Below are 288,358 nucleotides of genomic sequence, written 5' to 3'. Positions count from 1 at the left end.
TTAGATATTTGAGTAGAATGGCTAAACAGCATGATATAGTATTAGTTAGAGGATTCCTTGAGCTGACACTAACATTTGGAACTGCATAAGTGCACAAGAACAACCTCACATGTTCGCTTACACCTTTAGAGAAGAGCTTCATAGGGCATACTGATGATAGAAGAAAAGCATTAAAAGAAAAATTAGAGAAAGGTTTAGAGAAAAGGACTAACATAAATGATTATGCTTACACTACAATTAAAACACAAGGAAAATTAGCATTAGATGCATTACACATAGGGAAGCTTTGTATATAAGGCCAAAATCATGCACTGACACTTTATTTGTGGGAACAAGTGAATTTAGGCATGTGTTTTTGTTTCAGAGTAAGTGGACTTTTATGTTGAATGGTCAGGACCCTGGATTCCTGGGCTTTATTATGTTTGTGGACTAAATGCTTATTACCGTCTTCCAAGAGGATGGTATGGGACATGTTACTTGGGTATAGTTTTCCCAAAGATTTATCAGATAGATGATTTGAAGACGTGTCCGAAATTGACTGAATGACATCATAAGCGACAGAGGAGGGAAACCTCTTCTGCAGTTGTGGGAGATATCTTTGGTGCAGTGATTCCTTCAGTAGGAGTCATCCTGAATTCAATCAAGATCGGAAATTTGTCTACTATTGTGGATAACATGCTGACAAACTTTACAGGGGCAATACTCCTTATAGATACTGAATTAGCCGCGGATAGAGCTATTACGCTTCAAAATAGGCTTCCTTTAGACATTCTTTTAGCGAAAGACAGCAGAGTTTGTAAAATGATTAATTCTAGGCATTGTTGTTCATATATTCTGGATAATGATAGGGAGATAAGAGACGTACTCACTAACATGACTAACTCGAGTAATGACTTTAAAGAATTGAAAGAACCAGGTGTTTGGGAAAAGGTTGGAAAAGGATTTGCTTCACTAAGGAAATTGGCTTAGTCAAATTTGGGATGGGGTATTATTAAAAATCATACATGGAATATTAATTGTGATTGCTTGTACAGTAGGAATATGGGTTTCATGTAAATTGTGTCAAAAGATTAAATTGAGAAGATCTAAAAAATAATCAGAGGAGGGAAGAACGAAACCGGGAGATAATCTATAGAGAAGATTTGAGAAGAAGACAAAATACTGATGAAACAGAGTTATGAAAACGATGATGATGAAGAATGGTGTGATGACATATTTAGTCATCAGAGGAAGGACTGTTGAAGCAGATATGCTAATTAAAATTATTAATGAATGTTTATGTGTTTTGATTAACAAGAAGTTGATAGAAAAATTAAATGTAGAGAAATTAATGTGCACGTTTAAAAATGTGCCCACAGAGAGTGACAGCCAGTTTACGAAAAGGATTAAAAATGTGTGAAATAATGAAAAAGAGTAATAATAACATAGTAATATGTCATATTAAGATGTATAACCAATGTTTTGCATTATATTGTAGAGTTAACTTAGACGAAGTTGTGGCCTAGTTACCAGGCCTCATGCACAAGCTGAATTTCTAGCGCACTGTAGAGAACCTGGTGCGTTGAACTGACCATGAACCACGTATGTTAATAAAATCTGCTTAGCTAGAATTTTCTGCAATGTACCGATGGACAGGAGATGATGGAACTAGACATGTTACAATTTTGGTGTGAGACAGACTCGATGTGCTTTCCCAGGACTTGAACAATAGAGACACTGTCTGGAGAAGAAGATGCAACATTGTCATCACTGATGAGCCGGATGATAAGGACATCGTACAGTGAACCAATCAACGAACTGAGAAAAGCATAATATTAGAATTCATAGATTTGCAAAATTAATATTATTGGGTAGAGTAATAACTGGTGATTGACTGACCATTTAGGAATTAGGGGGAGGGACTGGAAAACCTTAATAAAAAGTCATGACAAAGGGCAAAAACTTCAGATGTGAAGGGGTGAATTGCTGATGCCAGAAGATGTGATTCGAGATTCTGTGATTGGGCTCATGCTCTTGAGAGCCTGATGTGTTGCAGATCGATTGATGAACTGAAGACGAAGACTGATTTTGTTGCTGATCCATTCTGTGGATAGGTAGCTATAACAATGTGACTGTTAACTTTTTGTGCCTTTCTTTCTAGGTACCAACTGCACTGTTTAAATAGTTTCCTTCTAGCTAGATGTTTTCTAAATTTGTGTTCTAAATTGTTTTCTAATGAAGTCCTGCATGCTAATGCTAATCTGGGTTAGGTAAGGTTCTTTTGGGTGACATTGACAGTGACAATTGATTGACGAACAGATTACTGAACTCTGCTATTAATGTCAATATATTCATCTTTGTTAGCTTAGGCTGAAGCATTAGAGCATATGTCTTCTCACGTTCTGATTAGATTATGTTATTGGTGGTCACTAATGGATTGACTCTGAGATAATTGAATAAAGTTTGAATTAATCCGAATTGTAGAATTGTAACTAATAGGGAAGTAAAAATTGTTAAAATGCTTATTGAGTTGTGGTTATTCATGAAATGTTGATTATTGTCTAATGCTTAATGATTCTCCTAGTGGTCATTGATTGATTACATTGATTACTGATGACACTGGTCACCACATGGCTCGGATACTCTATGCGATCCAAAAGGTTCATCGGCCTATACGCGTCCCCTCTTAAGTTTATTTACTAAGGACCAGGCACGCTAGCAACACCATCTATTTTCCTAACTAAATTATCTTGTAGCAGTTTATATTTGTGAATATTAGAACAGAAATAGAATATTTTATAAAACGCAAATGCATTTGGAAATATTCTGTCAAGGCTCAAGTTTTCTGGCTTTATAGCATTGTCAGCTAAATTTTTGTCTTGCTGTCCATGTTGTTTCTCCTTGGTAGGCTACTCGATATTGGAATGGGAAGAGCGCAAACAGAAGCAGTCATTAATGTGCAAAGCGTAGTTAAGTGAAACACTTATGCACAACAGGGAAGTTTATTACATAGTAACGCTTATCACACCACCCAGAGAAAGACTGGAAACTGCTCTTTTGTAGGTCTAGTCAGGGCATTGACAAAATTAAATTGAGATTTCCCTCTCTACCTGCCAACAACACGGCTAAAGTTGAGACCATGTTTCTCCAATTTACTTTTGCATGTATTCATGTTGTTTTGAGGTTATATAAGGCCCGGTATTTTTATTTGCATCAAAGAAAATCTTGCTAGGTTTAACTTTACTGTAGCTGTAATTCATTTAATGTGCTACTCAATGTCTAACTTAGGGCAGCAGCTCTTAACCTGTAGTCCGGGGACCCCTGGGATTCAACGACGTCCACTCAGGGGTTCACAATTGCTTAGAAAATTTAGTGATATTTAGGAGTTAATTAATAAGCTGTATACAAATAAAGAAGCAACATGCTAAACAGAAAATTTTAAAACATTTTGAAAAATGTGATGGAATTTGTAATTGAATGCTAAACATTAAGTTGGTATCCTTAGATTGTTTGCGGGAGCACTGCTAGTTGCAGAATATAGTATGGACGATGGGTGGCCTCAATTTCATTTAGTCTCATCCTTCCCACTAAAATTGTTATTTTTTATAACAGTTTTGAATTAAATTAAATATTTCATCATTTATGTATGTATTTGATAAGTTCTTGTTTCTGTATTTTTGTGTACTGTTTTGTGGTTCAAATCATCAATATTATCTAGGCCATGGTCCCCGGCTTCCAGTAAGAACACAGTGCGGGGACTCTGGATTCAAATAATGGTTCAGTGATAGTTTCCCTAATTTAAAGAGCTTAAGAACCACTGATTTAGGGAATTAAAACCTCATCAATTACAGTTGATTATTTAGTTTCAAAAATAAATCTTTAGGGCACACATACAAATATATTTGGAATCCCAAGACCCTTTACAAATAAAAAGATTTCATTCTTGCCCGAGACTGCCTACAGGGCTGATTACCTTCAGGATAAAATGGACTGTCTCTTGATCCATTTGCCTGCGGGGAGACTAATATTATGGCCGGTACATGGCATACAGAACCTTACTACTGGAACAATAAACATAAAACATCAGGCTAACCAGATTTGTTTCTGGGAGAGATCTGTTTCCTCTTGTGTTTGGTACACTGGACGCTCATACCAAATGAATTAGTGCTGGTTGAAATAAAGTGCATACCTTTGAAGTTGAAAAGTATCTAACAAAACTGTGATGGCAACCAAAAACAGTTCTTTAAGACCAATCCAAGGCAGCATGAATTTTTATAGCTTTTATTTTTGCCCATTTTGCTTTTAAGGATCTTACAGCCCCCTGAAAGACAGACTGATTAGTTGCTATATCTACCTGAGGATCTCACATACTGCTTCATATTCTGACACTGTGTAGGAGCTTCCCACGTTTGGAACATTTTGTTACCTTCAAAGTTGTACACTGAAAGCTCACTTTGAGCTGATCTACTTCTATTAAACGGTAAAGGATTACCACCTGCAACCTTCACTGGCTTGCCTGAGACACCTTTTCTCAAGAAATTCATTTTGATAGACATGACATCAAGGAACCCACAGAACATCAACCTAATTTCTGCAAGAGATTATTTGTAGCCAGTTAAGGATCATGCAACCAATTTCATATATTGCATGCCACTGTTGGGAGATTACCCATTAAATCAAACTTCCACAGGAGCAGATGCCTTTTACCCAACTCCCTCCAACAGATGCATGCTCAGACTTTACTGATTATCTGAACCCTGCAACCGCTAGGAGGGAATGGGAATAGAAAAAGAGAGACTACCTCCAGATCCAGTTCCAGCCTGTGTTTCCCATTTGAAGATAGGAAATTCAGTGGGCGTTTCTGTAACCTGCACCTTTCTTCTTTTTGGGATTTTTTTAAAGGAAGGACCTGCAGTCGGGCGATAAGAGAATAGAGGAGTACATTCCTACTGCACATTCAACTGTTCATCCATTCACATTCACCCAATTCTAACGTTCTCCTAACCTGGATCTTTTGAGAGACTAGCCTCTCTCTAAGAGACAAATGTTAACTTAATATCTTCTTTTCTCCAGGAGTCAGAGGTATCCAAGGTTCTCTGGAGAACAGTTCAAAGGTTCACAAATAAACATTCTACTAATGTCTTCTACAGGAAACCAAAACTCATTCTCAAGGTTCAGTTTTATCAATCACAGTCTCTAGGAATTAGTCTGAGCACTGAGGTTGTCTCTAAGACTGGCAAGTCTGCAAGGCAAAGAGCTTTTGAATATATATGTACATATATATTTTGACAAGTCTGGAAATCATACAAAAGGATTCCTTACTGCAGTTGCTTGAAGTTCTGTTAAGCCAAAACTAACTCTCCTCAGAAAGCTGATAGCCAGTTGTTGGAAGAAGGAAGAAATTCAGCTTCTCCAGAAGGGAAAAAGTGGCTGGTGTGCACACTATAACAAGAAAAAGAATTAATTACTCAAAACTGTAAGAATTCTCTATGAAATGAAGCACCTCAGGAACACTGCTCATTCTCCTCAGGATGAAAGTTGAAATGCACAGCTCCCATGGAGGAACAGCTCTAGGGAGCTTCAGCACAAGACTAAGGTAGAAACACTAGAGCACTGACCTCCCAAAGATTTGCGGCCACCATCTTGAGTGGCAGTCAAACCTGAAGAAGCTAGTTCTAAGAAAAGCCTCCGCAAGAGCCACTGGAAGTGATGAGAACGCCGCTGCAACCAACGTGGGTACAAGGAAAAGGGGAATCATTTTTGCTGAGGAAAGAACTTAACAACACTGGCAATAGTTTTCCTGACAGCCACAAGCATTTGCTTCAGTGAAATGAGGTCCAGAAAATCTAATTAAAAGACACTTTGTCTATTACCCAGTTCCGCCACGTGCAGATCCAATCCTGATGAGCCCACCTTCTCCTTTTCCTGGCCCCACTAAAAAAGAAAACAAAGGAGCAAACACAGTTTTAAATATTTGTGCCCTTCCACAATATGTTATGGGACATCTATAGCAAACAGTTAATACACAGTTTTAAAAACTAACAATTTACAATTGATAAGCCTCATTATTTATTTAGAACTGTTATTGTTTAAAACTACAAGTAGACACAGACCTATAGAGACAGATGGATTAGTGTAGAAGCTGACCATAGCTGTTTGTAATGCAGGAATTAATGCTTGGACAGACCAAATGCTGGATGCAGCTTTTCCATTTGGTGGAACTTTACACTGTCCCGGATATAATTTAGGGAACATGTACCCATTTCTTCCCATATGTCATCTCCTATCTGAATTTGGTATCTAGGATCCTCAAAAATGTGTTTTTTAATGGATTTCAAATCTGACTCTCAAATATTGTGTCTAACACTAATGTCCCATTTCTAGTGACCTACAACACTATCTGTGTATATTTCTATAACTGTGGATTTATAAATTCACTGGGGCACACCATACCCATAAGAAATTGGAGGATTAGTTGAGGGTGGGCAAGCGCCCACCTCAAACAATATTCACAATCCCTGTCAGCGTGAATCACAATAGGCACTGAATAAAACTGTGTTAAAAAACTTGGTAACCATGACACAAAGCAGCCAGCCTTGATTTTACAGACAATGTATAAAGTTTTTATGCAGTCCGCAAACCAATATAGAAAAATAGAGAATATTGTAATAAATGACACCAAAATACCCCAAAATCTAATTAATAGAACCGGAGACATGAATTTTTATAGTTTGGATTAATAGTAGCTCCAAAATGCTCAACGGGCCAATCACAGTTATCTGGTGATGCTAGACCATGTTACAGTCAAAGCTTAAGTGGACCATCATGGATTGCCAGTAGGGTACTGGAGTCACATTTATCCCAGTAAAAACTTTACCTTCTGGGTTAGAAAGTTTTCTGGTAAAAATGTTGTAGTGGGTGAGTCCTCAGCGGGCAATCTGGGGATTGGCTCAATGACACTCAGAAATGCTGTGTGGGGGTCTCGGAGTCATTAAGTGGCTGTTGAAGTTGGGCCTGGTGAAGCCATCAACAAAGGCTGTCCAAGATCTTGGGGATAGTACTTGAGGGTCAGTATTCACTTCCACAGATGCCAGCAGAGAGGGCAGATCAAGTCCTTTTGGAATTGATCAACTGGAAAGCTGAAAAAGGGCCACCTTGTGGGTGGAGGGTAATCATTTGTTCACTACTAAACCAGTTTTGAATACTATTTCCCTCTCATTAAGTTTGAGTCAGCCTGACTAGAGAAAAAAGTGAGGAAGGCCCATGTGTGAGTTTCATCTGATAGTGACAGGGCATCTTTTGAATCTCTGGAAGAGACTGAGTACAGCACTCAGGCCACACTATCAGGGTCAGTCTTGGGGGCTCTTTTCTCAGAGCAGGTAACCGCTGACTTACTGGTCCTCCTGCTGTGGATTGTTTCCACCTCCCAGGCCTTGCTCTTCATCTGGGCCTTTGTGCTTTCTGTCTAGAAATAGCACACACAGAAATCTGAGAGGTTGGGGCACCCAGTGTGGCCGACCCACCCAACTGTTCTCCCACCCATAGAAGTTCATTGTCAGTGATCCAGTGACTGGCAGTGACCCTCTTCTGGTCCACTCCCCCTCATTCCAGGGATGCCAGGGCCATCAGGTGAGGTCCAAGTGGGACAGGTCAGCTGGAAGTCGAGAAGGCCTCTGGAATCAAACAGAAAGTTCAGGCAGCTGACTCCTAGAGTCACGTCTAGGGTCCTCGGCTCAAGGCAAGCAGGTCCAGTATTCCTTCATGCTATTCAGGCATCAGTGCAGTCATTCTTCTGATTCTTCACACATCCAGGAGCCTGAGGAGAGATCTGTGGGGTTGGCTTTTATACACTGTGCCAGACTGTGGGTGGAGGGCAATTCTTTGTCCACCCATTAATTTAGTTATGATCAGTTCTTCTCCTTTCACTGGATTTGAAGCCAGCCTGCCTAGGGAGACAAAAGGGAAGCAGGGCTAGGTGTGAGCTGCCAGTGACAGATTAGGCATCCTTTGAAGCTTGAAGTGGCTGGGCACAGCCCCCAAGTCACCCTGAAAAGGGAGGGGATGCCCTAACCACACTCAGTGCCCCTTTTCACTGTCAAGGAGCAATACATATCTCACCACAGGGAACCATCAGGAGTCAGGTGACAGCTGGACACTGGCAGGAAAGGGTTTTCTAAATGTCTAAATGTTGGAATTTGAATAAGTATTAAAATGAACTGTTTCCAAACTGTATTTAGCACTTATTAACTGTAATATTGTACACCAGTGTTAACCTGTGAAAGACCAAGCCTTGCCACAGTGAAAAACAACTTTGGAGGTTAGTCAGTGCCAGGACATGTCAAACATTGAAAATGCATGCCTACTGTTTAAAATCCATGCACCTTTCTCTGTAGGCTTTTAAGGTCTACCTTAGAAGTCATTCATAAGTATTAAAAAGGGAGGTTTAGGCCCCGAATAAAGTTCATTTTGCCAGGTAAAAATGCCAGTTTAAAAGTGCACACCCAGGCTGCAGTGACAGTCCTAGAGACATGCTTTTCACGGCTACGGTATTGGGGAGCACAATAAGGGTTGCAGTCACTAATAACATATAATTTACTGGCCCTGGGTACAGATAATACAATCTATTAAAGATATATAGGTAAATTAAGCATGTCAATTAGGTTTATTCCTATTTAACCATGTTTTAAAGGGAGAGCACAAGCACTTTACCATCGGTTGGCAGGGGTAAAGTGCACAGAGTACTAGGTCCAACAACAAAATCTTCAGAAACAGAAGGCCAAGAAATTTGGTGTGACCCTACAGAAAGGACACATTTTCAAAAATACCCTTTTTCCTTGTTAGTCATCCAGGAGAGGACATTTGCAGTGGGTGGTAAACTGAATGCTCAGATAACATCTGAGGAATGAAGTGAGGGAGTTGCAAGCTCACCCAATGTGTGAATGCCTTGAGCATTTTGTCTTCACTTCTGGGGTGTTTAGCTTTCCAAATTAAGTGAATGATGATTTTATCACAGGCAAAGAAAACAACCTTTGATGATCACCGGGATGATAATTTCTTAGAAACAGCCTCTATTTATTATCAGTAGCACGTTGTCACTTTATAGTGTCCATGGCAAGAGCTTTTAGGGCAATTAAACGGAACAGACAGAGAGCACCTTTTTGTGTGCGTTTCAACGAAAATTGAGAGACACATTATTCAAAACTATTTCTGAAGTGACAGTGTAAATAGAGAGTTCAGACCAGTTTGAGTGAAAGATTTTCAGTATTGCCCCTGCCAGCTTGCTAACTCATATGAATACAGGCTGTAGAGTCCACGGCAAACATAAGTTAAAAACACATCTTTATTTCTTAGCACGACCTAGCGTCCAGCCACTCCGGAGAAACAGGAATCAACTGTCGTCTCCAGAATGCTTAGAAGTTTGCGTCCTGAAGAACGCTCCAAGAACAAACACATAACATATCCTTTTGCCTTCACATTAAGTAACTAATAGAAAATGGTAAAATAACAATATTGCAATAAAGAAAAGAAATCATTTAAAACAGAGAACACCTACAACAATCAAGTTGTTACTTCATAATATAGTCCTTCAGATAATTAGGACACTTGCGAGTCCTCATCGGTTGTTCACGAATAACTACCCTTGTTTGAGAATTCTTTCTCTCTTGAGTTGCACTAGTACTTTGTAACTCACACTCTCCAGCTTCAGGACCGGTACCATGACTTACACCGAAAGTAGATGCTCCCTAATCCTCCAAGAAGAAGGAGCTAGAACATTCATCCTCCACCTGACTTGAAGCACACTCTCCACCCCTCTGATACAAGGCCACATTCCTCACATTCCACTTCTCTCCTCCTTCAGTCTCAACTTGAAATTTTCCCACCTTCTTCACACAAAAAGGGCCTCTAAATTTTGAAACATCCCCCGTTACTCTACCTGACTTGACCTTGACCCAGTCTCCCACCTTCAATCCATGCTTGTGCTGAGAGAGCACACTCTTGTTGCCATACAACATCTTGCCTCCACCAGATGCAACCCACTCTTGAAGCCAAAAGGGAATCAATTTCGACCCCATCGATCGCCCCCTCATCACTCGGAAAGGAGACCTACCAGTAGCACAATGAATCGTGGAACGATAGATTCGTACTACATCAATCCTCATTTTCCACACACAACAATGATTAGCCAGAGCTAGCTGTACTGTCCCCTTGATTAATCTGTTGATTCTTTCCACAATTCCATTACCCTGACGACCTAGCGTCCAGCCACTCTGGAGAAACAGGAATCAACTGTCATCTCCAGAATGCTTAGATGTTTGCGTTCTGAAGAACGCACCAAGAACAAACACATAACACTAACCTAAGTACAGGCTAATTTAACAGGAATGTAGACCGCTGCTGCCTTCTGTGTTAGTAAATCATAGTCTAAAATAATGGCCCGATAACTCTATCTTCAGCTGGATGAAGGAAGAAATTGTGTTTCGCTTTTCCACAGTTGTATTGCCTTGTTCGTTTTCAAAATGGGATTAGCTGAGAGGACTTTCTGTACTGGAGACACATGTGAACGGACAGTTTGAATACAGCAGTATCATCTGTTTCAGTGGCTAATAGTCTCTATCTATAGCACAGCATAACATATAAGAATAGTCCCACTCTCATCTCCTTTTGTGTAGTGTATCCCCCATTTCAGGTAGCCACTGTACACACGGGGGCTTTGACATTTTCACTTTCAGAAATGTACCTGTCATTCTGACAGTGTACTATCTCTGACTAAAGAGTCAGCATTGCCATCTACCTCTCTGTACATTGTTCTATAAATAAGCATCAGGTTGTACTCAGAATGTAGCTTCTGCAGCAACTGCTGATATTTCCTATTCTGTTGTACATTCCAACAGCATTGTATCAGTCTTCTAAATATCCTTTTCCAATGCTTTGATTTGCTTGTTAAGGAGTTCCAAACGCAGATGAGAAAAGATCTGATAGTAAAACAATTTAGCAATTTTCTGATATCCTTGGGGTTACTAAAACAAAACTATTAATTCATGGTTTCTTCTTACCTCTCTGTCCACAGGACTGTGAATTATATAAGAGTATCTCTCCACCTGGAGATTTTGTTCTCTAGTGTCGTTGGCTGGTCCAAACTTCACAGTCAAGTACATTTCATGATACAAGACTGAGGACAAAATGTTTCTAGTTACCAAACTACAGTCGGTCCTGGAGTGGGAATGACAGAACGTGGAGAAGAAACGAAGGCCCCTATTAGAAGGAAGCTGCTAGTGTTAGGGTGATGTGCACCTTTGGTACACAATCAATGCCAAATTCATCCACAAGCAAATTTTGTAGTAAAGTTTTTTTTTTTTTTTGTTGCTGGAAGTATTTCAAGATTTTCCTGCATTTGGATGGACTCCACATACATTTTATATCCTAGAAATATATTTTAAAATGTCCTGCTCTGGCCGTTCCTATATGGAGAAACTCAGGATTCGAAATCATATTGACATGTTTAACCACTGGGTACACCCACAAATGTAACAGGGATGAGGTATTGTAATATGTGCAAAAACAAACATTTCGAAAATTAGGGTATGAAGAACAGTACTAATTATTCTCACTAATTATCCTCCTTTGTAGCGAAAGATACCAAGGCAATATTAAAATAGAGGTTGCACTACACTATGTTGTTATACTAAGAGGCTCCATTAATTGATTTGCATGCTGTAGGCAGCATGATCAATATAAGCCCATTATAGGAACTGTTTTGCAAGCAAAAGAGAAAGTTACATTCATTCAGCATGCAGTAAAGAGTTAACGTGCTTCTGCCTCAAGCATAAACATATCCTTGATTCTGAAACTGCACATCTTACATGTACAATACACCGCTTTCAAAGAAAGTCAGCCGATCTCTTACAGATATGTAGTGCACATACCTGGAGTTTCTTAATCAGGAACTTTGTTTATGGTACACATTATCTGATATATTTGGACTTGAGGTTGAGATTGACTAAGTAAAATTGGAAACCCTATCTTTTCACCCAAATCTTTCATCTAATGTGATATTTTTAATATCAGTCAATTCAATGCGTAGAGGCATGTCTCGAGATGTCAGAATATCATATAAGTAAATAGCTAATATAAAAATGTCCTAAATTATTAGCTCCAAAGCGGCAACATTTTTGTTAACAATATTTAGGACACAACATATACGCCAGACCACAGTCTTACTATGATATTCTGGTTCCACACGACCACATGAAGAACACTTCATAATTATTACTATCCCTCAACAAATGAATGTATCCTCTCTTGGTTAGCATATGCTTCATGGAGAAGGGCTGGGAGAAGGGACGCCTAAGGAGTTAATTCTTTGTAGATTTCCGCATCGAAAGAATTAAATCCAGGTTCTTTGCCAAGAATGGGATGAAAGCAAAGATAGATCATGAGAGGAGAATTTAAGGTACAGAATGTATGTGTGTAGTATGAGCAGGAAAAAAACAAAATTACATGATATACATGTAGATTAGTAATCGGGAATTATGCAAAGAAAATCACCCCTGGACGAAAGACAAGGAGGTGAGTGCAAGACAGTAGCAAATATTAAATACAAGTGATTTTCACAGCTCTGAAATAGTTGAATTCTAGTTCCTTAAGACCAAATAACTTTTGTGACTTTACCTCTGATCCGTCCAAGAGCGTACTTTACACACAGAATCATCCACAACCACATAGCTATGTCTAAAAGGAATGCAAAAATAAGGGATGCATAATTTGGAACACGTTTTACACAGAATGTAATGCATTTATAGTTTATTTATATTGAGTAACAATATGTGTGTTCCTGCAAGGATTTGATTTATTTAATAGACATGAGATCAAATAACTCACACTTTTCTTAAAACAATGATATAGAAGACAGGTCCAAAACACACGAGCTAACAAATCAGTGACACCACTGCTAAATGGTAAAGTACATCATCAGAGGCAGAGTGGCTCTTCGGCAGTCTTTTGAATTGAAGCACTTTGTTTTCACATTTTCTTGATTAACCTATTGTCGCTGTTCTTTCTGAGAGGGTACGTGAAAGACTGTGCATGGTAAAGCCTACTTTGCACACGTGATTCGATTTAATTCAATATCTTTATTCTCACAATCATATTGGCCATAAAAGTACATGGAAAACAAAATTTAAAAAATAATAAAACATTTAAAAAAACACAATATACATAGTTCAAAACAGTACAATAAAAAATCCTGGCCTCACCCACATACTGAATATTGAAAAACAATACTTTTCCTGAGTCGACTCGTACCCCACATACAGAGCGCAGTGCTAAAGCATGCAGATGGATTCCCAAGTGCACCTATATATTGTAGAGCAGCATTTCTATCCCTAATTTTCTGTGCAAGGAAAATTGGTTTTAGATAATATTTCCTTAAGCCCTCTTAAAAGCTGCAGAATAAGGTAAAGTGTTGTGTGCTTTGCTTTGAAATGACACGGCATGGACGAGGGGTCATATCTGTAGGCTGTCTCTTCATTTCAGGAAAGGCAACTAAAAAGTGTGCTATGCTCAGCTGCAACCTAGTTAGAACAAAACGATGCTGGGTATTAGCCTCCCAAGACAGGTATGGTTGATATCCCTCCTGAGAAAAACACCATAGTTTTACTTGATGGAGCCCTAATTTTGCCGCAGTTGTGCATCAAAAAGTATAAATATGGCCCTAAGAATTGAACGAAACATCTATAGCACCTAGACAACTGTCAAACTGCAAGGAACTAGGTGAGATTTGAATGCTGTGCCAGAAGATGGGCTTTGTAGCTCCATAACACTGTATTTTGCAAATAGTATTTCTCTCTGATTTACCATAAAGGGGCATAAAGTGAAAAGAAAATACACCTCTCTCTTACCCAGCCCTACATCACTAACATTAATCAAGATGAATCATTCTAGACTGTTGCTTTGTTTGATGACATTGGTGGAGGTTTTGAGATCTGATGTGACACCATTCACTGTAAGCCCCCTTTTAATGTATATAAGGGCCAGTTGCTGATCACTGCACAACAAAACGTGCACTGCAGAGACGAAGAACATGCAGTGTCATTTTCAGTGATATCACCAAGGTTGAAGGTTGGATGATGTCACTTTCTGTGGTGTCATTGAGTTTCAAGGCAACACAAGTTCACTTCCTGTGGTGTAATCGGGGGTCATGTGACCTGTGATGTCACTTCCATTATCCTGGCTTTTTGGTGAATTGAGGCGCTTGGGGTGGATTTATTCTGCAACAGAGGAGACAAACATTTGTCCAGTATGGCCTGCAGCGTAGCTTACATAGGAGACTTTGGTTGATCAATGGGCATGGGGACTTAGGGCTGTGTGGTTCGAACAGTAGGAACCAGAGGCACTGACCATCCACCGGAGCACTTATATGTGATAACACATCAGAGTTGTGAGCCCTAGAGGATAAATAATACCTGGGCCCCCATTTTGAATGTGTTGTACCTGGCTTTTTGACAGGGTCATCCCCAAACTTTTTGCCTCCTTCCTCCTATTTTTTCTGACCTGTTGTTGTTGGCTTTTGACCTCTGGGCACTTTACCACTGCTAACCAGTGCTAAAGTGCATATGCTCTCTGTGTAAATTGTACTATTGATTGGTTTATCCATGATTGGCTATTTAATTTACTTGTAAGTCCCTAGTAGAGTGCACTACATGTGCCTAGGGCATGTAGATTAAATGCTACTAGTGGGCCTGCAGCACTGGTTGTGCCACCCACTTCAGTAGCCCCTTAACCTTGTCTCAGGCCTGCCATTGCAAGGCCTGCGTGTGCAGTTTCACTGCCACTTTGACTTGGCATTTAAAAGTACTTGCCAAGCTTAGAACTCCCCTTTTTCTACATATAAGTCACCCCTAATGTGCGCCCTAGGTAACCCCTAGAGCAGGGTGCTGTGTGGGTAAAAGGCAGGACATGTACCTGTGTGGTTATATGTTCTGGTAGTGTAAAACTCCTAAATTCATTTTTACACTACTGTGAGGCCTGCTCCCTTCATAGGCTAACATTGGGGCTGCCCTCATACACTGTTGAAGTGGCAGCTGCTGATCTGAAAGGAGCAGGAAGGTCATATTTAGTATGGCCAGAATGGTAATATAAAATCCTGCTGACTGGTGGAGTCGGATTTAATATTACTATTCTAGAAATGCCACTTTTACAAAGTGAGCATTTCTTTGCACTAAAATCTTGTTGTGCCCTTCAATCCACGTCTGGCTAGGTTTAGTTGACAGCTCCTTGTGCATTCACTCAGACACAACCCAAACACAGGGTACTCAGCCTCACTTGCATACATCTGCATTTTGAATGGGTCTTCCTGGGCTGGGAGGGTGGAGGGCCTGCCCTCACACAAAGGACTGCCACACCCCCTACTGGGACTCTGGCAGACAGGATTGAACTGAAAGGGGGCTTGGTGCATTTCTTAGACACTCTTTGAAGTCACCCCCACTTCAAAGGCACAACTTAGTATAAAACAGGGCCTCTGCCCTACCTCATCAGACACTTGCTGGAGAAGAAACCTGAACCAGAAACTACATCCTGCCAAGAAGAACTGCCTGGCTGCTCAAAGGACTCACCTGTCTGCTTTTCTACAAAGGACTGCTGCCTTGCTATTGGCCGGCTGCCTTGCTGAACTCTTGTCTGGCTGTAAGAGTGCTCTCCAAGGGCTTGGATAGAGCTTGCCTCCTGTTCCCTGAAGTCTCAGGACCAAAAAGACTTCTCTCTTTCACTTGGACGCTTCGTGCGCCGAAATTTTCGATGCACAGCTTGTTCCGCGGCGAGAAAAACGCCGCACACCGACGCTGATCGATGCGACGCCTTCGGGACGACCAAAACTTTGACGCACGGCCTCGCAAGGACAATGCCGCCCGACTTCTAGAGGAGAAATCGACGCGACGCCTGCTGTGAGAGTGAAATTTCGCAGCACAGCCCCGCGGAACGACGCGCAGCCGGAAAACAAGCAGGAGAATCCACGCACAGACCCGGGACATCTGGTAATCCCCGCGATCCATAGAAGGAGACGGTCCGTGTGCCGGAAAATGACGCACGTCTTCCCCCGAGTGAAAAATAACGACACAAGTCCGTGTGTGAAGGGGCGTAACCGACGCACACACCATTTTTCCACGCATCTCCTCTTCTGCGGCCCTCTGCGGAGATTTTCCACCAGAAACCAGGTACTTTGTGCTTGAAAGAGACTTTGGGGGTGATTCTAACCCTGGCGGTCGGTGATAAAGCGGCGGCCAACCCGCCAACAGGCCGGCGGTCCAAAAAATGTAATTCTGACCCTGGCGGGAACCGCCAACACAGCCCGCCACTTTAACACTCCGACCGCCACGGCGGTACAAACAAACAGCGCGGCGGTCACCGCCACCAGACAGGCGGCAGACAATGTACCGCCCACACTATCACAACTCACCAATCCGCCACCTTTTCCGGGGCGGGAGCACCGCCGCGCGCACCTCTACGCACTCCACGAGGAAGGAGGACAGCATGGAACCCGAATTAAACATCCTACCTGCTCTCGTCTACCTGCTCATCTACCACGAGTACGAACGACGGCGCAGACGACAACGGTGAGTACTGCACCTACGACACAGGGGAGGGGGGAGGACGAAAGGTTACGGCACACACATATGCGACCCCCACCCCCCCCCAAACTATGTACACACCAATGCAGAGCAACAAGTCACAGTGACACCACCCAAACCCCCGTGAAAAAAGCAAGGACATAATTAAATTGTGATTCGAAATTTATGGAAATAAAAAGCCACTGATAAGTCATGGTCAAATAGCAATAACAAATTAAAAAAATCAATTCAATATTTAGTGCATACGATAAACCGAGGCAATTAGTCCTGCACATCTAACGAAATTCCAAGTGTCCGTGGGCCAAAGTGTATCAACACAAGGGCAAAGCCCACACAGGAGACCTGAGTCCTTTGGAGAGAACACTGCAGGGGCATCTGATGACAAAACTACAGGCACCTCAGGGGGAAGGGAAGGGGGGGTTCACCACAGCCACATGAGTCCACGACGCCAGATCCAGGAAGGGGCCACCATGCCCACTGTGCCATCCTGGGGAGTGCGAAGCCACAGTCTCTCAAGTCTCTACAGTGGGTGGCTTGCCCACTGTGCCATCCTGGGGAGTGCGAAGCCACAGTCTCTCAAGTCTCTACAGTGGGTGGCTTGCCCACTGTACCATCCTGGGGAGTGCAAAGCCACAGTCTCTCAAGTCTCTACAGTGGGTGGCTTGCCCACTGTACCATCCTGGGGAGTGCAAGCCACAGTCTCTCAAGTCTCTACAGTGGGTGGCTTGCCCACTGTGCCATCCTGGGGAGTGCAAAGCCACAGTCTCTCAAGTCTCTACAGTGGGTGGCTTGCCCACTGTGCCATCCTGGGGAGTGCAAAGCCACAGTCCATCAGGTGGATAACAGTCTCCACCGGTCAAGGAGGAGGCATGGTGGGCACAGTGAACCGTGAACAGTAGCTCGAGACAAATCCGGCACTATCATTGTGCCAGTGGTGCTTGAGACGGCGGGGCCCAGCGGAGCGGTGCTTGACAGGAAGGGCCCAGCGGAGCAGTGCTTGAGATGGCGGGGCCCAGCGGAGCGGTGCTTGACAGGAAGGGCCCAGCGGAGCGGTGCTTGAGACGGCTGGGCCCAGCGGAGCGGTGCTTGAGACGGCGGGGCCCTGTTCAGCGGTGCTCTTCTGCACGGCGGGGCCCTGTTTAGCGGTGCTCTTCTGCACGGCGGGGCCCTGTTCAGAGGTGCTCTTCTGCAGGGCGGGGCCCTGTTCAGCGGTGCTCTTCTGCACGGCGGGGCCCTGTTCAGCGGTGCTCTTCTGCATGGCGGGGCCCGGTTCAGCGGTGCTCTTCTGCACGGCGGGGCCCTGTTCAGCGGTGCTCTTCTGCACGGCGGGGCCCGGTTCAGCGGTGCTCTTCAGCACGGCGGGGCCCTGTTCAGCGGTGCTCTTCTGCACGGCGGGGCCCTGTTCAGCGGTGCTCTTCTGCACGGCGGGGCCCGGTTCAGCGGTGCTCTTCTGCACGGCGGGGCCCTGTTCAGCGGTGCTCTTCTGCACGGCGGGGCCCGGTTCAGCGGTGCTCTTCTGCATGGCGGGGCCCTGTTCAGCGGTGCTCTTCTGCATGGCGGGCCCGGTTCAGCAGTGCTTGTCCAGTAATTCAAGGGAGCCAGACCTGGCCTGGACTCCCTGGTCAGTCGCCCTCCGACCGTGCAGTCGCAGGACCCTTCGGTGACGGAGTCCTGGGCCCTTTGGTGTCCTTCCTTACAGCCGGGATGGGGCTTGTGGGGCCCTCCTGCTCCGCGCTCCTGCTGGCTGACTTCTCCGCCTTGCTGCCCTTTCGCTCCTTAGAAGAGGCTCTCTGGCCCTTGCCTCCCCTGGATGTTGTGGCAGGTGAAGTGGCCGAACTCTGGTCCTTGGGGGCAGCCGTGTCAGTCCTCTCACGGCGGCCCTTGAGTTTCCGGGTCCTCTTGCCTGGGGGGGGGCTGGCTGTCCCCTTGCTGCTGATAGAAGTGTCACTGCTGCCAAAGGGTGGACTCGAGAAACCATGCACCACAGTGACACTCGAAGCTGGGCTGGTGGTGGCTGAGGTGCTCTTGGGACTCTTAGCAGATGGAGGGGGTGGGTCAGGGGAGGGAAAGAGGTTAAGATTGGAGAGGTAAACTTTTTTAGGACCAAGGTAAAGGGTGGGAGTAGTGGTGATGGGAGTGGAGGAAGAGGATGTGGTTGTAGGAGAGTCAGGTGTGCTGTCTTTGGGTGCAGGTGAATGTGACGTAGGCTGTCGTGAGGTGGATGGCTGTTGGGTGGGTGGCTGCCTGCGTTTGTGTGTCTTGGAAGAGGGGGTGACAGACACAGTTGGAGAGGACACAGGGGACTTGTAAATGGCAGTGGGGGTGGTGACTGCACGTGTGCGGACTGTACTGGAGGGTGTGCTGGTGATGGAAGCACTGGCTGATGTTGGTGTGCATGCAGGTGTGAGTGTAGACGTCACAGGGAGGGAGGAGGGAGACGAGGAGGAGGGGGACACAGAGGTGGTAGTGACTGTTGGCATGTCTGCATCTGGATGTTGCTTGGGTGAGTGTTTGTGGGATCTGTGGTGCTTGTGTCTGGATGAGCTGACCTTGGGTGTTGACGTGTGTGCAGGCTGGTCTGATGGTGTGGATGGGATAGGCAGAGGAACAGGAGACAGAGACAGGCTGGAGGCAGTTAGAAGAGGGAGGCTGGAAACAGGGACAATGGCTGCCGTCAGTGCTGAGGCCAGAGCATTGAACGATCGTTGATGGGCAGCCTGACCCGAATGAATGCCCTCCAGGTAGGCATTGCTCCGATGCACCTCCCTTTCTACCCCCTGGATGGCATTCAAAAGGGTAGTCTGCCCAACAATGATGGTCTGAAGGAGGTCAATGACCTCCTCACTGAGGGCAGCAGGGGTGACAGGGGCAGGGCCTGAGGTGCCTGGGGCGAAGGAGATGCCCGCCTTCTTGGGCGAGCGGGCACGGAGCGTAGGCTGAGGGGCTGCTGGGAGGGTGGGGCTGGTGCGCTGGGTGGGGGCTGTACCTGTAGAGGCGGGGGGCCCGGATGTTGCCGCCACCGCTAGGGAGCTCCCATCCGAGGACGTGTCGGTGTCACTGGTGTCACCACCAGTCCCCGTTGTGGTGCTCCCCTCGCCCTCCGGATCACTGGTGCCCTCGGTGTCTGTACCACGGCCCACCGGGGCCTTGTGACTTGCAGCTCCCTCGTGCTCCGATGCCAAATCTCCTCCGCTTGATGATGCTAATGCACACATGCACAAGATGATCAAGAAAAAGGGTGGGGGGAGAAATAATAAAACAGGTTGAGTGCATGCAATGTCAACACCGTTGGCGGAGAGGACAGACACAGGGGCCTCATGCACTACGCTGCGCAATCGGGGTATACTACTCAGTACTTGTGACCAGGCCTACAGGTCTATGCACAACAAATACACACATGGATGATGCAGGACCATGGATAGCTGTACTTGGCACCCTACAGAGGTGGGGGGCGGGGCCACAGTGCCATGCCTAAAGGAGAGGACTACACTACAGTAAACGCCCTGGCCTAATGTCACCCACAACCCTCCTCCCCCACCCAGACGCCTCCACTGCGCAGAAAGATAGCAGAATGTGCTGATACTCACCCCCTTGTGTCTGCTGTGATGTCCTCAAGCGCCCATCCAAATCAGGGTAGGCCACCGCCAGGATCCGGGACATCAGGGGGGTCAGGGTACGACTGCCACCCCTCCTAGGTTGGGAGGCCATCCCCAGCAGTGACTCAGCAGTCTTCCTGGTCCCGAGGCGGATGTCCTCCCACCTCTTGCGGCAGTGGGTGCCCCGTCTGACATGGACCCCCAGGGCCCGGACTTCCTTGGCGATGGCACGCCAAATGTCGACTTTCTGATGGGCGCTGACCTATTTGACATGTACAGGGTGGGAAAGGAAAATTCATCATTTATCTGCATGTTAGATGTGATTGCCCCCCCCTCCCCAAATTTGCCATGTGGCACATGCTCTCATCTGTCGTGCGTTGCACTCCTCATTCGCTCCCCACCCCACCATCATACATCCAGCCCACTCAACACAGGCATAGCCCATTCCATGTGCACCCAGTGTACTTACCTGTTGGTCTGGAGGACCGTAGAGTAACGCATACTGGGGAAGGACCCCATCCACTAGTTTCTCCAACTCTTCAGACGTGAAGGCAGGGGCCCTTTCCCCTGTCGCAGCAGCCATTGTATCTTCCAGACCGAGGTCACAGCAGCACTTGCAGTATAGGTCCTCTCCTGTGGATGATCAGGTCTCGAGTGATTAAGCAGATAGAAAATGGCGGACACGCCCGCGGCGGTGCGTACCGCGGCGGTGCGTACCGCGACCGCCGGCGCACCTCGTCATTGGCTCCAGAAACCCATAGGCTTCAATGTTAACCAATGCGGCTTCGTATAGCGGTCTTCGACCGCCTACCGCCACGGTGTGCCACGCCAGTGCATTGACCTCACATCCCATTGTCCCACTTCACAGGTTAGGCAGCCGCCATTTCAAGGGCCCACATGGCATAATTTGTACTGCGTCACACAGGCCTAGGCCTTGCATTGCCACACATACACGCCTTTCAATACATAGATAATCGTGTGCTATGCATGCTGTGGTGAACGTACCTGTGATTTGCTTGACTCTGTGCTCCATGTTGTCCTTCCTAGGCACCCTCCGCTGGGACTTGTGAGGAGAAGGATGAATCCTCGCGTTTACCGAGCGCTGGTGGACCTGTCGACAATGGAAGAACGCCATATCATACTACGATATCGACTTGACCGAGCCACTACACATGAACTGTGTGCCCAGCTGGAGCCAGCCCTGATGTCCCCCATCCGCCAACCCACAGGAATTCCCCCTCTAGTGCAGGTTCTGTCAGTCCTCCATTTTTTGGCAAGTGGCTCATTCCAGACAACAGTGGCCATGTCATCTGGAATGTCTCAGCCTATGTTTTCAAAAATTTTGTCTAGAGTGTTGTCTGCCCTGACGAAACACATGCGGAGCTACATTGTATTCCCTGAGGAGGTTGATTTGGCCACTGTGAAGGGTGATTTTTATGCCCTTGGACATATCCCCAACATAATTGGTGCCATTGATGGGACCCATGTGGCTTTAGTACCCCCAAAAGACGATGAGCAGGTGTACAGAAACAGGAAAAGTTACCATTCTATGAACGTCCAGGTGGTCTGTTTGGCTGACCAGTACATCTCCCATGTGAATGGCAAGTTCCCTGGGTCAGTGCATGACGCGTATGTGATGCGTAATAGCAGCATCCCTTATGTGATGGAACAGCTACAGAGACAACGTGTGTGGCTAATTGGTGACTCTGGTTACCCCAACCTGCCTTGGCTATTGACCCCAGTGAGGAATCCCCGGACCAGGGCAGAGGAACGGTACAATGAGGCCCATGGGCGAACTAGGAGGATCATAGAAAGAACCTTTGGCCTCCTGAAGGCCAGGTTTAGGTGCCTGCATTTGACAGGGGGATCCCTGATGTACTCACCAAAGAAGGTGTGCCAGATCATCGTGGCCTGCTGTATGCTTCACAATCTGGCATTGCGACGTCAGGTGCCTTTCCTGCAGGAGGATGGTCCAGATGGTGGTGTTGAAGCAGCTGCGGAGCCTGCGGAGAGTGAAGAGGAGGAAGACGAAGAGGACGACACAGACAACAGGGACAGAGTTATCCAACAGTATTTTCAGTAGCACACAGGTAAGAATCACCCACGCCATTTAACATTTACTGAAAGCCCCCTGCATCTTTACTTTGTGTATTTCCCCCCAGTTCTTTTAAACTGATGTTTGATTTTCCCTTCCCTTTTCAGTGCTGTATGACCCACTGCGTGACTTCTGCTTGGTTAGCCCATGGACTAATGCTTATTGACATCGGTATGTTGTCATCACAAAAATAACTGAACATTATTGATCAGTAATGTGTTATACATTTGTAAATAATACAGGCTGACTCCTGAATGATTTCAGTGCAATGAGTGATTTATTTTTAGTGCTAGATATTGGTACATGATATTAAAACGGTGATGGGTGAGGGTGGAGTCATGTCCATGGCAGAGTCCAGTTCTGAGTTTCACAGGTGCATTTTCCATATGCCTGTGGAAGGATGCAGCAGGGGCAGTTCAAGGTTGGACAGGGTGACAATGTGGGACAGTGGGATGACATCAGGGGGTATCTTATGCTGGCGGGGGTCTTGGCATCCTATTCTGTCTTCCTGTGAGATCTCAGGTTCTTCTTGCGGGGTGGTTGTTCTTCAGCAGGAGGTGGGGTTCTGGTGGCACTTCGTTCTGTGGGGGCCTCCTGACCACTAGCGCCGGCGGAGGTGGTAGGCTGTTCCTGGGGAGTGACAGGGGCCCTTTGTGGTGCCACATGGTCCCGCAATGTGTTTTCTATCCGGTTGAGGGCCTGGACTATGGTCCCCATAGCAGTAGCGATGTTCCTGAGTTCATTGCTGAACCCCATGTACCGTTCCTCCTGCTGTGCCTGGATCTCGGTGAACCTGGCCAGTACCGTCGCCATCGTCTCCTGGGAGTGATGGTATGCTCCCATGATGGTGGTGAGGGCCTCTTGGAGAGTCGGTTCCCTGGGCCTGTCCTCCCCCCCCCTGTCGCACAGCAGCCCTCCCAGTTGCCCTGTTTCCCCGGGCCTCTGTCCCCTGGACGGTGTGCCCACTACCACTGCCCCCAGGTCCCTGTTGTTGTTGGGGTGTTGGGTCAGCCTGGGTGCCCTGTAGTGGCGGACACACCGCTGCTTGACGCGTCCTGGAGACAGAGGCATGGGCCCGCTGGGTGGGAGCTGTGCTGGTGTTCCCAGAGGGGGTTGGGTCTGCTGTGGCCTGTGTCTGTGTGTGGGGAACCGACTGTCCAGAGGTCCCCGATGGTCCGGGCTGGTCATCAGGTTCTAGGTCGACAGAGCTGCTGTCCTCGCTGGGGGCCTGTTCTGGGGGTGGGATGGACAAATCTGGACCCTCCGTGGCGGTGTGTTGGTGTTCGGGCCCTGCAGGGGTAAAGGAGTATGGTTATAGTTTCTGTGTGTGCCATGGCGTGCATTTTGAGTGCTCTTGTCCCCCAGTGTTGGCATTCCCTTGTGGGAGGTGTTGTGAGGGTGGTGGGGGGGGGGGTGTATGGGTATGTGCAATGGTCATGCTTTGGTGGTGGCTGTCTATGGTTTGTGTTGGCATTCAGGGGTTGGTGTTGTTTAGGGTGGGTTGTGCTGGTGAGACATTGTCAGGGAGGTTGTGTGCTGGGGGGTTGAGATTGGGGGTGAGGGGGGGGTTGGCATGCTGGTGGTTGGGGGCGGTGAAGTAGTTGAGATTCGACTTACCAGAGTCCATTCCTCCGTGTACTCCAGCGAGGCCATCAGGATGCAGGATGTTTACTACCTCTTGCTCCCATGCTGTGAATTGGGGTGGAGTGGGTGGGGGTCCGCCGCCATTCTTCTGCACAGCGATGTTGTGTCGCGACACCATAGAGCGCACCTTCCCCCGTAGGTCGTTCCATCGCTTTCGGATATCTTCCCGATTTCTGGGATGCTGTCCCACAGCGTTGACCCTGTCTACGATCCTTTGCCATAGCTCAGCCTTCCTTGCTATAGTGGTGTGCTGCACCTGTGTGCCGAACAGCTGGGGCTCAACCCTTATAATTACCTCCACCATGACCCTGAGTTCTTGGTCCGAGAACCTGGGGTGTCTTTGGGGTGCCATGGGGTGGTGTGGATGAGGTGTGGGGTGGTGTTGTGGTGATGTGCGTGGTGATGTGTGGTGATGTGTGCGTAAATGTGGTGTGGGTGATGAAGTTGGGTTCCTGTGTGTGTTGGGGTTTTCGATTGCTGTGCTCGCTCTCTCTATCTCTATCTCTATCGCCTTCTCTCCGATTTCCAACTAGTGGGGGTTTGTGGGTGATGTGGGTGTGTGTTTTATAGCTGATTGGATGTGTGGGAGTGTTGTTTGTATGTGTCTCAGGTGTGTGTAGTTCAAATTGTCCAATGTGGCTGTGTTTTGGAGCTGTGTGTGTATTTTGAGCGCAGCGGTGTGTACCGCCAATGGAATACTGCGGTTGAAAGACCGCTGTGTGGATTCGTGGGTCAGAATGGCATGGGCGTGTTTGTGTTGGCGTGACGGTGGAGGTTTGGTCATCTCCAGTTTTCCGCGGCCCGTTGTTGAGGCGGCCTTCCTTGGATGTTGGGTTTTTGGCGGTTTCACAGTTGGTGGTCAGAATGACCGTGGCGGTTTACCGCGGCCGCGGCGGTAGTATGGCGGACTTCTGACCGGCGGTAAGGGCCTTTTACCGCCGAGGTCAGAATGACCCCCTTTGTTTGCTTTTTAAAGACTTAAGACACTTTGGCCCTCATTCTGACCCTGGCGGTCGGTGATAAAGCGGCGGCCAAGCCGCCAACAGGCCGGCGGTCTAAAATATGCAATTCGGACCCTGGCGGGAACCGCCAACACAGCCCGCCAACTTAACACTCCGACCGCCACAGCGGTACAAACAAACAGCGCGGCGGTTCCCGCCAACAGCCCGGCGGCAGACAAAGTACCGCCCACCCTATTACGACCCACCAATCTGCCACCTTTTCCGGGGCGGGAGCACCGCCGATAAGAACACGGCGGAAACAGACTACGAACGGGAAAACGCTCACCTCTACGCACTCCACGCGAGATTCCGGCAGTATGGAGCCAGAGTTACAGGTCATCCCCGCACTCCTATTCCTCCTCATATACCAGGAGCACGCCCGGCGGCGCGGAAGACATCGGTGAGTACTGCACCTACGACACAGGGGAGGGAAAAGATTACCGGCACACACCCACCCACCCACACCCACTACAACACACACATCAATGCATTCCCACAGATCACTGTCACAACCCACAAACCACCCCCCTCCGAAATAATGCAAAGACCAAAAGAAGAGATCATAAACGGGCAGATATATTGAAATATGTACGCCATTTATCCCAATAAATAAATAAACTATGTTCAAAATATATACAGCTACTAAATGTAGTCCAACCACTGTCCGTGGATCACAGGGGTCCTGTGCAAAGGGGCAAGGCCCAGTCCCACGACAAGAACTCCACGGAGAGAACACTGCAGGGGCATCAGAAAGAAAATAGGACAGGCACCTCAGGGGGAAGGGAAGGGGGGGCACCTCAGCCACTTGAGTACACGACGCCAGATCCACGAGGGGACTCCATGACCACTGGGCCATCCTGGGGAGAGCAAAGCCACAGTCCATACAGTCCATACAGTGGGTGGCCTGCCCACTGGGCCATCCTGGGGAGAGCAAAGCCACAGTCCATACAGTCCATACAGTGGATGGCCTGCCCACTGGGCCATCCTGGGGAGAGCAAAGCCACAGTCCAAACAGTCCATACAGTGGGTGGCCTGCCCACTGGGCCATCCTGGGGAGAGCAAAGCCACAGTCCATACAGTCCATACAGTGGGTGGCCTGCCCACTGGGCCATCCTGGGGAGAGCAAAGCCACAGTCCAAACAGTCCATACAGTGGGTGGCCTGCCCACTGGGCCATCCTGGGGAGAGCAAAGCCACAGTCCATACAGTCCATACAGTGGGTGGCCTGCCCACTGGGCCATCCTGGGGAGAGCAAAGCCACAGTCCATACAGTCCATACAGTGGGTGGCCTGCCCACTGGGCCATCCTGGGGAGAGCAAAGCCACAGTCCAAACAGTCCATACAGTGGGTGGCCTGCCCACTGGGCCATCCTGGGGAGAGCAAAGCCACAGTCCATACAGTCCATACAGTGGGTGGCCTGCCCACTGGGCCATCCTGGGGAGAGCAAAGCCACAGTCCAAACAGTCCATACAGTGGGTGGCCTGCCCACTGGGCCATCCTGGGGAGAGCAAAGCCACAGTCCATACAGTCCATAACAGACCCCACTGCCACTGGAGGAGGCAAGTTGGCCAGAGGACATCCTGCAGCCCTGCCCGAGATAGATCCTGCCCTGCCACGTCTGCCAAAGGGCCAGCGGTTCTTGCCCTGAAGGGCCCAGTTCAGCGGTTCATGAGACGGCGGGGCCCAGTTCAGCGGTTCTTGCCTTGAAGGGCCCAGTTCAGCGGTTCTTGAGACGGCGGGGCCCAGTTCAGCGGTTCTTGCCTTGAAGGGCCCAGTTCAGCGGTTCTTGAGACGGCGGGGCCCAGTTCAGCGGTTCTTGCCTTGAAGGGCCCAGTTCAGCGGTTCTTGCCTTGAAGGGCCCAGTTCAGCGGTTCTTGAGACGGCGGGGCCCAGTTCAGCGGTTCTTGAGACGGCGGGGCCCAGTTCAGCGGTTCTTGCCTTGAAGGGCCCAGTTCAGCGGTTCTTGAGACGGCGGGGCCCAGTTCAGCGGTTCTTGAGACGGCGGGGCCCAGTTCAGCGGTTCTTGCCTTGAAGGGCCCAGTTCAGCGGTTCTTGAGACGGCGGACGGTCTATGGCCAACTGCTAAATGCCTGGTGGTGCCCTCCTGGGCAGCGGGGATGGTGCTCCTTCACTGCCCACCTGGGCTGTGGGTGGTGGGGCCCTCCTGGCCAGCTGGGCTGGGTCCTCCCTGGGCAGCGGCTATGGGGCTGGTGGGCTCTCCCGGGGCAGCTGTGCCGGTTCCTCCCGGGGCAGCGGCTATGGGGGTTGTGGGCTCCTCCTGGGCAGCAGGCCTGCTGCCTGACCTCTCCAACTTGCTGCCCTTGCCCTCCTTAGTCGTCGGCCTGTGGCCCTTTCCTCCCTTTGGAGCTGTGGCTGGTGACTGTCTCTGGGTGGTGTCCGGGGGGGATGTAGAAGGCGGGCTCCTGCGGCGCCCCTTCCGCCTTCTGCTCCTCTTCCCAGGGGGTGGGCTGGCTGTCCCCTTGCTGCTGGGCGAAGATCCAGACATGCGGGCTGGCGGGCTCCAATACCCCTGCACCCTTGTCAAGGGGGCTGCAGGGCTGGTGGTGGCTGAGGTGCTCTTCTTACCCCGACGAGAAGGAGGGGGGGGCTCAGGGTCAGGAAAGAAGTTAGTAGTGGCGAGGAAGAGCTTCTTGGGACAATGGAGAGTGGTAGGTACAGTGGGAATGGGAGTGGAGGGAGAGGATGTGGTTGTAGGTGAGTCACGTTTGCTGTCTTTGGGTGCAGGTGCAGGAGGGATAGGCTGTCGTGAGGTGGATGGCTGTTGGGTGGGTGGGTGGCTGCGTTTGTGTGGTGTGGAAGAGGGGGTGACAGACACAGTGGGAGAGGACACAGGGGACGTGTAAATGGCAGTGGGGGTGGTGACTGCACGTGTGCGGACTGGAGTGGAGGGTGTGCTGGTGATGGAAACACTGGCTGATGGTGAGGTGAATGGAGGTGTGAGTGTAGACGTCACAGGGAGGGAGGAGGGAGACGAGGAGGTGGGGGTCACAGAGGTGGTAGTGACTGTTGGCATGTCTGCATCGGAATGTTGCGTGTGTGAATGTCTGCGTGATCTGTGGTGCTTATGTTTGGATGAGCTTCTCTTGGGTGTTGAGGTGTGTGCAGGCTGGTCTGATGGTGTGGGTGGGACAGGCAGAGGAACAGGAGACTGGGAGGAGGGAGTTAGTAGAGGCAGGCAGGAGACAGGGACAATGGCTGCCGTCAGTGCTGAGGCCAGAGCCTGGAACGATCGCTGATGGGCAGCCTGACCCGAATGAATGCCCTCCAGGTACGCATTGCTGCGATGAACCTCCCTCTCCACCCCCTGGATGGCATTCAAAAGGGTAGTCTGCCCAACAATGAGCGTTCGGAGGAGGTCAATGACCTCCTCACTGAGGGCAGCGGGGGTAACAGGGGCAGGGCCTGAGGTGCCTGGGGCGAAGGAGATGCCCGGCTTCCTGGCAGAGCGGGCACGGGGCGAACGCTGAGGGGCTGCTGGGAGGGCGGTGATGGTGCGCTGGGTGGCGGCTGTACCTGTAATGGCGGGGGGCACGGATGGTGCCACCCCCGCAAGGGAGCCCCCTTCCGAGGACGTGTCCGTGTCGCTGCAGGGTCCAGTCGTCCCCGTCGTGGAGCTCCCCTCGCCCTCCGTCTCACTGGTCCAGTCTGACTCTGTGGCATGGCCCTCCTGGGCCATGTGAGATGCAGCTCCCTCCTGCCCCGATGCCACTTCTCCTCCGCCTGATGATGCTGATGCACACAAGCACAGAAAGACAAACAAAAAGGGGGGGGGAGAGAGAAATAAAGGCATATTGAGTACATGGATCTCCGGTACAGTTAGCGGACATGACAGACACAGATGCCCCCTGCACTAAGTTGCGCACTTGGGGTACGCTACGCATTCCGTGGAACATGGCCTACACGCCTAGAGTTGACAACTGCACCCATGGATGACACGGCCCAGGGATGGCTGTACTGACAAACTACTGAGGGTGGTGGCTGGGGACACAGGGGCTTACGGGGGTGCCCAGCCTACAGATATCGCCCTGGCCTAGGGGGACCCCCAGCCCTCCTCCCCCACCCAGACACCTCCACTGCGCGACAACAGAGTAGATAATGCTTGTACTCACCCCCTTGTGTCTGCTGTGCTGCCCTCACGCGCCCATCCAAATCAGGGTAGGCCACCGCCAGGATCCGGAACATCAGGGGGCTCAGTTGACGGCAGGCACCCCGCCTACGTTGGGAGGCCATCCCCAGCAGAGACTCGGCGGTCTTCTTGGTCCCGCGGCGGATGTCCTCCCACCTCTTGCGGCAGTGGGTGCCCCGTCGATGGTGGACCCCCAGGGCCCGGACTTCCTTGGCGATGGCACGCCAAATCCCGATCTTCTCATGGGCGCGGACCTATGTGACACGTACAGGGAGGGAGAAATACCACGTTCAAGTTACTCAGCATTTTCCTTTCCAGTGGCCCAACGCCCCCCATCCCCGCCAGGCCCCCCGCCAGGCCCCCCGCCATGCCCAACATGCCCCCCATCCCCGCCAGGCCCCCCGCCAGGCCCAACATGCCCCCCATCCCCGCCAGGCCCCCCGCCAGGCCCCCCGCCAGCCCCAACATGCCCCCCATCCCCGCCAGGCCCCCCGCCAGGCCCAACATGCCCCCCATCCCCGCCAGGCCCCCCGCCAGGCCCCCCGCCATGCCCAACATGCCCCCCATCCCCGCCAGGCCCCCCGCCAGGCCCAACATGCCCCCCATCCCCGCCAGGCCCCCCGCCAGGCCCCCCGCCAGCCCCAACATGCCCCCCATCCCCGCCAGGCCCCCCGCCAGGCCCAACATGCCCCCCATCCCCGCCAGGCCCCCCGCCAGGCCCCCCGCCAGCCCCAACATGCCCCCCATCCCCGCCAGGCCCCCAAGCCAGCCAGTGGCCCCAAATCCAGATTGAATTAAACTCACTTGTTGGTCTGGAGGACCGTAGAGTAGCGCATACTGGGGGAGGACCCCATCCACAAGTTTCTCCAACTCCTCTCCAGTGAAGGCAGGGGCCCTTTCCCCAGTCGCAGCAGCCATTGTCCCTTCCAGACCGAGGTCACAGCAACACTTGCAGTATAGGTCCTCTCCTGTGAAAGTTCAAGTCGCAAGTGGATAAGTAGATAGAAAATGGCGGTCACGTCCGCGGCGGTGCGTACCGCGGCGGTGCGTCCCGCCACCGCCGGCGCCCTTCGCCATTGGCTCCTGAAACCCATAGGCTTCAATGTTAACCAATGCGGCTTCGCGCCGCGGTCTTCGCCCGCCGCCCGCCGCGGTGTGCCACGCCAGCGCATTGACCTCACATCCCATTGTCACACTTCACAGGTCAGGCAGCCGCCATTTCCAGGGCCCACATGGCTCAATTTCAACTGCGTCACACAGGCCTAGGCCTTGCATAGCCACTCAGACACGCCATTCACTGCATAGAGAATCGTATACTGTGCTAGCTGTGAGTACGTACCTGTGGGTTGCCTGACTGTGTGCTCCATGTTGTCCTTCCTAGGCACCGTCCGCTGGGTTGGGCGAGGAGACGGATGAATCCTCCCGTGTACCGACCGCTGGTGGACCTGTCGACAATGGAAGAACGCCACATTATCCTGACCTACCGTCTTAACCGTGCCACTATCCATGAACTGTGTGCCCAGCTGGAGCCCGACCTGATGTCCCCCATCCGCCAACCCACAGGGATTCCCCCTCTGGTGCAGGTCATGTCAGTACTCCATTTCTTGGCAAGTGGGTCATTTCAGACAACCGTGGGAATTGCTTCCGGGATGTCTCAGCCCATGTTTTCAAAGGTGTTATCCAGAGTGTTGTCTGCCCTGATGAAATCCGTGAGGAACTACATCATTTTCCCTGAGGTGGGCGAATTGGCTACAGTGAAGGGTGATTTCTACGCCCTTGGACATATTCCCAACGTAATTGGTGCCATTGATGGGACCCATGTGGCTTTGGTTCCCCCAAGAGACAGGGAGCAGGTGTACAGGAACAGAAAAAGTTACCATTCAATGAACATCCAGGTGGTGTGTTTGGCTGACCAGTACATCTCGCATGTAAATGCCAAATTCCCAGGGTCAGTGCATGACGCCTACATCCTCAGGAATAGCAGCATCCCTTACGTGATGGAACAGCTACAGAGACACCGTGTATGGCTAGTGGGGGACTCTGGGTACCCCAACCTGTCGTGGCTACTGACCCCAGTAAGGAATCCCCGGACCAGGGCAGAGGAACGGTACAATGAGGCCCATGGGCGTACTAGGAGGGTGATCGAACGCACCTTTGGCCTCCTAAAGGCCAGGTTTAGGTGCCTGCATATGACCGGTGGATCCCTAATGTACTCACCTAAGAAGGTGTGTCACATCATCGTGGCCTGCTGCATGCTTCACAACCTGGCTTTGCGCCGCCAGGTGCCTTTCCTGCAGGAGGATGGTCGAGACGGTGGTGTTGTGGCAGCGGTGGAACCTGAGGAGAGTGACGAGGAGGAAGACGACGGGGCTGAAACAGACAACAGGGACAGAATCATTGAACAGTACTTCCAATAGGACACAGGTAACATTTCAAAGATAATTTAGTAAATGTTAACTACTCTGCAGCATCTCTGCTGCCTGTCTATTTGCCCCAGTGTATGATGACTGAGTTTTGGCTTTTCCCTCCCTATTTCAGATCTGGGGTCCCCACTACGAGTCCTGTGCTTCGTTTCCCCATGGACTACAGCTTTGTGGCAGCTGTTTGTTGACTTCACCATGTACAAGGACATATTTGCACTGTCATGTCAATTACAATCTATTGAAATCACAGCCAGACTCCTGATATTTTGGTGCAAAATAGGTGTTTATTGAAGTGCTCAAAATGGGATGGGTGGTTTCAAGTGGGTGGGGGCTATGGTGAAGGAATGTCCATGGCAGAGTCCAGAGTAACAGTCACACAGGTGCATTGTCCAGAGGCCTGTGGAGAGATGGAGCATGGGCAGTTCAAGGATGGACAGGGTGACAATGTGGGACAGTGGGATGACATCAGGTGGTATCCATTGCTGGCGGGGGTCTTGACATCCTACTCTGTCTTGCGAGATCTCAGGGCCCTCTTGCGGGGTGGTTCTTCTCCTGCAGGAGGTGGGGGTCTGGTGGGCTGCTGCTGTGCGGGGGCCTCCTGTCCACTAGCGCCGGCGGAGGTGGATGGCTGTTCTTGGTCCAGGCTAGTGGCAGGGGCCCTTGGGTGTTGTTCAGTGTCCGCCCTGCTGTTTACGAGGTCCTGCAGCAGCCCTACCATGGTAACCAGGGTGGTGTTGATGGCTCTGATGTCCTCCCTGTAACCCCGATAGTGTTCCTCCTGCAGCACCTGGATCTCCTGGAACCGGGCCAGTACCGTCGCCATCGTCTCCTGGGAGCGGTTGTATGCTCCCATGATGGTGGTGAGGACCTCGTGGAGAGTGGGTTCCCTGGGCCTCTCCTCCCCCCCCTGTCGCACAGCTGCCCGCCGAGTTGCCCTGTTTCCCTGGGCCTCTGCCCCCTGGCCGGTGTGCCCACTACCACTGCCCCCAGGTCCCTGTTGTTGTTGGGGTGGTGGGTTATCCTGGGTGCCCTGTAGTGGTAGACACACCGCAGATTGACGCGCCCTGGAGACAGAGGCATGGGCCCGCTGGGTGGGAGCTGTGCTGGTGTTCCCAGAGGGGTTAGGGTCTATAGTGGCCTGTGCCTGTGTGAGGGGAACCGACTGTCCAGAGGTCCCCGATGGTCCGGGCTGGTCATCGGTGTCCAGATCGACAGAGCTGCTGTCATCGCTGACGGCCTCTTGGGTGGGGGGTGTGGATAATTCTGGCCCCTCCGCCGCGGTGTGTTGACGGTCGGGTCCTGCAGGGGTATAGAGGTATGGTTATAGTTTCAATGTGTGGCATATGGGTGTATCTGTGGGTTCCCGTGTCCCCAAGTGCTGGCATTCGTGTGTGGGGGCTTTGGTGAGGGTGGCTTGTGGGGGGGATGTGTATATGCATTGGGCATGCTTTGGTGATGGGTGTCCATGCTTAGTGGACGCATGCAGGCCTAGGTTTTGGGATGTGTGGGTTGTGATGGTGAGACATTGGCGGGGAATAGGTGTGCTGGGGGTGGGGGTGAGGATGGTGGTGGGGGTGAGGATGGTGGTGGGGGTGAGGGTGGGGGTGATGATGGGGGTGGGGGTGAGGGTGGGGTTTGAGGATGGGGGTGAGGGTTGGGGTCTGATTTGGCATGCAGGTGGGGGGGAAGCAGTATTGAAGCTTCAACTTACCAGTATCCATTCCTCCGCCGACTCCTGCGAGGCCGTCAGGATGCAGGATGTTCAAGACTTCCTCCTCCCATGATGTGAATTGTGTGGGTTGAGGTGGGGGTCCTCCGCCAGTCTTCTGCACGGCGATGTTGTGCCTGGATACCATGGAACGCACCTTCCCCCGTAGGTCGTTCCATCGCTTCCTGATGTCTTCCCGATTTCTGGGGTGCTGTCCCACTGCGTTCAACCTGTCGACAATCCTCTGCCATAGCTCCGTCCTCCGGGCAATGCTGGTGTATTGTATCTGTGTGCCGAACAGCTGGGGCTCTACATGAACGATTTCCTCCACCATAACCCTGAGTTCTTCGTCTGTGAAGCGGGGTTGTCTTTGGGGTGCCATGGGGTGGTGTGTATGATGTGTGGGGTGGAGTATGTGTATTTAAGTGAGTTGAGTGTGGTGGTGTGTGTTGTTTTGTGTGTGGATAGTGTGTGGGTGATGGTGTTGAGTGGCTGTGGCTGTTATGTTTTGGATGCTGGTGTCTCGCTCTTGTCTTCTTTACGAATTTTTAAGCGTAGGGGTTTGTGGGTGATGTGGGTGGGTGTTTTATATTGTATTGTGTGTGTGGGAGTGGTGTGTGTATGTGTATCAGGTGTGTGGGATTCAAATCGTCCAATGTGGGTGAGTTTTGTTCGTTTGTGTGTATTCTGACCGCGCCGGTGTGTCCCGCCAATGGAATACCGCGTTTGAATGACCGCCGCGTGGATTCGTGGGTCGTAATGGCATGGGCGTATTTCTGTTGGCGTGGCGGTGGAGGTTTGGTCACCTCCACCTTTCCGCCGACCGCTGGTCTGGCGGTCTGTTGTGGCGGTCGCGTTTTCGGAGGTTTGCCTTCTGCGGGTCAGAATGACCGTGGCGGGTTTCCGCGACCGCGGCGGGATTATGGAGGATTTCTGACCGGCGGTAGGCGCCTTTTACCGCCGAGGTCAGAATGACCACCTTTATATCACTTTTCAGTGATATCTTTACAAATTCATATTGCATCTTTAATCGTTTTGACCTGCAAATACCCAGATAAATATTATATATTTTTCTAAACACTGTGTGGTGTATTTTTGTGGTGTTATATTATGGTATTGTATGATTTATTGCACAAATGCTTTACACATTGCCTTCTAAGTTAAGCCTGACTGCTCGTGCCAAGCTACCAGAGGGTGGGCACAGGCTGATTTTGGATTGTGTGTGACTTACCCTGACTAGAGTGAGGGTTCTTGCATGGACAGAGGGCAACCTGACTGCCAACCAAAAACCCAATTTCTAACAGAATGCTTATACTAGGAGTGAATGCTGCCCTCTGTGGCCTTTGTAGAAGCAGAACCAGGCAACACAAGGCACAATTTCAAGGTGTGCTCTCTACCACCAATAACAAAACTAATGCAAAATAGTTCAAAAAGCTAATAAATCTAAACACATTAGTTGGCTTAGCACATTATGTTTGACTGTAGCCCCCCCGCTGCACCACTGACACATCCCATTATGACCTTGAAGCTAACCCTGGGTCCACCAGATGTCTCCAGGTGGTGAGATAGTGAGACAGCAGTTCAGTCCATGCTCCAACTGAAATATTCACCCCAGTCATGTGAGAGACGATGAGGATGGTGCTTTAATTCCTGTATTGACAAAGCACAGTGACTGGCAAAGACATCAGTCAATGACCCCAGACATTACTGCATGTCTGGACCCCAAAACCTCAGGGATGCATCATTCCAGAAGACAGGTATCTGCAGAAACAAGGCAGCAAAAGTGTTTGAAAGCACATTTTCCTTAGCCAGACAAATCTGAGTGTCAGAAAGACTTGAGTGGGGCAGTAGAAATCAGGAGGTGCTAGGAGGGAGACCATAGTATAGACTGCTTTCCAGGTGGTTGGAGTTTAAACAATAACAATAAAAAGATTTTAAGTTTAGTTGATACCTGTCGCAGGGTTGATTTGCCCTCACTTCTAAGGTCTGTGAAGAGTAGAGATACTAGGTAGGTAGCATGGTTTTCTAAATTTATTTCAACTTTACCTGGACCTTAGTTTATCTATTTACTGTTTTCAACTTTGCTTGTTTCCTTTATGTTGCAGCACATCAAGTATGGGTAAGCCAAGTGACATGAGTGGAGAACATTGGGTGCACAGAGTCTTGAGTTCACCACTATGTAGTAGGTTACTGGGTCATGGACGTTCAGGTTGAGCTTATGTGAACTTTATTTATCCCAATCAACTCTCCTGGCAGCTTCTTCACAACTGTGCATTATTCAAAATGAATTATCTTTATCTTAGGGATAATGAACCCGAAGCAGCAGCTTTAATTATGTGTTGTTGATCAGCATTTTATATTAACAGCAACATATGTATTTTATGTAGAGCTTGTTGCCACCCGTGTAGTAATATTTAGCACTCTAAAAAAGCATATATGGTTATTTTCCAATTCATTGTGTTGCAAATAATTGATCCATGTATATTTAATAACTATAAATCACTGAAGAGTTTGATCTTAATAAAATGGCTCGGCTTTCTATCGGAAAGGCCTGTTTTTGTCAGTTTCCCCACATACCTTACGTCTTGCGCAAACTGATTGTTTTTCTCCCTTTTTCGGCTTCTCAGCTGCATACAATTTGCTTAGAAAAAACTTTTTTCATTTCTTGAATGCAACATTCTCTACATTGCGTGCCTCAGTAAAGATTTATGTATATGGAGCCTTTATTTGCATTCCATTAACATTCGACAGAAGATGTTTATTTGTGCAAAGTCAATCAGAGAGGGATTACTTTGAAAAGGAGAAAAGTCTGATTAGTATCTCATATGGTTCATCATAGTAAATTCTAGAGTTTTAATGAGTTGCTCATCATTTTGCATTTATTGAAATTCTAACTTATTTACATGATCTAGTGAAAAGATGGGATGATTCACACTCTTGCCATAATTTATAGATAATTACATATAGAGAAATGGTACCCCCGATGACAGACTATTTTGTGATGTATAACAAGTGTTGGTTTACAGCTACTACAAGCAAAATACATGAAAACACATATTATGTTTTTATGAGGCGGTGAGACTTGCCAGGGAATCAGACAGTTGCTCAGTGCTGACTCTCTTATCCACCCTCCTTTGAAAGCTAACAAAATCACATGAGGTTTGGAGAAAGAGGACTCTTAGCCGGTATAGCTGTAGAGCAGTGGTTCCTTTCCACCCTGTGGTCCAGGGACCCCTGGGGGACTGCAACTGCTTAGAAAATTAAATAATATCAGAGTGGTCCCCAGCTTCCAGTAATTACCACTAGGTCAGAACTCCTGTAGTGAAGGCTGGTAAACCGACGATTAAAAGTATGCCACAGGTGGAGTGCATTGCGCACTCTTGGAGTGACACAAGGGACAAGAGAGGTGAGGAAAGGACAGGGTACCAATGAGCTCTAATGTGAACAGTGACTATCACACAAGTGCAGACTATTCAGCACAAGCGGCATGCCCAACAGCCTTTAGAAAAAAGAATAAACAGTTGGCGGCCATATAGGATCTGGTGATGGTCATGCAGCAGAGGCGGCAAGCCCTATTGGCACCAAAAATAATTTGCTTGGGCAAGGGTCACCCCCAAGGGGCAAAAAGCACTATTGGGCAGTTCTGCCCCCCTTGGAGGCAGATCGGCCTATTTCTGTTTTTTTTTTTTTTCAGGCCCATCTGCCTTTAAGGGGAACAGAATATACTTTGCGCCAGGGATCATGTGTGTGTTTTGTGTGGCGTGGGTTGCCCCTTGGGCAAGGGTCACCCTCCACAGGGAGCAATATATTCTATGGCAGTTCTGCCCCCCTTTGGGGCAGATTGGTCTATTTTTTTAGGCCCATCTGCCACCTAGCAGAGAACACTCGACACAAGGGAACATATAAAAATGGTTGGTGGCGGGGTGTTTGTCAACTGGCGAAGTATTTGCATTTATGATAATAACAGTTTATTTCTTCTTTTTGTTCTAGTTCAAAGCTTTTGCTTCCTTTGCTGTGGCTTTTTGCAGTTTTGGCATTGGTTGTCCTGCAGTATGCGTAGTTGCATGTTTTAGGTAAGTAAAAACATTTACTCCAAAGGAGTATTGTTGCCATGCATGAATGACATGTTTGTCGGTGGTGTACTTAATGCAAGATTGTGTGTTGAATTGTCTTTAGATTTATGCATAATGATTATTGTGTTGTCTTATGTCTAATTTGCTTTTTTTATCTTTTTAGTGGGATATCATTGGTGATTGCTGTGGCTGTGCAGAGTAGTTGCTGGTGAGCCAAGCTTTTTCAGGCAAGTGAGCGGTATAGTTTTTGAGTTTATAACTCTTAGTGATAAAGCTACACTTTGTTTGTTACTTATCTTACGCAGTGCTCGTTTTTGGTGGTGTATTTGTCCAGTTAATTTTTGCAGGAAGGATCATGGCTAGCCGTAGGATGACCACCCAGCAGTTTGTTGGTGTGCTTTTTGAGTCGTCTTCTGACCATGATTAAGAGACTGACTCTGCGTCTGAGGCAGAGGAGGAAGTAAAAGATTCTGGAAGTGAAGTTTCTGCCAGAGAGGTTAATCTGATGATGAAGCCACTCTCGGTACTGATGAAGGGCCTGTTTTAGAGGAGAATACTGGCGTGCCAATGGTGCAGGAGCCAGCGGCTGAAAGGCTTCCCATTGGAAGATCTGACACATGAGTTGCACCAAACATGGAGCAGCCACAGTTGCCTGCGTTTACTGGTTTTCCAGGGTGTTGAGTTAATATGGAAAACTTTTTGCCCGTAAACTTTTTTGAGTTGTGTATGGGCAATATGTTTTTGGAAGAGATTGTTGAGCAGACTCATTTGTATGCAGAGCAGTATTTGAGGGACAACGCTGACAGACTTAGGAGACACTCTTGAGCTAGCCGGTGGATTTCCACAAATCTGGAAGAGTTGAAAAAGTTCTTGTGTTTAACTTTTTTAATAGGGCTGATAAGGAAGCCATCACTGTCTTCATATTGGTCTACTAGTCCCTTGATGGCAACTGCTATATTTCCTGCCATCATGAGTCGTAACCGGTATGAGCTTTTTCTTCGGATGTTGCGTTTTGTAAATAATGCTTTAGCCTTGCCATAAGATCACCCTGATTCTGACCGTCTTTTTAAGATTAGACCTGTCCTTGATAATTTGGTAGATCGTTTTTCAGAGATCTATGTTCCAGGCAAAGAAATATCTGTAGATGAGTCTTTGGTCCTGTTCAAGGGTAGTTTGGTTTTTAGGCAATACATTCCTAGCAAGAGGGCACGGTATGGAATTAAGATGTATATGCTGTCTGAAAGTAGTAAAGGATATGTTTATAATTTCCAGATCTACACTGGTAGGGATTCCAATATTGACCCCCCCTGGTTGTCTACCCACTTTTGGAGTTAGTGAGAAAATTGTGTGGGAACTTGGTAGACAACTGTTTAACAAAGGTCACCATTTATATGTAGACAACTTCTACACTGGAGTTCAGCTGTTCAAGGAGTTGTTCAGACACTGTGGACACTGTTGCTTGTGGCACAATCCGCTCTAATCAGAAAGGCTGCCCAAGAGAGCTTGTCTGTAAAAAACTTGAGAGGTGACAGTGCAGTGCCTTGCGGAATGATGAGCTGCTAGCTCTAAAATTTGTAGACAGGAGGGATGTGTACATGCTAAGTACCATCCATGATGAGAGTACTTCATCTGTGGCTGTTTGGGGTCAAGTTGCCGAAGTGGGCAAACCTGTGTGCATTTTAGACTATAATAAGCACATGGGTTGTGTTGATAGAGTAGATCAGAGGTTGGAACCTTACACTGCTGCTCATAAGTCTTATGTTTGGTATAAGAAATTAGTGGTTCCCCTGTTCCACTTGGTAACTTTTAATGCTTTTGTTGTGTTCAAGAATAGTTCTCCAGAGTCAAGGATGACATTTGTGAAATTTCAGGAGTCTATCATAGCGAGCCTTGTTGTGATGGAACAGGCAAGAGTTCCTAGAGAAGCAGTGGTGGAGGATGTGGCTAGCTTGAAAGATTGTCACTTTGCTGAGTACATTCCTCTCACAGCCAAAAAAACTTTTCTGCCAAGAGATGTAGAGTCTGTGCTTGAAGAGGTATCAGGAAGGAGACTAGGATGTACTGCCCTGATTGTCCTTCAAAGCCTGGGCTGCATGTGTGTGGCTGTTTCAGGAGCTACCACACACAGAAGAATTATTGGGAAATTCTGTGAGCGTAAACTGCTGTTTTATATTTTTATATGTTCAGTTTCAAAGCTGGCATTACTGTCATGTATTCAGTTAGAGCTTTTGTATGCGTGGGGTGGAGTTGGCTGGCGTGTGGGTGGGGTGGTGCTTGGCTGGCGGTGTGCGTGGGGTTGTGCTTGGCTGGTGGTGTGTGTGGGGTGGCGCTTGGCCGGTGGTGTGAGTGGGGTGGTGCTTGGCTAGTGGTGTGTGTGGGGTTGTGCTTGGCTGGCGGTGTGCGTGGAGTGATGCTTGGCTGGTGTTGTGAGTCGGGTGGTGCTTGGCTGGCGGTGTGAGTGGGGTGGCGCTTGGCTGGCAGTGTGCGTGGGGTGGTGCTTAGCTGGCGGTGCCAGCCAAATGCCAGTCCACACACTCATCAGCTGGGGTGATTGTTGTATCAGGCATGTGGGCGTATGAAAGTGATGGGCCCTTGAGTGGCGCTGTCTGTTGATGCAAGTGTTGTAATGTGCTGGGCCCGTGGCTGGTGGCGTGCATGGTCTTGTGCATGTCATGGATGGAAGATGTGTGAATGGACTGTAAAGTGGTTGGTGCCTTGTCATGGCTTTACAGCTCACGAGCTGTGAGTCATTGGTTCAGTTTTTTGTCCTTTCAGTTATTAACAGTGCATTTCATTTTTGTGAAATCTCCTGTTAATAAAATTTGATCCAATGAACTATCACTCACCCTCATGCCAAATGACAAAACCTGCTCTGCTGTAATCAGGCGTCGCAGCACACCTGTGACACGCTAGGTGTCTCAGGTGGGACCTCGATGATGAAGCATGCCACCAACAAGGTTGGTGGGTGAGGGGTCTTTTTAATATAACCAAAGTGTGTTTCTTTTCACAATTTTAGTGTTTGGAACAACACATAAGTAGATTGACACATCAAATTGATCTATTGCAAAACTATCTGTGTTTGGGAGGGCACCTGTGTTTTTGGTCCAGGGTGCGGCCTTCATCTAGGGAAACCTACCAAACCCAGACATGTTATAAAAATAGGCACCCCAAGGAGTCAAAGGAGGTGTGGCTTGCCTGGATCCCCCCACACTTTCTTACCCAGACTCCTCTGCAAGCCTAGACATTTGCTTAACCCCTTCGCTGCCAGGCCTTTTCCCCATCCTGTGCCAAGCCTTTTTTTGGCTATTTAGGGCAGTTCGCGCTTAGGCCCTCATAACTTTTTGTCCACATAAGCTAGCCAAGCCAAATTTGCGTCCTTTTTTCCAACATCCTAGGGATTCTACAGGTACCCAGACTTTGTGGGTTTCCCTGAAGGAGGCCAAGAAATTAGCCACAATACAGTGAAAATTTTGTTTTTTTCAACAAAAAGGGAAAAAGTGTCTGCAGAAGAAGGCTTGTGGTTTTTTCCCTAAAAATGGCATAAACAAAGGGTCTGCGGTGCTAAAATCACCAGCTTCCTAGCGTTCAGGAACAGGCAGACTTGAATCAGAAAACCCAATTTTTCAACACAAATCTGGCATTTTACTGGGACATACCCCATTTTTATGATTTTTTGTGCTTTCAGCCTCCTTCCAGTCAGTGACAGAAATGGGCGTGAAACCAATGCTGGATCCCAGAAACCTAAACATTTCTGAAAAGGAAACAAAATTCTGAATTCAGCAAGGGGTAATTTGTGTAGATCCTACAAGGGTTTCCTACAGAAAATAACTACTGAGAAAATAAATATTGAAATTAAGGTGAAAAAAACTGAAATTTTTCTCTACGTTTTACTCTGTAACTTTTTCCTGCGATGTCAGATTTTTTAAAGCAACATACCGTTATGTCTGCTGGACTCTTCTGGTTGCCGGGATATATAGGGCTTGTAGGTTCATCAAGAACCCTAGGTACCCAGAGCCAATAAATGAGCTGCACCCTGCAGTGGGTTTTCATTCTATACCGGGTATACAGCAATTCATTTGCTGAAATATAAAGAGTGAAAAATAGCTATCAAGAAAACCTTTGTATTTCCAAAATGGGCACAAGATAAGGTGTTGAGGAGCAGTGGTTATTTGCACATCTCTGAATTCCGGGGTGCCCATACTAGCATGTGAATTACAGGGCATTTCTCAAATAGACGTCTTTTTTACACACTCTCTTATATTTGGAAGGAAAAAATGTAGAGAAAGACACGGGGCAATAACACTTGTTTTGCTATTCTATGTTCCCCAAAGTCTCCCGATAAAAATGATACCTCACTTGTGTGGGTAGGCCTAGCGCCCACGACAGGAAATGCCCCAAAACACAACGTGGACACATCCCATTTTTTGACAGAAAACAGAGGTGTTTTTTGCAAAGTGCCTACCTGTAGATTTTGGCCTTTAGCTCAGCCGGCACCGAGGGAAACCTACCAAACCTGTGCATTTTTTAAAACTAGAGACCTACGGGAATCCAAGATGGGGGTGACTTGTGGGGCTCTGACCAGGTTTTGTTACACAGAATCCTTTGCAAACCTCAAAATTTGGCTAAAAAAACATGTTTTCCTCACATTTCGGTGACAGAAAGTTCTGGAATCTGAGAAGAGCCACAAATTCCCTTCCACCCAGCATTTCCCCAAGTCTCCCGATAAAAATGATACCTCACTTGTGTGGGTAGGCCTAGCGCCAGCGACAGAAAATGCCCAAAACACAAAATGGACATATCCCATTTTTTTAAAGAAAACAAAGGTGTTTTTTGCACAGTACCTACCTGTAGATTTTGGCCTCTAGGTCAGCCGGCACCTAGGGAAACCTACCAAACCTGTGTATTTTTGAAAACTAGATACCTAGGGGAATCCAAGATGGGGTGACTTGTGGGGCTCTGACCAGTTTCTGTTACCCAGAATCCTTTTCAAACCTCAAAGTTTGGCAAAAAAACAAATTTTCCTCACATTTCCGTGACAGAAAGTTCTGGAATCTGAGAGGAGCCACAAATTTCCTTCCACCCAGCGTTCCCCCAAGTCTCCCGATAAAAATGATACCTCACTTGTGTGGGTAAGCCTAGCGCCCGCAACAGGAAATGCACCAAAACTCAACGTGGACACATCCCATTTTTTGACAGAAAACAGAGGTGTTTTTTGCAAAGTGCCTACCTGTAAATTTTGGCCTCTAGCTCAGCCGGCAACTAAGGAAACCTACCAAACCTGTCCATTTTCGAAAACTAGAGACCTAGGGAAATCCAAGATGGGGTGACTTGTGGGGCTCTGACCAGGTTCTGTTACCCCGAATCCTTTGCAAACCTCAAAATTTGGCTAAAAAAACAAGTTTTCCTCACATTTCGGTGACAGAAAGTTCTGGAATCTGAGAGGAGCCACAAATTTTCTTCCACCCAGCGTTCCCCCAAGTCTCCCGACAAAAATGATGCCTCAATTGTGTGGGTAGGCCTAGTGCCTGCGACAAGAAATGCCCTAAAACATAACATGGACACATCCCATTTTGTGACAGAAAACAGAGGTGTTTTTTGCAAAGTGCCTACCTGTAGATTTTGGCCTCTAGCTCAGCTGGCACCTAGGGAAACCTACCAAACCTGTGCATTTTTTAAAACTAGAGACCTAGGGGAATCTAAGATGGGGTAGCTTGTGGGGCTCTGACCAGGTTCTGTAACCCAGAATCCTTTGCAAACCTCAAAATTTGGCTAAAAAAACATATTTTCCTCACATTTCGGTGACAGAAAGTTCTGGAATCTGAGAGGAGCCACACATTTCCTTCCACCCAGCGTTCCCCCAAGTCTCCCGATAAAAATGATACCTCACTTGTGTGGGTGGGAAAGGTGCCTGCAACAGAATAAGGCCAAAAACTTGTAGAGATAGAGGGGATAGCACAGCGAGTTGATATGGACATGTTCTTCTTTTATACATCTTTAGGCTGACTCTGCTTTGGGGACCCACACAAGTGAGGTGTCATTTTACTTGGGAGACTGAGGGGAATGCTGGGGAGTAGGAATTTTGTGCTGGACCGGTGATCGTACATACGAAAGTCAAGAAAATATGCTTTTTTAAGCAAATTTTGAGGTTTGCAGAGGAGTCTGGGTAAGAAAATGTTGGGGGATCCACGCAAACCACACCTCCCTGGACTCCTTGGATTGTCTAGTTTAAAAAAATGTCTGGGTTTGGTAGGTTTCCCTAGATGAAGGCCGCACCCAGGACCAAAAACATAGGTGCCCCCTCTCCCCCAAACACAGGTAGTTTTGTAATATATCATTTTGATGTGTCCACATACGTCTGTGATGTGCCAAACACTAAAATTGTGAAAAGAAACGCACTTAGGTTATGTGAAAAAGACCCCTCACCCACAAACCAAGTTGGTGGCATACTTCATCATCGGCGTCCCACCTGAGACACCTAGCTTGTCTCAAGTGTGCTGCGACGCCTGATTAGAGCGGAGCAGGTTTTGTCATTTGTACTACACATACTGGTTGGATTTGGCACTAGGGTGAGTGATGGTTCAGTAGATCAAATTGTATTAACAAGAGATTTCACAAAAGTGAAATGCACTGGTAATAACTGAAAGGCCACAAAACGGAACCAATGACTCACAGCTCGTGAGCTGTAAGGCCACGGCAAGGCATCAACCGCTTTACAGTCCATTCACACACCTATCATACATGACATGCACAAGACCATTCACGCCGCCAGCCACGGTCCCAGCACATTACAACACTCTCATCGACAGACAGCGCCAGTCAAGGGCCCATCACTTTCATACGCCCAAATGCCTGGTACAGCAATTACACCAGCTGATGAGTGTGTGGACTGGCGTTTGGCTGGCACCGCTAGCCAAGCGCCACCCCACCCATACCGCCAGCCAAGCGCCACCCCACGCACACTGCCAGCCAAGCGCCACCCCACCCATACCGCCAGCCAAGTGCCACACCAGCACACCGCCAGCCAAGCGCCACCCCACACACACTGCCAGCCAAGCGCCACCCCACCCATACTGCCTGCCAAGCACCACCCCAGGCACACTGCCAGCCAAGCGCCACCCCACTCATACCGCCAGCCAAGCACCACCCCAAGCACACCGCCAGCCAAGCGCCACCCCACCCATACCGCCAGCCAAGTGCCACACCAGCACACCGCCAGCCAAGCGCCACCCCACACACACTGCCAGCCAAGCGCCACCCCACCCATACTGCCTGCCAAGCACCACCCCAGGCACACTGCCAGCCAAGCGCCACCCCACTCATACCGCCAGCCAAGCACCACCCCAAGCACACCGCCAGCCAAGCGCCACCCCACCCATACTGCCAGCCAAGCGCCGCCCCACGCATACCACCAGCCAAGCACCACCCCAAGCACACTGCCAGCCAAGCGCCACCCCACCCATACCGCCAGCCAAGCGCCACCCCACGCACACCGCCAGCCAAGCACCACCCCACACACACCACCATCACTTTTTTTTTGTTTATAAACAACAAAGAAACTACTAACTAATTATAAAATAAGTACAAAACTACAAACACAAAAGCTCTAACTAAATACATGACAGTAATGCCAACTGTGAAACTGAACATGTGAAAATATAAAACAGGCAGTTTACGCTCACGGTATTTCCCAAAAGTTTTTCCTTGTGTGGTAACTTCTAAAACAGCCGGGCACACACAGCCCAGGCTTTGAAGGGCATTCGGGGCAGTACATCCGGCTCTTCCTCCGGATTGATCTCCGGGCACATACTCTACATTTCTTTGTGGGCAAGTCTTTTTTGGGAGTGGGAGGAATGTGATCTGGAAAGTGGCGATCTTTCAATCTAGCCACTTCCTCCACCACTTCTGCTCTAGGAACTGTTGCCCATTCCACCACTCCCTATCACTGACTCCTGAAATTTAACAAATGTCATCCTTGACTCAGGTGAACAATCCTTGAACACAATAAAAGCATTAAAAGTTGCCAAATGAAATAAATGTAGGGCCAACCTTTTATACCACACGTAAGACTTACGAAGAGCAGTGTAAGGTTAAAACCTCTGATCTACTCTATCAACACCACCCATGTGCCTATTGTAGTCCAAAATGCACACAGGTTTGCGCACTTCCGCAAACTGACCCCAAACAGTCACAAGAGAAGTACTCTCATCATAGATGGTAGATAGCATGTACACATCCCTCCTGTCTGAAAATTTCAGAGCTAGCAGCTCATTATTCCGCAAGGCACAGCACTGTCCCCTCTCAAGTTTTTTACAGACAAGCTCCCTTGAATAGCCTTTCCGGTTAGAATGGATTGTGCCACAAGCAACAATGTCCACTCTAAACAACTCCTTGAACAACTGCACTCCAGTGTAGAAATTATCTACGTACAAATGGTGACCTTTGTTAAACAGTCGTCTACCAAGTTACCTCACAATTTTTTTGCTAACTCCAAAAGTGGCCGGACAACCAGGAGGGTCAATACTGGAAACCCTACCAGTGTAGACCCGGAAATTTTACACATATCCTGTACTGCTTTCTGACAGCATATTCAATTTAATCCCATACCGTGCCCTCTTACTAGGAATATACTGCTCAAAAACTAAACGCCCCTTGAAAAGGACCAAAGACTCGTCCACACTTATCTCTTTGCCTGGAACATAGACCTCTGAAAACCGATCTACAAAATGATCAAGGACAGGCCTAATCTTAAAAAGACGGTCACAATCAGGGTGATCTCGGGGCAAGGCTAATGCATTGTCTACAAAATGCAGCATACGAAGAAGAAGCAAATAGCGATTACGTGTCATAGTTGCAGGAAATATAGCCGTTGCCATCAAGGGACTAGTAGACCAATAAGAAGCCAGTGACGGCTTCCTGATCAACCCCATCAAAAAAGTCAAACCTAAAAACTTTTTCAGCTCTTCCAGATCTGTGGGAACCTACTGAGTAGCTTTAGACTGAGGCTTAAGTCTGGCAGCATTGTCCCTCAAATATTGCTCTGCATACAAATTAGTCTGCTTCACAATCTCTTCCAAAAATACATTGTCCATAAACAAGTGAAAGAAATGGACAGGCAAAAAGTTTTCCGTATTGACTCTACACTCTGGGAGACCAGTAAATGCAGGTAACTGTGGCTGCTCCATGTTTGGGGCAATCCAGGAGTCAGGTCTTCTAACGGGAAACCCTTCATCCCCAGCCTGCTGCACTCTTGGCACATCAATGCCCTCCTCTACAACAGGCCCTTCATCTGCACTGAGAGTAGCTTCCTCATCAGAAGAATACTCTCGGACAGAAAACTCACTGCCAGAATCTCTCACTTCCTCCTCTGCCTCAGATGCAGAGTCAGTCTCGTAATCATGGTCTGAAGATGACTCAAAGAGCATGCCAACAACCTGCTGAGCGGTCACTCTGCGGCTAGCCATGATCCTCACTAACAACAAATGGATTGCCAACAACTAACACTAAAATAAGTAATAAAAAAAGTGTAGCTTTATCACAAAGAGTTATGTACTAAAAAACTATACCACTCACTTGCCTGAAAAAGCTACTCACCAGCAACTACTCTGCACAGACACAGCAACCACCAATGACATCCCACTAAAAAGAAAAAAGAAAAAAGCAAATTAGACATATGACAACACAAATATCATTGTGCTCAAATCTAAGGACAATTTCACACACAATACGGCATTTAGTACACCACCTACAAACATGTCATTCATGCATGTCAACAATACTCCTGTGGAGTAAATTGCTTTCACTTACCTAAAACATGCAACTATGCAAACCGCAGGACAACTACTGCCAAAACCGCAAGGATCCACAGCAAAGGAAGCAAAACTTTGAACTAGAACAAAAAGAAGAAATAAACTGTTATAATCACAAATACAAATACTTCGCCAGTTGACAAACACCCTACCACCGAGAACTTAGAAATTGTCCCTGGTGCCTAAGTGGCTTCTACCACACTAGGAGGCAGATGGCCCTAAAAAAAAACATAGACTGATCTGACCCCAAGTGGGGCAGAAATTGCCAACAGCTCTGTACCCTGTTTGGGGGGGCAGCCCTTGTCAAAGGGGGCAAATGGGGGTGCCCCCAGCACAAAAATAACAAAGGGAACCAAAAATATTAATCTCTGACATCTTGGTGCATTCGGCCCCCCTTGGGGGCAGATGGGCCACCCCCATTGGGGGGAAGGCGACCCTTGCCAAAGGTGCCGCCCCCCCCACACAAAACACACACGATCCCTGGTGCCTAAGTGGATTCTGCCCCCCTTGGGGCAGATGGGAATAAAGAAAATTGGCCGATCTGCCCCCAAGGGAGGCAGAAATGGGCAACAGCTCTGTCCCCCCTTTAGGGGGCGACCCTTGACAAAGGGGGCAACCCCAGCACAAAACAAAAAAAGGGGAACAAAAAAAAATCCCTGGCGTATTGGTGGTTTCTGCCCTCCTTAGGGGCAGATGGGCCTACAAAAATAGGACCATCTGCCCCAAGGGGGGCAGAGATGGCCAATACAAAATGTCCCCACTTTGGGGGGGCGACCCTTGCCCAAGGGGTGCCCCCAAACACACAAAACACACACACCACACAATCCCTGGCGCCTAGTGTGTTTCGACCCCCCCGGTGGCCAGATTGTCCAAAAACATGGCTGATCTGCCCTCGGGGGGGTCGAAACAGGAAAAAAAAATAGCCCCCCATTGGAGCGACCCTTGCCCAAGGGGTCGCTCCCAAAATACATATGAAACAATGAAATCCCTGGTGTCTAGTGGTTCCCCCCCCCCCCCCCCGGGGCAGCCAAAATAGGATAAAAACATACCCCCCATGGGAGCGACTCTTGCCCAAGGGGTCGCTCCCACAATATATATGTAAAACTAAATCCCTGGTGTCTAGTGGTTTTCGCCCCCCCCCCCCCGAGGTAGATCAGTCGAAAAATCGGCCGATCTGCCCCCGGGGGGGGCGAAATAGGATAAAAAAAATAGCCTCCCATGGGAGCGACCCTTGCCCAAGGGGTCGCTCCCAAAATATTAGTGAAAAACGAAATCCCTGGTGTCTAGTGGTTTTTGCCCCGGGGGGGTGAAATAGGATAAAAACAATAGCCCCCGTGGGAGCGACCCTTGCCCAAGGGGTCGCCCCCAAAATAATCTTATAAAAGTTAATCCCTGGTGTCTAGTGGATTTCGCCCCCCCACCCTCCCCCGGGGCAGATCGATCTGCCCCCGGGGGGGTGAAATACAAAACAAAATAGCCCCTCAGGGGAGCGACCCTTGCCAAAGGGGTCACTCACAAAAATTTATAAAACAAAAAATCCCTGGTGGCTAGTGGGGATTCCTGCTCCACAATCGCGGGCCCTGCCCACGATTGTGGAGCAGGAATCCAGTGAAAACAGGCACAGGGGGAAAGGAAAAACCCTTTCCTTTCCCCCGTGTCTGTTTTCCCCCCCAAGTCCCCAAAAAGGGAAGGACTTACCGAAAGGAAGTCCTCTTCCCTTGATGCGTTGGAAGCAAATGGCTTCCAGCGCGTCCCGGCAATACTTGATGACGTCGGCGCGCTGTGAGAGCGCTGACGTCATCAGATTGCCGGGGGTGGTCGAGGGTGGAAGGGGAAGGGCTTCCCCTTCCATCCACGACTGGGCGATGTGAGTGGGGGGCCCATGGGAGCAGCGCTAGCGCTCCCCCCGGTTCCCGGGTGCAGGAGGAGGTGATCTCGTCCAAGGCACCCGGGAACCGGTGCCTTCGACGAGATCACCTCGTCCAAGGCACAGAACCAGTTAAAAAAGCATATTTTCCTCACTTTTCTTTGTAGGATCACCACTGCTGTACAAATTTCCTACCACCCAGAGATCACCTCAGTTTCCCAAGTAAAATGATACCTCTTTTGTGTGGGTCCCCAAAACAGAGTCAGCCTAAAAGATGTATAAAATAAAAATATGTGCTTATCAAGTCGCTGTGCTATCCCCTAAATCCCTATAGGTTTTTGGCATTTTTCTGTTGCAGGCACCTGGGCAACCACACAAGTGAGGTATCATTTTTATCGGGAGACTTGGGGGAATGCTGGGTGGAAGGAAATTTGTGGCTTCTCTTGGATTCCAGAACTTTCTGTCACCGAAATGGGGGGAAAAAGTGGTTTTTTGGCCACATTTTGAGGTTTGCAAATGATTCTGGGTAACAGAACCTGGTCAGAGCCCCACACGTCACCCCATCTTGGATTCCCCTAGGTGTCTAGTTTGTAAAAATGTGCAGGTTTGCTAGGTTTCCCCGGGTGCCGGCTGATCTAGAGGACAAAATCCACAGGTAGGCACTTTATAAAAAACAGCTCTGTTTTCTTTGTGAAAATATGATGCGTCCACGCTGTGTTTTGGGGAATTTCCTTTCGCGGGCGGTAGGCCTACCCATACAAGTGAGGTACCATTTTTATAGTAAGACTTCAGGGAATGCTGGGTGGAAGGAAATTAGTGGCTCCTCTCAGATTCCAGAACTTTCTGTCACCAAAATGAGAGGAAAAAGTGTATTTTTGACCAAATGTTGAGGTTTGCTATAGATTCTGGGTAACAGAACCTGTTCAGAGCCCCACAAGTCACCCCATCTTGGATTTCCCTAGGTGTCTAGTTTTCAAAAATGCGCAGGCTTTCTAGGTTTCCCCAGGTGCCCGCTGATCTAGAGGCCAAAATCTACAGCTAGGCACTTTGTGAAAAACAGCTCTGATTTCTTTGTGAAAATATGATGTGTCCACGTTGTGTTTTGGGGCATTTCCTTTCACGGGCACTAGGCCTACCCACACAGGTGAGGTACCATTTTTATTGGGAGACCTGGGGGAACACTGGGTGGAAGGAAATTTGTGGCTTCTCTCAGATTGCAGAACTTTCTGTCACCAAAATGAGGGGAAAAAGTGTTTTTTGGCCACATTTTGAGGTTTGCAAATGATTCTGGGTAACAGAACCTGGTCAGAGCCCCACACGTCACCCCATCTTGCATTCCCCGAGGTGTCTAGTTTGTAAAAATGTGCAGGTTTGCTAGGTTTCCCCTGGTGCCGGCTGAGCTAGAGGACAAAATCCACAGGTAGGCACTTTATAAAAAACAGCTCTGTTTTCTTTGTGAAAATATGATGTGTCCACGCTGTGTTTTGGGGCATTTCCTTTCGCGGGCGCTAGGCCTACCCACACAAGTGAGGTACCATTTTCATCGGGAGACTTGGGGGAATGCTGGGTGGAAGGAAATTAGTGGCTCCTCTCGGATTCCAGAACTTTCTGTCACCAAAATGAGAGGAAAAAGTGTATTTTTGGCCACATTTTTAGGTTTGCTAAAGATTCTGGGTAGCAGAACCTGTTCAGAGCCCCACAAGTCACCCCATCTTGGATTTCCCTAGGTGTCTAGTTTTAAAAAATGTGCAGGTTTTCTAGGTTTCCCCAGGTGCCAGCTGATCCAGAGGCCAAAATCCAAAGCTAGGCACTTTGTGAAAAACAGCTCTGTTTTCTTTGTGAAAATATGATGTGTCCACGTTGTGTTTTGGGACATTTCCTTTTGCGGGCGCTAGGCCTACCCACACAGGTGAGGTACCATTTTTATTGGGAGACCTGGGGGAACACTGGGTGGAAGAAAATGTGTGGCTTCTCTCGGATTCCAGAACTTTCTGTCACCGAAATGAGGGGAAAAAGTTTTTTTTGGCCACATTTTGAGGTTTGCAAATGATTCTGGGTAACAGAACCTGGTCAGAGCCCCACACGTCATCCCAACTTGGATTCCTCTAGGTGTCTAGTTTGTAAAAATGTGCAGGTTTGCTAGGTTTCCCCAGGTGCCGGCAGAGCTAGAGGACAAAATCCACAGGTAGGCACTTTATAAAAAACAGCTCTGTTTTCTTTGTGAAAATATGATGTGTCCACGTTTTGTTTTGGGGCATTTCCTTTTGCGGGCACTAGGCCTACTCACACAGGTGAGGTACCATTTTTATTGGGAGACCTGGGGGAACACTGGGTGGGAGGAAATTTGTGGCTCCTCTCAAGTTCCAGAACTGAGGAAAAAGTGTTTTTTTGGCTAAATGTTGAGGTTTGCTAAAGATTCTGGGTAACAGAACCTGTTCAGAGCCCCACAAGTCACCCCATCTTGGATTTCCCTAGGTGTCTAGTTTTCAAAAATGCGCAGGTTTTCTAGGTTTCCCCAGGTGCCAGCTGATCTAGAGGCCAAAATCCACAGCTAGGCACTTTGTAAAAAACTGCTCTGTTTTCTTTGGGAAAATGTGATGTGTTCACGTTGTGTTTTGGGGCATGTCCTTTCTCGGGCACTAGGCCTACCCACACAAGTGAGGTACCATTTGTATCGGGAGACTTGACGGAATGCTGGGTGGAAGGAAATTTGTGGCTCCTCTTGGATTTCAGAACTTTCTGTCACCAAAATGCGAGGGAAAAGTGTTTTTTTGGCCAAATTTTGAGGTTTGCAAAGGATTCTAGGTAATAGAACCTGGTCAGAGTCCCACAAGTCACCCCATCTTGGATTCCCCTCGGTATCTAGTTTTAAAAAATGCACAGGTTTGCTAGGTTTCCCCAGGTGCCGGCTGAGCTAGAGGCCAAAATCCACAGCTAGGCACTTTGTAAAAACAGCTCTGTTTTCTTTGTGAAAATGTGATGTTTCCACTTTGTGTTTTGGGGCATGTCCTTTCGCGGGCACTAGGCCTACCCACACAAGTGAGGTACCATTTGTATCAGGAGACTTGAAGGAATGCTGGGTGGAAGGAAATTTGTGGCTCCTCTTGGATTTCAGAACTTTCTGTCACCAAAATGCGAGGGAAAAGTGTTTTTTTGGCCAAATTTTAAGGTTTGAAAGGATTCTGGGTAACAGAACCTGGTCAGAGCCCCACAAGTCACCCCATCTTGGATTCCCCTAGATGTATAGTTTTAGAAAATGCACAGGTTTGCTAGGTTTCCCCAGGTTCCGGCTGAGCTAGAGGCATAAATCTACAGCTAAGCACATTCCAAAAAACATGTCAGATTTCAATGTAAAAATGGGATGTGTCCATTTTGTGTTTCTTGTTGCGAGCAGTAGGCCTAACCACGCAAGTGAGGTACCATTTTTATCGGGAGACTTAGGGGAACACAGAATAGCGAAACAATTGTTATTGCCCTTTGTCTTTCTCTAAAAAATGTCCTTCCAAATGTAAGACAGTGTGTAAACAGGACGAAATGCCCTGTAATTCACATGGTAGTATGGGCACCCCGGAATTCAGAGATGTACAAATAACCACTGCTTCTCAACACCTTATCTTGTGCCCATTTCAGAAATACAAAGGTTTTCTTGATACCTATTTTTCACTTTTTATATTTCAGCAAATTAATTGCTGTATACCTGGTATAGAATGAAAACCCATTGCAAGGTGCAGCTCATTTATTGCTCTGGGTACCTAGGGTTCTTGATGAACCTACAAGCCCTATATATACCCGCAACCAGAAGAGTCCAGCAGACGTAATGGTATACTGCTTTCAAAAATCTGATATCGCAGGAAAAAGTTACAGAGTAAAACATAGAGAAAAAATGTTGTTTTTTCACCCTATTTTCAATTTAAAAAAATTCAGTTGTTATTTTCTGTAGGAAACCCTTGTAGGATCAACACAAATTACCCCTTTCTGAATTCAGAATTTTGTTTCCTTTTCAGAAATGTTTAGGTTTCTGGGATCCAGCATTGGTTTCTCACCCATTTCTGTCACTAACTGGAAGGAGGCTGAAAGCACAAAAAATAGCAAAAATGGGGTATGTCCCAGTAAAATGTCAAAATTGTGTTGAAAAATTGGGTTTTCTAATTCAACTTTCACTGTTCCTGAAAGCTGGGAAATGGTAATTTTACCACCAGAGACCCTTTGTTGATGTCATTTTCAGGGAAAAAAACACAAGCCTTCTTCTGCAGCCCTTTATCTTCATTTAAAAAAAAAAATCGCTGTATTTTGGCTAATTTCTTGGTCCCCTTCAGGTGAACCCACAATGTCTGGGTACCTCTAGAATCCCTAGGATGTTGAAAAAAAAGGACCCAAATTTGGCATGGGTAACTTATGTGGAGAAAATGTTATGAGGTCCTAAGCACAAACTACCCCAAATAGCCAAACAAAAGGCTTGGCACCTGGCGGGGGGAAAGGCCTGGCAGAGAAGGGGTTAAAAGACTGGGAAGGATATTATTCAGGTTCATCTAACACAGGAGGTGATTATGAAGGGTGATCAGATGGAACAAAGTTTTTTTTTTTTCCTGTCACTGGTGAAAGGCAAAACAAGGTATATCATGGCAATACTTTCCGAAAATATATAAACAGAGACCTTAGTGATTTGAAAAGCTCATGTAGGGTAGAATGCAAGTTGTGTTTTGGTAAATAGCACAATGAACTAGTCTTTACTTTCAGTGATTATTACAGTGAAAGAGTCCTTTCTTCAATTATGAAATACAGTAAAGTTTCAACCAACTGGGTGGTCTACACCATCGTCACATAAGTAGAACAATTACAGTAATAAAATACAATCTATTTTGGTACTTTCTCTAAGACTAACACTTGTGGTTTGAGGTAGTGGTTATACATTATAAAAGGGTTTGTGGTGGTACTTATAAAAGCATAATGATCAGGCAGTATGTCCACAACTACTTTTCCTTGAAACACCAAGGATGTCGCCATTGCAGTGAAAGCAGTGGTATGATGCATTTGAAATTTATCTGTGTGCAATTGGTGCTTCACAATTTAGGCCTGAAAGAAAGACATATCAGCTTCTACATTCAGCAGAAGCCTGATTTAGTACTTGGCAGATGGGTTACTTTGTTACAACGGTGGCAGATATCCTGTCCACTGAAACGTAAATCCCATAGAATATAATGGGATTTAGATTTTGGAGGATGGGATATCCGTCACCATTGTAACAGAGTTACCCATCAGCCGAATTCCAAATCAGGCTCTTTGTCTTTGAGAATGAAGAAGAGCTCGATGAATATCAGGAGGATATCAAAAAGTTGGAAAACAGGTTTGACATTTAGCCTAGTATAGTAGTGTTAAGACATACAGGGGGTCATTCTGATCCCGGCCGGCGGCGGAAGCCGCCGGCCTGGCTGGGACCGCCAGAATACCGCTGCGCGGTCAAAAGTTTCCCGCTGGGCTGGCGGGCGACCGCCAGAAGGCCGCCCGCCAGCCCAGCGGGAAACACCCTTTCATGAGGCTGCCGGCTCCGAATAGCAGTGGAAGGGGTGCGACGGGTGCAGTTGCACCCGTCGCGATTTTCAGTGTCTGCATGGCAGACACTGAAAATCTTGGTGGGGCCCTGTTACGGGGGCCCCTGCAGTGCCCATGCCACTGGCATGGGCACTGCAGGGGCCCCCAGGGGCCCCACGACACCCCATACCGCCATCCTGTGCCTGGCGGCCAAAACCAGTATGGGGGTCGGAATCCCCATGGCGGCGCGGCAGCGGAAAACCGGCGGTACACCGCCGGTTTTCCGTTTCTGACCGCGGCTGTACCGCCGCGGTCAGAATGCCCAAGGGAGCACCGCCAGCCTGTTGGCGGTGCTCCCGCGGTCGTTGGCCCTGGCGGATTTTACCGCCAGGGTCAGAATGACCCCCACAGTTTTCAAAAGTGCACAAACACAAGGTGAAAATGTAGGTACATGTATTAGTGCTCTACAAAAACGAAGGCCCTCATTATGAACATGGCGGCAATCACAGCTCTGCCGGCGGTGGCTGTAACTACCGCCAACAGCCTGGAGGTCCGGACCGCCAAATAATGAAGCACATGAGAAACAGCCAGCGGGATATCCACACACCACCAGCATTGGAGTGCCGACAACGACAGAAGAGGCCGCCCATAGGCCGTCGGAAAGGCCCCACCTCCCCAACAAATAATGAAGCACAAGACCACCATCAGTTTTGGGGTGGAAACGAACCAAATAAAAGGAAACACTCACCGTAGGTGCACACAACACGCCGAAGCAGACATGGACAGAGAGAGTTGCAAATAATGCCAGACCTGCTCCTTGCAATATACCTCCACGACCGTGACCGAAGACGATGACGGTAAGTACCACAACCTAGTAAACAAGGGAAGAAAGGGCACAGTTACACATTCACCCACCCTGCAACGCACTCCCAACCCCTCACAGCATCACAAGCCATACACACCAGAACAAGATGTACTTGCCTGACACAAGGCAAATAAAACCACCCCAAAGTACACACATGTGCACACCACACCCCCACAATGAAACGATAAACCACGTCTCCATATTGTGCCAATAGCACCACTGGGCACTCAAACTTTAATATAACAGTAAAAAGTAATGTCCAAATAAGGCCATTGGCCAGTCCAGAGAGAAACAGCCTGAAGGGCCCTAATGGCTCAAACTCGACTCCCACATGTGCACATGGTACTCCACCATAAAGGGGCATCAATGGGGCAGCCAGGCACCTCAGGGAACAGATGCAGGGGCTGGCAGGGGTGGGGACTTACATCTGGGATGGGGGGCTTGGGCTTATGTTTGGGAGGTGGTGGGGGTGTGGGTTTGCTCTTGGAAGGTGGTGGAGCGGGCTTGGACCAGTGGGTGCCAGATGGACCTGGGGAAGCACAGGGCTTCTTCCTCTCTGGGCAAGGAGCACAGGGATGGGAAGGGCGGACTTTGATGAGGAAGGAGTGGACAGGGCAAGGAGATGGACACGTTTAGGGATGAGACGGGATGGGCAAAAGGGTTTGAACAGGTCAACACGGGACAGGAAAAGTTTTTTAAGGGCAGTTGGGGTGCACATGGAGGAAGGTGTGGGAGTGGAGGTAGAGGGAGTGCTTGTAACTGGTGTAGGTGTGCTGGACATGGATGCAGGTGCCTGTACAGTATGCTGAGGTGTGGTGGATGTGTGTTGAGTGGGTGTTTGGGAACATTTGAGTGTCTTGGAAGGATGGGGGATGGACACAGTGAGACAAGACAGGCTGCCAGTGTAAATGGATCTTGTCTGGGTGTCTGCAGGTCTGGTGAGTGTGCTGCACGTGTCAGTCAATATTGTTGTGGTGAGTGCAGGTGTGGTGTCTGGGGGGCATGACTGGATGTCTGATGTTGTGATGACTGCAAGAATGGGGCCAGCATGAGTGACTGAGGATGCAGAGCTTGTTGGTGTGTATGTTGAGGTGAGAGACAGGGAGGCGGGAGAGGTGGACACACTGGGGGAAGTGGATGTTGTTGTGTGTGCCTTTGCATGTTGACTGTGTGTATGCCTGTGGTGGGAAGTGTGGTGTTTGTGTTTCTCTATTTGCTTCTTGTGTGTTGAGGTGTGTGCATGGCTGTCTGAACATGTGCTTGGGATAGGTGAAGGGAAGGGGTAGAGGTGGTTGGAGGAGGGACGGAAAGACCAGGAACACTGGCTGCCGTCAAAGAGGAGGCCAGAGCCTGAAAAGATCTCTGTAGGCCAGACATGGCACCGTGAATACCTTCCAGGTTTGCATTGCATTGCTGCATCTGGGTTGTCCCTGACTAGTGGCAACTACCCCACATTATAACACATTTCACACAACACACTGACATGATGAACTGTTAGACCTGCCCCTAATCATTTCTGTGTCCATGGGGGGGCAGGACTGCTGGAAGACACCTGTCAGGTCCTCCCACCGCTTCCTGCAGTGAGTGCTCCACCAGTTGTTGACCCCCAGGATCCGCACATCCCTGACGATAGCCTACCAGAGTCCCCTCTTCTGATGGGTGCTGACCTGTATGGGACACACAGAGAAGAATAACAGACGTCAGAATATGCCCATTTTGATACATCTAACATATCGTCAATCTATGAGACACTTCACAGGATCATTTTATCACCTCACTCACAGTACTTGCCACACAATCTATGCCTGTGCAGTTACACATCGACCACAAATGCATACAGGCATCCACCACCATCAAACACTTCCATTCAAGGCAACCACCAACTCACCTGCTCCTCTGGTTGACCATGTAACTTGGCATACAGGGGAAGGACCCCGTCCTCCAGCTTTTCCAGCTCCCCCGTGGTGAAGTCCGGGCCCGTTCCCCTGTGACTCGTGCCATTGGAGTAACGCGAGTCAGTACACAGCAGCACACTCAGTGGAGTACTTTCATGCACTGGATCCGGGAGTCAAGTGAAATTGGGGTGACGACATTGCGTACGCTCCGCAACAGTGTGCACTGTCACCACCGGTGGCGATCATGATAGACCTAGGTTCCCCAGTGAAAGCCATGTAAAACAATGAATGGGTGCACGCCGATGAACACCACCTTCCTCCATGACAACTACCACCAGCGGAATGAGGTCACTTCCACTCCCTCATATCTGGATGGCAGAAGGCTGCCATTTTGCTAGAACCACATACATATTTCCTGGTCAGGGGCCCCATTCAGGTCTTTCAGGTCACAGCCCTTTGTTGCCTGCACACATGAGTGTCTGTTCCTCACATCAGTCCAGAGGTATCACTTCATACATGTCCCAAAAGTTGCACATCATACGTCGCTTGTGTGTGTAACCAACGTAATGTATAGCAGTTATTCATACACAACATGTTTTGCATGTGTGTGTGTGTCCCTCATATGTGTTCTTTCCTCCCCAAAGGTACAGACCCATGTGGCGAGGGAGGGCCCCATCTGTGTACAGACCTCTTGTTGATTTGAGAACCATGGTGTAACATCACATCATTGTCACCTACAGACTCAATTGTGCAACAATCCATGACCTATGTGCTTTACTGGATCCTGTACTGAGAGTGGGTAATAGGAATTAGCATGCTATCCCTACTGAAATGCAAGTGCTCTCTGTACTCCATTTCTTGGCTTTGGGCTAATTTCAGGTGACAGTGGGCATGGGTGTAGGGTTCTCATAGCCAATGTTTAGCGTTGTCCTGTCCAAATTCCTGGATGCATTTGTACAACACCTGCAGACATATGTCAAGTTCCCCCAAAGGGTTGAACTCCCTGCCATCAAGTCTGAATTTTATGCCTTTGCTGACATTCCCAATGTAATAGGTGCCATTGATGGCACCCACATAGCTCTCATCTCACCAAGAGTGAATGAACAGGTTTACAGGCTACCCCAACTTGCAATGGCTCCTGACACCTGTGAGAAATCCCAGGACAGATGCAGAGAGCAATTATAATGAGGCCCATGGACGTACTAGGAGGGTGATTGATCGCACTATAGGTCTCCTGAAGGCTAGATTTCATTGCCTCCATCTCTCTGGGGGATCCCTGTGCTCTGGCCCTGAGAAGGTGTGTAGAATAGTGGTGGCCTGCTGCATGCTGCACAACGTGGCTGTGAAGAGAGCTATCCCCCTACTAGAGGAGGGGGTGCTGTACATCCAGACCTGCTACCTCTGAGACGGGATGAGAGTGACGGTGAGGATGAAGAGGGGGAAGATGTCCACTGCAGGAACCAGCTGATCCACCTATACTTCCAGTGACTATGATGTACTGTTCACTGATGATGTTGTCTGCACTGCATAATGTTTGACTGATGCATTTGTTTGTGGATGTGGTGTCTGTAGTCATTGACACTGTTACCTGAAGAATAAGATGGCATGTGCCATGGAAACAAACATGGTGTACGTTTTGATTTACTCCAGACAATGTTCTGCGTGGGGTACCATTCCTGCAATAAAAGTATGAATATGGAATTGACTGGCAAATGCACTCACAATTACAATTGAATCTTCATAATGACAGGGGACATACGAATTGGTGTAAATGTGTTTCATTTGGTGTCACAAATGCATTGGTGGCACACTTGGGAGACAGTTTAAGTCAAAGTCACTTCTTTGTGGGGGCCTTGGTCCTGGCAGGTGTTCCAGTGCCTTATCTGGGTCTGGGGGACCGTTTGAGTATCTGGTGCTGGGCTGAACGGGTAGGGGTGCTGGTCTCTTGTGTGTCCTCTGCGAGTGCCACCAGTCCAGTTGCTGCTGATGTAGAGGGCAGGTCTGTGTCCTGAGCAGTGGTAGGGGCTTCCAGGTTTGTGGAGGCTGGCTTGAGTAGTGGTGCTGCAGCACCCCTGCAATAGTGGCCATGGTGGCATTGAGTTGTTTCCACTGCTCAATGGTCTCTTGAGGTTGGGCTATCTGCAGCATTTGACTCTGTTCCAGGGTGGCCAAGATTTGGCCCATCCTGTCTTGTGTATGGTGCTATGCTCCCAATACCTCAGAGAACACCTCCTGAGCTGCAGCATCCATCCTTTGGCCTCCCCCCTGGGCCACTGATGTCCTCCCACTGGGCCTAGCCCCCTGTGCCTGTGTCCCCTGCACAAGTCTGGCAGTCCCACTTGCACTGGGGCCATCATCATCCTGCCTGTTGGTAGATGGTGTCTCTGGCCTCTGTACTTGTGGTCTGCCAGTCTGTGGCCTGGAGATACTGGTGTGGGGTCGTTTGACCAGAGCTGATGTTGGTGGCTGGGTGTCAGTGGTATCCTGGGTGGGGCTGCTGGAGGGTGACAGTCCAGGACTTTGTGACAGGCTAGGGTAATCCTTACTGTCCATGCTTCCCTTTCCAGTCTCCTGAGTGGGGTCTCTGTCTCCATGTGGTGTGCTGGCGCTCCTTGGCCTTTCCGTCAGGGTGGCATGGGTGATGGTGCCTGTGGGGGGGGGAATGGACATGTATGTTACATGTACTAATTCGAATAAGGATGCACAGCTCTTCTCTATTTTGTGCTGTTTATTCCCCTGTCGGGCCATGCAGGGACCTATTGTGGGGTTGTCCTAACATTTTGCATGGGATGTGGGGGTGCACTGTGGGTGCAGTAGTGCAGTTGTGATGCCTTGCAGGGGTAGGTGGCAGTGCACAGAGGGAGGGATGTTGGCCTGTTAGTGGGTTTGTGGGCAAGCAGGGTGACTGGATGTAGTGATTGTGGCCTCAGTGGGGTAGTGGTCATGGTGGTAGTTGGACGGGTGGGGTGGTACATGCATTACAGGTGCGGTGGATATGAAGTAATTGTAGATGACTTACCCGAGTTCAGTCCTCCAGTGAGTCCAGTGAGGCCCTCAGAGTGCAGGATAGCCAGTACCTTCTCCTCCCAGTCAGTGTATTCGGGGGGTTTAGGTGGGGATCATCCCCCAGTCTTCTGGACTGCAATGTTGTGCCTGGATGCCATAGACATCACCTTCCCGTGCAGGTCATTCCATCTCTTGCGGATGACGTCCCTTGTGCGTGTATGGTTTCAAACTGGGTTGACCTTGTTTACTATAGTCTGCCATAACTCCATCTTCCTGGCGATAGGTGTGGGCTGGACATGTGCCCTGAAGATTTATTGCTCGACCCTCAGTATTTGGTCCACCATTGTTCTTAGCTCCTTATCTGTGATGCAAGGGTGCTTAGTGGGTGCCATGGTGTGTGTTGTGGGTGGTGTGTTGTAGGATTACTGGTGAGGGTGCTGTTGTGTGGTTGGGTGTGTGACTTGTGTGATGTTGCGTTCAGTGTATGCATGTTGTATTGTCAATCTCAGTTGTCCTATTGGCGAGGCAAAGGATTGTGAGGTGTGTATGTGTGTATTTTATAGTGTTGTGGATGTGTGTCAGGTGTTTGGGTTTCAACTTGCCAATGTGTGCATTTCTTTCTGTTGGGTCACTTGCTGGCCTTGGCGGTCCGTACCGCCAATGGTCATTTGCCATCCACTAACCAAGGGGGTGGGGATTTTTCTGTTTGGCGGTGGTGAGGTGCGATGTGCAGCCTTTCCTCCGTCAAGGGCCCTGGCGGTTGCTGGAGGTAGCAGATTTCTCAGAGGCTTCTGGTTTTGGCATCATTATATGGTGGTTTGCTGTTCACCAGTACTGGCGGTCTTCTGTTCACCGTCACCACAGCAGTCGGAGGTGTTTCCTTCCATGTTCATAATGACCACTTAAGTTTGCAGTGTCAGTTTGTGAATTTTAATGCTCAGTTAATCAGGGATCAATTAATTGGTCATTGTTTAGAATGGCCCATTTGACAAAAACTGCTTACTGTGGGGTGGGCAACCCTTCATTAGAGGGTGTGATAAAGGGATCAAAGAATATTGAGATGTCTCCGATTTTAGAAAAATAATTAAGTGGAAGTCAAAAAGAAGGTGTGGGGGTGGTTCTGAGTGCATCATCAACAAAGAAACAAGGAAAGATTTATGAGAGGAATTGTTTTTAACTAGTGCAATATATGTTTTAGATGCAGTAATTCACCTCATTTAAAAAACGGGAAATCATTACCAGCAAAGGATGTTACATGTCGGAATTGTTCGAAAGTAGGACACTTTGCAAATGTGTGTCAAGGCAGTCTCAATGTGACAACAAAGATAGAGTGATGGAGGACAATGTATGCGAGTTGTCTAATGATAAATTACTTCAGGAGTTAGGAGATATGGTTTTGGGAGCCACGAAGGCTGAAGTGAAGAGTGGAAATCCATCAGACTGTATTGATCCTTATGTTGATATTGATGTAGGAAGTAAGGTTTTAAATTTGCTGGTTGAATCTGGGTCCAGAATCACCATGATTACCTGGGATCTCTTTGTTGAAACGAGGGGATGAGGGAACTGTTCCCTCCAGATAGAGCTCCTGTTTCATATGATTGTAGAAGAATAGAGTGGGAAGGGTACATTGAAGACATTCTTGAGATTAAAGGGCGGAGAATTTAAGGAAACATTTATGTAGCCCAAAAAGGTGTCAATATTTCAGGTGGGTTCCACCAAAGGTTATTTGGCATGGTGTTGAAAACAGGGACAAGAGTTCAAGTCATGATGGCCAAAGACATTTCAGTGGCGGAGTAGCTTGCTATGAAATTTCCTTAAGTGTAAACAAATGAGTTGGGTAAAGTTATAGGTCCAAGCAGAAAATCGAGATGAAGGAGGGAGCATTACTAGTTAAGCATAAAGTGTGAAACATTCCATCCAGTTTAAATGATGATTTAGAAGAGTAATTGAAGTTGATGTTAGAGGAGAGTGTAATTGAATCTGTCAAATCTATTTTGTGGTTGTCCCCATTAGTGGCAGCCTGAAAACACAATGGAGACCTGAGGGTATGCATAGATTTTCGTAACATTAACAAACAAATTTGGGTGGATTCACATCCCCTCCCCAATATAAATAAATTGTTGGGAACAAATGGTGGAGAAAAAGACATTACACTGTGTTCAGTTCCCCTATAGGCATGTCTCAATTCTGTTGCATGCTATTTGGATTAGCATCGGCAGTATCAGTGTTTCAAAGGATAACGTTTCAGTTTCTGGGAGATGTGCAAGAGTTGGGGTGTACCAGGATGATGTATTGGTATTTGCTAAAATTTTAGTGGGTTACAACAAAATCTTACATGATGTTCTCAACATTTTTGAAAATAAAAAGGTTTGGTGGTGAGAAAACAAAAATGTGAGTTTTGAAAGAAATATAGAGCTTCTGAAACTTGTGATACCTGCAACAGGTAAAATGCTAAGGCCAGGATTTATGAAGGGTGTGGTGGAAAGTCCTGCACCCACCGATAAAGATGAGCTATGCTCGTTTGAATGGCTGTGTGAGCTTTATTTGATATTCATTTCAGATTATGGTACCAAAATGAAGTACCTCACAAACATGTTAAGAAATGTAAACCTTTTGTGTGGGATGACTGTTGTCAGAAAACCTTCGACCATATCATAGCTGGAATAGTTGATAGCAGGTCGCTCAAATCATATGATCCAAGGTTACCATGCATCATTACAGTGGAAGCAAGTAAACATGGGTTAAGTGTTGTCTTAATGCAGGAGGTATAGAGTGAGGAACGTAGTATTTCTTTTGAGTCTCATGAGATCCTGAAGTCCATTATTCTGTGATGGACAAAGAATTACTTGCTTTTTATTTGGCAACTGAGAAATGTCAATGTTATGTCTGGGGCAAAATACTCTGCAAACAGATCATAAGCCCCCAGTGTTCATTTTAAATGTTGAAAAGGTGAAACATGCCACACCACCAATTTCTAGATTCACTACAACATTTTACAATATAAGTTTGTTGTAAAACATAATCTGGGTAGGGGTAGAGCAACCGTTAGAGCAGATTTCCTCGCCAGGCTATCCACTGATGAACAAGAAGTGTTAAAGGATGATGACAATGAAAACTGTTTTATTTCAGCAGTGGATATGACTGAAGTGTGTGCATGTTCAGAGAAGAAGTATAAGATTGCTGGTGAGGATGTTCAGGTACTCACTCTGATAAAGAAGTACAACAGAGATGGATGGCTTAAACTTAAAGAAAAGTAGGTACAGGAAAAGGTCCAACATTTTGTCAAGATTGCAGAGGAGTTGTCTATTGAAGATGGGGTAATCTCAAGAGATGTTAGGTTGGTTCCCCTATGTAGTTAACATAAGGAATTGGTGAATACAGGTCAAGAGGACCATTTAGAAACTACCATGACCAAAAGAAGAATTAGAGATGCGTTTTGGTGGCCATAAATGAATAAATAAATTGAGGCAATACTTAAAGACTGTGTGGTATGTTGTACCTCTGAGAAAGGCCTCATGCTGTTTACACTTTTGCTGAATCCACTTAACTGTCCAGTTGGGCCATGGATCAAAGTTGGAATCAATATAATTAGGCCATTCAACGTTTTACCTATGCAATACTATTATGAATTTGTGTTAATGGATTATTGTAGCAAATGCCCAAAGATTTGGTTTATCTTCTAGCATACAGCGTGGAAAGTTACTACATTTTTTAAAGATGTTTTTTGTAGAGTAGGCTTTCCTTACTTTTTTATTTCTGACAATGGAGTGTGATTTGTGGGTTGGATATGGAAACGTTTTGGAATCAGGAATAAAACATCTTAAAAACTCACTGTATCACCTATAGACCAACGAGTTATTTTGTGAAGATGAACAGGGTTGTAATAGATTGTGTGATGTGAGCCAAGAACAATGGGGGTGTGATTGAAGATGCTGTTCATTTTATGTTGTTGTTTTATTGTACCATTCCTCACTCGGTCACTAGTATTTCTCTGTTTGAATTGTTGACGGGATGAGAACCCTCTTCAATATTGTGTCCAGGATAGTTATCTAAATGGTTACGAAAAGTCAAGAAGGCTATTGATGTGGATGTAAGAGTCAGGGAAACAGTCAATTATTCTCAGGCACAACAGTGCACAGAATATAACAGTATGAAGCATGGTAAACAAAGGATGTTTGGAGTAGGTGATTGAGTTCGGGTAAGAAAACATAGAGTGTTGGGAAAGGAGGAGCATTCTTTAGTGATAGCATCAAGATTGAGACCGTCTGTGAAAATGAGAGTACTGTGAGTCATTGCTCTGGAAATTAACCTTCCACAGAGAACAAAGGCAGTACCTGGCACTTACCCTTTTTGCCAGATACCACAGCAGTAGAATACATCCCCACAGCAGCCAAGTGAATTGTCTTCTCCTTAACTGTCTCTTCGCAGATCATCTCACATTAAAAGTCTACCACTGAAGTTGCGATGAATGTCCTTCTCCTACTTTTACCAATTATATTTGTGGAAAGGAGGTCATGTTGTAATGTGCTGGTACTGCCATGCCAACATTTCACTGATGCCATATTGTGTTGAAAGCAGCATTTCAGAGTGGATATTGGAGGACCTTGGCATACAGGCGGTGATTGTAACTGGACATTTGTCTAATAAACTTATTTTTTACATTTTATTTAATTTACAGCAGAGAAGTACAGGGCTGTACCATAAAAGGTAATCAAACAGTGGCACATGCATTATCTGTCAATTAATTAGGAGGAAAGCACATTATCAGGTAAGTAACAAGGAATTTCTCATGGAAGCACATAGGAACACCTTATACTCCCCAAGTTGCAATCAGTAAATCAGTGCCCACCTCCCCAGTATAATCCATTAATCAGCACCTATATGCACCAAATGAACAGTTCAGCTTAAATGAAATATATCAAAACAGGTGTCAGCCTGTGTCCAACGTGGAAGATAAGACCTAAACGGCCACCAGAGTTCTCTTGGCATGGAGACGATGACAGAGAGAATGCATAATTCCCAGCCCATGTTTCACATAAAGTCATATCCCTCAGCCATTCTTTAAAAAGAAGAGCCCTCCACCCACCCCACATCATGGCCATCCTCTGCTTTCCCAAAAGTATAGCAGTGACAATAAGCTTGTGATATTCTTTTGTAATGTTTTTCACACATTCCATTAATATCATCTCAGAAATCAGTTGAAAGGAATGATCCACCAATGCAGCAATTGCAGCCTTATCTACTTACCAGTACCAGCAATCGTCGAAGATGCAGGAACCCTGCTCCCAAAGCGCCACAACACTGACACCTTGTGTCCTCAGAGTGACTGACCTTGGCCAGCATCATAGGGGCCAAATATATAACTTGTGTAGGAATTTATAGTGGAACAGCCAAAATCTACCATTATAAGATTCTGTCTTAGTTTGTTATTTTTCATATTCTTTTTATTGCAAGAAAACAACAAATACAAATACACATTGCAGCCTCAGAAGTCATATTTCTCAAAGCACAATTAGCCATTACTATTTTTCTTAATCGAGACCCCATGCCCTCGCTGTCTATCTTCCCCACCCGAGAACTATAGCCTCTCAAAATCAACCCCTCATGTCCTGTGCTGATCTTCTGGTCCTCTAATGTCCGGCGAGGCACACAGTTCACCCGTGTTTGTGCTATTTCCCTAAAACTTTTAGTTCATTTTCTTGGACACCCCCTGCTCTCATAGATCACTTTCTCTGCCAACATGCATCAATCAAGATCCAACATCCAGTCCTCCAGCTCTGGAGGTCTAGGTGTTTTTCAGGCATGGGCTATGTTGCGTTTTGCCTCTACCAGTCCCAAAGTCATCCATATCTGATTCATGTGGATGAGATCAGTTACATCCCAGATATTTTCAAACACCACTTGGGCTCAGGCTCTGCAATGTTACCACATATAGCATTTAAACAGGACACCATGGATCCCCAGTACTTCTGATCAGGCAGCCTCAATGCATGTGATAGAATTACCCGTCTTGGCCACAATTTCAGGCACATAAAGGTGAAGGTATTCTACCGATTTTCACCCACGTAGTACAAGCAAAATAACTCCTATGGTGAATTTTCAGTTGTACTAATCAAAACCTTGTTCATATAGCTACTTCTCTAGGGGATGCTAAGGCCTCTCGCCACTCGTTACCTTCTAACTTCCCTATGTCATGTGCCCAGTCTGCCCTCAGGCTCCCACATGCATCTGGCAGGTTATTGATAATTTTAGGGTATATGAGGGGCGTTGCTTTCTTAGGCATGTGTTGGGATAGTATTTGATATTCAATTGGGGATGATTCATGAGGGTCTTCCCCTCTAGGTAGTGCTTTATGGAGTGCATGCCTGATTTGGAGGTAGCGGTACGCCTCAGTAGGGGCCAGTTGAAACCCCACCTGGAGATCTGCAAAGATAGGAACGGCACCCTGTGTCCACAGATCCCCGACTTATGTGAGCTGATGAGGTCCCATTTACTTCATCCTGGCTGAATAGCCAGCATGCCCAATGCCGCTAAGGGGGTATTTTGTGTAATTATGTTTTTCCACCTCAGTGCGTGCAGTGTTTAATGCCAGAGTGACAGCTGTAAGAGTGTGGAACGTCTGAGGTCTTTTCCCACCATAGAGTCCCCACTTTACCCCTCTGGGCTGCATGGCATTCCTGTCAATTTGATAGTCTGGTTCTGTTGCCAGTAGGAAAGTCCGGTGATTGATAGCAGTTAGTGAGCTGCCCGATAATAGTTGTGCATGACCAGGCAGTCTCGTCAACCTTTTAGTGCTTATGCATGCAGGGCCCCCATCCCACAATAAAGTGTGCACTTCTTGGTTAATGTCTCAGAAGTACGAGGTATGGATTGGATACGGGGTTTTGTGAAGTATATAAAGGAAGCAAGGTAAAACTATCATTTTAAACAATGCAAGCCTACCCAGGAGTGATAGTGGAAAGGAGCTCTTCAATTCAAAATCTCTCTGAATACACAGCAGTGGAGGTTCCAAGTTGTAGGTGTAGAAGGCAGTGGGATCTTCTGTGATATATATACCCAAGTGATGGAACCCTTCCATAGCAATGCCGGCACTGCAACCCACGGGCAGACACGGGGCTGGGCCGTAGAGAATGTAGATCACAGATTTGTCCCAGTTAATGGTTTGGTCAAAGTAATGGTGGTCATGTTTGAGGATATGCATCACCCTGTCAATGGTGGGAATTGGATCCTAGATGTAAAGCATGATATCATCAGCACAAAGGGATATCCTGTCTTCCCATTCCTCCAACCATCATAGACCTCTGATTAGAGGATCCCCATGTATCTATGTCGCCAGTGGGTCCAATGCCAAGGGGAAGATTAAAGGGAACAGCAGGCATCCCTGGTGATTGCCTCGCTGAAGTTGGAAAATGGAAGATGTGCCTACATTATTAATTACATGAGCCAAAGGTTCTGTATACAGGAAGAGTACCCAGGCTATGAATCGTGACCTGAATCCGAACTTCTGCAGGAATTCAGAGAGATACTGCCATTCAAAAGTATCAAAGTCTATCATTGCATCCAAGTAAAACACCAGTGCAGCTTCCCTAATGCTGGCTACTTGACCCAGGACACAATGTAGGCATCTTGGATTTAGGGTCATACTTTATCCCGACATAAAGCCAGATTGGTCTGGGTAAAACAAGGAGGAGATCACTTGGACCAGTTGAGATGCCAAGATTTTTCCAGGATATTTACCTCAGCATAAGGAGCGAGATGGGCATATTGGAGGCACATCTCTCCGGATGTTTTCTATTTTTGGGTGGTCCAGTCTGTGGGTACAGATCCTGGACTAGAGGATCAGGTGCAGGAGGTAAACACTGACCTGAAGGGGTGGGCAGTTAACCCAATCACCCCCTGGTGTGATTTCAAGGGGTACTCTCCGTGAGGGGGGTGCAGAACCCTGAGAGTAGGGGCAGGAGAGAGAGAGACTCGCCCCTGACCCCAGTGCAATCTAAGGGTACAGACCCTGGATTGGAAGGCCAGGTTCAGGGTTTCCCCCCTGACCTGGAGGAAGGGGCTACTGCTAACAGTGTTGTCTTCTGGGGGGGGACACCGCTTGTTGGGGGGTGCAGGACCCCAGAAGGGAGGGCAGGGAGAGGGAAGCCTCACCCCTGACCCTGGTCCAACCTGAAGGTACAGACCCCAGGTTGGAGGACCAGTTGCAGGTTTACATCCCTGTACTGGTGGAATAATTGTGCAGGACTGCTTATGCAAGCACCCTGACAATTTTGGACTCTGGGGGTGCTGCTCCTGCAGGAACGGTACAAAGCCCCAGAGGGGAGGACAAGGGTCAGGTTGTCATCCCTGACCTGGTGGAAGAGAGAGTGGTCAAAGGGTGCCAGGCACCTGGTGGTACCGCCCCCCACTCTCCACAGTCACAGTGGTTGGAGAGGCCTGAGGTTGGGGCCTCTTCCCTGACAGTTGTCAGGGGTCCCTGTGGCTTTCTGTCCTGGTAGACAGAGTTGCCCCGGGGGGAGGACGAGAGTCACACCCCGGGGGTGAAGTGGGCAACACCACTGTGTTGGCCCTGGTGGTACCATCTGCCCATTGCAATACATCTGTGAGCAAAGTAAAGTTAAGCGCTGCACAGATGGTGTCTGCAGATGTGGAGAAGGGTTCCCAGTGGGTTAGCTTAGTTGGCCCCGAGAGTATGGACAGAGGGATCCAACTGGAGTCAGGAAGGTGTAGAACTGGAACATGCCCCTGCTGTTGTGGGCCTGGGTCCTTGTTCTATCGCCCCAATCAGGGAAGTATATCAAGATATTGATTGTTCTCCCCTGGCTTTAGGATGGTAGGGGGTCGTGTTGGACTTTTTTGCTTATGCAGGGTCATCCCCAATCTTTTTGCCTACTGCCTCCTATTTTTCTGACCTGTTGCTGTTGGCTTTTGAACTCTGAGCACTTTACCACTGCTAACCAGTGCAAAAGTGCATATGCTCTCTGTGTAAATTATATGTAATTGGTTTATCCATGATTGGCATATTTGATTTACTAGTAAGTCCCCAAAAGTGCACTAGAGGTGCCAGGGCCTGTAAATCAAATGCTACTAGTGGGCCTGCAGCAATGGTTGTGCCACCCACATAAGTAGCTCTGTAATCATGTCTCAGGCCTGCCACTGCAGTGTCTGTGTGTGCAGTTTTAACTGTATATTCTACTTGGCAAGTGTACTCACTTGCCAGGCCCAAACCTTCCCTTTTCTTACATGTAAGGCACCCCTAAGGTAGGCCCTAGGTAGCCCCAAGGGCAGGGTGCAGTGTTTGGTTAAGGTAGGTCATATAGTAATGTGTTTTACATGTCCTGACAGTGAAATATTGCTAAATTCGTTTTTCACTTTTGCAAGGACTGTCCCTCTCATAGGTTAACATGGGGGCTACCTTTAAATCTGATTAACGTGTAGATTCCCTTTGGGAGCGGATGGACATGTGGAGTTTGGGGTCTCTGAGCTCACAATTTAAAAATACATCTTTTAGTAAAGTTGATTTTAAGATTGTGTGTTTGAAAATGCCACTTTTAGAGAGTAGCATTTTCTTGCTTATGCCATTTCTGTGACTCTGCCTGTTTGTGGATTCCCTGTCTGGGTCAGTTTGACAGTTGGGCTGGTTGCACCTCACACTAGACAGTGACACAAAAGGAGCTGTGGTGTAGTCTGCATTTCCTGATGAGCCATCTGTGCTAGAAGGGCTGTGCCTGTCCTCACACAATGCCGTATCCGACCCCCTGGTGAGCTTCTGGGACCTGGCCTGGGAAAGGCAGGATTTCACATTCAAAAGAGACTTTACTTTGAAGTACGCCTACTTCAAAGGAGAAATTGGGTATGAGAAGGGCACCCAAAACCACAGACTTTAGAAACACTTCTGGAACCAAGAGGAACCTCTGCCTGGAGAAGAGCTGAATAGCTGAGGAAGAAGAGCTGCCCTGCCTGTGATGGAGCGTAGCTCTTCTAATCAAAATTAACATGAAATGTTTATGAACTAATGCATAATAATGCCGCATAGAAAATATATTAATGTATTTTACTAAACGTGAGTCTGAAATGTGCCCACGGGGAGTGGCCATCAATATATATGGGGACTAATAAAATTTACTAAAAATGAGCCATTAATGCATTAATGTATTATTTTGTATTAGTATTAAGAGACATATATTAAGGTTTTGCTAATTAATTCACTAGGCCTTAGTTAGCATGAGTCGGGGCCCAGCTGCCCGGTTTCATATTAAATGTGTTTTTCTAACGTGCAGTGTGCTGACTTGCTGAAGGAAATATAATTGTATTTTTCCTGAAGCTAGAAGATGAGTGTAACTGTAGTAGATCCGTTCTCATGAAATTCAACTTGCTGAAGGAAACATTCTTGCTGAAAGCAACAGTGTAGACTTGTTACAGGTACAAGGTCGCCTAAACCAGTATAGACAATGGACCTACTGACTGGGGATGCGGGAGGACCACGAGAAGATGAAATCATACCGGACATTCTACCCGTTGAAGACGTCAATCACCAGAACCAATAAACTACGTGAGAACTGTTCTGAGGTGACAATATTGATGATACCACTGGAAACCTATTGGATGGAGATAGAGGGTTGCCAACCCTACCCAATTAGAAATTAGGGGACTGTACAACACAAAAGGGATAAAAGCCTTTGACACGAGGAGCCATTAGGAGATGCCATTGCAAACTTTTGCTATGACCCAGACACTTTGTCACTCTGCCTAGAGACTTTGCTGTTTGGTTCTTCAAACCATCCTCACCCTTATCTTGCCCGTTCTATACTTCTACTCCTTATGAGGGAAGTGTCCCTACTTACCCCGTCTTGCTGAACTTTGCTGTTTCCTGACTGATGGCGAATCAACTGATGTCCTGAGGACGAATTCTGACTCTGTATGCTGACCCGTTACGGAGGGTAACTATATGATGATGAAATTGTAATTGTCTGTTTGCCTTTCCTTTCTATGTACCAACTGCTTCTTTTGACAGAGGCCATAGATAGATGTTTTCTAAATTTGTGTTGCTAAATTGTTTTGCATGAAGCCCAACATGCCAATGCTAATTCAAGGTTAGTTAGGGGGTTCACTAAACAGACGCAAATACACAAATGACTGAATCAATGCTTTGTTGAATAATGCTCTAATGATACTCTGCTAAGGTTAACCTATGTTGACGTTGTGTTATGTTCTAATGTTCGTGATTTTTGCCTTGATGAAATCTTATTCGAGTTGCCATATTAAGACAATGCTGATGTGTTTCATGGTTTTGAGACTAATAAACTTACTGGTAGAATTGTAATCAATAGGGAATAAACATCATAAAATTGCACTAAACTGGTATGGTTATTCATGACTGAAAGGTCATGGTGGTTTCCGAGTCCTATTAATGTTATTGATTAATCTGATTGATTTGCTATGATGACTATTGATGACGTTATTGACTTGACATGTTGATTAGTTATCTCGTCTTAAGGTGTCTTCAATCCGGGTCAAAAGATTAATTGGCCTAAAACGAGTCCCAGAGTGAGTAAATTATCTAAATTGGGGTGCGTAGCAGTTCTGGTAGCAGAGCGACGGTTTGTCCCTTTGGGGGCCCTAGGACGAGGGACCATTGTTTAGAATTGTTTTTCGAGATAATGCAAATTGGAGATATGATGTGCCCCTAAATTCCCCATGACTTTCCCGGAATCTTGGAGCTTGCCTAAGTGAGTTGGGTATGTTTTCGGCGTTCTAACGTGTGGTGTAGAATTTGCGCTTGCTCAGCTTATGCATATTGCAGGTGATTTGTGAAGTTTGTGTGAATTTAGGACAGGTAATGTTGTTTTAGTAAGGAGTGGGCGTACTCCGCAGTATGAGAGTAGGGAAGTCGGCGAACTTCATGTGATTGTGGCGCTTTGTGCTAAGGTTTGTTTGTTGTAATTTGTGTGGTTTAATAGGTCAATCGGGCATGGTTGACAAGTCGAGTTTGAGTCAAATTGTGTGAGTGAAACCTTCAATGGAGATTTGGCAAGTTCTAAAGTGCATTAGAATGAACCATTGACAAGTTGAGAGTAGGATTTGGGGGTCGAATTCTGCTTGCGAGCGCGGGAACTGAGAAGGAGAGAGTAGCGGCTGAGGCTTCAAGTGAAATCTCTGTAAAGTTCTGAAGTGATTGTGTTACCCTTCCTGTAGTAAGCCGAAATGTTTTTGTTTATTGTTAAGGTGCGCGCAATATATTGTATTAGTTTCTGTGTGAGGAAGACAAGCCGCAAGACTTTGTCAGCTGCAGTGGGTGTGCGTGTGACGTCATTGGAGCCGCGCTGGGATAGGTCAGTTGCCGAGAGGGGTCGCGCACGGATTGGCAGCCGTCCGTGAGAGGCAATTGGTTGAGAAGGTAGGCGAAGAGTGTTCTCGGAATTAAAGTCACTTCCTGATTAGATTCTAAACAAAATAAAAAGACGCAAAAATGAAGTTTTTCAAGGCTCTAAAGAGTGCTTTGAGAGGAGATACATACATTACAGTGAGTGTGGGGGAGCCTACACCGCCAGAGGATACTCCAGCTTATACCGTAATGGAGGAGAAGGGAGTCGCGCCATGTCTTTGGTTAAAGCAGTGGTGCAAACTGACAGAGAAGGAGAGATGTTTAGCGTTTCCGGAGTACGGAACGTTTAATGTAAGAATTTTTGGAAAATTTGCAGAGGGTGCTAAGTGAGCAAAAACCACCCCCGAAACCAGCTCGGTATGAGGCATTATCGGTCTGGGATTTAATGACCATACAACATTGGCAGCAGAAATTTGTGAGGAAAATGAAAAGAGCAGAAAAGACTCTAGCGGAGGCTAAATGGGATAACGAGACTAAGATGTGGAGAAGGGGAATAGTTGACGGAGTTAGGATGTTTCCGGCAATAACACAAGAAGGCGAGACACAGGGAAAGAAGGCCACTGGTAAGACAGACAAGGGCTCTAGTAAGCCAAAGGAGACTCAGAGGTCTTGGGCAGATGCTGATGATTCAGACAATGAGGAGTTTCTTAATCAGTTGTTACATGACCGCCCGCCACCATATACCATAAATGACAATGGACCGAGTACTAGTGTGGGTCCTGAAGATCCGACACAAAATAAAGGAATCATGAATACAATACAGACAAATGATACAGTTCCGATACAGAATGGTGTCAGTGTACCCACTGCACCAGACACGCAGATACAGTTGCATCCACCACAAATTCAGAGGCTCTATCCTGATGTTCCAGTATTAGAGACTACTACGAGTTTGATGGTGCCGCCTGATCCAGTATACACGAGAGCAAAGTTAGTGCAGATTGAGCCAACTCCACAATTGCTGCCCCAGCTGCAGCAACAGGTGGTTCCGAGTTACACTTCTGTTACAGGACCACAGTCAGTAGCTACAGGACCTATGATGAATCAAGCTGTGGGAGTTAATGCTCCCCAGGGTTTGGGAATTGGACAGTCACCAGCTGCTATATCATTCCCAATTACTGTTGGTCCGCCAGCACCGCTGTATGCGCAAGCTAAGCCTAGCATATGTGATTGAGAAGTGATGACCCAAAAGGCGATAAGAGGAGGGTTCACAGGAAACTTGCAGGGAATAACACAGGGGGGACAGACAGCTGAAAGGTCTAAATCCTTGTTGGATTTCAGTCCAATTGGGGTTCCTTTGGAGACAATGAGGCAAGCAGGATTGGGTACCTAAACCCCACAGGTGAAGAGTGCAAACATCAATGATGCAGTCTGGAAATGTCTCGTTGCAAGGCTTAACAGTGCAACAATTGAATGAATGGTTAGACAAGCTCAATACAAGCTCAATAGAGGTCAGAAAGAGAGGAATATCTGAATTTAGTGAGGCTTGTTGTGGAAGCCACAGAACTATTAGAAGGAACAATGGGGATGAACAGATTAGAGTCATACACGGAAGCAGAATTGAGGTATCTGTGCCCCAAAATAACCAAGGAGGTGAGAAGGGTGCATCAGAGGTTGGCTAATCTGAAGGAAAAATATGGCATAGACTTAGACAATACTAAGCACTTGAAGAGGAGCTATAGATTAGACTTTGAACCTAAAGATTTTGATCACATGAGATGCACAGGAATGAAGGCACATCTTAAAGAGATATTGCAGAGTGCTCAAATTTGGGGAGCATTAGAGAAGTGGGAAGGCAGATGGGCAAAGAAGAGAGATAAAGAGAAAGGTGACTGCCCAGAACCGAAGCAGGCGAAAGCTGCACCAGACACAGGGACAATAAAATTTTTACCAATGAGAGAAACAGCTGGAGTGGTTCTAGTCCATGTACCGTGGTCTAGGGGTGACATCCTGTCATTTTGCAAATGACTATCCCAGGTTAAGGGAGAAGCCAATAGAGTGGTACCAGCAGACGGACAGGTTTGTGAAGCTTGCGAAATGTCTTTGGGAAGGCTTGAAAACTCTGTTTGAGATCATAGTTCCAGCTCACTTCTGGTTTGAGTGCAAGAGGGGTGTGGATTGGCCGACAGAGGAGCCGGCAAGGGACAAGATTACTGGAGCACCATCTTCTGAGGTAATGAGGTATTACCATAAAGTGATTGAGTTTTTGAAGCAGAAAGTGTCACCAAAGGTAAGTGAATGGCAGAAAATTGATCGACCATCACAAGAGGGCAAGGAGTCGATACATGCTTACTATGAGAGGTTGTTGAAGGCATTCAAACACTACAGTGGCACTGAAGTCATATAACCAAAAGACATGAATCACCTTGTGTTCAGGTTTGTTGAAGGGTTGGGACCAGAGATTAGCCAGATGATTAAGAATCATTTGATCTGTTGGCAAGCGAAGCCGATTGATGAGGTGTTGCAGTATGCGAAATACTGTAGCGATGAGATTGAATTGAAGCAGAGAAAGCTGAAAGAAAAGATGATGGTAATGCAAATTAAGGTAGCTCAGGCAGGGATACAAGGAAATGGAGTACAGCAGGTGGTACAACAACAACCTCAAGGAAACGGAATGTTTCAGACGCAAACAAGAGGCAGAGGTCGTGGAGGTTTTGTGAACCGTGGTCCAGATTTGAATACCGTTGTGGTTCAAAATGATGTGCAAGGGATGAAAAAGATGTCACCATGTCACACATGCGGGGGCGTGGGAAACTGGAAGCGGGAGTGCCCAATGATGGTGCAGGATGGTGTTGTTCAACAAAACAATGATGTCGATACATTTCAAAATGTGAGGGGTCCAAGAATGAGGGGTCAAAATTCAAACTTCCAGAATAACATGGTGCAAATGCAGGGTCTCCAGCCTATGCAACAAATGCAAATGCCAAATATTCAACCAGCACAGTTGCAGCAGGTACAACAGCAGATTTGTACTTAGACAGCAAATGCAGTTACCATTAGCTCCAATGGGACAGCAACAGGTGATGCTTCCTCAACAGTTCACAGGTCAAACAATGAGTCAAAATGATACAGTACAACAGTTCCCATTGCGTGGTGAGGATGGAATAAACGATGAATAGTCGGATGATTGTTCAGATAGTGAGGAGTGCAGGCTTGCAGCGTCCCTAGAAGTAGATCAGAGGGGACCCTATGTTCAGGGAAAGGTGATGGGTCATAAGGTTTCGTTCCAAGTTGATACAGGAGCTACACGCTCTACAGTTAGAAGTGCAGAGGTTCCGAAATTGCCACTTTCGGGGCATACTATAAGGGTGGTAGGAGTAGCAAATCAGCTCCTGACAAATCCAATTACAGATCCGGTCCAAGTTTAAATTGGTAACTTCCAGGGATTACATAGATTTGTAGTCTGTGACTCGAGTCCCGTATATCTACTGGGAAGAGACTTAGGGAGTAATTCTGACCCTGGCGGTCATGGACCGCCAGGGCCAACGACCGCGGAAGCACCGCCAACAGGCTGGCGGTGCTTCCGGGGGCATTCTGACCGCAGCGGTAAAGCCGCGGTCAGAAAAGGGAAGCCGGCGGTTTCCCGCCCACTTCCCGCTGCCCCAAGGAATCCTCCACGGCGGTGCTGCAAGCAGCGCCGGCAAGGGGATTCCGACCCCCTTCCCGCCAGCCTGGTTCTGGCCGTTTTCACCGCCAGAACCTGGCTGGCGGGAACGGGTGTCGTGGGGCCCCTGGGGGCCCCTGCAGTGCCCATGCCATTGGCATGGGCACTGCAGGGGCCCCCTAACAGGGCCCCACATAGATTTTCAGTGTCTGCGTGGCAGACACTGAAAATCGCGACGGGTGCAACTGCACCCGTCGCACCCCTTACACTCAGCCGGCTCCATTCGGAGCCGGCATCCTCGTGGAAGGGGGTTTCCCGCTGGGCAGGCGGGCGGCCTTCTGGCGGTCGCCCGCCAGCCCAGCGGGAAACTCAGAATGACCGCCGCGGTCATTTGACCGCGGTGCGGTCATTCGGCGGCTCCCGCCGGGCATGCGGTTACTGCCGCCGGCGGGAGTCGGAATGACCCCCTTACTGTGTAAGACGAGGTGTTCGATTACCTGTTCTAATGAGGGAATTGAGGTGCGGACAAACAGTGATGATAAAGGTGGACGATGGTCAGATCTCAGAGACGGAGACGGAGACCGCAAATGAGGAGTACCCTTTGATAACCTTCTTCCCGATGTTCACAGTGACTGATTTACCAGCCGAATTACAGGGAACAGTGACAGAGAAAGTGTGGGACTTGACAGGAAAGGATGTGGGATTAATAAGAAGAGTAGAACCAGTCAAGTTGGAAGTGAAGCTAAATGCCTTGTTTACCCAGGTGCCGCAGTACCACATGGCACAAGATGTTCTTATACAAGTGGCGCAGATAATTGCAGACTTTGTAAAGCAAAGGGTTCTAAAAAAAGTGATGAGCAGCCCATGTAATTCACCAATAATGGGTCTGAAAAAGCCTTGTGGGAAAGTTCGAATTGTTCAAGACCTGAGGAAAATTAATGAGATTGTGGTAAAATGTTGCCCCATAGTGCCAAATCCAGCTGTGATTATGTTTCAGGTTCTGTGTGATGCAGAATGGTTCACAGTTGTGGACCTGTCTCAAGCTTTCTTTTCGGTGCCTCTTCATGAGGACAGCCAATTTCTTTTCAGTTTCAAATTCCTGGACAAGGTTTACAGTTGGTGTCAATTCCTCAAGGGTTTTCTGAATCACCCTCTGTCTTCCATCAGATATTGAAGAAGGACTTGGAATCATTAGAATTGCCTTTTAGTTCGACTCTAGTACAGTACATTGATGATTTGTTAATTGCTTCCAAAACGAGAGATGACTGCAGGTACAATACCATTGCCTCACTGAATCATTTGGGAAAGAACGGACATAAAGGGGTTCAATACAACCCTGGCGGATGGTGTTCAAGGTGCGGTAATACCGCAAACAGGCCGGCGGACAAAAAAATTGAATTACGACCCTGGCGGAAACCGCCAACAAAGACAGCCACTTTAACACACCGCCCGCCACGGCGGTACAGACAAGCAGCACGCAGTTACCGCCAACAGACAGGCGGGAGCCAATGTACCGCCCACACTATTACAACCCGCCAATCCGCCACCTTTTCCGGGGCGGATTCACCGTGGATAAAAACACAGCAGAAACAGTTTCTGCAATGGGAAAACGCTCACCTGAACACATCCCACGAGGAACGAGGACACCATGGAGCCGGAACTACAAATACTCCCTGCCCTTGTCTTTCTGCTCCTTTACGACCAACAGCTACGTAGGCGCAGAAGATACCGGTGAGTACTGCATCTACGATACGGTGGAGGGGGAGGCAAAAGTCAGGGGGACACCCAGCAAACACCCCCACCCTCGCATTATACAACATACACACCAATGCAGTCACAAAAATCACATTAACAACCCACAATCCCCCAGGAAGAATGCAAAGACAATGCGAAATTCGGGCAAACATTGTAATGTGCCAATATACATGTCATACAAAAATATACAGATATATATCTCTAAATCACTCTTATTTACACATACAATCTGAGAAGTAGTACAGATATGTACACAACAATGTCCGTGCACCAACAGTCCAAAAATGCATGGGCGAGGCCCACAATAGATACCTGACCAAAATCGGAGAGAACACTGCCGGGGCATCAGATGGAAACACTACAGGCACCTCAGGGGGAAGGGAAAGGGGGGCACCTCAGCCACATGAATGCGAAGCCAGATCCACGACGGGGCTCCATGCCCATTGATGTATCCTGGGGAGTGCAAAGCCAAAGTCTCTCAAGTCTCTACAGTGGGTGGCTTGCCCACTGTGCCATCCTGGGGAGTGCAAAGCCACAGTCTCTCAAGTCTCTACAGTGGGTGGTTTGTCCACTGTGCCATCCTGGGGAGTGCAAAGCCACAGTCTCTCAAGTCTCTACAGTGGGTGGGTTGCCCACTGTGCCATCCTGGGGAGTGCAAAGCCACAGTCTCTCAAGTCTCTACAGTGGGTGGTTTGCCCACTGTGCCATCCTGGGGATTGCAAAGCCACAGTCTCTCAAGTCTCTACAGTGGGTGGGTTGCCCACTGTACCATCCTGGGGAGTGCAAAGCCACAGTCTCTCAAGTAGATGCAGGTCTCCACTGGTTCTGGAGGGGGACTGGTGCCCAGACTGGATGAGTCTCCCCATGAAAGTTCCTGTCCTGTGACTGTCCCAGCTGCACATGGGATAAGGATGCCTGATGTGGCGGTCCATTCATTCCTACACGGTGCATGCCCTATTCAGCGGTGCTTTGACATGGTGGTTCAGGACTATTCAGCGGTGCTTTGACATGGCGGTCTTTGCCCTGTTCAGCGGTGCATTGACATGCCGGTCTTTGCCCTGTTCAGCGGTGCTTTGCCATGGCGGGTCTGGATTGTTCAGCGGTGCTTTGACATGGCGGTCTTTGCCCTGTTCAGCAGTGCTTTGCCATGGCGGGTCTGGACTGTTCAGCAGTGCTTTGACATGGCGGTCTTTGCCCTGTTCAGCGATGCTTTGCCATGGCGGGTCTGGACTGTTCAGGGGTGCTTTGACATGGCGGCCTTTGCCCTGTTCAGCGGTGCTTTGACATGGTGGTCTTTGCCCTGTTCAGCGGTGCTTTGCCATGGCGGGTCTGGACTGTTCAGCGGTGCTTTGACATGGCGGTCTTTGCCCTGTTCAGCAGTGCTTTGACATGGCGGGTCTGGACTGTTCAGCGGTGCTTTGACATGGCGGTCTTTGCCCTGTTCAGCGGTTCTTTGACATGGCGGTCTTTGCCCTGTTCAGCGGTGCTTTGCCATGGCGGGTCTGGACTGTTCAGCAGTGCTTTGCCATGGCGGTTCTGATACAGACATTGGTGTGTGGCATGACGATCTCCACACTGGACATTGGTGTGTGGCATGACGTTCTTCACACTGGACATTGGTGTGTGGCATGACGATCTCTACACTGGGCATTGGTGTGTGGCATGACGATCCCTACAATGGGCATTGGTGTGTGGCATGACGATCCCTACAATGGGCATTGGTGTGTGGCATGACGTTCCATCATTGCCCAGCGGGGCTGTGGCATCCTGGCCCCTCCTGGGCTGTGACTCCGGCGGTGATTTCATGAACAGTGACGATACTTGTGCCCTCCTGGGCTGTGACTCCCGCGGTGGTCTCCTGACCAGTAACAATACTTGTGCCCTCCTGGGCTGTGACTCCGGCGGTGGTCTCCTGACCAATGACGATACTTGTGCCCTCCTGGGCTGTGACTCCGGCGGTGGTTTCTGGAGCAGTGACGATACTTGTGCCCTCCTGGGCTGTGACTCCGGTGGTGGTTTCTGGACCAGTGATGATACTTGTGCCCTCCTGGGTTGTGACTCCGGCGGTGGTTTCTGGACCAGTGACGATACTTGTTCCCTCCTGGGCTGTGACTCCGGCAGTGGTTTCTGGACCAGTGACGATACTTGGGCCCTCCTGGGCTGTGACTCCGGAGGTGGTTTCTGGACCTGTGACGATACTTGGGCCCTCCTGGGCTGTGACTCTGACGGTGGTCTCTGGACCAGTGACGACGGTGCTGGCGGTTGTGTCTGGACCGCCGGAAATGATGGTGCATTTCTCCGCCGTGACACTCACATCAGGCTGGGCAGACTTCCTCTGGACCTTCCCCACCTTTTTTGGAGTTACAGCTGACTCACCAATCGCCTTCGATCCAATGTCACTTGTTGTCCCACCTGGAGTCTTAACACAGTCCCGTCGTCCACTCTCCAATTTCAGAGCCTTTACAAGGGGTGGACTGCCAGTGCCTTGGCTCCGGGTCCTACTGCCTGCCCTGGTGGCCAGTGCACTCCAAAAACCTGGAACACGCACCACTGGTACTGGAGGCTTTTTGGCTGAGGCGCTACGACGGGACTGATGAATTGGAGGGAGGGGTGGGGGCAAAAAGGTCAATTTGACATAGGGACAGTTTCTGACGTACACTGGGAGGGGTAGCTGGAGGGGGTCTGGGAGTGGAGGAAGAGGAGGTGGTTGTAGGAGGTGTCACTTTAGGTGTTTTGGGTGCAGGTACTGTAGGCTGTCGTGAGGTGGATGGATGTTGGGTGAGTGATTGCCGGCGTTTGTGTACTGTGGGAGGGGGCGTCACAGACACACTGGGAAAGGACACAGGGGACGTGTAAATGGCAGTGGAGGTGGTGAGTGCAGGTGAGCGGCTTGTGGTGCTGGGTGTCCTGGTGCGAGTCCTAGTGCCTGTAGATGTGGTGCATGCAGGTGTGTGTGTAGACGAGACTGGGAGGGAGGAGGGAGAAGTGGAGGAGGGGGACACAGTGGAGACAGTGGATGTTGCTGTGTCTGTATGTGGGTGAGGCTTGCGTGAGTGCCTGTGGTGTGTGTGGTGCCTATGTTTGCTTGAGCTACTTGTGTGTGTTGACTTGTGTGCATGCTGGTCTGTAGGTGTGCTTGGGATGGGCTGGGGTACAGGGGATTGGGTCTGGGTGGAGGAAGTTGGAGGGGGGAGGCTGGACACAGGGACAATGGCTGCCATCAGTGCTGAGGCCAGAGATTGTAGGGTTCGCTGAAGGGCAGCCTGACCAGAATGAATGCCCTCCAGGAATGCATTACCGTGTTGCAACTCTCGTTCTACACCCTGGATGGCATTCACAATGGTAGACTACTCAACAGTGAGTGACATGAGGAGGTCAATGGCCTCCACACTGAGGGCAGCAGGGGTGACAGGGACAGGGCCTGAGGTGCCTGGGGCGAAGGTGATGCCCACCCTCCTGGGTGAGCGGGCACGGGGCGAACGCTGAGGGGCTACTGGGAGGGTGGTGCTGGTAGGGGAGGTGGTGGCTATACCTGTAGAAGTGGGGCGCACAGATGGTGCCGCCACCACAGGGGAGCTCCCATCGGCGGACGAGTCCGTGTCACTGGTTGGTGATCCGGTGGCCGACGTGAAGCTCCCCTCGCCCTCCGTCCCACTGGTGCATTCAGAGTCTGTGGTGTGTCCCTCCATGGCCATGTGGGATGCAGCTCCCTCGTGCTCCGGTGCTACTGTACCTCCCCCTGATGATGCTGATGTACAAAAGGACAGGGAGAGCAGGAAAAGGGGGGGAGACAGAACAAAGAGAGTTTTAGTTCATGGCATACCGCTACCGTTGGCGGACAAGACAGACGCAGCAGCCCCATGCATTACGCCGTGCTCCTGCCCTCTGCACATGCAATTTCTGGGATATGGCCTACATGGCAATGGTGGAAATCTGCACACATGGATGCCACAGGGGCAACTATACCTCAACTTGGCACTTTGCTGAGGTGGGGTTGAGTGCCACATGGCCTACATAACGGAGGGGCCTTGCCTACCTAACTCGCCCGGGCCTAGGGACACCCACAGCCCACCACCCCCACCCAGACCCCTCCACTGCACGCAAAGTCCGCAGAATTAGGTTGTACTCACCCCCTTGTGTCTGCTGTGATGTCCTCAAGCGCCCATCCAACTCCGGGTAGGCCACCGCCAGGATCCGGAACATCAGGGGGGTCATGGTGCGACGGGCACCCCTCCCACGTTGGGAGGCCATCCCCAGCTGAGCCTCTGCCGTCTTCTTGCTGCAGCGGCGAATGTCCTCCCATCTCTTCCGGTAGTGGGTGCCCCGTCTCTGGTGGGCCCCCAGGGTCCGGACCTCCTTGGCGATGGCACGCCAAATGTCCCTCTTCTGGTGGGCGCTGACCTACATGACATGCACAGGGGAAGAGGAACAGTCATTACCAACTGCACCGTCAATGTGAGTGGCCCCCTCCCTACTCTGACCATTTGGCCCATTCATTCCCATGCATTAATGTACTATGAACTCTGGCCCCTTCCCTCTTCCACCCAGCCCTCTTCACCCAGGCCTTGCCCATACAACGTGCTCCCTCTGTAGTAACCTGTTGGTCTGGAGGACCGTAGAGTAGCATGTACTGGGGGAGGACTCCATCCACAAGTTTCTCCAACTCCTGTGCAGCGAAGGCAGGGGCCCTTTCCCCAGACGCAGCAGCCATCGTCGCTTCCAGACCGAGGTCACAGCAGCACTAGCAGTGTAGGTCCTCTCCTGTCGAAGGTCAGGTATCTAGTGATTGAACAGATAGAAAATGGCAGTGACGTCCGCGGCGGTGACGTCAGCGGCGGGGCGCATCATCACCGCCGGCGCACCTGTTCATTGGCTCCTGGTACCCAGAGGGTCCAATGTTAACCAATGCAGCAGTGCGCCGCAGTCTACGACCGCCTACCGCGACGGTGTGCAACGCCAGCGCAGTTACCCCACAATCCCATTGTCCCAGTTTAGAGGTCAGGCCGCCGCCATTTCAGGGGCCCACATGCCTTCATTTACTACTGCGTCACACATAGCTAGGCCTATACTCAACACACATACAGGAAGGGTTTATTGTCTGGTGTAGTCTTGTGTGTAACTGTGGGTACATACCTGGAGGAATAGTGACTGGTTCTTCGCTGTTGTCCTTCTTAGGCACCGTCAGCTGGGACATATGAGAAGATGGCGGAATCCTCCGGTGTACCGACCGCTGGTGGACCTGTTGACAATGGAAGAAAGACATGTCATCGTCACCTACAGGTTTGACCGTGCCACAATCCAGGAACTATGTACCCAGTTGGAGCCAGACCTGATGTCATCAATCCGCCATCCGACTGGAATCCCCCCTGACGTGCAGGTGCTGTCAGTGCTCCATTTCCTTGCAAGTGGGTCTTTTCAGACAACTGTGGCCATGGCATCAGGGATGTCCCAGCCTATGTTTTCCAACGTCTTGTCCAGAGTGTTGGATGCCCTGCTGAAACACGTAAGGAGATACATCATATTCCCTCAGGTGAAGGATTTGCCTACAGTGAAAGGTGACTTCTATGCCCTTGGACATATCCCCAACGTCATAGGTGCCATTGATGGGTCCCATGTAGCTCTGGTCCCCCCCCACAGGAGTGAACAGGTGTACAGGAACAGGAAGAGTTATCATTCGATGAATGTCCAGATGGTCTGTTTGGCAGACCAGTACATCTCGCAGGTAAATGCTATGTTCCCTGGCTCTGTGCATGACACCTACATCCTGTGGAATAGCAGCATCTCTGATATGATGGGTCAACTCCAGAGGCACCGTGTATGGCTATTGGGGGACTCCGGTTACCCCAACCTTTCCTGGCTATTGACCCCAGTGAGGAATCCCAGGACCAGGGCAGAGGAACGGTACAATGAGGCCCATGGCGGACTAGGAGGGTAATCTAACGCACCTTCGGCCTTCTTAAGGCCAGGTTCAGGTGCCTCCATATGACAGGTGGATCCCTATTCTACTCACCGAAGAAGGTGTGCGACATCATCGTCGCCTGCTCCATGCTCCATAATTTGGCATTGCGACGCCAGGTGCCTCTTCTGCAGGAGGATGATCCAGATGACGGTGTTGTGGCAGCTGTGGAGCCTGTGGACAGTGATGAGGATGAAGCTGAGGAAGAAGAAAACGACAATAGGGATTTAGTCATTCAGCAATATTTCCAGTGACACACAGGTGAGGACTTTTTCTGGTTTAACATTACATGAACTTTCACACGTCTACCTCTATCCTGTACCTACATTTCACTCACTATTTGTTAATTGAGTTGTACCCTTCCATTTCAGTTTCACAAGTGTGGTAACCTACGTGTCAACTGCTTGCATCCTTGAAGTGCTTGTGATGTGTGACATTGGTATGTTGGCCTTACAATAGGTAACCTAATATGACACTGTAATTGATAATACAAAGTTCCAAATCATAGACTGACTCCAGATTTTTTTGTGTTTCAAGGGTGTTTATTTAAGTGCTCAAAAAATGAAGGGGGGTTGTAAACTGGTGATGGGGGATGGTGGAGGAATGTCCATGGCAGAGTCCAGTCTATTAGTCTCACAGGTGCACTGGCCATCTGGGCATTGGAAGTGGAGCTGAGGCAGTTCAAGTATGGACAGGGTGACAAAGTGGGACAGTGGGAGGACAATCAGGGTGGTCTAATTTCCTGGCGGGGGTCTTGCCATCTTGCTCTGTCTTGTTCCTGGATCTCAGAGACCGCTTGCGTGGTGGTTGTCCGTCTTCAGGGGATGGGGTGCTGGTGTGGTGGTCCTGTGGCGGGGCGTCCTGTCCACTAGCGCCGGCGGAGGTGGTGGGCAGTTCATCGTCGTGGCTAGTGTCAGGGGCCCCTTGGAGTGCCACGGTGTCCCTCAAGTTCTTTTGAATGTCCGTCAGCACCCCTACGATGGTGCCCAGGGCGGAGCCTATGGTCCTGAGCTCCTCCCTGAACCCCAAATACTGCTCCTCCTGCAGATGCAGGGTCTCCTGCAACTTGTCCAGGACCGTTGCCATCGTCTCCTAGGAGTTGTGGTATGCTCCCATGATGGAGGATAGGGCCTCGTGGAGAGTGGGTTCCCTTGGCCTGTCCTCCCTCTGTCGCACAGCAGCCCTCCCAGTTCAACTATGTTCCTGTGCCTCCGTCCCCTGGACCGTGTGCCCACTACCACTGCCCCCAGGTCCCTGTTGTTGTTGTTGGGGTGGTGGGTTACCCTGGGTGCCCGGTAGTGGTGGACACACCGCTGATTGACCGGTCCTGGGTAGGGAGGTTTGGGCCCGCAGGGTGAAGGCTGTGCTGGTGTTACCAGATGGTGGAAGCTCGGTGTTGGGCTGTGGCTGGGCAAGGGGAACCGACTGTCCTGAGGCCCACGATGGTCCGAGCTGGTCATCAAGATGCAGTGGGGCAGAGCTGCTGTCGTCACTGTGGGCCTCTTCTGTGGGTGGAGTGGTGTTGTCTGGACCCTCTGGTGTGGTGATGTTCCTTTGGGTTCCTGCAGGGGTATAAGAACATGATTATTGCATGTGTGTGTTTCATGGTGTGCAATGGGTGGGTGTGCGTGAACCCCAGTGCAGGCATTCCTGTGTGGGGGCTTGTGTGATGATGGTTGGGGGGGTGTTCTGGGTATGTGCAGTGAGCATGCTTTGGTGAGGGGTGAGCATGCTTAGTTGTGTCATGCAGGGCTTGGTGTTGGGATGGGTGGCTGGTGTCATGGGTAGATTAGTGAGGATTTGGGGTGATAGGGGAGGGTGTGAGGGTGGGGGTGTGTGATAGCATGCAGGTAGGGTGGGGGATGTGATAGTTAAGATTTGACTTACCAGTGTCCCATCCTCCACCGACTCCTCCGAGGCCCTCAGGATGCATGATGGTCAAGACTTGCTCCTCCCATGTTGTTAGTTGTGGGGGAGGAGGTGGGGGTCCGCCGCCAGTCCGCTGTACCGCGATGTTGTGCCTGGAGACCGTGGAACGCACCTTCCCCCGTAGGTTGTTCCACCTCTTCCTGATGTCCTCCCTATTTCTTAGGTGCTGTCCCATGGCGTTCACCCTGTCCACTATTCTTCGCCATAGCTCCATCTTCCTGGCTATTGATGTGTGCTGTACCTGTGAGCCAAATAGCTGTGGCTCTACCCGTAGGATTTCCTCCACCATGACCCTGAGCTCCTCCTCGGAGAAGCGGGGGTGTCTTTGGCGTGACATGGGGTGGTGTGTGTGATGTGTGGGGTGGTGTATGTGTTGATGAGTGTGGTGAGTTTAGTGGTATGTGGTGTTTTGTGCGTGGATGTTGTGTGGGTGATGGTGTTGTGTGCCTCGGTGTGATGGGGTTGTCAATAGCTGTGCTCTATCTCTCGCCTTCTCTCGGAATTTTTGGTTGTAGGGGTTTGTGCGTGATGTGAGTGTGTATTTTATATTGTGTTGGGTGTGTGGGAGTGGTGTGTGTGTGTCTCAGGTGTGTGTATTTAGAATTGTCCAATGTGGCGGTGTTTTGGAGCTGTGTGTGTATTTTAAGTGCGGCGGTGTGTACCGCCAATGGAATACCGCGGTTGAAAGACCGCTGCGTGGATTCGTGGGTCGTAATAGCATGGGCGTGTTTCTGTTGGCATGGAGGTGTAGGATTTGTTTCCGCATGTTTATCGCTGACCTTTGGTGTGGCGGTGTTGTGTGGGTGTCTGCATTTCGACGGATTCCGAGATGTGTGTCATAATAGCTGTGGCGGTCTGCCGCGGCGGTGTATTGGCGGTCTTCTGCGCGGCAGTAACCGCCTTATACCGCCAATGTTGTAATGACCCCCAAAGTGTCCTCAAAGAAGCTACAGTACTGTCAAAAAGAGGTGAAGTACTTAGGTCACCTGATTGAAAAAGGATCGAGGAAAATTTCCAAAGAAAGGGTGACAGCCATATTGCAGATTAATCCCCCGACAACCAAGAGGGACGTTAGCATGTTTTGGGGATTGGTGAGCTACTGTCGTCAGTGGATTCCCAACCTCTCGATTATCTCTAAACCCTTGGTAAGGTTGACGATCAAAGAAATTCAGGATGGCCAGGGTGCCATAACCATGTCAGAGAAAGAGATGAGGGCATTCATTGAACTGAGGGAAAGCATGTGCAGGGCACTAGCTTTAGGTATGCCTGATTACACAAAGCCTTTTGTATTGTTTTGTCATGAACGTGATGCTTGTTCTTTGTCTGTCCTGACACAGGTCCATGGAGGTGCAAACCGCCCAGTAGCATATTTTTCAGCTACTTTGGACCCAGTCGCAGCAGCCTTACCAGGTTGTTTGCGTGCAGTTGCAGCAGTTGGTCAAAGCCTCCCTCAGTGTGAAGGTATAGTGATGGGACATCCCTTAACAGTAATGGTCCCACATTCAGTTGAAATTCTGTTAACCCGAACAAAGACTCAACATATGACAAATGCAAGACTCACTAAGTATGAAACAATTATACTGGGGTCACCTAATGTATCCTTAAAAAGATGTACTGTGTTGAACCCGCTCGCTTTGCTTCCTATTGAAAATGCAGACGTTGATGATGCTGAGGAGGTAGAACATGATTGTCTTGAGGTAACAGATCTGTGCACCAAACCGAGACCGACATTAAAGATGCCCAATTGGAAGAAAATGATTACATTATCTTTGTTGATGGTTTATGCCTGAGAGACTCAGTAGGAGTACTGAGAGCTGGATATGCTGTGTGTACAATATCTGGTATTCTAGAAGCATCTTGGCTCGAAACAGTATACTCTACTCAAGTGGCTGAATTAATTGCTCTTACTAGGGCATGCCACGCTGCTGAGAACCTGAAAGTCACTATCTATACTGACAGCAGATACAGATTTGGAATTGTCCATGACTTTGGCCAGCTGTGGTCACAGAGGGGTTTCCTGACCTCTTCTGGTTCTCCAGTGAAAAATGGTGAAAGAATTAAGGAATTTCTGCACGCGATTCAGTTACCTCTTGAAATTGCCGTGGTGAAATGCAGTGCTCATGTTAAATCACAAGACCTTGTGTCAATGGGAAATGGATATGCAGATCAAGTCGCAAGGATTTGTGCATTGAACTGTATATCGTTCTAAGACAAGTGGGAATTGTTACCTTAAACCGAAAATGAAATATGCTCAGGGTATGCATTAAGGGTGGTTGACACACTGGATGAGTTGAGATTGTTGCAGGGGCGTGCCAGCAAAGAGGAAAAACGCTTCTGGGTCGCAATGCGTACAGAGATCTGATGATCTATGGGTTTCAGAGGAGGGGAAAATGGTTTTGCCAAACAGTCTTTTGTCACAGTTTGCGAGGTTTTACCATGGTCAAGCACATGCTGGGAGAGATGCAATGATCAGGTTGTTCAAAGTCGATTGGCTCCATCCAAAATTCAGACAAGCTGCAGAGGTTATCTGTCACAGGTGCATTATCTGGAAAGGGACTGTGGTGAATTTGAGCCACATTGGGAGAGCAGGAGGTCCATTTAGTAGAATGCAGATGGATTTTATTGAGATGCCTGTATGTGGAGGTCTGAGGTACGTGTTGGTGGTTGTGTGCATGTTCAGTCACTGGATTGAAGCTTACCCTACACGTAGAAATGACAGTCTCACCGTAGCAAAGCTTCTGCCTAGGGAGTTGATACCACGTTTTGGGTTTCCGATCTCTTTAGAATCAGATAGGGGAAGTCACTTCAACAATGAGGTGATTAAGCTCTTGTGTGCTGCCCTGAACATTGAACAGAAGTTACACTGTATCTACTGCCCTGAAGCATCAGGACTAGTGGAGCAGATGAATGGTACCTTGAAATCGAGAATGTCAAAAATGTGTGCAGCTACAAATCTGAAATGGACAGATGCATTGCCCTTAGTGCTGATGTCAATGAGAAACACACCCGACAAGAAAACAGGACTGTCTCCTCATGAGATTCATATGGGCCGAGCTATGAGATTGCCCGCAGTGCCTGCAAATGCTCTTGTGAATATCAGGGATGATATGGTGTTGGACTACTGCAAGGGTCTGGCTGACGTGGTCCGCTCTTTCTCTCACCAGGTGGAAGCTACCACATTGCCACCGATAACTGATCCAGGCCACACCCTGAAAGCCGGTGACTGGGTGGTTGTCAAGAAATACGTGAGTAAGTTGTTTTAGAGCCACATTGGAAGGGGCCGTATCAAGTAATACTGACAACAACTACGACTGTGAAATGTGCAGGACTTCCAAACTGGATCCATGCCTGTCACACAAAGAAGGTGACGTGTCCAACTGATGAGGAACTCGAATTGTTGAAAATAACAGCTGCAGAGAAGGGAGTCTCAGGGCCGGAGAGTAGTCAAAGGGGAACTGAGACTGAAGGAGAGCCCGTTGATGACGGCTTGGTCACTCAAACAGCAAACGAAATCCAGAGGGGTGACGGTGAGCCTATCTCAACTGAGGCACCAGGAGAACCGACCCGAAGAGGGGTTCTCCCAGAAGCAGACGGATACGGGTTTGAAGTCGAGCCCTGGACAGACCCTGAAGGCGAAGGAGGTGAGGCAGAAGGAGGTCATAGTGTTGCGACTCCTCCTGAGCTGCTTCCAGGTCCATCAAGAGTAAACACCATAGCACAAGAGGAGGGTACTGTTCAACATCCTGAAAGGCCGAGCGGTAGGAGAACACTCAAAGGAGATAATTGGCCGGAACCACAAGCTGCAAAGGAGAAAGTGGTCCTTAATGAAACAATAGAAGAATAAATTGACAAAACAAGGAAAGAAGATCTCAGTGAAGGAGAGTTGCAGGGTGATCACAAACTGAAAAGAAAGAGAGTTGCAAACAGGAGGTACGCAGGTCCTGAATGGGCTTATGTGACAACAGCTGAGTGGCAACAAGAGCTCTTGGCTTTCTTCTTTGATCGAGAAATACCAGGTTAATATTACGGCACCTGAATTCAACCATAGAAAGAAACTGTGTAAAAGCTGAAATTAAATAAAGAGAGAAATCTGAGAAAAGAGACTGATAAATTACCGGATGTGACACTGTTAACCTGAATTGACTCTGAAAAACCGATTATGACAAGCTGCTAACCTGATTTGACAAAGGATCCTGGGAGTGAGTCAAACGCTGTAAATACTTGCTAAGAGAGAAAGACTTTGCACAAAGAGAAAAAAAAAAGGAGCTTTTAAATCTTCCTCAAGTTGATTGTTTGCTTTATATTATTCTGCTCTCTGATTCTTTATAGATCATGAGTAACACTAGAAATAATAATAAAGGGGGTAGGATTTGTGGATGGTTGACTGTCATTTTGGGTGTTGCGTGTGCAATAATAATTATAGGTGTGATTGTGGGAATGCCATTGGTTTATAAGAGTGCGACTAACAAGGCTCCAACTCCTGAGACTGCTACACTAATACCATGGGAGAGGTTTGAGCAGGATATGAAGTATTTGCATGAGGGAACTAATACAAAAAAGGAACTATCAACTAATGTTTTCTATCGCTTGCTGAATGAGTATGTTGAAACAATGGATGCGAAGAATTGCTATGTGTGCACAAATATTCCTTCGTCAGTCCAAGAAGGGGTTACTTATCATAGTTTGCAGCTTACATATGGAATAAGATGTAGTTTGCTATTAACAAGATTCTATAAACAAGAACATGTTCAATACTTCTATTCTAATTTAGATGTGGTATTTTCTTTTCTGAATCAAAAATTGCACACACGATTCCAAAAAAAGAGAGAGTTCCTTTTAGACCAATAGGTTCTGCATACCAAGGAAAAGATTTTTCTTTTGAAGCACGAGCCCTCACTCACCTACCGGTGACATGCTTCATCATAAGGCTGTGCTCCTCGTCAGGCTGGCGCTGCAATGCCTGACGGGCCCCACGTGGGGGCTCTTTGCCGGAGATCTTTAGGAAGAAAATGCACAACCGGTCAAAAGAATTCGAGGATTGGTATAATAATGGTTAAAAATGCCTAGAGGTAGGGTATGATCATAGATTTAATTCAATGTTAGTACCTCTGGCAAGATTAAAAACAATAAACAGGGATATAGTAAAATAATGTCTACACTCCCCATAAAAAAATAATTTCCTATTACAGCTACTAACTCTCACATTGGGGAGTAGTAAACATGAAACAAGTACACACAGGACCCCCTGTGTTACTCTACATCATAGGTCAACATGTTTCTCGCTAATTTATGGTCAATAAATGATCTTACGCGATTCGTCAGGACCTTAAAGACGTACCTAATCCTTTAAATACTTGGACATCCCATATTAGGGAGAACAAAGCCTATAAGAGTAAAAGAAACACGTGTCAAGAGAAATAATTGTTGTCAGAAGTAACATGTGCTCAATGTCCCACACACTCGTGAGAAATCCCTAAGGTGCCATGTGCTTAACATCCAACAGTGAAATGATACAGAATTTCTATGCCTGTATATCACAATGCTTACCCACAAAAAATTAAATGTAGGGCCTCATCGGGGAGAGCATCTAATTGAAGCAATCCACTTTGATCTAGGTATACATATGAGAATACAAATAAATATAAACAGACCTTACATCACGTATTAGTATAGTTCGTAGTCAAGGTGTTCATCAAAGAAATATGTATAAATGATGACAAGTAAAGTAAAACAAACCCTTTATCCTATCCTTGAAGCAATCCTTAATCATATCCTAGTCATATAAAGCTATGCAACTCGAATCAGGAAAATAATAATAAGATAACACTAGCGGAATAAGATGTTCACTGGTATTACACTATGCCTATACATGTGTGTAATAGGCAAAACAAAATCAATATCCAATCTAGTTCAATGTGAACATTTCTTGTAATGGTGGAATATATCAATCGTGGTCAACAGAAAGTATATTTGACAGAGGTACTTAATGAATACTCCGTCAGGTAATATATAGGTAGTTGATTCCTTAAACCATTGTGTGTTATTTAAAAAAACGCTATACTAAAAGGGTTAATTGTCACCCTTGGTTTAGGAACAAAAGCTATCAAAGAATATCGAAAACAAATTATTGATTAGAAAAGGGTGGGCGTGTCAGAAAACGCGTCTGATATTTGCTTGAAGGTAGGTCATACAGCTAGTCCTACTCCAGCTCTGACCCGCGTTCGAGTGTGGACGAAGCCGGGACAGAAAGTAAGGAGCATGAAGATAACCCTCGTCTCAACTCAGCTCCGGTCCGGAACAAAAAGGCGGCCGGAGCTGAGGTATACCGCGCTGAATAGCGCGGTTTCGGTCTTTTCACTGATTGCCTCAAAACTAAGGCAATTACAGAGGCAATTTAAATAACGGCCAGAGTGAGGTAAAGACGCGCTCAATAGCGCGGTTCAAAACGTAATACTACCTGCCTCAAGGCGAAAGACCCATGAGGCACGCAAAAAGCCCCCAAAGAAGCACTTACTTGTCAGTGGAGCCAACCTATCCGGGTGACCTACTTTCATCGAAGTTCCCCGGAACTAGGGAGAGTGTGTTTAGTAAGGGTTATAAAAAGAGAAGAAAGTCACTAAAAAGAGAAAAAGGACTCAAGTGAAAAATGTAAGGAGGCGGACAGAATCGTGTCGGCCATTACTAAACAGAGAGTCAAAACATAGGATATTATGAGGTGGAGCTGTAATAAATGACTAAAAAGGGCTTCCAGAATACAAATAAGAACCCAGTTCAGGTATCTTAAATGAAAAACTCAAAAAAGAGACCTGTTTTTCATAATTAGGACCCCAAGTTAGTAAGCAATGGGAAAAGGATCGGAACAACCAATGTATATAGTAATCAGTGGATGAAGCTAGTCCATTGAATGTCATCATTGAGTCCAGTGATATGGGTCTTAAGCCTAAACACCCACCGCTGTGCCTTCTCAAAAAGTCTTGTGGTACAATCTCTGTTGTCTTTAATGGTCTCAAGAACAATCCATTTAATGTCATCAGGAGTGTGTTGTTTATCAATATAGTGATTGGTCAATTTCGTAGAGGACCTCTTACATCTGATAGTGCTACGATGCTCATTAATGCGGATTTTCACCATTCTGGTTGTCATACCTATATACCTAAGGTCACAAGGACATGTGATCATATAGATACAGTTTTTTGTACGGCAATTGGTATGAGTTCTCAATTGCCAGATCTTTAATTCACCTAAATCCACCTCTTGTATATTGCTGGTCAAGGGGCAGACATTACAACCACCACAAGGGTGGTGTCCCTTAACTTTCAACCATTGGCTAGGGCCTGTGTTGTCCGGGTGGCGATACGTCATAGGTCTCGTGTGAACTACCAAATCTTTGATGTTATGAGTTCTTTTAAATGCAAAAAGAGGATATTCTAAAGTTTCGCCTGCACTTGTGAGGATTGGCCAGAATTTACGGACAACATTCTTAATCCGGTTGCTCAGAGGAGTGAAAGTAGTCACACAGGTAAGTCTAGATTGTGGTGTGCGGATGTTGTCAATCAGCAGCGACTCCCTAGGAATGTTGCTGGCTCTTTTCTTCGCTTATCTAATATTCCTAGCCGGATAGTTGCACTCAGAAAGTTTATGACACAACATATTGGCTTGGGTATAAAAGTCACTAATGTCAGAGCAGTTGCGTCGTATCCTAAGAAACTGACCGACAGGTAAATTGTCTCGCAAAGCCTTCGGATGATGGCTGTTGTAAAGTAAAAGGCTATTTCTATCTGTGGGTTTATGGAACACAGAAGAATGTAAACGCCCACCCTTAAGTGTAATTCGTAAATCAAGGAAGGATACCTCACTGTCGGAGATGGTGGAGGTGAAACGCAAATGGATATCCAAAGTATTAACCCATTGTGCAAAGGCTTTAGCTTGGTCTATATTGCCCTTCCAAATCACTAGTATGTCGTCTATATAGCGACGCCACAATCTAATGTTGGAAAAGAATGGTTGGTCAGGGGTTAGAATATAGCGGCGTTCAAAGTCAAACATGTATAAACAGGCCAGACTAGGCGCAAAAGTACTACCCATGGAAGTGCCCTGTATTTGATGATACAGACACTCTTCGAATTGAAAGAAGTTTTCTTTTAGGGCCACGCTTGCACATTGCATGATAAAGCTCACTGGACTGGTATGGGGACACGTGTCCGTCAAAAGTATGCTTTCCACAGCAGCGAGAGTTGCTTCTTGGGGAATATTGGTATATAAGGACTCTACGTCTAGACAAATCAATATGTCAGTAGTACCTGAGTCGTTAATATTATCAAGTAAAGCCAAGGTGTCTTTGGTGTCCTTTAAAAAGGTGGAGGTTGCCTGCACAATAGGTTGTAGAAAAAAATCACAAAACTTTGAGAGGGGTTCCAACAAAGAGCCGATACCGGAGACTATTGGGCGGCCCGGGGGAGGAATGCCCTTGTGAATTTTCGGGAGACAGTAAAAGTATGGAGTCCTGGGGTTCTTAATATCCAGGAACTCGGCTTCTTGGTGAGTGATCCAGCCAGCTGACTCTGCTTCCATAATCATTCCCCGTATTTCCCGTTGTAGGCGTGGGGTTGGGTCTGTTGTGATCTGGTGATAGTAGGATACGTCACTAAGTAACCTGAGGCACTCCTGTCTGTAGTCAGTTGTATCCATCACCACTATCGCACCTCCTTTGTCTGCAGGTTTAAGGGTGATGTCTTGATTATGTGATAAGGAATGTAAGGCAGCACGCTCCAATTTAGAGACATTCTGAAACGATCGGGGAGATTCAAGGAGTTGGATTTCTCAAAAGTGAGAACCTCTAGCGGGACTGTGGTAACAGGCGGTGTAAAAGTAGAGGGATTCCTTAGATTAGTGTCACCTCTCAAATCTGGCTTAGGACGATCTTTAAAGAAAAAATGTAATCTGATTTTACGAAACAATGCTGACAACTCGCAATTCAATCTGAAATGGTCCTCCTTAGGAGTAGGTACAAACCCTAGGCCTTTCTCCAGAACTGCCCTCTCTGGAGGTGCGAGGGTAGATTTTGAAAGATTTACAACTAAGGTTTCTTTTGTATTGTCATGCTGCGACTCCTGGTCACCATCTGTGGTTCCTCCTGTGCCCAGTGTACGTTTCTTCCTCTCCTTCTGTTTTTGCCTCTGCCTCTGCCCCGGCCTCTTCCTAAAAAAGGATTGAAGTTATACTGTGGTTGTGGTTGAAAGAAAGGCATAGGCATAGCCTGCCACGGTGGCATCTGTTGATATGGAAATGGAGGGTTATAATGGGTCGGCGGGTTATAGCGATTGCGGTTCTGTCTCTGTCCCTCATCGCTGCTCCAATCATCCGAGCTAGAGCTATATTGTGGTGCACGTGATTTGCGTTGCGGGGTCTCGGAATCATCTGAGGTCTCTGAAGCTCCTTCATATTGATAGTCATCCTTTGTGTAAGGGTAGATCTTTTCTCTGCTAAAACGTTTGATATCCTTTTGTAATTTGTTAATTTTCTGTCTTGTCAAATATTCCTTTGTCTCGTTGAGTTCTAAGTTAATCTCAGCCAAACGAGACTTAAACTGAGACAATTGAATCGTGGTTTTCATGGCCGCTTCCGTGATAGAAATCTGGATAGTTATGGAGTCGGCCAACCATTTGGAAGTGTTGATAATCAAGATCAACCAATCCCGAGCACACTTCCATGAAATTTACGACCAATCAAGTCGGAATTGTAGGTCCTGTAAAAAAATTCTAGGGACGTTAGTGACAATTAGGCCGTTGGGTGAAATGTTGGCCCTAAGATATTCTGTCATAATTGTCCCGTGCAGGACGGTCTTTATAAGTTCCTTCTTCAATGCTGATAGTTTTGTCCAATCTTCTTTGGCACCGCTAGAGGGACCACTGTTTTCATCTCCTAGGATGGATGGGGTTTGCAGTATGGCTTGTACCATGCTGTCATCATAACTGAGACCTTGTAGGTCCGACATGCTCACCACCAGATATAATTTTATCGGAGTGTACTTTTTTTTAAATAACACACAATGGTTTAAGGAATCAACTACCTATATATTACCTGACGGAGTATTCATTAAGTACCTCTGTCAAATATACTTTCTATTGACCACGATTGATATATTCCACCATTACAAGAAATGTTCACATTGAACTAGATTGGATATTGATTTTGTTTTGCCTATTACACACATGTATAGGCATAGTGTAATACCAGTGAACATCTTATTCCGCTAGTGTTATCTTATTATTATTTTCCTGATTCGAGCTGCATAGCTTTATATGACTATGATATGATTAAGGATTGCTTCAAGGATAGGATAAAGGGTTTGTTTTACTTTACTTGTTATCATTTATACATATTTCTTTGATGAACACCTTGACTACGAACTATACTAATACGTGATGTAAGGTCTGTTTATATTTATTTGTATTCTCATATGTATACCTAGATCAAAGTGGATTGCTTCAATTAGATGCTCTCCCCGATGAGGCCCTACATTTAATTTTTTGTGGGTAAGCATTGTGATATACAGGCATAGAAATTCTGTATCATTTCACTGTTGGATGTTAAGCACATGGCACCTTAGGGATTTCTCACGAGTGTGTGGGACATTGAGCACATGTTACTTCTGACAACAATTATTTCTCTTGACACGTGTTTCTTTTACTCTTATAGGCTTTGTTCTCCCTAATATGGGATGTCCAAGTATTTAAAGGATTAGGTATGTCTTTAAGGTCCTGACGAATCGCGTAAGTTCATTTATTGACCATAAATTAGCGAGAAACATGTTGACCTATGATGTAGAGTAACACAGGGGGTCCTGTGTGTACTTGTTTCATGTTTACTACTCCCCAATGTGAGAGTTAGTAGCTGTAATAGGAAATTCTTTTTTTATGGGGAGTGTAGACATTATTTTACTATATCCCTGTTTATTGTTTTTAATCTTGCCAGAGGTACTAACATTGAATTAAATCTATGATCATACCCTACCTCTAGGCATTTTTAACCATTATTATACCAATCCTCGAATTCTTTTGACCGGTTGTGCATTTTCTTCCTAAAGATCTCCGGCAAAGAGCCCCCACGTGGGGCCCGTCAGGCATTGCAGCGCCAGCCTGACGAGGAGCACAGCCCTATGGTGAAGCATGTCACCGGTAGGTGAGTGAGGGCTCGTGCTTCAAAAGAAAAATCTTTTCCTTGGTATGCAGAACCTATCGGTCTAAAAGGAACTCTCTCTTTTTTGGGAATCGTGTGTGAAATTTTGATTCATACTGTACTGGGAGCTTCACACACGGGACCAGGAGTCCTGTCTCCAAACATCCCATTTTTTGGCCCCTTCTCTTGTTGTTTTTTAAGTATTTTCTTTTCTGCCTATAATTGAGTTTCTAAATAAAATAGCTAAGGAAAATAACATAAAAATATTTAGGGGTTTCTTTGAGCCAACACTGACATTTGGAACAGCTAATGCGCACCGCAATAATCTAACCTGCTTACTAACGCCTGTAGAGAAGAGCTTCTTAGATCACACTGATGATAGAAGCAAAACATTAAAGGAAAAGCTAGAAAATGGAGTAGAAAAACGAACGTTTGCAAATGATTATGCTTATAGTGCAATAAGGGCGCAAGGCAAGCTAGCTATAGATGCATTACACGTAGGAAAGCTTTGTAAATATAGGCCAAAATCTGAGCATGACACTTTATTTGTGGGAACGAGTGAGTGCAGGCATGTGTTTTTGTTTCAGAGTAAGTGGACATTCATATTAAATGGACAGGATCCAGCTATCCCTGGGATCTATTACATATATGGACGTAATGCTTATTACCGTCTTCCAAAGGGATGGTATGGGACATGTTATTTGGGAATAGTTTTCCCAAAGATCTACCAAATTGATGACTTAAAGCAACTTCCTAAAATGTCTGAATTACATCATACTAGACAAATCAGAGAGACAGCGGCTGCTGTCCTAGGTGATATATTTGGAGCCATAATTCCTTCAGTGGGGGTTATCTTAAACTCCATAAAGATTCGAATGTTGTCTACTATTGTGGATAACATGCTGACAAACTTCACTGGGGCTATACTCCTGATGGATACTGAACTTACTGCTGAGAGAGCTATGACTCTTCAAAACCGGCTTGCTTTAGACTTTCTTTTAGCGAAAAGTGGCAGAGTCTGTAGGATGCTTAATGAGCGCCACTGTTGTGCATTTATTCCTGATAATAGTAATAAGATTAGGAGTATGCTTACTAACCTAACAAGAGATAGTACAGATTTGAAGGAGCTGAAGGAACCTGGAGTTTGGGAAAAGTTTGGAAAGGGAATTGCTAAAGTAGGGAATTGGTTTAGTATTATTTGGAATGCGATATTTGCAAAAATAATAGGGAGTATATTGATTGTTCTAGCTTGTTTATTCGGACTATGGTTAACATGCAAAATTAGTAAAAGAATTAGAGAAAAATTGGCAAAACACAATAAAAGAAAAGAAGAAAAGAAAAGGGAGAACATATTCAAAGGGACTTATTAAAAACTAAGGACGGGAGAAGAAATTGAAATGTGTCATATAAGAAAGTGAAAGGTTGTGAAGGGAAAGGTTTTGTGTGATGCCAAGTGTCATCAGAGGAGGGAATGATGGAGCGTAGCTCTTATAATAAAAATTAACATGAAATGTTTATGAACTAATGCATAATAATGCCGCATAGAAAACATATTCATATGTTTTACTAAACGTCAGTCTGAAATCTGCCCCCGGGGATTGGCCATCAATATATATACGGGGACTAATAAAATTGACTAAAAATGAGCCATTAATGCATTAATGTACGATTTTGTATTAGTATTAAGAGATATATATTAAGGTTTTGCTAATTAATTCACTAGGCTTTAGTTAGCATGAGCCAGGGCCTAGCTGCCCGGTTTCATATTAAATGTGTTTTTCTAACATTCAGTGTGCTGACTGATTCAGTGCTATCGTATTTTTCCAGAAGCTAGAAGATGAGTGTAAATGTAGTAGATCCGTTCTCATGAAATTCGACTTGCTGAAGGAAACATTCTTGCTGAAAGCAACAGTGTAGACTCGTTACAGGTACAAGGTCGCCTAAACCAGTATAGACAATGGACCTACTGACTGGGGATGCGAGAGGACCACGAGAAGATGAAACCATACCGGGCATTCTACCCGTTGAAGACGTCAATCACCAGAACCAATAAACTACGTGAGAACTGTTATGAGGTGACAATTTTGATTGTACCACTGGAAACCTATTGGATGGAGATTATGGGGTGCCAACCCTACCCAATTAGAAATTAGGGGACTGTACAACAGAAAAGGGATAAAAACCTTTGACACGAGGAGCCATTAGGAGATGCCATTGCAAACTTTTGCTATGACCCAGACACTTTGTCACTCTGCCTAGAGACTTTGCTGTTTGGTTCTTCAAACCATCCTCACTCTTATCTTGCCCGTTCTATATTTCTACTCCTTATGAGGGAAGTGCCCCTACTTACTCCGTCTTGCTGAACTTTGATGTTTCCTGGCTGATGGTGAATCAACTGATGTCCTGAGGACGAAGACTGACTCTGTATGCTGACCCATTACGGAGGGTAACTATATGATGATGAAATTGTAATTGTCTGTTTGCCTTTCCTTTCTAGGTACCAACTGCTTCTTTTGAAAGAGGCCATAGATAGATGTTTTCTAAATTTGTGTTGCTAAATTGTTTTGCATGAAGCCCAACATGCCAATGCTAATTCAAAGTTAGTTAGGGGGTTCACTAAAGGGACACAAATAGACAAATAACTGAATCAATGCTTTGTTGAATAATGTACTAATGATACTCTGCTAAGGTTAACCTTGTTAACGTGGCCTTGATTAAATCTTATTCGAGTTGCCATATTATGACAATGCTGATGTCTTTCATGGATTTGAGACTAATAAATTTACTAGTATAATTGTAATCAATAGGGAATAAACATCCTACAATTGCACTAAACTGGTGTGGTTATTCATGACTGAAAGGTCATGGTGGTTTCCGAGTCTTATTAATGTTATTGATTAATCTGATTGACTTGCTATGATGACTATTGATGACGTTATTGACTTATTGATTAAAATGTTGATTAGTTATCTCGTCTTAAGGTGTCTTCAATCAGGGTCAAAAGATTCATTGGCCTAAAACGAGTCCCAGAGTGAGTAAATTATCTAAATTGGGGCGCGTTAGCACCTGTGACTGTGCTTTGTGGAGCTATCCTGCAGTTGCTGCTTCTGCCAGAGTAAGAGGGCAAAGACTGGACTTTGTGTGCCTTCCAGCTTGAGAAGAAATCTCCAAGGGCTTGATCTAGAGCTTGCCTCCTGTTGTTTGAAGTCTCAGGGACAGCAAAGACTTCTCTCTGCCAGCACCTGGAGTCTCTGAAGAGACTCCTACTCTGCCCTCTGGTGCCCATCCAGTTCCTGGGACCCTGGGACCCTGGGACCCTGGGACCCTGAAAGGAGAAGCTGGCAGCCTAAAGACAAGGAAATCCACGCACAGAGCACCATGCAGGGAAAAGATTGACGCAAATCCGATCTGCAGCTGAAAAAACAACGCGCCGCCGGCTCCGCAGCTGAGAAACGACGCTCGCAGGAAACGCGACTGAAGAATCGACGCACAGAGCAGGAGAAACGATGCACAGCATCGCTGACAGTGGCTGGGAGATCACAACCTGCGCTGCAGGGCTTTTGTATCATCGTGCGGCTGGATTTCTGACTCCCGTACCGCCGTGCGGAGTTATTTTTGACGCACACCCGCCCGTGCGGGGTTATTTTTGACGCACACCAGGTACATTTTCACGCTAGCAACGCTAGTGTGTGTTTAAAACTACTTAAAGACTCTTTTTGCATTTTTATTGATGACTTGTGTATTGTGGATTTTTGTCGTTTTGGTCTTGATTTGTTTAGATAAATATTTCCTATTTTTCTAAACTGGTGTTGTGTCATTTTGTAGTGTTTTCATTAAGTTACTCTGTGTGTTGGTACACATTCACTTACACCTAGCACTCTGAAGTTAAGCCTACTGCTCTGCCAAGCTACCAAGGGGGTAAGCCGGTGTTAGCTGAGGGTTATTCTCTTTTACCCTGACTAGAGTGAGGGTCCTTGCTTGAACAGGGGGTAACCTGACTGTCAACCAAAGACCCCATTTCTAACAAGCTGTCTATTGAGGACACAGACTCCACTATTGGTCTCTATTTTGGGCTTCCACCTACTGGTTCTTTTTTACCCCTCTAACCAGGTCAGTAATTTAGCAGCCTTGTCGCCCACTTTGTATAGTTGCTGCTGTTTAGCAATGTAGTATGAACAGGCTGCTTCTGCCACAGCGTCTCTATATTCTTTTTGTTTTAGCCCTAAGTGATGTGGTCTAGTCACCTAACCAGAATCCACCAGTACATATTTTAATTCCCCAATCTCTCATTCCAGAGCCTCCGCACGCTCTCTTGTATCTTTCTTGTGGCCCGCTATCGCTGAGACCCCCTGTCCCTTTATTACCACTTTATAGGCCTCCTAGAGTGTCTGTGGGAACTCCACTGAGCCCACAATTTCAGCAGTGTAGTACTTCATTGCTATGATTAGGTTGGTGCGTATCTGAGGTATCGGGAGATATCAGGGATTAATCACTAAACACCGCTGTCCAGGTGGGGTCAGATTGCCATATGTCGCCCAGATCAGCGAGTGATAGGATATCCCTCGGGCAAGGTGTTTGATCTCTCTAAAGTGATATAGTTGATGAGGGAGAATGAGGATATAATCTATTCACAGAGGCTGCCATGGGCCCCAGAGAGGAATGAGTATTGTCGCTCTGACGGGTTACAGGCACATCATCCATCAACAAGCCCCATTGCTGTCAGAATGTCTGCAAGTGAGTGACAGGATTGGACCATTTGCCTAGATGGCCATTGGTCTTTCAGCTCACAGTGTGCCACATTATAGTCTCCTCCCATTAGGAATTCCCTATCTGGGAGCTTTAAGAGTAGAGCACTGAGCTCAGCATAGGCATTGGTGTGTAGAGATGGTGGAACATACACTGAGACTATGTTAAGCATGGTCTCATCCCATGTCCCGGTGAGTGCTGTGTATCTCCTATACCTGTCCACCCATGTGTTTTAGATCATGAAATCCCGGGACGTGTGTAGAAGATTACCAACTCCTCAAGACCCTGAGTTGTATCCTGCATGGACCATCATTTTATACCCCCTGTGATCTAGAGCTCGGTATGTGGCTGCATAAGTGTATCTCTTGGAGGAGAACAATATCTGGGGCATGCCCTTTAGATATTGAAGTAATACTCCCCTCTTTAATTTATCCCCAGTCCATTAGCATTCTAGGATATCAGTTTAATATCTGTTGGACTGTATCTCATTGAAGCAAGGGGAAAGGAGCAAAGTTTCGTAATGCCAATTTGTGGTGGAGGCATGGTGTAACCTGTCGTGGTAGTGTCAGTATGCTGCAGACTAAACATAATAATATTTCAAACAACAAACTTACAACATTTTCAATCCAGTCCCCTCTCCCTGCATGGTGGATCTAAAACAACCCACCTCCCTAACTCTGGAGAGCACCTGGCACCCCAACCAGGCATATTAAGCAAAAGGCGGCTATTACCAACAATCGTATATCCCCTGTGCTTCACCCTTGTATCAAAAAGATTATACCACATTTCTACAAGGCGAGACAGCATGCAAAACTTTTATGTCTGGCATCGTTCATGGGGCCGAGGGGCCGAGGGGCCCAGGTTCCACCAAACCCACCATCCATATGCAATCTAGAAAATGAAAGAAATGGTTTATGGAGAATCAAATTTATCGAAGAGATCTGTTCAGTTTCCCGGTCTAGAGGAAGGACTTAGATCGCCATCGATTCCAGTGAAGCACTCCGATCTCTCTGTGGGTTGTCAACAGTCTACTGCGATGTCTCATCAATTTGCTGGTGTCGTCGTCCTGCTCTTGACTTTCTCTGCGGTTTCCCAATAGTGCGCTAGCCCTCAAGTCAGTCCCAGGTGTCTTGTGGTGTCTCGTAGTACCAAGTTCTCCCTTCAGCAACTACTCACAGTCTGGCTGGGAAGATCATAGAGTATTTAATTTAATGTTTCCTTAGGGCTTTCTTGACTTCCAGAAAATTCCACTGTAGTCATTGCACCTGTATCGTAATGTCCAGAAAGAAGGTTATCTTTGCGTTCTCATAGTGGGCCAGTGGGGTATCACATCTCAATATTACAATTAAAAAGTCTAGCCAAAATTGCATGAGGTGGTGCTCCTGGACAGGGAGCCACACCAGAAACTCATTGTGCATTGTGCATTTGGTTGCAGTTCCTTGAGGATGAGATCTTTGACAAACACATCGACCGTGGTTCCCTTGGACTGCTCAGGCACCCCCACGATCCGAATACTGTTCCTCCTAGATCAACCTTCATAATCCTCCAGTTTAGTCTGCAGATTGGTAGTGAGGGTGTGTAGCTCGCTGACTTGGGTCTTTGATGTACTGGTGTCTGCCTAGAAAGAGGCGGTAGAATCTTCGACCTCTCACACATGCGTGCCCATGTTATGTATAGCAGCTTGTAGTAATGTTACTTCTGATGTCACTGAGTTGATTCTAGAATCTAGGGAGGCATGGACTCCTTGGATGGCTTCCATGATATCTTGGAGCGTGAGAGGTCCCGTCTTTGCCACAACCATGGCTGGCGCCGCCACGCCCAGGTCTGGGGGCGCCTCCGCACTGGCAGTCCCCTTTGGTATGGTGTATTTGTCCAAGTTGTTCTGCTGCACGGCTCTTCCTCCTTTATCGCCATACATGGCAACACTCAGGTCTATCGCTTTTGCAGGGTCAGATGTCTTGCCACATGGAATAACAGGAGACAAGAGTAGTAGAGTGGTACTCGCCACTGCCAGCCACAGGAATATGAGAAAGTTCCTGGCGGCCTATTGGTTTTCCCACTGCACAGTTCCCCACCCTTTATGAGAGGTATTGTTGCTTCTCCAGTCTGGGCACACCATGACCGGTGGGCTCCAGGGTGCCACAGATGAGGGAGAGAGGGGGTCGCCACCTCCTTTCAAATTGCTAATGGTAACAGTCCATGGGGTGGGGATACCGTACCTAATATCGTTGAGGGTCCTCTCCTCCTGTACATCAGCTTATTAGTCCCTGAGTTAAGAGGTACCGGCGTGAGTCTCTTTTCATCTGGTGGCCAGGGGAACAAGCCACTAGTTGATCAACTTGTTCTCCTGGAATTCACTGTAGATCATTGTAATTCAGTTTCTTCAAATCCCCCCGCTCCCGTGGGCTGGGTCAGTCACACCAGGAAGTCGCAGGGACTCAGCAATTTGTCACCACCAGGATTCTTGTAGCCCCAAGTCAAGAAGTGGCCGCTTGGTTTTTACTGTGTGTCGCCTCATACAGCAGCTCGCAAAGCATTGCACCAGGCCGGAGGGGCAGAGGGGCAAAGGGGGAGAGGTTTAGGTGATAAGAGGTCGTATTCTTCAGGTCATGCCCTGGACCTCTGTGGCCCTTGGTAGACACAGTAGTAGCTGCAACGACCTCCTTGGCCTAGGCCTCAGGGCAGGCATTGTATGTTCCACCCGTTGCGGTCTGATCCGACCACTGATTTACAGCACCCTGCATACCAAAGGCCACTGCGAGAGAGATCTTTCAAACCGCCCCTCAAGGGGCCTCATGCAGGAGAGAGGGGAAGGGCCAGACTGTCTATCTGGTGAGAAGGAGCCCCATTCCTGGCCCGCACAGCCCCCCAGTCACATCAGTATCAGTAGCCACTAACCTCCCTCTGTGGCCTCAGGGCTGGCACCAAGGCCCGTATTTATACTTTTTTTAGCGCCGCATTTGCGCCGCTTTTTGACGCAAAACGGCGCAAACCTACAAAATACAATGGTATTTTGCAAGTTTGTGCAGTTTTTGCGTCAAAAAAATCTACGCAAATGCGGCGCAAAAAAAGTATAAATACGGGCCCAAGTATCTAGTGCCTCTGCGATACGACTCGACTGCCAATCCTCCACTCCCCAGAACTACTGTCATATCGGTGGGGTTTGCCCACTCCTGTCCTCTGCTGGCGCTGCACGGTGAGACGGGACCCCCAGCCAGCCCTGCCTCTGTGCAGTGGGCTCTCTCTCCTCGGTCGCTGCCTCCCTCGCAGCGAGGAGCAGCAGCAAAAACGGCCCTGAAGCTCTCACCAAATCTGTGACACCGCCGCACCATGTTCCAGTGCCCATGCCCGGGCCTCCTCACCACCAGGCCGCAGTATGGCACGTCATACACTGCCCTCCCCCAGACTTGTCAGACAGCTTAACAGGGTCCCTGGATGCTTCTGTATGCCATAGTATGCCGTGGCAGTTGTATGTCGCATGATTGGCCGGATGTTGAAGCTAGTTAGGGGAATGGAGCCTCATTAGTATGCGGTCATCTTAGGTGGTAGTTGGCCACACCCCCTTCTGTTTTAGTTTGTTGACAGACCTATCGCCACATTCAGTCAGTCACCTCTACACCCAGGTCTTCCGACTACTGCACCTGTGTTTGAGATGGGATATCTTCTATCTGTTCCATGGCTGCTGCATAGGGCCTAATAATTATTCTATCTCAGTAGGGGTTAGAAATTAAGAAAGTCAGTAAGGGCCTCTGTGGGGAACGTAGTGAAAATCCATCTAGACTCAAAAGAAATCTTATTAGAAGCTAGGATGTCCACCAATGTGCCAGGCACGTCTCCCAAATATTCAGTGTATGTTTTGAATGTGCGGTTTTGAAAAAGTTCCCCCAAGGTAATAATGTAATGTCGGTTTAGGGAGGAGTGCAACGTGGAACTAAGGTCAGGTTTAAGTAACCTATAGTGATCTATCTAAAGGTGGAGTGATTAGAGCACATGGACAGCACACAAGGACACAATAGGTGTGCCAATGTCTAGGTGGAGCAGCAAACCATGTGTACCTCTTGCATGGGTCTTGCAAACCCTGAGTATGATGCTGCTTGTAGCCAAATTGGATGAATTTGCCCTTTTTAGGACAACATGAATTGTATGGCAGCTATTATGAAGCTAAAAATGTATGAACTGAATTTGCACCACTAAGTAGTATACTTCAAAATGGGGCGCTGCAAACTCTTCACTATCAGATGAATGGTGCATCCTATTCCAACTAATTCTAGGCTGTTTCCCAGCCCATGCTACTTTAATCATAAGGATGTTCAGTTGGACAAAGAATGCTCTATTCAGGAGAATGGGAATATTTTGAAATGTATACAGAAGTTTTGGTAAAACCACAATTTCATTAGAGGAATCCTCCCTGTCAGGGCCTGGGGAAGGGTAATCCAGCGACCCACCCTGTCACTTAGTACTTCCAAATATGTACCCTAACTTTCTCAAAGGATAGCCAGCATATCTGTATGATATTGTATATCTAGGTAGCAAACTAAACCAGTTTGCCATTGTAAAGCTAAGATACGGAAGGCTGGGTCATTGCCTCTGCCAAGGGCACCATGATAGGCTTAGTCCACTGGATCCGTAGCCAGAACTATGACCAATTTAACACCATTATCCTCCTGAGCACCAATCTTTCCAGCAAGTCCAATAAATATATCCATTCAATATTGTTGAATGCCTTTGCAGCATCTGAAAAAGTGGCTACCACTTTTAAAATTGGATCAATTTGGTGCGTAATGGCGAACAATGACCTAAGGTTGTCAGCTGTAGAGCGATCAGGGATGAATCCAGATTGGTCAGGCTTGACCAATAGGGGCTTTAATGGAAGCAGTCTATTAGCTACTATTTTTGCAAGTATTTTGCTGCCCACATTAAAAAGGGACAAGGGACAATATGATTCACATTTTTCTGCTGGATTATCCGTTTTAAGGAGAGTTATGACAATGACTTTCTGCATGGTGAGTGGTAATCTCCCAGCTTGGTAAGCTTCTTCATACATCACTAAAAGCAGCGGGCCAACTCTTCCATATACTAAAATTCTGCTGGGAAGCCATCACTTCCCAGAGTGCTGCAATTACATAGTTTGCTAATAGCCTCTTTGATCTATTCACAAGTAAGGGTTGATAAATGCTGTGCCTATCTTCCACACTCAACCATGCTAGAATCACCTTGTTTAAGTGTGAGCGGATGTCAGGGGGATTTGACTTCGTCTTGGAGGCATGAAGCACTGCATAAAAGAAAACAACGGCTTCTAGTACATCATTGGGATCATAGGTTAGAGTTTCCTCAAAGGTGCATATACAAGGGATGTGTGTTGCTGCCCAGCCTGGTTTAAGCAGGTATGCTAAGGTGTGACACGATCTGTTGCCCACACCATAGCTACAGGCCAGACTATATTTACCAAGAAAATTCAAATCTCTATCTGCTTCCTACAGGAATTCATGCAATTCAGTGCACATAAGGTTGAGCGGGAAGCGAGCTTGGGTGTGGACATAATGCTGCTCCAGTTGTCTTAACTCATGCTCTAGTATGGATAATCAAGCCTTAATCTCCCTGAGTATCCCATTAACCTTGGAAATACATTTTTCTCATATCACAGCCTTGAGTGCCTCACATAGTAGAGCAACCGAGGATGCAGACTCGCTATTAGCCTCCAAATAATATCAAATAGCTTGTTGAATCTTTCTCTAAAGTCTTGGTCCAGCAAGCTATTGAGTTGAAGGCACAATGTGTATGATCTGTTGCAGGAATCGGGCAATTCCAGAAGACATATGACTGGGGAGTGATCTGAGAAGGTTCTAGGATGGTGGGAGGCCCCACTCTGCCAACTCAACAGGTCCCTAGAGCCCAGCCAAAAATCTATGCAATAAGCTAAGCCATGCACTGCAGAGTGGTAAGTGTATTCACACAGCGTGTTTTTTTTTTAGCACCAGATGTTTGTCAGATCAAAGTTCTGCATGACCCGAAGAAGCGCCTCACAGGTCTTGGTGAGCCACCTTTCACTACTACCAGAGCAGTCTAACTGCAGATGAAGAACAAAGTTGTGGTCTCTTTTCCATATAATCGTATGCAGGTCAGATTCTACACTATGATTGAACACATTCTGAAAGAAATCTGGACAGTCTATACTCGGGCTGTATGTATTAATGAGAGTAATATGGATGTAATTAATTATTCCCTGTAGGATGAGGAACCTCCCATTCTGATCTGAAATTGTTTTGATATGTTGCAATTGTCTTTCTAATAAGGATTACAATACCCCTAGAATAGGTGGATTAGCAGGAGAAAAATCCATGTGAGCCCTATGCGGTGGCCAGATTTGGCATACGCTCCGGGGCCAGATGTGTCTCCTGTAACATTAGTACATCCACCCTGTTTCGGGTTATATGAGCCAAAATCTGTCTGCATTTATGAGGATTAATAAGACCTCTCATATTCCATGTAGCTAGCTTCAGGGGGGTGACAGTAACATCATTATTTCTACTCAGGGATAGTGGGTGGTTAAATCAATTCAAGAGCTGCATAGTAACCCAGTCAGTGCTATAGTAACCATACAAGCTGTGCTTCTGTCATTTTTAACAAGCTAACCCCTAGCCCTCCCACCACCCACACCCGGACACAAACTCCCAGTGAATACCAATCCTAGAAAACACCATGTAACTGGAATGATAAAACACATTATCAGAAATGAGAGCTCAATTTTTGGCATGTAGCAGAGGGTATTCAGAGCAATATCTTGTTATATAGTGTGCACTTCAACACAGTACAAAATTCAACAATCAAATGTCCCATCTCAATTAGAAATCTTAAATGTCAAGGATACTACCTGTGGACAGCAAACATTGCCCTCAAATATGAATAAATGATCAGAACCATAAGGCCTCTAACAGCATTGCAAAACTGTGTTGGCTCCATCATTGCAGGGATTATCTATCATGAAGACCCTGCGACTCTTGAACCCTCAATCAACCTCATCCAGCGAGGAGCTTGGCACATCTGTTGACTGGAGAGATAAGTTCTTTCATGGTGGAGACTGTTTCTGAAGAAGGGTGAATACCCTGGTGAGATCCCTGAATATCATGGCCCTACCCTTCAACGTAACCAGAAGGTGTGCAGCGTACAACATGGCGTACGGAAGGCCCCACTCCTGCAGCTTCTTTTTGATAGGGAGGAACTTTTTCCTGGTATCTTGAATTGAATGAGTAAAGTATGGGAAAAAGGCAACTACATGCCCTCATGCCAGATTTCCTTAGCCTCCCAGGCAAGTTGTAATAGCTGATCCCTGTCTGTATAATTAAACAATGGCCAAAATCTGGATTTAGGTGGTGCCCTTGGCACAGGTTTGGGAGCCAGAGAGTGATGAGGTCTCTCGATCACAAATGCCTTGGAGATTTACTCAGCCCCGAATAGGGCCAGCAGCAATTTCTCCAGATAGTCCATGGGCCTCCCCATGGCGGTGGAAAATGCATGTTGCTTCTTCGATACCTAGCTTCCAGATCCTCGCTCTTAAACTGAATACGGCGTATCGACTCATGCATCACCTTCGTCTCCTTTGCCCGTTGCTCTTGATCATAGTCAATGTCAGATATGCACTGTTCAGCAGTTGCCAGCCTTCCCTGTTGCTTGTCCAGACGCTCCTTCATATCATCCATCCTTTGGGTCAAAGAGTCAATTTTAATGTCAATGGTAGATAAACTTGAGTGCATGTCTAGCAACAGGGCTATAATATCTTCTGGGGAAGAGCTGTCGCTTTCCAGGTGTGTCTCCCACTTCACAGCACAAGGGTCCCCCCTCCTGATTATTTGGCACTCCTTCTAGAACGTGCTTCAGTTGGATGCATGAAAGACTATTTTACATCTGGACAGTACACTTTGTCATCAAACGTTTTACCACCATCAACATACTTACACATACATTTTGTGCACAAAGCACTTATGTTGTCAATGCTGACACACTTTTTTAACTATGCATTTAAAGTAAATTTATTTTTGTTCTTGCTCCCATGAACAGCAGTGCTGATTTCACATGCAATGGCATAGTCAGGGGTCATGGGCTTTAGTGCAAACAAGGAAGCTAAGGCTCCTAGATGGCATTAAAATACTGCTATGAATGAGGTGCAGCAAGCCCATCGCACCCCTGGAGCCACGTGTCATTGCACCTCCTAAACTAATGTAATTTAAGGGTCTCCAAGTTCCTCATTTTAATTGTGTTTCTTTCTCACCTACCTATCTCCTTCCCACTCTCCTATCATCACCTTCATCTATTTACTACTCTCCTCTCCATCCCTTTCCTCAGTGTCTCTCTCTTTCTGTTCTGTCTCTCACTCATCCTCAGCTCTGTCCTCTCTTTTCTTTTCTGGTTCCTTTTTCTTCCCTTTCACTTGTGCACTTTGTTCATCTTTGTCTCCTTTCTCTTTCTAGCTCAGCCTTATTTCCTTCTCCCATACTACTAGGGGGGAGGCTTTTAGGTATTCTTTTATACTCCATACTCATGAACGTCATTTAGGGGTCGCAGCTTCGGCTCTCAGCTTGGCCCTTGGCCTCAGAGGTGGCAAAAGCAGTGCGAGGAACACATGGGCGGCTTGTCCATATGGACTTTGCTCGGGGCTCAACTTCCTTGTTTTTAATCAGTTTTTTTTCATTACACTAATAGTGAATAATGGTGTATTATTCACTATTAGTGTAATAAAAAATGAGGGAGTAGAGTTAGCTGGGATTTGACTTTCCTTGGTAGTTGAGGTAAGTAACAAACACCTTTAACTGAATGTTGTGTGCATGCTTGCGGGTGAGTGTCCTTATGTAAAAGAGAGTGTGTGTGTGAGTGAATGTGTGTCTGTGTAAGCATGTGTGCATGAGTGAAAGTAAAGATGAAATGGCTGTGATGTAGCTTCCGCTATCCCTGCCTTTTTGGTGAATTGACGTCCATGTCCATACTTCTGGCCTGCATCTAAAACTGTAAATATCGCTATGTTTCCTTGAGAACAGATCGGACATTATGCGTGTGTGGAGCATTTTAGAACCTGTTTGTCACTGGCATCTCAGACTTTTAGGATGGAGAGACCGATTAGAGGACTGATTGGAAATGTAAAGTTCTGCTTTGGAAGAAATCTTTTTTCTGTTCACTAACAAGAAATTAAGGGCCAGATGTACAAAGCGTTTTGCATGGTGCAAATTTCACTGTTTGCGCCATGCAAAACGTGCATCGCGATGCTCATTCCCATTTTGAGAGTCGGTAAAATGGGAATGCGACTCGCAAATAGGAAGGAGTGTTCCCCTTCCTACTTGCGATTCGCATTGCGATGTAGAATTGCTTTGTGACCGCGAACGCAGTCGCAAAGCAATTCGCAGTGAGCACCCATTTCAAATGGGTGCTAACCCATTCTCAAAAGGGAAGGGGTCCCCATGGGACCCCTTCTCCTTTGTGAATGGCTCTCAAAACATTTTTTCAGAGCAGGCAGTGGTCCTACAAAAAAAAAAGAAAAAACTGCTTTATTAAAAAGCAGTCACACACATGGTGGTCTGCTGTCTCCAGCAGGCCACCATCCCTGTGAGTGCAGCGAAGCGCAAGGGGGTCGCAAATTGCGACCCACCTCATTAATAATAATGAGGTGGGTCTTTGCGACCCCCTTGCGATTCGCATATGGTGTCAGAGACACCATCCTGCATATGGGTTTGCGACTCGCTCAGACCCGCAATTTGCGAGTCGCAAACCCATTTCTTAGTACATCTAGCCCCAACAAGTTTGGCATGACTGCAGAAATCCCAGTTGAAATAACGTGATGATAATAATTTCTCAGCTGGGAAATACACCATTCTTATGTATTACAGATGCTTAACCCCTTACCACCTGTGCACCTGGATTTTGTTTTTGAGTCTTGTGTAGGTTCAAGATTTCAATTCCCGCATACAGTTTGAATGTCACGAGAGAGGCCCGAGTCCCATGTCGACACCCATCCCTCCTGTACCTGAATATTATTATGCTGATTTGCCATTGTCAACCTCTTCACATTAAAAATGAAAACTCACAAACCACTCCATCTACTTACTACACGAACAGTCCATTATTATTAATAATAAAGTCCACGATGAGACCCCCAGCAAGGACACTGCTTAACCTCCTTACGAGCTGCATATTAATATCACGTTTTCAGCATATTAATTTATCCCTGAGTGTGATTACGGGAATACTTAAGAACAGTTAATGGGCTTAACTGCACTGAAGGAATTTGAATGTTGTTTTTCCCTCTTGTGTGTGCCACATCACTGGACTACCATTGCCAATACCGGATCCGCTGTCTGCTTATCAAGTACTTGCACTTTTGGCCGTAAATAGGGAGACTCAAATTTAAGGCCCTTTGCCTGAACCATTTGGCATTTCTTTGACAAGGATCTTCAGCGTTTGATTGGCGAAATTGTCGCAGGTGCTGGCTTCAGGGAATATCCCATAGCCGCTTGACTTTTCCATTCTCTAACAAAGTTCACAATGGATGATGCTATTTCTCTACTATATTTGCCAAGCTCTTTAACGAGCTCCCAGATGGTATCAGAAGTATGGGTGTTTACTCTCAGCTTCTTGTACGGTTACCCCATTGCCCCATGTATCTAGTAGCTACTTAAGAATTGAAAAAAGTGGTAGGCCTTCTAAGGAATTTGGAAAGCTTTATATAAATATGCTACAGCACATCACATTTCAATAGTTGGGTTTTTATTAGGTCTCATTTGTTCTGAGAGTTCTCGTGTTGCTTTCTCCCTTGTTGATCAGCCCAGGTGTGGCCCATCTCACAATACTGAATTCCTTGCAGGGTCATATCTGCTCTTCACCCTCTGAGGTCCATGAAAAGAGTACGAAGAAATAAGTACTAGTAATTATTGCCCGTCATTTGCAAAAATGGAAAATAGCAAAACAGTCGCATTAAGCACTATTTACACAATCATTACAAAGCCTATTGGTCTGGTTTCTATGCACTAATGCATTCAAAACTAATTTTCACGTTCCCCTCCGGACATGTTGAAGGACATCAAAGTAATGCGTATTGTTTTACCTACTTCAGCTTTCTACTCCCCCAAGTATTTTCTCACTCACAGTTTCACTTCACCTTCTCGTAGCCTTAGTTTCATATTTCTCTGTATCTTTGTCTTCTGTCCTGCTCTTCACCTCCAATCTACTTGGATCCTGAATTCTTCTCCTGTCACCAGATCCCAACTACTCCTGCATCTAGCTTTGCTAGCCTACTAACCTCAGCTTCACCTTTTGACCTCTAATTTTATATCCTTTTGCAACATAAATATCGCATTTGGGCCCGAATTTATACTTTTTGGTGCAAAACTGCGGGAACGCAGTTTTACACCAAAAAGTCTAGTGCCAGATGGTGCCATTCCTGAGTGCCAGCCGGGCACCAAATTAATGGAATTGCGCAAGCTGGCGCTCAGCTTGGGCTAGCGTCAACTAAAATGATGCTAGCCGGGTGGGGGTGGCAGAAGGGAAGGAGGAAGTTGTGCTAAAAAAATGACGCTATCCTGGTTAGAGGCAAAAAGAAAATGCACACAACCACCAAAAACATGACTCCTGTCTTTGTAAAGACAGGAGTCATGACCACCACCCCAATGGCCAGCACAGGGGACAAGTGTCCCCTGGGCATGGCCATTTCACCCTGTGTCATACAGGGGGGCCCCAAGTTAGGGCCCCCAATGGCACTTAAAAAATAATAATAACACCATACCAATTCTTACCCTACTTACCTGGGATGAGGTCTCCCATCCTCTGGTGTCCCTCTGGTGGGGTTGTTCCTGGGGCTTGGGGAGGGCACCTGTGGACCCATTCCTTCGTGTTTAACCATGGATATGGGTCCACGGGCCCCCAACACCTGGTCCGGAGACCTCCCAACTATGCATAATTTTAGGGGTGGGGTGGGGATAAATATGGCACAATGGGGACAGCACCATTTTTTGGAAGGGAATGCCTACCTTGCATCTCATTGATGCAAGGTAGGTTCACGCATCCAAAAAATGGTGCAAACTCCAATATTTTGATGCCCGATGTTTCTAGCATCAAAATATACATATGGGTTTAAGTTTGCACCGCATTTGTGTAGGAAAAAAAATGACGCAAATGCGGAGCACAAAAAGTATAAATATGGGCCCAGGTGTGCAAGGGTGTTGTATGAGTTATGGTTTGCAGAGCTAAAATAACTGAGAAAATTCAGAAAATGGTCAGTTTTAATCCCTTCGCTGCCAGGCCTTTTTCCCCTCCTGTGCCTAGCCTTTTTGGGGTATTTGGGTTATTCGCGCTGAGGCCCTCATAACTTTTGTTCACACAAGCTATTCACGCCAAATTTGCATCCTTTTTTATCACAATCTAGGGATTGTAAAGGTACCCAGAGTTTGTGGTTTCCCCTGGAGGAGACCACTAAATTAGCCAAAATACAGCTAAAATTTGTTTATTTTTCAGAAAAATCAGAAAAAAGGGCTGCAGAAGAAAGCATGTGTTTTTTTCCCTGTAAATGGCATCTACAAAGTGTTTGCGGTGCTAAAATCACCAGCTTTCAGAAACAGGCAGACTTCTATCAGAAAACACATTTTTCAACACCATTGCGGCATTTTACTTGAACATACCCCATTTTTACAATTTTTTTGCTTTCAGCCTCCTTCCAGTTAGTGACAGAAATGCGTGTGAAACCAATGGTGGATCCCAGACAGCTAAACATTTCTGAAAAGTAGACAAAATTCTAAATTCAGCAAGGGGGTAATTTAAGTAGATTCTGAAAGGTTTTCCTACAGAAAATATAATCCAAAATAAATATTGAGCTGAAAAAAACAGCCATTTCAGTCCACATTTTATTTTGTAACGTTTTCTTGCTATATAAGCGTCTGCTGGACTCTTCTAGTTGCGAGGATATATAGGGCTTGTAGGTTCATCCCGAACCCTAGGTACCCAGAGCCAATAAGTGAGCTGCATCTTGCAATTGGTTTTTATTGTATACCGGGTATACAGCAAGTCATTTGGTAAAATATAAAGAGTAAAAAATAGGTCTCAAGTAAACCTTTGTATTTCCGAAATGGGCACAAGATAAGGTGTTGAGAAGCAGTGGTTATTTGCACATCTCTGAATTCGGGGGTCCCCATACTAGCATGTGAATTACAGCGCATTTCTCAAGAACACTTCTTGCTTACTCACTGCCTTACATTTGGAAGGTAAAAATGTAGAGAAGGACAAGGGGCAATAACACTAGCTCAGCAGCAACCTAGGGAAATCTAGCAAACCTCAAAAAAAAATTAAACTAGACACTGAGGGAAATTCTGAATGGGGTGTGTTGTGGGTCTCTCACCAGGTTCTGTGACGCAGAAACCTTTGCAAACCTTAACATTTGTCTAAACAACACTTTTCCCTCCCATTTCAGTGCTGAACACTTCTAGAATCTGAGAGGAGCCACAAATGTCCTTCCACCCAACACTCCCTCAAGCCTCCTGATAAAAATGGTACATCACTTGTGTGGGTATGCCTAGTACCTGCGACAGAAAACGCCCCAAAATGCAACATGAACACATAAACTTTTTACAGTGAAAACTGATGTGTTTTTTGGAAAGTGCCTAGTTGTGGATTTTGGCCTCTAGCTCAGCAGGCACCTAGGAATACTTGCAAAACCTGTGCACTTTTAAAAACTAGACACCTAGAGGAACCCAGGATCGGGTAACTTGTGGTGCTCTCACCAGGTTCCATTACCCAGGATCCTTTGCAAACTTCAAAATTTAGCAAAAAAATCACCTTTTCCTCACATTTCGGTGATGGAAAGTTCTGGAATCTGAGAGGAGCCACAAATTTCCTTCCATGCAGCATTCCCCCAAGTCTCCCGAGAAAAATGGTACCTCAATTGTGTGAGTAGGCCTAGTGCCTGCGACAGGGATGGGTCTAAAACACAACATGGACGCATCAAATTTTTCTTATGAAAAAATGCCTGTTTTTTGCAAAGTGTCTAGCTGTGGATTTTGGTCTCTAGCTCATCCGGCAGCTAGGGAAACTTAGCAAACTTGGGCATTTCTAAAAAAAAAACACGTAAAGAAACCCAGGATGGGGCAACTTGTGGCGCTCTCATCAGGTCCTGTTACCCAGAATCCTTTGCAAACCTCAAAATTTGGCAAAAAACACTTTTTCCTCACATTTTGGTGCTGCAAAGTTCTGGAATCTGAGGGGAGCCACAAACTTCTTCCTACTCAGCATTTTTCCCCACATCTCCCGATAAAAATAGTACCTCACTTGTGTGGGTAGGCCTAGTGCCCGCAACAGGAAATGTCCCAAAACACTATGTGGACACATCAAAATTATCAATCACAAAACAACCTGTTTTTGCATGGGGGGGCACCTGTGTTTTTGGGGCTCAGCAGCCATCTATGGGGTCTTTGGTTGGCATTCAGGTTACCACCTGTCCAAGCGAGGACCCTCACTCTAGTCAGGGTAAAAGAGAATCACCCACAGCTAACACCTGCTCACCCACTTGGTAGCTTGGCGTGAACAGTAGGCTTAACTTCAGAGTGCTAGGTGTAAAGTTTTTGTACCAACACGCACATTAACTTAATGAAAACCCTACAAAATTGCACAACACAGGTTTAGGAAAATAGGAAATATTTATCTAAACAAAACAAGACCAAAACGACAAAAATTCACAATACACAAGTCCAGTTATCAATTGAAAAGCAAGAAGTCTTTATGTAGTTTAAAACACACACTAACACTGTCAGCATGAAAATGTACCTTGGGTGCGTCAAAAATAACCTCGCACGGGTGAGTGTGCATCAAAAAGGGCTTGCAATGCATTGATTTCACTCACGAGCGAGACCTTGCATCGTTTCTCCTTTCGTCGGGTCGGGGCGCATCGTTTCTTCTCTCCGCAGGAGAGCGATGCGTCGATCCGGTCAGCACTCTGAGGTCCGGGCAGGCCTTTAGTAGTTTTTACACACCCAGCGGTACTTGCGTTGGAAATCCAGCCGCACAATGATCTGAAAACCACACAGCGTGGGTTGCGATCTCACCAGCCTCCGTGCATCGATTTTCAGCCACGAAGCCAGTGGCGCGTCGATATCCCAGCCTTAGATCGGAGTTGCATTTATCTTTTCCCTGCACGGCGTTCTGTGTGTGGATTTCTTCTTCTTAGGCTGCCAGTTCTCCTTTCAGGGTCCCAGGAACTAGTTGGGCACCACAAGGCAGAGTAGGAGTCTCTCCAGAGACTCCAGGTGCTCTCAGAGAGAAGTCTTTGCTGTCTCTGAGTCTTCAAATAACAGGAGACAAGCTCTAAATCAAGCCCTTGGAGAGATCGTCACAAAATGGAAGGCAACACAAAGTCCAGTCTTTGTCCTCTGGCACAGGCAGAAGCAGCAACTGCAGGATAGCTTCACAAATCACAGTCACAGGCAGGACAGCTCTTCTTCCTCAGCTCTTCAGCTCTTCTCCAGGCAGAGGTTCCTCTTGGTTTCCAGAAGTGTTCTAAAGTCTGTGGTTTTGGGTGCCCTTCTCATACCTAGTTTCTCCTTTGATGTAGGCCTACTTCAAAGTAAAGTCTCTTTTGAATGTGAAATCCTGCCTTACCCAGGCCAGGCCCCAGACACTCACCAGGGGGTTGGAGACTGCATTGTGTGAGGGCAGGCACATCCCTTTCAGGTGTGGGTGACCACTCCTCCCCTCCCTCCTAGCACAGGTGGCTTATCAGGAAATGCAGACTACACCCCATCTCCCTTTATGTCACTGTCTAGTGTGAGGTGCAACCAGCCCAACTGTCAAAATGACCCAGACAGGGAATCCACAAACAGGCAGAGTCACAGAAATGGTATAAGCAAGAAAATGCTCATTTTTTAAAAGTGGCATTTCCAAACACACAATCTCAAAATCAACTTTACTAAAAGATGCATTTTTGAATTGTGAACTCAGAGACCCCAAACTCCACATATCCATCTGCTCCCAAAGGTAAGCTACACTTTAATCAGATTTAAAGGTAGCCCCCTTGTTAATCTATGAGAGGGACAGGCCTTGCAACAGTGAAAAACGAATTTAGCAATATTTCACTGTCAGGACATATAAAACACATTACTATATGTCCTACCTTAACCATACACTGCACCCTGCCCTTGGGGCTACCTAGGGCCTACCTTAGGGGTGTCTTATATGGAAGAAAAGGGAAGGTTTAGGCCTGGCAAGTGTGTACACTTGCCAAGTCGAATTTACAGTTAAAACTGCACACACAGACACTGCAGTGGCAGGTCTGAGACATGATTACAGAGCTGCTCATGTGGGTGGCACGACGAGTGCTGCAGGCCCACTAGTAGCATTTGATTTACAGGCCCTGCCACCTCTAGTGCACATTACTAGGGACTTACCAGTAAATCAACTATGCCAATCATGGATAAACCAATCAACAATACAATTTACATAGAGAGCATATGCACTTTAGCACTGGTTAGCAGTAGTAAAGTGCTCAGAGTTAAAAAATGAACAGCAATAGGTCAGAAAAAATAAGAGGAAGGAGGCAAAAAGATTGAGGATGTCCCTGCAAAAGGGCAAAAGTCTAACAACCTTCAGACACGTGTGTTCAGGATGTGTGCTGTATAAAATCCTCTTTTGTTTTTCTATTTGATATACAACAAGGTTGCTCCATCTGTTATACGAATGTAGGCCACATATAGAGTACACATGACAACAGACTTATCTCATGTCAGTAAAGGCAGGGGTGGGTCATGAAGATTTGTAAGTTCACCTTCAAAAACTATCTATGCCTGTCTCTGCTGACATATATTCTGACGAGCTAAGGAAAGGTTCCCAAAGAGTACAACCCTCTCTGAACTCTGCTTAATTTTTGGTCACAGAGTTCACAGTTAATTCTCCTTGCTTTCTGTTGTTCACTCCTGGGGGATGGAAGAAAAACACCCAAACCATGAACACCTTAGTTTGGTTGTGGGCTTGCTCAGTGTTCCTTGGGCAAATCTCTTTTTCCACTGGAGAAATGTATGAAAATCCAGGAATGTCTCTGTCTCAATTGTAAAATGGGACTGTGATTATCAGTAGCAACTTCGAAGGTCTCTTGCTTGGAACAGTAACTTCTTGATGTGGTGAAAGGATATATGAAGTTTCAGCCATTCAGACCTCAGAATGCCTTTAAAGATGTCAAAATGTTTGAGGACTCTGCTACTTTAGAGGATGTCCTGATCTTGTTTCTATACCTGCCAGGTTTGTGAACTCTGGCTCAAGTCTGCAAACCTAGCGTTTTTCTAAACGTTTGAGTTCACCAAAAAAAAACGAAAATGAAATCTGACCCGAGACTAATCCTAAACAAACATTTACTTTGGAATTAATTAATTTTTATGTTTTAATTGACTGTCAAATGTACCCCGCATTCTTCAAGGGTGATTACCTGAGAAATTTCTTTGTTGCTGCCAGTCAACCATTTTTTCAAATCTGCTAAATTGATTGAGCTCATGATCCTTAAATGGATGGCAAGGAAAAAAGTTTACTCATCCAATGAAGACCCTTTATTTTTTAAATTGGGTCTTTAAACAGTCCTCAAACTTCGGTCAAACTCTATAAATGAACTCTTTGAAGGCCGCTCAACACATTTCTGTAGCAATGATTTCCCAAGCACTACTGAAAGGATTAACACCAAACCATGCAAAGGCATTCCTCCACATAAAGTTCTAATTCCACGCAAGTTTGGTCTGATTCTGTAGGTCTTTTTAGTTTGAGCCTTGACAGCACTTGTGCTGTCTCCCGATCTGTTATGTACAGTTTGTGGGCTAAAAGCCCACCCTTTGTATTTTTTTTTATTTTTTTATAAATACATTTATACAGATTTCAGAAAAAATATATTAGTATATGTAACTTGGTACCAACGGACACCTAGAGACTACATAGACATTGTATGAACAAAAAATCATTAGGTAACATTGTAGACTCAACACCTCAGGACAGGGGAAAGAGGGAGGGAAGCGAAGACTTCCCATTGTCTATCCACAACAAGGCCCTACTCATTAAGCTGCGTCCCCCCCAGTGGGCCAAGCACATGACGTGGCCTCCCACCTCCCCCACACCCTTCTGTGTTTATTTGGACTCCCCCTAGCCTCATATACAAATTTCTCACACTGAGCACACCAGTCCACACCTCGTCTCCATTTGGTCAAAGTCAGAGCGGCCCCAGCCTTCCAGTCAACCATTATATCTCTCTTGGCCACCAGGCACACCACTCCCAGAAAAGTTTGGTCAGCTCTTCTCAGTCCAATATCTCCCATGACCCCTACCAGAAGTGGCAACGGAGCCACCTCTATGTCCTCCTGCAGGACCCCAGAGACCTCCCGCATGACCGCCCTCCGGTTGGTCGTGATGGTTGGGCATGCCCGTACCATGTGAAAAAAGTGAGCGTTCGGATTTGAACATCAGGGGCAGTCAGCTGTGGAGCGGAGGCCCGCTCTATGTAATTTTGCGGGTGTAAGGTATGCAGTGTGAAGGTAGAGGGTCTGAAGTAATCAAAATCGAGTAGCCATTGTCAAGGTCCGTGTGGTCAGCAGTGCCTCTCTCCAGTCTTCCCCTTCCATGGGACCCACCCATTCCTCCCACCTCCGGCGCAATCCATCGATGGAGCAGGCAGTGTTAGCGATCAGAAAGCGATAGATCTGGGAGACTCCGCCTCTGCCCAGACTCCCCATCAGTACCTTTGCCTCCATAGGACTGTACTTGGGTATATTGTGCCCTGCTCGGGTGTATACTAGCAAAGCGTGACAAAGTTGAAGATATTTGTGGAATTGCGACTTGTTTAGTGAAAAAAGTCCCTGGAGTTCCTCGAAGGACCGCATATGCGACCCCCCCCCCAGATGTCTCCCAGCGTGGAGATTCCTATATTGTCCCACCTTTGGAATTCCTCCAGGTTTGCAACCTCCTCTAGCCATTTGCCGTGCCACAGCGGGGTCTGCCGGGTGAGACGGCCCAACCATCCGACACTTTCTGGGCCGCACGCCAACCCAATAAGACCACTTTAGTTACGTCTGGGACGTCCTGAGAGAGCCGACCTCCATTTAGGGCATCAAAGATCCAGGAGTAGCCCAACGTTTGGACTTCCAACCGGAATGCCGGGTCCGTCCAACCACCCCCCTCCCAATCATTGATTACGAGCAGGTGCATCGCGAGATAATAGTAATAGATATTGGACATTCCCAACCCTCCGTCGTAAACGTCTCTCTAGCAGGTATTAAGCGCCAGTCTGGGACGGGTACCGCTCCATAGGAACTGGCGCGCCACCAAGTTCATCTCCCTGAACCAATTCCTGGGGACCAGATGTGGAAAGTTCTGCAATAGATAGAGTAGCCTGGGAAGGATCATCATTTTGTGGAGCGCTATTCTACCATGTCGATTGAGGAGAAGGGTCCTCCAACGTTGGAGGTCGTCCCTAATCCTTCTGGTAAGTGGTGTAATATTAAGTTCCCATGTTAGTTCTGGAAGCTGAGTAATATACACTCCCAGGTATTTGAAACTATTCCTCTGAAAAGGGATATTGTGTTGCCATTCCACACAGTCCCTGGAGCAGTGCCGGGGGACCAGCAGAGATTTGTTGGGGTTTAGTGTTAGCCCCGAGGCTTCCGAGAAGAGGTCTAGGATCTGCAGAATGCGAGGACCACTTTTGGACGGATTAGAGATGTACAAGAGGACATCGTCCGCGTACAGTGCCGCACGATCCTCTGGACCAGCGGGCCAGGACCAGCCTTCGATCAGGGGGTCCTCTTGCAGCAATTTCGCCAGGGGTTCTATTACTAATGCAAAGAGTAACAGGGATAAAGGGCATCCCTGACGAGTGCCACATCTGATAGGGAACGGGTCGGAAACCACTCCGTTCACTTGTACGGGCGCGGTCGGGTTGGAGTAGAGTAGGCCTCGGAATTTAGGTCCTAGTCCGTTCCTTTACAGGACGTGGTCGAGATAGGACCAGTCCACTGTATGAAAAGCTTTTTCAAAGTCAAGCAGGAGTAGAGCTAGGGGGGATTGGGACAGGGCCCGCGGTGTGCCAGGGCCGAATATAAACGTCTAGTGCAGTGCCTAGGGCTACGGGAGGGCATGAAGCCGCATTGGTCGGGGTGTACTAACGAGGGGAGCACATCCCTCAGCCTATTGGCAAGAATTGAGGGAAGCACTTTGATCTCGGTATTCAGGAGAGAAATGGGCCGGTACGCTGAGCAGTGTCACAACGGAGGTTGGGTCTTGGGGATCACCACAATTGTGGCTTGGTCGATCCCAGGGGGGAAACAGCCCTTTCTCTCTGCTTCCTCATACATACTAAGCAAATGGGGGCCCAAGATATCGCCGCACCTACTGTATAACTCTGCCGGGAAACCATCCGGTCCTGGGGTCTTGCCCGAGGCCAGGCTCGTAATCGGTTCGGTAATTTCTACGAGGCTGATAGCCTCGTCCAGGCTTTCCTTTGTTGACTGCGAGATTGTAGGGAGGGTTATATCATTGATGAGGGGGGATTCCCCTTCCACAAGTGGCTGGGGGTGTTCCGCATACAGTCGTGCATAGTAGGAGGCAAAACCCTGTGCGATTTCGCTGGGTGTCCGGGAAAGAGATCCCGAGTCATCCATGATTTCAGAAACAACTCTATTGGCCAATGGTCGGGTGGTCAGCCAGTGAAATAGTTTCCTGTTTTTGTCCTCCCAGCCATACACTTGGGCAGCCGACACCCTTCAAATATGTTTGATCTCGTCTCCAACCATGGTAAGCTGTCTCAGGCTAGAGGCTGACGCGGAGGTCACCTGTTGGCGTTCAAGGAGTAACGCCTTTGCCTCCAGTTCCGACAGTTGTGAGTTACGAGCACGTTCGCGTATGCGAAGGAGGTGTTTGGCCGGCAGGGATCTCTTCCACCCGGGAGCCGGAATCCCGATCCACCTCCTTGCTTGTGGGATCGCCAAGCGCTCCTCGCCTCCCTGGCCGAGATCTGGTTCGTCTCCGGCCGCTCCGAAGTCCCCTCTGGGAGGAGGGTTCACCCCCAGGTGGGACCCCCATCGGGCACGGAAGCCCCTTCTGGGACACAATGCCCCCCTCAGTTAGCCAGTCCTATGCCTCCTCTGGGGATTCGAAAAAGTACGCCTTTCCGGCCATGAGGACTTTTAATCGCGCAGGAAAAAGGAGCATGTATGAGAGTTGCATGGCTCTGAGTTTTTGTTTGACATGCTCATATGACCGTCGTCGGGCCTGAACTTCGCAAGTGTAGTCTGGGAATATTAAAATTTTTTGATTATCCCAGTGAAGGTCGTCGGAGCGCCTGGCTTCTTTAAGAATGTTGTCCCGGTCTCTAAACTTGAGGAAGCTTGCAATCATCGGTCTGTTTGGGCCACCCGGAGGGGGGCGTGGGGCAAGGGCTCTATGGGCACGTTTGATTGCAAAGCAGGGTAAAAGGGTTTGATCTGGCATCCAGGTCCTGATCCAGCATTCCAGGAATTCAGAGGCCCTGTCTTCCTCTGCCCCTTCCGGAAATCCTATGAGGCACAGATTGTTACGTCTCAAGCGATTTTCTGCGTCTTCAGCACGACGGTGCAGTTCACTGTTTTGGGTCTGCAACTGGGCCACTTTGGTTCTGAGGTCGGCTAGATCGTCTTCCGCCTGGGAGACACGACCCTCCATCTCAGTAATTCGTTCCACTGCATTCCTGAGATCCTGTCTAATGAGTTGCACATCTTCCCCCACCTCACCAATCTTGGTCTCCATAGCTGACTGTGATGACTGAATTGCTTGGAGGATGGCACTTACTCCGTCCAGTGCCAGGGCCCCAGGTGTGACATCTCCATCTCCTCAAGGGCCAGATGGAGTGGTGAACTGGTCGATCTTCTGTTGAGAGGCCAGTGGTTGTTTGTTCGCTCTGTCCTTCCCTATCACGCCTCAGGGGGCCAGGCCGGGCCCAAGCTGTATCGTGCGATGACCTCCGTCGGGCCCCATCTGTCCCACTCCCCTGTGCTCTCGGGATCTCAGAAGGGGGAGATTTCCGGGGGGGTCCCGAGCTGGTCCGGCAACCACCACAGGAGTCGCGAAACCTCTAATTTGTGTGTAGGGACCAGCAGCCGTGGGCCCGCTCCCAGCTCTATCAGTCCACTCCCCCGGGCAGGCAAAGAGGTTCCGCGCGGTCCCCCGATGCGGGGGCCGTTCACTCCGTCACGTCCGGACCCCGACCGGGTGCCCCAGTCCAACTTCATTAGGCGACCCCGGTGACGGGGGCCCCCTCCAATTGACTGTTCCTCAGGGTGAGGAGGGGTTTCAAAAAACAGTGCGGCCGGAGCCCCCGGGCGATCAACCCACTGTCCCCCGCCACGCCAGCCGCCACAGTGCCCTCGTACTCACAGGGGCCCCGGGAGACCAACCGCACCCTTGGCTCCAAGGGGGGGGATCCGTGAGACAGCTCACCCCCGGCAGTCCAGCCGCAGCTCCACTCGATGGCAGGTAACAACGGGGGAGGGGGGCGGAGGACCTCCCGGCTCCCAAGCAATCCACTATTTTCTTTATTTAGGGCAGTAGCGGCCTGGGGCCCCTTGCGTCCCAGGGCACTGGTCCTCTTCCGAAGGCCCCGGCGGGCGCGTTTGCCAGGTCAGCAGTTTCTGTGTTGTACAGCGGTGGGTGGGCGCGGCTCACACCGCAGCCTCGCATTTCAACCCAGGACGGCCCTCTTCTCCTGGGGCGGCTCTGGGTCAGCCCCCCGCCCGGGGGTCTTCCACCCCGGCACTCAGCACCCGGCCGGCCTGTCTGGGAGCACAAGGAGTCACCTGAGGCCTCAGCACCAGTTTCCTCAGACCTCTCGCAGCCCTCACAGCCCGGCGCATCCGAAATCAGGGGCCGGCGTCACAGTTCAGATTACGTTGGGCGGCCCCTGCTCCTGCCGCCATCTTGTTCCGCAATCCGTATCGGGCTGATACAAGCGCTCGAGCACTGCTTCCTGCCTCTCCGCAGTTTGTCGGAGTCCCCGATGACCATGGGATCCACAGAAGTAATCAGGAAGGCTCCACTGGGAAGGGAATCAACGGCTTCCTTAGGCGGATGACGGAGGGGTCCGGAGCACTCTCAGAGTGCGACCGCCATCTTGACGCCCAAAGCCACGCCCGACCCTTTGGCTTTTTATTGGTTAATATGCATGCCCGTTTAAAAGCCTTGCCTGCAATTGATAATTTCCCTTCTTCGTCCCTCCTTATTGTCATTTGTTTCCTTCCACAGAGTAGCACCTATCTTTGCTATCATTTCGCTTTTGTCTTGATCCGGTCAAGATGCACAAGCTGTTGGCTGACCCTCCTTCTTTCTTTTGAGATTGCATTATTTTTTTTTTTAATGAAGCTTAGACCCCATTCTCCCCCACATGCCTGCAGAGGTACTTTATCTCTCAAGGTCAACCCCGTCCTCTCCCATGTCGATCCCCTCTTCCCAGCACCCTCCTTTTCCCCATTTTTTTTTTATTTTAAGAATCTCTCATGTTTGCCAGCACAGTTAAATCAGAGCTGAGCTGATCGTGGATGTTTCTTCAGTGTGTGCCAGAGCGTTTGCTGTGTCCTCCTTCCCTGCATGCCTGAAAGGGTACTTAATCTCCCCGTGGCAATCCCCAAGGGCAACAGTCAGCCACCATTCTAGCTGGTATGAATTCACTTTTGTTTTTAGGTCGAGCGTTAGCATTCAACGTTTTGTATACTTAAGTATACTGTGAAGAAAAGCTATTTGATTTGTTAGTTGCAGTGTCGTTCAAAAATCCTTGCTTGCTAGTGGTCATTTCTGCCTCTTTGTCCTTCCTTTTTCACTTTGGGAGCAGCACAAAGTACTGTGTAACCACGCTATGTCCTGTTTATGTCTTCTGTAAAGGACTTTTTTGGCATTTGCCTGTTTCACCTCAACAGTGTGGGTGTTTGTTCAGTCCCTCCTCCCCACCAGCTTCCTCTGCAAACATAATAAAAACAGAGGGGGGCTTTTCCAGGGCCAGCTCGCTCTCACTCTCTTCCTCTTGTTATTTTCAGTCTGTGTGGCAATAAAAGTCCAGTCAGTAAATTACAACGCTAAGAGATCTAACTTGAGCAAACACGACACCATTGCATTCCAAATGCTTGTTTTTTTTTCTTGTTCTTCTTGCTTCTCTTTGCCTCGTGGCGAAGACTCCCAGGAAAACTACAGCGCATGCGTACTTCTACACGAGTAGCCATGAGAGACCTTCGAGCTGCATGTGCCTGTGCAGACGTGGGGCTTCCACCCAACGGTGCCCTGCCCAAGGAATAGACGTAACTCTTTGTTAACCAATCAGCGCCATCCTAAGGCAGGATGTTATTTTTCTGTTGGCTAAATGTTGTGATGGGTGGGGTTATGGAGTCAGCATGCCTGAGGGTGGCAGTTTCCGGCAGGGGGGTGGGGCATTTGAGTGAAACAGTGGAGAGAATACGGATCGACAGGTAACGGGCTTCACTATGTTACCGGGTGTGCTTGTAATTTTGCCGGTGCTTTAAATTATAGCGCCCATTATTTATATAAAAATGAGCGAGGCTATTTCTGCTAGTCCTTATCGTTTTTTTACTGTACTTTTTTTTACCTCAGATTTTCATTTGTCCCTGCATTTGCTCCCCCCCCCGGTTGTTTATGTTGGCCGTATTTATTACACGCTAGAGTGACCTGACGTCCTGTGTTTTTTTCCAAATATTATCTCGGTAGCCTCAACTAATTTAGAAACAGTTGCTTTTTTGGGGGGAAGGCTAGCGAATATGCACATAAATTGAGATGTTTTACTTGCTGACGTTGCCATCGACCATCCCATTACTCCAAGGAAAAAAGTGTATTTCTTTAAAGATTACTCTGCTGCGAGCCTTGCCTTATCTACGCAGCGAATCAGTTTCAAAGGAACCAGACAACGGATGCTTCGGATTTCCAGACTGCCCCAGAGACTCACTGTAGCACGGAATGTGAAGTTGTCTTTTAGCATTTCACTTCCACAGACTTTTGCTTGATTCTTTATATTAGACTTCTGTAAAAAAGACATTAAAAAAATCATATGTGTTCCTTTTGATCTATAGTAGAGTATGTAAATAATTGCCTACGTAGTCCAGGCATAACTTCACCGCAACGTTCCCTTTGTAGAAATACATAGAAGCTTGTCTATTCTTTTGATTACTCTATTTCATTTGCTAGCGGCTCTTGTAATCTTGGTTGAGAACAGTATTTCAAGTCCCAGAGTGCAAAGAAAACGAAAGTAAATGAGCTACGCATGTTTGACATACAATACAACTTGCCCTCTCCGTTCTTGTTTCTGGGATGGTCATTTTTTTTTTTTTATGTAAAAAAGCGCACAATCTATGAAATACTGATATATTTTTTGTAAATGTTGTTTTATTTTTTTAGACATATTTTTGTTGTCAGTTTGTTGAATGTGACAGTGTGGCGGCTCTTTGACAATGGATGTATAGCCTTTAAGCATCCTTGGTCAGTACCACCATTTAGTACTGCTGTTGTTTTGTGGTGGTCGCGGTTTTTGATTCATGAAATCTGGTCATCCTGTCCTTAGTTGCCACTGTTCATCATAGTTTTTTAAAATAATTATTGAACCTTTGCAGTTTCAAAGGACCGGAAGTAAAAGTTGCTTACGATAATATAGTGAACAGGACTCTTAAAGACGACCATGGAATGAACAGCTGTTTTGCTGACATTGTCCCTGATTGTAATCTGTCGGATCACAGATATTACCAGCAAGTGCTTAATTCAGTGAGCCACTTCATTGGCTTGATGATAGTTGCACACGTTGGTTCTTGCAGTGTTTCAAAACTTCGATCCCATTTAGCATTTTTTGCCCCGTGTTCTGTCCTAATATTCCCTTCTAACATCATTCCTGGTGGTTGTTTGTTACTTTTTTTTTATCCCGTTGCATCTCCCCATGTTGTGTCCCTGTGATCCACATCCTTGCTGTTGGTTTTGATTGTGTCCCCACCTACAATGTCTGTTGTTTTCCACTTTACCACATTCAGTGTTTATCTCTGATCCCACTGATTGCTCCCATTTATTCTTCTATTCACTGGTTGTTTCCCATTGCCTACATAGTTTTGTTGGTCCCTAATGCACCTTTATTGTAGTTGGTTTTAAAAGCTCTTCCTTCCTCTCAGTTGCAGATCCCATTACCCCCGACATTGGACCCTGAGGCTTTCATTTAACTCCCCCCTCTTATGATTATCTTTGAAAGTCTCTTGTTTATTTTCTCATCACAATTAGTTTGTTGCTGCTGTGCTATCGCAATTTTTGTTTTTCATTTTTCCAACTGCATTAATTACCCTTGCAAACCCTACTCACTGGTTTTCATTATGTTTGTCCCTTCTATTTGGTTCCCTTACTACCGCTCTTTTTCTTTTGGCAAGAAAATCCCAGTTGGGAGTTTACAACTGCTAATAACTCTAACTCGGAGAAATGCAAGACCTATTGCATTGCAAATGCTTGTTTCTAATGACACACAGCTGATGACATTTACATTTTCTCCCCACACACAATATTTACATTTTTGTGTTGTGTTCAGCAAGTCTCAGTGCATGCCCTCAGCTGATGGCATGTTTCCCCCCCACAGACGGTATTTACATTTTTGCAATAATTTCTGTCCCCTATCCCTCTTACCCTTTGCAACAGAAATGATCTGTGCTGCAGAGCTGGCTAAGACTTTCAGCCAGTTTAGAATTATTTCAACATATTTTTAAACATATTTGTTTTAAATCTTTTTATTCTGTATATTTAATAATAACAAGTTAAAGGCTTCTTCTGCTTCTCTTGGTGCTAGTTTTACTAATTTCAAGGGCTTTCCTGCTCCAACAAGAGTAAAACCTTGGCTGCTTTTGTCTCCATTTTGCCCAAACCAATATTTCTGCAGTAATGTGGTTGGTCTTGCCTGACGTTATCTTTGGCTGTCTAGGATGTAACTTATGAAGAAAAGTTTCTAGTTACAGTTTTGGTGAATTCTTACATGAACATTTCTATTGTTGAAGCGGCTTACTACGCTCCGTTGCAGTCCACAGTACCACAGGGTTCTTGTGGCATACTCAGAATGCTGTGTCAATTAGGTAGTTCACCCCTTTAAAACTTTTATGATGTAATGAATAACTAAACTGTGCTTTTACACAATTAAAACCAATATTTTGTGCCTCTTCTGGGATTATACAATTAAGAAATGTTGCAAATTACACAATGACACTAAGCATACTAGAAGTTATAAGACATTCTGTAACTAAAGCCTGTTTCTGTCAATTTATTCCAACTTTGAACTGGTGTCCTTTGTTTGTGTCTACATACAGTTGGCACTTTCCAAGCACTCTCACAAGTGGACCTGGTGAGTGGTTTGGCTGACTTTCAACAAGGCTTTTAGTCCTCTGCAAAAGGCAGGGTTTGGCTCTTGTTGTGGCGGTGTGATGTTGTTCCACTAGGGAGAGAGGATTTGCAACACTGTTCTCTGTTCAGTTTCTCCTTGCTGTCCCTCTGAATCTCCTCTACTTCATGTCTGCCATCATCCATGTGGTGCATCATGGCTGTGGCAGACCTGGTGTTAGACCTGACAGTCTTAGGGTGGTCATCCCCAAATTTTTGCCTGCCTCCCTCCACTTTTCTGACACTGTTTATGCTAGTTTTAGGACTCTGCACAACTGCTAACCAGTGCTAAAGTGCATAGGCTTTTCCCTTAAACATGGTAACATTGGCTCATTCCCAATTGGCATATTTGGTTTACTGTAAGTCCCTAGTAAAGTGCATTACATGTGCCCAGGGCCTGTACATTGAATGCTACTAGTGGGCCTGCAGCACATAAACAGCCCCTTAACCATGTCTCAAGCTTGCCATTGCAAGGCCTGCATGTACAGTTTCACTGCCACTTCATCTTGGCATTTAAAGTACTTGCCAAGCCCTGACCTCCCCTTTTTCAACATGTAAGTCACCCCTAAGGTAAGCCCTAGGTAACCCATATGGCAGGGTGCTATGTAAGTAAAAGGCAGGACATGTACATGTGTGTACTATATGTCCTGATAGTGGAAAACGTCTAAATTAGTTTTCCACAACTGTGAGGCCTGCTCCTTTCATAGGATAGCATTAGGGCTACCCTCATATACAGTTTGATCAGAAAGGGGTAAACAGGTCATATTTAGTATGCACAGAAAGGTAATAGAAAATCCTGCTTATTAGTGAGGTTGGATTTTAAATTACTGTTTTAGAAAATGTCACTTTTAGAAAGTGGGCATTTCTCTCCACTCAAAATCCATCTGAGCCTTACAGCCTGTCTCCGATCCACATCTGGGTTGGGCTGGTTCACAGCTCCCTTGTGCATTTCACCCAGACAACCACAAACACAGCATACTGAATCACACCTGCACTGATCTACATACTGAATGGATCTTCCTGGACTGGAAGGGTGGAGGGCCTGACACATTTCAAAGGCCAGAGGCCTGCCCTCACACAATCGACTACTAAACTGGGATTCTGGCAGACAGACCTGTACTGAAAGGGGACTATGTGCACTTCAAAACCAGTCTTTTGAAGTCTCCCTCATTTCAAAGGCATTTTTGGGTATATAAACTTGGTCCCTGACCCCACACTTCTGGGCCCGAACCTGCAACCAGTCAAGAGGAACTGCCTGGCTGCCCAAAGGACTCATCTGGACTGCTCTGCTGAGAAGGACTGCTGCCCTGCTGTTGCCCTGCTGCCTTGCTGACCTCTGACGTTGCTGAGAAGTGCTTTCCAAGGGCTTGGATAGAGCTTGCCTCCTTTTTTCTGAAGTCTCAGGACACAAAAGACGTCATCTCTTTGGGAAACTCCTTGTGCGCTGAAATCAACACACAGCTTGCCGGAAATGACACAAAGCCTGCCTTACAATGAGAAAATCACCATATAGACGAACCGTAATGATGCAGCCTGACTTCCAGAGTGAAGATTTGACGCAGCACCTGCATTGCGACTGGAGATTTGATACACAGATCTACCGGATCCATGCAGCCCGACTCCCTGAGTGAAGAATCGATGCAGCCGTGCAACAGAAAATTTGAAGCATCGCCATACCGGATCGAGGAAACTCCTGTGACTTCATCTCGCACGCCCAGGATTTTCACGTATTGTCCCTGGGTGTCAAAAATATCCCTGCATCGCAGTGAGGAACCAAGACTGCGTGTCGGATATCAACACAAAGCCCCTTGCAGCATGGGAAGAAAGGACGGATTGTCTGTGCCGAACCGGAAATTCTGACACACACCCTATTTTTCCATGCATCTCCTTCTCTGCGGTCTATGTGCGTGTTTGTTTGTGCAAACAAGAGACAACTGTTGATTTCTAAGATTTAAGACTTTTTAATCTTGCAAAAGTGATATCACAACTTGTGATTACCGTTGAGACATTAATTTAACTAGATAAGTATGTTGAGGTGGAGGGGCCAGAGGATGGCTCCTCAGAAGATTTGGCAATAGCAGATGGGGGGTGACACCCCTGGATTTGTGCCCCCTGCTAAACCAGGGAGCAGTGTCTCAAGTCATAACCTGACCACAGGGGAAAGGAGGGAGGAGAGAGAGTTCCAACTGCAATCGGCTAGATTTAAATTAGAGGAGAGGAGAGCAGAGAGAGAGGAACGGGAGAGGAGAGCTGAGGCTGAAAGGGCAGCAGTGATGGTGGCAGCATACATACAGGACATGCTGGAGACAAAAAGGTTTGTATAACCAGAAATGGGGTGCCAAGATATGTGATGGGAGATTACGTTGACAAATGGTTTGATGCCTATGAAGTTGCGCTAAGGGCTTATGGGGTTCCTGAAGAGCAATGAGGGCGGGCTTGTGTAAACCTGTACCAGCTAGTGGAAGGGACACACTCCTCACATTAGAGAGGAAGGACCAGAACACATACCCACATATGAAAGCCATTTTAATTGCCAAGTTTGGACTGACCCCTGAAAATTATCGCCAGAAATTCAGGAACAGTACCAAATACTTTACACAAATTTGGGTAGGCTTTGAATATGTTTCTAGCAAGGCACTGAATGGATGGGTGCGGAGCAGTAAAGTAGATTATAATAAGTGGTCATATGTTTTGATCCTGAGAGAGCATATGCTCAGTATTTGCTTTATAGCGTTGTACCAGTAACTGATTGACAGTAAGCTGACTGATCCCAGGAATATTGCTGAGGAGGCAGACCTTTGGGCTAGTACCAGAGTGTCCAAAAATATATCTGTGGGGGAACACCCACAAAGGTGGTCAGGGTTCCCACCAGAAGAAGGAGGGGAGAGAAAAACTTAAAAATAAGGAGTTCTCAAAAGGCCCCCAAAATAATTCCCAAGGGGATTGTGGTAACCAGTCCAAGCCTGATTTTAAAAAGAAATCAGGGTTCTATGATCAAATGAAAGGGAGGTTTGTAAACCAATGCATATAGTGCACTAAGTACGGTCACACTGGGGGCGACCCCAAGTGTCCCAAGAGAGCACAGCCCCCCATTGGAGGGCAGACACTTGGGTTGGCTAGTGTTGCGCCTGAGTAGCAGGTAGTCCCAGACAGCTTTGGGAAACAGAAGGAGATAACCCTAGTGTCCCTGGGGGATGCAGATATGATGCCAAAAGCCCACATGCCTGCCAATACTTCCAAGTATAGGTGGTGGGTCACCATCAATGGGCAACGGGTGGAGGCTCTGCGTGACACTACTGTCAGGGGTCAGCGGTGTCAGCAGAGCAGGTCCTCCCGAACACATTCCACCAAGACATAGTCGCTGACAATTTTGAGAGCCACCTACCAGTAGCTTTGGTTCCTTTTGAGTGTGGGGGGTCTCTGGTACTCTAAAAGTAGCTGTGAGTCCTGCCATGCCTGTGGATTGACTGTTAGGCAATGACTTTGAGCACACTACCTCGAAGGAGCTGGAGCTAAGGTCTCACTTGGAAATGTTGGGATTGCCTGAGTGGGTCTGCATGACCACAAAGGCCATGGCTACCCGGGAGGGGTGTCAAGGGCATAAGGACCATGGCTGCCCGGGAGGATTGTCAAGGGCAACTGGAGCCTGGAAGAATGGCCCAGACAGCTGCCAAGGAGAGGGGCAAGGGACGTGGGAAACCAGTCCCAGAAGTTCCCATGGTGGTTGACGGGGTCCCTGAGATGGAGGCCCCTGAGCCAACTGGGGAGGACATTGCTGCCCTAGATGGCCACCTGAGCTTGGTGGCTGGCAAGCTGAGGGTGGGACCACCAGGGAACAATTCTGCAAAGCACAGAAGGAGTGCCCCACTCTTGAGGGTTTGAGGCTACAGGCCTCAGCTCAAACAGCAGGTGAAGCCTCTGTAATCACCATATCTATTGGGAGAATAATCTCCTCTAAAGTGGGCCTAAGGTACCAGAGGCTGGGGTTGCACGTGTGCTGGTGGTCCCCCAGTGTTACTGGGCCTTCCTACTGGGCCTGGCTCAGAACATTCCCCTGGAAGATATTTAGGGCAAGACAAGACCTTTGCTAGGCTTGTCACCCACTTTTATTGGCCCCGAATGCGGACAGCCTCAGATACATTCTGTAGGTCCTGTCCTGTCACCCAGGCCAGTGGGAAGACAGGGAAAAGGCTCAAGTACCTCCGATCCCACTCCCCATTGTTGGCACCCCCTTTGAAAGGGTGAGCATCAACATTATTGGTCAATTGGACCCCAAAACTGCCCTAGGCAACAGGTTGATCCTTATTTTGGTGGACCATGCCACCCACTACTCTGAGGACGGTAGCTGCGCCGGTGGTGACCAGAACTCTGATGGGGATATTTACCTGTGTGGGATTCCCAAAGGAAATTGTGTCTCACAGAGGCACAAACTTCATGTCTGCATACATGAAGTCCATGTGGGATGTATGTGGGGTGACCAACAAGATCACCACACCCTACCATCCTCAATACAATGGTCTTGTGGAGAAATTCAACAGGACCTTGAAAGGCATGATCACAGGCCTCCCTGAGGCCATGAAGCATAAGTGGGACATCCTCATGCCATGCCTTCTCTTTGCTTACAGAGCTGTACCCCAGAAGAGGGTGGAGTTCAGCCCCTTTGAACTTCTGTAGGGCCACCCTCTCAGATGACCCTTAGGCATTGTGAAAGAGGGGTGGGAAAAACCTCCCAAGGTACCCTCTCAGGATGTGGTCAACTACATGATGGCCCTCCGCAACCAGATGCAACGCTTCCAAAAGAAGGCCAAGAGCAACCTCGAGGCCAGTCAAGAGGTTATGAAATGCTAGTATGACCAGAAGGCCACCCTGGTGGAGTTTTAACCTGGAGACAAGGTGTGGGTAATGGAGCCGGTAGAACCTAGAGCTCTCCAGGACTGCTGGACTGGCCCATTTGAGATCAAGGAGCGAAAAAGGGAAGGCCACTCACTAAATGGACCTCCAGTCCCCAATGAACCCCCTAAGGGTGCTCCATGTGAACAGACTGAAGTCTCATTTTGAGGTGACTGAGGTCAACATGCTTCTGGTGACAGATGGGGATGTGGAGGAGGAGAATGAACCTCTCCCGACCTCCTCTCTGCCAAAGGAGGGGTGTCAAGGGTGTCAATCTCTCAGACTTCCTGACCCTGAACCAGCGAGGGGACTACTACCAGTTACTGGAGCCGTTCTCCTCCCTGTTTTTCCCCACCCCTGGACTCACACACTTGTGTGTCCATGATAGTGACATGGGAGACAGTCCCCCTGTAAAGAACAAAATGTACAGGTTGTCAGAGAGGGTGAAGGCTAGTATCAAGGAGGAAGTGGCCAAGATGCTGTCTTTCGGGGTGAATGAGAAGTCCAGCAATCCCTGGTCCAGCCCTGTGGTGCTGGTTCCCAAGGCTTCCGTACCCAGTGCTAAGCCAGTTCTGCTTGGACTACCGGGGTCTCAATTCTGTCACAAAGACAGACGCTCACCCCATCCCCCGAACTGATAAGCTCATAGACAGGCTAGGCGATGCCAAATTCCTCTGTACTTTTGATCTCACATCAGGGTACTGGGAGATCACCTTGACTGATCGTGCTTCTCCTGAGGGCCATTACCAATTCAGAGTGATGCTCTTTTGATTGAAGCATGCCCCCGCTACCTTCCAACAGTTAGTGAACGGGGTCCTAGCTGGCAAGCATACATTCTGCACAGCCTACTTAGACGACATTGCCGTCTACAGTCCCAGCTGGTAGGAACACCTGCTTTACCTCCAAGAGGTGCTCCAGGCCCTGCAACAAGCCATCCTGACAATCAAGGCATGGAAGTTCCAGATTGGGTAGGGTTTCATAGTGTGCTTGTGACTTCTAGTAGATGGGGGCAAGGTGCAGCCCCTTCAGGTCAAGATTAAGCCAATCACGGTCTGCCAACCACCTAGAACCCAAACTCACTAGGTACAACCGTAGGCTTGTCAAGGTTTATGGCTCCATAGTGACCCCCTTGACAGAACTAACATCCCAAAATCAGCCTAGGTTGGTGAATTGGACAGAGGCTTGTCAGAAAGCCTTTGACTCTTTATAGGAATCTATGTGCATGGCACCCGTGCTCAGGGCCCCTGAATACTCCAAGGAGTTAATTGTGCAGACAGACGCTTCAGAGCATGGCATAGGAGCTGTTCTAGCACAGCTGAATAAGGAGGGCCTAGATCAACAAGTAGCCTTTACTAGCAGAAGGCTATTACAACGGGAACACAGGTGGAGTGCTATAGAAATAGAAGCATTTGCAGGCCCCTCAGATAGCTCATGCAGATGAGGGATGAAAATCCTGAACTCTTGAGGTGGTCAATTTCCCTACAGGGAATGGACTTTAAGTAGAGCATCACCTGGAGACTGACCATGCCAATGCTGATGGTCTCTCCGGATACTTCTGCCTTATCAATGAGAGCTCTCAAGCTATTGGGTAGCTCTCCCCTCTTTCAGCTTGGGGGGACACCTTAGACCTGGCAGCATTAGTGTGGTCATCCCCCAACTTTATGCCTGCCTCCCTCCACTTTTCTGACACTGTTTTTGCTGGTTTTAGGACTCTACACACTGTACCCCTGCTGACCCATACTAAAGTGCATAGGCTATCTCCCTTAAACATGGTAACATAGGCTCATTCATAATTGGCATATTTGATTTACTGTAAGTCCCTAGTAAAGTGCACTACATGTGCCCAGGGCCCGTAACTTGAATGCTACTAGTGAGCCTGTAGCACTGGTTGTGCCACCCATATAATTAGCCCCTTAACCATTTCTCAGGCCTGCCATTGCAAGGTCTGTGTGTGCAGTTTCACTGCCATAATGCCCCCCAAATGCCAGAGAAGTGTGGCACAATGGTTAGAGCGGCAGACCCTGATGCAGAGATCTGGTCTGGGACCAGGGTTCAATTCCCACCTCAGCGGGTCTTGGGCTCAATTCCCTTGGACCAGATAATTCTTGCCTCGGTGCCTAATCTAATTAATAGGTCCCACTCTGTAACTCTGGGCAATTGCTTGCTTAATCTCTACAATGGCCCTCACAATGCTTGGCTTCACCCTGGGGCTGTCCAGGAGTGTGTGTCTCACAGGGAAAAGCCAGGAGGGGTTCCACAGCAGTATGCATACAGCGCCTTGAGACCCTAACAGGTGAGTAGTGCGCTATACAAGTGCAAAGTTTTACAGTTTTCTTTGCTCAAGTGTGTATATGTGCGAATCAACTTTGTTGTGCATTTCTCTCAATCGCACTCTTCCCCTACCCCAAACATGGACTGCAGCTGCTTTTTGCAATCACTTGCTTCTTATGTTCTACTGTAGCACTAAACAAGAGTGCATAGTTTTGCAGACCTTTTCCTTCCATCCCATCCACTCACTCAACTTGCAATTTTTCATAAAATAACGGTGCAGAATCGCCCCTAGAACACTATAGCACTTTACATGACTACTGAATTGAGTGCAGTAGGTCACTTTCATTAATTTACAAATTTAAAAATACAGCTGCGTTCTAACTCAGCTGAAATGTGACAGCCACAACTAATTATTGAAGTCACCCTATTGTAATATTAGCACAATTTAATTTGCCAGACCCTAATTTCCTGCAAGTCATCAGCCCACACCCCACCCCCTGTTGCCAATTTATTTTTATATAGTCAAATCAGCTCCATGGCATTGGAGTTATTTGCATAAGTACAGGATTACATTATACAAGATCACTTCCACATAGGGTTTCAGGTGAGATTTAATAAGGAGATGTCATCTTTTAAAAATATACATGGTTGTATTTATTTGATTGGTTTATGGGAGTGGCCTGATGAGATTTTTTTCTAGATGAGCTGTTTTTACAGCATGCAAAGCAGACCACTCTTCTCGAAAGTGCTTGGAAAACAAGAGCAAATGATTGCTCTTCCTGGTAACTTACCATGAGTAGCCATTCCTGGAAACAACATTCAAAGGTATGTCACTGACATACCATATATTTCCACTGCACTACTTCGCACCACACCACACAATTCCACTGCACTCAATTCCTCAACTGTAATAATTCCTATCTAACACATCTCTCCCTTGCACTTCCAACAACCCTTCAACTCTCCCCTCACAACCACTGCCCCTCTCATCTATCCCTCGCCCTGCCACTACCCTCTCTCATCTCCCAATCAAACTGCCCCCTCTTATCCCTCCCTCACAGTCCCTATCTGTTCACCATGCCACATAATTCCACTACACAAACATAGTCCACACCACCCAATTCTACCCACACAGCTCCACAATTAACAACTCCAATACAACTCACATAATTCCACTCCACACCACATACATCCACTACCCTCCACACCAAATCACATAGGTAAAAGACATTGGGCCAGATGTATCAAACTATTTTGCATTCGCAAACAGTGCGAATCGCAGAATTTGGCCGTTTGTGAATGCAAAAACATGGTCTGTGATGCATGAAAGGCATTCACAGGCCAAAAACAAGGAATCGCAATTTTTTTGATTTTTTGCTAAGCGACATGGTTTTGCGTGTCGCAATTTGCGTCTCACAATTTGCGACATGAAATACCAAATAGCTATTAGCATTTTGCCAATTGTGAGTCGGATTAGCGACTCGCAAATACAGATTCGGTATTTCACATTGGAAATTGCGAGACGCAAAATGGGACACGCAAAACCATGTCGCAATTCGATGCATAAAAAATTTGCAAATTGTGAATTTTCGCAGAATGGCCTTTTGCACATGCAAATTACCACGGAGTGAAACCAGGTGGTAACCAGGTGCAACCTATATAAAGAGGCCCAGAATGCCTCAGACTCTTTTCCACAATGGCTGCACTCTACGTCATGGCGAGGAGGATGAGGATCTTGGCAGGTCTGAGGAGAGGGCATTTTCAGAGTGTGCATTACCCTTTTTGACCAGACTGAGGAGGAAATATATGAGAAGTACTGGTTGAACTCAGCCATGATACTTGACCTGATAGCTGAGCTACAACCCATACTGCAGCGCACAACACATAGGACTAATAGCATACCCACACATGTGCAGGTATTATGCTCCATGCACCTACTTGCCTCAGGGAGCTATCAAGGGGTCATAGCAGCAGCTGGAGGGGTATCACAGAGTGCCCTCTCTGGATTTTTCAAACGCCATGCTAAGTAGAATACACCAGTACATCAGATTCCCCTACACCCCACAGGAAATACAGCAGACAAAAATAGATTTCTACTAGATAGCACAGTTCCCCCACGTCCTAGGTCCCATAGATGGGACATATGTTGCAATCTGTCCACCATCGGCAACAGAGTATATGTACCGCAACCGTAAATACCAACATTCAATGAATATACAGGTGATATGTAATGCCTCGTATATCATAACTGACCTCGTGGCCAGGTACCTAGGGAGCACCCATGATTTGTACTTCTTTCGCCACAGTGGGATTCACACAAGACTGCTAGCTGGAGAATTTGGTGAAGGATATCTACTAGGTATTTTCCCTCTTTACAATGGTGCATTGATGGCAGTGTGACGTCAGATGGCTCAGCTACTCATTATACCCTCTGTTCCTTCCAGGAGACAGTGCCTACGCAGTGCGCACCTATGATGACGCCCTATCTAAATCCTGCAACACCAGTAGAGCGGAGATACACTTCAGCACACAGGGCAACACGAAATGTGGTGGAGCGCACCTTTGGCCTGCTGAAGAGTCGCTTCCGGTGCATCCACAAAAGTGGAGGGGCACTACAGTACAGCCCGGACACAACCTATAGAATAGTGGCCACATGTGCGATCCTGCACAATATAGCTATCACCAGGGGCACACCTGTGGAAATATCAGATCCAGACTCAGATGAGGATGAGGATCCCATACCACCCCAACAATCAGCAGACAGGACCAGTGCAGCAGAGGGCAGGCAAAGGCGTGCTGACATCACGCACAACCATTTCAGATGTAAGTAATGACAACACAACCTTACTGACATGTGTTCTGGTAGTTAGCACCTTTATTACCTTGACTTCAGGTAACACACGTGTCACTAGGAAAAAACAAAAACATGTGTCATAAATGAGCCATTTACAGTGTCGCACTATTGTCTTCATAGTTTACTGTAAATCAACATGTGCAGTCAGTCCCCTGTGGCCATCAAAGTCACTTTTTACGGCCACGCATTCCACTCGAGTGCGCAGTGTCCTCGCCGGCACCTCTTGTATCAGCCTCAGTGGCAGTGCTGTGCCTGGCACTGCGACGACTAGGATCTGTTGTGGGCACTTCAAGGCTACTGATGCTAGATGATTCCTCAGTATCCCCTAGTCCAAGTTCACTGGGTGTAGCACTGCGATTAGCCAGCATAGTATCCAGTACGTTTGTAATCTGGACCAGTCGCTGGGCTACATCCCGACTGCTGTGTGCTGCCTCCACCTGTGCGGCCACAGCACGCCATGATATGAGGGCAGTAGATGTCGCAAGGCGATTGACTGATCTACAAAACCACTAGACATCCCCATGATTCGCCTTTAATGCCTGCGGTGGCTGACTCTCTCATGCCTGATCTCTATACAGAGTTCCTTCACTGCATTGGACAGTTTCCTGGTGTTCTCCGCAGCTGAAAGCTGTCCCTCATGCAGCTTGCAAATGTTTGTATTAAGGCACTCCAACTGCTTCTGCAGCCCCCCCCCCATGTTGGCATTGTGTGCCTGCATCTGCCTGTGCCTTGCCCTCATGTTCTTGTTTTGCAGGCGCTGCACTTTAAGCATTGATGACTCCAGGCCACCGAAGAATGATGGGCCCTCACCTACTTCCACGTGCTGTGTGCCTGCATCATGATGCCTCCTGCGGGGTTTTGAGTGTCGCTGGGGCAGGGACTGCTGCCTTACGGTGGATCTGGCTTCTGGGGATGGAGTGTGGTCTTCATCCTGCATGTCATCCGAGTCCAGACTCAAATCGGGGAGAGGTACAACAATTGCCCTGCGTCTGATTGGCGCAATACTCACTGACTCACTGGTGTTAGAGTCTGATGGAGGCTGTGTTTCAGCATCCCCCACAATGGCACATTCTGTTGCTGCTGGGCCTCGGCCATCTGCAACGACAATGTGCAGCATGTCATTTATGTATGTATGACCGAATGTTGCACAATGGTAATAAATGTACAGTTACATCGTATCACTATGTAGTGGATGTTGTGTTCTTCTGGGTGTCACTCTACTTAATTAAATTCTATGTGCTACTTTCAGCTCTGGGTTGTGGACTACCACTCCCATAAGGCATTGTTGTGCCGCTTCTAAGATGTGGAATGGGCTACTTATCACAATGCTTTGCACTAATTGCTAATTCCTAAGGGGCATTTGTACATACACATATGGTATTACATTTCATTATTGCACTTACCTTTACTGGTGCTGGGTGTGCCGGACGTGTCTATGTCAGTGACCCCACTGACAGCATCTGGGAGCAGTGTTGACTCCACCAGGTCTTCCATGGGGGTTGGAGGGTGTTTGGGTGGATGGTCCTCCTCCTGTGCTCCTTGCCTCCTGTAGTCTGCTGGCCACCCTCTCATTGGCACAGTAACGCAGGTCGTACCACGTCTTTCTTATCTCCTCCACTGAGCGCTGCGCAACCCCCATAGCCCAGATTTTGGTCTGGATGTCAGCCCAGAGTTTGCGCTTCTCACTCTCTGGGACCTGGAGTGAGCTCTTCCCAAAAAGCAGGTCATGGCTCCTCACCACCTCCTCAGTGAGCACGTCCAGTTCCTGCTCACTGTGAGCTCTTCCCAAAAAGGCGGTCATGGCTCCTCACCACCTCCTCAGTGAGCACCTCCAGTTCCTGCTCACTGAACTTCAGTATTCTCTTCCTCTCTCCCTTCTCCTTCCCATTAGCAGCATTGGCCATGGTGATGTAAAGTCCTTGGTTGCTCACAGACTTGCTCTCTGGGGCTGGGCTGTGTCTCTCTCACGGCTCCTTTGGGTGTGGCACCTGGAAAGAGCCTGGGCTGACTCACTTCCTGCTTGTGATGTCATCAGGCTGCGCCAGGTGTGCGTTTTTGCAATTTGTGATTTTCAAATACCGAATTGCAAATTTGTTTGCGATTCGGTATGTGAGCCTCGGAAATTGCATTAGCAATTTTTAAGAAATAGCTATTTCCAAATCGCAATTTTGTTACATTGCACTTTGCGACTCAGAAATAGCGATTTCTTAAAAATCGCTATTTGCGATTTGCAAAAGTTTTTTTTCATACATCTGGCCCATTGTTATTTAGAACGCCAATAGCTCTAACTCTCCCATTGCAAATGCTTGCTTTATGTAGCCGCTAGCAAACTTTCTTATAGGAGATAAAATGGGAAATGCTTGTTTTTAATCTTCCCCTACAGGAGATCAAATGAGAAATGCTCTTTCTTCACATTCCCCTCCTTTTCTGTCACCCCCTGACAAGTCTGCAGAAACTTGACAACCAAACATAAACTCATTTACTTTCTTTTCAACTGTTGTCTGTGGACTTGTCAAATGGCATCGAAATTACAACAAAGCAAAACAAAAATAGTCTTTTTAGTGGAAATTCGGACCTAACCATAACTGGACATATATGAAATGTGAATGTTTTTGTTGTGCAACATGCCAGGTAAAAAAAATCATATTTCACAGCGAGCTGTGAAATGTGGAAACTATTTTACATTTCCATGATAAATATAGGTTTCATCATTATAATGGCAGCTCCAGAAGGCACTCTGCAGGTCATTACCAGTGTCAGAGCTGCTATGATTTTGCAGCAATGAAGAAACAAACTTTATGGGATGGTCACCTAAATACTGCAGGAATAAAAATCAGATTATGAGGCACATTCCATGGCAGCATTATTTTGATCCACTTGTGCTCTTTGCTGCAAAATATATGGCAAGAGTCCTACATCCATAATTATGCAGACAATGACAAAGACAAAAAAATCACATAACTCCACTGGCTCTGACCATTTTCTATACTTTTATCGTAAATCTATTCGGGAAGGGTATTCAGAGCTTAAATGTTCTAACTGCCAATCTAGGCACATTGTAACTGCACCTTAAAGAGAACAGCTTCAACAGTATTTCCATTCTATTTTTAAATTTCTACATTCTTAATTACACAATTAAATCTTGTTTTCTTTTTTGATCTACATAATAAAGTCTTGTTCTCTTTTTATAACTGCAATCCAACGGTATGCTATATTGCTGGTTTTAAGAATATATCCCCGTTTAAAAAAGCATGTTTTCATGCTAACTACTCCAAATCAAACACATAACATAAAAACACATAATGAGTAAAACGTTTAACATGGTACCATATTACTAAGATATCTGCCAAGGTACTTGCTAATAAACTGTTCCCGCTATTATCCGACATAGTGCACCCAGATCAGGCGAACTTCATTCCGGATAGATCTACATCACATAATCTGAAATGTTTCTTTGCCCTACTCAGTTCGATGGACCCAAACCTCGAGGCTGTGGCCGACCTCTTGAATGCCACCAAAGTCTTAGATTCCCCAGAGTGGGAGTTCCCATTTGGTGTCTCAGCCAGGATGGGGATCGAGAGAGGTATCCTGGCGTGGGTTGTACTCCTGTACGGTGATCCAAGTACCAGGATTTGTCTCAATGCGCTGCTTTCAGCCTCTGCCCATCAAGGGTACCCACTCACCTATACTATTTGGGCTGGCTCTTGAGCCATTGGCCTGTGCTATCAGGCAGTACTATGCTGCTAGAGGCCCTAACTTTACTTCCCATAATTTCATCATTTCATTGCATGCTGATGATGTTATATTGTATTGCGAAGAACCAATGCAGAACCTCAACCAAGTCATATGAGAGTTCACTAACTTTAAGGGTTTATCTGACATTTCCATAAACTGGTATAAATCCACAATATTTCCACTTACTTCAAGTACACACCCCTTCCCATGGAGTTTCTCCTTCCATGGTGTACATCATCTGTTAAATACTTGGGCATTTGGATAAGTCAACACAAAAATCCCATTATATCTGAAAATTACAGCATAGCACTGACGAAAAATGTAGATAAAATCAAATGACTTCAGACACCCTGGTCACTGACAAGTAGAATATCCCCAATTAAGATGATTATTTTGCCCCAACTGCTGTATTTATTTATAAATATTCCTATCCAATTGAATCAGGGATTCTTCAAACAACAATGCTCTTATATGATTGAATTGATGTTGGCTGGTGACCGCCCCAGGGCTTAAATGGTGAGATATTAACCACACCATATGAGCAAGGTGGCCTTGTGTCATCCGATTATGAACAATATTACACATGTGCTCAAGCTCAATTTACATTCTTCTGGCTGTCTTTCCTCCATGGCTTATAACGCTATTGAACGTGACACGTTAACTCCTGCATCCTTAAAGGTCAAGTTAACCATATGTACTGCTCGCAGTCGATTGGAGATAAACTCAGTAGCTTGAACGTAACTGGCATGAGATAAAATCTGCAGGAGAAATACTTGGCCTATAGTATATGCAGCAGAAACATCAAAGATGAATCTTCTAGTATACTCAGTTACCAAAGACAGAGCAATCTGCAGCAAATTTTCAAAATGGGTTTCGCTATGCTGGCTGATCTATTTCCAGATCGTAATTTCATTGTATATTCTCACACTGAGTGTAGATTTCATTCTACAACTATGGATAAGATATTTTATTATTTGCTACGGGTACACTGTAGAGAGATGTGTTCTTTCCACAAGAACCAAAGCCGTGCAAGAAATTATCATTACGCCTCATCCTAACCACCAACAAACAGATCACTACTAAGATTTATAAATCAGCACTAATTGAACTTCCTCTCACAGTGCCCCGTGCCAAAGGGAAGCAGATCTTCGAGCTACCCTGTCAGATAAAGTCTGGCTGTGTTGGTGTGCCCCAACAGTGGTGGTCTCACCTAATATTGGTTATGGTTGCTCCACTTTAAATATTTTTGCACCAACTATATAGTTCTCCTGCACAGTTTCCGTGAATGGCCTGGGGGAGTTATTAGAGCACTTGCGATGCTACGGCCCTAATATAGACTTTACACACCTGGTCTAGTACTGCCCTGTAAAGCGAGCTTATTGGGTTGACATATTCAATCAGCTGTTATTGATGAGTAAGGTTGATGTGTTGCGTAGCAGCTGCTGGACATGCTGAACTACATGCTAACTCCCTTCAAGAGTGTTTGACCCTTTGTGTCTGTTGGCCAAGAGAAGGGTGGCATGTGTGTGGGGTAGGTACTGCTCTCCCATAGTCAAGAATTGGCTATTAGACCTGATCTATTGCAAAGAGCAATTGGACCACTAATTCTCAACTATACACTTGGCCAATAGAAGTAGAGATTTTTGGACTCCGATGTATAGCTATCTGAATATTACAACACTGCCTGTGAGCTCCCCGGCTACATCTGTAAAATAATGTGATGCGATCTCCAAATATGATTGCAGGGGATTGTGTGGTGTGAAAATGCTTATGTAATGTGCATAGTCTGCAGATTGTGCTGTTTAGTGATACTACTCTGGTATTTACATGATCGTTGGCCAGTTGCTATACTTGCGGATCTCGTTAAATGCATGTAATAAGATCTTTGGATGTCCATCACTGCTCTTCCTACAGGTTTGTGCTGTTTGTTGCCTATGCTTTAAAAACTCAAAAAAATATAAAAGGATATGAGACCATATTGCCACCTTAGGGTTTTGGTCGCATTTTCATAACACTGAGAGGCAGTTTTAATAAAAGTGATGCTGCAACTAGCGCCCCGCTACCCCGACCATGTGTGTGCCATATTTAAATACGGTGCACCATTGTGCAGGGTAAGAGGCAATAGCATTTTTTTTTTTTTACGCTATTAATGTACTTTGCAGAAATAGCGCAGAGTAGCGACATAATTTCGCAGGATGCATAGGGTCCATTATAGCTAATGGTATGCCTTCTTTTAACGCCTGCTCTGAGCAGGCATTAAAAGTGCCATTAAAAGTGCCAAAAAAAATGGTGCAAGGAAGTCTCTTAGAATTCCTTGTGCCATTTTTTCAGCCTCCCTAACAGGGGAACGCCCCCTTTGCATGCATTATGCCTTGTGCAGGCAAAATGTGGAGCAAGGGTTTACAAAGTGGGCAATGCATGCATTGTGCCACTTTGTAAATATGGCATGGGAAAATGCCACGTTAGCGCCACCTTAGCATAAAAAAAATGATGCTGTGGTGGCGGTAAGGTGGTGTGAGGGGCTCTTAAATATTCCCCTTAGTTTTGTGTTTTATGATGTCTGCAGAATCACTTGATAGCAATATTGTACCATTTTACATGTTTACTCGTTATGTACTTTCTATTTATCTGTCACTCTACTCAGTGACAAGGACTGGGCATTTAAACAGTCTGAAGAGTCCCCTTTTGAACCGTACGAAGATGGGAGACTCCTCCCAGGTGCCATTGCGCTACCCTACACAAACTTATATATGTAAATGGTGTCTCCTTAAAGGGTCACATTTAGGATGAAAAAAAAACCACAAAGGGAAAAAGCACCCTGGGCAATCATGCAAGTCTCCAAACTCCTGCAGACATCGGAAAGGAGAAAAGAGCTTGCATACTTCAGAGTAAGAATTAATTGAACGGAAGGGTTGAAAATCTTGATTGAAAGTTAGGGAACAAATTAATGATGGCACACCCCTCTCTCCAGGATGAATCCTCCTCTGTATTGTTCTATTAGGAATTGACAAGAAAGGAAAATAGTTCATCTTGGACTGAAAATGTTAGTAGTGTTGCTACATACTGACACATTCTGGGATGGAATTATAAGGCTCAATCATACACCACCCCTCTATAGAATCCTGACTCCTACCTCGAATCTTGACTCACAATACATACCCTAAATAACACACTGAACAAGGCATCTCAGAACTTGCCACTTGCAAGTAGAAAGTGCTTCTTTAACCCACACGGTCTCCGGTAAACTATTACCTCTTTGTACAGCAGAGATGTAATATCATGTCCCCTCAAAACGCTCCAAGATTATTTGTGGTAATTTTAATAAATAGTGAGGATGAACTCCTGAACTCATTCTCCCAAGAATGTTCACTAGAAGGTTAATGTTGCCAATGAATTAAAAACTGCAACTGACTTCAGTACATCAGAGAATCACAGACCTCTTGAATATCATGTTATAGTTGTCCTTGCACCATAATTGGTGGTGGTTCAGAACTGAGATGAGTGAGGAAACAGTTTGGATCTTGCAAGCATGAAATAACTTAAATTGAAGAGCCACAGGATTAATCTGAATGATCACAAATGGATCAGAAAATTATGGCCAAAATTCAACTGGCAAAGCATGAACAGGGAAAAAAATAGAAGAGAACCAAACTGGGCCTGGGTGAAATTTAAATTACAATGGCATAATTTGTGTGATTTCGACAATCAAACTTCTTACATGAAATTCCTGAAATTACTCTATTACACCGCTTTGCAAAATTATGAGCTATTCACAGCAAACTCATCATTCACGCTAAAAATTCACCGAGTGGACGGTAACAAAAGAACATGATAAGCTGTTGTTTGCGATGCTTTTGTTTTTTGCACTATATTTAACACAAAATGCTTCCTCATGTCAAACTCTGACACAAGTGCAGTTAACCTTAAAATATAGTGTGAAACAACATATTTACCCTTCATGTAGTTACATGTAAGTTTAGATAATTTTGCTGATATTTTGTGTAATTACGCAAAAGCAAATTATGCAGATTTCATACACCCCTAACCCCAACCTTTTCTCCAGGAGCAAATTAAGTAAACATTGATCTGATTTATCAGCATATTGACGTTTGAATTATATAAACTTTCCGAAATAAGTGATCTATGTTTCTACAGTGGATTCGAATAATCAGCTGTAGCCAAAGGATCAGTTTGAGGAGCAGATTGAAACACTCAGGGATGAAATCCTTGCATACAGAAAAAAGTTGCAAACTTGATTGCTCTGTGAGTGGCATTACTTGGGGAAATTCTGCCATGGCAAATAAGAAGCCCAATTATTTTAAACAGTATTACAGTAGCACTGCAAACAGTGGATTTTGTAATGCACAGTGCAACTTTTGTAAAAACATTGGGACATTTTGCTGCATCTGGTACATTGTCCAAACAGATAATAAAAATCAAATCAAATCAAATCATTAACATTTATAAAGCGCGCTTCTCACCCGAGCGGGTCTCAAGGCGCTAGAGGGAAGGGGGGGTTACTGCTGCTCGAAAAGCCAGGTTTTGAGGAGTCTCCGGAATGCGGAGTGGTCCTGGGTGGTCCTGAGGCTGGTGGGGAGGGTGTTCCAGGTCTTGGCTGCCAGGAAGTAGAAGGACCTCCAATTCGCCGTGGAGAGGCGGATGCGAGGGAAGGCAGCGAGCGCGAGGCCAGAGGAACGGAGGAGACGGGTGGGGGCGTAGAAGTTGAGGCGACGGTTGAGGTATTCCGGTCCCTTGTTGTGGAGGGCTTTGTGTGCGTGGGTGAGAAGTCGGAAGGTGATCCTTTTGCTGACTGGGAGCCAATGCAGGTCTCTCAGGTGTGCGGAGATGTGGCTGTTGCGGGGTACGTCGAGGATGAGGCGGGCCGAGGCGTTTTGAATACGTTGCAGGCGTTTTTGGAGTTTAGCGGTGGTCCCAGCATAGAGGGTGTTGCCGTAGTCCAGGCGGCTCGTGACGAGGGCGTGGGTCACGGTTTTTCTAGTGTCGGCGGGGATCCAGCGGAAGATCTTGCGGAGCATGCGGAGGGTTAGGAAGCAGGCGGAGGACACGGCGTTGACTTGCTTGGTCATGGTGAGAAGAGGGTCCAATATGAAGCCGAGGTTGTGGGCGTGGTCTGAGGGGGTCGGTGCGGTGCCGAGGGCCGTGGGCCACCAGGAGTCGTCCCAAGCAGACGGGGTGTTGCCGAGGATGAGGACTTCCGTTTTGTCAGAGTTCAGCTTTAGGCGGCTGAGCCTCATCCAATCTGCGACGTCCTTCATGCCCTCTTGTAGGTTGGTCTTGGCGCTGGCGGGGTCCTTGGTGAGGGAGAGTATAAGTTGGGTGTCGTCGGCGTAGGAGGTGATGATGATGTCGTGCTTGTGTACGATGTCGGCGAGGGGGCTCATGTAGACATTGTAGAGTGTCGGGCTGAGCGATGAGCCTTGAGGTATGCCGCAGATGATCTCGTTGGGGTCTGAGCGAAACGGTGGGAGGTAAACTCTTTGAGATCGGTTTGAGAGGAAGGAGGCAATCCAGTCCAGGGCCTGGCCTTGGATCCCGGTGGAGCGGAGGCGGGTTATTAGGGTGCGGTGACAGACGGTGTCGAAGGCAGCCGAGAGGTCGAGGAGGATTGTAACCATTGCTGTCTTCAAGTCTTTTATTCAGGAGTTTGGCAGCTGTCCACATTTGCTTTTAACTGTTTTTAACACTACATACCTCATCGCTGAACTTTATGAGCCACTTCAAAGCAAAATGCCTGTCTACTATTGAAAGTACATTTGTAACATATTTACTTTATCTTCCACAAACCCCTTCCACCAGCCAAATCTACTTCTCACATTATCCTTCGTAAAAGTGTGAGTAGTATCACTAGTTACCTCTTTGAAATCTTTCATGAATTACTGAGAAAATTTGAAAATCTACGGAGACTTTCAGTGCTGTTGACATTAGTAGAAGGCCATTCCAAGAGTGCGGAATCCTTCCTCAATTCCTCAAAAAAGACCTGTTGCATTCATCCTAAATCCTAGATATCCAACTTCTTCTTTGTCAAACTCACGCTTTTCAGGTTTACAGATGAACTGGTGTTGTTAAAGTATTGACAACACAAAATAATGGTTAATGGGATAGCGTACTTTGAGATGATCTTGATTAAACTGTGCAGGTCAAAAATCAAAGAAACCCATTAGGGAATCCCAAAATTCCTTGAGCTTCTTAGGATCCCCACAAAAAGGCAGAACACTTGCAAGTATTACTGGAAAGTCCCCAGATTGTATCAACAAAGTTTGTCTAAGCACTGAGGCCTGAATCTATACTTTTTGGTGCAAAACTGCGGGAACTTAGTTTAGCACCAAAAAGTATAGCGCCGGCTTGAATCATTATACAACACCAGCCATGCCCCGTATTAATAGAATGGCGCAAGCCGGTGCTAAAGTTGGGCTGGAGCCTTAAAAAAATACACTAGATGGGTGGGCTTGGCAATAGGGAAGGAGGGGGTTGTGCACCAAAAAATTATGATAGCCTGGTTAGCGGCAAAAAAAAATGCCTCTAACCAGACTAGTGCCATTTCCGGGCTCAAACCACCAAAAACATGACTCCTGTCTTAGGGAAGACAGGAGTCATGCCTACCATTCCAATGGCCATCACAGGGGACAAGTGTCCCCTGGGCATGGGCATTGCACCTTGTGCCATGCAGCGGGCCCCAGGTTAGGGCCCCAGATGGCAAAAAAATATATAGTTTTTAAAAAACCTACCTGGACTTACCTGGGATGGGGTCCCCCATCCCGATGTCCCTCTGATGGGGTGGGGGTGTTTCTGGGGGTTTGGGGAGGGCACCTATGGACCATTCCATGGTGTTCAACCATGGAAGGGGGTCCACAGGTCCCCTAACAACTAGTCTGACTCAGGCGTTAAATAACGGTGCTAGGCAAGCTTAGCACCATTATTTAGCCCCTCCTCCTACGCGTGTGTCATTTTAGCATGGCGGGAAAAATATGGGGCTATGGGGATAGCACCATTTTTTGGATGGGAACGCCTACCTTGACGCAAGGTAGGTTCACTGATCCAAAAAATGGTGCATATTTTGACATTAGACATGTCTAACATCAAAATATAAATATGAAGTTAAGTTTGTGCTGATTTTGCATAGAAAAATTACGCAAATTCAGCGCAAAAGGAGTATAAATATGGGCCTGAGTTTTTTTTGTCAAGTTGTTTTTATTGATATTTTGCTACAATAAAGTATACAAGTCAATTTACATAAGACTTCAGGCCTCTCACTCATGCTGCGCTTTCTCCCTGTCCCTCCTCACCAGAGTCAAAGCATAACAAATAGGAGAGAAATACACATCTCATTACACCCTGCGCACCCAGCAGTTGGCGAAGTAAGCCGCTAGCTTCAGTAAACATTAAACAAATAAAGAACAAAACATTACAACACAACAGGTGTTCTATCCCTTTCTGCACTTCTGACGCAAATTAAAAGTCATTAGATCATAGGTCCCCTCCCTTACCCGGGGACGTCACTCCTAGTTGCACTCACCCTCCCCTTCCAATCAGCCCCTACACATGGAAAAGATGAAAAGCCATGAGACGTGGGCTACAAGCTGTGAGAGGCAAGCCTTGTTTGATGAACCTAACTGGGGGATCCCAGATAAAGTCAAAACCTCTTTGAGAGCCATCCATTTTATCTGCTAAACGCTCTATGGCGAGGCTGCGCCATAACCTCGTGAACCACAGAGCTATTGGACGCGGGTCCACTTTTTTCCAAAAAGACGCTGAGGTTGTCTTTCCCACCTCAACACCAGCCACAAAATGGAATGCTCTCCCTGTGTTCGATGTTTCAGCTCCAGAGCGCGAAGGCCCAACCAGAAGTGCTCTGGAGATATCGGTATGGGGTAGCCCAACATCTCTTTTAAGTGGGAGAGGATTTTGTTGATTAATTGATTGATTGATTGGATATATCTTAGGTGATGGCAGTGGTCCTCCCCCACCGAGATGCCCAACACCTGCTCCCAGAAGGGGATTTGTCGAGGGGTAGGCGCAAATTGCCCCGAGGCCAATATGTTGTGCAGTGTAAATATGCTACCCCTCGCCACTCCTCCCCGCTTCAGAAGTCTCTCAATAGGAAGAAGGTCCCTGGTGGCCGCCTCCTGCATGTGAGGCTGCGTAACCCAATGCACTAAATGAGTGTAATGGAAGTGTTCGGATGGGGGAAGTTGAAAGTCCCTGCATTAGTTATTGAACGTATGTAGCTGTTCCCCATGGTACAGGTCTGCGATCCGCAGGCACCCCCCCTCCATCTATCGAAGGGCCCCGGTGATTCTTCCAGGAAAAAGGCCCTATTGAAATGGAGGGGGGCATGCAGTGAGGGAAAGGATGTAATCTCATAAGCTCTTGTCACCATGTCCCACACCTTAAGGGTGGTGGCGTTGGGGGTACTAAGATATGCATTCTTTGGTCATGCCCCTTTGGGTTTCCAAAGGACTTCCCACAATGTCTGTCCTGTCACTGCTCTGTCCATATGAAGCCACAACTTATCTGACTCTCGGAGGGACCACTCAGCTATGACACCAAGTTGTGCCACTCTGTAATACTTAAGGAGGTTGGGGAGTGCCAATCCGCACTTCTCCCTAGGGCGCATAAGTACCTTATGTGACAATCTGGCACTTGATCTCTGCCAAATGAACCTCGTAAACAACGTTCAAATCTCAGCAAAAAAAATCTGTAGGAATATCAATGGGTAGGCTCTGGAGTAAATATAGGAGGCGTGGGAGCACCGTCATCTTGATGCTGTTGATACGTCCCAGCCACGTGAGCAAGAGCGATGACCATCTTTTAAAGTCTTCCCGCAACGATTTAAGTAGGGGTGGGTTGCTGGCTCTAAACAAATCGGCAACCTTAGGAACGAGCTTGATACCCCAGTATGTAACTTCTTTTTTAGCCCATATAAATGGAGACGTGGGAGCCATCTGTCCCATTTCAGCGACGGGTTTGGTCAAATTGAGGATATATGATTTCCTCCTATTTACTTTACAACCTGCCACTTGCTCGAAGAGAGCCAGCTTCCCCTGGATTTTCGAAAGGGACTTGCGGGGTTCAGTGACTAACAACAGAATGTCGTTGGCAAACAGGGAGATTTTATGGTGGTCGGGACCAAACTTAATGCCCTGAAACTCGGACATGCCCTAACCTGTGTCGCCAGAGGTTCAACACTTTGCACAAAAAGCAGCAGGGAAAAGGGACACCCCTGCCTCATTCCCAGTGACAAATCAAAGAAATCAGAGGTCACCCAGTTTACCAGGATACGGGACCGGGGACAGGAGTAATTGCTCATCACCATTGTTATAAATTGTTCCTCGAACACAAAAAGCTGCGTTGTCGCCACCCGGAAGGACCACTCCACCCTGTCGAATGCTTTTTGAGCATCGAGCAGTAGAGCTGGAACCTGCTTTTTAGTTACCTTTTCTATCAGGTGGATGACTCCTCACAAATTGTCATGCGTTTGGCGGCCCTTGATAAAGCCCAATTGATCAGGATGTATCAGCTCTGGCAGTACATCCTCCAGTCTCCTCGCCATCATTTTGTATCGAGGTTAAGTAGTGCAATAGGCCTATAAGAGCCACACAGTTGAGGATCCCTCCACGCCTTGGGAATAAGTGTGATCAGGGCCTCTCCCATAGTGGGGGACAATGCCCCTCCACTCTTACATAATTAAACAGTGCAGTGAGATGCTCTGTCAGTTCCGCACTGACAGATTTATAAAAATGGGCAGTAAACCCATCAGGACTGGGTGCTCAAGAAGCGTGAGGGAGTCAATAGCCCCTTGACTTCGTCTATGGTGAACGTGGCCGCCAGCACTTCGTTCGCCTCCCTGGAGATCTGTGGAAGTTGGGTGTTTTGCAAGTAGATTTCCTGAGTATTGGCATTCAGTTGACATGATTGATAAAGACGGGCATAAACCCCCCTGAAAGCTTGTGCTTTCTCGTCTTATGTGTAATGTTCCGCTGTCTCATCATTTACCTGTCCTATATAGTCCTTAGCTTGTTTGGCGCGTAGTTGTCTCACCAGTGGTGTGCCTATCTTATTGCCCTTTTTGTAGTGAGTTTTCTGAAGTCTCAACAGTGCTATTTCTGCCTTATTCATGTATATGGATTGCAGTTAACCTTTAATAGCAGTTACTTTCCTCTGGGCCTGCCAGGTCAGTGAGAGCTTATAGGCCTGTTCGGCTACTTTTAGTTAATTTTCTAAGAGGTGCCGGTCCTCAGATTTGAACCGGGTCTACTAAGGAAATGCACATGCCTCTGATGACCGCCTTAAATGTGTCCCAGACAATGGGGGGGGGCAGTGTCCCCCACTCTATTATGCTGGAAGTATTCTCTATTAGCTCTCCCCAAGTCATTGCTGGAGGCTGTCACAGATTAAGACATTAGGGAAGTATCATTGCGTAGTATTTGACCACGCGCGGGAGCAATCCAGCCAAATCTCCACAGGAGCATTGTGAGATATAATAATTGGATGAGTGGCTACTAATCAAAGAGTCTGACGCAGAGGTCAACTTAGAAATATAAAGTCCATCCTTGAAAAGTATCTGTGGGAATGGGAGAAGAAGGTATAGTCCCTATTCGTGGATTTAAGGGTACGCCAAGAGTCAAAGAGCCCTAATCGGTAGAGGGCCGACTTCACTGATCGGGCAAAAGCACTTGCCTGTGTCCGCTGGGGATGTGTTGTGTCCAGGGCAGGGTCTGAGATCAGATTGAAGTCACCCAATAGTATTATCTGCCCCCTCCGCAAAATCCTTCAGCCCTTCCAGGAAGCTCAAAAGAAATTGTGTTTGTCCACTGTTAGGCGCGTAAAGAGTGGCTAACGTACAGTTTCTCCCCCTCAGACTGCCCTTGACCATTGGATATCTTCCCTCCTTTTCCTGTTTGGACCCTGTGCTCTGGAGGTGAATGGACCTGTGGAACAGCAGTGCCACCACACAGTGTTTTATTGGCGCCAATGCAGTGAATATTTGTGGGTACTGTTTGTGGGGTAGGCGCTGACCCTCCCCCTCTTGAGGTGCGTTTCCTACAAGGCAACTATATCATAGTGATGATCATCGAAGTACTTTCTCAGCTGTGACCACTTATTGGGTGAGTTTAACCCCTTAACATTCCATGATAACAATTCCAACATTGCACCTCTGCAACCTAAATTCCCTTGTCCGAGCGAGCTTCGTCCTGTGGCAATCTCCCCGCTCCCTCCCCCCCTCACTCCTCAGCCTGGTGTCCTGAATGTTCCCCGGGCCTCCTCTAAAGCCGTCCCATGCTAAATAAGAATAGTGAACAACAACGGAACAGCAAAAACATTTCATAAGAGAAACAAACCCATGAAGAAGAGATCGTAGGATGTCAAACCTCCTTGTGTTCCTCATGGCATGATGGGGTATGCAACCGCCTCCCCCAGACCATTCACAATTGCCAAGGGCGGAGCTCCCCCTCATCACTCTTACGCAGCAGGAGAGGTACCACGCCACACACGACCCTCCGGTGGGCAACTCAGTTCCGAACTCCAACACTCTAGACCCTCCTCTACACGGGAACCCTCCCCCCTCTCCCAGGCACCGAGAGGACCCCCACATGGGGCCGCTCGAGAAGCCACCTCTAACTCCTTGCTGGTTCTGTTGTAGGCACTTGCCATGTGGATAGTGTCAATTTTTGGGGGTCTTCCTCCCCCTCCTCTGTTGTCTCCATTGATCCGCCAAAGTAGAAGGCTCGTCCCGTCCCCGCGTGTCCCCAAGTGAGGCGAGCCCGTCTCCTGAACTCTTCTACTGTAATCCCAGTGAGGACGCCGCCTTATCAACGGTCATGAAGTGGCAAGCCTTGTAATGGAGTTCGAAAGCCAGACCAAAAGGAAATGTCCATCGGTACATTATGTTTTACGCTCTTAGTGCTTCCATCACAGGATGGAACTGCTGCCTTCAGGCAAGTGTCGCTGGAGCGATATCTTGAAAGAGGATGCAATGCGCCCCCTAAAAAGAGACGGAGTCCTGTCCTCGTGCCCGTTGGAGGATGCGTTCCTTGACTTTAAACGAGCTCAGCTTCACCAATATGTCTCTGGGCATCCTCCCATCGCTGGCGGTCCGATTCCCCACCCTGTGCACCCTCGCTACTTGAACCTCCAGTTGATCCTCACCCAGGAGGATGGAGAAGAGGCCAACCACAAAGGACTCCAGGTCCTCTCCATCACTGCCCTCTTCTAGGCCCGCACTCTGATGTTGTCTCTGCGAGTGCGATTTTCTAAATCTTTGCACTTGAGCATGGCGAGGTGGAGTTGCGTTTTAATGCTCATGACCTCCCTCTCCACAGGGGTAACCTTCTGTTGCACCTCCTGCACCTGCGTTTCCAGATCCAAAGTGCGGGCCCCAACCGAATCCACATCAGCTTGAAGTGAGGACAGTTTCCCATTAATGTCTGCTTGGAATGCATCCAATGTCGCCTTGATGTCGGCTGTGAGCTCCTCTCGTAATTCCGCCTTGAAGGTGCGAAGGGAGGACAGGAGGTCCTCCTTTGTTAGCACCATCCCTCCTTCCCACAGCGAGGCAGGACTTCTCACTCCAGCAGGTGCAAAATAGTTGGAGACCCTGTTGGCCTGCACCCTCCGCTGAGACATATGCACCCCCCAGGGACTTTTCTCCCAGTATCTCACTCTGCCTCCTCTGCGCTCTGGTCCATGGGTATGCTCCCGCACTCAGGATCCTCTCTGCCCACTGGGAACCTCCTACCAGAGCCCCCTCACTTGAAGGGGGGGCGGTCGCTCCCCCTTATCGCCTCACACTTCTGCAGGAGCCTCTGCAGGTCAGGCATCCCGGGGTCAGGCATCTGTCCTCCAATCACCCCTCCACCAGGCGATCGAGGGTTCACCTCCGTGCCTTCACTTGCCGCACCGGGGCTCCCAAATGCCCCCTCACTGTGGCCGCAATCATCAGCCCTGGTCTTCTGGGGAGCAACCTTTGACCCTTCTCCGCTCTACCTCCTCTCCCCTTTCCTTGCTGTTTCTTTTGCTTCCCCGCCGCTGTGTCCCCTGCGGCCCCTCCCCCCTCATTCTCTCACCGTTTTCCTCTTCCCTTTAACCGCCGCTGCGTCCCCTGCGGCCCCTCCCGCCTCCCACCTCGTTCTCTCACCGATTTCCTCTTCCCTTTTCCCGCTGCTGCATACCCTGCGGCCCCAGCCCTCTCATAGGACAAGCTCTCCCACCTCCCAGCTGCCACTCTCACCCTCCCCTCCTCTTATGGCAGCCATGGCGTTCCAAAGGCAAGCCCGTCTGCGCCCGTCCGCACCTGGACCGCGCCCAGCGCCACCCCCCCTGGTCCGCGAGACCCATGCACCTCCAGACGCCGCTACACGGCCGACCATCTCAACGCCCTCAACCCCACCCGCACCACAGCATGCTCCCAGTCCTCACCAAGGAACACCCAATGACCCTTCGCATGCTGCACCTGCAGATTCACCTGCGACAGAACAACGAATCCGACAAAGACTGAAACTAACCACCTCCACTGCATACTCCTCAACACCCGCTCCGCATGCAAGCACGCCATCGAGCTCTGGGACCTGCTTGACTCCACCGCCCCAGACGTAGCCTTCCTGACCGAAACCTGGTGGAACGACTCCTCGGCTCCCGACATAGCAATAGCCATCCCGGACGGCTACAAGATCATCCGTAGGGACCGCAACAACGGAATCGGAGGAGGCATAGCCATCACCCACAAATCCTCCCTCAAGGTCGACACCCACACCGACGACTCCCTCAAGACCGCCGAACACCTACACTTCCGCATCCACACCGACCCCAGCACCACTCTCAGAGGAATGCTCATCTACAGACCCCCCGGACCATGAGCACCATTCAGCGAATCCCTCGCCGACCTCACCAGCACCCACGCACTCACCTCAACAGATTACATCCTCCTCAGGGACCTAAATTTCCACCTAGAGAACAACAACAACACCAACTCCAGTACTCTGATCGACAACCTCACCAACCATGGCCTCAGACACACCAAACCACATCGCCGGCCACACGCTTGATCCCATCTTCTCCTCAAGCGCCCACATCATCTTCAACCATACCACTGTACTCTACTGGACTGACCACCACTGCATCCACTTAACCTACAAAAAACATACCGAGCACCATCGCACACAACAACGACCCCGCCGATGCTGGAGCAAAGTTACGGAAGACCAGCTTACCAACACCCTCGTCCAGAACCCACCCCCGACTCAACCGACCCAGACACCGCCGCCAACAACCTCACCCTGTGGATCAACGACTGCGCCAACACCCTTGCGCCACTCAAAAAACCCACCGACAACCAAGCCAGAAGAAAAGCCACCTGGTTCACCGACGAGCTCCTAAATTCCAAACGCGACTGTCGGAAGCTAAAAAAAGAATGGCTCCTCAAACCCACATCGGGCAGCCTCACAGACCACAAGGACGCCACCCGCAAGCACCACCAACTCATCAGACAAGCCAAACGATCCCACTTCAAAGACCGCCTGGACAACAACACACACAACAGCAAAGAGCTCTTCAGCATCGTGAAAGAACTCTCCAACCCCAGCGCCAACATCAACGATATCCCTCCATCCCAAGAACTCTGCAACGCACTGTCCACCTTCTTCCACCAGAAGATCATCGACATCCACGACAGTTTTGACGCCACTCCCACGCCAGACCCCACCCCCGAACACTCCACCTGTGCAAACCACCTGACCTCCTCGACCAACGTGAACGACACAGAGACATGCAAGATCATGAACTCCATCCACTCAGGATCTCCGTCAGACCCCTGCCCCCACCACGTATACAACAAAGCCGACTCCATCATCGCCCCCCAGCTACGGAAGGTCATCAACATCTCCTTCGAAACAGCGACATTCCCTGAAAAATGGAAACACGCCGAAATCCGCACCCTCCTCAAGAAGCCCAAAGCAGACCCCAACGACATCCCTCCATCCCAAGAACTCTGCAACGCACTGTCCACCTTCTTCCACCAGAAGATCATCGACATCCACAACAGTTTTGACGCCACTCCCACGCCAGACCCCACCCCCGAACACTCCACCTGTGCAAACCACCTGACCTCCTCGACCAACGTGAACGACACAGAGACATGCAAGATCATGAACTCCATCCACTCAGGATCTCCGTCAGACCCCTGCCCCCACCACGTATACAACAAAGCCGACTCCATCATCGCCCCCCAGCTACGGAAGGTCATCAACATCTCCTTCGAAACAGCGACATTCCCTGAAAAATGGAAACACGCCGAAATCCGCACCCTCCTCAAGAAGCCCAAAGCAGACCCCAACGACCTCAAGAACGTCCGACCCATCTCCCTGCTCCCTTACCCATCAAAGGTGATTGAAAAAATCATCAACACACAACTAACCAGCCACCTCGAAGACAACGGCATCCTAGACCCCTCCCAGTCCGGCTTCAGACGAAAACCACAGCACCAAAACCGCCCTTCTCGCCACCACAGACAACATCAGACACCAAATGGACAATGGCGAAACATCAGCCCTCATCCTCCTGGACCTATCTGCCGCCTTCGACACAGTCTGCCACCGTGCCCTGGAATCATGCCTCCACGAAACCGGAATTCAAGGAAAAGCCCACGATTGGATTGTCTCATTCCTCTCCGGCAGAACCCAGAGAGTCCGCCTCCCTCCCTTCCGCTCCGAAGCCACCAACATCATCTGCGGCATCCCCCAGGGCTCATCCCTCAGCCTGACGCTGTTCAACATCTACATTGCCCCCCTCGCACAAGTGGCCCGACAACACAACCTCAACATTCTCACCTACGCCGACGACACCCAGCTCATCCTCTCACTCACCAAAGACCCGAGCACCGCCAAAACCAACCTCCACGAAGGAATGAAATCCATCGCCGAATGGATGAGAAACAGCCGTCTGAAACTGAACTCGGACAAGACGGAGGTCCTCATCCTCGGATCCACCCCCTCTGCCTGGGACGACTCCTGGTGGCCCACCACACTAGGAACCCCACCGACACCGACCGACCACGCTCGCAACCTGGGCTTCATCCTCGATTCCTACCTCACCTTGTCTAAACAGGTCAACGCAGTTTCCTCCTCCTGCTACAACACACTCCGCATGCTCCGCAGAATCTACAAATGGATCCCGACAGAAACAAGAAGAAGAGTGACCCAGGCCCTAGTCAGCAGCAGGTTGGACTATGGCAACGCACTCTACACAGGCATCCCAGCAAAAGACCTACTACGCCTCCAACGCATCCAAAACGCCTCCGCCCGACTGATCCTCAACGTACCCCGCCACAGCCACATCTTCCACCACCTGAGAAACCTTCACTGGCTCCCCGTGGACAAAAGGATCACTTTCAAGCTTCTTACCCACGCTCACAAAGCGCTCCACGACACCGGACCAGCCTACCTAAACAACAGACTCAGCTTCTACACCCCCACCCGTCAGCTCCACTCCTCTGGCCTCGCCCTTGCCATCGTCCCCCGCATCCGAAGAAAGACCTCTGGCGGAAGATCCTTCTCATACCTCACCGCCAAAACCTGGAACACCCTCCCCACCAACCTGCGACAGACTCAAGACCTACTCACCTTCAGAAGACTCCTCAAGACCTGGCTCTTCGACCAGTAACATCTGCCCCCCCCCCCCCAACGCCTTGAAACCCTCACGGGTACGTAGTGCGCTTTATAAATCCAATGATTGATTGATTGATCTGGGCGCCGCTGATCTCCCCGGGCTCCGGCATCCTCCAGGGCGTGGTGTACTGAAGCACCCCCCCTTTTCCGACTTCTGTGTATGGCCCCCACTCCGTCATGGGGCCACGGCCCACAGAATCATCCGGGCCACTCTCTCGGCTGCGCCGGACCCGAGTCACGAAGCGGCCATCCGCAGGGCCCTGCCTCGTGCCGCTCATACCTGGAGGGTTCCACTTCGGCATCCTCTCCGCCTCCCCAGCAGTCTCCGCACCAACATAGGGCCATCAATGGCCTGGAGCTCCCCCCTCGACACTCCACTAGATGTGGTCTTGGGGAGTTTGGACGGAGCCTCCAGAGCTCACGTCCGGCCAGCCATGTTGGCTGGCACCGCCCGGGCCTGAGTTTCCAACATACAATTGTTATTCTTATGTTATGACCTAGGATGTTCCCATTGCATTGCTTCCCATCCTGTCAGGAAATGGATGGTCTGAAAAGTCAATTTTTGATTTGCCTGAAGATAGGACAGTTCCTCCCAGTTGATATTCTACCACCCTATAGAGAAATATAATTAAAGTATCAAGGGCCAGATGTACGAAAAAAACAAATTGCGATTTGCAATTTGCGAGTCTCTGCGACTCGCAAATTGCAAGCCTCAATTTGGGATGCAGAAAGGTGTCTCAGACACCTTCTGCAAGTCGCTATGGGGTCGCAAAGACCCACCTCATTAATATTAATGAGGTGGGTCACAAATTGCGGCCCCATAGCGACTATGGGCAGTCGCTAACATGGAGGCCTGCTGACGTCAGCAGGCCTCCATGTTAGCGACCTGCTGCTCAATAAAGCAGGTTTTTTTTTTTTAAATGTAGCCCGTTTTTCCTAAGGGAAAACGAGCTGCATTTTAAAAAAATCCAAAACCTTTTGTTTCGGTTTTTTCAGGGCAGGGAGTGGTCCCTTGGACCACTCCCTGCCCTGAAAAACTATTTTTGGGTGCAATCACAAACTGGAAGGGGTCCCATGGGGACCCCTTCCTATTTGCGATTGTGTTACCATCCACTTGAAGTGGATGGTAACTGCAATGCCATTTGCTACCGCATATGCGGTCGCAAATGGTATTGCATACCATTGCGAGTCGCAAATAGGAAGGGAACACCCCTTCCTATTTGCGAGTCGCACATGCATATTGCGAGTCGGTAACGACTCGCAATATGCATTTGTGCATTGCAAACCCACGTTTGCGAGTCGCAAACGGCGATTTTCGCCGTTTGCGACTCGCAAAAGGGTTGCTACATCTGGCCCCTAGTGTCTCCTTAAATTGGTCACTCGTAGGAGGAATACCCAACAAAGGGAAAGTGCCTCCTTGGCAATCGTATAAATCTTGATTGATTGTCAATAATGAAGATAAGCACCAAACTCCTTCTGACGTCAGGAAGGAGAAAGTTGCTTGCAGAACCCAAGGAAAGGACCAAATAGCAGACAAAACTGCAAGGAGAAAAGATCATGTACAAACATTAAAACAAGGAGTAAGATTACTTTGAAAACTAAAGGAACATGTTTGTTGTGCTGTACCCCTCTGCTGAGAGAACCGCTTTATCTATTATTACATTAGGAACTAACACCTCACGAAAAGGCCTTACTTCATTTTAGATTGGGAACTTCTGTAGTCATCCTGTAGGTTGACTACCATCTTGTAAAGGGCAAATTATCTGGCTCTATCTCACCTTCAGGATGCAGAAATGCCTGCAATCCCACTACCTACATTCCTGAGCTATGCCACCAACAGACTATCAACTCTGATATATTGTTGTATTTTTAGTACACATACTCATGCACTTCAGTGTAGAGAGCAGAAATGTTTCTCTCACTGTGGTTCCACAAGTTTATACAGTGGTTTTGCACATGCCACACAGCCCGAAGAGGGATGGCACAGGGTAAAAATAAATCATTAACATACTCAAAGGCATCAGTGTCCTAAACATTGTAACCAAGATAGAGCTTCTCTTGCTTTTAGAATGGGCAGAAACTAGTAAACGTGACAAGCATTCAAGGCCATGGCTTACCCCGAATGTCCCAAGATATGCAGTTTCAGAGCAGTGATCATGGTCATGCCACTTTGAAAAGTAAAGCAATTCTGCATTTTCAGATGCAATTCTCATCTGATGCTACCTTCGCTAAGTGTTGACTGATGGTGTCACACATGACACAAGGCCACTGGAAGCTATACAGGTAATGCAAAAATTATGGAGGGCTACACAAGCAAATGTGTACTGTGTAGTACATTTTAGAAAATGTTTGCTAATTGAGTGTTGCTCCTTCTATTTAAGAGTGTATTCATATCAAGAGAGAGGGTGCCCGCAATGCAGGTCACAGATAGATATTTTCATGTTTAAATTAAGCTTACTACTGGCTGTTTCAACACTTGGTGAAATGGTGTATTGCCGCTTAGACAAACTAAAAAAAAATCATAAACAACCATCATTGTATATAGTTGCCTGCACAAACAGCTTGTGTGCTGTTTAGAGAGGTACCATTTCTATCTATTTAAATTTCTTTTTGCATTTACATCTTTTTCTGTTTACACACACACATACACACACAAAGACACACACGTTTATACCGATACGGTCAAATTACATATCTATCTATCTATCTATCTATCTATCTATCTATCTATCTATCTATCTATCTATCTATCTATCTATCCATCTATCTATCTCTAAACATATCTCTCTCTCACTATATGTTTATATTCACTGAAAAAAACAAAGGTTACAGGGAAATTATAGTTAGGAAATAGAATTTAAAAAACAGAAATGCACTTAAAAAAACAAAGGTTACAGGAATGTTATAGTTAGGCTCACATTTTAAGCATTTAAGTGTACAAAACCATAGAAACGCACCTGTTATAGTTAGAGTTATGTCAAGTAACTAAGACTAGTGCCCTAAGGTAACTATAACTCGCCCCGTCATGTACAGTTTTTTCGTAAAAACTTTTACTGCAAATATTACATTGACATTATCAGTGATGTTATCAAAGGTGTTATGAGTGCTGTAATTTGTAGGGTAATTAGCAGTGCATGGCGAGGACACGAGTTTTGGGGTCAGATGTATCAAGGAGGCCTTTTGCGAGTCCGAAATAGCGATTTTTAAGAAATCGCTATTTCTGATTCTCAAAATGCAATGTATCACATTTGCGAATCGGTAATAGCGATTTCTTAAAAATCGCAAATGCTAATACCGAAAAGCAAATTGCGATACCGGCCCCCATTCGCACCTATGGGCCTGTAGGCCCATATCTGCGAATTTTTTGCATTTCCAAAATTGCAATTTCTTAACAAGAAATCACACATTTGGAAATGCAAAACCCCAGAGTGCTGGGGGCCTAGGGCCCCCTCTGCTGCACCCCAAAATAATTTTTTGCAACATGTAAGGTGCACACATGCCAAAAGGGCATGTGTGCTTTACATGTAAATTTTAAAAATGCATTTTAAATGCATTTTTAAAATTTGCACATGGTTACCACCAGGTTCAACATGGTGGTAAATAGCGATTCCTAAATGCCCAAATCGCATTTAGGAATTGCTTCTTATATGTGCTTAGAAATTGCAAATAAGGAATTCTGATTTGCGATTTCTTATTTAGAGAGTCTCAATTTGCGAATCTCTAAACAGGGTTGCAATTTTAAGGAATCGCTATTTTAGCGATTCATTAAAATTGCGTTCATAATGCCTTTCATACATTCTGAAATGGCTTTTTGCATTCGCACCGTTTGCGAATGCAAAAAGCTTTCATACATCTGGCCCATAGTTCCTCTGGGACCCCAGAACCAGAGCTAAAGGGGCTGGGTGACTCTAAATTGGCCCCTTGTTTTTTTTTTTAACTAGTTTAGTGGGACACGGCTGAAGTCAAGTCCCAAGAGAGCTGCCAACACTTCCTGGTTTGAAGTGTTGGCAGCCAATTAGAGGTGTGCATTTCCCTACACAAGCTTTTCATTATTCGTTACTAGACAGAAATTTATGTTCCCCTTAATATGTCAAAAACTACTGGACGGATTTATACCACATAAGCGGAAATGTAGTCTGTGTACTGGAAGCTAGCTTTCTGCCAAATTTGGTAAAATTCTTTCGAGTGGTTCAGGCTGTAGTCTTCTCTAAAGGTCCTATGGGAATTAACATCAGAAACACAACTTTTTTGAACCCCCCTTTCTCTTTTTCTGTCCGCAACAATAATCACTGGGACACTTTTTTGTAGAAAAATTTGTGAAGATTCGTCAAATGGCACCAAAGATATAGGCAAGTCAAAAAATGCTTTTGGTTATGGAACCATAGTCCTAACTATAACTACCTACTGGCGACCACCAGTCAAGTTATATGTTTATACACATTTAAATATTTTGTTTGCCACCTGAACTGCCATTGTCCCCTTTCCACCCCCTCACAGCCTCAGGGACCGACACCTCCCCAGGGCATTATCAACATTCAATGTGAGGGGGCCGAGGGATCCCTCCACAGACCTGAGGACTGCCACCTCCCCTGGGCTTTATCAATATTCAATGTGGGGTCCATCTGTCCCCTGCGCAGGCCTGGGAACTTCCACCTCCCTGGGGCATTATCATTGTTCAATTTGGGGGGGGTATGGCACCCGCAGCCCTGGGGACCACCACCTCCCTCGATCATTTCTAAATGAGAATACAGAAGGGCCCTCAGTGTCCCCGCAGCCCTGGGGACCACCACCTTCCCGGGGCATTCCTAAATGAGAATGCGGGAATGGCTGTGCGGCCCCTCACAGCCCTGGGAACAGCCACCTCCCAAGGGCATTACTAAATGAAAATGGGGAGGGGCTGCAAGGCCCCACCCCATGCAGCACCAAAGACTATCACCTCCCCCGGCCAATTACTGAATGAGAATGTGGGGACCGGACGGCTCCCCTGCAGCCCTGGTGACTGCCACCTCCCCAGGGCATTATCAATAGTCAATATGGGGGGTTGCATGGCTCCCCTGCAGCCCTGGGGACTGCCTCCTTTCCAGGACATTACTAAATGAGAATGTGGGGGGCTGCCTGGCACCCCCACAGCCCAAGGGAACACCACCTCCCGGTGTTTTAATAAAAGAATGAAGGTGCTCTGTTTCGAACCCCCAGTCCTGTGGACTACTAATTCCAAGGGGCTATTATCATGTTGGAGGGGGGCTGAGTGGCTTCTACTATGTCCCCGGGTGCCCACCCCCAGGACATAGCTTTTTGCTGTGACTTGGTGAAAACTGATAGCTCCCACCAAGTCAGAGCAAACACTCTGCTCAGATTAAGTGAGAGCTGCCAAACAGCTCTCACTTCATTTGAGCAGAGGTTTCCTCTGTTTCCCTACCTGTAGAAATGCAGGCAGGGAAACAGAGGTAAATGCTCTCACAGGGAAGCAGCTCCCTCTCTGAGACAACAATGCTGGCTCCCATAGAAGGTGGGAAGGTGGCTGGGAAAGCGGGGGCCTTCAGGCTCCCCCCTCAGTCCCCAACATTGTGACTGGTTGCCCTGAGGGCACCCATGTCATATGGCCAGGCCCTGGGGGACGGTTTGAAATGGTGTCCTGGGGCCGAGATCAGCCCTGGGGAGGGGGGCCTTGCAGCCCCTCGACCCAAACACTTTAAATAATGAGTCTGGGTCCCAGAGGATGGGATCCCTGAGGCCAAGCTAGGCCCGGAGGAGCGGAACGTGCGGTTTTCCTCTCCAAAAAAACTATTAAATATTTAGGCCGGGCCCCAGAGGATGGGGCCCCAGGGCCGAGATCCACCGGGAATGAGGGCCACGCTGCACCCCTCACAAAAGTAAATTAAATTAATAATTAGGATTAAATAATTAGTCCTGGCCCTGGGGAATGGGTTTCTTGGGGATGAGATGGGCCTGGGCAGGAGGGGCTGTGCAGCACCCCCACAAATATATTTAGGCTGGGCCCCAGGGAGTGAGGTCCCAGGGGCCGAGATCAACCTTGGAGAGGGGGCCACGTGGCCCCCACAAAAAAAATATATATAAAAATATGTATGTTGGGGCATGGGGGATGTATACTTGGGGCCAAAATTAGCCAGGGGAGGGGGTATGTGGACCTTTAGCTAACTACTGCTGTGCGTGGCCAAAGGCTGTGTGCAGGGTGGGGTTGAGTGGTTAAGGGGTTGGCCAACCTCAGCTGAGCATGGCTGGGTGGTTATAGGGGTTGGCTACTTATAGGGGTTGGCTGCAGAGCATGACCACAGGCCATGCCTTGTGGGCAACCCCCACTGCACATGGCCGAAGGCCATGCGAATCATGGGGTTAGGCCGTTATGGGGGTTGGCCGCAGGACCTGGCTGCATGCCAGGACCTGTGGCTAACCACTGCCACGCATGGCCATAGGCTGTGCCCAAGGGTGGTTGGATTAACGTATAGTAATGAAAATTAATTTACGTTAAAAAAGCCATAGAATATTACTGAAAAACAAAGGTTACAGGGACTTTATAATTAGGAAATAGAATTTAAAAAAACATGGAAATTCAATTAAACAACTAAAGGCTACAGGAACATTATAGTTAGGCTCACATTTCACATGTACAAAACCATAGAAATTCACCAGTTATAGTTACCTCACCTAATTATAAATTGCACCCCAGTAATGCACTGCTTATGACCTTACATATTACATCACTCATGACATGGTCAGTGACATCACTGTTGACATCACTCATAACATCTCAAATGACATCACTGATTACATCATTGATGACATCATCCACAGAACCACTCACACACCCACTCATACCCCCATACAAACTATAATTCATCCACACTCAACTCCTCACATACTCATTCACAGACCCATAAAATTACTAACATGCACCCATTCATCATCATCACTATTAGCTTTATTTCGGTAAATATAAATACCATAAAAGCACATCACATTTAAAAAAAGAGCAACAAGCTACATAGACAGTTTTAGTCATAAAAGGTTAAAAAAAAAAAGGAGAGAAAGAAAAGGTGTTTGGACATAAGAATTTCCCTACTGTACAATCACACCTTATAGATTTACGTAAAAGCACATCGTAGGTATTAAAAAATCAAATACAGACCTGGCAAAACATATCAGATAAAAAAAAGGCATTGCTATTTAAAAGTATAAAAGTATCTAAGACAGAACAAAATAAAAACAGCAGAGGGGAGATACGTCTAGACCAATTGAAGTAGTAGGTGCATACAAAAATAGATTCATCAATGACTGCTCCCCACATTCATTATTGGTTTTCCCTCTGCTTTTTTGAGCGTGTTCAGTCTGATACGCCAGATTGAATCTAAGTATTTTGCCAGACAACAAACCACTAAAACAGATAAGTCAGATTTAAAAATTCTCAGAGCTAGCAAGCAATTTTTAAAACCCATTATCCTGCATAAAGGAATGATCCAGCGGACTCTTTGTTTGCGGTATGCGGGGCATTGGAAGAGGATGTGGGTTATTGATTCTTCTCTGGCACAGCCCATCGGACACGTCTATATCTATAGTGGGCGAGAGAATCTAATGACCATAAGCGAATCCTGTACAACAGGGGCCTAAGTGCGACGATCTGGCTGATGGAGGGCAGATTTAGGTCCATTCGTATTGGGAGCAATGGGGTGCTGGAAGGAACTCTTAGCAGTGACCTTAAGAAAGAGTTTTCCACTTTTGTCAAATCATCTAAGCAACAATGGCCCCACAATTCGGCTCCATAAATTGCTCCCCCTCTTGCTTGTAATTTGTAGATTTCCACAGCGGGCGTCATGGCAAAGCTAGGGGATCTAGCTGCGAATCTTACAATGCCACTCGCTCGCTGTTTCAATCGTAGGGTGGCCTTGTGAATATGGCACTGCCACTTATGCGAGTCTTCTAATTTCAGGCCTAGATAATCAAAGTCGCTGACTCTTTCCAACGCAGCGCCCTCTAAATAAATAGGTCGTCGCATTCTACCTTTTCTATCTCCAAACACCATGCACTTAGTTTTTGATCGATTAATTTTGAGGCCATGATCATTACAAAAATCCATGAATCTTGAAAGCAAGGTTGAGAGGCCTGTGGCTGTTTGAGATATCAGCAGGGTGTCATCGGCAAATAGAAGGCACGGAATCTTCTGCCCTCCTAGTTTGGGGGAGTCGTTGGAACACTCCATGAGATAAGGGATGCATGCGTTTATGAAAAGGAGGAATAAGGTAGGGGCAAGCACGCAGCCTTGTCTTACACCTCGAGCAGTAAGAAATTTTTCAGTTAATTCACCTTGGGGGCCCCATCTGATTCTTCCATAATTGCCAGTATAGAGATCTCTAATAATGTTTAAGATAGGGCGCGGGACTCCTGTTTTAGACAAGACTTCCCACAGTTTGTGGCGGGGTACTAGATCAAAGGCCGATTTTAGGTCAACAAATGCTACATATAGATGGCCTAAGTCAACATCGACGACTTTCCATTTGATAGAAATAAAACGAAATATCTGATCTATTGTGCTGATTTTTTCTCTGAAGCCCGCTTGAAGGTGATTTAAGATTTGGGGGCATATTTATACTCCGTTTGCGCCGAATGTGCGTCGTTTTTTTCGACGCAAATTCGGCGCAAAACTAACGCCATATTTATACTTTGGCGTTAGACGCGTCTAGCGCCAAAGTATGGGCAAATAGCGTAATTTTTTTGCGTGAACGCCTTCCTTGCGTTAATGAGATGCAAGGAAGGCGTTCCCGTCTAAAAAAATGACGGCGACGCAAATGCGTCGTATTTATACTCCCGGGCAAAAATCACGCCCGGGAGTGGTCGGGTCAAAAAACCCCGCATTTGCGCCACTTTTTAACGCCTGGGTCAGGGTAGGCGTTAAGGGGCCTGTGGGCTCAAAATGAGCCCACAGGTGCCCTCCCCTGCCCCCAGGGACCCCCCCTGCCACCCTTGCCCACCCCAGGAGGACACCCAAGGATAGAGGGACCCATCCCAGGGACATTCAGGTAAGTTCAGGTAAGTATAATTTTTTTTTTTTTTTTTTTTGGGTGGCATAGGGGGGCCTTATTTGTGCCCACCTACATGCCACTATGCCCAATGACCATGCCCAGGGGACAGAAGTCCCCTGGGCATGGCCATTGGGCAAGGGGGCATGACTCCTGTCTTTACTAAGACAGGAGTCATGTAAATGGCGTCTGGGCGTCGTTAAAAATGGCGCAAATCGGGTGGAGGCGATTTTTTGCGTCAACCTGACTTGCACCATTTTTAAGACGCCCTAGCGCCACTTTTCCCAACGCCGGCGCTGCCTGGTGTACGTGGTTTTTTTCCGCGCACACCAGGCAGCGCCGGTCTGCTTGCGCCGGCTAACGCCATTCAATAAATACGGCGCCCGCATGGCGCTTCAGAATGACGTTAGCCGGCGCAAAATTTTTTTACGCTAAACTGCGTTAGCGCAGTTTAGCGTCAAAAAGTATAAATACGGGCCTTGGTTTTCAACTGACCACTTATTCAGCCTGCTCAACAACTGGTGGCAAAAAAAATTTGGGAGGTTGTCGAGGAGGCTGATAGGTCTATAATTACCCGGGATGTTCCTCTCTCCTTTCTTGTGTATGGGCACAATGATTGCCTCTTTCCATGAGTCAGGATAGATTCTGGTAGTCAAGATGGCATTAGAAAGCCTGTTGATATAAGGGCCCCAGGTGCTCTGGTCCACTTTCAACATGTCAGAGGGGATCCCATCCGACCCAGGGGCTTTCGCTGCTTTCTGAGCAGCGATGGCCAGCACAGTTTCGTTCAATGAGAAGGGAGGCAAGAAGAACGTGGGCTCATCGAGAGTTGTTAGCTCCCCCAAGGTTATGTAAGGGATGTGACTGGCCAGAGGAGGGCCATTCAGTTCCTTAAAATAGGAGAGCCAAATGTCAGGAGGGATATAGGACTCCAGGTAAGGTGCTCGGTTCTGATCGCCGCAGGAGACTAGAAGCCAGAACCGTTTGGAGTCGTGGACAGTAGCTGCCTCAAGTAGATTGCTCCATAGCCCCTCTTCGTACTCGAGTTTGCTTTTATTACAAGTAGAGGCATAATGGCGTCTAGCATTGATAATACCTGATCTATCCTTAGTCCTTAACGCGTTGGCCAAAGTATTTTTAGCCTCCCTACACCTCTTGTTGAACCATTTAGTGTGAGGTTGGATGCAAGAGATAGTCAATGGCCTAGGGCGTTTAGTAAACAGCTCTTTCAAGGTAGCAAAAAGGTCCAGGTGGAGAGGCAGTACTTCTGTTGGAGCCAGAATACATGTAAGATTGATGTCAAATAACTGATGGGAAGAGGTTAAGGCACACAAATTTCCTCGAAGCTTGTTTGATTGCACAAAGGAGTCCCATCTGACTGTACGCCTATTACTAGACAACTCCATAGCAGTAGAGGAGACAGGGGGAAGCACGACCCCTGCTAGGAGAGGTCTCTTATACGTGATCTGGAGGGGAGCATGATTGCTAGTATGTGGGTTGCCCACCTCCACATCTAGAATATGGTGCCAAACTCTTAAGTCGAAAAAAATATAATCCAGTTTGTTGCTGTATGAGCCCCTAAAAAAGGTTGGTCTGGCAGGAGTATCCGCTGGGAAGCGGCCATTGCCAAAACGGAGGCCGTGGGATATCATAAGATCCACTATCTGTGTGGCCCTGACACATGGTTTATATGAATTTTGCTGGATGGAGTGAGAAATCAAGGGAGAAGGGATATTCCATACACTATCTTCAAGCTGCATGACCTCCGTGTGGTCTGCATTAAGTTCAAGTAGAATATTAAAGTCACCAGCTATTATAATATGATATTTAAGACGGAGATCTGGGATTAAGGTATTCAGTAGCTCAATAGTGGGAGAGCGGTGATTGGAGGGTCCCGACCTACTGTAGATGTTTACACAAAGGACAGGAGAGCCTGAGACTGGGTGGATGGCAACAGCCAGAATGTCATAAGAATCCACATATATCTCCTTTATACCTCTCACCTCTGTAGATTTTACCCATGTGGTTAGACCCCCTGCCGCCCTACCGGCTGAAGATGGCTTAGCAGGTTTAAAAAAAGGGCTATACACTTGTTTGTACGTGCAATGTGTTGCCCATGTTTCCTGGAACATGCAGACATTAACATTTTCGACAAATGCCCCCCACTCAATGTCAACGAGTTTGCTGTTAATACCAGCCACATTCCAGGACAAGAGTTTTGCTGTGTCCTGGGCGATAAAGATGTTTGAGTTCGTAATAGTATCAGCTTGAACATAGCTGGCAACAGGATTCGCCTTAGTTGAATTTGTGGCTTTATTAGTAGTTCCAAGTTGCAGATCCAGTGGAAGAAAAACGCCCGGGCTAGGTGGATTAGATGGAAAGTTTGTAGCCACTGAGACTGGACTGGAAGTGGGAGAGCAAGAGTTGGTAAGACATAGTCAGTCAATGTCCGAAGTAGCCCCGGGATCGTATACTATTTGGGCCCTTGAGACAGGACCGGAGCTGGTCATAGAGGCCAGATCAGGTAGTGGATCTCTCTGAGCCTGGTGGCCTATTGGTCTTAAATCTTGAATATTTATAGAGTGGTTCGGGACCAGATTGGCTGTTTTAATGGAAGAATTCGGACACATGTGCCTGGCAGTAGGACAGCTAGCTGAAAGAAAAATTGCTGAAGGCTTCCTACTTGTGGTCCGTGCTTCCATTTCCAAAAGGCCTGCTACCAAATGGGGATTTTTGAGATTAAGTAATATGGAGTCACTGGGGCCAGGGAGACCAGGGGAACCATTAGATCGTTCGACAGATAAGATGTCATCATGGATGATTGAACCACAGCCCCTGACATGTCTCACCCAGTGCGAGACCTTGTTTGCTAATTAAGCTTTATCTTGTCTCACATTTGGAGGCAAGGGTGGAACGTTGCACATATATATGTAGTTATTATTAGTTGGTTTGTGATTGTGGTGGGAAGCTTTGGTGATGTCCCATTTAAAGGGAACATTGGAAAGAAGGGGAGTACTTCTTCCGAGAGAGGGCATGAGCTGTTTTTCGGGACACTGATCTTTTATAGGACCTGCTGCGCAAGCTAGCAGCGGGAGGGGCCCATTTAATAGGACGCCTTTTACAGGTGGATGCTTGGTTGGCAAAAGATTTGGCTTAGGCTCGCTAATAGGGAAAGGATGTTTATTTTTGAGAAGGGTGGTGATTTCAAGCAATAATGATCTCAGCTCACCAACTTCAGTCTTAAGGCTACACACCAGTGCGAACAGATCATTTTGTGGAGGAGCACTCTCTGTGCGTGGCGAAGTTGGGGAGAATGATTGCTGATTGACCAGATCAATGGGTGCCAGAGGAGAAAAACAGTTGGAGCATGGAATTGTAGGGTGTGTTGTGTAGGCTCTGGGTGCTTCCAAATCAGAGTAGGGTGTAGGAAGGGCAGTGGGGTCTTGGCAAGCCAACGACTGGTGAGATGGCTGATGAGATAAGGCAACAGATTGTGAATTGGCGACAATATGTGAGCTGGATGTTAAAAATGGAATGAGAGAGCCAGATTTTAGCCCCTTTCGTTTAGACCTCTCCTTGTTGTTTAAGATCTGTTCTACCTCTTCTATTAGATCGTCTATTTCCTTGGCAACGCAGTTAGTGTGGGGTAACGTAGCCTTGTTGGTTTTGGGTATTTTGGATTTGCCAGAGCCTGAAGCCGGGCTGTCTTTTGCCTTGCGCTTCCCAATTAGAGAATGATACTATAACACAATATAAAGGAGAGTTTAGGGTACTTCCCTATACGAAGGGGGCAGTTGCCGTGCCTTAGGGCCCAGAGGGGTGGCCAAGCCCGGCCTCCTTCGGCCTATGACGGGCACGGACGGGCCCGCCCTTGGCCCGGGCTTTGCCCGGGCGCGCCCGCGAGTGGGAGCGCAGTGAAGGAATTTAAAGGGCTCCTGCCCTTTGTCTCCGGTGCTCGGCCCCAGGTGGAGAGAGTCAAGAGAATCAAGCAGCGCGTCCCGCGTCCCCGCGAGCGGGAGCGCAGTGAAGGAATTTAAAGGGCTCCTGCCCTTTGTCTCCAGTGCTCGGCCCCAGGTGGAGAGAGTCAAGAGAATCAAGCAGCGCGTCCCGCGTCCCCCACCGCCACGCATGGCCATAGGCTGTGCCCAAGGGTGGTTGGATTAACGTATAGTAATGAAAATTAATTTACGTTAAAAAAGCCATAGAATATTACTTAAAAACAAAGGTTACAGGGACTTTATAATTAGGAAATAGAATTTAAAAAACCATGGAAATTCAATTAAACAACTAAAGGCTACAGGAACATTATAGTTAGGCTCACATTTCACATGTACAAAACCATAGAAATTCACCAGTTATAGTTACCTCACCTAATTATAAATTGCACCCCAGTAATGCACTGCTTATGACCTTACATATTACATCACTCATGACATGGTCAGTGACATCACTGTTGACATCACTCATAACATCTCAAATGACATCACTGATTACATCATTGATGACATCATCCACAGAACCACTCACACACCCACTCATACCCCCATACAAACTATAATTCATCCACACTCAACTCCTCACATACTCATTCACAGACCCATAAAACTACTAACATGCACCCATTCACTCACTCACACAACAGCTGACACAACCTCTCACTCACCCATACAGTACTAACTCAGCTATTCACACACTAATAGAGCTACTTACACAACCACTCACAGACCCATGCAGCCACTCACACATCCACTCATACACCCATGCAACCACTCACATACCCGCTAACAGACCCATAAAGGCTCTCACACACCCACTCCCCTACACTTACAACCACCCCCACTCCCACACGCTCAGCCATACAGTCACTGACACAACCACTCACTCACTGATACATTCACTCATACAATTATTCACTCACCCTTACAACCATTCACACACACACTCACTTACCTATGCAGGCAGTTTCACATCCCCCCACTCACTGAAACAGCTACTCACACATTCACTCAGTCCCCCATGCCATCAAAGACACAGCCAGTCACTTATACATACAGCCACTCATACACCCACTCACTCACCCATGCAGTCAGTCGCTCACCAACTCACTCACAGGGAAACAATCCCTAACACACCGATTCACTCACTCATACAAGCACTCACACACCCACTCACTCATCAAGTGCTGCCACTCCCACAGCCACTTGGTCACCCATACAGCTACTTACCCATCCACTCACTCTCCAATACAGTAAATGACTCAAACACTTACTCACCCATAGACCCACTCAAACATCTATACAACCACTCACAGTCACTGGGAGAAGCATTTACTGTTCTTTCTTAATTTGTGACCTGATTAGGAATTCCTTAATTTCTGTCATTTCCCTGCTAATTTAATCCAGGCTTTTTTTATACATGGAACTCTATACCACAGACTTCTGTTTATTTTCATTGATCTGTATTTTGATGGTTAGTGCATCTGACTATTATTTGGCCATCTTGATGATTAATACACTTGAGTCCCGAGTACACCAGACCATTTTCAACCAGTCTTTTCTGAATGCATGTTCATCAAGGAAAAGTATGGCGTGCATTGCTCACCCACAGCCCTCTGAGTGCCACATTAGCCCATAACTATACTTTCATTATCACATCATGTATGATAGTCTTGATCTGGTACCTCTTATGTTCTAAGATGGAGTTCCAATCGTCAGTCTATGCCACGGTCTGGGCAATGTTAACATCTCTCAAAGAGGGAGACCTGAGAAAATGGAGTCAATGTCCTCATCTGTAAATGTCAGTCCAAGATTCCGTCATCGAGTCTGAGTTATATCATGACAGCTGTGTTGAGACATGACTTTTCCATGGCTAAATCACAGATGTGAAGCCATTGACTTAAAGTTCTTTGCCAGATGGGGCTTTACAGGTACATCTCATTATGTTTATTTCAAGTAACTATAACTTGTGCTCTAAAGCAGTGGTTCCCAACCTGTGGTCCGGGGACCCCTGGGGGTCCGTGAAGGCTCCTCAGGGGGTCCACGACTGCTTGGAAAATTAAATAATATTAACATGTAAGGTCCCAGCTTTCAGTAATGACGCAGTAGGGGGGTCCCCGGATTCCAATAATGATTCAGTAGGGGTCCCCGGGTACCAGTAATGATAAATTGGGGGTCCAGAGAAGTCAAAAGGTTGGGAACCACTGCTCTAAAGTGAGTAAAATTTGCGCCCCTACCATGCACAGTGTTGTCATCAATAATGTTATTTCAGATGTTTCAGCGATGTTATCAATGATGTCATAAAATGTGCCATGAGTGAAGTAATATGGAAGGTATTTAGCAGTGCTCTTTAGTCCGTTCAGGTGTCATGGAGAAAGTGCATCATGGAGTCCCTCCTTACCTCTTTTGCTGAACTTAGAAGCAGCATTTACTAACGTCCGTGCTGGTTAATATATGGAAGCAAGTCATGTACTTTTGGGTCATTGTGAGACATAGACCCTTCATTGTTGTATAGTACCAGAGAATAATGGGATAGAATGGGATTACTACAAAATCTGGTAAGCAGAATAGTTGCCAATTGTACGTTTATAATCGTCATAAATCCGAAAAAAACGCACACCTTAAAGGTCATGAATAGGGTTTCTGTCCATAGATAACATTAAGCACCCAATATCATACACAGTTGTCCCTAATACATGAAAACGTTGTGTTTGGCTGTCTTTTGGAGTCCCCATGGCGTGAGGGGAAGGTATCATTTATGTTAGTCTCATGCAAGCTTTACGGTGATGTGTGTGTATGATTCACGCTAGTCCCACGCAGCATCTATGATTTCTATGTGGTTGTCTATTTGGTGGCGTCCTTTGGGGTTGCCAAGTGTTATTTTACTGTAGCACGTGGCCTGTACGACAGGGATTATTAAATCCAATGGCAGGGGAAAAAATCTAAATATGATATCTATAAAAGGCAAACTGCATACGTATTAAATAAATGCATTCTGTGGCTCTCCATAAGTATTAAGACTAGTCACGACATTAAGGTGAGAGAACAGTACTCTATAAATGACTAAACCTGAGGGGAACTATCACGTGGTATAATTAATTTGCATTTTGAATACTCGTGACTAAACCTGAGGGATACCATCACGTGGTAAAATTTATTTGCATTTTGAATACTCGATTCAGCTTTCTTGTCTTTAACAAGCGTGTGCGTTCAGATGATGGATGAGCCATGTGTTAGAATAATACATCATGTTCAGATGTGAGTAAAGTTCACAGTAATTGTTTTGCATTTTCGTTTTAAATAAACTGAATAAAATTAATTGTTTAATCAACTTTTTTTGTTCCACAAATTGGCTGGTTCATTTCTTCGTGAAAATAACTCAATTAAAAGGTGTAGGCACGGGGTTGCATTTGTCCACTGCTGTCTTCCTATTGTACAACATATGGGTATATTGTGAGAGTGGTGGGGATTCACGGCGGGGCACAGACTAAGATGACACTCTCTTGTTCAATAGTTTGCTAAGCAAAAACGATATCGTTACACTCCCTTGCCTAGTCCTTGTTTGTTTCAGTCATCTAGAAGGGAAATGCAACACTCTATAAACAAGGTTAAATGTGTTTTAGAACTTCTAATATCGTTTCCCAGAATATAAACTGTATTGGTTAACATAACATTCCATAGCAATTCCATAGGATGTTCCAAAATCAAGAATAGACTCCTGTAAAGAAAATTCTGGAGAAACTTCCATGAATGTTTCCAGGAAGAAATGTGTTTTCACTGCTAAGAAGTAAAGACAGACAGAAATACCAGTATTGCTTTATGATCCAGGGTGTAAATGACACATTAATCATTTTATAATGAGTAAGCTTTCCTTAAGAGGTTTGTAGAGTTTTTATGGCACGGGCAATTGTGCATTCGTTTTTTAATCCTGCTGCGAAATTGCAGCATTTCCTTTTTAAACTTTTCAAGTGGATCAAAAGCGACATTATTATTAATCGAAGTTGCAAGCAAAATGTTTGGCAACAACTGCGGTGTAACTAAACTGGAGGGGCCCCTCTCTGGACCTAGTTAAGCTAGGTGCTGTTCTGAGGGGGGCCCATGGAGCTCCGGGGCCTGTCCGCACGACGGGGACTGCGGGGACCTTTGCTACGCCAGTGTGCAACAATCAATGGAAAAGAGAGACTTGCAGCACATATGCAGTGAACAACACAGGCATCTCTTTCATCGGCTTATAAAGTGTGAGTTTTTAAAACTTCAAAAATGTATGTTGTAGAACAGACCATAACTATATATTCCAGCGCAGGCGAGGTAGGCACTACAGTGAATGTTCATTCTGTATGTTATAGCTTCCCCTACACCTGTCCATCATGCTTTCTTTTGCTTATATTTGGACTTTCGCCTGTTCTCGGTTTTAAACTGTCATTTGGACCTGTCCAAATAAACACCTTTTGACCGTTCAAAACCTTCCTTTTAAATATTACTTAGTCACTCATAAACAGGACTGATGCTCAAGGGGCCCAAAGCTAGGGTGCATGGAATTTAAAAATGGAACATGTAAATGTTCAAAGTTCCAAATGTCCTTACAGTGAAAAGGTCCTAAAGCTGGCTGCTCCCTAGGAAAACACCGTGTTACATTATCACAAGGTATAAGGCTTAATTTCTGCTTGGGAGCTGCTCGTAAAGTAATTCAAGGACTGTTTTTAATAGTTTTTCAAAATTCAATGCAATAGTAAATTCTAATTTTGTGTAACTATTAAGGAAAAGGTACTTATGGAAAGTTACTGTTTCCCTGACTGAAGTCACTGCAAGCTAATCTGCATTTTGCTCTCCCACTTCTGCCAGTCAGTAATTAGCATTTTAATAAGTGTGAATGAGGTGTGACCTTGTTCCAGGACAGGGACGTAAGGGCTTGGGTGTGGAGAGGTGTTTTTGAACCATTGACAGGATGGCCTGTGGACCGTGCCCTGGAACATAAGTAATTTAAAAAGAGGCCTACCCTGTCACAAGTATATACTGCTAATACTCAGTCCTGCACCTTTCATTTGCCCCCCTCCCCTCAGCTGGAAGGGTCCCAGTCACAGTGGGCCTCTTGCTGACATCACAGTGTCCAATCCAGCTTGAGCATCAACATCTGCATGCTAAGTCTGCTGGGGTTTTACATATCACACTTGGGGCACACTACAAAGTTGCATTGCAAAACAATTCTTGGGTATCCAATGTATGGTTGATGATGGACCCAGCTTTGTTCTACTTCTGTCTCTGGGTTTTATTGGGGTCACTGGAACCGCCTCAAAATTGATCTGGTGTCAGATGTGGGAGGACACTATGATAACTATAGTACACTTCACACACCCTCAGAGCCAGTTTAGTGTGGCCATAGACTGCCAGCATTTTGAAAATAGGCCAAGTGGGTAGGATTAGCCACAAAAACCTGTATCCCATTGGTTAAGGTATACCCAGGAGTCATTCACACCCACAAGCTCATGGCAGGCATTTGTGACATCTCCAGGAACCTGCTTCAAAACACTCCTGGACTTGAGGAAGATTTGTCTGCAACCTGAGAAGATCTCTGGAGGACTGGCCATGCTCTCTCTCTTGTACACATGGCAACAAAGTGTTGTCCAAGGAACATAAGACTGACCTCCCATTAAAGCAAGCTGCAAGAGGAGAAGGTATATTCTCCAAAAGTGGACCTTGCAGATCTATAACAGAGAAGTGGAAAAATTAACCATAGTTAAACTGTAGCGACTAGTTTGTAAGATGTATGTATAAAGTTCCTAATTAAATATACTCATGATAGTAGCTAACCGGATCATTCTTTATCATCCAAAACTGAAATCTCAGAAGTCCATGAAAAGTAAAGGGAAAAAGACGCTGTTTAAGTATTATTTATAAGGAGATTGTTCGGACTCTAAAGTTCATGTGGAACATTTTTGGAGCTATACAGTGAAATTCCAAGCTTGATTTTTACCAGGAAGTCTTGAGGAAAAGGTGAATTAATTTCCTGGATAAATCAGTGTTGTAATAGGTATAGAATTGGAACCTCGGGAGGTTCCAGAATGTGGGGGCGCGAGGTGGAACGGAGGTTGAGACGGGGGCTGAGAGGGAGGAGTGACGGTTGACTATGGAGAGGAGGCTGGGATGTATTACGGAGATTTGACCTACAAGTAATAAATATAAGAAATACAACTTACCTGATTTGGATCATCTTTACGACACTGGCGACGAGGATGGCGACTTCGTGTGTGTGACATCCCAACTCCTTTTGTTGAGTTCGGTGTTTCTGTGAGCAGATATCTATCAGGACCTGGAGAGTGGAACGGCTCTTCTGGTTCAGGAGGCAGAGACGGGTTCAGATTTTCCGGATCAGACGTGGTTGGCTGCATTTCACAGTTTGTGTTTCTGCTTCTTGGAGACGCGCAGCGAGGACGGCGTGCTGTTTCCTAGCAACGCCGGCAAGGCCTCGGCTCGGCGTTTTCTTCTTGGAAATTCAGACGTCGTTGGCTGCATTTCACAGTTTCTCCGCGCTCAACGTGGTCAGCGTGTTGTTACCTAGCAACGCTGGCACAAAGTCAACTCAGTGTTTTTTTTCTCAATTATTCAGACATCTTTGGCTGCAATTCACACTTTCTCTGAGAAATCTGGAGACGTTTTTCTGCAATTCATCACCAAACAGAATTAGTTCTTCATATTTCATTGGGAAACTCTTCCAGAACATTTTCTCAAGATTTATAGTATTCATGTGATTAATCTTAGTTTTTTTTGTTGTTATTTATATATATATGTTGAGATAGTTTTATTCAAACAATTTTAAACGTATCACAAATGCGTATTTAAGCAACTCTAGGTATAAACTTTTATTTTTTGTCACTTCTGTATTTATATATATACAGTGTGATTTAAATACTTTATTTGTGTCTACTCATTCTATCAATATGCAGAATGTTTCCTCTCCGCCTTTCTTTCTTTCCACTCCTGGTGAACCCCCAATTAAGTGGGCTAAATGGAAGAAAGTTTTTGAAAGATACTCTAGAGTGTGTGGTACATCGTTGAGCAATGAGAGAAGGACTGCTTTACTTCTTCATTGTTTAGGAACAGAAGGTCAGGAGGTTTTTGATCATCTTCCTGATCTTCCAGACAATGAAGCGATCAATTTGAATGAGTATGAAATATGTATTAGAAAGTTGGATCTGCATTATCTTCCTAAAGTTAGTACAATTCTAGAGAGGTATTATTTTGGAAAGCGTTTTCAATTGGAAGGTGAATCTATTGAAAATTATATCACGGATTTGAGACGTTTAGCTTCATCATGTAAATTTGGGTCCACAATAGATGAAAGAATTCGTGACCAATTCATGTTGGGGTGCAACGTTGAAAAAGTAAGAAGTGAACTATGGCTTTTAGATGATCCTCAGATTGACCAAGTCATTTCTTTAGCTAAGAGGGTTGAACATTCCCTTAAGTGTGTTGATGTTGTGAAACACTGTGATTCCAAAGATGTCAATGTTGTTGGTGATGCTAAACTCAAAGTAATCAAAACTTTTGATAAAGAATTACCCTCCAGCGTTGCTAGCAAGAAATGTTTTAGGTGTGGGAGAGGGGGACATCTAGCCAATAGTAAACTTTGCCCGGCTATTAATAATTCTTGTTTGTTCTGCAAAAAGAAGGGTCATTTTGCAGTTGTGTGTAATCTGAAAAGAACAAAACAGCATGTGAGAGTGGTGGATGATGATGTTGATGTCTGTAAGGTTGAATCTTATTTTGACTGTGGTCAAATAATACTTCAAGTTGGTGACGGATTATCTGGCCCTCAAGATTTTATTACTGTGGAGGGTAAAAGAACCAAAGTTCTTTTTGACTCAGGGGCAAAAATTTCCATTGTGTCTAATGAGTTTTATCAGAATGAGTTAAAGGGTAAGGTTAATCTATTGGAACCTGATATCAAACCTTGTGGTTATGGTGGTGAGCCCATTGATTTACATGGTTATTTTGTTGGTTTGATAGAATATGATCAATGTTTTACTTCTGCAAAAGTCTACGTTTCTAAAAAAGGAGACAGCATCATAAGTTGGTGGCATCAGAAAGATCTTGGAGTGATGCTTGATCCCAACAGTTCACCTCCTATTATAATAAAACATTCAGGAGACATAGATGGAGTGGATATAATGTCTACAACTAATCTCACTGAGAAATTATGTAAAGAATTTCCGAATGTTTTCAGTGACAGAATAGGTTGTATGAAAGGTTATTCTCATAAAATCAAATTGCTTCCTGATGCTATACCGTTCTGTAGTAAAGTACGGAATGTTCCGTTTGCGGTAAGAGATGAGTTACAATTGGAACTCAAAAAATTAAAAGATCAAGGGATAATTGAAGAGGTGGAGGGAACTGATTGGTTGTCTCCCATAGTTGTAGCTAAAAAACCTAATGGTAAAATCAGGCTTTGTGTTGATCTTCGCAAACTTAATAGATGTGTAATGGTTGACAGATATCCACTTCCCAACATTTCTGATTTACTAACCATGGTTTCGGGTGCTAAGGTTTTCTCTACGATTGACTTAACTTCAGCTTATCATCAGATTATCTTAGATGAATCTTCAAGAGATCTAACCTCCTTTGTTACACCTTTTGGTACGTTCAGATTCATCAGATTGCCTTTCGGCTTAATCTCGGCTGCGGCTGTTTTTCAAAGGGCAATGGAACGCATTTTAAAAGGGATCAATGGTGTGTGTATATATCAGGATGATATTCTAATTTATGGGGAGAACAGTTATGCCCATGATACAATCCTCAGAAAGGTGTTAATGAAAATTTCTGAACATGGTTTGACTATTAAGGTGGAGAAATGCAAATTTGCAGTGGAGAACATTGACTACCTTGGACACACCATATCTTGTGGTGGTTTGGTTCCCAAGAAAGATCTGGTTGACACGATTAAAAGTTTGGCTTCTCCAACCTCCAAGGAAGAGCTAATGAGATTTTTGGGGATGGCTGAATTCTATAGTAAATTCGTTCAGGATTTTGCTAGCTCATGCTTTAATATGAGACAGTTATTAAAGAAGGGTAAAGAATTTCTGTGGGATAAGGTGTGTGAGAAGGAATTCGTCAAATTAAAAGATTGTTTGTGTAATGCTCTCAAACTGAAGAATTTTAATCCTAAATTGCAGTCTATACTGACAACTGATGCCAGTAGTAAAGGGTTGGGTGCTGTTCTGCAACAAGGTTTGCGTAGTGCTGAGAATACCATAGCATTCATCTCTAGAAGTCTGAAAGATACGGAGACAAATTACTCTGTTATAGAGAGAGAGGCTCTGGCGGTTTATTGGGCAATAAAGAAATTTAAAAAGTTTTTGTGGGGAAGGCCTTTTGTTGTGAAAACTGATCACAAACCATTGGTTGAAGTTTTTAAGTCCAAAGGTGTTGATGCAATCTCAAGCAGAATTACCAAATGGATCATAGCGTTACAAGAGTATGATTTTCTTGTTGAGTATGTTCCTGGGATTGATAATTACTCTGCAGATGTGTTGTCAAGATTAGTATCTCCTAAAATGGCAGATTTTGAAGATGTTGAAGACTTTGAACAACTTGATAAAGTTTGTACAGTGGATTTCGAAATAATAACTGAGGAAAAGTGGCGTGAAGATACTAAGTCTGACAAAGTTTTACAAGAAATAAGTAAGTTAGTGTGTTCTGGTTGGATGAGCAAGAATCAAGGCAGTGTGGAGTGCAGAGAATTATGGAATGTGAGGGATCAATTAAGTGTTGATCGAGATTTATTACTTAGAGGTATGAGGTTAATTCCACCATCTAGTGTAAGAGGTCTACTTATTGGTCGGGCACATGACAGTCACATGGGAATATCTAAAACGAAAGAGAGGTTTAAGATCTTCGTATTGGTGGCCTGGGATGGATACTCAAGTTGAGAGAGTTGTTCGCGACTGTATGCAGTGTGCTCTTAATGAGAAGACTATGAAGTCAAGAGTTCAACCGATGATAATTAGAGATAAACCGAAGGGACCTTGGGAAGATATTTCTCTAGATATTTTGGGTCCCATATATGGTGATGGGTCTATTGACTATGTTATTGTAGTCATGGATATGTATTCAAGATGGCCTGAAGTTTTTTTTACTAAAGGGATAGATACACGAACTGTAATAGAGTGTCTTAAACCTCTCTTTACTAGAGAAGGCATCCCTTCCACTTTACTTACTGACAATGGGGTACAATTGATTTCGAGAGAGATGGAGGAATTTCCTAAGAAATGTGGCATAAAACATAAGTTATGTGCGTTATATCATCCCGAGTGTAATGGATTAGTTGAGAGGTTCAACCGAGTTTTAAAGGAAACTATATCTTTGGCTAAAGATAATCGTCTTAACTGGAAACAAGAAGTAATTAAAAAAGTTGCAGTATATAGACATACTCCACATTCCACAACAGGACAGATTCCTTTTGTTTTGTTTCGAGGAAGACGAGGGAATACTATACTTGAGCCACATTGGGTCAATGAATTTTTGGAGGAGAAAGGAAGAAAGAGTTTTAATAAGGATTGGGAATTCAGGGAACAAAAGAAAGTTTCTAAGAGTAAAAGTTATTTTGATAGAAGGAATGCTGTGAAGAAGACTTTTGTAAATGTTGGTGATTGGGTTTTAGTCAAGAATCCGGTGTTGAAGACTAGTAGTAAGAAATCTTATTCTCCTTTAAAAGTTGTGAAACTTTTCACTAATGCTGTAAAACTGAGTGATGGCCGAATTTGGAACTTAAATAGAATAAGTAAGTTCAATGCTGATGCTACGAGTTTGGAAGCCTCAAAGTGTCAACATGAGGAGAACGTCTGTCCTGATGATAATATGAGAATGAGGAAATCTGAAAGGAACGTCAAGGCACCTTCACACTTGAAGGACTACATCTTATATGGATGAAGAGAATGTTTTTTTTTATCTTCTCGTTTCTCAAATTTGGTGGATGAAAGAACAATGATATGTATCAAGACTTCTTTTCATCTCAAAAAACTTTGTTATGAAATAATATGTTTCATTGTCTTGCTTGCAATTTTGGGACTTTGAAGTTTGTGTTCTCTTTGTTATTGTAATTTAAAAGAGAAAAAAAAAATTCATGCTATTCTTTGGGTTATGTTGCAAAGGGGGGAGGTGTGTTGTAATAGGTATAGAATTGGAACCTCGGGAGGTTCCAGAATGTGGGGGCGCGAGGTGGAACGGAGGTTGAGACGGGGGCTGAGAGGGAGGAGTGACGGTTGACTATGGAGAGGAGGCTGGGATGTATTACGGAGATTTGACCTACAAGTAATAAATATAAGAAATACAACTTACCTGATTTGGATCATCTTTACGACAATCAGCATGGTATTGGCCCTCCCCCTATCGTTCTTGATAATAGGGGAATCACATGGTAATTACATACGTCTTTGTACTTTCATTTGACACAATTTAGTGATGATTGTGTTGCTGTTGATACAATTCACCTCTTGCATACGTTCCTTTCTGCAAAAACAATATCAAACAGTGGGAAAGAGGGATCTTATTGGTACACACATATTAAGGAAGGTAAATGGTTATAATCACTCCATATACCATAAAACCCTTATTTACCATTTTCTTTTGCATTTATTAGGAGTATATGAACACACACTATATTGATCTGAGGAGAGACCAGAGGAAAGTGTCAGCAGACAGAAGGATCTTATTAGTGAATAATATTGTGCTTCTGCTTTTTCCATCCAATTCCTGTTCCCCCTGAGTGCTGGCACTGTGTGGATTTTTGTTCTGGAATCTGGCAGAGTCAGTGGTTAGGTGGCATAGGTAACCAGCTTCTCAAATCACATCTAACTCCCACAGGATTGCGCTAGCTGCAGAGGAAAACTGAAAGCAATACGTTAAATCTCAATTGTTTCTTGAGAGGATTTAGATTTTAATTTCCAATGTAACAATTTCCTCAAGTATGTGGAGAAATCTAGAGATCAATATGGCTTAAGGGACACATTGTCTGATGTCCACATTGCTATTTGAAGGTAAAATGGAACTTACTATCAAAGAAAACATAAAGCAAGCAGATTTTAAAATGGAATGTAAACAAGGTTATTAAAACCATACCCTTTTTACTTAAGAAATACTAACCCAGGAACAGAGTGATATCTAATGGAGTTATCTGTATAATATTACTTTTCAAAAAGTAAAAAGTAGTAGTTAATTTTACTGTCATTCATGAGCTTTAGACCATAGTTATTGTTAAATAAATGTAATGTTGTATTGTGTGTGCTAGGTTTTGGTTGTTACCCAAAAAAGCAATAAACTTGAGCTGTGTTGCTACTCTTCATCAATGTGTATTGCCCTAACATTTTCTTTGTTTTGTCTTCTCTGTCCAAGTGCTGTGTTTTTTTCTTTCTATTGTGAATTATATACCTTCTGCTACATTTATTTCTTCATGAAGATTTTTTTACGGTGCGTGTGAGCTTATATTTCACTGACTTTTTTAAATGTGTTTTTGAAGTCATACTTGTGATACATTATGTTTATTTGCCTTTACCATGGTTCATTTTTTTTTCCATTATGCTAATTTTATTTACAATTCTTCCCCTTTCAGTTTATAAATATGTATAAATTAACAAAGCTTTTTTGTCTCAAATGTATATGTATTACAATTTCCGTTTTTAATTAAGACATCAATAGTTTTTTTCTTTTTCTTAGCAATCCTTCTGTTGTATGTTGAGTGAAGATGACATCAGTGGGGATTCTTATTGCTCAGGTACCCTTCAGGCCCCATTGGCAATGCTGCGAGGACTGTCAGTTGTTACATCTTGGTTGATTACATTGGGAGTCATTATATTGTGGTCATTACTTTGGAAGTACAATTTTATTGCAGTATTTTATATTGGGAGTACTTTATTTTGCTGGTAAGTTGTTAAGTATTGTTTCTAATCATAGAAAGTACTCCGATGTAAAGTACCACGATGGAATGGTAGTCCTTATGTAATGAGAGCAATATAATGACTCCTAATGAATATAATCGCCAGAGATGTAACCAATAACATTTCTGGCAAAGCTACCCATGGAGAATCATTTTTAATATATAAATACATGTACTTAAAATCACTTCTTACATACACAACCCGTACATGAAGCCTAAATACCCTTCCTGCCTCTATACACTACCCATCTGTGAACCCTAACAACCAATTATTATTTACCCGACTTAACTTTAAAAAAACAACCATGCAACCATGTTAATTTAGATTTTAAAAATTATATATATATATAAATTCAAATTGTATTACTGGTCATAGACCAAACCCTGAGGCCAACTGCATTATGCTGGCAGTAGGCTATATGGAGTGGAGGTTGGCCATTTATAGTTGGTTGAGCACATGGCCAGCCTACCGCTGAATACGGCAGTGGGGCCGGGGTGCTCATGTGAGTTGGGTTCAGGGCCTGTCCAGAACCCTGTTGCAGACCCCCTTACTGAGTTCAGCAGCAGACTGTGTGCAGAAAGGCATTGAGTACCTGCATAGTACTGGATGTATTCACAACTGAGAATATGAGTAAAAAACAGACATTCTCTAAAACATCAAAGGTTAAAGTGACATATTTAGGTATGGTAATAAGAATATAACTTTCTTTGAAAAAACAAAGGTTAAAGTGGTATTATAGTTAGGTGTTGAAATAAGATATATGCTAACATCTAAAAACTTAAAAAACACTCACATTCATCAGCTACAGTTTAGTAAACTAACTATAATTTAGACTTCCTTCATGCACTGCTTATGATCTTGCATATTATAGCAGTCATGAAATGTTAAATTATGTAATTGATGTCTGATAGCTCACTGATGACATAACGCATGATACTGCTATGCATATTACTCCATAAACCCTTACATCATTTAAAAAAAGAAATGTGTTAGTAAATGATTTTTAGTCATATACAACATAATATTATCGTTGTTTTTAATTGTGGGTGCATAGAATGGAAATAATATACACACTGGAGGCAAGAGGGCTGTGAATGGTGACAATTATATGATCTACTGTTTGTCATCTGGTTTCAGGTGCAAGGAATTCTCTATGGTAAGCAAGGTAAAAGTTGAGCGCACCTGATGTGGGTTGCAGAGGCATGTTTCAAAATAGGTTGATGGTTAAAGCGAAAGTCGGCTGCATAAAAGAATGTGAGAAAAGCCAAAGTATCTGTTGACAATAAATTATCCACCAGTGAATATCTGAGCACATGCCTATTTTAAATAGTTGTTGTACACTGCTATAGACAAATTCCATGTACAGACATTCATAAGGTGTGGATGGTTATTTCCAAAGTTTCACTGAAGGTTTTGAGACATTGCAGCTTGCTGAATAATGTAGAGCGTAAGGGTGACCCACTTAGAGATGTTAAAACTCATGGTGCGATTGTAAACATGGCTCTAAGATGGTATACAATTGTGTTAATCTCAAGAATGTGTGTGGTGTATTTAACCAAATCTCAGACTGTTGTCAATAAAAATAATGATAAATATAAAGGTACACTGTTCCACGTGGAACAGTGTACCTTTATATTTATCACTATTGTTGGGAGACTGTACACTGGATCAGATAACCGCCCGGTCCCTCCCCCCTTAGATTTAGATTGTTGTCAATAAAAGCCGAGTTAAATGCTTTGTATCAGTGGCTAATTCATATCTGTCATCCACTTGACTTAAAATTGGGGACTAGGTGAAGATGAAAGAGTGGGTGATCGCATTAAGGTGGATAGACAGCAAACTCACTTTTGAAAGGTGTTTGAGGTCTTAAAAGTGAAGGATATCGTTAATGTCAATGGTAGCAGTTTATTAGGTGGGTGAATACTAGGAAACAGAGGGCGACATCCATCAATTGTGATGAGTCGGCAGATATGCTATTTGTCCAGCATCTAGCTATCCATTATCGATTGGCTGGTGATACAAAATTGGGCAAGGGTGTAGCCTGTTAAATAAGGGTGGATGGAAATCACAGAGTCCTACTCCTTGGTAATTAACAACTCCGTTAGATTCTGTGGAGTTCCGCCAATAGAGCAACTCTTAAAATATTCCCATCTGGATGGACATGAGCAGGTCCATTCAAGAGGCTTTTTGAAATCCTGATTGGCAAGTTTTTAATCTGCCCGATAAGGAAGCACTGCAGCCCTCTCAACAGTGCCATCATGTGTAACTTTAAATACGTTTATGTTGGTAATCACAAGAGCGCTCTCTTTTCGGCCCTGCTGTGACAAACTCAAAGTGTTTCCTGGTGCAATTACTTTGAGTATAATGATATTCCTCATGCCAAGACTGTGTGCTGCACCCCGGGATGGGAATGAAGTTGTGTGTTCACTGGTCACCACGCTTAATAGGAAGTCAATTAAGATGAGAATTGGGCTCTGCTGTTCAAATAATGCTTGACTGTTAGACACCATCAGCTTACTGCAAAGGGCGTTCCAGGAGTCAGGACATAGATTTACTTCAGAAATGCACCTCCCAAATTAAACATCACACTCTCTCATGCCACTCCCTTTCAAATGTCCCTCCTCACAACTGGGAGAGCGTCTCTGCCCCTCAGGACCCTAAACTCACCACTCCAAGCATTCCTCAGCTACCAAGAATCTCAGAGGACCTCAGCACACTGACACAGCATCCTGTTTTCACCAGCAGAAGGCTGCCCACCCCCTCAGGAATTATGTAATATGTGATAAAGTTGTCAAAGTCATGTATAATGCTCTGAGACTGCATCCCGAGGGAATGTAATATTAAATAAATGTAAAGCACTCTATATGTAAACATGTTCTTCATCTCCACCTCCAAGACAGGCAATTTATAGTAAAGCACTGAGAGGCCATACAGGGCTTGGCATATGGTCTAAGAATCTCTCAAATTAAAAATAAAAATACCAACCTGTAGATTTAAGCATTTGCTCATGTGGTGACTGCAGCGTAGCACACACCAGTCATCTTGATGAGGTACCAACAGTCACCACATCCATGGGAACTGCTGTGTTTCCTTGTTTTTTTTGTCTGAACTCTTAGTGACAGACTGACCTGGCACTGGGATACTGATGTGCTGTCCTGTTCTCTAGTATCACTATCACAGCAGAGTCCTACTAGCACTGAGCGGGGCGTGGGTTGTAGAGTAGCTGTCCTGAATGCAGGAGTTTGGGCTAAGCTGGAAGCAGGCTTCTCATCTTTCTTCCTCTTCATTCCTCTTCCTGCTGCCTGGGATGGCCACACCTGGCAGAGGAACACTGGAAGTTGGAGCAGCCCGGCCTGGGGATGGGCTGGAACTTCCAGGACTGCAGTTAACATCTGCTCCCACTGCTGGTGTCAGGGTGGCTCCACATCTACTGCAACTCTGTTATGCAGCAAAATCAGCAGATTCAGTAGCACCTAGCCGCAAAAGGGCATGAGGTGGGAGGTAAACTCTGCCATGTGGTGTTCTACGAAGTTCTTGCCAAATTACATGCTCCGAGTAGAGCGTGGAGTGGTAAAAACTCTGTGAACTCTACTGGCAGAGCAGAATTTACCACCCACCCTTGCTATTAAATTACATCAAGTCCACGAAGTCCATAGGACACTGCCACAGTAATTAGATGATGTCATCAGAGTTGCCATTTGAGATTTCATCAGTGATGTCATCAACAATGTCTTTTAATATTTTACAAGTGATGTAATATATGAGGTCATAACCAGTTTTCATGGGGGACGCACGAAACTATAAATGGTGATTTTCAATGTTTTTACCTCAGCTCCTTCCTGGAATGTTTTAGGATAACCTGTCAAGTGAAGGGCCAATAAAAAGGGTAGGGGGCCCAGAACCTAATTTTCCCATGTTAATTACCACACACTCATATATATATATATATATATATATATATATATATATATATATATATATATATATATATATATATATATATATATATATATATATATATATATATATGTGTATATATATATATATGGATTCACTTGAAAAAACAAGGTTACAGGGATGTTATAGTTATGTTTGGAATTTACTCGTGCAGAACCATAGAAATTCAACAGTTATAGTTAGAGTTATTTTGGTAACTATTACTCATGCCCCCACCATGCACAGTTTTTTCTTTAACAATTTGACTGCTACTGTTTCATTTATATTTTTAATGACGCTATAGAAGTTGTGATGAGTACTGTAATATCTATGATAATTAGCAGTTCATGGCGAGGGCACGAATTATAGTTACGTTAGGCTGTGAGTTATAGTTACCTGAAATAACTGCTGATTTGTTTTTGTCCTGTGCAAGTAAATTCAGAACGTAACTATAACGTCCCTGTGACGTTTGTTTTTTAAGTGAATTTCTATGTTTTTTAAATTCTATTTCCTAACTATAACATCTCTGTAATCTTTGTTTTTTTAGTGAATTTCTATGGTATTTCATGGTATGCTATATATAACATAAAATAATTTTAATTACTATATGTTGGAACCAATAAGCAGAAGCTGGTGGAATCAATTAACGTTAGCAGGTGGAGTCAATGGGTTATTGCAGTTGGAACCAATAAACAAGAAACGCATGTCCACATGTCTACTCCTTGCAAAACCCCGAAGAAACTAATTGAACAATGGTACCAGAATGTTCTACTGGTCTTGGAAGAGTCCTGCCATAGAGTTAATTGCAGCGGGACCATGGGGCCAGAGGGGTGTTTATTCTGGTGTAGCAGGAGGCAATGAAGTGCCACAGGGGAAATACAACATTAGTCCTGTGCACCAGACCCACTGTACAGAGGGCACAAGAAGGGGTTGTGACAACAATTATCTTAACACAGAATGGTTCTGAGGCTTGAATCTGTCAAGTTAGAAGTGCATCTTCTCATCTGCCAATTGCTCAGATTTTTCTGTGCAGGGGCCATTCAAGCTACCTACCTTCTGCTTTAATTTCATGTGTTTCTCTACCATTTAAAATGTTTCATGTTATACTGTTATGTCTAACGTCATTGTGGAATTCTTTATTATTTAATAGCACAAGCATGACATAGCCTACTGTGACGATTGCATGGTTCTCTTGTTGTTAGTTGGACACACCCAGTAACTAAAGAGGATGGTGTCATTGTCTTGGGCACATCTCTTATTTATGTAATCATCTTTTATATTTTACTTCGCCCTGCCCTATGCATTTTCCATCACTTAAAATGCAGTGACAAGTCGAAAAAAACCTGCATCTGATTCTTGCATGTTTAGAAAAACGTGCCTTTCGTGAATTACTGGATCTTTATGGAGAAGAAGAGAAGCAAGATTTGCTGATTCCTGTGTACAATACTAGACATCCACACAGAAGGCCAGAGTGATGAGTGAAGGATGGTAGATTGTAGTTTTCAGGGTCAGGGTCAGGTGATCGACACATGTCGTTCTATGCTATACACGTTAAGCCCTCATTATGAACAAGGTGGTAAACACCGGCGACCGCCGTGGTGGCGGCGAACAGAAGACCGCCATTGGTGGTGCACAAAAACCCGCCATATAATGATGCAAAAATCAGAAACCGACAAAAATCTCCCTGCCACCAATCACTGCCAGGACCTTGTTGTTGGAAATGCTGGACCTCCTTCCCCACCACCGCCGAGCACACAAACACCCCACCCTCCAAATAATGAATCACAAATCACTGCGGCGGTTAGTGGAAGCCGAACGACCATTGGCGGTACAGACCGCCACAGGCGGCAAGTGGACCCAACAGCAAGAAATGCATACATTGGTAAGTTTGAAACCCACACACCCTACACATATCCACAACACTACAAAACACTCAGACACCCCCCCCCCCCAATCCTTTGCAATGACATTAGGCCAACTAATACAGAGAATTCCAGAAGCAGACACCAAATGCCACAATCCACGATATATACACCCAAACACACAAGAGCACCCTCACCTAGATCCACACAGGACACCATTCACAACACTTACCATGGCACCCCCCAAACACCCACGCTTCACAGAAAGGGAGCTAAGGACCATGGTGGACGAGATCCTGAAGGTCGAGCCACAATTTTTCGGGGCACAGGTCCAGCACACACCCTTCGCCAGGAAGATGGAGCTGTAGCAGACAATAGTGAACAAGGACAATGCAGTGGGACACCATCCACGCACCAGGGACGACATTCACAAGAGATAGAATGACCTGCGTTGGAAGGTCAGGTCCATGGCATCCAGCACCACATTGCAGTCCAGAAGACTGGGGGAGGACCTCCACCAACACCACCCGACTACACTGACTGGGAGGAAAATGTACTGGCCATCCTGCACCCTGAGGGACTGACTGGACTCACTGGAGGAATGGATTCGGATAAGTCATCTACAATTACCCCATATCCATCACACCTGAAATGCATGCACCACCTCACCTCACCAACAACCACCAGGACCACAACACCACCCAGGCCACAATCACTACATCCAGTCACCCTAAATGTTCACAAACCCACTTACAGGCCCACATCCCTCCCCCTGTGCACAGCCGCCCACCCCTGCAAGGAATCACAATGGCCTACAGCACCCACAATGCACCTCCACATCCTAAGCAAAAAAGCAATGCTAAACTCATGAAAGCAACCTGCATGGCCCCAAAGTTTGAAACCTGCACAAACCCGCCCAGTCCTGTGCACCCCATCCGATCATGCTAATGTAACAGACATGTTGATTCCTCCAAACAGGCACAGGACAAGGAGTGGCAGTGCCCCACAGGGAGACAGAGGCACCTCCCAGGACACTGGGGATGGAACCCTGGACACTGATGATCACCCTGGCCCCTCACACAGTCCTGGACTGTCACCATCCAGCAGCCCCACCCAGGATACCACGCAACACCCCTACCACCCAGCCAACAACATCAGCCCAGGGCAACCGTCCCCACACTTGTGTATCCAGGCCACAGAATGGTGGAACACAAGTACAGAGGCCACAGTCACCCCATACCAACAGACAGGAAGAAGATGGCCCCAGTACAAGTGTTATCACCATGCCTGTGCAGGGGACACAGGCACAGGGGGCTAGGCCCAGTGGGAGGGCATCAGTGGCCCAGGGGGGAGGCCACAGGATGGATACTGCAGCCCATGATGTGATCTCTGAGGTCCTGGGAGCATATCACCATACCCAGGACAGATTGGCCCAGATAATATCTACCCTAGAGCAGAGTCAAAGGATGCAGCTAGCACACCACCAAGAGGCCATGGAGCAGTGGAAACTGAACAATGCCACAATGGCTAGCATAGCAGGTGCGCCGCTGCACCTTGTCCTAACACAGCCTGAGGCCCACACAGACCAGGGAGCCCCTACTACAGGCCAGGATACAGACTGGACAACAACTGCATCAGCAGCAACTGCACATGTACCACCCTCTCAGGACACACAGGGGACATCCATCTCTACCTGTACCGGCCAACACTAGGCGCCCAAACGGACCCTCAGGCCCAGATATGGCACAGGAACACCTGCCAAGAACAAGTCCCCCTCAAAGAAGTGTCTCTGGCAAGAACTGCCCTCCAAGTGTCCCACTGAATCAACCACCAAACCGTGTGAAAAATACCACAAACTCTTGTAAACATTGATGGACCGACCACTACTGCCAACAATGCTGCAACCATGTTGCCATAGTGTACAAGCACCAGTAGCCCACTCCCATCACTGTAATCTGCATGATTTAATCCCTGCACCAAATAAAACACCTTTTCACCTGTTACAATGCCCCCTGTCAGTAAGTTTAAACAAAGTGAAGTATGACTGCAACTGTATGATAACTCTTTTATTGTTATGTGAGTAGCAGGAAATGCACCACACGCCTTACATGTTGTTGTACCTACAGATGTGTTGAACTTTTATACTATATTGTAACCTGTCCTCTGCAGACCTGGTCACAGTCGCAATGAGTATTGACCCAACACCCCCATAGAACACAAGGCACTCTGACAGTATGATGCACAGACAGCAATCTCATCCATTTGTCCTACAACGTTACTGGAAGTAGAGTTGTATCAGTTGGGTCCTGGTATTTACATCTTATCCCTCCTCATCATCACTATCACTCTCATCCTCTCTCTGAGGAAGCTGGTCTGGATATACAGCACCCTCCTCCTCCAAGAGGGGGATAGAATTTCTCACAGCCACATTGTGCAGCATGCAGCAGGTCACCACTATTCTATACACCTTTTCAGGCCCATAGGCCACGGAACCGCCAGAGATATGTAGGCAACAAAATCTAGCCTTCAGGAGACCTATTGTGCACTCTATCACCCTCCTAGTATGTCCATGGGCCTCAATGTAATTCCTCTCTGCATCTGTTCCAGGATTCCTCACTGGTGTCAGGAGCCAACGCAAGTTGGGATAGCCAGAATCACCTAGAAAAAGGTGCAAAACAGAACTTTCATTGACAACCCTCAGAAGCAGACAGCCTGGTTGTCTGCTATGTGGCAATATGTGTCAGAAATGCCTACCTATGATCCACCCTCTGTCCTCTTGTAGTTGTTCCATCTTGTGTGGCACACTACTGTTCTTGAGCACAAAGGAATCATGGACTGTTCCAGGGAACATGGCATTCACATGTGAGATGTACTGGTCTGCAGTTGAATGTTCATGGAATAAAAGTTCTTCCTGTTGCTATACACCTGTTCACTGACTCTTGGGGGGATGATAGCTATGTGGGTGCCATTGATGGTGCCTATCACATGGGGTATGTTGGCAAAGGCATAGAAGTCCAACTTGATGGCAGGGAGGTCAGCACTTTGGGGAAACCTCACATAGGACTGTATGTGTCGTAAAAATGCATTCAGGAAACTGGACAGTATTATGCTAAACATTGGCTGTAAAAAACCTGCACCCATGCCCACTGTCACTTGAAATGAGCCTGTGGCCAGGAAGTGGAGTGCAGAGAGCACCTACACTTCAGTAGGGATGGCATGCTTATTACGATTTGCCGGTGTCAGTGCTGGATCCAGTAATGCACAAAGTTCATCAATAGTTGCACGAGTGAGTCTGTAATTGATAATGATGTGACGCTCCACCATGGTCCGCAAATCAACAAGTGCTCTGTTCACCAATGGGGCCCTTCCTCGCCACAAGGGTCTGTACCTAAGTGGAGTTTAAAACATGTGTGAAGAACACACATACATCTTCACACATTATTTTGTATTTCACTCAGCACTGCTGGCATGATTGTAGACAACACAAATGCTTAGTGTGTGTGACATCACAGCAACATGACCACAATGATATATCAGGACTGGTCAGGTGAGGTAATGTATATTGTTACATGCCTATGGGTGTTTAGGGGACAATAGGGCCTGCATTGTGCAGATGAGGGGTTTATAACTGTGTAGTTAAGGCCAAAATGTCTGCCCCCTGTAATCCAGAAGTTTTGTGGTGGAAGTGACCTCATACCGCTGGCGGTTGATGGAATAGCGTAAGGCGGTGTTTACCGCCGTGCGCAAATTCATTGGTTAACATGGTTGTCAATGGGCAATCTTAGCTTATCATGATCACTGCCGGCGGTGACGGTGCACACCGCCACGGTGCATACGTGAACTGGTCACCCCAACTTCACTTGACTCCCTGATCTCTTGCATGCAGGTACTCCACTGAGCGTACTGCTGTGTTCTGCTTCTGGTCATGGAAATGGCATGTGTTGCAGGGGAAAGGGCCCCGGCCTTCACCAACGAGGAATTGGAGAAGCTCATGGACGGGGTCCTGCCCCTGTATGCCAAGCTCTACGGATGGCCAGAGGTACAGGTGAGTAGGAGGATTGAGGACATGGATGTGTGTAGTGGTGGGTGTTGGCTATACATGTGTGCACCTGTGATACTGTATGGTCCAGGGTTCCTGACATGCTGCATGTGTGTGTGCTGTTAGGCTGTTTGAAATGTCTGTCCCATAGTGGAAGTATAGCCAGCTGTATATGATTGGCCAGAGTCTGACCTCAGTGTTACTTTTCTGTGTGTCCCATATAGATCAGCACCCACCAGAAGAGGGCACTTTGGCATGCCATCGCCAAGGAAGTGCGGACCCTGGGGGTCTACAACCGGCGGAGCACCCACTGCAGGAAGAGGTGGGAGGACCTGCGGCGCTGGGCAAGGAAGTTCTGCGAGGCCCATCTGGGGAAGTCCTCCCAACGAGGAAGGGGTGCCCATCGGGCATTGACCCCCCCTTATGCAACGCATCCTGGCGGTGGCGTACCTGGACCTGGATGGGCGCTTGAAGGCTGCACAGCAGTCACAAGGTGGTGAGTACATATACCATATTTTGGCCCCTTGATGGATGTGTGTGTGTGCATTCGTATTTAGGCTGTCTACTGGCAGGGACTCTGACTGATTGCCATCTACATAATGGCCCCCGTGGGGAGTAGGGGTGTTTGGGTCAAGTCTGCAGTACATCAGGTCCTTAAGTTAGTTGAGGAATGGCTGTAGAGCAGGGTTCTGGCCACTAGTCAGGGGCATAGCCATGTGTATAGCGGTAGGTGCTGCCTGGTGGAATGTTTTCTGGGTGGGTGTATGTGTGAACCACTAATGTACCTCCATTCAGCTATTTACAAGTGTCTATCCTGTTTTGTCTCCCCATCCCTGTTCTTTTGTGTTGTCTGTGTACATTAGCATCATCTGGCGAGGGAGCTGAGGCACCGGCGAGTGGGGCTGCAGCGGCCCACGGATCCTCAGAGGCAGAGTCATCTGACTCCAAGGGGACCAGTGGGTTGGAGGGCGAGGGGAGTACAACGGGGGAGGGAACTACCACTGGAGGTAGTGACTCTGATACCTCCTCCGATGGGAGCTCCCTGGCGGTGGCGGACCCTAGTGGGCCCACCCCTACTGTGTCATCTTCCGCCACCCCCATACCATTACCGTCCTCCCATTTGCTCCCCATCGAGTTGCCCGTGCCCGCTCAACCAGAAGGGTGGCCGTCTCCTTCGCCCCAGGCACCTCATCACCTGCCCCAGTCAGCCCTGCTGCCCTCACGTAGGAGGCTATTGACCTCCTGAGAATCATCTCTGTAGGGCAGACAACCATCGTCAATGCCATCCAGGGGCTAGCATCACAGATGCAGCAGACCAATGCCTATCTGGATGGTATTCATGGTGCTGTGTCTGGCCTAAAGAGATATTTTCAGTCTCTGGCCTCCACTTGGACAGCAGCTACTGTCCCTGGTCATTCTGCTCCCCTCCAACCACCTCTACCCCTTCCAGCACCCCACTCCCTTCACCCGTCCAAAGCACACATTCTGACACGCAGGGACACACCTCAACACACAAGAAGCACACTTCAAAACACAAGCACCACACCTCCCACCAAAGGCATACACACAGCCAACATACACATGCACACACACCAACATCTACTTCCCCAAGTATGTCCACCTCTTCCGCCTCCCTGTCTCTCCCCTGTACATGCACAGCCACAGGCACTGCACCCTCATTCAATGTTGCTGACCCTGTTCCTGCAGTCACCACAATAGCACACATCAATTCATGCACCCCAGACACCACACCTGCACTCCCCACAATGACCTTCGTTAACACATGCAGCACACTCACCAGACTTAGAGACACCCAGACAACATATATTTACACTGGCAGCCTGTCTTGTCCCACTGTGTTCACCACCCCTCCTCCAAAGACACTCAAACGCACCAAAACACACACCCATCACACATCCACCACACCTCAGAATACTGTCCAGTCATCTGCAGCCACGTCACGCACACCTACACCTGTCACGACCACTCCCTCTACCTCCACTCCCAGGCCTTCCTCCAGGTCCACCCCAATTGCACCTAAGAAACTTTTCCTCTCCCATGGTGACCTATTCCAACACACTGGCCCACCCGTCTCATCCCTAAACATGCTCACCTCTTTGCCCTTTCCACTCCTCCCACGTCACAGCCCACCCCTGTCTGCCCTTCCCATTCACGTGCCCCTTCCCCAGAGAGGAAGAAGCCCAGTGCTGAACCTGGTCCATCTGCCACCCCCCGGTCCAAGCCCACTACCCCACCTTCCAAGGGCAAACCCAAACCCCCCCCACCTTTCAAACGAACATCTAAGCCCCCCCCAGTCATAAATTCCCACCACCACCTCCCTATGCCCCGTTCCCTCATGTGCCTGGATGCCCCATTGTTGCCCCTATGAGGTGGAGTACAGTAGCACTTGTGGAAGTCAAGTTGCGCCCATTGTGGCCCATCGGACTTCTTGCACTATGGACTGGCCAGTAACCTTCTACGCACTTCTGTTGCTCAGAGAGCAGAATAAAGGTTAATGTGTGGCATGTGTTGTTTGAGGCACACTCTGGATCAGTGGTCTTTCGTTTCATTGTTTGGGGATTTGGGGCACATGTATGTACTTTGGGCAGGTTGTATTTGCCTTGTGTCGGGTAATTACCTCTTGCTTTGGGGTGTATGGCTTGTGCTGCTGTGAAGGGTTGTGGGAGCGTTGCAGGGTGGGTGGAGTGGGTGGGTTATGTAATTGTGCCCTTTCTTCCCTTGTTTAGTAGGTTGTGGTACTTACCGTTATCGTCTTCATCGGCGGTCTCGGTCGTGGAGGTATCTGGTAAGGAGCAGGGCTGGCATGATCTGCAACTCTCTCTCCATGTCTGCTTCGGCGTGTTGTGTGGGCCTCCGGTGGGTGTTTCCTTATATTTTGTTCGTTTCTGCCTGACTTTGCACGGCGGTGGTTCCCGCCCCGGAACTGACGGCGGTCTAGTGCTTCATTATTTGATGGGTGGGTAGGGCCTTTCCGTCGGCCTGTGGACGGGCTCTGCCGTCGTTGGTGGCACTCCTCTGCTGGCGGTGAGTGGTTTTCAGGATGCCTGAGTTTCAGTTGGTTCATTATTTGGAGGTTCGGACCGCATGTCTGTTGGCGGTTGTTACTGCCACCGCCGGCGGTGCAGTGTTTACCGCCGTGTTCATAATGAGGGCCTAAGTTTGTGCCTGTAGTAACAGGCATTAATATGTGAATAAAGCCACAGTACACCATGTCTGCAATAGCAACAAGAATGAAGGCCACTCAAAGGGGCAACATGCTTACTCACAATGTAGATCATTCACATTGTAAGTGCACAGTGTGGAAAAGGTCAGTAAGTCTAAATTTGTGGAATATATTTTTTTTTTTATCACTAATGAATAATCATAGTCGGGAAAAAGCCTGTCTCTGGATTTTGACATTCACTATATCATGAGTGTTGATTATGGACACACTTTTAAGAAAAGTCTCATAAATTAATTTCTGTTTGATTAGGGTGTTTTGAACATCAAAGACAGTCTGTAACTCTTCTGGTGCTGCTGAACTCTGCCATCTATGAGTCCTACCCTTGCCTGAGGTGTCCCCTCAAGTCCTTCGCCTCAAAAGTGGGTTTGACAGCTGATTTCTGCAAAAAACGACACATCGTCACCGGTCAGGACTGACTCATCACCACTTTGACGAAGATGCAGAGGCTGTTCAACAGTGGATCCACAGCCGGTGCTGCTTGATGACAGTGCTCTGCTTGGCTCAAAGACAATGCATCACATTCATCTCTGTGGACCTAGACGACAACACTCGATCCATGTGCATAGAAAATATAACTGCATCACCTTCGCATTTGCTGCTTTATGCTGATGCTTGCTTCATATAAGGTATTTCAGTGGATCCTGCATGGGTTCTGTAACCGGTCAACCCTCCATCATAGTCGGCCTGTACTTTGGATTTGCACTGGTTCCTCTTGACCTCAAGTAATCTTTTGACCACTAGTGACTTCTAAGCACTATTTTTAGATTAATCATTACAAATTCATATCTCGACTTCTACTGATCGGATTTTTGTTGTTTTGGTCTTGCTTTACTCAAATAAATATTATCTATTTTTTCAAACCCATGTGGAGTCTTTTCAAGGTGTTTCCATTGTGTTCCTGTGTGTGTGTGTGTGTGTGTGTGTTGCACAAATATTGTACGCATTGATTCTTAAGTTCAGCCTGCCTGCTCTGTGCCAAGCTACCAGAGGGTGAGCACAGATTAATTGGGCGTATCTGTCACGATCTGCATGCTTCTTACTGCTGTTATCTTCCATTCTCAGGGCACCACCTGGTTTCTTGCTTGTTCTGGATTGGCCAAGGTAAGGGCAGCCCTTTCCAGTAGCCACAATTCTGCTGACAGTATAACGCCAAGCAGGCCATAACCTCCAAAAGGAGTCTCAGAGTAAAAAAACATATGTTGGGGAAAAAAACCTCTGGTCACAGGAACTCCTGAAAAGAGGCAAAAGGGAAAAAGAAAAAACACAAGAAAAATCAGGAACAAGAAAACTGTGAGCCAAACAGGAGGGGTCCAAATCACAGGACACAGAAGCGAGGAGCACCACCAGGACGGAAGTGTTTGCAACGCAAGGAACAGAAGACCTTCTGTGCTTACATACTGACAAACAGGAAGTTACATGCAGGAAGAGCTAAGACACCATCTTGGATTGGGAAAAGCCACATACAGGTGAATGGAAAAATAGCCATAATAGAAAAGGTAGTGAGCAATGCTTGCAGGTAAGGAAACACAGACTCCTGGGAAGAAGAAGATATGGCCAAGGAAAGAGAACAAAGAAAAGGAAAAAGAAAAGAAGAAAACAGAAGTCCAAAAAGCAGGTGAGTTAAATATGGGGATTGTGAAAGAGCACAGCATGAACCAGAAACCAAAAAAGGACCTCCAGACCACGCCGCTGCCCAAAAAGCAGATTACGGCCCAAAAAGCATCCTGCAGCAGAATTGGCCAACCGAGGCGTGTACCACCTATCTGACTGCAGCCCGCATGGGAGACGCTGCTGCTCTCTGCGGCGTCACAGTATCTGACTTACCCTGACCTGGATTACAGTTCCTAATTAGACAGAGTGTATACGTCTGCCAACTAGAGACCCAATTTCTAACACTGTTGACAAGCAGTGAAAATAGGACTCATGTTTGTGCAATATCGCATAGTAACTCAGTGTTCACTGCAGCTCTATACTTAAGACCAATCTGAACCCAGTTTAAAACATTTAGCTCTTTCCTTTGCAAATTGGCATTTTTAACTTCTCAGTTCTCCCTGATTGGCTTTTTGATTTTTCTGCTAAATCATGTCTCTCACTAGTGAGCCATCAGCTACACTTGCACCTGCATTTGCACCTGCCCCTGCATCTGCACCTGCCGAAATTAAGCTTGAGCTGGCCAAACTGGAAACTTACAAGGTGTCTCAGCTCAAGGTTTTCTGCCAGGAGTTTCAGATTTCTACGCAGGGCTTCACTAGAAAGGTGGAGTTACAAAAGGAACTGTGGACCTGCATAGAAACAAGGAATGCAGGACCTGTGGTCCTAGAGGAAGACCTGATGATGATAAGAAGCCAGACCAGGAGGATTGGGGACTACCTGTGGGCCAGAAGGCCAGCAACTTGACAAGAGGAGTGGGCCCCACAAAAGCTGGGAGCACTGCCTCATCCAGGAGCCTGACTCCAGAGGAGCTTGAGGACAATGGGGGAGTGGAGACAATTAAAATTAGAGCTGGCCAAGATGCAATCAGAGAAGGAGATTGTTCTAGAGTAAAGGAAACTGACCCATGAGCTCAACCTTAGAGAGGTGGACAACAATGGTGACTCCATACCTGTAGTGTCTTCACAGTGTGGGGAATGACATAGATATATAGTTGGCATCCTATTGAGTGGCTTTCAAAGTTTACAGGGTCAAAGAGGAGTTCTGAGCAATGTTCCCTCTAATTTTTTTCCACTGTGTGCGGCAGTGTGCGGTCTCTGTGCGCTGCAGCCAAGGATAGGTGCGCCAAGAAATTGACCATTCACGCGCGCGCAGCGCATAACTAGCCAAGATCTTTGGCATTAGCCTCTCCATACCACTAAAGCAAAAAAGGGATATCATTGCTCCATGCAATAGGGCATCAAGGCAGTTTTGTGACCTGGTTGCACACCCCAAGGACATGACCTGTTAAGTGCCACCTACACCCCAGTTAGAGAAAACAGAGGAACATTGCCCGCGGCCTTTAAACGCTGTTTTCATTGACTTCAATCCAGATTCAAATATGAGCATTTTCAGCAATAGGAGAGCACGACTATCGCTCTAAAAGGCCTATTTGAGCTGAGAAAGTGATAATGCATATAAACAACTATGAAGTATGACAATGATGGAAAAGTTGATAACAGCACATTTCCTACTGTTCTGAAGCATTTCCTAGCTCATTAACCATTAATTTTCAACATAAATATCACTTGCTCGCTTGTATACTAAAGTACGCCAAATGATGTTTAAAACACTCCCTGCGGCCTTTAAACGCTGTTTTCATTGACTTCAATCCAGATTCAAATATGGGCATTTTTTGCAGTAGGAGAGCACGACTATCGCTCTAAAAGGCTTATTTGATCTGAGAAAGTGATAATGCATATAAACAACTATGAAGTATGACAATGATGGAAAAGTTGATAACAGCACATTTCTTACTGTTCTGAAGCATTTCCTAGCTCATTAACCATTAATTTTCAACATAAATATCACTTGCTCGCTTGTATGCTAAAGTACGCCAAATTATGTTTAAAACACTCCCCGCGGCATTTAAACGCTGGTTTCATTCACTTCAATCCAGATTCAAATATGAGCATTATCTGCCTTAGGGGAGCACATATATCGCTCTAAAAGGCTTATTTATTAACGTGCGCGCTTGCCGAAGGGGCCTGCGCGATGGGGGAAGGAAAGGTGCGCGCGCGCTCACGCGCGCGCCTTACATGGAACATTGGTTCTGAGGGGTGGTTAGTCTTGGGAGGTTCATTCCCACAATGGGGAGGAACACACATTAGAGGTGGGGGACCAGACCAACTGCACAACATGAAAACCACTCTAGTCAGTTAGTTTGGGTTGACAACTGAAAAGTATAGGCAACAGTTCAGGGCTAGCCACAAACTATCTACACAAAAATGGTGGATTGCTTGGACCATGCTGGTAAGGCACTGAAGGGCTGGGTGTGAGGCAGCAAGGTTGGTGATTATGAAGGGATGTATAACTTATTCTTAAAGGAGAAGATTCTTGATAATTGTTTGCCAGAGCTGCGCTAGCACTTGGTGAACAGCAAGCTGATTAAATATAGGAAGCTTGCTGCGAGGTAGACATCTGAGTCAGTATCCAAGTGTCCAAGAAAGTATCTGGGGGTGACTTCTGAAAGGGTGGCCGAGGTTCCCAACATTAGAAAGAGAGCGGAGATAAAAAGAAGGAGTTCTTCAAAGGCCTTCAAAGCAAATCACAGGGGAAAGGGCCTGGTTCCTATTCCCGATCTGGTGACCAGAAGCAAAACTACCCTGTCTAAAGTCAGGAGCCCAAAACACTCAAGTGCTATGAGTGCAGTGAGTATGGACCTGAGGTCTCCAAAATGAGCGCACCCTCCCACAGGACGTAGGAACCCAGGGTTGACTAGCATAGTGCTCGGGGAGAAGTTTGGCCCAGTTAATGGATGAGTTTAGTGGGGTTGCCCTAGTGTCCCTGAGGGACAATGAGATGGTTCTTAAGATCCATGTGCTATCAAACAAATCCAACAGGATGATGTGGCATTGATTTAAAATATTTGCGACATATAAAAAGGAAATGTTGTGGCACACAGCTGCATTTATTGCTGTATTTTTGTGGCAAAAACATTGATTAAAATGAAACTGTTTTACATCTTTTTATTCTTTTTGGGATACCTCAGTGAGCTACTCCCTCCCAAAAGACAATTCCAGACATCTTGCTGCCCAAGAATTACCCCTAAAACCCTATACGCTATATACTTAGCATCTAGCATCTCTTCCCATCCGACAAACTAATGTGTCAATGTTAGAAATAAAGGCAAAATCTGTTGCATAGTTTAGAAAAGCTCTGCGTACCTGTTTGTTCATTTTTTTGTAGCTTCATTATACTCTAGTGAACTTAGCAATCATGTAAATCTATTGGAAGCGTACCAGCTTTTTTCTTAATGTTTGACATCCACGTTGTGCTTGAGTGGCCAGAGTCGCACTGTGTATACTCCTCCATCCAGTTGCTACTGCTTCTTCAACCCAAACTATGTTGTAGCTGGAAATGATGGTAATGACTTCGTAGTAGAGGGTCACAAGACTATGGAGGTCATTATGAACATGGCGGGATGCCCCGCCGACAACTGTGCTGACGGTCGACGGAAAACCGCCAGTGGCAGCGGCAGGCACACCACCATATAATGACGCCTGGAGCCTCAACGCCACTGATGGCGGTGAGGACTGCCATGAACCATGCTCCATGCTGGCGGATGGTGGCAGGGGTGGATGCTGCTCCACCCTCACCACCACGTCAGTCCAGACACCGCCACACCAATAATGATGCAGTCATAGGCGTGGTGGTGTATGGAGACACGGCGATGCCAGCGGAGCAGCATCCTAGGAGCCATTAATTAGGGGTAGTTGCTTGTACTTACCCATATTAAGGGGACAAGCAACCAAAGTGGCAAAGTCAATGCCACCATCAGAGACTAAAACAGCCTCTATGGTCTCCCTAACAAGACCAACCCCAACTACACTGCCAATAGTGAGCCCAGCTACACCCTTGGATTGGCTATTTGTAGTAGACTTCCCACCACCACTGCTATTACTAGGGGTTCAAGAGGTTGCAGTTGGGGTTGTGGTAATGGGAGCCTTGGTGTTTTTCTTTGGATAAGTGGCATCACTTGCCCCATGGCCTTTTACTTTACATAAGTAACACTATGACTTTTTCTGATTGTCAGAAGATGATTTGGACCCACCACACCCAGAGGATTTTTGTGGGCCTGATGAAGTCTCAGAATGTTTTTTATCTTTGTCCCCATCCTTGTCAGAAGACTTACCATCCTTCTTCTTGCCATCCTTGTCACCCCCTGTATGAACTTTTCTGTTCACTCTGGTTCTGACCCATTTGTCTGCCTTCTTTCCCAATTCTTGGGGAGAGATCAGATCTGAGTCTACCAAGTACTGGTGCAACAAATCAGACACACAATTGTTCAAAATATGCTCTCTCTGTATTAGATTATACAGGTTTTCATAGTCAGTCACCTTACTGCCATGTAACCAACCCTCCAAGGCCTTCACTGAACAGTCTACAATGTCTGTCCAGTCTTGAGAGGACTCTTTTCTGGTGTCTCTGAACTTAATCCTGTATTGTCCAGTGGTTAAGCCAAATCCATCCAAGAGTGCATCCTTCAAAGCTTTGGAATTGTTAGCATCACTTTCTCTGACAGAAAGGAGCCTATTCCTACCCTTACCAGTGAAAGATAGCCACAAAATAGCAGCCCACTGCCCTTGAGGGACCAACTGTACCATACAGGCCCTCTCAAGTGCAGCAAACCACTTGTTAATGTCATCCCCCTCCTTGTAAGGGGGGACTATCTTATGCAGGTTTCTGGAATCTTGCTCTCTAATAGGATTCCTATCAAAAACACTGTTGCTGCCACCATGAGGAACTAACCCCAACCTCTGCCTTTCCCTTTCCACATCCAGAGATTCCCTGTCTAAGGCCAGCTGCTGCTGTTTAAGTTTCAGCCTGGCCTCTTCCAACCTCAGCTTTCTGAGTTCCCTTTCCATTAAGTTATCCTCAGGGTGGGAGGCTTGGGAATTGTGAGACACAGAGGAAATGTGGGAATTGGCAGAGTTGGACCTGTCCCTAACTGACTGGACTCTAGTAACCTGGCCTTTAGGAGTGAAAGGTGCCCTACTAATGTGTGACCCCCTCCCACTACCAGTGTCACTAGGTGGCCTGTTAGCTGGCAGGTCCTTGGAAGAACCCTCCCCAGCATCCTGGGGGGACTCCTCTGAGTCTGGCTGGGTACCCCCCTCCTCTACCTCCTGATCCTGGGATGGGCCAGACTGCTTCTGGTCATTTTCTAGGAGAAGGCTAAGAAGAAGATATTTTGTAGGATTCTTACCAATTGCTAAACCTCTTTCAATGCAGAGGCCCCTCAAACATTTAAAGTTTAGATTCCCATATGTTGCCAGGACAACTGTGGGAGTAGTTCTACTGCAGACATGATAGAAAAGGTTTAGGATAGAGAGAGAAAAAAGTTTTGGAACTTTTGAAAGAAAAGAGAAAACTTTTTTAAACTTTTGAAAAGTTTTAAAAGTTTTCAGAAACTTTTCAGAAACTTTACAGAAAGTTTTAGAGAATGAAACTTAAACTGCTTAGGTTACTGTGTATATTCTGAAGTATTTGGTGTATGTTTTTCTCATGAAAAGCACCAATGACAAAGTGGTAAAGCAGTTACAAGTACTTATCCCACCGCTGCACCACCAATGTAGGAGGCTGGCCTGGCTTATAGTGGGTACCTGATGGTACTTACACCTTGTGACAGGTCCAGTTATCCCTTATTAGTAGATTAGAAGTGTTCTAGCAGCTTATGCTGATAGAGGTAGCTAAAGCAGAGCAGCTTAGGCTGAACTAGGAGACATGCAAAGCTCCTACTATACCACTTATATCATATAGCACTATATCACAAGAAAACACAATACTCAGAGTTACTAAAATAAAGTTACTTTATTTTAGTGACAATATACCAAAAGTATCTCAGAGGATATACTCCCTTAGGAGATAAGTAATATACACAAAATATACACACAAACCAAAATGAGATGAGTAAAACACTTAGAAAAGTAGTGCAAGCACTGTAGAACACATCAGAATGCAATAGGAGACCATAGGCCTAGGGGCAACACAAACCATATACTCCAAAAGTGGAATACGAACCATGAATGCACCCCAGGCCTAGTGTAGTGTGTAGAGGGTCGCTGGGAGTGTAAGAAAACACGAAGAGTGTCCAAGATACCCCAACCCAAGACCCTGAAAAGTAGGAGTAAAGTTGCCCTATTACCCCAGAAAGACAGTAAAGTCGAGATAGGGGATTCTACAAAGACAACAACTGACTGCAAAGCACTGAAGACGGATTCCTGGGGCCAAGACAAGACCTTTGCAAGGCTTGTTCCCCACTTTTATTGGCCTTAGACCAGGACTTCAGATGTGTTCTGTAGGACCTTTGTCACCTGCCAAGCCAGTGGGAAGACAAAGCAGAGGCTGAAATCCTCCTATACTCCCTTCCCTGTCGTTAGCACCCCCTTTGAGAGAGTGTGCATCAACATTTCTGGGCTTATGGATCCCCAGACTACTTTAGGAAACAGGTTTATCCTGGTTCTAGTGGATCATGTCACTCGGTACCCAGAGGCCTTCCTTCTGAGGACCACCACTACACATGCAGTAATGGAGATTTTTCCCCTAGTGTGTTTCACCAAGGAAGTGGTGACTGACTGAAGCACAAACTTCTTGTTTGTATATATGCAGTCCATGTGGAAAGATTTGGGTGAAATATGCCTTGATAAATGGACCAAAACCTGCAGCACCATTACATTTTTAGATGGCACATTTTTTAAGGTCATTCCAGGACTATCTTTTCTGCCAACGTAGTATGATTGCTTCTTGTGACATGCACAGGCATTTGTCTCATGGGGAGGGGATGGGTTCTAGTGACTAGAGCTGTTGATTTTGAATTAGGAAATTAGGTTTGAATCCTGGCCTTAGCTGACTTAGGGCCTGATTTAGACTATTATGTCACCCACCAACATGCCAGCTATTACATCTGTTGTATTGCTAGTGTGTTATATCCTGTGGCACTTGTAATTAGGCAGATGAGATATCCCTCACATTTATAATGGATTAACCCATCTGCCACACGTTGAATCAGACCCTTAATCGACCCGTGCCATAAAACAACTGTAATGTTATATGATTCTCTGGGAACATGCTGGAATGCTCTAGTTACATTGTATAATACCAATAGAAATTGTTTAGTTGAGAGGGTGAATAGAGTTATTAGGGACTCAATTCAATTGGCAATCACTGCAAGGCTTCAGATTGGGAAACCTCTTAGAGATAGTTTTTGGAGTTATCATACTACTCCTCACCCCAAAATAGAAATTAACCTATTTAGACTGTTACACTAAAAGGTACTAATCACTGAAGTATTTCTGTGTTATGTTGCTGAATGTTCCCTAGAATTAGAGATTGGGGATATACGTCAGGTAAGGAGTAAATAGTGGCATAAGGTGCTGAACAGGTTGTGGGGGCTAAGGGTGTCCAGGTTCTGAAGAGAATTGGAGGTCAGGTACCCCGCCTCCTTATTTCAATGATTGCTATTATTTTACTTGGTCGTTTATATTTTCTTTGAAGAAGTTTCACCTCGTTTTTATTTTTTTCACTCTTCTACTTCTGTTTTTTTCACTCTTCTAGTTCCGGTTTTCCTCAAGTTATGTATATTGTTAATCGTGTGTTTTATTTTATTATCAAATTATTCAATGTTGTTGATTTAAGACTGTCTTATGATATACATTAATTGGATCTTTTCTTTGTGGGCAAAGGTGCGTTGAGAAGAGTGTTATTTTGGGATAATTTAATAGCTATATTATGTAGTCCTCTGTGCCAATAGTGGGGTTCTCCTGTTGTCAGCTGGAGAGACCTGCAATCAAAGCAACTACTGTTGTTGTCTTGGACCAATCTCTTATTTAGTAAATCACCTTTTATAATTCACCTCGCCGTACCTCGAGCGTTTTGCATCACTTAACGGACAGTAAGGAGATATAAAGATAGCAGCTGCCGAGTGTTCCTTTTCAGCCGTCACAGTAGGGGAAAAAGTAACAGAAGTTATATGAAAAAATATAAAATAACTGAATTATTTTAGGATGTTGCGGTGCGGGTAGTTCTCTTTGCAGTCATAATTCCGGTTCAAATAATCTTTTTTTTTTTTTACTTTACTTTCATGAAGTGCATTTGCAAATGTGTAAATTTTAACACACTAGTGAAATTTGTGCATTACAAATTTTAAGGTTACAGGAGTGTTCTGGGCATTTCGACGGAGGGCCGAGCTGTAGAGAAGTAAATGTACCCGCCACCCACAAGCACCTATATTTTTGGGTATTCACATACTTTTTGCTGCTGGTTACTCAATCTGTGAATGCATGTAAATTTAGCTGTGCCAGGGAAAGGTAGATGGTAGAGTGTTTCAGGATGGGAGAATGAGGAGGCAACACTGAAAAATTTATATACAGTGAGAAACCAAAAAAAAGTAAAATGAGCAAATGCTCATTGTCACATTTAAGCATTTAATAATAATTTCCTGTCGTGGAAATGCTCGTGGCATGGGTAGATTCATAGCCACGTGGGTACTGCTGGAAATCTCCGGTTAGCACAGACAGGAGAACTTTAAGGAATGTTAATGAATCCCAAGAAAGTCGAAGAAGTTCTTCAAAAGTAGTTAATTTCTGCCGTAATGCTTAAACTTCCACAAGTCAACCCTAAATCTGAAACGAAATTAAACAATGGTTTATGTTAACTGCTCAAAGGCGTTATAATAAAACGTACCCTTGCAGAGAGAGCTATATATAAAGAGGTCTGAGAATATGACTGGCCTGGATTTGTTCTTTGCTTTAGCTGCCAAAACTAAAACGCCTGCTGTTCATCTTTTTTTGGCTTATAGCATTGCTATTTATTATTAGCAGTGGCTGGCCTCTGCAAGGTCGGTTTCCTTTTACCTAATGGAGCTTTCGCTCGTATGAGAACTATATGCCGAGTACACTATAAATATCAAGTTATTGGAAATCCAGAAAAGGGGGTATGCATGTTGTAACCTGTTTAAGTCATTGAATTGACCATAAAAGCTTCCTAGCAAAGCCGAAGCGACAGGAAAAGGACCGATAGACGAGGGAATTATTAGAATAAATGAATGAGGGTGAAAGAGTGTGAAGGATAGAGCGAAAGAGTAAAAAAGCGCCTTAGATGAGATTGGTGAAAGAAGGGAAGAGCGAGAATGAAAGAGAAGGAGTGAGAGGGTGACCGAGTGTGGAAGACAGAGGACAGCGAGAAACAGAGGCAGAGATACAGCAGTAGTGACAGAAAGAAGGAGAGGAAACAGGAATTTGCCGCACTATAGTAAGGAAAAGGCAGAGTTGTTGGGCGAATGAGAAAAACATATTTTACTGAACGAAATTTTCCCTGGCCGACCTGTAGAAAAACTGCATTTTGGGAAGGTCTATTGACGCAAATGTTGGTTTCAGATGTGCCAGTAAACCAGTTACAATATGCCTGGATTGAGAGAGAAATGTATGTCACTGCTGACGACTGTAGCAATGGAAGTGTACAGATATACTTTAATTATGACTAATTTAAACCCTGCTGTACCATCTCCGGTCTCGTGAGGGGGAGTGGCGGTGGAAAAGAGGAGCTTCGCTGCCTAGGTCAAGGGGTGAAGTCTGGGACGTCTGCTTCCAGACTCTCTCCTCCTGCCCCATGAGTTGCTTTCCTCGACTGCGGAGCGAGAGGGTCCGTACACCTTAGTTCAGGGCTCAGGGAGGCTTACAGCTTTTTGTCGTGTCACTTTATAATTCCACAATAGTCTATATTTTAAACACTGTGGGCCATATTTATACTTTTTGACGCAAAACTGCGCTAACGCAGTTTTGCGCCAAAAAAACTTAGCGCCGGCTAACGCCATTCTGAAGCGCCATGCGGGCGCCGTATTTATTCAATGACGTTAGCCGGCGTTAGCCGCCGGGGCTGCCTGGTGTGCGTGAAAAAAAACGACGTACACCAGGCAGCGCCGGCGTAGGGGGATATGGAGCTTGGGCGCCAAAAAATGGGGCAAGTCAGGCTGAGGCAAATTTTTCGCCTCAACCCGATTTGCGCCATTTTGTTCGACTCCCAACCCCCATAGAAATGGCTCCTGTCTTAGCAAAGACAGGAGTCATGCCCCCTTGCCCAATGGCCATGCCCAGGGGACTTTTGTCCCCTGGGCATGGTCATTGGGCATAGTGGCATGTAGGGGGGCACAAATCAGGCCCCCCTATGCCACAAAAAACAAACAAAAAAAACACTTACCTGAACTTACCTTAATGTCCCTGGGATGGGTTCCTCCATCCTTAGGCGTCCTCCTGGGGTGGGCAAGGGTGACAGGGGGGGTCCCTGGGGGCATGGGAGTGCACCTCTGGGCTCCTTCCGAGCCCACAGGTCCCTTAACGCCTGCCCTGACCAGGCGCTAAAAAACGGCGCAAAAGCGGCCGTACGGCATTCTTTTTGACCCGCCCACTCCCTGGCGTGAATTTTGCCCGGGAGTGTAAATATGGCGCACATGCCTCGGAGTCCATTTTTTAGACGGGAACGCCTACCTTGCATATCATTAACGCAAAGTAGGTGTCCACGCTAAAAAATGACGCAAACTCCATGGACTTTGGCGCTAGACGCGTCTAACGCCAAAGTATAAATATGGAGTTAGTTTTGCGTCGGAATTGCGTAAAAAAAAACGACGCAATTCCGCCGCAAACAGAGTATAAATATGCCCCTGTGTGCCGTCACATATGCTTGAAATGTGTTCTCAGGTTTTTTCAAGTTGTCATTCCACTGGCACTGGCAAAACTATGAGCATGGTCAAAAAGGAGGTTATCCTTGGATTTCTTATCTATACCCCTTTAACTCCTCCGTGATTTAACTAGGTGAGAATTCAGGAAACCAATGCATAAACATCAAGTTTTTGCCTCTTAAAAACAAACATTGTCAAAGCCAACAGTCTAGCCTTTGAAAGGTCTTAACCCCTTCGCTGCCAGGCCTTTTCCCCCTCCTGTGCCAGGCCTTTTTTTGCCTATTTGGGGCAGTTCGCGCTTAGGCCCTCATAACTTTTTCTAGATCCTACAAGGGTTTCCTACAGAAAATAACAACTGAAAAAGAAAAATATTGAAATTGAGGTGAAAAGAACATAAATGTTTCTCTACGTTTTACTCTGTAACTTTTCCCTGCAATGTCAGATTATCGAAAGCAATATAGCGTTACGTCTGCTGGACTCCTCTGGTTGCGGGGATATATAGGGCTTGTAGGTTCATCAAGAACCCAAGGAACCCAGAGCCAATAAATGAGTTGCACCCTGCAGTGCGTTTTCATTCTATACCGGGTACACAGCAAATCATTTGCTGAAATATAAAGAGTAAAAAATTGCTATCAAGAAAACCTTTGTATTTCCAAAAAGGGCACAAGATAAGGTGTTGAGGAGCAGTGGTTATTTGCACATCTCTGAATTCCAGGGTGACCATACTAGCATGTGAATTACAGGGCATTTCTCAAATAGATGTCTTTTTTACACACTCTCCTATATTTGGAAGGAAAAAATGTAGAGAACGACAAGGGGCAATAACACTTGTTTTGCTAATCTATGTTCCCCCAAGTCTCCCGATAAAAATGATACCTCACTTGTGTGGGTAGGCCTAGCGCCCGCGACAGGAAACGCCCCAAAGCGCAACGTGGACACATCCACATTTTTGGAAGAAAACAGAGGTGTTTTTTGCGAAGTGCCTACCTGTAGATTTTGGCCTCTAGCTCAGCCGGCACCTAGGGAAACCTACCAAACCTGTGCATTTCTGAAAACTAGAGACCTAGGGCAATCCAAGATGGGGTGACTTGCGGGGCTCGGACCAGGTTCTGTTACCCAGAATCCTTTGCAAACCTCAAAATTTGGCTAAAAAAACACATGTTCCTCATTTCTGTGGCAGAAAGTTGTGGAATCTGAGAGGAGCCACAAATTTCCTTCCTCCCAGCGTTCCCCCAAGTCTCCCGATAAAAATTATACCTCACTTGTGTGGGTAGGCCTAGCGCCCGCGACAGGAAACGCCCCAAAGCGCAACGTGGACACATCCACATTTTTGGAAGAAAACAAAGGTGTTTTTTGCGAAGTGCCTACCTGTAGATTTTGGCCTCTAGCTCAGCCGGCACCTAGGGAAACCTACCAAACCTGTGCATTTCTGAAAACTAGAGATCTAGGGGAATCTAAGACGGGGTGACTTGCGGGGCTCGGACCAGGTTCTGTTACCCAGAATCCTTTGCAAACCTCAAAATTTGGCTAAAAAAACACATGTTCCTCACATTTCTGTGGCAGAAAGTTGTGGAATCTGAGAGGAGCCACAAATTTCCTTCCACCCAGCGTTCCCCCAAGTCTCCCGATAAAAATGATACCTCACTTGTGTGGGTAGGCCTAGCGCCCGCGACAGGAAACGCCCCAAAGCGAAACGTGGACACATCCACATTTTTGGAAGAAAACAGAGGTGTTTTTTGCGAAGTGCCTACCTGTAGATTTTGGCCTCTAGCTCAGCCGGCACCTAGGGAAACCTACCAAACCTGTGCATTTCTGAAAACTAGAGACCTAGGGGAATCCAAGATGGGGTGACTTGCGGGGCTCGGACCAGGTTCTGTTACCCAGAATCCCTTGCAAACCTAAAAATTTGGCTAAAAAAACATATGTTCCTCACATTTCTGTGGCAGAAAGTTCTGGAATCAGAGAGGAGCCACAAATTTCCTTCCACCCAGCGTTCCCCCAAGTCTCCCGATAAAAATGATACCTCACGTGTGTGGGTAGGCCTAGCGCCCGCGACAGGAAACGCCCCAAAGCGCAACGTGGACACATCCAAATTTTTGGAGGAAAACAGAGGTGTTTTTTGCGAAGTGCCTACCTGTAGATTTTGGCCTCTAGCTCAGCCGGCACCTAGGGAAACCTACCAAACCTGTGCATTTCTTAAAACTAGAGACCTAGGGGAATCTAAGATGGGGTGACTTGCGGGGCTCGGACCAGGTTATGTTACCCAGAATCCTTTGCAAACCTCAAAATTTGGCAAAAAAACCACATGTTCCTCACATTTCTGTGGCAGAAAGTTGTGGAATCTGAGAGGAGCCACAAATTTCCTTCCACCCAGCGTTCCCCCAAGTCTCCCGATAAAAATGATACCTCACTTGTGTGGGTAGGCCTAGCGCCCGCGACAGGAAACACCCCAAAGCGCAACGTGGACACATCCACATTTTTCGAAGAAAACAGAGGTGTTTTTTTCCGAAGTGCCTACCTGTAGATTTTGGCCTCTAGCTCAGCCGGCACCTAGGGAAACCTACCAAACCTGTGCATTTCTGAAAACTAGAAACCTAGGGGAATCCAAGATGGGGTGACTTGCGGGGCTCAGACTAGGTTCTGTTACCCAGAATCCTTTGCAAACCTCAAAATTTGGCTAAAGAAACATATGTTCCTCACATTTCTGTGGCAGAAAGTTCTGTAATCTGAGAGGAGCCACAAATTTCCTTCCACCCAGCGTTCCCCCAAGTCTCCCGATAAAAATGATACCTCACTTGTGTGGGTAGGCCTAGCGCCCGCGACAGGACACGCCCCAAAGCGCAACGTGGACACATCCAAATTTTTGGAAGAAAACAGAGGTGTTTTTTGCGAAGTGCCTACCTGTAGATTTTGGCCTCTAGCTCAGCCGGCACCTAGGGAAACCTACCAAACCTGTGCATTTCTGAAAACTAGAGACCAAGGGGAATCCAAGGATGGGTGACTTGCGGGGCTCGGACCAGGTTCTGTTACCCAGAATCCTTTGCAAACCTCAAAATTTGGCTAAAAAAACACATGTTCCTCACATTTCTGTGGCAGAAAGTTCTGGAATCAGAGAGGAGCCACAAATTTCCTTCCACCCAGCGTTCCCCCAAGTCTCCCGATAAAAATGATACCTCACTTCTGTGGGTAGGCCTAGCGCCCGCGACAGGAAACGCCCCAAAGCGCAACGTGGACACATCCAAATTTTTAGAAGAAAACAGAGGTGTTTTTTGCGAAGTGCCTACCTGTAGATTTTGGCCTCTAGCCCAGCCGGCACCTAGGGAAACCTACCAAACCTGTGCATTTGTGAAAACTAGAGACCTAGGGGAATCTAAGATGGGGTGACTTGCGGGGCTCGGACCAGGTTCTGTTACCCAGAATCCTTTGCAAAGCTCAAAATTTGGCAAAAAAAACACATGTTCCTCACATTTCTGTGGAGGAAAGTTGTGGAATCTGAGAGGAGCCACAAATTTCCTTCCACGCAGCGTTCCCCCAAGTCTCCCGATAAAAATGATACCTCACTTGTGTGGGTAGGCCTAGCGCCCGCGACAGGAAACGCCCCAAAGCGCAACGTGGACACATCCACATTTTTGGAAGAAAACAGAGGTGTTTTTTGCGAAGTGCCTACCTGTAGATTTTGGCCTCTAGCTCAGCCGGCACCTAGGGAAACCTACCAAACCTGTGCATTTCTGAAAACTAGAGACCTAGGGGAATCCAAGATGGGGTGACTTGCGGGGCTCGGACCAGGTTCTGTTACCCAGAATCCTTTGCAAAGCTCAAAATTTGGCTAAAAAAACATATGTTCCTCACATTTCTGTGGCAGAAAGTTCTGGAATCTAAGAGGAGCCACAAATTTCCTTCCACCCAGCGTTCCCTCAAGTCTCCCGATAAAAATGATACCTCACGTGTGTGGGTAGGCCTAGCGCCCGCGACAGGAAACGCCCCAAAGCGCAACGTGGACACATCCACATTTTTCGAAGAAAACAGAGGTGTTTTTTTCCGAAGTGCCTACCTGTAGATTTTGGCCTCTAGCTCAGCCGGCACCTAGGGAAACCTACCAAACCTGTGCATTTCTGAAAACTAGAAACCTAGGGGAATCCAAGATGGGGTGACTTGCGGGGCTCAGACTAGGTTCTGTTACCCAGAATCCTTTGCAAACCTCAAAATTTGGCTAAAGAAACACATGTTCCTCACATTTCTGTGGCAGAAAGTTCTGGAATCAGAGAGGAGCCACAAATTTCCTTCCACCCAGCATTCCCCCAAGTCTCCCGATAAAAATGATACCTCACTTCTGTGGGTAGGCCTAGCGCCCGTGACAGGAAACGCCCCAAAGCGCAACGTGGACACATCCAAATTTTTGGAAGAAAACAGAGGTGTTTTTTGCAAAGTGCCTACCTGTAGATTTTGGCCTCTAGCTCAGCCGGCACCTAGGGAAACCTACCAAACCTGTGCATTTCTGAAAACTAGAGATCTAGGGGAATCTAAGACGGGGTGACTTGCGGGGCTCGGACCAGGTTCTGTTACCCAGAATCCTTTGCAAACCTCAAAATTTGGCTAAAAAAACACATGTTCCTCACATTTCTGTGGCAGAAAGTTGTGGAATCTGAGAGGAGCCACAAATTTCCTTCCACCCAGCGTTCCCCCAAGTCTCCCGATAAAAATGATACCTCACTTGTGTGGGTAGGCCTAGCGCCCGCGACAGGAAACGCCCCAAAGCGAAACGTGGACACATCCACATTTTTGGAAGAAAACAGAGGTGTTTTTTGCGAAGTGCCTACCTGTAGATTTTGGCCTCTAGCTCAGCCGGCACCTAGGGAAACCTACCAAACCTGTGCATTTCTGAAAACTAGAGACCTAGGGGAATCCAAGATGGGGTGACTTGCGGGGCTCGGACCAGGTTCTGTTACCCAGAATCCTTTGCAAACCTAAAAATTTGGCTAAAAAAACATATGTTCCTCACATTTCTGTGGCAGAAAGTTCTGGAATCTGAGAGGAGCCACAAATTTCCTTCCACCCAGCGTTCCCCCAAGTCTCCCGATAAAAATGATACCTCACGTGTGTGGGTAGGCCTAGCGCCCGCGACAGGAAACGCCCCAAAGCGCAACGTGGACACATCCAAATTTTTGGAGGAAAACAGAGGTGTTTTTTGCGAAGTGCCTACCTGTAGATTTTGGCCTCTAGCTCAGCCGGCACCTAGGGAAACCTACCAAACCTGTGCATTTCTGAAAACTAGAGACCTAGGGGAATCTAAGATGGGGTGACTTGCGGGGCTCGGACCAGGTTATGTTACCCAGAATCCTTTGCAAACCTCAAAATTTGGCAAAAAAAACACATGTTCCTCACATTTCTGTGGCAGAAAGTTGTGGAATCTGAGAGGAGCCACAAATTTCCTTCCACCCAGCGTTCCCCCAAGTCTCCCGATAAAAATGATACCTCACTTGTGTGGGTAGGCCTAGCGCCCGCGACAGGAAACACCCCAAAGCGCAACGTGGACACATCCACATTTTTCGAAGAAAACAGAGGTGTTTTTTGCGAAGTGCCTACCTGTAGATTTTGGCCTCTAGCTCAGCCGGCACCTATGGAAACCTACCAAACCTGTGCATTTCTGAAAACTAGAGACCTAGGGGAATCTAAGATGGGGTGACTTGCGGGGCTCGGACCAGGTTCTGTTACCCAGAATCCTTTGCAAACCTCAAAATTTGGCTAAAAAAACACATGTTCCTCATTTCTGTGGCAGAAAGTTGTGGAATCTGAGAGGAGCCACAAATTTCCTTCCTCCCAGCGTTCCCCCAAGTCTCCCGATAAAAATTATACCTCACTTGTGTGGGTAGGCCTAGCGCCCGCGACAGGAAACGCCCCAAAGCGCAACGTGGACACATCCACATTTTTGGAAGAAAACAAAGGTGTTTTTTGCGAAGTGCCTACCTGTAGATTTTGGCCTCTAGCTCAGCCGGCACCTAAGGAAACCTAAAAAACCTGTGCATTTCTGAAAACTAGAGACCTAGGGGAATCCAAGATGGGGTGACTTGCGGGGCTCGGACCAGGTTCTGTTACCCAGAATCCTTTGCAAACCTCAAAATTTGGCTAAAAAAACATATGTTCCTCACATTTCTGTGGCAGAAAGTTCTGGAATCTGAGAGGAGCCACAAATTTCCTTCCACCCAGCGTTCCCCCAAGTCTCCCGATAAAAATGATACCTCACTTGTGTGGGTAGGCCTAGCGCCCGCGACAGGAAACGCCCCAAAGCGCAACGTGGACACATCCAAATTTTTTGAAGAAAACAGAGGTGTTTTTTGCGAAGTGCCTACCTGTAGATTTTGGCCTCTAGCTCAGCCGGCACCTAGGGAAACCTACCAAACCTGTGCATTTCTGAAAACTAGAGACCTAGGGGAATCCAAGGAGGGATGACTTGCGGGGCTCGGACCAGGTTCTGTTACCCAGAATCCTTTGCAAACCTCAAAATCTGGCTAAAAAAACACATGTTCCTCACATTTCTGTGGCAGAAAGTTCTGGAATCTGAGAGGAGCCACAAATTTTCTTCCACCCAGCGTTCCCCCAAGTCTCCCGATAAAAATGATACCTCACTTGTGTGGGTAGGCCTAGCGCCCGCGACAGGAAACGCCCCAAAGCGCAACGTGGACACATCCAAATTTTTGGAAGAAAACAGAGGTGTTTTTTGCGAAGTGCCTACCTGTAGATTTTGGCCTCTAGCTCAGCCGGCACCTAGGGAAACCTATCAAACCTGTGCATTTCTGAAAACTAGAGACCTAGGGGAATCCAAGGAGGGGTGACTTGCGGGGTTCGGACCAGGTTCTGTTTCCCAGAATCCTTTGCAAACCTCAAAATTTGGCTAAAAAAACACATGTTCCTCACATTTCTGTGGCAGAAAGTTCTGGAATCTGAGAGGAGCCACAAATTTCCTTCCACCCAGCGTTCCCCCAAGTCTCCCGATAAAAATGATACCTCACTTGTGTGGGTAGGCCTAGCGCCCGCGGCAGGAAACGCCCCAAAGCGCAACGTGGATACATCCAAATTTTTGGAAGAAAACAGAGGTGTTTTTTGCGAAGTGCCTACCTGTAGATTTTGGCCTCTAGCTCAGCCGGCACCTAGGGAAACCTACCAAACCTGTGCATTTCTGAAAACTAGAGACCAAGGGGAATCCAAGGATGGGTGACGTGCGGGGCTCGGACCAGGTTCTGTTACCCAGAATCCTTTGCAAACCTCAAAATTTGGCTAAAAAAACACATGTTCCTCACATTTCTGTGGCAGAAAGTTCTGGAATCAGAGAGGAGCCACAAATTTCCTTCCACCCAGCATTCCCCCAAGTCTCCCGATAAAAATGATACCTCACTTCTGTGGGTAGGCCTAGCGCCCGTGACAGGAAACGCCCCAAAGCGCAACGTGGACACATCCAAATTTTTGGAAGAAAACAGAGGTGTTTTTTGCAAAGTGCCTAACTGTAGATTTTGGCCTCTAGCTCAGCCGGCACCTAGGGAAACCTACCAAACCTGTGCATTTCTGAAAACTAGAGACCTAGGGGAATCTAAGATGGGGTGACTTGCGGGGCTCGGACCAGGTTCTGTTACCCAGAATCCTTTGCAAACCTCAAAATTTGGCTAAAAAAACACATGTTCCTCACATTTCTGTGGCAGAAAGTTGTGGAATCTGAGAGGAGCCACAAATTTCCTTCCACCCAGCGTTCCCCCAAGTCTCCCGATAAAAATGATACCTCACTTGTGTGGGTAGGCCTAGCGCCCGCGACAGGAAACGCCCCAAAGCGAAACGTGGACACATCCACATTTTTGGAAGAAAACAGAGGTGTTTTTTGCGAAGTGCCTACCTGTAGATTTTGGCCTCTAGCTCAGCCGGCACCTAGGGAAACCTACCAAACCTGTGCATTTCTGAAAACTAGAGACCTAGGGGAATCCAAGATGGGGTGACTTGCGGGGCTCGGACCAGGTTCTGTTACCCAGAATCCCTTGCAAACCTAAAAATTTGGCTAAAAAAACATATGTTCCTCACATTTCTGTGGCAGAAAGTTCTGGAATCAGAGAGGAGCCACAAATTTCCTTCCACCCAGCGTTCCCCCAAGTCTCCCGATAAAAATGATACCTCACGTGTGTGGGTAGGCCTAGCGCCCGCGACAGGAAACGCCCCAAAGCGCAACGTGGACACATCCAAATTTTTGGAGGAAAACAGAGGTGTTTTTTGCGAAGTGCCTACCTGTAGATTTTGGCCTCTAGCTCAGCCGGCACCTAGGGAAACCTACCAAACCTGTGCATTTCTTAAAACTAGAGACCTAGGGGAATCTAAGATGGGGTGACTTGCGGGGCTCGGACCAGGTTATGTTACCCAGAATCCTTTGCAAACCTCAAAATTTGGCAAAAAAACCACATGTTCCTCACATTTCTGTGGCAGAAAGTTGTGGAATCTGAGAGGAGCCACAAATTTCCTTCCACCCAGCGTTCCCCCAAGTCTCCCGATAAAAATGATACCTCACTTGTGTGGGTAGGCCTAGCGCCCGCGACAGGAAACACCCCAAAGCGCAACGTGGACACATCCACATTTTTCGAAGAAAACAGAGGTGTTTTTTTCCGAAGTGCCTACCTGTAGATTTTGGCCTCTAGCTCAGCCGGCACCTAGGGAAACCTACCAAACCTGTGCATTTCTGAAAACTAGAAACCTAGGGGAATCCAAGATGGGGTGACTTGCGGGGCTCAGACTAGGTTCTGTTACCCAGAATCCTTTGCAAACCTCAAAATTTGGCTAAAGAAACATATGTTCCTCACATTTCTGTGGCAGAAAGTTCTGTAATCTGAGAGGAGCCACAAATTTCCTTCCACCCAGCGTTCCCCCAAGTCTCCCGATAAAAATGATACCTCACTTGTGTGGGTAGGCCTAGCGCCCGCGACAGGACACGCCCCAAAGCGCAACGTGGACACATCCAAATTTTTGGAAGAAAACAGAGGTGTTTTTTGCGAAGTGCCTACCTGTAGATTTTGGCCTCTAGCTCAGCCGGCACCTAGGGAAACCTACCAAACCTGTGCATTTCTGAAAACTAGAGACCAAGGGGAATCCAAGGATGGGTGACTTGCGGGGCTCGGACCAGGTTCTGTTACCCAGAATCCTTTGCAAACCTCAAAATTTGGCTAAAAAAACACATGTTCCTCACATTTCTGTGGCAGAAAGTTCTGGAATCAGAGAGGAGCCACAAATTTCCTTCCACCCAGCGTTCCCCCAAGTCTCCCGATAAAAATGATACCTCACTTCTGTGGGTAGGCCTAGCGCCCGCGACAGGAAACGCCCCAAAGCGCAACGTGGACACATCCAAATTTTTAGAAGAAAACAGAGGTGTTTTTTGCGAAGTGCCTACCTGTAGATTTTGGCCTCTAGCTCAGCCGGCACCTAGGGAAACCTACCAAACCTGTGCATTTGTGAAAACTAGAGACCTAGGGGAATCTAAGATGGGGTGACTTGCGGGGCTCGGACCAGGTTCTGTTACCCAGAATCCTTTGCAAAGCTCAAAATTTGGCTAAAAAAACACATGTTCCTCACATTTCTGTGGAGGAAAGTTGTGGAATCTGAGAGGAGCCACAAATTTCCTTCCACGCAGCGTTCCCCCAAGTCTCCCGATAAAAATGATACCTCACTTGTGTGGGTAGGCCTAGCGCCCGCGACAGGAAACGCCCCAAAGCGCAACGTGGACACATCCACATTTTTGGAAGAAAACAGAGGTGTTTTTTGCGAAGTGCCTACCTGTAGATTTTGGCCTCTAGCTCAGCCGGCACCTAGGGAAACCTACCAAACCTGTGCATTTCTGAAAACTAGAGACCTAGGGGAATCCAAGATGGGGTGACTTGCGGGGCTCGGACCAGGTTCTGTTACCCAGAATCCTTTGCAAAGCTCAAAATTTGGCTAAAAAAACATATGTTCCTCACATTTCTGTGGCAGAAAGTTCTGGAATCTAAGAGGAGCCACAAATTTCCTTCCACACAGCGTTCCCCCAAGTCTCCCGATAAAAATGATACCTCACTTGTGTGGGTAGGCCTAGCGCCCGCGACAGGAAACGCCCCAAAGCGCAACGTGGACACATCCACATTTTTGGAAGAAAACAGAGGTGTTTTTTGCGAAGTGCCTACCTGTAGATTTTGGCCTCTAGCTCAGCCGGCACCTAGGGAAACCTACCAAACCTGTGCATTTCTGAAAACTAGAGACCTAGGGGAATCCAAGATGGGGTGACTTGCGGGGCTCGGACCAGGTTCTGTTACCCAGAATCCTTTGCAAACCTCAAAATTTGGCTAAAAAAACATATGTTCCTCACATTTCTGTGGCAGAAAGTTCTGGAATCTGAGAGTAGCCACAAATTTCCTTCCACCCAGCGTTCCCCCAAGTCTCCCGATAAAAATGATACCTCACTTGTGTGGCTAGGCCTAGCGCCCGCGACAGGAAACGCCCCAAAGCGCAACGTGGACACATCCAAATTTTTGGAAGAAAACAGAGGTGTTTTTTGCAAAGTGCCTACCTGTAGATTTTGGCCTCTAGCTCAGCCGGCACCTAGGGAAACCTACCAAACCTGTGCATTTCTGAAAACTAGAAACCTAGGGGAATCCAAGATGGGGTGACTTGCGGGGCTCGGACTAGGTTCTGTTACCCAGAATCCTTTGCAAACCTCAAAATTTGGCTAAAAAAACATATGTTCCTCACATTTCTGTGGCAGAAAGTTCTGTAATCTGAGAGGAGCCACAAATGTCCTTCCACCCAGCGTTCCCCCAAGTCTCCCGATAAAAATGATACCTCACTTGTGTGGGTAGGCCTAGCGCACGCGACAGGAAATGCCCCAAAGCGCAACGTGGACACATCCAAATTTTTGGAAGAAAACAGAGGTGTTTTTTGTGAAGTGCCTACCTGTAGATTTTGGCCTCTAGCTCAGCCGGCACCTAGGGAAACCTAGCAAACCTGTGCATTTCTGAAAACTAGAGACCAAGGGGAATCCAAGGATGGGTGACTTGCGGGGCTCGGACCAGGTTCTGTTACCCAGAATCCTTTGCAAAACCTCAAAATTTGGCTAAAAAAACACATGTTCCTCACATTTCTGTGGCAGAAAGTTCTGGAATCAGAGAGGAGCCACAAATTTCCTTCCACCCAGCGTTCCCCCAACTCCCGATAAAAATGATACCTCACTTCTGTGGGTAGGCCTAGCGCCCGCGACAGGAAACGCCCCAAATTGCAACGTGGACACATCCAAATTTTTGGAAGAAAACAGAGGTGTTTTTTGCAAAGTGCCTACCTGTAGATTTTGGCCTCTAGCTCAGCCGGCACCTAGGGAAACCTACCAAACCTGTGCATTTCTGAAAACTAGAGACCTAGGGGAATCTAAGATGGGGTGACTTGCGGGGCTCGGACCAGGTTCTGTTACCCAGAATCCTTTGCAAACCTCAAAATTTGGCTAAATAAACACATGTTCCTCACATTTCTGTGGCAGAAAGTTGTGGAATCTGAGAGGAGCCACAAATTTCCTTCCACCCAGCGTTCCCCCAAGTCTCCCGATAAAAATGATACCTCACTTGTGTGGGTAGGCCTAGCGCCCGCGACAGGAAACGCCCCAAAGCGCAACGTGGACACATCCACATTTTTGGAAGAAAACAGAGGTGTTTTTTGCGAAGTGCCTACCTGTAGATTTTGGCCTCTAGCTCAGCCGGCACCAGGGAAACCTACCAAACCTGTGCATTTCTGAAAACTAGAGACCTAGGGGAATCCAAGATGGGGTGACTTGCGGGGCTCGGACCAGGTTCTGTTACCCAGAATCCTTTGCAAACCTCAAAATTTGGCAAAAAAAACATATGTTCCTCACATTTCTATGGCAGAAAGTTCTGGAATCTGAGAGGAGCCACAAATTTCCTTCCACACAGCGTTCCCCCAAGTCTCCCGATAAAAATGATACCTCACTTGTGTGGGTAGGCCTAGCGCCCGCGACAGGAAACGCCCCAAAGCGCAACGTGGACACATCCAAATTTTTTGAAGAAAACAGAGGTGTTTTTTGCAAAGTGCCTACCTGTAGATTTTGGCCTCTAGCACAGCCGGCACCTAGGGAAACCTTCCAAACATGTGCATTTCTGAAAACTAGAGACCTAGGGGAATCTAAGGAGGGGTGACTTGCGGGGCTCGGACCAGGTTCTGTTACCCAGAATCCTTTGCAAACCTCAAAATTTGGCTAAAAAAACACATGTTCCTCACATTTCTGTGGCAGAAAGTTCTGGAATCTGAGAGGAGCCACAAATTTCCTTCCACCCAGCGTTCCCCCAAGTCTCCAGATAAAAATGATACCTCTCTTGTGTGGGTAGGCCTAGCGCCCGCGACAGGAAACGCCCCAAAGCGCAACGTGGACACATCCAAATTTTTGGAAGAAAACAGAGGTGTTTTTTGCGAAGTGCCTACCGGTAGATTTTGGCCTCTAGCTCAGCCGGCACCTAGGGAAACCTACCAAACCTGTGCATTTCTGAAAACTAGAGACCTAGGGGAATCCAAGATGAGGTGACTTGCGGGGCTCGGACCAGGTTCTGTTACCCAGAATCCTTTGCAAACCTCAAAATTTGGCAAAAAAAACATATGTTCCTCACATTTCTGTGGCAGAAAGTTCTGGAATCTGAGAGGAGCCACAAATTTCCTTCCACACAGCGTTCCCCCAAGTCTCCCGATAAAAATGATACCTCACTTGTGTGGGTAGGCCTAGCGCCCGCGACAGGAAACGCCCCAAAGCGCAACGTGGACACATCCAAATTTTTGGAAGAAAACAGAGGTGTTTTTTGCGAAGTGCCTACCGGTAGAATTTGGCCTCTAGCTCAGCCGGCACCTAGGGAAACCTACCAAACCTGTGCATTTCTGAAAACTAGAGACCTAGGGGAATCTAAGATGGGGTGACTTGCGGGGCTCGGACCAGGTTCTGTTACCCAGAATCCTTTGCAAACCTCAAAATTTGGCTAAATAAACACATGTTCCTCACATTTCTGTGGCAGAAAGTTGTGGAATCTGAGAGGAGCCACAAATTTCCTTCCACCCAGCGTTCCCCCAAGTCTCCCGATAAAAATGATACCTCACTTGTGTGGGTAGGCCTGGCGCCCGCGACAGGAAACGCCCCAAAGCGCAACGTGGACACATCCACATTTTTGGAAGAAAACAGAGGTGTTTTTTGCGAAGTGCCTACCGGTAGATTTTGGCCTCTAGCTCAGCCGGCACCAGGGAAACCTACCAAACCTGTGCATTTCTGAAAACTAGAGACCTAGGGGAATCCAAGATGGGGTGACTTGCGGGGCTCGGACCAGGTTCTGTTACCCAGAATCCTTTGCAAACCTCAAAATTTGGCAAAAAAAACATATGTTCCTCACATTTCTGTAGCAGAAAGTTCTGGAATCTGAGAGGAGCCACAAATTTCCTTCCACCCAGCGTTCCCCCAAGTCTCCCGATAAAAATGATACCTCACTTGTGTGGGTAGGCCTAGCGCCCGCGACAGGAAACGCCCCAAAGCGCAACGTGGACACATCCAAATTTTTTGAAGAAAACAGAGGTGTTTTTTGCAAAGTGCCTACCTGTAGATTTTGGCCTCTAGCACAGCCGGCACCTAGGGAAACCTACCAAACATGTGCATTTCTGAAAACTAGAGACCTAGGGGAATCTAAGGAGGGGTGACTTGCGGGGCTCGGACCAGGTTCTGTTACCCAGAATCCTTTGCAAACCTCAAAATTTGGCTAAAAAAACACATGTTCCTCACATTTCTGTGGCAGAAAGTTCTGGAATCTGAGAGGAGCCACAAATTTCCTTCCACCCAGCGTTCCCCCAAGTCTCCCGATAAAAATGATACCTCACTTGTGTGGGTAGGCCTAGCGCCCGCGACAGGAAACGCCCCAAAGCGCAACGTGGACACATCCAAATTTTTGGAAGAAAACAGAGGTGTTTTTTGCGAAGTGCCTACCGGTAGATTTTGGCCTCTAGCTCAGCCGGCACCTAGGGAAACCTACCAAACCTGTGCATTTCTGAAAACTAGAGACCTAGGGGAATCCAAGATGGGGTGACTTGCGGGGCTCGGACCAGGTTCTGTTACCCAGAATCCTTTGCAAACCTCAAAATTTGGCAAAAAAAACATATGTTCCTCACATTTCTGTGGCAGAAAGTTCTGGAATCTGAGAGGAGCCACAAATTTCCTTCCACACAGCGTTCCCCCAAGTCTCCCGATAAAAATGATACCTCACTTGTGTGGGTAGGCCTAGCGCCCGCGACAGGAAACGCCCCAAAGCGCAACGTGGACACATCCAAATTTTTGGAAGAAAACAGAGGTGTTTTTTGCGAAGTGCCTACCGGTAGATTTTGGCCTCTAGCTCAGCCGGCACCTAGGGAAACCTACCAAACCTGTGCATTTCTGAAAACTAGAGACCTAGGGGAATCTAAGATGGGGTGACTTGCGGGGCTCGGACCAGGTTCTGTTACCCAGAATCCTTTGCAAACCTCAAAATATGGCTAAATAAACACATGTTCCTCACATTTCTGTGGCAGAAAGTTGTGGAATCTGAGAGGAGCCACAAATTTCCTTCCACCCAGCGTTCCCCCAAGTCTCCCGATAAAAATGATACCTCACTTGTGTGGGTAGGCCTAGCGCCCGCGACAGGAAACGCCCCAAAGCGCAACGTGGACACATCCACATTTTTGGAAGAAAACAGAGGTGTTTTTTGCGAAGTGCCTACCGGTAGATTTTGGCCTTTAGCTCAGCCGGCACCTAGGGAAACCTACCAAACCTGTGCATTTCTGAAAACTAGAGACCTAGGGGAATCTAAGATGGGGTGACTTGCGGGGCTCGGACCAGGTTCTGTTACCCAGAATCCTTTGCAAACCTCAAAATTTGGCTAAATAAACACATGTTCCTCACATTTCTGTGGCAGAAAGTTGTGGAATCTGAGAGGAGCCACAAATTTCCTTCCACCCAGCGTTCCCCCAAGTCTCCCGATAAAAATGATACCTCACTTGTGTGGGTAGGCCTAGCACCCGCGACAGGAAACGCCCCAAAGCGCAACGTGGACACATCCACTTTTTTGGAAGAAAACAGAGGTGTTTTTTGCGAAGTGCCTACCTGTAGATTTTGGCCTCTAGCTCAGCCGGCACCTAGGGAAACCTACCAAACCTGTGCATTTCTGAAAACTAGAGACCTAGGGGAATTCAAGATGGGGTGACTTGCGGGGCTCGGACCAGGTTCTGTTACCCAGAATCCTTTGCAAACCTCAAAATTTGGCAAAAAAAACATATGTTCCTCACATTTCTGTGGCAGAAAGTTCTGGAATCTGAGAGGAGCCACAAATTTCCTTCCACCCAGCGTTCCCCCAAGTCTCCCGATAAAAATGATACCTCACTTGTGTGGGTAGGCCTAGCGCCCGTGACAGGAAACGCCCCAAAGCGCAACGTGGACACATCCAAATTTTTTGAAGAAAACAGAGGTGTTTTTTGCAAAGTGCCTACCTGTAGATTTTGGCCTCTAGCACAGCCGGCACCTAGGGAAACCTACCAAACATGTGCATTTCTGAAAACTAGAGACCTAGGGGAATCTAAGGAGGGGTGACTTGCGGGGCTCGGACCAGGTTCTGTTACCCAGAATCCTTTGCAAACCTCAAAATTTGGCTAAAAAAACACATGTTCCTCACATTTCTGTGGCAGAAAGTTCTGGAATCTGAGAGGAGCCACAAATTTCCTTCCACCCAGCGTTCCCCCAAGTCTCCCGATAAAAATGATACCTCACTTGTGTGGGTAGGCCTAGCGCCCGCGACAGGAAACGCCCCAAAGCGCAACGTGGACACATCCAAATTTTTGGAAGAAAACAGAGGTGTTTTTTGCGAAGTGCCTACCGGTAGATTTTGGCCTCTAGCTCAGCCGGCACCTAGGGAAACCTACCAAACCTGTGCATTTCTGAAAACTAGAGACCAAGGGGAATCCAAGGATGGGTGACTTGCGGGGCTCGGACCAGGTTCTGTTACCCAGAATCCTTTGCAAACCTCAAAATTTGGCTAAAAAAACACATGTTCCTCACATTTCTGTGGCAGAAAGTTCTGGAATCTGAGAGGAGCCACAAATTTCCTTCCACCCAGCGTTCCCCCAAGTCTCCCGATAAAAATGATACCTCACTTGTGTGGGTAGGCCTAGCGCCCGCGACAGGAAACGCCCCAAAGCGTAACGTGGACACATCCAAATTTTTGGAAGAAAACAGAGGTGTTTTTTGCAAAGTGCCTACCTGTAGATTTTGGCCTCTAGCTCAGCCGGCACCTAGGGAAACCTACCAAACCTGTGCATTTCTGAAAACTAGAGACCTAGGGGAATCCAAGGAGGGGTGACTTGCGGGGCTCGGACCAGGTTCTGTTACCCAGAATCCTTTGCAAACCTCAAAATTTGGCTAAAAAAACACATGTTCCTCACATTTCTGTGGCAGAAAGTTCTGTAATCTGAGAGGAGCCACAAATTTCCTTCCACCCAGCGTTCCCCCACGTCTCCCGATAAAAATGATAGCTCACTTGTGTGGGTAGGCCTAGCGCCCGCGACAAGAAACGCCCCAAAGCGCAACGTTGACACATCCACATTTTTGGAAGAAAATAGAGGTTTTTTTGCGAAGTGCCTACCTGTAGATTTTGGCTTCTAGCTCAGCCGGCACCTAGGGAAACCTACCAAACCTGTGCATTTCTGAAAACTAGAGACCTAGGGGAATCCAAGATGGGGTGACTTGCGGGGCTCGGACCAGGTTCTGTTACCCAGAATCCTTTGCAAACCTCAAAATTTGGCAAAAAAAACATATGTTCCTCACATTTCTGTGGCAGAAAGTTGTGGAATCTGAGAGGAGCCACAAATTTCCTTCCACCCAGCGTTCCCCCAAGTCTCCCGATAAAAATGATACCTCACTTGTGTGAGTAGGCCTAGCGCACGCGACAGGAAACGCCCCAAAGCGCAACGTGGACACATCCAAATTTTTGGAAGAAAACAGAGGTGTTTTTTGCAAAGTGCCTACCTGTAGATTTTGGCCTCTAGCACAGCCGGCACCTAGGGAAACCTACCAAACATGTGCATTTCTGAAAACTAGAGACCTAGGGGAATTTAAGGAGGGGTGACTTGCGGGGCTCGGACCAGGTTCTGTTACCCAGAATCCTTTGCAAACCTCAAAATTTAGCTAAAAAAACACATGTTCCTCACATTTCTGTGGCAGAAAGTTCTGGAATCTGAGAGGAGCCACAAATTTCCTTCCACCCAGCGTTCCCCCAAGTCTCCCGATAAAAATGATACCTCACTTGTGTGGGTAGGCCTAGCGCCCGCGACAGGAAACGCCCCAAAGCGCAACGTGGACACATCCAAATTTTTGGAAGAAAACAGAGGTGTTTTTTGCGAAGTGCCTACCGGTAGATTTTGGCCTCTAGCTCAGCCGGCACCTAGGGAAACCTACCAAACCTGTGCATTTCTGAAAACTAGAGACCTAGGAGAATCCAAGGAGGGGTGACTTGCGGGGCTCGGACTAGGTTCTGTTACCCAGAATCCTTTGCAAACCTCAAAATTTGGCTAAAAAAACATATGTTCCTCACATTTCTGTGGCAGAAAGTTCTGGAATCTGAGAGGAGCCACAAATTTCCTTCCACCCAGCGTTCCCCCAAGTCTCCCGATAAAAATGATAGCTCACTTGTGTGGGTAGGCCTAGCGCCCGCGACAGGAAACGCCCCAAAGCGCAACGTGGACACATCCACATTTTTGGAAGAAAACAGAGGTTTTTTTGCGAAGTGCCTGCGTGTAGATTTTGGCCTCTAGCTCAGCTGGCACCTAGGGAAACCTACCAAACCTGTGCATTTCTGAAAACTAGAGACTAGGGGAATCCAAGGAGGGGTGACTTGCGGGGCTCGGACCAGGTTCTGTTACCCAGAAACCTTTGCAAACCTCAAAATTTGGCTAAAAAAACACATGTTCCTCACATTTCTGTGGCAGAAAGTTCTGGAATCTGAGAGGAGCCACAAATTTCCTTCCACCCAGCGTTCCCCCAAGTCTCCCGATAAAAATGATACCTCACTTGTGTGGGTAGGCCTAGCGCCCGCGACAGGAAACGCCCCAAAGCGCAACGTGGACACATCCAAAATTTTGGAAGAAAACAGGGGTGTTTTTTGCGAAGTGCCTACCTGTAGATTTTGGCCTCTAGTCAGCCGGCACCTAGGAAAACCTACCAAACCTGTGCATTTCTGAAAACTAGAGACCTAGGGGAATCCAAGATGGGGTGACTTGCGGGGCTCGGACCAGGTTCTGTTACCCAGAATCCTTTGCAAACCTCAAAATTTGGCTAAAAAAACACATGTTCCTCACATTTCTGTGGCAGAAAGTTGTGGAATCTGAGAGGAGCCACAAATTTCCTTCCACCCAGCGTTCCCCCAAGTCTACCGATATAAATTATACCTCACTTGTGTGGGTAGGCCTTGTGCCCGCGACAGGAAACGCCCCAAAGCGCAACGTGGACACATCCAAATTTTTGAAAGAAAACAGTGCCTATCTGTTGAGTTTGGCCTCTAGCTCAGCCGGCCCCGAGTGTGGGGGTGGCAGAAATGCCCTAAAATAAATTTGACCCCCCCCCCCCAAACCCCTCCTGCCCGGGAACGACCCTTGCCTACGGGGTCGCTCGCCCTGCGTGACATTGGCACCAAAAAACAAATCCCAGGTGCCTAGTGGTTTCTGCCCCCGTGGGGGCAGATTGACCTAAAATCGGCCAATCTGCCCCCAAGGGGGGCAGAAATGGCCCTAATACAATTTGCCCCCCAGGGGAGCGACCCTTGCCTGATGGGTCGCTCCCAATCTCTAAAAAAACAAACAAACAAACAAAAAAATAAAACACAAAAAAAAAAAATCCCCTGGCGCCTAGAGGTTTCCGCCCCCCCTGGGGGCAGATCGGCCTAATAATAGGCCGATCTGCCCCCGGGGGGGCAGAAATGGCCTAAAATACATTTGCCCCCCCAACCCCCTCCCCCCCCCCCCGGGAGCGACCCTTGCCTACGGGGTCGCTCCCCCTGCGTGACATTGGCACCAAAAATCAAATCCCAGGTGCCTAGTGGTTTCTGCCCCCTTGGGGGCAGATTGACCTAAAATCGGCCAATCTGCCCCCAAGGGGGGCAGAAATGGCCTAAATACAATTTGCCCCCCAGGGGAGCGACCCTTGCCTGATGGGTTGCTACCCATCTCTAAAAAAACAAACAAAAAAAAAAAATCCCCTGGCGCCTAGAGGTTTCTGCCCCCCCTGGGGGCAGAAATGGCCTAAAATAAATTTGCCCCCCCAACGCCCACCCACCCCCGGGAGCGAACCTTGCCTACCGGGTCGCTCCCCCTGCGTGACATTGGCGCCAAAAAACAAATCCCAGGTGCCTATTGGTTTCCGACCTAAAATCGGCCAATCTGCCCCCAAAGGGGGCAGAAATGGCCTAAATACAATTTGCCCCACAGGGCAGCGACCCTTGCCTGATGGGTCGCTACCCATCTCTAAAAAAACAAACAACAACAAAAAAAACAAAAAAATGTTTTTGCCCTGGCGCCTAGAGGGTTCTGCCCCCCCGGGGGCAGAAATGGCCTAAAATAAATTTGCCCCCCCAACCCCCACCCCCACCCCGGGAGCGACCCTTGCCTACGGGGTCGCTCCCCCTGCGTGACATTGGCGCCAAAAAACAAATCCCAGGTGCCTAGTGGTTTCTGCCCCCTTCGGGGCAGAGTGACCTAAAATCGGCCAATCTGCCCCCAAGGGGGGCAGAAATGGCCTAAATACAATTTGCCCCCCAGGGGAGCGACCCTTGCCTGATGGGTCGCTACCCATCTCTAAAAAAACAAACAAACAAAAACAAAAAAACACACAAAAAAAATTTGCCCTGGCGCCTAGAGGGTTCTGCCCCACCCCCCCGGGGGCAGATCGGCCTAATAATAGGCTGATCTGCCCCCAGGGGGGGGCAGAAATAGCCTAAAATAAATTTGCCCTCCCAGCCCCCCCCACCCCCCGGGAGCGACCCTTGCCTACGGGGTCGCTCCCCCTGCGTGACATTGGCGCCAAAAAACAAATCCCCGGTGCCTAGTGGTTTCTGCCTCCTTGGGGGCAGATTGACCTAAACTCGGCCAATCTGCCCCCAGGGGGGCAGAAATGGTCTAAATACAATTTGCCCCCCTAGGGAGCGACCCTTGCCTGATGGGTCGCTCCCCATCTCTAAAAAAACAAACAAACAAAAACAAAAAAAACACAAAAAAAAAAATTGCCCTGGCGCCTAGAGGTTTCTGCCCCCCCGGGGGCAGTTCGGCCTAATAATAGGGCGATCTGCCCCCAGGGGGGCAGAAATGCCCTAAAATAAATTTCCCCACCCCCCACCCCCCCTGCCCGGGAACGACCCTTGCCTACGGGGTCGCTCCCCCTGCGTGACATTGGCGCCAAAAAACAAATCCCCGGTGCCTAGTGGTTTCTGCCCCCTTGGGGGTAGATTGACCTAAAATCGGCCAATCTGCCCCCAAGGGGGGCAGAAATGGCCCTAATACAATTTCCCCCCCAGGGGAGCGACCCTTACCTATTGGGTCGCTCCCCATCTCTAAAAAAACAAACAAACAAAAAAAAAAAACACAAAAAAAAATTTCCCCCTGGCGCCTAGAGGTTTCCGCGCCCCCTGGGGGCAGATCGGCCTATTAATAGGCCGATCTGCCCCCAGGGAGGGCAGAAATGGCCTAAAATAAATTTGCCCCCCCCAGGGAGCGACCCTTGCCTAAGGGGTCGCTCCCCTTGCGTGAAATTCACGCAAAGAAAAAACTCCCTGGTGTCTAGTGGTTTCTGCCCCCCTTTGGGGCAGATTGTCCTCATCAAAATAGGCCAATCTGCCCCCAAGGGGGGCAGAAATGGCCTAAATATATTTTTCCCCGAAGGGGAGCGACCCTTGCCTAAGGGGTCGCTCCCCACCTAAAAAAATAAAATAAAACATTAAAAAAAAAAAAAAAAAAAAAAAAATTGGTCCCTGGTGCCAGAGGTTTCTGCCCCCAGGGGGGGCAGAAAGGCCTTCCCAAAAAAGTGCCCCCCATGGGAGCGACCCTTGCCCAAAGGGTCGCTCCCTTATGTAAGTTTCAATAAAAAAAATAAAAAAAACCCTGGTGTCTAGTGGGGTTTCAAAAGCCGGATTGCAAGCAATCCGGCTTTTGAAACCCTCGGAGAGACTTCAAAGGGAAGGAAATACTTTTCCTTCCCTTTGAAGCCCCTCCGGGCCTCCCCCAGTGATTGAATGAGAAATGCTTTTGCATTTCTCTTTCAATCGCGCTGGAAGCAGAGCTTCCAGCGCGATGGGGGAGGCCCCTGTGACAAATCAGCGCGCGCTCGCGTGTTGACGTCACGGGGGGGCAGGGGTGGAAGGGGAAGGTGTTCCCCTTCCATCCCCGCCTTGGGGGGGAGGGGGTGCACGGGGGGGAACGCTAGCGCTCCCCCAAGTTCCCCTGTGCCTAGGACGAGATGATCTCGTCCAAGGCACAGGGGAACTGTAGCCTTGGATGAGATCATCTCGTCCAAGGCACAGAACCGGTTAACCAAACTTTTAGCTCTGCTGACACTTTTTGCCAATGCGGAAGAACATGGGGAAAAATAGGCAATAACCCCCTAAATGACTGGCACCAGGGTGAGGGTGTATGTGTGCTGGACTTTTTTTGCTTATGCAGGGTCATCCCCAATCTTTTTGCCTCCTATTTTTTCTGACCTGTTGCTGTTGGTTTTTGAACACTGAGCACTTTACCACTGCTAACCAGTGCTAAAGTGCATATGTTCTCTGTGTAAATTGTTTGGTTGATTGTCTTATCCATGATTGGCGTATTTGATATATTAGTAAGTTCCTAGTACAGTGCACTAGAGGTGCCCAGGGCCTGCAAATCAAATGCTTCTAGTGGGCCTGCAACACTGGTTGTGCCACCCACATATGTAACTTGTAATCATGTCTCAGACCTGCCATTGCAGTGTCTGTGTGTGCAGTTTTAACTGTAAATTCGACTTGGCAAGTGTACCCACTTGCCAGGCCTAAACCTTCCCTTTTCTTACATGTAAGGCACCCCTAAGGTAGGCCCAATGTAGCCCCAGGGCAGGGTGCAGTGTATGGTTAAGGTAGGACATATGGTAATGTGTTGTATATGTCCTGACAGTGAAATATTGCTAAATTTGTTTGTCACTGTTGCAAGGCCTGCCCCTCTCATAGGTTAACATGGGGGCTACCTTCAAATCTGATTAAAGTGTAGATTCCCTTTGGGAGCGGATGGACATGTGGAGTTTAGGGTCTATGAGTTCACAATTTAAAAAAACATCTTTTGTTAAAGTTTATTTTAAGATTGTGTGTTTGAAAATGCCACTTTTAGAAAGTGAGCATTTTCTTGCCTACACCATTACAGTGACTCTACCTGTTTGTGGATTCCCTGTCTGGGTCAGTTTGACAGCTGGGCTGGTTGCACCTCACACTAGACAGTGACACAAAGGGAGCTGAGGTGTAGTCTGCATTTCGTGGTGAGCCATCTGTGCTAGGAGGGAGGGAAGGAGAGGACACTTACACCTGAAAGGTCTGTGCCTGTCCTTACACAATGCAGTCTTCAACCCCCTGGTGAGTGTCTGGGGCCAGGCCTGGGCAAGGCAGGATTTCACATTCAAGAGACTTTACTTTGAAGTAGGCCTACTTCAAAGGAGAAATTGGGTATAAGAAGGGCACCCAAAAACACAGACTTTAGAACACTTCGGGAAACAAGAGGAACCTCTGCCTGGAGAAGAGCTGAAGAGCTGAGGAAGAAGAGCTGCCCTGCCTGTGACTGTGCTTTGTGGAGCAATCCTGCAGTTGCTGCTTCTGCCAGAGTAAGAGGACAAAGACTGGACTTTGTGTGCCTTCCATCTTGAGAAGAAATCTCCAAGGGCTTGATTTAGAGCTTGCCTCCTGTTGTTTGAAGTCTCAGGGACAGCAAAGACTTCTCTCTGCCAGCACCTGGAGCCTCTGGAGAGACTCCTGCCCTGACAAGTGGTGCCCTATCCAGTCCCTGGGCCCTTGAAAGGAAAAGCTGGTGAAAATTCAAGGAAATCTACTTTGGACGACTCCGGACCAACACCGCTGCTGAATCCGGTGACGCCACCTGCAACGGACTTCGTGATCTTTGCCGGAACATGACGACCTTCGCTGGCCCGACACTGCTGCAGCCCCACCGAAGTCTGCGACTCCGTGGAAGTCGACGCACAATGCCGTGACCGCCGCCACTCGAAGTGCGCAGATTCAATGTTTCGCACAGATGGCGCGATCCCCGACTTCGTGCATCGACTTGTTTCCATTCTTCACCAAGGTACTGTACCTGGGGGTCTGCATGACTCCATGGCCGGCGCCGCCTGGTGTCGGATTATTGGGAACGACTCCATCACGACGCCGTGTTAACACCTCATCGAAGCATTTTGTGTTTCTAAGCACTATTTTTGAATTTAATCTTTAAAAATTCATAACTTGACTTGTGTATGTCGAATTTTTGTTTAGATAAATACTTCCTATTGTTCTAAACCTGTGTTGTGTCATTTTGTAGTGTTTTCATTAAGTTACTGTGTGTGTTGGTACACATACTTTACACCTAGCACTCTGAAGTTAAGCCTACTGCTCTGCCAAGCTATCAAGGGGGTAAGCAGGGGTTAGCTGAGGGTGATTCTTTTTTACCCTGACTAGAGTGAGGGTCCTTGCTTGAACAGGGGAGTAACCTGACTGTCAACCAAAGACCCCATTTCTAACAGGGGGTGTAACGGGCACCCCTGCACTGCGAGGGGAGGGCAGCCTTCCATACATAAAAGTGGGCCCCCTCAGCTTGTCATCTGTATGGGTATTGTGAGGGGCCCTCTCACCATTTCTTGCAGGGGGGGGGCCTAGAATTTCCTTATGTCACTGGTTGTGACAGTGTTGTGCCAGTTTATATGCTTACTTTGGTGACCTGTACCAAGATGGCAGATGTATGCGCATTACAAAGAATAGAGTGGCCCGAAAGCAGATTGCACTTGCTGGACCCCCTGAAAAAAAACATATGAAAATCAGTTGGGCGTTGTGGTAAAACAGTGGTGTATTGTGGGTGGGTCCAAGTAAGTCAACACCACTGAAAGGTGGCAAGCAACTGTGAGGAAGGTGCTGTGGGGAAGCAACAGAGGATCTGGGATGTGGTAGAAAAAAAACTGAGTGAGACAGGAAGGGGTGAGAAAGCAATGGACTATCTAGAGGGAGAATCTCATAGTGCGCAGGAATGGGGTACAGAGCAAGAAAACCTATGCACTGTATGGAGTGCTAAAAGAATATGAAAAATAGTTCATTCGAAGCTGTGTAAGGATAAAGTCATCCATTCAAAAGGATGGAAAAGAAGCTACAGAGTAATTTAGAGATATCACAGATGATAAATGTTATGCAGTTGGTGTAAAGCATTCCCATTCTGTTATTTCTATTTATATATGTATATGACTATATAGGCACATAGTCCAATGGTACCAAGTAATACTAAACACATTGGATTGATCCCTGTGGATATCATGGATTGCGAGTCACGTCCGATGTTTATTTGTTATATGAAAATGTCAATAAAGAAATTGATTTAAAAAACGCCATTGAACCACGAGGAAGCAAATAAGATTGACAAGTAAGCCAACCAATGATAAATAATGGGCTGACAAAAAGGCCACTCTATGCATGTTATTGTACAAAATAGGTTTCAGATAACAGACAACTCAAAGCTTCCTGTAAGAGAAACCTAAAAATGCTTCATCTTCAAGGACTGCATATGCAGAGAAATGCTCTAAAGAGAAATACTTATCTCAGCAGCACGATGAAGTGCATGGAAAATTTGTGATATATTAATGCACCATCCATGGTAGTCAAACAGTCCTTAACTGGTGGACATTTCTGTATGGCATACAAGCAAACCAGAGTAAGTAGAAGGTTTGTACACTTATTTGTAAACTAGAGAGCACGTTCAATAGCCCTAAGTAAAAGAAAAAACCCAGGTTAGATGTGAGATCGTTAGAGTGTCCTGGCTGTGTGACCTACTGGAAGTTCTTTCTGGGCCTTGGAAATACAAACTGCAGGATCCACTGTGTGGCGCTGGCTTGAGTCCCAGTCTAGCTGAAGGTGTCACTTGTCACGTGGGACCACTTTGCAACTATGCACCTGGTGTCACAGAATGGATGCAGAATGATGTCACTAAAAAATTCCTAATGCTAAAGTCTGTGGCTAAAAATCTCTGACTGGTTAAACCTGTCACACATGGGACTCCCTGGCAGTTATGCAACCTGCATACCAAAACCTTCACAAAAGTGGGAAAGTGCCTTTAGAAATTCAGATTAAGGTAGAAACACCAAATAAAACTACCCAAAAACAAAGAAGTAGCTTTTAAAAAAAAATAAAAGAACGCAAGGCTAACCAGCAAACCACAAACTTTGACTAAAAAACACATTTCCTGTATTTCTATTATGGAAAGTTCTGGAACCTGAGGGGAGCCACAAAATTCCATCCACCCAGCATTTCCCCAAGTCTCCAGATAAAAATGGTACCTCACTTGTGTGGCTAGGCCTACTGCCCACGACAGGAAATGACTCAAAATGCAATATGGGTGTAATCTTCACAACATTTTCAAAATATATACTTTGGTCAGTTCAGCTGCTGTCTTGAAAGTTTCGGGGTGATCCGTGAAGCGGTGATCCATCAAGCGAGGGACAATTAAAAGGGGGATCCCAAAACGAGTTGTCCTCATTAATTTTTCTATAAGGTCTTTAAACACACCTACAGCCCAAACTGCTGAACGGAAATGCACCAAATTGGCCAGGAAGGTAGATCGTGTTGTGTAGACTGTGTTTTTTGTAATTTGGTGTAAATCCGTTCAGTAGTTTTAGTTTTGGCCATCGGCTTCAGCTGAGTCACAGAAAAAAAGTGAAAAAAAGAAAAGGGACCAGGATAGGGTCATCAGAGCCCCTAGCCTTGATCTAGAGGTCCCTAAATGCCGGGAAAATCAGTGGATTTTCCTGACATTTTTTAAAACAGGGAAGTTTCCCGCCCTTCTTATTAATTTTGCCCCGGGTGGGCCAGGTCCTGGGGGCATTGAGGGGATTGAAAAAGGAGGGAGACGCACGCCCCCCCCTTAGGGCTTGTATTAGCCCTGGGGACCGCCACCTTCCTGGGGCGATGACAGAGAAATATGCCCTCTCAGGCCCCAGGGACCACCATCTCCTAGAGGCAAATCATTAATTTCAAATGGGGGAGGAACATACGGCCTCCCCTACAGCCCTGCAGACTGTCACTTCTCCAGGGCTAAATGTGAAATGAATGCAGGAGGGCACGTGCGGCCCCCCCCACTGCCCTGGGCACCACCACATACCTGTGGCAATTTAAGCAATTAATGTGGGACCACATGCCCCCCCACAGCCCCAGGGCCACCACCACACAGGAGTTGAAAGTAACTAATGAAGGTGGTCCATTGCGGCCCCCAGGGCCGGGGACCACCACCTCACTAGGGCTCTTTAAATGTTGGAGGGGACCACAACGCCCCCCGTGGAGCAAAACATGTCTCTGGGGACCACCACCCCGAGGGCTGGCTCCTGCTATGTCCCTGGGGGCCCCCCCCCGGGACATAGCTGTTTGCTGTGACTTGGCAGAAGCTTCAATAGCGTCCGCCAAGTCACAGCAAACACTCCGGTTCCAGAAAACGAGAGCTGTCCAACAGCTCTTGCTTTCTGGAAACGACGTTTCCTCTGTTTCCCTGCCTGCAGACATGTGGGCAGGGAAACAGAGGGAACTATTGCTCTCACTGACACGGAGCTACATGTTTAGCAGCTCCCTGTCTGTGACAGCAATGCTGGCTCCTGTAGGAGGTAGGGATCTGTCTGCGACCACAGGGGCCTTCAGGCTTATGATTCTGATACAAATGAAGAACTTATGATTATAGGTTGATTGTATTATTGTTATGGAATGAGAGAAAATTATAAGTAGTTGTAGACAAATACAGTTTATTTAATAGGATCACAACACTCTTAGATGGCCGCCACTGTCAGAGCAAAATTACTGTGATTTGTGTGAATGTCCGTTATTTGTTTTGTTTGTTACTTAAAGATGCATAGTACACACCCACTCCATCCGTGACCAAGGCTACGGCCGAAACGCATTGGACGGGACATTTATTTCTTCCAAATAAATTTTACTTGAAATTACAGCACTTTGGAGGTGTTCTGGCCTTCCTTGAGCAAAGAGGAAAAATTGTGCATATGTGAATATATATATATATATATATATATATATATTTTTTTTTTTTTTACATGTCACCTAGTGACTGTCGCCACTAGGTAGTTATAGTTAGGACCTAGTTTCTATAGAAAAAGAGTGTTTTAACTTGCCTATATCTTTTGCGCCGGTTGATGAATCTTCATGAAATGTTTAAAAAAACTTTGCCACTCATGTTAGCTGCTGTCTGGAAAGTTTGGGGTGATCCGTTAAGCAGGGGCCGAGTAAAAGGGGTGATTCCAAAATGCTTTTTTCCCCATTAATTTTCTATAGGGATTTTGAACAGCAATAGTGCAAAAAACACATGTGACAGAAAGCTGGGGTCTGGTCCAGAAAGTGACCTTTTTGTGATTTTATGTAAATCCATTCAGTAGTTTTAGAGAAATTAAAGAAAATCCAAATGTATCTATATAGGGATGCGAAGGATTTGCAACCCGTTCAGATCTGATTGACTGCCAATACTTCAACCAGGAAGCGTTGAAGCCAAGTCCCTGAAGCAGATGTAAAAAAAAAAGAAAAGGGGCCAGGGTAGGTGTCACCTTGAACCCTTAGCTGTAGTGCTGGGGTCTCAGAGGGAGCCCCCCCCAGAGCTAAAAAGCAATTAAAAAAAATGTTTACTGTGATTTGCGGCAGATCCACATATCTGGCGAAAAACAAAGTGCAGGCTCCTGCGATTCTTTCAGAGGAGCATGTCTGGGGACATTGATATGTTAAAGCGGGGGCCTGCCCCAAGGACCGCAACCTCCCGGGGTTAAAAATATTATGTGTGTGGGGGCCACTGGCTCCCTTACAGCCCTGGGGACCACCACCTCCCCACAGCATTATTCAAATTCAATGCAGGAACCATCACCTCTGCAGGACGATTCATAAAATATGTGTGGGGTCACGCAGCACCCCTGCAGCCCCCAGGAACACCACCTCCCTGGGGCTATAATGAAAATAATGATAGGGGGTCAGTTTAGGATCCCCGATCCTCGGGAACCACCACGTCCCTCGGGCTGTACTCATTGAAGAGGGACCTCGCTGCCCCCACTGAGGAGCCACTGAACGACCTGGGGACTGCCAACCCCTAGGGCCAGCTCCTGCTATGTCCTGGGATGCCCATCCCTGTGATATAGCTGTGTGCTTTTGCTAAAAGCAAACAAAGTCCAGCTTCTGCAAGAGAGAGCTGTCAAATAGCTCACCCTTGCAGAAAGCGGAATTTTCATCTGTATTCCCTGCACACAAATATGTATATGTATATAGACAGTATAACTCACAAACATAACATATATACTTTGAAATCATTGAAAACAATAAACATTGTGAACAAACTAGAATTAATTTAAACATACATAGTTCAAACACCACAAAAAATTAAATATATAAAAACAAGATATTAGAAAATGTAAAATGTATGCAAGCATGTAGAACAATCAAATCAAATAATACAAACATTAAATAAAAAATGTAGATTTAACTAAACTTTCAAATGAAAACAAAAAATATTAATACAACATAAAAAACAAAATAAAACAAATTAAACTTGAAGGTGTAAAATATTTCTCTCAAATACATAGCATGTGCTTTTGAACTCAAATCCTCTCCCACAAAACTTCGATCTACTCATAGCCTGATTAAATGGGCCTATCCTCAACTATCAGCAGAACCTTTAGAGGATAGAGAGCTACTGGGGAGCAAAATGCATTGGGATCCAGGCTGCACAAAATATTCTGCAAACTCTTCCAGGGACAATTGAACTCACACTCAAGGTTTACGTGAGACACACCTCTTTGCATTGGACCCCCTCTTGACTTGTAGACAGCCCCATATAACTGCCCCTTCTAAAGGTTCTTCTTAGTGCCGCACTTTGGTAGTGCACCTCTCTATTTTGAACCCTTTCAGTGACCCTGGACACCCTTCATCTATGTCCCGTAGTTGTACCCTGAATGTAAATTTGATGCTCCTGCCGCTGCTCAGTTAACAGTTGTACTGCTAGTCCCAATTGCTCAGTGGTTGAATCACTTTTCATCCCATATAACTGCTATCGGCACATCCAGATGAAGAAACCCTTCCGGGTACCCCCTTAACTTCCCTCTTGGGACCAAATCATCATACGAGAATCACACATCACTTAACCAACAAACCACACTCTCTCTGGACATTGTCAAACTATTCACAGCGGCATATGTGCTTGCCACACTTAGGGCCAGATGTAGGTAAGTCACAAATTGCGACTTCCAATTTGCGAGTCATAGCGACTCCCAAATTGCAACTCGTAATTTGCGATGCAGAAAGGTGTTTCATACACCTTCTGCGACTCGCTATGGGGATAAATATTTATGAGGTGGGTCGCAGTTTGCGACCCCATAGCGAGTCTAGGCACTCACAGGGATGGTGGCCTGCTGGAGACAGCAGACCACCACGTCCGTGAATGCTTTCAAATAAAGCAGGTTTTTTTTTCTCTTTGCAGCCTGTTTTCCTTAAAGGAAAACGAGCTGCAAATAGAAAAAATACCGAAACCTTTTTGTTTCGTTTTTTTTCAGAGTAGGCAGTGGTCCATAGGACCACTGTCTGCTTTGAAAAAATTATTTTGTGAGCATTCACAAAGGGAAAGGGGTCCCATGGGGACCCCTTCCCGTCTGCGAATGAGTTATCATCCACTTCAAGTGGATGGTAACTGCGAGTTGATTTGCGACCGCTTTGCGGTCACAAATCAACTCTACATCGCGGTGCGTATCGCAAATAGGAAGGGAACACCCCTTCCTATTTGCGAGTCGGAAACACATTTTGCGAGTCGGTACCAACTCGCAAAATGTGTTTCTGCATCGCGTGAGGCATTTTGCGCCTCGCAAATGGCGTTTTTCACCGTTTGTGAGGCGCAAAAGGCTACCTACATCTGGCCCCATATCTCTATGCCATGTCAAACCCATTGGCACGGGCAACCTCTCCCTTCCTCATTTGTCTGCTTTCTCCAAGTCTCTTGCCAATGCATTTAGTTACCAGATACCATATTTAGCTCCCTCGCATGCTCTTCACCTTCTTTGGCCTATCTGTGTTAGCAGCCCTTCTGTGCCCAGATAACTTCACACACAACTGTCACCTCACAAGCTCCTTCTTTCTATTCCTCATTTGTCGCCCTTCAATACCACTCATATTGTCTTTTTAACCCCATTGTGATGAGTCAATAAAAATATGTGTTCCTCATCTTGCAAATAACCCACACACAACATAGACTTCTGCTCCTCCTTTGCCTCCTTTATCTCCTTCCACTACCACCCCTCCAATTTTCTTTTTCAGTTGGCCCTGAGGAGCATCATGTGATTGCTTTCGTACAATCATCCAAACTTCTTTTTACAAACATCCATTTAGGGTGGGTTGGAAATAACATTTTTAAAGCCCTGTCCCATAAGTTTCTCCCACCTTGTCCCTAGATTCCCCTTTCAATACCACTATCTCAGTTTCTATATATGGTGAATATTTGTTGTGGGCAATAAAAACTGTCAGGAGCCACTTCTCCCCAAACCTCCATTATGCTTTCCTTCCATGCCTGTTTTGGCCCTGTGAAATACCACCACTTCAGTTGAACTTTTGGGACACCCCACCTATTGGCAGGGGCAATAAAATTCTATGGGGGGCATCCCAAGAACAATAACCAATATACCACATCCTTCTGTGTTGTGTGCCACCCACATACATTTCACTAGAAATGCTGGGCAGAACTAGGAGGATCTGTTTTATTAGATGCAATAAGAAGCTATGCATGTTGTATTTTTCAAGAACCTGCCATAAGGATCCCTAATTCCTCTCCGTGCCTACTGTGTCAGGTTAACGAGAAGTTGGTATGTGTATTTCTCATCTTGGCTAGGGCTGCATGGACCTCACATTATTTCTGAGGCTGTGGCAAGATTAAGGAGCTATGCATTATCTTTTTCCACATCCTAGCCCTGTGGAAGGCTATGGGGATGTTATACAGGGATGGGCAGGGTTGGGATGGCCTTTGCCATATGTACTCAACATTGCTTCCTGTTCTTGGAAACCCCCAAATGCCCACAAACGTGCAGGTTCTGCACAAGAGTCTGGCTGGGGTCACTTAGAGACCTGCTGAATGAGAGTGGCTTTGCTATTTGTAGTCTTTGAGTGCCAAGACCTGAGCCTAAGACAAATTAGTTGTCATATTTAAAATCCTGCTGAAGACCTTAAATTGCAGGTTGCATTGAGGAGGTTGCTAGTGACATCGTTTGCATAGGACAGCCCTATTACCAATCCCTTAACTATGCCACACTTACGCTGAAGCATTACAAGAGAGCAGCAGAGTGAACTCCAGACCTCAAATAGGATTTAACTCTGTATGTTTTACACCTCTTGTTTATGTTTATCTTTGCTGGCTCCATATGTTTCAGGAGTAGTACCATTGAATGCATGAGAAATAACCATTACTTGATCTGTGTTTGTGGTGAAGTGGGTATTTAGAAGGCAAATAGCATGCTGTTAGGGTTAGCTAAGTGACCGAGTGAGTATGTGATAGCTTGCTTTGAGGGGACTTTTGAGAGAGTACCAGCAGCTCCACAGCAATCAGATATGATAGTAAGCACTGAAGAGTATCTCCCCAAACTATATACATTTATACCATCTCACTATTTACAAGTATGGTGTGATCCTTTCCACATTATAGGAGTGGTCAGCAATGTTTACTTCTGTTAAGATTAGGCTGAATACTTAAAACTTTGCCAGCTCTGGAAACATAATGAAGTTCATATGTAAAAAAGTGCATTGAAAAATTTGCAAAGCACTGATTCAGCTGGAGAAAATAATTGGTAAATCCTTCTTTTTTGCCAAAGAGCTGTGCTTGATTAAAGCATTAGGTGCCCAGCCAAAGAAGAGTCCAGCCAACTGACTAGGAGTCACTTTTTTGTCCTTACCTACTCAGAGAGGAGGGTAGAGGTTACAAGGAAAAGGGGGTAGATGTGCTTTAAAAGGTTAAGGCCAACTACCTCAAAAACAATAACACAGGAATATGGGAAAACCCCTATAGGTAGTTTCATGTTAGACCTGACAGCCTTAGTGTGGCCATCCCCCAACTTTTTGCCTGCTTCTCTTCACTTTTTTTACTCTGTTTATGCTTATGACTCTGCACAGTTTACCTCTGCTAACCAGTGCTAAAGTGAATATGCCATCTCCCTTAAACATGGTAACATTGGTTCATCCCCAATTGGTATATATGATTTACTTGTATGTCCCTAGTAAAGTGCACCACATGTGCCCAGGGCCTGTAAGTTAAATGTTATTAGTGGGTCTGCAGTACTGATTGAGCCACTCACCTAAGTAGCCCATTAACCATGTCTCAGGCCTGCCATTGCAAGGCCTGTGTGTACAGTTTCACTGACACTTCAACTTGGCATTTAAAAGTACTTGCCAAGCCTTAAACTCCCCTTTTTCGACATTTAAGTCACCACTAAGATAGGCCCTAGGTAACCCATAGGTCAGGGTGCTATGTAGGTAAAAGGCAGGACATGTACACATGTGTTTTACATGTCCTGGTAGTGAAAAACTCCTAAATTAGTTTTCCACTACTGTGAGGCCATCTCCTTTCATAGACTAGCACTAGATCTGACCTCATATACTTTTTTAGTGATAGACACTCATCTGAAAGGGGTAACCAGGTCATATTTAGTATAACCAGAATCGTAATGGAAATTCCTGCTTAGTGTAGATGTTGGATTTTATATTACTATTTTAGAAAGGAAATGCCACTTTTACAAAGTGAGCACTTCTCTGCACTTAAAAACCATCTGTGCCTTACAGCCTGTCTTCAATCAACGTCTGGGCTGGGCTGGTTGACAGCTCCCTTGTGCATTTTACCCAGACAACCACAAATGCAGGACACTCAGTCACACCTGCCCTCATCTGCATATCGAATGGATCTTCCTGGGCTGGAAGGGTGGAGGAACTGACACTTACATTTTGAAGGATAGTGGCCTGCCCTCACACCATGGGCTGCCAAACCCTCTACTGGACCTTGCAGGAAGGACTACACTGAAAGAGGAACTTGTGCACTTCAAGACCACTCTTTGAAGTCATCCCCACTTCAAAGGCATTTTGGGGTATATAAACTGGGTCTCTGACCCCACCAGCTTAGACACTTCTGGATCTACACCTGCATCCTGTCAAGAGAAACTGCCTGGTTTGCCCAAAGGACTCATCTGAACTGCTTTGCTGTGAAGGACTGCTGCTCTACTGTTGCCCTGCTGCCCTGCTGGCCTCCGACTTTGTTAAGAAGGAAACTGCCTTCCCCAAAAGTGCTCTCCAAGGGCTTGGATTGAACTTGCCTCCTGTTTTCTGAGGTCTCAGGGCCAAAAAGATGCAACGCCTGCCAGAAACGACTCAAAGCCTGCCTTGCAACTGAGGAATTGGCACACAGCTGACCAGAACGACGCAGCCCGACTTCCCGAGGGCAAATGTGACCCAGCATCTATCTTGTGATGGAAAATTCGACACATCGCCTAATGGATCGACACAGCACCCGTGCCTTCTTCCAGCGTGTCAAGGATTTTCCCCGCATTGTCCCTGGGCGTCCAAATATCCCCGCATCACAGTGAGGAACCAAGACTGTGCGACGTAAAACAATGCAAGCCCCTTGTAATTGGAAAATAATCTATGCATCATCTGTGTCATGCCAGAAAATCCAAGCACACATTATTTTTCATCACATCTTCTCCTCTGTGGTCTCTGTGCATCATTATCTTTGGCGCATGCCAGGTATTGTGCGCAACAAAGAGACAACTGTTTATTTCGAAGGATTAAGACTATTTCAAATTGTCCTTATTGGATCTTTTTAGTTTTTACCTCATTTTCTTCAGATCTATTTTTATAAACCTGTGTAGTTATTTGTGTAGTGTTTTCTCTGTGTTACTGTATTATTTATTACATAAATACTTTACACATTGCCTTCTAAATTAAGCCTGACTGCTCAGTGCCAACCTAACAGACGGTGGGCACAGGATAGTTTGGATTGTGTGTGACTTACCTTGACTAGGATTGTGGTCCCTATTTGGATAGGGTTGTATATCTCTGCCAACTAGAGACCCCATTTCTAACAAATATATGAAAACCCCTAGAGGTAGTTACCTGAACAGGGTCACCAACATATTGATTGACTCTTTGTAAGAAACAGCCATTTGTTCATTCTTGCTGGGATATTGAAGAACTCTCTGATCATGCATGGCACCAAAAGATAACTTGCAGCTTTAGCCTCACAGTGGGGTCATCTTTGTATTGTCCTGGCTTTCAGCAGGCATAACACACTTGATCAGGTAGAAGTGAGAGACACCATTTATTGGGAACTAAATGGACTTTACTGTGGGCCAGCAGGCATCCTCTGAAACGCACATCTCACAGGCCAGCCTGAGCAACAGTAAGGAAAAAAATGGTCTGTGGGAGTGGCCAGATGTATTATTCCCACTCCATTGTAAATGATGATAGGGTAAGTGCGAGACATTACAGGATTTATATTTAGTATTCCCACTCCAACTTAAGCAGTGGTAGCAACAGAGGTGGACTCTGGAGGGCTAGATTTACTATTGCCACTCCAACCTCAGCTACTGTAGGAAAAAAGATGGACTTTGGAGTGTTCAGATTTAATGTTCTCACTCTAACAAAAGCAAATGTAAGGAAAATATTGTCCTTCGGAGGGGTTACATTTACTATTCCCACCCCTCAGATGTAAGTAAGCAACAGAAGGTAAAGTCTTGGATTTTGAAGGGGTGAGATTTATTAACCTCGCTCCAGCGTTAGCAAGAGTAGGGAAAATATTAAACTTTAGAAAACCCAGATGTAATTTTCTAATATCCTAAATTAATATAAAATATGTTACAGACACAAACACAACAATTTAAATTAATGACAGAAAAAATAATATGCATTATTTAAAAATATAATACAACTTTTACATTATTTAACACAAAATATTATTAATTAAAATCCTTGTTAATAAAAACAAATAAGTAACACAGTCGTCCAAATAACCAAATAACAAGTAGAAAAAGTAGAACAAAGATTACCATACTGTCAACATTATCTGTTCTATAACTAAATATATTGATATAATTTTTAATGTCAAAATTAAGTTACTTTTTTATAATCAATTAAAAATAAATATGTACAAAGCTTCTTACCCCCAGAATTCCAACAACCTGCTACAAAAAAAAAAAAAATGACAGAAAACAATGTATTACTAAAAAACAAGGCTACAATGATTATAAATGCTTAAAATTAAAATAATAACTATAAAGCAAAATGAAAGAAAACTCATCTAAATATTTTAAAAGATAGACTGCGCTGCTACATTAAAACATATATGTTAAAGGCATAAAAAAGATGTTCTCACCTTACTAGCCACTGAATGAGAAGCATGCCAATGCGATCATCAAAAAAGCCACCCACTGATAAGCAATGAGCTAAGACCTGAAGCCCACTGTAAGTATTGTATTGTGCATAGTAGGTCGTCTACAACAAATATCTGCAGGTGTCTATAGACAAGACCTTAAAAGTGCACCGGGCACATTTTATTTACTCTGCATGATAATTCTAAAAATGTAATCACAAAGTTCCACGTTTCTATGTAAAATGTTTTTTCATTTTCAGCTATTTCTAAGTCAGTTACACATTGATGGGAGTGAGAGTGAGGGTGGGGGTATGTTTTGGCATGCCGGTGGTGGGGGGGGTGATAGAAAAAGAGTTGACTTACCAGAGTCCAGTCCTCCTAATACTCCTGCCAGGCTCTCAGGATGCAAGATTGCCAAGACTTGCTCCTCCCATGTTGTTAGTTGTGGGGGAGGATGTGGGGGTCCATCACCAGTCCTCTGTACAGCAAGTTGGTGTCTTGCTGCTATGAAACGCACCTTCCCCCGTAAGTCATTCCACCTCTTCCTGATGTCATCCCTTGTTCTGGGGTGCTGTCCCACGACATTGACCCTGTCCACGATCCTCTGCCATAGCTCCATCTTCCTAGAAATGGATATCTGCTGCACCTGTGATCCAAATAGCTGTGGCTCTACCGGGATGATTTCCTCCACCATGACCCTTAGCTCCTCCTCTGAGAACCTGGGGTGTTGTTGTGGTGCCATGAGTGTGATGTGAGTGGTGTGGGTGAGGGTGTGTAGGGTGATGTGTTGGGGTGTGTGATGTGGGGTGTGGGTCTTGTCTGTGGTCGTGGTGTCTGTCTCGTGCCAAAGTTTGTAATTGTAAAGGATTGTGGGTGATGTGGGTGTGTGTTTTATAGTGGTGTGGGTGTGGTGTGTGTATGTGTGGCAGTTGTGTGTAGTTTGAATTGTCCAATGTGATGTTGTTTTGTTAGTGGGTGTGTATTTTGAGCGCTGTGTTATGTACCGACAATGGTTTACCACCATTGAATGTCTGCTGTGGTGATTCTTGGGTCATAATGTTGTGGGCGTAGTTCTGTTGGAGTAACGGTGTGGGTTTTGATGCTGGCAGTTTACCACTGGCCTTTCGGCTGGCGGACTTGTGTGTGTGGCTGTATATTGACGGATTGGTATGTGTGTGTCATAATATGGTTAGCGGATATCTGTGGCGGCGGCGGTATGTTGATGGCAGTCGGCATGGCGGTAGGTGGAATTTACCACCAATGTCATAATGAGGGCCTATATGTTAAGTGTACCTGGTCTGGAGAAACACAAAGTCTGAACATTTGCAGTGGTTGACTGTGCTGATAAGACATCATTATTACCCAAATGAATCCTTTTTAGCAACCTTGGAATAATGAAAGCTTGAGGGGAAAAAATGTCCAAAGCTATGACTCAGTGTGCAGACAGCTCCTTGATGCCTGTTCATTGCTCACTATGATATGTTAGAAGGATGTTAACTTATTAACTGCTAATAACTAAAGGATATCTGTGACAAATGCAGTAACTCACTGAGCTATATACAATACAAATCTGGAATATGCATGTCACAAGTAAGGTTGCCACCTGGTCGAATTTGTAACTGCATGACCAGTATTTTAGGGTCTCAGTCGGTAGAAAAATTAACAAAATTGCCTAAAACCAGCATTTTTCCTCATGCTGAAAATGAATGCAAGAGATTTCATGTAAACTGATATTTATGGATCATGCCCAGGCCTTTACAGAATCTTCAAATGTGAAAATATGGCTAGTATTTTCCCCTGGCAAAGGCAGAAAGTGGTGCTTTGCAGAAGTCACAATGACCCTCTACACTATTGTATGACAAGGCAAAACTGTGACTAGATAAAATACAACTCACTGGCCAGATATTTAACCACCAGTTATCTTACTTTTTTCTTATCCCTTGGAAATTACGGGACATGCATGGGTTCTCAGCGTAGCGGCAAACAAAGACGGCCAATGCCTGCCCACACCACAAGGAAATCCATAAAGAAAAAAATAAATAATAACCAGCCTGCCCCTGGTGACCACATTGGGTCAGTCACTCTGGGGGCAGGGCAAAAGCATTTAGCAGGGCCATCATAGGTAGCATTTTTGCACTATGAATGATTGATAGCCCCGCTCTGCTGATTACAGGAATTCAGCAGTATTTTGTTTGTTGGTGCCACCGCATTCAGAAATTGTGCAAACAGAGGTCCAAATAAAGCCCAAATTTGTGCACCCCACTCTGAGAGCTATTTCCCAAACAAATGTGAAAAATATTGCCCCTTTGTGAGGGAAATAGCCCAATTTGGCAACAGTGTATGAGACAATGGAGAGCTGTGAGGGTGTTCAGCTCCTTCTTAATGCAAATCCTTAGTTGGGGCGTGGTCAGTCTTAAAGGCATAATGTTGGGCACCAAAACCTGTGTGGGGTGATGACACAACATTTTTCAGGGGTTCAGCAGAAGTGATAGGTCCATGTGCGAAGGAAAGCGTCAGACTGTAGCGACTGCTGAAGTGGATTTTAAAAACAAGATGCTGGTTCCTTGTGCAAAGGAATGGGTCAGACTGTAGGGAACACAGCAGTAGATTTACAAAAACAGGATGAGGGTTCCATAAAGTAAAAAATGAGCATTCTTTTTCAGAGCCACCTTTTTAAGAAGTGCCCTGTAGTGTCATAATATGGTCCAACACCTTACAATGAATGCATTAACCAATTTGTATTGGTAATAAAGCGCAACAACTTCAAAACTAAAATGGTCATTTTGCAACATTACAAAACCTTTTTCATTAAATAAGTTTGTTGAGAGACTGCACAGATATTAAATCTCTATACAATTATCCAGACCATAAAATAATACATAAAAAAGGCAGATGAATTTGGTTTAGTTTAGTTTAGTTTAACTTTTATATAGAATTTTAGATGAAAAAGTTCTGAAGGGTGTGACACATTAAATGCGACTCAGCAGTACAGTCAGAATTTATGTCAAATTTAATGTTGGCAACTTTTGTGAAAGGTGCCATTCTTCGACGCAACTGGTTCAGTGATTTTGCAAAGGCACTGGGACTGAGTCAGGCTTCTGCCCACCTGTGGAGACCTTTGAATGACCCCCAAGCTAGGAAAAAAGGCTCTTGCTGCACTGTAGGTTTGAACCCTCCCACAAGATGGGCTGCAAAGGGTACTAGTCTAAAAGGTAGGCATCAAAGATCATGCCGCCTTTGAAGGGCTGCTGCAATGACATTTTCACGCAAATAGCCTTTTGTTTCCCCTAAACAAGGTGGAGCCATGACCAAGGAAGGGAAAATTTGTTTCAGAACCAGCTTTCCATGGGTGTGCAGCCACTGGTAGCCTCACCCCTGGAAGTGGGCCTCCAAGATCCTTCACTGGAGGAAGACTTCAGCCATGTTGTTTGTGCCATGCAAGATGCACTATGGGATAGCAGATGCCACACATCACTGGAAATGTGTCACCGGATAGGAGTGGACTTACTAGCCCATTGGCTATTGATGGAGCTGTCCCATCTTGGCACTTTATCGTGTATAATGGGCACTCCTGGGACCCAAGACTTCAGTACTCACTGGATTTGAATCAGGGATAAGAGGAAGACCACTTTGCACCTGTTGGAAGTGCACAAGAAGAGGCTGTGATGTTGGAGCGACTACACCTGTTGCACTGTGAGCTAGCGGAGTTTGGATGCTGTTCTGCCTGCCTGACTTGGGGAAAAGTTGATTTCCAGCTCCAATCCAAAGCAGAGAAACCCAAAGATCAATTGGCTGGTCTCCCAGAACAACACTAGGGACATTAAATCTGGAAGAGCCCAAACCACTTCTCTGGTATCCATTGCAGCTGTTTTGACGCTACCGGAGGCCGGGCACTTTGACCGACAATTTGGAAATAGTCAGAAGTTGTACTTAAGTCTGTTGGACCTGTGGGTGTTGGTTATGACCAGATTCAATCACCCTAAGGGGCACTAGCCCCACCAAAGGCTTGCACCATGACCGCTATGTTGCAAGAACAAAAGGTCTCCCTCAGAAGCCCTTTGCCCCCTCTATAGAGGACATTGTGAGACCCCAAGATCCATGGCCGGAGTCGCTCACCTGTGGACCGAGGACTCAACCATACTTCACCCCTGTGGACCACACAGCATCCATTGAGCAACTTTAAGCCTGCATCCCTCAGCATCAGGACCAATCAATGGTGGTTGTCCTATAAAGTTTGGAATCACTCCGAAAACACTCTGGTGACCAGGTAACTGTCCAAAGACGTCTTTAAGGCCTCCTATACCTCTGTCCTTTCAGATTTGGTCACTGAACCTAGGTTGGAGTCACCAAAATCAGTGTTACAAACTCTTACAAACTTTTTGAAAGTTTTCAAAGTTTTGATTTGCCAATGCTTGTTTGTGTTGATGTCAAAGTTTTTAAATGCTTAAAAGAATCATATCTACAGAGCCTTCTGGTGGATTTGGGTCATCTAGGACTCCATACATTTATGAACAAAAGCTCTATTTTTATAAATTGTTGTTGTGTCTTTTTCTTGTTTAGTGACTTTTTTATTCCGTTGTTTGATGTTGTTAATTGAATTGCTTTCTACATTGTTCCTTTGGTAAGCATTGCTGCCAAGAGCTGTGGCTCTGTGCCATAGCTACCAAAAGGTTGAGGTGAAGTATAAGTAATTAACTCTGACTGGAGCCAAGGAGATAAATGTGAGTATACTGCACAAGAGGGCCCCATACCCTATCATATAGTACACCCATTTTCTTGCTCCAACTGTACTCTGCATCACAGCACTTTATGCCACTGCACTCTGCATCACTCCACTCTATGCCACTGCACTCTATGCCACTCCACTCTGCACCACTCTATGCCACTGCACTCAGTCACTCTACTCTATGCCACTCTTCTCAACTGCATTCTATGCCACTAAACCCTATGCCACTGTACTCTGCACCACTACACTCTGCACCACTCAAATGTACTCTGCATCACTCAAAGTTCACTGCACTTTACTCTGCACCACTCCAGTTTAGACCATTAGATGCCACTTCACTCTCCGCCACTGAATTCTACTCCACTCTGCACCAGTCCACTTTACGTCACTGCACTCTACGCCACGCTACTCTACTCTATGCAAATGTACTCTACGACACTATACTGTACACCACCACACTCTTTGCAACTGCACTCTACACCACTCCATTTTAGCCCACTCCAATCTGCTCTGCACAACTCCACTCTAGCCACTCTGCAACACTGCACTCTGCGCCACTGCACTCTATGCCAGTACACTGCACTCCAATGCACTTTACTATGTAACACTCAACTCTACATCCCTGCACTATGTGGCCATTCACTGTATACCACACTAATCTTCTCTGCACCACTGCACTCAAAGCCACTACATTCTATACAACTTTGCTTTACACCATTACACTCTATACCACTCTACACCACTGCATGCTACCCTGCAACACTCCACTCTATGCCACTTCACTGTACTCTGAAACAATCTACTCTACACCACCACACTCTGTCACTCTACTCCACTCTGCACAATTCAACCCAATGCTGCTGCACTTAATGCCACTCTACTCTAAAACACTGCACTCTATGCCAATGCACTCTATGCAAATATACTGTACGCCAGTGTACACTACACAATTCACACTATGTCACCACACTCTACTCAACATCACTGCCCTCTATGCCAATGCACTCTACACCACTGCACTCTATGGCACACTACTCTACAGCACTGTATGCTTTGCCACTACACTCTATGCCAATATACTCAACACTACTACACTCTTTGCCAGTGCTCTAAGCCACTCTACTCTGCATCACTGTACTCTATGTCACTGCACACTATGCCACTCCACTGCACTCTGTCACTCTACACCATTCTATTCTACTTCATACAACTGCTGTATATGCCACTGCACTCTATGCCACTTTACTTTGCACCTTTACACTCTGCACCACTGTTCTCCACTATGCGCCAATCTAATCTATGCCACTGCATTCTTCAATGCTGAATTGTACACCTCTGAATTCTATGCAACTGCATTCTACATGACTTAACTCTACGTTACTATACTCTGCAACACTACATGCCAATACACACTTCAACATTCCACTCTACTCTACATCACTACATACACTCAGCACCACTGTAATCAATGACACTGCGTTCTACGCAATTGACTCAACACCACTGTATGCCACTGTACTCAACGCAACTCTACACCGCTGCATTCCATGACACTCTACTCTGCATCACAGCACTCTATGTCACTGAACTCTATATCACTCTACTTCTCATGACTGCATTCTATGCTACTGTACTGTACACTACTGCACTCAATGCTACTCTGCTCTTCCTCACACCACTCTACTCCTCTGCACTCTTCATCACTCCACTCTGCACCACTCTATGCTACTCTACGCTGTCCCATTGCAGACTATGCCACTGCAATCTACACCACTCTACTCCCACACAACCCACCATCCCAGTGCCAAGCCCTGCATGCTCTACCAATTAATGGACACCATTCACAGACCTACATGGACACCTATCACCACAGCATGCACACTAGAGAGAATCACCTAGCCCCCAAATGACAACTCACACAAGGGAAAGCTGCCAGAGAAATAACAACCATAGAGGGCAACACACCCATGCACAATATGTCAAACGCAGAAACAATAACACTGCATTTACATCCCCACAGGTAACCCAGCCAATGTCACTGGCGAAGAGGTGCCAGCAACATCCAGTTACCCCCCAGAAGAGGCCCACAGTAATGACAGCAGCTCTGCTCGCCTGGTTTTGGATGACCAACCTGGCCCATCAGGGACATCTGGACAGTCGGTTCCCCAGCCACAGTCCCACACCACCACAGTGCCTCCCCCCTAAGGAAACACCACCACAGCACCCACTCAGCGGGCCCATACCTCTGTCCCCAGGACATGTCAATCAGCAGTGTGTCCACCACTTTAGGGACCCCAGGCCACCCCACAAACACAGGACAATCAGTCAGAGGGTCAGTGGCAGTGGGCACACGGTTCAGGAGACAGAGGCACAGGACAACAGGGAAGCTGGGAGGGCTGCTGTGCAACAGGGGGTGTACAGGCGCAGGGAACCGACCCTCCAGGAGGCACTCACCATGATCCTGGCAGCATACCAACTTTACCAGGATACGCTGTCCCAGATTATGAACAAGATGAAGGAGAAAATCTGGCTGCAGGAGGTACAGTACCTGGGGATCAGGGAGGACTTGAAGGCCATTATCACCACCCTGGTCTCCATTGCAGGGGTGCTGGCAGACATGGCCAACAGTATGAGGGAGGCAGTGGCACACCAACAAGCCCCTGACACTAGCCTGACTACTGAACAGCCCTCCACCTCCACTGCCGCTATTGGACAGGAGGCCCCGCCACACAACCAACAGTCCACCAGCACCCCTCCTCTGCAGAAGGAGAACCACCCCACAAATGTTCCCTGTGATCCAAGCAGAAGCCAGAGACTATTGCCAAGACCCCGCCAGAAATAAGACTCTCCTGATTGTTACCCGTGTGTCCCACTCTGTCAACCTGTCCACCTTGAACTGCTATTGCTCCCTTTCCTATGTCCCCTTGGACACAGCAACTGTGAACCAAATAGACGGGACCCTAACCTGGACTTTCCTCCGCCATTACCCCAGCCCATTGCACTACCCCCTCTTCTTTAGAGCAATGCAATAAACACACTTTGATAAAATACAAGTATGGTGTATGTCAAATGTTTTCAAAATGTATTTGTTTAACCAGGTTCAAACATTGCAATTCAACTGTGCAGTAATGTTTACATAGGAAAGATTTGTGGTTGGCTGCACTGAACACACCAAGAGCAATAGTGGGGCATGAACATCTGCAAAAAGAGATGCCAAAGGGTACAGTGTGTGGGCATAGAAGTAGGAATTCACAGCCTGCCAGTGACAATGTCACACATCAAACTGTCAATTGTATGTGAAATAACACTGTCTTACTTGTGTCTCATTGGAAGTATTGAAAAATAACTACACTTCTGTTGTCCTCATCCCCATCCTCTGCGTCCTCATCTTCACTATCCACAGGGCCCACTGCTGCCACACAGCCATCTCCAGCCTCCTCCTCCTGCATAAAAGGCACATGGCGGTGCAAGGCAAGGTTGTGCAATATACAGCATGCCAAGAGGATCTGGCAGACCTTCTTGGATGAGTAGCACAGGGATCATCCTGTTAGATGGAGTCACTGAAACCTGGCCTTCAGGAGGCCCAAGGTCCTTTCTTTAATCCTTCTTGTTCGCCCATGTGCTTCATTGTAACGTTCCCCTCCCCTTGTCCTAGCATTCCTCACAGGGGTCAGTAGCCATGGGAGGTAGGGTTAACCACAGTCACCTGCACATATTGAGGGACAACTATTAGCCACACACTCACCCTTAGGGCCCACACCATACCCATACACCAACATCCACTGGGTGGGAACCAGGGCTCACCTATTAGCCACACCCTGTGCCTCTGGAGTTGGGCCATCACATTAGGGATGCTGGTATTCCTCAGGATAAAGGCATCATGCAAAGACCCAGGATGCTTGGCATTGACATGGGTGACGTACTGGTCCGTCAGGCACACCATTTGGACATTCATGGAGCGAAAACTCTTGATTTCTGAACACCTGTTCATTTCACCGGGGGAGGGGGGACAAATGCAATATGTGTTCCATCTATTGCCCCAATGATGTTGGGGATATGTCCCATTGCATGGAAGTCAGCTTTCACTGTGGCCAAATCCTCCACCTGGGGGAAAACGATGTAGCTGCACATGTGTTTAATCAGGACAGACAACACTCTTGTGAGCACTATTGAGAACATTGGCTGTGACATTCCTGCTGCCAAGCCTGCTCCCACTTGGAAAGAACCAGTTGCCAGGAAATGGAGCACTGATAGGACTTGCACAAGAGGGGGGATCCTGGTGGGGTGACGGATAGCAGCTATTAGGCCAGGCTCCAATTGGGCACACATCTCAGTGATTGTGGCCCTGTCAAGTCTATAGGTGAGGATAATGTCTCTGTCCTCCGTTGTTGCCAAGTCTGTACATGGGGTAATGTCTCCATCTCCTATTCATTTGCAGCGGTTGCAATCTATGGGGCAAAAGAGTGAGCAGCTGGTCATTATCTGTACATTCTAACCACTACAGTTCAATGCATGTTGTGACTGTAACATTATTTTGGTGGGATATGTCCAAAATGTAAATATGAGTATTGTGACGCAGTTAGGATCCATGACCTGCAACCTCCTCTAAAATGGCATCCGCCTGTCCTGTATGGCGGAACAGGTGGAAATGAGGTAATTCCACTGATGTTGTGTGCCGTTCCGGGAGGCGGTCGAGAACCGCCGTACAACTCCTCATTGGTTATCATTGGGCCCTATAGGGTACAGTGACCAATGGTGATGTACGCCGGTGGTGACGGTGCGCACCACCACGGACTTGACCGCCATTTTCTATCTGTTCACTGACTTACTACCTGACCTTCAACAGGAGAGGACCTACACTGCATGTGCTGCTGTAACCTGTGTCTGGAACCGACCATGGCTTGTGTTACTGGAGAAAGGGCCCCTGCCTTCACCTCGGCGGAGTTGGAGCGACTGGTGGATGGGGTCCTACCCCAGTACCGACTGCTGTATGGGCCTCCAGACCAACAGGTGAGTACACCGTGATTACGATGCATGGGGCGTGAATGCATGGAGTGCTGTGTGTGAAGGCCTTTTGAGGGGGAGCTGGTGGATGGTCCCTGGGCAATGTGCAGCATGTGTGCTGGGCCATGTGTGTGCTAATGGGGATGGGAAGGGGCATGGTGGGCCATAAGTGTAAGAGACAGGACGGTCGGACTAATACCTTTCCCTGTGTCAGTTTCCCTGCAGGTCAGCACCCATCAAAAGAAGGATATATGGTGTGCCATCGCCAAGGACATGCGGACCCTGGGGGTCTACGGCAGACGGAGCACCCACAGTCGGAAACGGTGGGAGGACCTGAGACTCTGGGCATGGAAGACCCAGCTGGGGATGGCCTCCCAAAGAGGAAGGGGTACCCGTTGAACCCTGACCCCCCTGATGGCCCACATACTGGCAATGGCCTCTCCAAAGCTGGATGGGTGCATGGAGGCATCACAGCAGCAACAAGGGGGTGAGTACAGTGCCCTACATTACAACTTACGCCTGGTGAGGTGGTATCCGGGTGGTGTGTGTGGGCCCTGTGGGTGTCCCTAGGCCAGGCCTGGTATTGCAGAGTAGTTGGGCAGGATTCTGATGTGAAAGTCCTCCAACCAAGCTACTAGGCATCCACTACTGGGCAGGGGTCTGTGGGTCTCAGGTATGCTGCAATTTGCGTTAGGTGTACCTATCCATGGGCTGGTGAATAGCATTGTGACTGGTAGTGCATTGCCTAATGCGTAGGGCTGTTCCCTGTGTGTGAGTTTGTCGTGTACGCCAACAGTGGTGTTGATGCCGCCATTGAACAAGTGTATCCTTTGTCTCTTCCCCCCCTTTTTTGTTTTGTCACCCGGTCCTTATGTGCATTAGCATCATCTGGCGGAGGAGCAGAGGCACCAGCGATGGAGGGAGCTGCATCCCACAGGACCCAGCAGGCCGAATCCACCGACGGTGAGGGAACCAGTAGGACAGAGGGTGAGGGGAGCACCATGGCGGAGACTGGAGAGGACAATCTGGATTTGGACACGATGGAAGCTCCCTGGTGGTGGCGGACACCTCTGTGCCCACCCCAGCTACAGGTACAGCCGCCACCCTCTGTACCAGCACCGCCCTCCCAGCAGCCCCTCAGGGAGTTTCCCGTGCCCGCTAACCCAGGAGGGTGGGCATCTCCTTCACCCCAGGCACCTCAGGCCCTGCTTCAGTTAGCCCTGCTGCCCTGATTTTTGGAGGCTATTGACCTCCTGCAATCCATCTCTGTTGGGCAGTCAACCATTGTAAATGCCATCCATGGGCTGGCAGCCCAAATGCAACAGTTCAATGCATTTCTGGAGGGCATTCACACTGGCTTGGCGGCCCAACAGAGATCAATCCAGGCTCTGGCTTCTTCTCTGATGGCAGCCATTGTCCCTGTTTCCACCCTCCACCCTCCCTCCTCCAATTTCCTCTTCCCAATCCCATTCCCCTCAATCCCAACCTATCCCAAGCACACTGTCAGACGAGCAGACACCCAGGACAACACACAAGAGTGGACAATGCAAACACAAGCACCACACTTCATCCCACAGCCACTCACACAAAAGCACACATAACAACATCCACTGACTCGACTGTGGCCCCCTCCTCTTCCTCGTCCACCTCCCTCCCAGTAGCGTCTCCACTCACACCTGCATGCACTACATCCTCAGCCACTACCACCATCACCAACACACCTATCAGTACACACCCCTCACTGGCAGTCACCACCCCCATCCATGCACACGTCCCCTGCATCCTCTTCCACTGTGTTTGTGTCCCCTCCTCCCAAAGTACACAAACGCAAGCACTCAGACACCCAACAGCCATCCACCTCACAACAGCATCCAGCCCATGCACTTGCACCCAAACACAGCAGACTGACACCTCATACCACCACTCCCTCTTCCTCCACTCCCAAACCATCTCCCTCTTCTTCGCCCAATGTCCCTAAGAAGCTTTTCCTTGCCAACATTGAGCTCTTCCCTAGCCCTCTCCCCGCCCCTCACGTCAGGCCAGGGTAGTCAAAACCCAGGCAAGAACCTCAACCACCCAGTCCAGGGGCACAGTAGTATCCCCAGCAACTCCAGGTGGGAAAGCTTCCTGGCCACCAGCCAGCCAGATGGAAGGGGTACTTGCCCCAAATGCTTCAAGGAAGGGCAAGGAGCCAGCCCCAGCTGCAGGAAGAAAGGGCAAGGAGCCAGCACCAGCTGCAGGAAGGAAGGGTAATGAGTCAGCCTCAGCTGCAGGAAGGAAGGGCAAGGAGCCAGCCCCAGCTGCAGGAAGAAAGTGCAAGGAGCCAGCCCAGCAGCAGGAAAGAAGGGCAAGGGGCCTGCTACAGCAGGCAGTAGAGACTAGGGGCCTGGTGCTGGGACTCAGTCGGAGCCACCACAACCAACCATGGTGGTGCAGCTGTTTGAGGCTGCAGGGGATGGGTTGGAGCCTCCCCCCACCACTACCAGCACCGCCACCTGCCCCAGTGGGCAGCCGTCTGAGGCTGCAGGAGATGGGCTGGAGCCTCCCCCCACTACTATCAGCTCCACCAGCAGCACCGCCACCTGCCCCAATGGGCAGCCGTCCGAGGCTGCAGGGGATGGGCTGGAGCATCCCCCCACCACTACCAGCAGCAGCCCCAGTGGGAAACCGTCCGAGTCTGCAGGGGTTCGCTGGAGCCTCACCCCACCACTGCCAGCAGCAGCAGCAGCACCACCACTGCCACCACTGAACAGCCGTCATTGTCGGCGGACAGTGTGTAGTCCTGCATCCATGGGCTGTTGTGCGACCTGGCCCCTGAAAATCCTGTGGGTATGACACCCAGCTGAGAGACTGTGACCTTGCCCTCTCCAAGATCTGCATCACAGGGCACGATGCCCCCTCCAGAACCAGTGGAGAAGACATCAACTCACCCCATCCTCCCCAGGATGAAGTTCACTTGGCACGATGCCCCCTCCAGAACCAGTGGAGAATACATCCACTTACCCCATCTTCCCCAGGATGAAGCTTACTGGGCTCGATGCCCCCTCCAGAACCAGTAGAGAAGACATCCACTTAACCCATCCTCCCCAGGATGAAGCTCACTGGGCCCGATGCCCCCTCCAGAACCAGTGGAGAAAACATCCACTCACCCCATCCTCCACAGGATGAAGTTCACTGGGCCCGATGCCCCCTCCAGAGCATGTGGGCAAGTCACCCACTTGAGAGACTGTGGCCTTGCACTCCTCAGGACCAAGCACAGGGCATGTTGCCCCCTCTAGAGCATGTGTGCAAATCACCCACTTGAGAGACTGTGGCCTTGCATTCCCCAGGACCAAGCCAGGACATTTTGCCCCTTCCAGAGCCAGTGGGCAAGTCACCCACTTGAAAGACTGTGGCTTTGCACTCCCCAGGACCAAGCACAGGGCATGTCGCCCCCTCCAGGACCAGTGGCGTTGTACCATCTTCCGGCTGAGGTGCCCCCCGTTCCCGGTCCCCCTGAGGTGCCTGGCTATTTCCGACCTGATGCCCCTGCAGTGTTCTCTCCGTATTGTTGCAGGAGTGAGGTGGGGCCTTGGACTTTGTGATGTGGCCCTGTGGCCCACGAACATTGAGGAATGGGCAGTGTCCCTTGATTTGTAAAATGTATATACTTTTTTATTTGGATGCACGTATTACTGCTACATTTATCTTATTACATTCTTTTTACTCTATTGTAGTCGTCATTGCATTATTCCTGAGAGGTACCGGGTCAATATGTTATGTTACTGCATCTGCTTGTGTGTATGGTGTTGAGGGTGGGGGTGTTGCGTGTTGCGTGTTGCGTGTGTGTGTCACTTTCTTTTTCTCCCCCCTCCAAGTGCTAGGTGGCAGTACTCACCGTCGTCGTCTTCGTCATCGATGGTGTTCGTAGTGGAGCAGCACGTAGAAGAGCATTGGGAAGACATGCAACTTGGGCTCCATGGCGGCGTGGTTCTTCCCAGAGTCTCCACAGGTGAGTTGTTTCCCTTCTGTGCAGTGTTTCCGCTAGTCGTTGGAACCGCCCCGGAAAAGGTGGCGGTTCCCTGTCTCATAATACAGTCGGTGGAACGTTGTCTTCTGCCTGGCTGTAGGCTGTTACCGCCGTAGTGCCTGTTGATTCCGCACTGGCGGTCGGTGTGTTAAAGTGGCTGTCTGTCTGAGCAGTTCCCGCTGTGGTCATAATTTTGCAGTTATTACCGACGGCCTGTTGGCGGTATTACCGCCACTTTATCACCAAGCCCAGGGTTGTAATGAGAGCCATAATGCCTACGGGTATGGATGACATGTGACTCATATACCTTATACGATTCATTGTCTATGTACATGTTTTTATGTAGCAAAGAAGTTTGACACTATACATTAGGATTGTCAGCGCTATAAAAGAATTTTAATAAAAAATACATTTTAAGTGATATTTACATCATTGGTGTAATTACTCATACAGACATACATTTTCCATTCATACAATGTATATATGTCTCTTATGAAGAGGTGATGAGCAAAGTCAAAAACCTGCCTCCAAATCATAGTTTTGCATAAGCACTTGTGAAGTGATAAGAAGCTAAGTGCCATCCTTTGCATGCATATCTAGGTGTTAGGCTTCAGAATGCTCTGATCCACGATGGGATTCTAACAAAAAGAGAGCTGATTGCCCTTTAACTGAGACCTTTTTTTGTGCTCGGATGAAAGTGAGGATAAGAAACCCTCTACAGGTTGCTGTTCTGAAAGTAAAGCAGTCAATGAGGGACTGTTGCTGAAAGAGTCCTGGTGTTAGCAAATTACACTGAGACAAATTCGGCTTATTTCACAGATGCTACCCCCTACCCAAGACCCAGTTTGATAATAGCTGCCAGATCCCTCTCATTTCCAGCATGAAATAAATACAGACGGAGAAAGTGGAAACTGCTGCTGAAGACGCAAGAGGTGACGTGAGGCATAGAAATAGAGGATTTTAGAAAGATATGGGTTTAATAGGGGCTCTACAAGCCTAGCCCCATCTCGCCCAGAAGTGCTTGCAAAACTGGCCATGACCCAGCATCCTGCTGCACACATGTAGTGCTGCTTTCTACTGTAAATCACATATATGTGACCACAGATCTGTGTGCTCTGCACAGAAGCCAAGGATTGTGTGTGCGTTTAGTCTGAACTACTTAATGACAGACTGGAAAGCACTGTGAGAAACTTGCACCACTTTCAGCCTTAGGGCTCTTAGTCATGCCCATCATGCACACCCACCCACAATCTGAACTCAGACACCAGGAGGCGACTCCATTCATAGTATATACCATATGATAGTCATATGTTGCATGAAAATAAAACTACAGAAACATCATCTGGAAAAACAAATATTCTTAAGTATGAAGTAAAGCATATGAAATGTCAACAGGAACTGCTTTGCTGACATGGATTACCTTAGGACTTTTACAGTCATTGAGAAATTGATCAGTGCTTTTACCTTTAAGGTTAAGAAAGCTATTTCAAAGTCAGTTTTTGGACCCACCCCACAAAAAGTCCATTGTGGGTGATCGGTATAAAAAAGCTGCACAGGCTCAAGAGATTGCCCAGGTCAGCAATGGTATGATGGTGGGACAGCCGGAATTATGAAATGGAAAAGATTGAAACAAAAGGAGTGATGACCGTTTCAGCAGAGTTGAGAAAGTGTTCAGGTTTTGAGGGGAGGGTGTTGCCAAAATTTCTGAGAATGTGGTCTTTTAGACCCCAAGCAAACACTTCTGCTTTATGCCAAGATTGGGAGCTTTAGTCTAGTTTGCTTCAACACGAAGGCATCTACACAGGTACTGTATTACTTTCAGTGCCAGATTATGTGGTCATGGTGAAGAACTTTGGAATGGAGGGCAGAGAAGGTAATTGGTCAGAGTAAGTGATTGCCTCTTTTCTGGCCTCCTCATGACATTTTAACTGAAGCCCGTCATCTTATTGTGGTGACCCTCGCAGCTGTCAAACAGGCCTCTTCTCCTTTGAGCCTTTTATGTTTTCACACTGTCCCTTCATATTTGAGCACACTTGTTAATTTTCTGCCATAATATTTTTTTTAGTGTTGTCCCATATTGTCATGAATACCTTGTAAAAGAAGCTTTCTTGTTTGAATATCTTCAGGCAAATCAATAGAATGCAAACCTTGCCAGACAAGTCCTACTGGAATTACGTTAACACAAGGGTAAAACACATATCATTGTGTGGTGTTGCTTCTGCAAGATCAATTCTATGTTCTTTTTTGGAGCCACACTGCTGATGTAGCTTTGACATTCCAGTTCTTAGATTTCATTAAGGTTGATTATAATCGGCTATTGTGGAGTTAATTCCTGCATGCCAGACTCTAGTGTGGGTTTGTGGTTACAGAAGTGCTAATTAGAAAGTCACAGTGGGGACTGATCTTCAAAATTATTGTTTTTTGTGGTTTTAATAGAATTTGGGCTTGGTTGCAGAAGTCCATTGGTGTCCATTGTACCTCGAACAACTATATATATGTACTGAATAGACTTTAGGTATATCCTTAAAATGTTTTTGAAGGCTATTTTTGCATAATTTCAGAGTTGCATATTTGGGCTGGTTTTTGTGCTGATGCTAAACAACGTTAAACTGAATTTGGCTTGTACTTGGACAGCTTTGGACAGGTATCAAAATATGGCAACACTGACCTCATGGGAGAGGGAGAGACATGAAGAGAAGCTCTGGGACCAAGCACTGTAGTGCCACCACAAACCTCCCGTTGGCTCCTGCTTCCATGGGAAACAGTGATAAAATTTGCACACCCCTGCACCTGTTCTTCTGTGCTGTGCGAAAGCCAAAAGAGGCTGTAGAATGTTTGCATCTCTCTCATGAAATAGAGAACAAGACCTTCTCTGACACCTGCTGACACATCTGCCTTTGACTGCCTCCCCCCTCACGATCACTGATTGTCTCCCATGCTAATGTAGAATCGCGCCCTCTTAATACCATGTGCTGTCCTGTGTAGAAAGCAAGGGGCAAAATGACTTTAATGGGCATATTTAAATTTGACGTGCAATGGTGCTTGCACTAGTCAGGGTAAACACATTTTATTCACTACACATACTACACAAACAAAAAGGGACTTGTAGTCAGCCTTGTCAAGTCATTTTCTTCTTTGTCTCATTACACATCAGCTATTGCCTTGAGACATTGTCATATCTTGGATCAGCACATTGAAGAATCGTTAAATTTTCTATTTAGGTGTTTCTTTTAGCGTTTGTTTAGTATGCATCACAGACTGTTTTACCTCTAGAAAGTATATTCAATCATCACACGTTCAAATCTTTGTCTCATATGCAGTGAGTACTGAAATACATGCAACACAAATTTGAGTTGCCTGAATTCTTTTAAGTTAGTGTAAGAATTACATTTTTATTGCAAGCTTTCAGTCGTTATCAGGGCTTTTGGATTTAAAAGGAAGGGAAGTTGCACTTGTTTCATTCCTGTCCTGGATAATGTACGTCTTAGTGCATGAGCTCTTTTGAACAAGCTCCGAAAACATATAGGGGGTCATTCTGATTTTGACGGGCGGCGGAGGCCGCCCGCCAAAGTCCCGCCGGCAGAATACCGCTGCGCGGTCAAAAGACCACCGCGGTAATTCTGAGTTTCCCGCTGGGCTGGCGGGCGACCGCCAGAAGGCCGCCCGCGAGCCCAGCGGGAAACCCCCTTCCATGAGGATGCCGGCTCCGAATGGAGCCGGCGGAGTGGAAGGGGTGCGACGGGTGCAGTTGCACCCGTCGCGATTTTCAGTGTCTGCTTGGCAGACACTGAAAATCTTGGTGGGGCCCTGTTAGGGGGCCCCTGCAGTGCCCATACCAGTGGCATGGGCACTGCAGGGGCCCCCAGGGGCCCCACGACACCCGTTACCGCCAGCCAGGTTCTGGCGGTCAAAACCGCCAGAACCAGGCTGGCGGTAAGGGGGTCGGAATGCGCCATGGAGGATTCCCTTGGGCAGCGGGAAACCGTCGGGACACCGCCGGTTTCCCGTTTCTGACCGCGGCTGTACCGCCGCGGTCAGAATGCCCATGGGAGCACCGCCAGCCTGTTGGCGGTGCTCCCACGGTCGTTGGCCCTAGCGGTCCATGACCGCCAGGGTCAGAATGACCCCCATAATCTATTGACAGTTTCCTACTATACAGTGCTTTGGTCATCGTCCTATGCTTGCAATTTCATCCAAACACTCACCTCCTATCCCATCTTTAATAGCAATTTATCCTCACTAGCAGTGACACAGCTCCTCTCTCCTAGTTCTGGGTGAATACAGGGACCCTGACTTGTTTGTTTTTAATTTGAAGGAGAGTTTTGATTCTTATCATTTTTGACATCGATGACATTGATCTCACTCTGTCAGTGAACGATCTATTGTGCATAAAATTAAAAAGCAACTGCGTGTGCCTGAGGCCCGTTCACCACCTCTTGCTTGCACATTAAATCACACTCTCACCTCTTACCCCTGTCGGCGTGGTACTACTATATCGAAGTCAGAATATCATCTAGCATAAATGTTGTCTCCTTAATATTGTTTACAAAATTATCACCCTACTTGTTATTATGAAATCTACACCCACCGGAACAATACTTTTATAAAACATATTAAGGCGATGATATTTATGTCTGATGATATTTCTGACTACAATATTCTGACATTCAAACAAGAACACACTCATATTAATAACTCCCACAACCATCACCACCACCATCTTTACTTTCAGTAATACTATCAACATCACCAACACCTACACCACCACCACTTCTGTCATCATCGCCACCACTACCACCAAAGCTACTAACACCACCATCATCACTTCTATGACATCACCACGGCTACTTCCACCAGCAACACTAATAAAACCATCAATGCTACTACCACCACTGTCACCACTACTAACTCATCACCACTGCAATTACCACCATCACTACCACTAACAGAACCCAAATATTATTCTGTATTTTGTGTTTGTAGAGGGTAAGAGTGCCATATAATTGAAGGTACTGATGTGTGCAAGAAAAACTGTGTTGTGGGTGTGTGTTTAAGAGAAAGTGTATGTGCTGTGGGGCATGGCCTGGCGCCAATGCAGTAAGACGTGAGTTGTGGAGCTCCTGGCCTAACTCCGCCATCCGGGCCCATCCAGATCTCCACTGCCTAAGCCTGAACCTTACAATATAGGGGTGAGACCTGCAATGCCCCTTGAGCCCTGGGCCTGAGGTTAAGGCACAAAGAAATACCACTGGAGCAGCTGGAAAAAAGCCACCACATAGCACCACAAGACCGCCTCCCCAAAATTGCGGTGTGAGAGCGGGCGCAGAATCGCTCACAAGCCAGCACTGGTGCCTGCCAGACCTGAAGTGGGGGAGTGGGGCTCATAAAAGCAGAGACAACCCCAGTGTTCACCTGTGGGGCATAGCACCTGTTCCTATTAAGTTATTGAGTCACAGAAAGGACAATGACGGGACGTCGCGGAGCCCTCTTTGATCAGTTCTAGGGAAACTGAGTGGCGAGCGAGCTTCCGAAAAGGACGGCCACCTACAATACTGCTGAACTATTCCTACTTACACACAAGTGAGTGCTGCACTGCTGAAAACCCCTACTGGGGCCCTGGATAAGGGGGCATTGGAAGGTGCGAGAACTGGGTCAGCTGCACTGGCCTGTGCACTCCTGCTCCCCCAAAGAGCCCTATTGCACCTCTGTATGCATGACAGGTTTGGAGATGTGCCTGTGAGGGCACAACATGACCGGCCATGCTGCAGTGGAAATGTCCTCAAAGGTGGGACCCTCAGAGGAGGGACACTGGGTCAACCCCGACGATGATTTTACAAGCAATAGCTGTGTCACAAGATGCGCTCAAGCTTAAAATAGATACCATGGTAACAGACTTGGGCCTGAGGGATGACCATCAGCTTCTGGTAGAATGGGTCTCTACCACAGAGCGAAAACTGCACAAACTCATCCCTGAAGTGACAACCATACGAGAAAGACTCTCAAACATAGAAGGCATAGTAAAAACACTGGAGATCTGGGTGGAGGATGCTGAGGACAGGGCCAGAAGAAACAACCTTCTTATCAGTGGCCTAAAGGAGCGCATAGAGGAGGCTGGAGCCAAAGGATCAGCTTTTTGGAGACCTGGTTTCACAGTAATCAAAATGGGGAGCACCCTGTCTTCCATTCCAGCATTTGTGACCCCAAGGCATCATGGTAAATGCAGTCATTAGCACGAATTTGAATAGAGTTTTGAAAGTTTTTCACCATAAGTTGGTGCGGCGAGTGCCGTATCTTCGGACACGTGTTACTGGCTATTTGGCCGTGATCAGCGAAGAGCAACGTGTAGCTGGCGGGGTTGCTTGAAATGCCGCCCTGAAAGGATTCACAGGTTTAAGTACCCCTCAAGAAGGCGCACAGGTGCTTCACCCGAGCTCGTCAGCTCAGAGGCTCACGAGAGCCTTAATTACAACAGTCAAAATGGGGAGCACCCTGTCTTCCATTCCAGCATTTGTGACCCCAAGGCATCATGGTAAATGCAGTCATTAGCACGAATTTGAATAGAGTTTTGAACGTTTTTCACCATAAGTTGGTGCGGCGAGTGCCGTATCTTCGGACACGTGTTTCTGGCTATTTGGCCATCATCAGCGAAGAGCAACGTGTAGCTGGCGGGGTTGCTTGAAATGCCGCCTTGAAAGTATTCACAGGTTTAAGTACCACTCAAGAAGGCGCACAGGTGCTTCACCTGAGCTCGTCAGCTCAGAGGCTCACGGGAGCCTTAATTACAACAGTCAAAATGGGGAGCACCCTGTCTTCCATTCCAGCATTTGTGACCCCAAGGCATCATGGTAAATGCAGTCATTAGCACGAATTTGAATAGAGTTTTGAAAGTTTTTCACCATAAGTTGGTGCGGCGAGTGCCGTATCTTCGGACACGTGTTTTAGGCTATTTGGCCGTCATCAGCGAAGAGCAACGTGTAGCTGGCGGGGTTGCTTGAAATGCCGCCTTGAAAGTATTCACAGGTTTAAGTACCACTCAAGAAGGCGCACAGGTGCTTCACCCAAGCTCGTCAGCTCAGAGGCTCACAGGAGCCTTAATTACAACAGTCAAAATGGGGAGCACCCTGTCTTCCATTCCAGCATTTATGACCCCAAGGCATCATGTTAAATGCAGTCATTAGCATGAATTTGTATAGAGTTTTGAAAGTTTTTCACCATAAGTTGGTGCGGCGAGTGCCGTATCTTCGGACACGTGTTTCTGGCTATTTGGCCGTCATCAGCGAAGAGCAACGTGTAGCTGGCGGGTTTGCTTGAAATGCCACCTTGAAAGTATTCACAGGTTTAAGTTCCACTCAAGAAGGCGCACAGGTGCTTCACCCGAGCTCGTCAGCTCAGAAGCTCACGGGAGCCTTAATTAGAACAGTCAAAATGGGGAGCACCCTGTCTTCCATTCCAGCATTTGTGACCCCAAGGCATCATGGTAAATGCAGTCATTAGCACGAATTTGAATAGAGTTTTGAAAGTTTTTCACCATAAGTTGGTGCGGCGGGTGCCGTATCTTCTGACACGTGTTTCTGGCTATTTGGCCGACATCAGCGAAGAGCAACGTGTAGCTGGCGGGGTTGCTTGAAATGCCGCCTTGAAAGTATTCACAGGTTTAAGTACCACTCAAGAAGGCGCACAGGTGCTTCACCCGAGCTCGTCAGCTCAGAGGCTCACGGGAGCCTTAATTACAACAGTCAAAATGGGGAGCACCCTGTCTTCCATTCCAGCATTTGTGACCCCAAGGCATCATGGTAAATGCAGTCATTAGCACGAATTTGAATAGAGTTTTGAAAGTTTTTCACCATAAGTTGGTGCGGCGAGTGCCGTATCTTCGGACACGTGTTTTAGGCTACTTGGCCGTCATCAGCGAAGAGCAACGTGTAGCTGGCGGGGTTGCTTGAAATGCCGCCTTGAAAGTATTCACAGGTTTAAGTACCACTCAAGAAGGCGCACAGGTGCTTCACCCAAGCTCGTCAGCTCAGAGGCTCACAGGAGCCTTAATTACAACAGTCAAAATGGGGAGCACCCTGTCTTCCATTCCAGCATTTATGACCCCAAGGCATCATGTTAAATGCAGTCATTAGCATGAATTTGTATAGAGTTTTGAAAGTTTTTCACCATAAGTTGGTGCGGCGAGTGCCGTATCTTCGGACACGTGTTTCTGGCTATTTGGCCGTCATCAGCGAAGAGCAACGTGTAGCTGGCGGGGTTGCTTGAAATGCCACCTTGAAAGTATTCACAGGTTTAAGTTCCACTCAAGAAGGCGCACAGGTGCTTCACCCGAGCTCGTCAGCTCAGAAGCTCACGGGAGCCTTAATTAGAACAGTCAAAATGGGGAGCACCCTGTCTTCCATTCCAGCATTTGTGACCCCAAGGCATCATGGTAAATGCAGTCATTAGCACGAATTTGAATAGAGTTTTGAAAGTTTTTCACCATAAGTTGGTGCGGCGGGTGCCGTATCTTCTGACACGTGTTTCTGGCTATTTGGCCGACATCAGCGAAGAGCAACGTGTAGCTGGCGGGGTTGCTTGAAATGCCGCCTTGAAAGTATTCACAGGTTTAAGTACCACTCAAGAAGGCGCACAGGTGCTTCACCCGAGCTCGTCAGCTCAGAGGCTCACGGGAGCCTTAATTACAACAGTCAAAATGGGGAGCACCCTGTCTTCCATTCCAGCATTTGTGACCCCAAGGCATCATGGTAAATGCAGTCATTAGCACGAATTTGAATAGAGTTTTGAACGTTTTTCACCATAAGTTGGTGCGGCGAGTGCCGTATCTTCGGACACGTGTTTCTGGCTATTTGGCCGTCATCAGCGAAGAGCAACGTGTAGCTGGCGGGGTTGCTTGAAATGCCGCCTTGAAAGTATTCACAGGTTTAAGTACCACTCAAGAAGGCGCACAGGTGCTTCACCCAAGCTCGTCAGCTCAGAGGCTCATGGGAGCCTTAATTACAACAGTCAAAATGGGGAGCACCCTGTCTTCCATTCCAGCATTTGTGACCCCAAGGTATCATGGTAAATGCAGTCATTAGCACGAATTTGGATAGAGTTTTGAAAGTTTTTCACCATAAGTTGGTGCGGCGAGTGCCGTATCTTCGGACACGTGTTTCTGGCTATTTAGCCGTCATCAGCGAAGAGCAACGTGTAGCTGGCGGGGTTGCTTGAAATGCCGCCTTGAAAGTATTCACAGGTTTAAGTACCACTCAAGAAGGCGCACAGGTGCTTCACCCGAGCTCGTCAGCTCAGAGGCTCACGGGAGCCTTAATTACAACAGTCAAAATGGGGAGCACCCTGTCTTCCATTCCAGCATTTGTGACCCCAAGGCATCATGGTAAATGCAGTCATTAGCACGAATTTGAATAGAGTTTTGAAAGTTTTTCACCATAAGTTGGTGCGGCGAGTGCCGTATCTTCGGACACGTGTTTCTGGCTATTTGGCCGTCATCAGCGAAGAGCAACGTGTAGCTGGCGGGGTTGCTTGAAATGCCGCCTTGAAAGTATTCACAGATTTAAGTACCACTCAAGAAGGCGCACAGGTGCTTCACCCGAGCTCGTCAGCTCAGAGGCTCACGGGAGCCTTAATTACAACAGTCAAAATGGGGAGCACCCTGTCTTCCATTCCAGCATTTGTGACCCCAAGGCATCATGGTAAATGCAGTCATTAGCACGAATTTGAATAGAGTTTTGAAAGTTTTTCACCATAAGTTGGTGCGGCGAGTGCCGTATCTTCAGACACGTGTTTCTGGCTATTTGGCCGTCATCAGCGAAGAGCAACGTGTAGCTGGCGGGGATGCTTGAAATGCCGCCTTGAAAGTATTCACAGGTTTAAGTACCACTCAAGAAGGCGCACAGGTGCTTCACCCGAGCTCGTCAGCTCAGAGGCTCACGGGAGCCTTAATTACAACAGTCAAAATGGGGAGCACCCTGTCTTCCATTCCAGCATTTGTGACCCCAAGGCATCATGGTAAATGCAGTCACTAGCACGAATTTGAATAGAGTTTTGAAAGTTTTTCACCATAAGTTGGTGCGGCGAGTGCCGTATCTTCAGACACGTGTTTCTGGCTATTTGGCCGTCATCAGCGAAGAGCAACGTGTGGCTGGCGGGGTTGCTTGAAATGCCGCCTTGAAAGTATTCACAGGTTTAAGTACCACTCAAGAAGGCGCACAGGTGCTTCACCCGAGCTCGTCAGCTCAGAGGCTCACGGGAGCCTTAAATACAACAGTCAAAATGGGGAGCACCATGTCTTCCATTCCAGCATTTGTGACCCCAAGGCATCATGGTAAATGCAGTCATTAGCATGAATTTGAATAGAGTTTTGAAAGTTTTTCACCATAAGTTGGTGCAGCGAGTGCCGTATCTTCAGACACGTGTTTCTGGCTATTTGGCCGTCATCAGCGAAGAGCAACGTGTAGCTGGCGGGGTTGCTTGAAATGCCAATTTGAAAGTATTCACAGGTTTAAGTTCCACTCAAGAAGGCGCACAGGTGCTTCACCCGAGCTCGTCAGCTCAGAAGCTCACGGGAGCCTTAATTAGAACAGTCAAAATGGGGAGCACCCTGTCTTCCATTCCAGCATTTGTGACCCCAAGGCATCATGGTAAATGCAGTCATTAGCACGAATTTGAATAGAGTTTTGAAAGTTTTTCACCATAAGTTGGTGCGGCGGGTGCCGTATCTTCTGACACGTGTTTCTGGCTATTTGGCCGACATCAGCGAAGAGCAACGTGTAGCTGGCGGGGTTGCTTGAAATGCCGCCTTGAAAGTATTCACAGGTTTAAGTACCACTCAAGAAGGCGCACAGGTGCTTCACCCGAGCTCGTCAGCTCAGAGGCTCACGGGAGCCTTAATTACAACAGTCAAAATGGGGAGCACCCTGTCTTCCATTCCAGCATTTGTGACCCCAAGGCATCATGGTAAATGCAGTCATTAGCACGAATTTGAATAGAGTTTTGAACGTTTTTCACCATAAGTTGGTGCGGCGAGTGCCGTATCTTCGGACACGTGTTTCTGGCTATTTGGCCGTCATCAGCGAAGAGCAACGTGTAGCTGGCGGGGTTGCTTGAAATGCCGCCTTGAAAGTATTCACAGGTTTAAGTACCACTCAAGAAGGCGCACAGGTGCTTCACCCAAGCTCGTCAGCTCAGAGGCTCATGGGAGCCTTAATTACAACAGTCAAAATGGGGAGCACCCTGTCTTCCATTCCAGCATTTGTGACCCCAAGGTATCATGGTAAATGCAGTCATTAGCACGAATTTGGATAGAGTTTTGAAAGTTTTTCACCATAAGTTGGTGCGGCGAGTGCCGTATCTTCGGACACGTGTTTCTGGCTATTTAGCCGTCATCAGCGAAGAGCAACGTGTAGCTGGCGGGGTTGCTTGAAATGCCGCCTTGAAAGTATTCACAGGTTTAAGTACCACTCAAGAAGGCGCACAGGTGCTTCACCCGAGCTCGTCAGCTCAGAGGCTCACGGGAGCCTTAATTACAACAGTCAAAATGGGGAGCACCCTGTCTTCCATTCCAGCATTTGTGACCCCAAGGCATCATGGTAAATGCAGTCATTAGCACGAATTTGAATAGAGTTTTGAAAGTTTTTCACCATAAGTTGGTGCGGCGAGTGCCGTATCTTCGGACACGTGTTTCTGGCTATTTGGCCGTCATCAGCGAAGAGCAACGTGTAGCTGGTGGGGTTGCTTGAAATGCCGCCTTGAAAGTATTCACAGATTTAAGTACCACTCAAGAAGGCGCACAGGTGCTTCACCCGAGCTCGTCAGCTCAGAGGCTCACGGGAGCCTTAATTACAACAGTCAAAATGGGGCGCACCCTGTCTTCCATTCCAGCATTTGTGACCCCAAGGCATCATGGTAAATGCAGTCATTAGCACGAATTTGAATAGAGTTTTGAAAGTTTTTCACCATAATTTGGTGCGGCGAGTGCCGTATCTTCAGACACGTGTTTCTGGCTATTTGGCCGTCATCAGCGAAGAGCAACGTGTAGCTGGCGGGGATGCTTGAAATGCCGCCTTGAAAGTATTCACAGGTTTAAGTACCACTCAAGAAGGCGCACAGGTGCTTCACCCGAGCTCGTCAGCTCAGAGGCTCACGGGAGCCTTAATTACAACAGTCAAAATGGGGAGCACCCTGTCTTCCATTCCAGCATTTGTGACCCCAAGGCATCATGGTAAATGCAGTCACTAGCACGAATTTGAATAGAGTTTTGAAAGTTTTTCACCATAAGTTGGTGCGGCGAGTGCCGTATCTTCAGACACGTGTTTCTGGCTATTTGGCCGTCATCAGCGAAGAGCAACGTGTGGCTGGCGGGGTTGCTTGAAATGCCGCCTTGAAAGTATTCACAGGTTTAAGTACCACTCAAGAAGGCGCACAGGTGCTTCACCCGAGCTCGTCAGCTCAGAGGCTCACGGGAGCCTTAAATACAACAGTCAAAATGGGGAGCACCATGTCTTCCATTCCAGCATTTGTGACCCCAAGGCATCATGGTAAATGCAGTCATTAGCACGAATTTGAATAGAGTTTTGAAAGTTTTTCACCATAAGTTGGTGCAGCGAGTGCCGTATCTTCAGACACGTGTTTCTGGCTATTTGGCCGTCATCAGCGAAGAGCAACGTGTAGCTGGCGGGGTTGCTTGAAATGCCACCTTGAAAGTATTCACAGGTTTAAGTACCACTCAAGAAGGCGCACAGGTGCTTCTCCCGAGCTCGTCAGCTCAGAGGCTCACGGGAGCCTTAATTACAACAGTCAAAATGGGGAGCACCCTGTCTTCCATTCCAGCATTTGTGACCCCAAGGCATCATGGTAAATGCAGTCATTAGCACGAATTTGAATAGAGTTTTGAAAGTTTTTCACCATAAGTTGGTGCGGCGAGTTATGTATCTTCAGACACGTGTTTCTGGCTATTTGGCCGTCATCAGCGAAGAGCAACGTGTAGCTGGCGGGGTTGCTTGAAATGCCGCCTTGAAAGTATTCACAGGTTTAAGTACCACTCAGGAAGGCGCACAGGTGTTTCACCCGAGCTCGTCAGCTCAGAGGCTCACGGGAGCCTTAATTACAACAGTCAAAATGGGGAGCACCCTGTCTTCCATTCCAGCATTTGTGACCCCAAGGCATCATGGTAAATGCAGTCATTAGCACAAATTTGAATAGAGTTTTGAAAGTTTTTCACCATAAGTTGGTGCGGCGAGTGCAGTATCTTCGGACACGTGTTTCTGGCTATTTGGCCGTCATCAGCGAAGAGCAACGTGTAGCTGGCGGGGTTGCTTGAAATGCCGCCTTGAAAGTATTCACAGGTTTAAGTACCACTCAAGAAGGCGCACAGGTGCTTCACCCGAGCTCGTCAGCTCAGAGGCTCACGGGAGCCTTAATTACAACATTCAAAATGGGGAGCACCCTGTCTTCCATTCCAGCATTTGTGACCCCAAGGCATCATGGTAAATGCAGTCATTAGCAAGAATTTGAATAGAGTTTTGAAAGTTTTTCACCATAAGTTGGTGCGGCGAGTGCCGTATCTTCGGACACGTGTTTCTGGCTATTTGGCCGTCATCAGCGAAGAGCAACGTGTAGCTGGCGGGGTTGCTTGAAATGCCGGCTTGAAAGTATTCACAGGTTTAAGTACCACTCAAGAAGGCACACAGGTGCTTCACCCGAACTCGTCAGCTCAGAGGCTCACGGGAGCCTTAATTACAACAGTCAAAATGGGGAGCACCCTGTCTTCCATTCCAGCATTTGTGACCCCAAGGCATCATGGTAAATGCAGTCATTAGCACGAATTTGAATAGAGTTTTAAAAGTTTTTCACCATAAGTTGGTGCGGCGAGTGCCGTATCTTCGGACACGTGTTTCTGGCTATTTGGCCGTCATCAGCGAAGAGCAACGTGTAGCTGGTAGGGTTGCTTGAAATGCCGCCTTGAAAGTATTCACAGGTTTAAGTACCACTCAAGAAGGCGCACAGGTGCTTCACCCGAACTCGTCAGCTCAGAGGCTCACGGGAGCCTTAATTACAACAGTCAAAATGGGGAGCACCCTGTCTTCCATTACAGCATTTGTGACCCCAAGGCATCATGGTAAATGCAGTCATTAGCACGAATTTGAATAGAGTTTTAAAAGTTTTTCACCATAAGTTGGTGCGGCGAGTGCCGTATCTTCGGACACGTGTTTCTGGCTATTTGGCCGTCATCAGCGAAGAGCAACGTGTAGCTGGTGGGGTTGCTTGAAATGCCGCCTTGAAAGTATTCACAGGTTTAAGTACCACTCAAGAAGGCGCACAGGTGCTTCACCCGAGCTCGTCAGCTCAGAGGCTCACGGGAGCCTTAATTACAACAGTCAAAATGGGGAGCACCCTGTCTTCCATTCCAGCATTTGTGACCCCAAGGCATCATGGTAAATGCAGTCATTAGCATGAATTTGAATAGAGTTTTGAAAGTTTTTCACCATAAGTTGGTGCGGCGAGTGCCGTATCTTCGGACACGTGTTTCTGGCTATTTGGCCGTCATCAGCGAAGGGCAACGTGTAGCTGGCGGGGTTGCTTGAAATGCCGCCTTGAAAGTATTCACAGGTTTAAGTACCACTCAAGAAGGCGCACAGGTGCTTCACCCGAGCTCGTCAGCTCAGAAGCTCACGGGAGCCTTAATTAGAACAGTCAAAATGGGGAGCACCCTGTCTTCCATTCCAGCATTTGTGACCCCAAGGCATCATGGTAAATGCAGTCATTAGCACAAATTTGAATAGAGTTTTGAAAGTTATTCACCATAAGTTGGTGCGGCGAGTGCCGTATCTTCGGACACGTGTTTCTGGCTATTTGGTCGTCATCAGCGAAGAGCAACGTGTAGCTGGCGAGGTTGCTTGAAATGCCGCCTTGAAAGTATTCACAGGTTTAAGTACCACTCAAGAAGGCGCACAGGTGCTTCACCCGAGCTCGTCAGCTCAGAGGCTCACGGGAGCCTTAATTACAACAGTCAAAATGGGGAGCACCCTGTCTTCCATTCCAGCATTTGTGACCCCAAGGCATCATGGTAAATGCAGTCATTAGCACGAATTTGAATAGAGTTTTGAAAGTTTTTCACCATAAGTTGGTGCGGCGAGTGCCGTATCTTCGGACACGTGTTTCTGGCTATTTGGCCATCATCAGCGAAGAGCAACGTGTAGCTGGCGGGGTTGCTTGAAATGCCGCCTTGAAAGTATTTACAGGTTTAAGTACCACTCAAGAAGGCGCACAGGTGCTTCACCCGAGCTCGTCAGCTCAGAGGCTCACGGGAGCCTTAATTACAACAGTCAAAATGGGGAGCACCCTGTCTTCCATTACAGCATTTGTGACCCCAAGGCATCATGGTAAATGCAGTCATTAGCACGAATTTGAATAGAGTTTTAAAAGTTTTTCACCATAAGTTGGTGCGGCGAGTGCCGTATCTTCGGACACGTGTTTCTGGCTATTTGGCCGTCATCAGCGAAGAGCAACGTGTAGCTGGTGGGGTTGCTTGAAATGCCGCCTTGAAAGTATTCACAGGTTTAAGTACCACTCAAGAAGGCGCACAGGTGCTTCACCCGAGCTCGTCAGCTCAGAGGCTCACGGGAGCCTTAATTACAACAGTCAAAATGGGGAGCACCCTGTCTTCCATTCCAGCATTTGTGACCCCAAGGCATCATGGTAAATGCAGTCATTAGCATGAATTTGAATAGAGTTTTGAAAGTTTTTCACCATAAGTTGGTGCGGCGAGTGCCGTATCTTCGGACACGTGTTTCTGGCTATTTGGCCGTCATCAGCGAAGGGCAACGTGTAGCTGGCGGGGTTGCTTGAAATGCCGCCTTGAAAGTATTCACAGGTTTAAGTACCACTCAAGAAGGCGCACAGGTGCTTCACCCGAGCTCGTCAGCTCAGAAGCTCACGGGAGCCTTAATTACAACAGTCAAAATGGGGAGCACCCTGTCTTCCATTCCAGCATTTGTGACCCCAAGGCATCATGGTAAATGCAGTCATTAGCACAAATTTGAATAGAGTTTTGAAAGTTATTCACCATAAGTTGGTGCGGCGAGTGCCGTATCTTCGGACACGTGTTTCTGGCTATTTGGTCGTCATCAGCGAAGAGCAACGTGTAGCTGGCGAGGTTGCTTGAAATGCCGCCTTGAAAGTATTCACAGGTTTAAGTACCACTCAAGAAGGCGCACAGGTGCTTCACCCGAGCTCGTCAGCTCAGAGGCTCACGGGAGCCTTAATTACAACAGTCAAAATGGGGAGCACCCTGTCTTCCATTCCAGCATTTGTGACCCCAAGGCATCATGGTAAATGCAGTCATTAGCACGAATTTGAATAGAGTTTTGAAAGTTTTTCACCATAAGTTGGTGCGGCGAGTGCCGTATCTTCGGACACGTGTTTCTGGCTATTTGGCCGTCATCAGCGAAGAGCAACGTGTAGCTGGCGGGGTTGCTTGAAATGCCGCCTTGAAAGTATTCACAGGTTTAAGTACCACTCAAGAAGGCGCACAGGTGCTTCACCCGAGCTCGTCAGCTCAGAGGCTCACGGGAGCCTTAATTACAACAGTCAAAATGGGGAGCACCCTGTCTTCCATTCCAGCATTTGTGACCCCAAGGCATCATGGTAAATGCAGTCATTAGCACGAATTTGAATAGAGTTTTGAAAGTTTTTCCCCATAAGTTGGTGCGGCGAGTGCCGTATCTTCGGACACGTGTTTCTGGCTATTTGGCCGTCATCAGCGAAGAGCAACGTGTAGCTGGAGGGGTTGCTTGAAATGCCGCCTTGAAAGTATTCACAGATTTAAGTACCACTCAAGAAGGCGCACAGGTGCTTCACCCGAGCTCGTCAGCTCAGAGGCTCACGGGAGCCTTAATTAGAACAGTCAAAATGGGGAGCACCCTGTCTTCCATTCCAGCATTTGTGACCCCAAGGCATCATGGTAAATGCAGTCATTAGCATGAATTTGAATAGAGTTTTGAAAGTTTTTCACCGCAAGTTGGTGCGGCGAGTGCCGTATCTTCAGACACGTGTTTCTGGCTATTTGGCCGTCATCAGCGAAGAGCAACGTGTAGCTGGCGGGGATGCTTGAAATGCCGCCTTGAAAGTATTCACAGGTCTAAGTACCACTCAGGAAGGCGCACAGGTGCTTCACCCGAGCTCGTCAGCTCAGAGGCTCACGGGAGCCTTAATTACAACAGTCAAAATGGGGAGCACCCTGTCTTCCATTCCAGCATTTGTGACCCCAAGACATCATGGTAAATGCAGTCATTAGCACAAATTTGAATAGAGTTTTGAAAGTTTTTCACCATAAGTTGGTGCGGCGAGTGCCGTATCTTCGGACACGTGTTTCTGGCTATTTTTCCGTCACCAGCGAAGAGCAACGTGTAGCTGGCGGGGTTGCTTGAAATGCCGCCTTGAAAGTATTCACAGGTTTAAGTACCACTCAAGAAGGCGCACAGGTGCTTCACCCGAGCTCGTCAGCTCAGAGGCTCACGGGAGCCTTAATTACAACAGTCAAAATGGGAGCACCCTGTCTTCCATTCCAGCATTTGTGACCCCAAGGCATCATGGTAAATGCAGTCATTAGCACAAATTTGAATAGAGATTTGAACGTTTTTCACCATAAGTTGGTGCGGCGAGTGCTGTATCTTCAGACATGTGTTTCTGGCTATTTGGCCGTCATCAGCGAAGAGCAACATGTAGCTGGCGGGCTTGCTTGAAATGCCGCCTTGAAAGTATTCACAGGTTTAAGTACCACTCAGGAAGGCGCACAGGTGCTTCACCCGAGCTCGTCAGCTCAGAGGCTCACGGGAGCCTTAATTACAACAGTCAAAATGGGGAGCACCCTGTCTTCCATTCCAGCTTTTGTGACCCCAAGGCATCATGGTAAATGCAGTCATTAGCACAAATTTGAATAGAGTTTTGAACGTTTTTCACCATAAGTTCGTGCGGCGAGTGCCGTATCTTCGGACACGTGTTTCTGGCTATTTGGCCGTCATCAGCGAAGAGCAACGTGTAGCTGGCGGGGTTGCTTGAAATGCCGCCTTGAAAGTATTCACAGGTTTAAGTACCACTCAAGAAGGCGCACAGGTGCTTCACCCGAGCTCGTCAGCTCAGAGGCTCACGGGAGCCTTAATTACAACAGTCAAAATGGGGAGCACCCTGTCTTCCATTCCAGCATTTGTGACCCCAAGGCATCATGGTAAATGCAGTCATTAGCACAAATTTGAATAGAGTTTTGAAAGTTTTTCACCATAAGTTGGTGCGGCGAGTGCCGTATCTTCGGACACGTGTTTCTGCCTATTTGGCCGTCATCAGCGAAGAGCAACGTGTAGCTGGCTGGGTTGCTTGAAATGCCAGCTTGAAAGTATTCACAGGTTTAAGTACCACTCAAGAAGGCGCACAGGTGCTTTACCCGAACTCGTCAGCTCAGAGGCTCACGGGAGCCTTAATTACAACAGTCAAAATGGGGAGCACCCTGTCTTCCATTCCAGCATTTGTGACCCCAAGGCATCATGGTAAATGCAGTCATTAGCACGAATTTGAATAGAGTTTTGAAAGTTTTTCACCATAAGTTGGTGCGGCGAGTGCCGTATCTTCGGACACGTGTTTCTGGCTATTTGGCCGTCATCAGCGAAGAGCAACGTGTAGCTGGTGGGGTTGCTTGAAATGCCGCCTTGAAAGTATTCACAGGTTTAAGTACCACTCAAGAAGGCGCACAGGTGCTTCACCCGAGCTCGTCAGCTCAGAGGCTCACAGGAGCCTTAATTACAACAGTCAAAATGGGGAGCACCCTGTCTTCCATTCCAGCATTTGTGACCCCAAGGCATCATGGTAAATGCAGTCATTAGCACAAATTTGAATAGAGTTTTGAAAGTTATTCACCATAAGTTGGTGCGGCGAGTGCCGTATCTTCGGACACGTGTTTCTGGCTATTTGGCCGTCATCAGCGAAGAGCAAAGTGTAGCTGGCGGGGTTGCTTGAAATGCCGCCTTGAAAGTATTCACAGGTTTAAGTACCACTCAAGAAGGCGCACAGGTGCTTCTCCCGAGCTCGTCAGCTCAGAGGCTCACGGGAGCCTTAATTACAACAGTCAAAATGGGGAGCACCCTGTCTTCCATTCCAGCATTTGTGACCCCAAGGCATCATGGTAAATGCAGTCATTAGCACGAATTTGAATAGAGTTTTGAAAGTTTTTCACCATAAGTTGGTGCGGCGAGTGCTGTATCTTCAGACACGTGTTTCTGGCTATTTGGCTTTCATCAGCGAAGAGCAACGTGTAGCTGGTGGGGTTGCTTGAAATGCCGCCTTGAAAGTATTCACAGGTTTAAGTACCACTCAGGAAGGCGCACAGGTGTTTCACCCGAGCTCGTCAGCTCAGAGGCTCACAGGAGCCTTAATTACAACAGTCAAAATGGGGAGCACCCTGTCTTCCATTCCAGCATTTGTGACCCCAAGGCATCATGGTAAATGCAGTCATTAGCACAAATTTGAATAGAGTTTTGATAGTTTTTCACCATAAGTTGGTGCGGCGAGTGCAGTATCTTCGGACACGTGTTTCTGGCTATTTGGCCGTCATCAGTGAAGAGCAACGTGTAGCTGGCGGGGTTGCTTGAAATGCCACCTTGAAAGTATTCACAGGTTTAAATACCACTCAAGAAGGCGCACAGGTGCTTCACCCGAGCTCGTCAGCTCAGAGGCTCACGGGAGCCTTAATTACAACAGTCAAAATGGGGAGCACCCTGTCTTCCATTCCAGCATTTGTGACCCCAAGGCATCATGGTAAATGCAGTCATTAGCACGAATTTGAATAGAGTTTTGAAAGTTTTTCACCATAAGTTGGTGCGGCGAGTGTCGTATCTTCGGACATGTGTTTCTGGCTATTTGGCCGTCATCAGCGAAGAGCAACGTGTAGCTGGCGGGGTTGCTTGAAATGCCGGCTTGAAAGTATTCACAGGTTTAAGTACCACTCAATAAGGCGCACAGGTGCTTCACCCGAACTCGTCAGCTCAGAGGCTCACGAGAGCCTTAATTACAAAAGTCAAAATGGGGAGCACCCTGTCTTCCATTCCAGCATTTGTGACCCCAAGGCATCATGGTAAATGCAGTCATTAGCACGAATTTGAATAGAGTTTTAAAAGTTTTTCACCATAAGTTGGTGCGGCGAGTGCCGCATCTTCGGACACGTGTTTCTGGCTATTTGGCCGACATCAGCGAAGAGCAACGTGTAGCTGGCGGGGTTGCTTGAAATGCCACCTTGAAAGTATTCACAGGTTTAAGTACCACTCAAGAAGGCGCACAGGAGCTTCACCCTAGCTCGTCAGCTCAGAGGCTCACGGGAGCCTTAATTACAACAGTCAAAATGGGGAGCACCCTGTCTTCCATTCCAGCATTTGTGACCCCAAGGCATCATGGTAAATGCAGTCATTAGCACGAATTTGAATAGAGTTTTGAAAGTTTTTCACCATAAGTTGGTGCGGCGAGTGCCGTATCTTCGGACACGTGTTTCTGGCTATTTGGCCGTCATCAGCGAAGAGCAACTTGTAGCTGGCGGGGTTGCTTGAAATGCCGCCTTGAAAGTATTCACAGGTTTAAGTACCACTCAAGAAGGCGCACAGGTGCTTCACCCGAGCTCGTCAGCTCAGAGGCTCACAGGAGCCTTAATTACAACATTCAAAATGGGGAGCACCCTGTCTTCCATTCCAGCATTTGTGACCCCAAGGCATCATGGTAAATGCAGTCATTAGCACGAATTTGAATAGAGTTTTGAAAGTTTTTCACCATAAGTCGGTGCAGCGAGTGCCGTATCTTCGGACACGTGTTTCTGGCTATTTGGCCGTCATCAGCGAAGAGCAACGTGTAGCTGGCGGGGTTGCTTGAAATGCCGCCTTGAAAGTATTCACAGGTTTAAGTACCTCTCAAGAAGGCGCACAGGTGCTTCACCCGAGCTCGTCAGCTCAGAGGCTCAAGGGAGCCTTAATTACAACAGTCAAAATGGGGAGCACCCTGTCTTCCATTCCAGCATTTGTGACCCCAAGGCATCATGGTAAATGCAGTCATTAGCACGAATTTGAATAGAGTTTTGAAAGTTTTTCACCATAAGTTGCTGCGGCGAGTGCCGTATCTTCGGACACGTGTTTCTGGCTATTTGGCCGTCATCAGCGAAGAGCAACGTGTAGCTGGCGAGGTTGCTTGAAATGCCGCCTTGAAAGTATTCACAGGTTTAAGTACCACTCAAGAAGGCGCACAGGTGCTTCACCCGAGCTCGTCAGCTCAGAGGCTCACGGTAGCCTTAATTACAACAGTCAAAATGGGGAGCACCCTGTCTTCCATTCCAGCATTTGTGACCCCAAGGCATCATGGTAAATGCAATCATTAGCACGAATTTGAATAGAGTTTTGAACGTTTTTCACCATAAGTTGGTGCGGCGAGTGCCGTATCTTCAGACATGTCTTTCTGGCTATTTGGCCGTCATCAGCGAAGAGCAATGTGTAGCTGGCGGGGTTGCTTGAAATGCCGCCTTGAAAGTATTCACAGGTTTAAGTACCACTCATGAAGGTGCACAGGTGCTTCACCCGAGCTCGTCAGCTCAGAGGCTCACGGGAGCCTTAATTACAACAGTCAAAATGGGGATCACCCTGTCTTCCATTCCAGCATTTGTGACCCCAAGGCATCATGGTAAATGCAGTCATTAGCACGAATTTGAATAGAGTTTTGAAAGTTTTTCACCATAAGTTGGTGCGGCGAGTGCCGTATCTTCGGACACGTATTTCTGGCTATTTGGCCGTCATCAGCGAAGAGCAACGTGTAGCTGGCGGGGTTGCTTGAAATGCCGCCTTGAAAGTATTCACAGGTTTAAGTACCACTCAAGAAGGCGCACAGGTGCTTCACCCGAGCTCGTCAGCTCAGAGGCTCGGGTGAAGCACCTGTGCGCCTTCTTGAGTGGTACTTAAACCTGTGAATACTTTCAAGGCGGCATTTCAAGCAACCCCGCCAGCTACACGTTGCTCTTCGCTGATGATGGCCATTTAGCCAGAAACACGTGTCCGAAGATACGGCACTCGCCGCACCAACTTATGGTGAATAACTTTCAAAACTCTATTCATATTTGTGCTAATGAGTGCATTTACCATAATGCCTTGGGGTCACAAATGCTGGAATGGAAGACAGGGTGCTCCCCATTTTGACTGTTGTAATTAAGGCTCCCGTGAGCCTCTGAGCTGACGAGCTCGGGTGAAGCACCTGTGCGCCTTCTTGAGTGGTACTTAAACCTGTGAATACTTTCAAGGCGGCATTTCAAGCAACCCCGCCAGCTACACGTTGCTCTTCGCTGATGACGGCCAAATAGCCAGAAACACGTGTCCGAAGATACGGCACTCGCCGCACCAACTTATGGTGAATAACTTTCAAAACTCTATTCAAATTCGTGCTAATGACTGCATTTACCATGATGCCTTGGGGTCACAAATGCTGGAATGGAAGACAGGGTGCTCCCCATTTTGACTGTTGTAATTAAGGCTCCCGTGAGCCTCTGAGCTGATGAGCTTGTGATAAGCACCTGTGCGCCTTCTTGAGTGGGACTTAAACCTGTGAATACTTTCAAGGCGGCATTTCAAGCATCCCCGCCAGCTACACGTTGCTCTTCGCTGATGACGGCCAAATAGCCAGAAACCCGTGTCTGAAGATACGGCACTCGCCTCACCAACTTATGGTGAATAACTTTCAAAACTCTATTCAAATTCGTGCTAATGACTGCATTTACCATGATGCCTTGAGGTCACAAATGCTGGAATGGAAGACAGGGTGCTCCCCATTTTGACTGTTGTAATTAAGGCTCCCGTGAGCCTCTGAGCTGACAAGCTCGGATGAAGCACCTGTGCGCCTTCTTGAGTGGTACTTAAACCTGTGAATACTTTAAAGGCGGCATTTCAAGCAACCCCGCCAGCTACACGTTGCTCTTCGCTGATGACGGCCAAATAGCCAGAAACATGTGTCCGAAGATACGGCACTCGCCGCACCAACTTATGGTGAATAACTTTCAAAACTCTATTCAAATTTGTGCTAATGACTGCATTTACCATGATGCCTTGGGGTCACAAATGCTGGAATGGAAGACAGGGTGCTCCCCATTTTGACTGTTGTAATTAAGGCTCCTGTGAGCCTCTGAGCTGACGAGCTCGGGTGAAGCACCTGTGCGCCTTCTTGAGTGGTACTTAAACCTGTGAATACTTTCAAGGCGGCATTTCAAGCAACCCCGCCAGCTACACGTTGCTCTTCGCTGATGACGGCCAAATAGCCAGAAACACGTGTCCGAAGATGCGGCACTCGCCGCACCAACTTATGGTGAATAACTTTCAAAACTCTATTCAAATTTGTGCTAATGACTGCATTTACCATGATGCCTTGGGGTCACAAATGCTGGAATGGAAGACAGGGTGCTCCCCATTTTGACTGTTGTAATTAAGGCTCCCGTGAGCCTCTGAGCTGACGAGCTCGGGTGAAGCACCTGTGCGCCTTCTTGAGTGGTACTTAAACCTGTGAATACTTTCAAGGCGGCATTTCAAGCAACCCCGCCAGCTACACGTTGCTCTTCGCTGATGACGGCCAAATAGCCAGAAACACGTGTCCGAAGATGCGGCACTCGCCGCACCAACTTATGGTGAATAACTTTCAAAACTCTATTCAAATTTGTGCTAATGACTGCATTTACCATGATGCCTTGGGGTCACAAATGCTGGAATGGAAGACAGGGTGCTCCCCATTTTGACTGTTGTAATTAAGGCTCCCGTGAGCCTCTGAGCTGACGAGCTCGGGTGAAGCACCTGTGCGCCTTCTTGAGTGGTACTTAAACCTGTGAATACTTTCAAGGCGGCATTTCAAGCAACCCCGCCAGCTACACGTTGCTCTTCGCTGAAGACGGCCAAATAGCCAGAAACACGTGTCCGAAGATACGGCACTCGCCGCACCAACTTATGGTGAATAACTTTCAAAACTCTATTCAAATTCGTGCTAATGACTGCATTTACCATGATGCCTTGGGGTCACAAATGCTGGAATGGAAGACAGGGTGCTCCCCATTTTGACTGTTGTAATTAAGGCTCCCGTGAGCCTCTGAGCTGACGAGCTCGGTTGAAGCACCTGTGCGCCTTCTTGAGTGGTACTTAAACCTGTGAATACTTTCAAGGCGGCATTTCAAGCAACCCCGCCAGCTACACGTTGCTCTTCGCTGATGACGGCCAAATAGCCAGAAACACGTGTCTGAAGATACAGCACTCGCTGCACCAACTTATGGTGAATAACTTTCAAAACTCTATTCAAATTTGTGCTAATGACTGCATTTACCATGATGCCTTGGGGTCACAAATGCTGGAATGGAAGACAGGGTGCTCCCCATTTTGACTGTTGTAATTAAGGCTCCTGTGAGCCTCTGAGCTGACGAGCTCGGGTGAAGCACCTGTGCGCCTTCTTGAGTGGTACTTAAACCTGTGAATACTTTCAAGGCGGCATTTCAAGCAACCCCGCCAGCTACACGTTGCTCTTCGCTGATGACGGCCAAATAGCCAGAAACACGTGTCCGAAGATGCGGCACTCGCCGCACCAACTTATGGTGAATAACTTTCAAAACTCTATTCAAATTCATGCTAATGACTGCATTTACCATGATGCCTTGGGGTCACAAATGCTGGAATGGAAGACAGGGTGCTCCCCATTTTGACTGTTGTAATTAAGGCTCCCGTGAGCCTCTGAGCTGACGAGCTCGGGTGAAGCACCTGTGCGCCTTCTTGAGTGGTACTTAAACCTGTGAATACTTTCAAGGCGGCATTTCAAGCAACCCCGCCAGCTACACGTTGCTCTTCGCTGATGACGGTCAAATAGCCAGAAACACGTGTCCGAAGATACGGCACTCGCCGCACCAACTTATGGTGAATAACTTTCAAAATTCTATTCAAATTCGTGCTAATGACTGCATTTACCATGATGCCTTGGGGTCACAAATGCTGGAATGGAAGACAGGGTGCTCCCCATTTTGACTGTTGTAATTAAGGCTCCCCTGAGCCTCTGAGCTGACGAGCTCGGGTGAAGCACCTGTGCGCCTTCTTGAGTTTTACTTAAACCTGTGAATACTTTCAAGGCGGCATTTCAAGCAACCCCGCCAGCTACACGTTGCTCTTCGCTGATGACGGCCAAATAGCCAGAAACACGTGTCCGAAGATACGGCACTCGCCGCACCAACTTATGGTGAATAACTTTCAAAACTCTATTCAAATTTGTGCTAATGACTGCATTTACCATGATGTCTTGGGGTCACAAATGCTGGAATGGAAGACAGGGTGCTCCCCATTTTGACTGTTGTAATTAAGGCTCCCGTGAGCCTCTGAGCTGACGAGCTCGGGTGAAGCACCTGTGCGCCTTCTTGAGTGGTACTTAAACCAGTGAATACTTTCAAGGCGGCATTTCAAGCAACCCCGCCAGCTACACGTTGCTCTTTGCTGATGACGGCCAAATAGCCAGAAACACGTGTCCGAAGATACGGCACTCGCCGCACCAACTTATGGTGAATAACTTTCAAAACTCTATTCAAATTATTCTACTGACTGCATTTACCATGATGCCTTGGGGTCACAAATGCTGGAATGGAAGACAGGGGGCTCCCCATTTTGACTGTTGTAATTAAGGCTCCCGTGAACCTCTGATCTGACGAGCTCGGGTGAAGCACCTGTGCGCCTTCTTGAGTGGTACTTAAACCTGTGAATACTTTCAAGGCGGCATTTCAAGCAACCCCGCCAGCTACACGTTGCTCTTCGCTGAAGACGGCCAAATAGCCAGAAACACGTGTCCGAAGATACGGCACTCGCCGCACCAACTTATGGTGAATAACTTTCAAAACTCTATTCAAATTCGTGCTAATGACTGCATTTACCATGATGCCTTGGGGTCACAAATGCTGGAATGGAAGACAGGGTGCTCCCCATTTTGACTGTTGTAATTAAGGCTCCCGTGAGCCTCTGAGCTGACGAGCTCGGTTGAAGCACCTGTGCGCCTTCTTGAGTGGTACTTAAACCTGTGAATACTTTCAAGGCGGCATTTCAAGCAACCCCGCCAGCTACACGTTGCTCTTCGCTGATGAGGGCCAAATAGCCAGAAACACATGTCCGAAGATACGGCACTCGCCGCACCAACTTATGGTGAATAACTTTCAAAACTCTATTCAAATTCGTGCTAATGACTGCATTTACCATGATGCCTTGGGGTCACAAATGCTGGAATGGAAGACAGGGTGCTCCCCATTTTGACTGTTGTAATTAAGGCTCCCGTGAGCCTCTGAGCTGACGAGCTCGGGTGAAGCACCTGTGTGCCTTCTTGAGTGGTACTTAAACCTGTGAATACTTTCAAGGCGGCATTTCAAGCAACCCCGCCAGCTACACGTTGCTCTTCGCTGATGACGGCCAAATAGCCAGAAACACGTGTCCGAAGATACGGCACTCGCCGCACCAACTTATGGTGAATAACTTTCAAAACTCTATTCAAATTCGTGCTAATGACTGCATTTACCATGATGCCTTGGGGTCACAAATGCTGGAATGGAAGACAGGGTGCTCCCCATTTTGACTGTTGTAATTAAGGCTCCCGTGAGCCTCTGAGCTGACGAGCTCGGGTGAAGCACCTGTGCGCCTTCTTGAGTGGTACTTAAACCTGTGAATACTTTCAAGGCGGCATTTCAAGCAACCCCGCCAGCTACACGTTGCTCTTCGCTGATGACGGCCAAATAGCCAGAAACACGTGTCCGAAGATACGGCACTCGCCGCACCAACTTATGGTGAATAACTTTCAAAATTCTATTCAAATTCGTGCTAATGACTGCATTTACCATGATGCCTTGGGGTCACAAATGCTGGAATGGAAGACAGGGTGCTCCCCATTTTGACTGTTGTAATTAAGGCTCCCCTGAGCCTCTGAGCTGACGAGCTCGGGTGAAGCACCTGTGCGCCTTCTTGAGTTTTACTTAAACCTGTGAATACTTTCAAGGCGGCATTTCAAGCAACCCCGCCAGCTACACGTTGCTCTTCGCTGATGACGGCCAAATAGCCAGAAACACGTGTCCGAAGATACGGCACTCGCCGCACCAACTTATGGTGAATAACTTTCAAAACTCTATTCAAATTTGTGCTAATGACTGCATTTACCATGATGTCTTGGGGTCACAAATGCTGGAATGGAAGACAGGGTGCTCCCCATTTTGACTGTTGTAATTAAGGCTCCCGTGAGCCTCTGAGCTGACGAGCTCGGGTGAAGCACCTGTGCGCCTTCTTGAGTGGTACTTAAACCAGTGAATACTTTCAAGGCGGCATTTCAAGCAACCCCGCCAGCTACACGTTGCTCTTTGCTGATGACGGCCAAATAGCCAGAAACACGTGTCCGAAGATACGGCACTCGCCGCACCAACTTATGGTGAATAACTTTCAAAACTCTATTCAAATTATTCTACTGACTGCATTTACCATGATGCCTTGGGGTCACAAATGCTGGAATGGAAGACAGGGGGCTCCCCATTTTGACTGTTGTAATTAAGGCTCCCGTGAACCTCTGATCTGACGAGCTCGGGTGAAGCACCTGTGCGCCTTCTTGAGTGGTACTTAAACCTTTGAATACTTTCAAGGCGGCATTTCAAGCAACCCCGCCAGCTACACGTTGCTCTTCGCTGATGACGACCAAATAGCCAGAAACACGTGTCCGAAGATACGGCACTCGCCGCACCAACTTATGGTGAATAACTTTCAAAACTCTATTCAAATTCGTGCTAATGACTGCATTTACCATGATGCCTTGGGGTCACAAATGCTGGAATGGAAGACAGGGTGCTCC

Source organism: Pleurodeles waltl, chromosome 2_1, assembly GCF_031143425.1.
Source record: "Pleurodeles waltl isolate 20211129_DDA chromosome 2_1, aPleWal1.hap1.20221129, whole genome shotgun sequence".
Taxonomy (NCBI): Eukaryota; Metazoa; Chordata; class Amphibia; order Caudata; family Salamandridae; genus Pleurodeles; species Pleurodeles waltl.
This window is presented reverse-complemented; position numbering follows the sequence as displayed.